The 202,901-nt window shown below is 43.2% G+C and overlaps 4 protein-coding genes and 1 pseudogene across 6 annotated transcripts; 2 read left to right on the top strand and 3 right to left on the bottom strand.

The window, feature by feature from the left end:
* Window positions 1-3,329: 3,329 nt before the first annotated feature.
* On the bottom strand, window positions 3,330-28,382 carry VIPAS39 (VPS33B interacting protein, apical-basolateral polarity regulator, spe-39 homolog). Its single transcript, XM_082681943.1, has 20 exons — window positions 28,262-28,382; window positions 25,432-25,524; window positions 24,470-24,575; window positions 22,571-22,714; window positions 21,425-21,463; window positions 21,007-21,071; window positions 20,230-20,286; window positions 16,365-16,457; window positions 15,683-15,716; window positions 15,072-15,174; window positions 12,775-12,802; window positions 11,333-11,406; window positions 9,305-9,380; window positions 8,732-8,866; window positions 8,084-8,125; window positions 7,672-7,761; window positions 6,512-6,598; window positions 5,845-5,934; window positions 5,321-5,425; window positions 3,330-4,333 (listed from the first exon to the last, which is right to left on the bottom strand). Exons 2-20 carry the CDS (start codon window positions 25,522-25,524, stop codon window positions 4,313-4,315), a joined length of 1,482 nt encoding a protein of 493 aa, XP_082538069.1. The 5' UTR covers window positions 28,262-28,382; the 3' UTR covers window positions 3,330-4,312.
* Window positions 28,383-28,834: 452 nt separating this feature from the next.
* On the top strand, window positions 28,835-36,688 carry AHSA1 (activator of HSP90 ATPase activity 1). The gene is made up of 9 exons (XM_082648795.1): window positions 28,835-29,061; window positions 30,430-30,620; window positions 32,313-32,395; window positions 32,797-32,914; window positions 34,016-34,104; window positions 34,963-35,091; window positions 35,552-35,653; window positions 36,145-36,196; window positions 36,314-36,688. The coding sequence occupies exons 1-9, from the start codon at window positions 28,982-28,984 to the stop codon at window positions 36,484-36,486; spliced, it is 1,017 nt and encodes a 338-aa protein (XP_082504921.1). The 5' UTR covers window positions 28,835-28,981; the 3' UTR covers window positions 36,487-36,688.
* A 5,211-nt stretch (window positions 36,689-41,899) lies between these two features.
* Window positions 41,900-56,157, bottom strand: ISM2 (isthmin 2; the record flags this gene model as incomplete). The annotated part of the gene is given in 7 exon segments (XM_082649353.1): window positions 41,900-42,417; window positions 43,722-43,797; window positions 44,063-44,200; window positions 45,884-45,887; window positions 45,889-46,235; window positions 47,332-47,571; window positions 55,789-56,157. Coding segments are annotated over 7 exon segments (1,692 nt in total).
* An 8,373-nt stretch (window positions 56,158-64,530) lies between these two features.
* SPTLC2 (serine palmitoyltransferase long chain base subunit 2) lies at window positions 64,531-177,747 on the bottom strand. 2 transcript variants are annotated; one of them, XM_082647341.1, is made up of 12 exons: window positions 177,537-177,747; window positions 150,662-150,856; window positions 140,411-140,565; window positions 138,315-138,463; window positions 136,104-136,228; window positions 134,560-134,653; window positions 131,405-131,510; window positions 129,992-130,211; window positions 127,568-127,694; window positions 84,051-84,186; window positions 81,274-81,403; window positions 64,531-66,825 (listed from the first exon to the last, which is right to left on the bottom strand). In XM_082647341.1, the coding sequence occupies exons 1-12, from the start codon at window positions 177,663-177,665 to the stop codon at window positions 66,706-66,708; spliced, it is 1,686 nt and encodes a 561-aa protein (XP_082503467.1). In that variant the 5' UTR covers window positions 177,666-177,747; the 3' UTR covers window positions 64,531-66,705. The 2 variants fall into 2 exon arrangements, with proteins under 2 accessions (XP_082503467.1, XP_082503468.1); XM_082647342.1 differs by lacking the exons at window positions 64,531-66,825; window positions 81,274-81,403; window positions 84,051-84,186 and adding an exon at window positions 91,044-91,113.
* LOC309818478 (protein transport protein Sec24C-like) lies at window positions 154,580-160,423 on the top strand (annotated as a pseudogene). The gene is made up of 4 exons: window positions 154,580-154,605; window positions 157,073-157,480; window positions 157,777-160,030; window positions 160,109-160,423. The product of its transcript is annotated as a protein transport protein Sec24C-like (transcript).
* Window positions 177,748-202,901: the final 25,154 nt, after the last annotated feature.

The following is a 202,901-nucleotide window of genomic DNA, read 5'->3' as shown; positions in this document are numbered from 1 at the left end:
CCTGGACAAAATCCATATAGGCTCCAGGCACAGTTTTCAGCAGATGCATTTACATTAACAATGGGTTTCACAGGCACATTTCTCCCTTCCATTCTCTCCTAGGTTTTAGACATAGGACTGAACACTTAGACCACATTTCACAGAAATTCTCCCCTTTCACTAAATTCTGTGTTCCCCACAGGGTAGAAAAGAACCCAAACTAAATATCACGGTCCTTTATCTAGGGCGGGGACATCTAGATTTTAGAAAATGAAGCCAGAGAGGTATAAGCCCATCCACATATATCTCTCACCAACCAAACGGAGGAGAAGATGGCTCTGCTCCTCAGTGGTTCTGGAACTGGAGGGTAAGAACTACATTTTCAGGGAGAATTACCCAAGAAGGTTGTCATTATGACTCCTTAGCTACCGGATTACTTCAGTCTTGGAGCCTTAAAGGGGCCAGCCCCACTTAGAGGTTTTCCAGACCTGCAACATGAGGGCAAGAATTCCTTCACTACTTCTTGGAGTACTATACCAGGGCAGTATGGGATCCCCCTTTTCGCAACAGAAGTTTCTAGACTTCTAGTTTTTTTTTTTTTTGGCAGACTGCAATATCATACAGATCTTAGCACTACTCAGAGTTATTTTTCAAACCCCTTCTTTTTGTGTTCAAGAAATCAATGAATAAATAATAAAATAAACAAAATAGATAAAATAAATTCTGAGGATCTAATGTACATCATGGTGACTATAGGTAAGAATACTGTATTGTCTACTTGAAATTTGCTAAGAGTAGATCTTAAGTGTTCTCACCACCCACACAAAAAAGGTAACTGTGAGGTGATGGACGTGTTAATTAACTTGACTGTGGTACTAATTTCACAGTGTATATCAAATCATTATACTGTTATCACTTAAATATATACAATATTTATTTGTCAATTATACCTCAATAAAGCTGGGAAAAATAATATTCAAAACTCTAATCTATTTTATAGCAATGGCAAAATTGAGATCAGAATTCAAAACTGCTCCTCTCTAACCTTTTTAAATTAAAAAAAAAATTTTATTGAGGTGAAATTCACAAAACAGCCATTAAAAAGTGAACAGTTCAGTATATTCAGTGTTGTTCACCCACTACCTCTAGTTCCAAAACATTTTCAACTCCCACCAAAGGAAATGCTATACCCAATAAGCAGTTACTCCCCATTTCCTCCCCACCCTCCCACTCAGCCCCTGGCAACCACATATCTGTTTTTATCTCTGTGGAATTACCTTTTCTGGCTATTTCACCTAAATGGAATCATACAAAACGTGACCTTTAGTATCTGGCTTCTCTAATCCCTTTTGTAGGAGGGCTGTTAGGTCAATCACTTTAAAAGCAAAGTCTCCAGCACTTGAAGTGAAGAGCAGACAAGTTTTCAAGTCTAAGAAACCCTTCCTTAGACCGTAACAGTGGGTAGGCCATCTGAATGTTGCAAGTGATGTTTCCTGATCCGAAGGAAAGAGACGCTCAAAACCTTCCAACTCAGCATGACAACGCAGCACACATTAACTTGTATAAGCGTGGATTCTAGACCCATCCTTTACTTACGCATTCTCAAAAATGGGGATCTGCTGCTTGTGGCGTTGTAACACATCGAGTTGGCTAGGCTGAACTACATTTTCAGCCTACGTGTGTGCCACCACAGGAGAGGTTTCGTGCAGATCTGGAGGTGGAAGTGCAGCAGCCGTTTGTGCTTGCGAGGCTGGGCAGGCACTTCCACTGTCTGTGGGCAGCGCTGTTGCTGTGGGGCAGCAGTTGGGCCCGCAACTGCTATACCTTCCCTGGGATCCTCCTGTCGCTTCTCACACTCCTGGGCCAGGGGTGTGTTCAGCTGTGTGACAAAGGCCACCAGTGAGCTTCCCCTGCAGGTCATCCACTTTCTCAGGTTGGGGGCGGTGAGAACTGGCAGGGGTTCCAGTCCATCCTCATGGGCTCCAGCTCATCCTTGCTCCCCCTCCCCTCACTTTTTATCCATCTTCCCTTCCCCACTGCCTGCCCTATGGATTTCTAGCTCTACCACCAGACATGAAGATAACCTTCCAGAGACTGTACCAGCTGCCACACTTGAGCAAGGTCAAAGCCCTGTAATGAATCCCATATGTAGATTAGACAGGTGGACAGACTGGCAGACTATATAATCCTAGTGGCTCTGCTTCTCTAAATGAACCCTCATACACTAGTTAGGTCACCACTGTTTATTTGAAGATCGGTCAATAACTTCAGCACAATTTAGCAAATTAAACTCCTGTTTCTTCAATAGCAAGAGGGTTGATCCGGAAAGGAACCAAATATGAGGTTACCTGGAATTGCAAAGGCCATTACAAAGTACAGGAGCAAAAGATGGAATCTGATCCCCTTAGAGCAGGCTTTCTCCACACTGGCACTACTGACATTTGGGGCCGGATAATTCTTTGTTGTAGGGAGCTGCCTGTGCATTGTAGGATCGTTAGTAGCATCCCTGGCCTCTATCCACTACATGCCAGGAGCTCCATCCAGTTGTTGCAACAAAAAGTGTCTCCAGGGCTTCCCTGGTGGCGCAGTGGTTAAGAATCCGCCTGCCAATGCAGGGGACACGGGTTCGAGTCCTGGTCCAGGAAGATCCCACATGCTGCGGAGCACCTAAGCCCATGCACTATGACTACTGAGCCTACACTCTAGAGCCCACGAGCCACAACTACTGAAGCCTGTGCACCTAGAGCCCATGCTCTGCAACAAAGAGTAACCCCTGCTCGCCGCAACTAGAGAAAGCCCACGCACAGCAACAGACCCAACACAGCCAATAAATAAATAAATAGATAGATAAATAAATAAATAATAAATTCTTTAAAAAAAAAAAAAGCGTGTCCAGATATTGACATGTCTCTTGGGGGGCAAAATTGCCTCCAGATGAGAACCACATTGCCTTAAAGCCTGCTGTGTGCCTCTGTACGGGTGTCTTCTCTTCCCCCTACCACTTCACCCACTCCACACAGCCACGAAAGCACAGAATCCTACAAGCTCTGAGAGAATCGTGCCCTCCCCTCACAGATTAAGATAATGAGTCCAGAGAGAAGGGGACTCGTCCAGCACCACACAGCTTGTCAGTGGTAGAGCTGGGACGAGAGGCCGGGTCTTCAGCCAGGGGGCAGTGCTCCCTCTGTTAACCACACGGCCCTGCTTTGCCGTAAGCACTGTTATTCCACAACCTGAAGTGCTGACAGGCTGCTGAATGCTGTCACCAAGGCAGATTTGTAGTGGTCCCAAGAGACGGGGCAGATGCTTCACTGTTCTGTACAAAATAACTGGGAGGGAAAGAGAAGGCACCAAGGAAGCAGCAGCTTTATTAGGAGTCTAGGCATGTCTGGAAAACCCAGTTCAGTCACAGAGAACAAAGGCTAATATTGGTACAGGAATGCAGGAAACTGGCATTACAGAATATCCTCTCGAAAACCAACATGAAACTAAAACCTCCATCTTAATAGCCTAACAGAAAAGCTGCTGAGTTTAGCCCCGGTGAAACTTGTGGAAGGTCCTAGTGAAATAATGAGATTTGTGCAGAAAAGGAGAGCTTCCTCCAGCAATGCTGAATCTGAGCTCCATATAAGGTTAGGGGTCTGGGTGGGAGGGAAAGGTAAGGGGGATGCTCTCATCTCTCACACAAGGCCACCTCGGGGTGCAAGTGAGAGAGGAACCAGTTTTTGTACAAAGGGAAGACCATGGCAGCAGAGGGACGCTGGCAATCTCTGTAATGAGGCGGAGGACTCTGTACAGTGTGAGGGCGCCTCCAACAGGTCCTGGCAACACTGGCAGCGCTTCCTGAGGCCCCCTGGGAGACAGCCATTCTGGTTCTGTCCTGACTTCCTTCAGAGCAAAACTGCCATTGTCCAGCACCAAGTCCAGGGTCATAATTAGCTGAGGGGAATGGAGTGGCCACCCTAGGACACCTGTACCTCTCAGTCGAGGAGACTTCCTTTCTGGAGCAGTCACTTTCCGCAGACCAAGAGAGATCTTGCCCAATATGGGCCCAATCTAGAAATTATTCCCACCTTCACATGAGCACCAGGTGGAGAGATTCTCTCATGAGGCAAAGCTTTAGATCTTGCCCCTCAGATGATGGCCCCTGGACAAAAGATCGGTCTGAAGCTGTCGGTGCCCAGGTGCTAGTCTCTGTCCCACAGGTAGCAGGCACTGCCTGCTGACGATGGGCCCAAGCGATGTGATGCTTAACTCTCCCAAGAAGAGCGCTCTCTACTTTCACAGGCAGGAAAGGAAGAAATGAGGCAGGTTTCAAGGGAGCTGATGCCACTTAATTCTTCCATCGAATTTGCTGTGAAAAAAACAAACAATGATCAGTTTTTCACTGATCCTTACAGATAGGCAGATGGAATTCGATAAAACAAGGCCCACAGCTAGGTAATGTAAGGAAAAGAAGGATGCAGGGGGGAGGTTGAGAAAGAAATTTTTTTAATGTGGGGGGGAGTTCATTTATTTAGAGATGGATTAAATACCTATTCTGTATCTTACAAGCCTGATTTAGGGCACTTATTCTGGTTCTGCCTGCCTGAGGACAAAGATTCACTAGCTTTAGCTTGTGGAAGGTTCCAAAATATCTAACAGGGACCTACGCTCCACATTAACAATAAGCTCAGCAATTTTCTGCTATGAGAGATGAGTCAGCTGTGTTCCCCAAATAGCTAAAATCTATTTCACCCACTTCTCTTTCCCAACAGGAAAGTCACATCCAGCCCCAGGCAACTATGCAGTTTGGATATTCTGAATCTGTAACGTTTGTTTCTAGACTCCCAGTAGTTAGTCCTTCCTACCTGCTAGGTTTAACAATGATCAGAGGGCTACAATTGTCAGCCAAGGTCCCCACATCACCCTTATGTCATCCCATATCTCAGGAGTGACTTCTGCTGTTCTAACCAGTGCTTTTGCCCTGTAGGCCCATAGGAGACCCTTATCAAGAGATCCACAGGGCTTCCCTGGTGGCGCAGTGGTTGAGAGTCCGCCTGCCGAAGCAGGGGACACGGGTTCGTGCCCTGGTCCGGGAAGATCCCACGTGCCGCGGAGCGGCTGGGCCCATGAGCCATGGCCGCTGAGCCTGCGCGTCCAGAGCCTGTGCTCCACAACGGGAGAGGCCACAACAGTGAGAGGCCCGCGTACCGCAAAAAAAAAAAAAAAAAAAAAAAAAAAAAAGAGATCCACAGGCTTGGCTGACAGCAATCCCATCCAGGCCGTGGGAATATAAACTCAATGCTACACCATGAACTGTTTACTGACACTGCTGGAGGCGTAAGCTGCAGCTGCTCACCGAGCTGTTGAGAATGGCATCAATCTTCTCCTCCTCGGCAGATCCTTTATCCACCTTGCTCCTGTACACCAGCAATTGCTGACGATCCTTCAGGTCCCGGCAAGTCTATCACCAAAACAGACAACAATAAAAACCACCAATCAGCCTTCTCCAGAAGGGGCTTTTTCCTTTTGTCACTCCCGTTTTGAGCTAAGTTTCAAGGAGAAGCCAGGAAGCTACAGTGGGATAGCAGTGGGGTCAAGCACCCACTGAACTTCATGCTGAAGAGAAGTCTACAGAGGTTACGTGGCTTGATTCAGTTCTATGAATTCTCCGAGTGCAACGAATTTATAAAAGCAGAGAGAAACCAGTCAGAGGGCTGGGAAAATCATACAGGAGTGCTGGTCTCCAAACTAACTCTTGCCAGACCACTTTATCCACTGAGTTGAAACTGACAGACGAACCTCAGGATCTAGGACTTGAGACTATAATCTCCCACCTCCCACTGAGGTCTAACTCAGGGTTTTCATTTCTTACGGACTCACATCAATGACGACATCATGACACTTGAACTTGGTGGCTAAGTTCAACTTTGTGTCCACATCTTCCACCAGATTGACATACTCCTGTAATATCTGTGAAAAGAAGTACTTCTGATTAATGATTCCCAGATGTATTAAACCCAGAGCTCTGAAAGGTAGAAAAAAAAATCCTGAAGAAGGAAAAGAGTCAGTATCTGCAGTCTACAATTCCCATCATCAACCACAGGACTAGTTTTGCAGAGGGAAATGAGGTAGACTCTCTGCAGTACCTCCATGCTCCCCCAGGAAAGAAGGGAAGGGCCCATTCCTCCTTATCCCAGAGCTAGATACCCATGCCAGCAACAGGTATGCCCTAGACCTGACCCCGTGCTGTGCCCCCTTGCTCCCTGATGTCCTTTCTCATTAAGTTCTCTTTTTGCATCATTTGAATAGTATGTCAGTACTCCACCCGGGCTAAACACAGTAGATGCTCCTCAGAGAGGGCAGACTTGGATTACTTCTTAAGCGCAGAGGAGAACTTCCTTCCCTGGCCTTTTCTATGTCAAGGTACAGTACAACCATTATGCTGCCTTTAAGATAAGACCAGAGCAGGTCAAGTCTCCCATCGCTGAGCACTAGAGGCTGAAAGTTAGGTTTCCTAGAAGATCCTGTACCCTCTAAGAGCCATTACCTGGACAGGGGCACTGTTCTTGTGCAAAATTTCCACAACTCGATGGAAGCCAATGGGTGCTCTCTTCTTGGTATAGCCCAGCCAGTTCTGCAAAAGGAAGATGGGGCAGCCGTGGGTAGGCCAGACATCTGAGCTAATCTCCCTAGAGATTAATCTCCCTAATCTCTTCAGACTAGAATAACATGGTGATGAGGAGTGGATGAATGGGAGGCGGGGGAGAGAGAAATGAAGAGAGATGAGAGTTTCAGAAAAGTCAAGGAACTCAGGAGGGTGGAAAAGAGTCAGAGGTATGAAATAAATTCTTAGATCTATAGGCACGAATGCAGAAAAATGTCTGTGAAATATGGCTAAATAAAATAAGCAATTTACTTAACAATCCTTGTAGTATGAACTTATCTGGGTAGACTAATCCTACCCTTTACATCTTTATATTCATATAAATGTTTACTTGTCAGTTCATGAGGAAAGGTCTGGAAAGCCACCCGTCAAACTTTTCACACTGCTTGCCTTGAGGAAGGGACTGAGAAAGGAACAGGTGGACAATGGAAGAGGAACTTCACTCTTTACCCTCTACACTGTCATATCGTGTTTGATTTTGACACAGGCATATATTGCTTTGGTAGTTAATGTAGCCAATTAAATAACTAACAAAGGGGGAGAACAAAAAACTGTCAAACCCATAATGGAAAAATGGATATTTAAACATAAACTAAGAGAGACATGACAACCAAATGTAATGCAAGATCCTTGACTGGATCCTGACAGAAAACAAAAACAAACAAAAAACAGCTCTAAAGAGCTCATTTATATGTATGATAATATTCTTATATTAATGTTAAATTTCTTGAGAATGATAATATTGTGGTTACAAATGAGATAAATGCTTAAGTAATTAAAGGAAAAGTATCATGGTATCTGCAACTTACTTTCAAATGTTTCAGCAAAAGAAAAAAGCATACGGCAAAAATGGTAACAAATTAGTGAAGCAGGTGAAGACTGTTAACTACTTTCAGCTTTTCTTTAGGTTTGAAACTTTGGAAAATAAAAATCTGAAGGAAAAATGTCTACCAGTAACTAGAACTAGAGATCCCAGGAGGCACGGGATGACAAGATGGTATCGCCAAGGCATCAGCGGCATGGAACAGTCCCAGGGCACCCACCTTTGTGGTAAAGAGGGCATCGACATCATGCCAGGCCCGAAGCTTGGCGCGAGCAGCCAGGGCTGTCAGCACATACTGTTTTTCTGGGATCTAGAAAACAGAGGCCAGGGGAAATTCAGGAGGAGTAGAAATGCATCAGGGGATGTGCTTGAGAATTTGGAAAGATAGGCAAAAATATTCCCTGGTGTTGATTCTGCCTCTTAAAATCCACAAATCTCTCAGGTTTCCAAGCCCCAGCACTGTTGCAGGCCATTCGGTTAAAGCCTTCCCTCACTTCCCACAAACTTACTCCATTTTCCCCTTAACCTTGAATGTTAAGGGACTTACTACTGTGCAGGGATAGAAAGCAACATCCACTCCATGCAGTTACTCTGATACTACTTTTACCAAACACTGACTAATTTATATCTACCTTAAATGTCTTCTTCAGGTTGACTGGACTGCTGAATGTGCCCTAGGATGAAAGTGAAGAAGGAATTTTAGTGGTATTTCTCAAATACTACCAATCTCCCCTTTTCTTTTCCACTACATAGACAGTCTACATTTCACTCCGCAACCATTTAAACCCGGAAATTAATTTAAGAGAAAAGCTCCGTCAGGTCTAACTGGATATCACCATAACCCAGCTTAAGAGGACTGGATTAACAGGTATGGTGTATTTCCCAACTTTATGCTAATCCTATTATCATTATGATCATGCCCACCTATAGTCATTAAATTTACACCTCTTCAAAAAACTTTTTTAAAGTACCCACAAGTAACTATCCCCCGCTGCTCTTCTCTGTACTGTGTGAATCCATTTGAAATGGAACCTTTGAACAAAGACTGCTATGGGAGCAGCATCATTCCATGCCAGCTCACTGGAAGCCATGCAAACCCTTACAGACCTCTTTTCTCCTCTTGGTTCACCCCTGCTGAGAGCCGGGAAGGCTTCCCAGATGGATTGCCGAGAATTATGCGCACCCATTGTAAATAGGATATGCTGAAGTACTGGCTTTGAAATATGCTCGTCTTGTGCAGTGAGAATGTGTGGGGCCTTTCTTTCACGTTCTGCCTGTACCTCAGCCTCTGTGTAGTGGTAGAAGCAGGAGTAGAAAAGCGTCGTCACTAACGGCATGTTGAGGATAGAAGCTTTGCGGGGGTGCTTCCGGAAGATTTCAGTCTGTCCTGCTGATTCTAGATGTCGATCATTTGCCTGTGGTGGCGTGAGCCAAGTGAAAAAAAGGACAATGTCCATGGAGTAGAGGCAGGAGAGAAGCCTTTAATATTACAGCAGTTGTGCTTCCTACCCTAGGAAAGAGGCAAAGAAGAGAAAAAGAAAAGGAATTGCCTAGGATGGCCCAGAGGAGCTTAAAATCCAGAAAATGATGACAGGCCCAAGTTGGATGGAGGAAGACCAGAGAAATAGTGATGAAATGGAGTTCTGGGAAATACTTCCAGGTTAATAGCAAGTGAGAAGAAAAAGGATGCCTGAAGACAATGGACAGAAGGCTACCACGTAGAGAGAGAGAATGAAAGGCTCTTAGAAAATGTAACAGGAAATGACCTATGTGGGCAGAGCAGAAGTCTCCTAGCTGCTGAATGGCAGTGAGCTTTGGCACTGAAGCAGAAGTGTAGAGACAAGGAGTCTAACCTCGATAATGATCTGACGTTCCAGGAGCGTGTAATGGTCTTGTATGTGTGCAGAATCTTCTGCTGAAAATGGCAAACTGGGAGAGGGCCAGAAGGTTAGTACCTCATTCTCTACTCAAACAGGAAACAAACCCAACTAAACCAAATCACCACTGTAAGCATAAAAAGCTCATGCGGCTTCATAAATCTGATCTCAGTTCACCTTTAGAGCATCCCTGAAAGGCAGAGAGAGAGAAAGCAGAAAATAGAGGAGACCGTTGGCTGGGATTTTATATTTAAGGTTTTGTCAATTCGAGGAGCCTGAAAGTCCACGAAATATACAGTCACTGGTGATTTTGCTGAGGAATGAATTAGAATCCCCTCATTGTGGGAGTTGGATTTTTTTTTTTTTTTTTTTTTTTTTTGCGGTACGCAGGCCTCTCACTGCTGTGGCCTCTCCCATTGCGGAGCACAGGCTCCGGGCGCACAGGCTCAGCGGCCACGGCTCACGGGCCCAGCCGCTCCGCGGCATGTGGGATCCTCCCGGACCGGGGCACGAACCTGTGTCCCCTGCATCGGCAGGCGGACTCTCAACCACTGCGCCACCAGGGAAGCCCTGGAATGTTTGATGAACGAGTCACTTAGCTAGTGAGTGAGCCTAGCCAGCTGCCTGTCATCCACATCCCCGTGAAGCACAGCGGTTCCTATCATTGCTTAATGTCAATGCTTAACTCTCCTTAATGGGCACTTACATTTGTTAGCAATTTTTTTTTTTGAGCAATTTTTATTGGGGTATAGTTGCTTTACAATGTTGTGTTAGTTTCTGCTGTACAGCTAAGTGAATCATGTGAGCCATTTTTTAATGCAGAGTAATAAGGTAAAATCAAGTTACACAGCACGGCGGTATGTTTGTAGATTAGTAAAGATTTCAGAGCTCCACATATGTCAAGGGTCCCATCTTCAACACTACATTATATTTTTACACATGAAGAAGTTGAGGGACAAATAGTGTGTTGCCTAAAAGCTATATGGTAAGTCAATGGGTAAGGCCAGGAATAGAAGCCAGATTTTAAACTCCCAGTTCCCAGACCTTCCTTCAGAAAGTGCTGCCTTATTCCCCTACTCCACTCACTCCAGGAAGAATTCTGAAATTCAGTTACACTCTCCCAGATAAGTGTGATCCCCAGCCAATTTTTGGAAGAGATAAAGAAGCCAGCAAAAGGTTCCAGTTACTTCACTATTCTAACTTCTCTTTGTTTACGAGAGGCCATACGACGCATCAGCTCAGTAGCTGATAAAGTTAAAATTATGGATTGCATTGAAATAAACAAATTTCTAAATGTGAAACCTGGAAATCATGTCACATGAGGAATGATTAAAACAACTGTGACCACTGAAACTCGAGCAAGGTCTACTGGGTAGACTCCTCATCTGTCTTGACAGATACAGGGAAGCAAGTTTTAGCTCAATATAAGGAAGCACTTTCCAATAATGAAGGCTGTCTGACAATAAAATAAGCTACTTTCCAGAGAACTGTGTGCCCCATCACTGGAAGAATAATATGTGGGGTGGTTTTTACAGGGATTTATATTCTGAATGAAAGCTGGACTGAATCAGTAGTTCTTGGACTGTGGCGTTTCAAGGACCAGTAACACTGAAAATAATATATAAGGTAAAATGTTGCCAACTTTTTCTTTTAATATATAAGGTCACACAAAAAAAATTATAATCCATTTTTCTACCAAAAAGGGGGTGGAGGACGAGGGGAAAAAAAAATCCCAGAATAAAAGGCAGTCTTTCAAATTAAATAAATATAGCTTTAGGAGAAAACTCTCTACATTGTCCTTATTATTCTCAACTTACCACCTATCAGAGAAAACTCTGTGGGGGACTAGTGTTTGGAACCACTGAATGAGATGATCATTAACGATGCTTGTATGATCCATTGTTAGCCTTTCCCTGCAACCATCTATCCATTCTACCCTTTTTTAGTCTCTTCATTGCTCTGTATAAGAGTATTTATAGTTAAAAACATTTCTCCCCCACTTACCCAATGCAGGTCTTAAGAAATTCTTTTCGTTTCTCGGGGTCCTGAATGTTCAAATGCTCTCGATAATGGGTTAGCTACAAAAATCAGAGAAAGGCTTTGAGCTATTTCTTTTCCTCAGAAGGGCAAGGTAGCTCTGTAAGTAGATTTCCCATGCTTAAAAACTAAATTCTCATTACCAGAGATTCCTCTGTGAATAGATTAGGGGGCAGGGGGTGGGGAGGAGGGCAAAGAATGATTCAAAATTATTATCTCTAACTGCATTATCCAGTATGGTAGCCACTAGCCACTAGTTTCAAGAAAAAGTTGTTCTTAGGAAATCTTCATACTCTACGGGGATAAACTAAAAGCAGACTCTCAGCTTTGCCAATTGCAAAGTTTACAAGGTTGAAAAACTCCCAATTTATATACAACAGCATGCATGACAAATCATCTTCAATTCAAACATAATACAGAATATGAAGAAAATAAGAAAGTTTTAGATAAAAATAAGTTATGCAAAACACATTTATTTTCACTGATTAATCAAACTTCAAAATAACAAACTTTATAAGAATGCTATTTGAAGAAAATTCCTTATAGTTTTGAACCTACAGAAATTAAAAATGTAAACAAAAAGTTTTTCAAAATGATTACTACAGATTCCCAATCATTTTGAGTAGATTTAGATAAAGGGTTTTTGAGATTTTCCCATGCCCTGAATATTAAGTACAAGTTCCTTTTACAAAATATTACTGAAAAACATTTTCCTGAATTATATTCTGTTGCACAAAGAAGGTTAAAAATATATTACCACCAATGTGTGGTACAGCGACTAAAAGGACAATCCTGACATTGACGGCACTGAGAAATTCTTACCCCTGCACTATAATGTTCAACTTTTTAAATGGATCACTGAAGTCTGAATAATACAATTACATTTTTGGTAAAATTTCAGATTTATTCTTGTATTCCAGGAGTTTCTTCTCTAATGGTGAGAATTTGCCCCAAATCAATTTTAACAGTCATTGAGCTCTCAGCCAAAATGTGTATTGGGTGCACCACCAGCAGCCTGACCTATCTTCCTTCATGACCTGTATCTGGTTTCTTATCCCTCTTTGCTTTCAGTATTATCTTTAGTATTAGAAGCCAAAACCCCAAAGCTCCAACAAACCAAGAATTGAAAACAACTAGAAATTAAGAGACAAACTCCAAATTGACCAGGCCAATTTTCATTCAGCTATTAAAAAAAAAATTATTCATAAGCCCAATCAAAACAGCATATAAAAAGAAACAAAATGGTACATCATTTGGATTGTTTTTAGGCTTCCCAGATGCCTTTCTCTCCTGGATATAATCAATACCAAAGGAAAGAAAATATTCAATCAGTTTGGGATCTTGGAGGCTGGGTTTTGGCTTAGACTTCTGTTAAAGAGGCCCCCAACTGAAACAAAGGCCACACTTACCGCAAGCTCTTCTGTTCTATCTAGGAACCTGGGAAGAAGCAGAAGGCAGCAGGGCATTTTTATTTATTGATGTGTGGCAGTATAACCTCACAAAATAGGATGACTGCTCTAAAAGAAACACAATTCAAACTCATTTGCCTCTATACATAAGATAAACCCTTCTCTTCTTAAACTCTCTACTGATCAGCAACACCTTGAGAACACATGGTGGATCAGGTATCATCGTTCCCCCATCTACCTAGCTGAGCAAAGAACAAAGAAGACACTGCAGGGCACTAATAACTGTAATGTTAACAGATCTGACAGAAAGGCTCAGAGCCTCCGCAAAACCTTAGCCCACAGCAGTCTTCTGTTTTTTGGTTTTTTTTTTTAAATACAGCTGAAGAGTTTTTTTTTTTTAATAAATGTATTTATTTGTTTATTTATTTTTGGCTGCATTGGGTCTCCATTGCTGCGCACAGGCTTTCTCTGGTTGCGGCGAGCGGGGGCTACTATTCATTGCGGTGCGCAGTGGTGGCTTCTCCTGTTGCGGAGCACGGGCTCTAGGCACGCAGGCTTCAGTAGTTGTGGCTCGCGGGCTCCGTAGTCGTGGCTCGTGGGATCTAGAGCGCAGGCTCAGTAGTTGTGGCGCACGGGCTTAGCTGCTCCATGGCATATGGGATCTTCCTGGACCAGGGCTCGAACCCGTATTCACTGCATTGGCAGGCGGATTCTTAACCACTGCGCCACCAGGGAAGCCCTGGTTTTTTGGGGTTTTTTTTTTTTGTGCTACGCGGGCCTCTCACTGCTGTGGCCTCTCCTGTTGCGGAGCACAGGCTCCAGACGTGCAGGCTCAGTGGCCATGGCTCACGGGCCCAGCTGATCCGCAGCACGTGGGATCCTCCCGGACCGGGGCACGAACCCGCGTCCCCTGCATCGGCAGGCGGACTCTCAACCACTGCGCCACCAGGGAAGCCCCCTGTTGTGTTTTTTTTTTTTTAAAGATGAAAACACTTTTCTCTGTCATTAGAATCTTGGAAACAGATTGTCTATACTGCCCTCTGTTGTTTTCAGGTACAGCATACAATGTGTTTGGTCTCTCCCCAAAGGTGGTAAGGCCTTGGAGAACAAGGACTTGTCTTCTTACCTTAAATGGACCACTATAATTAACATCACTAATTTGGCATAGAGGTGATACTTAATAAAGCCTTGCTGATTGGGAGGGAAAGAAGGAAGGAAAGAAGGAAGGAAAGAAGGAAGGAGGGAGGGAGGAAAGGGTTGGGGGAACAACCTGTCTCGATGAACATGTCTTCTGCAAATTCCTGGCTAACCATCTGTAATCTTGATCCTGCCCAGGTGACCTGCTTTCCCCACCTTAGTCTTCGGGGCAGCTCATCGCTGTGCTGAAGCCATGGGGTAAATGAAGTTACCTTGGGCCACATGTCAGCCTAAACAGAGGTTCCAGCCCCTTCTCTGATACTGAAGAAAGGACATAAAATAGCCCCTACCAGTTGAAATGAGACAGGGAAGAAACACATGATAGAAGACAGCCGCCCCCAGTAGATACGCCTACCTCTTGCCTCTCTACCTATCAAAATCCTACCTAGTCTCACAGGCCCAACTCAATTCCTAATCACTTCCATGAGGCTCTCCGCAGATATCCTGACTGAAAATTATATATGCTTCTTCTGCTCTTCCACTGTACTTCTCACTGGCATCACTGGGGATCAAGTAATAAAAGATACCTTTATTCTAGGTCTTTTGTAAGAAAATACGTCATAAATATTAATACTACAGACTAGGCATTATGCTGAGTGTTTATACACACGAACTCTTTTCATCTTCATAATGACCTGTGGGGTGGGTATCATCATCTCCATTTTACAGATGTGAAAACTGATGCTTGGAGAGGTTGAGTAACTTGCTCAAGGTCACGCTATGAACTAAGTGGTGGAGACAATATTCAACGCAGGTGCTTGACTCCAGAGCCTGGTTCTTAACCACCTGCTGCATGGTCACTTTATCACAGGTTGTGGTACATTATTAGTTATCCCATCACGTTTCTTTTTTTCTTTTTGGCCGTGCTGCACGGCTTGCAGGATCTTAATTCCCTAACCCAGACTGAACCCTGGCCATGGCAGTGAAAGTGCCAAGTCCTAACCACTGGATTGCCAAAGAATTCTCCTATCACGTCTCAATATCCTGTCTAAGCATTTCCATAAAAGAGGGGCAGTGTCTTCTCTTTCTCTGTATTATCGCCCAGAGTGCTTTGAACAAAGTACTTAATGAACTTTATAGACCAGATGATCAGTTCTTACCTAAAGAGGTCCAAAAGCAGCTTTTGATCCCCTATCTCCTTAAGGAAGTGAATGAGATGTCTCAGGGCAACCTGCCGTACCTCCAGCTCTCGGAAGAGGATCTCTAGCAGGCAGGAAGAAGGAGTTAGATGGGGAAAGATTAAAGCCTATTACTCAATAGGAAATTGCTCTCCCTACTCACACATTCCAAACATGATCTCCTCAAAATCCACCAGAAGCTAGGAATGGTTTTCTATGGTGCCCATCCCAATGGCTCAACCCACCAGCAACATACTCCATGGTCCAGGGCAATGCTTAGCCTTTGTGCTAACTTTCAGTTCTCACCAACCCAAACATCAGGCACTGAGCATGGACTTTCACGTCCTCAAACCCACATAGCCATCTGTCTGTCCAATAAATGGAGGGGCTTTGTAGTTACTGCAGTTATCACCCTAAAGGAAGAACAACTGCCCTCAGGGTTGTGATGTGTATTCAGAAGTCTCAGGCCATCCCAGCTGTCCCTAAAGTAGACTTGATGCTGGTAAATTCTGGTATGAAAGCCACAATGCCATTCTCCCTTCAAATGTAGTAGACACCTTACTGACTGAAGATTTCCCTTAAACCACGCTCACCTTTGCTCAATGTCCTCTTCAGGAAGATCAGAACCTAGAGGAAAAAGAGAACTAAGAATGAATTATCCTGTGTAACCTTCCAAACGCAAGGCCCTGCCTGAGCACCTGATGTCTAGGGATGAGGCCAGCAACTCATTAGGAATCTCTGCCGGTCTATACAATAGGTTTCTCTATGTGATAGAAGGACAGGTGATGGACATATGGAATGAGCTGTGTCTTGGGAGTCCACATACCTGTGCCCCTACTGGTGAGAGGCACCTCCCTCCCTGTGTGAGAAGCTGCTCTCACATCTCTCCTCCTTCAGATTATTCTTGAGAACACGAAGTGGCCAACCTACTGCTTCTGGGTCATAATCAAGAGTGCCACACACAATGCATATCCTGCCAGCTAAGCCTTAGAACACGTACTTCTGAGAATCTTCCACTTCAAGAGGAAACCCAGGGTCTCTACTTGACATTACCAACAAGGACCTACTGTATAGCACAGAGAACTATACCCAATAGAATCTGAAAAAGAATAGTTACATATATAACTGAATCACTTCACTGTACACCCGAAACTAACACAACACTGTAAATCAACTATACTTCAAATAAATAGGTTTTTAAAAAATCTATTCTGATTAGACTTTCAGAAACAAATGAAAACAATACTTAAACAACAAACAAAACCCACAACTCACCGCAGTAATGACGTTTCCATCATGCATGCTTACTGCTTCTTCTAGGAGTTGTAGCTTGTCTTGTAAGGAGCGGAATCTTTCCAGGGAGCAGACCTGGCAGAGTAAGAACAGAATTGGTGTGCAAGGAAGACAATTTCCTATATTCTTTTGTCACTGGATACTGAAGAATGGGCAAGAATAAACTAAAATGTCCCCAAGGAGAGCTTCTTTGTTTTTACACAACAGCCCCCAGCACTCTATGAGCCAAGAGATTCCCATCATACCCTCCCTAGTTCAGCCTTATGCCCTAGAAGATGCTGATGTCCTGATGAACTCTTGCCAAAGTCAACGGGTAGAGAGCTCACTTGTTCTCTTTTCCTCTTTTTCTTTAAATCTGTTTTTTCGGTTTGTTTGGTTGTTTTTTTTCAAACCCTTGTGTCGAGGGCCGACTTTCAGTAGGTCGCAGCGAGGGAGCTGCTCTGCTACGAACGAGACGCTGATCCAGAAGCAGGTTGTCTACGAATAGTTTAGGACCAGGTTCCCCAGGAATGTGTGGTGTGTGATGGGCAAGGCGGTGGCTGCCTTTCCAGCAGCGCCCTATGTCCTAGGACGAAGGGCTCTCTGCACTGGACCCCGGTCCCGAAGTTCCACAGGGTACGCCACGCCACCGGGGACAGTGGGGGACCAGCTATCTGCGGCCAACTTGTTCTCTTTTTAATGGGGCATAATTTACATAGCATAAAATCTACCCTATTTAAGTGTACAGTTCAGTGAGTTTGGCAAGTAAATAATTCCATGTAACTACTACCGCAATCAAGATACAGTACATTTCCATCACCCCAGAAAGTTCCCTTGTCCACTCTGATGTCAATAACCTTCTCCCATCCCTACCCCCCAACAACCACTGATCTGTTTTGTCACTAAAATTTTGCCTTTTCTAGACTTTCAGAAAAACAGAATCATACAATATGTACTCTTTCGTATCTGGCTTTTCACTCAATATAATGTTTCTGAGATGCATCTATATGTTGTGGTATTAGTAGTTTGCTCCTATTTGCTGCTGAGTAGTTTTCCATTGTATGGGCATACCACGAGTTTTTAATCCATTTACTTACTGATGGATATTTGAGTTATTTCCACTTTAGGGGCCGTAACAAATAAAGTTACTATGAACATCTGAGTACAAGTCTTTGTATGAACGTATTTTCATTCCTCCTGGATTGTAAATGTCTAGTGAAACTAAATGTGTTTAATTTTGTAAGAAACTGTCAGACTACTTCCCAAAGTAGTTTACCATTCTACCTTCCTGCTTGTACTGTATGAGAGTTCCAGCTGCTCCGCATCCTCCCAATGTGTGGTAAGATCAGTATTTTTAAATTTAGCCATTACAGTGGCTGTATAGTGATATCTCAGTTTTAATTCATGTTTTCTTGATAACTGATAATGTTGAGCATCTTTTCAAGTGATTATTGGCCACTTATGTATCTTTTTTGTGATATAACTAGTCAAATCTTGAGCCAATTTTTATTTTAAAACATTTATTTATTATTTATTTATTTATTTAATTTATTTTTGGCTTCGTCAGGTCTTAGTTGTGGCACACGGTATCTTGGTAGAGGCATGCAGGATCTTTCGTTGCCACATGGGCTATTCGTTGCGGCGCGTGGGCTTCTCTCTAGCTGTGGCGTGTGGGTTTTCTCTCTAGTTGTGGCGTGCAGGCTCCAGGGTGTGTGGGCTCTGTAGTTTGCAGCACAGAGGCTCTCTAGTTGAGGCACACGAGCTCAGTAGTTGTGCCTCGTGGGCTTAGTTGACCCATGGCATGTGGGATCTTAGTTCCCTGACCAGGGATCAAACCTGCGTCCCCTGCATTGTAAGGCAGATTCTTTACCACTGGACCACCAGTGAAGTCCCCTTGAGCCAATTTTTAAATTGGATTGTTTGTGGATTGTGGCGCAGCAGTTAAGAATCTGCCTGCCAATGCAGAGGACATGGGTTTGATCCCTGGTCCGGGAAGATCCCACATGCTGCGGAACAACTAAGCCCGTGTGCCACAACTACTGAAGCCTGTGCACCTAGAGCCCGCCTGCTACAACTACTGAAGCCCACGTGCCTAGAGCCCGTGCTCCACAAGGGAAGCCACCACAATGAGAAGCCAGCGCACTGCAACGAAGAGTAGCCCACGCTTGCCGCAACTAGAGAAAGCCTGCGCACAGCAACAAAGACCCAACACAGCCAAAAAGATTTTAAAAAGTTTAAAAAAAATAAATTGGATTGTTTATCTTCTTATTATTGAAGATAATTCATTATATTTTATATACATATTCTGGATAAAATCCTTTATGACACATGTATTTTGCACATATTTTCTCCTAGCTATGGTCTTTTTGTGATTTCTTTCGTTTGTTCATTTGAATTTATTTCATTTTATTTATTTTTGGCTGCACTGGGTCTTCGTTGCTGCATGAGGGCTTTCTCTAACTGCATCAAGTGGGGGCTACTCTTCTTTGAGGTGCATGGGCTTCTCATTGTGGTGGTTTCTCTCGTTGTGGAACACAGGCTCTAGGCATGCAGGCTTCAGTAGTTGTGGCTTGTGGGTTCTAGAGCGCAGGCTCAGTAGTTGTGGTGCACGGGCTTAGCTGCTCCATGGCATGTGGGATCTTCCCGGACCAGGGCTCAAACCCATGTCCCCTGCATTGGCAGGCAGATTCTTAACCACTGTGCCACCAGGGAAGCCCGTCTTTCTGTGTTTTTAACAGTGTTTTTAAAGAACAAAAGTTCTGGGCTTCCCTGGTGGCACAGTGGTTGAGAGTCCGCCTGCCGATGCAGGGGACGTGGGTTCGTGCCCCGGTCAGGGAGGATCCCACATGCCGCGGAGCGGCTGGGCCCGTGAGCCACGGCCGCTGAGCCTGCGCGTCCGGAGCCTGTGCTCCGCAACAGGAAAAGCCACAACAGTGAGAGGCCCGCGTACTGCAAAAAAAAAAAAAAAGAACAAAAGTTCTTAATTTTGGTGAAGTCCATCTTTTCAATTTTTCCCTTTCCATTTGATGGTTTTTGTGTGCTTAGGTAATAAGTCTTTGCCTAACCCAAGGTTACAAAGATTTTCACCTATATTTTCTTCTAGTTTTATAGTTTTAGCACTTATTCTACATTTAGGTTTATGATCCATTTTGATCCATTAATTATTATGATGTCAATTCTCCCAAAATTGGTATATAGATTCAATGCAATCCCAGTCAAAATCCCAGTAGCTCTTTTGTAGACACTGACAAGCTGATAGTAAAATTTATATGGAAATACAAAGGATCTAGAATAGCTGAAATAATTTTGGAAGGGAAGAATAAAGCTGAATAACTTATATTACCTGATTGCAAGATTTATCACAAAGCTACAATAATCAAGGCCTTGGTAATGGCATAAAGATAGACAAATAAATCAATCAACCAGAAGAGAGTCCAAAAAGAGACCTACATATATATGGCCAATTCATTTTTGACAAAGGCACCAAAGTAATTCAATGCAGAAAGAATAGTCTTTTCAACAAATACTGCTGGAACAAACGGAGAACCACATGGGAAAAAATGAATGTCAATTTTTACCTCACACCATATACAAAAGTTAACTCACAATGGATCAGACCTAAACATAAAAGATTGTTCTCATGCTTACAGGCACTACTTTTCACTCTCATCCATCACTCTTTCCCCCCTTCCCCATCAAAGCAACACTAAACCCTGGAGAATCACAAATTTTGCAGCTGACTTGTCTTCTTAGTGGATTGATTTTCCTCCTGAAAACCACTTCATTTAACAAATATAACTGAAGAGAAAGGTCAAGCTGCCCAGCTTCCCAAAAAATCTCACAAGAATTCTCTCCCCAGTGGCCTTACCTTGCCCTTCCGAAGGCGTCGCACTGTGTCACTGGGGCTCCAATCATTGCTGTAATCCTGAAATATTAGCAATGCATGAATCCCAGGAAGTTAAGGGATCAGAATTGTAAGTGTGCCTGCTCCTCATCTCAAACTCATAAACTTAGTCCCTAAAGGGAAGATATTTTGTGGAAGGAAATGGATGAAAAAATAAGAACTGGGATGGTCTTGTTCTGAGTTTCTTAAGGAACTAGAACAGAGACAATATAGGCAGGAGGAGTTGGATCATACAGGGAATGGATCAACTAACAAAACCAGCAATGCTATGCCTAAGTGGTTCAGGATTTCAACCCCTAAATGCAGTTTTGGGACTCTAATTAACGGCTTTGCCAACAGAGGGAAAGAGAGGAACGTGTTCCTTTTTTGGACCTTATGATATCGTTTCTTCCTTTTGAATCGATTTGCTTTTTTATGTGCTTCATGGGAATATGAGTTCCACCAAGCTTCCAGACCACAGTGGTGATCAAAAGTTTCAAAGTACAACCTAAAAAAGGCAGCATAATGGGTAAGGAAAGTGTGCCAGGACTGAACCAGAAAATGGAGATTCTGAGTCCAAGTTCTACCATTTAACTAGCTGTGAGACTCCAGGCAAGTTCTGTTTAGAAATCCAGTTTTCTTACCTATAAAAGGGGTTTAAAATCATACCTGCTCAAAGATTTGAGAAAATCGAGCAAGATAACATAGGTCAAAGTATGTCAAACTGTGTAAAGATATAACACAATGTAGGATATAACTCACCCTATACTCCCCCTTGGGTCTCCCTAGCTCTGGAGCATAGCTCTTGGCAGGTGTGTCCGACAGAGCTGAAAAAGAACAGGCAACTGATTCAGAAGGGCACCATCTCCTGCCATTACCTTCCTCTACTGCTTCCTTCTCAGGCACACTTTTTTTTTCATTTGGCCCCCAAGGTATCATTATGGCCCAAAGTAGATCCCATTCCTCCCCCAAAGACAGCATCCCTAGAAGTTACCCTTTGCCCCTGTAACCAGAATGGTCTTGACCTCCTTACTCAGCATCAGAAAATCTTTCTAATAATGATGACAGATTCAGAAGAAATGTCATCATCTAATTATCACTTGTCCCCATGACTCCCCAGGTTGTACCCCAGATCAGTAACATCTCCCACAGTAATCAAGAGAAGAGGGTCAATGCCTACCATCAGAGAGGGACTGGAAACTTCCAGGTCTAGTTCTCCCTAAAGGTAAAGTACACATAAGGTCAACAGTTCATGTCAGAGCCATTCAGACTTGGTTAAGGATGCAGTGCACACAGAACTTTTTTATGCAATATGAGAACTTAAGGCTTAAAAAAGTTTTTATTCAACTTCAGAAATTTGAGGTGCTGCGAAAAAAAAAGGCACTGAGGAACAGTTTTAAAATTGTGGTTAAAATATACATAACATAAATTTTACCATTTTTAAGTACACAGTTCAGTGGTACTGAGTACATCCACAATGTACAATCATCACTACTATCCATCTCCAGAAACTTCTCATCATCCCAAATTGAGACTCTGTACCCACTAAACATTACCTCCCATTCCTCCTCACTCTCATCCCCTGGTAACCACTATTCTACTTTCTATCTCTATGAATCTGACTATTCTAGGTATCTCACAGAAATGGAATCATACAGTATATGTCCTTGTATGTCTGGCTTAATTCACTTAGCATAATGTCCTCAAGGTTCATCCATGTTGTAGCATGTATGAGAATTTTGATCCTTTTTAATGCTGCATAATATTCCACTGCATATACATGCCACATTTTGCTTATTCATTCTTCAGTCAATGGACATTTGGGTTGTTTCCATATTGTGGCTATTCTGAATCATGGTATTATGAACACTGGTGTATAAAAATACCTGTTCAAGTCCCTGCTTTGAACTCTTTTTGGTATATACCTAGAAGTGGCCTGCTGGATCATATGATTGTTCTATGTTGAATTTTTTGAGGAACTACCAAACTGTCTTCCACAGTGGTTGTACCATTTTATATTCCCACCAGCAGTGCACAAGGATTTCCAACAGAAACGCACAGGGGTAGGGAGGAATTCTGACCTAGGCAAATTTCTTCAGTACCTGTCACAGGGTTAATGTCAGTTTTGTTCATCATGTTCTAGAAACCCAGTCCAAGCCCTGTGAATTCCCCTCATTTCTGCCCTGCCTGATCCCCAACGGCCAGCTCCAAAGATTTTTTGTCCCTCAATAATCTTTTTCTTACAGAGTAAATGAAAATTATAGCCTCAGCGGTTTTTTTTTAAAAAAGAAAAGGACTTCCTATCCCTTTAACCATCACTCTTTACCTCTAAAAAAGCTGCTCAGGGAGTAGGTAGAAGCAGGTTTGGGTAGTTGTGCATAGGAGGAGAAGCTGTTTCGGTTCTTTAGCTGTTCACGCTCATGGTTTGACCCACTATTACTAGCAGTCTCTTTGATGGACCATGAGATACCTGCAAGATAATGAGATCTAGATCAGTAATTCTCATCCAAAATAATGCCTTGGCATCCAGCATTCCAATAAACTCTAAAAGCTTTTCATTAGAGGCTCTGGTCTCTTGTCAACATGAACTTAAAAAATTGGGGCAGGGAGAAAGGACAGAATCAAATAGACCAATCAACAGAAAAAAGGGGCAAAGGAACTGAATAAATGGATCACAGAAAAGGAAATACAAGTGGCTATTAAACATGGGAAAAGATGCTCAACCTCACTCTTAATAAGAGAATTACACAAAATAAAAGTACACTGAGATACCACTGGCCCCCTATAAGACTGGCAAAGACCCAGAAGTTTGGTAATACCCTGTGTTGCCAAGGCTGTGGTGGAGAAAGGAATACTCTGACACTGCTGGTGGGAGTGCAAACTGGTGCAACCCCTGTGAAAGGCAACTTGGCAAAATCTAACCAACACAGATGCAAATACTCTCTGCCAGTAATTCCACTCTAGGAATTGATCTTTCGGACACTCTTATATGGGCAAAATACAAGGTTATTGACTGCAATATAAACAACAGAAGATTGGAAACAATCTAAAGTTCATCAACAGTGGACTGGTTAAATAAATTATGAGAAATCCATACAACGTATACTATGCTGCTATTTTTGAAAAGGAAGAGGCAGAATGAGAAAGCTCTTTATGTACTGATATGGAAAGATCTTCAAGCTATACTGTCAAGTAAAAGAGCAGGGTATAAAGTATGCTACCACTGGTGTAAAAAAGGGAGTAAAAATATATACTCCTATATGTATTTCCAAATACAAAAAGAATCTTTAGATGAATACACAGAAAGCAAACAACAGCAGTTGTATTTTGGGTGGCCAGGGCCTGAGAACTGAGTAGATGCATGACAGTGGGGAAGGGAAACTTTTCACTGTGTGCCTTAAATACTTTTTACTTTTTAAATCATGTGACAGTATTTCCCAGTTTAAAAAAAAAAACCTTGGGCTTCCCTGGTGGCGCAGTGGTTGAGAATCTGCCTGCCAATGCAGGGGACATGGGTTCGAGCCCTGGTCTGGGAAGATCCCACATGCCCTGGAGCAACTAAGCCCATGCGCCACAACTACTGAGCCTGTGCTGTAGAGCCCGCGAGCCTAGAGCTCCGCAACAAGAAGCCTAAGCACGGCAGTGAGAAGCCCGAGCACCGCCCGCCAGCAGCAACGAAGGCCCGAGGCAGCCTAAATAAATAAATAAATAAATGAAAATTAAAAAAAAAAAGTCAGATGGACTCTGCAAAGGTGTTAAGTGGTATTACAGAACAGCTAGGCAGTGAGACTTGGTGGCTAAGTAAATCAGTTCTGCTAGCCAGTTATGAGCACTTCAGTCAGCAGTTCCCAAATATGACTGCATATCAGAAGCATTTACAGTGCTTATTATCAATTGAGACCCCACCCTACCCCCCAACCACCCCCATCCCCAAGACCTACTGAAGCAGAGTCTCTGGAGTGAAACCTAGAAATCTAATTTTAACAAGCACCCCAAATAAGTCTGAAATAGCCAGCCAAGCATTAGCCCTAGGGTAGCAGGCCTAGATAGCCATATGGAAACTACTGCTGTACTTCCCCAGTATCTTCTCCTGGGTTAAATTTCCAGATGTGTGCTCATCTGAAAATAGTTTAGCCTCATTCCCTTCCCTGACAAGTATTGAGGAGACTTTACTAGTGGTAAGAACCCTGAATAAGTAATCCTTCCTAGGGCCTCTTCTACTTACTTCCCACAGGTTCCCCACTCCAGCTGACTCTCTCCAGGTCATCGTCATCATCATCATCATCCACGAAGTCTCGAAGGCTATTCACTGCCCGCTTGGATTCCTTTAACTGCAGACAGACATAAGGCAGGGCACTCAGGCAGTCATCACTTCTCACCTCTCCTTCTGACAGCCAAGAAGGCTGAGGAACTGGGTCTTGAAGATGGCCAACATTTTCACCCTCTGCAACTGAAAGCCTAGCCTGCTAGACATTTGCCAAGAAAACAATTTGCTTTTTAGCCAACACTGGAGTCCAGCGACAAAAGGTCAGGAGGAATCAAAACCGCTTTTGAATTCTAATCACACTCCTGGTATTGACTTGCTTTGTAGTGAGGTTATCCATCTCTCCAAAAATGAATCTGCTTCCCCATTTGTAAAATAGACACAATAAAGACAAACTTCCAATCCAGTTCATCCTTCAAAAATAATAAATTGGGCTTCCCTGGTGGCGTAGTGGTTGAGAGTCTGCCTGCCGATGCAGGGGACGCAGGTTCGTGCCCCAGTCCGGGAAGATCCCACATGCCGCGGAGCGGCTAGGCCCGTGAGCCATGGCCGTTGCGCCTGCGCGTCCGGAGCCTGTGCTCCGCAATGGAAGACGCCACAACAAGTGAGAGGCCCGCGTACCGCAAAAAAAATAAAAATAAATAAATAATAATAATAATAAATTATACCACATGATAAAAGACAGGGTTCTTGAAAAAAAAAACTCAAAGAAATCAATCATCTTAAGAATGTAAAGGAAAAAGGGCAGAGAGTTGATTTTTACAATCCCCCTCTTTTCTCAGAGTTCTTTTCCATGAAGATTTTTCTAAAGATCTGACTGAAAACACTTCTGAGCCTCATGGAGACAGGTTACTGAGGATGCAAGGGGAAGGGTACACAGTGGAAGAGGGTGAGACCTTCAGCAACTGTTCATGGAAACCTACCTGTGACAGCTCGTCATCTTCGTCATCAAAGGTGAAAGCCTTGAACTTGGAGCTATTCCAATACTCCTCCTCATCACCCTTTGTCCGATTCATCTGGAGTGAGAGGAAGATAGATATATGTCCCTTTCTGGATTCCCCTCAAAAGAGCTCCAAAGTTTTAAGTTCCTAGACTACAAACTCCCCACAGTAATGAGGGATGTGTGAAAGTGTCTGGTAAAGCAAATACTGAACACGCCATATAAAATCAGATCCTTGGGTCTCCAATCAAATCATACTTTTGATCCTCTGATTACCCACAAGTAGTCATTCATTCCTAGAGCTGCTACTTTCTTCACGGTACTCTCTCAGGTGCTGTAAGGAATATTTAAAGTGCAAAAAATAGTCCCTCTCTGAAGGACCCTACAATAGAACTCGGGTATTCAGCATAGGTTATGTATAAAGGTAATAGTACAAAGCAGGCAAGTGTTAAAAGAATGCATCACAAACTTTGCTGAATATACAATATCAATCAAAGCAAGAATATAACAGATAATAACTGCATTCATGTACTCAACATATATCTATTGAGTGCCATCTCTGAAGCACTGTTCTAGGCTCTGGGAATACTACAGTGAATAAAACTGACATATCTTGCTCTCATGTGTGCTTGTTAAATGCCTTAAGGCAAGCAAGCAATTAAAGGAAGCTAAATTATCCCCCTTGTATCTTCAAATCATGATTAATTTATTAACAAGTATTGGCCAAAATGTGGGAAATGAGGGCATGGCCAAAAAAGTATATAAAGAATCAGTCAAAACACAAGTCCCTCTCATAACTACTCTAAAATTAGATTTCACCCCGAAAAAAAGTTTTGCCTTAGAATTACAGACTAAACTATCAATGCCAACTGGATTAGAGTGAAAACTGATGTAAGCCAAGAACCAGGTACTGAACCTTCCACAACACCCAAAATAACTCCAAAGGCTACAAAGTGTCAAATTCTAAAATATCAATTTGCTTTTTCTTTCATCTCAGTAGCACCTTTCTCAATAGAAGGTTAAGAAACACTCATCATGGCAGCCCCATTGAGGCTCCCAATGGCCCTTAACATACTCTGCTCTCACTGTGTTTTCAGGGGATCCAGGGATGGCAAAGGTAGGAAGAGAACTTTTTACTATCTGGTTCTTTCCCATTGCGGACATCACTAATTGATTTCTACTGAACCCAAATATGGCTTAAAAATCTTTTTGTATATTTAATCCAGGGAGTCAAAACCAAATAAAAAAGCTAGCAGAAACAATAAAATCATCCCTTATATTGGAACAAGCATAGGCTTTGTCGTCAGGCAGACTTGAATTCAAATGTCGCTTCTCCAATTCTGAGCAAACTGGGTAAATATTGTTATTTACTTCTAAGCCTTGGAGAAAGTGATATCCTACCTCACAGGGTTGCAGTGAAGAATAGGAGTCAAGAAACAGCTAACAAACTGCCTAGCATAAAGTAAATACTAAATGTTAGTTGTTTTTAGTATAGGATATCTTCTGCCATCTTTCTATCTCAGCCATCTGCAAAATTTGGGCATAACAATAGAAACCTACCTTTTAAGACTGGTGTGAGGCTTAAACCAGTTAAAACAATACATGTAAAGCACATATGCTGACAGAAAATTAATGTTCAGTATTAATTTTTATTATTAATAAATCGCTATCTTGGAAAAAGCTAGAAGAATATTTCAAAGCATTCCTGAAGCTTAAAAAAATTTTGATACAAAAATTCTGAGTAGCCATCACAAACACTGAAGGTGTGCATACAGCAGGTGAATGCCTCTGATACAGATGCCGGTTTATAAAGCACTTTGTCATCCTCAGAACAACCCTGTAACGCAGGCCTGGCAGATCCCATTTCACTGATGAGGGTAATGAGACAAAAAAGGATTAATTATCGAAGTATTAAGCTAAAGCTAGCTGCTCCTAGCTAATCCAGGTTTTCTGTCTCCAGGGTCATTTCCACTGATTTGCATGGTCCTTTTATCACTCTAGGGAAAACGAGGGCAGGTCATTACTACAGTAAATAAATGTAAATATCTACGGATGGGCATAGAATGTGTCTGACAAACCCAAAAATCCACCAGAGGATTTCCGGAATCTTTTTTAACCATGCAACAGCAGTGGACATCTGACACTCATCTGTACTTCTAGCGCCAAGTCAGAACACAGATTTACTTAGCAAGTAAAAAGATAATGATTTAATGGTTCTAGAATTTATAAAGCAACCAGGTACAATTTTAAGCGGAACTGAGAAAACTGCTTCAACATGATTTAAAATATTTCAAAGGCTTGTCCTTGTCGCTTGTTTACTGAGATCCCACCATATAGGGTAGTAGACCCGAGGGGAGAACAGGAACATGACAAAGAAAGGAAAACGATTCAACCAAAAATATCTATAACCAACACGCTCCCGGCCTTAGGACACGCCAGAAACCAGCTACTAAGAAGTTACATTCGGATTCATTTATCATTTTTAGAGCCAGGCTACGAACTGAGACGAGGAAATGTGGGTTAAACTAATAAGACTCTACGGGCGAACGTCCAGGAAACACGGATCAACCGCAGTGGCCAGAGCCCAGAACCCTGGTACAGTAAATGCTCGTTCAAAATCCGTTGTCTGGCCTCACTCGCGGCCCCAACCCCGAGTGGACAGCGGCTGCCTGCCCACGGGTCGCCGGGACTGGAGTAACAGAGTCAGGCCTGGGGGGCCTAGGGACGCCTCAGAGAACAGGGTGAAAGGATATGGATGCGGAGAGGCTTGACTTGGCCAGATATGTGGCCCAAGGGCTTTGGGACACCCTCACCTCTTCCACACCGAGCCCTCCCTCTCAGGTCAGCGTCAGAGTCCTCAACCGTTGGACCGGCCTTTCTAGACAGGCTATGCGGCATAGAAAAGAGGCGGAAAGGGATAGTTCCGGAGAGAGGCGGTCGGCTGTGGGGATGAAGACCGTGGGGTCAAAAAAACGGCCGCAGGGCATGCTAGAAGTTGTAGTTCCTTCCTCCTCTGTCATCGGGCGCTGCCTTGACGGGCCACAGGGGCCTGTTGACTACAACTCCCAGAATCCGCAGCGTACCGTGCTTAAGTCCTTTCCTCTACATTTTCCGCGGTTATCCTGCGGGTCAGTCAACAAGACTACAACTCCCATGAGGCTTAGCATGGCCGATTAAGGGTTCAGGGAAACAATGAGAAGTGTCCTTTGTGTCTCCACGGGTGAGGAATGACCGTGTGAGCGGTAGCATTTCGTGTCTTTTAGGCGATAACCCGAAGGAGTTTGAAGGATCCCTAGAACAGACAGAAGTTAAGGTCCGGCGAGGCGGAACGGAAGCACCTGGTGGGAGGGAGGAGGAGCCGGAAGTTGAGGCGGGGAGGGGGCGGGGGCGGGGAGGTGGAGGGAAAAGCAAGCCAGGAGGTTCTGCGGCCGCTTCTAGTAGTTTCCAGGCGCTGCCGGGCGGCTGGGTCCGCGCGGTTCTGAGGCTGTGGCTGTGGCTGCTCGGGAGCTGGTGGCGGCGCGACCGGAGAGCCGATGGCCAAGTGGGGTGAGGGCGACCCACGCTGGATCGTGGAGGAGCGGGCGGACGCCACCAACGTCAACAACTGGCACTGGTGAGGGCCAGCGGGCCAGGCCGCGGGAGCGCTCCGGCCGGGCCAGGGTTGCAGGGTTCCTGGAACCTCGGCCGGGACAAAGCTGGGGCCGAGGCAGCCTTTCCTGCCCGGAGATGGGTGTGGGTCCTTCCTGTTAACAGGGGTCCGTAGTCCCAGGTCCTTCCACCCTCCGGCCTCCGTTTCATTGGCGGGGGAGGCGGGGGGATGACATGGAGGGCTGCGCCCCAGACGAGGGGTTTCAGATATGAGAACAGAACCCCTTGGCTGCTGCATTCAGCCTGAGCGGGGAGATGCTTCCCACTCGTGGCCGCAGGAGTCAGTGAGACCCAAACCGCCGTGGATTGTGTTGGGAGACTGCAGTGTTAGTCTCGGGAGGGTTGGAATTCCTATTTTCCGGCTTACGGGTGGAATTAAAAGTCAGTCATAGGGGACTGCTGCCTCACTCCAGAAGGCTAAGGTTTAGAACGTGTTCTGCCGGTGCCCAGAGCCCAGTGATCCTGAAGGCGCCGTGGCCTGTCACCCGGAACTATTAAGTTAGTTGTATTGTAGCTCCAGGGACTGCCCCTGGTTGCCGGGCAATCATGGTTTATAACCCAACCACTCTTAAAAGTCTGCTGTCCTTCATGAAATCCTCTACAAGTAATGTCTTATCTTTTGAGTCCAGTGAACTTTGTTCATACTGTCTTTACTGTATTTTTACTTTGTTGCAGCTCTTTTTACTGTTGTTTTCTCTACTAGTTAGAAAATGGGGAGGTAGATAGTTTTTCTTCTCTATATCTCAGCCTGCCTCCTTTCCTCTTAACACAGTGTTTGACTTAATTTTTGTTTGTTTTTGAAGTGCTGGACTTACATTGTTTTCATGGCCATTTAGAGGGCATAGAATGTGTAGAGCCTTTATAGCATAGCCTGAATTTGACAGGTCAAAACACTGTGCTAATGAGATCAAGATTATTGGTTTATTCGTTACTGGACCTTTTAGCTCAATACTGCATTCTGTTGGCCCCGTTGTGTGCTCCTGACTTCAGCAAGATGTGCACAGTTTTCCACTTGGTCAGACGGGGGCGCCACGTTAAAGCGTCTAATGCTGACCCCAGCACCATCATGCTGAGAAAGGAAAGCAGAATTTTCCATTTAGTTTGAAACCACTCTATTACAGCAGTTGTCCTTATTGACATATGGGACTCCTGGTCTTCCTTTTAGGAGTCCCATACTGTCAATAAGGAGTAACACGTTTGTGGACATGCTGGAGTGGGGCTGAGGGTTTTGTGTTCTTTTCCAGCCTCCTTTAGCCTTGGATGTTCTTGCATAAAGCAAGCAGTTGTATCCTTCATTTGGCTGCTGGTCCATAGCTTTGTTTCTGTTTTGCAGGACAGAGAGAGATGCTTCAAATTGGTCCACAGATAAGCTGAAAACACTGTTCCTGGCAGTGCGTGTGCAAAATGAGGAAGGGAAGTGCGAGGTGACAGAAGTGAATAAGCTTGATGGAGAGGCATCTATTAACAATCGCAAAGGCAAACTTATCTTCTTTTATGAGTGGAGCATCAAACTAAACTGGACAGGTAAGTCTATGCTTGGCTTTCAGGACAGAGGTTAACCGCGTTTTGATTGACCTGTTCAGGAGCCGGGGAGAACAGTTTTTGAGAGGTTATGAACTTTTTTCAAGGGAGATAATGCTGTTTTGGAGTCCTATTGAAAACAGTATTGGATGCTGAAATTCTTCTGCCACTGTGGGACACTATTAATGGGTTTCCTCTCTCAGAGTCTCACAAGTCCCCAGTGATGAAGCAGCTGAGCTGCTGAATCTTTGGACCTGGTCTGTGTTGGGACATACAATGTGACATTTCTCAGACTAGCTATTTCTGCCTCTTGGATGATTTTAAAGTGGGGAGGGGGAGTTTTTTGGTTTTCTTTCTTTTTTAACATTTTTTTTAACTCTCTCCAGTGTGACCCTAACAGTTCAGAGTGCTGTGGTAATGAAGCTTGCATGTGATTATAACTTGGGTCAGTTTTATTCTCTAGCTTAATGTTCCTTTTGTGAAGATATTAACATAGAATTGGGCCCATGGTTAGATGGTCCTGACTGTTGGGAGGCTGAATTTTAAAAGACAGTAAAGTTAAAAGGGTACATGTATGGGGCAAAGCATGAAATAAATTTTTGTTTCAATAAACATTTCTCAAGTGAATGCTAATAAAGAGGGGAAATGTATTTATCGTCTTTTTTTGTTTTTTAAACTACTAAAGCACAGCAGTCTGGAAGGAACCTTAGGTATCATCTTGCCCAGTCTCCTTTTTATAGATTGAGAAACTGAGGCCTAGAGAAGTAAAGATAGGTGTTTTGTGAGTTAACTTTGAAATACAGTTAGTTCTGCTATAACGTGACACATGTGTTTCTAAAAATCACCACACTATGCAGAGTCTCTCAACAAAAACCACAGGGCTTGTAGGGAAGATGGGGTTAGGGACGTGACACTATACTCAAAAGTTTTATCAGTGATTTTCTTTAAATTTAGGAATGTAAAAATTGATGGCACAGTTTACACATGTTAAATCATAAGAAATACATAAATAACATGATAAATATGATGCTTTACCTTGACAAAGACCTGAAGTTTGCTTGTGAAAGTGGGTATCAGAAGCCTTGGGGCATGTGGGTTTTTGTGAGGTGGTGGAAGGGGAGTCACCTGAAAAGAGAAGGAGCGTTATAACACCATTGGTGGATGGCGTGGCTCCTAACACACTGTGAACTGAAGTCACTGGCAGACAGATGTTTGAGATGTGTATTTCGCGTATTCCTATACAGCTCCATTCAGCTGGGTTTGGGTTTCTTTGGGTTCACCTAGTGTTTCTCAAGGATGAAATCACATATAAGCAAACATGAAATTGATGTTATGATCAAATCGTCCCTTAATATATCAATAGTATTGGAACAAATTTGTATTTTCCAGACAAGCGTTCTAGCAGAGCTGTCTGTATTGACTATGAACCAAGTCCTCCTTAGCAGAGTTCATGCTGGCGCCAAATTCACATGATTCTTGGTCCCACACTGTAATAGCACAGCCTCAAGAAATCTGATGGGGAAGGACATTTCAGGGTGGGGGGCAGTGGCTGCATCTGGCATGGCATTCTCACAGAATAAAGAAGGTCAGTTCAGTTGTCCAAAAGAAGCGTAAGCAGAATAGTGGTTAGCACGCCAGAGCAGAAGAGGAGGAGAGAAGAGAAGGAGACTGATAACATTGCATTACTTTTGACAGGTACCTCTAAGTCTGGGGTGCAGTACAAGGGCCATGTGGAGATCCCCAATTTGTCTGATGAAAATAGCGTGGATGAAGTGGAGGTTTGTGCTTTCTGTTTCCTCATCTGTCTGAGTCTTCCACATCCTCTTATTCTCAGATGAGAAAAATGACCTGTCATTCAACATGACAGGCCAGGCTTGGCCCCAGCATTCAGAACCCCAGTCTGCAGATGATTCTCTGGGTCTTTGGTGCCATCGGGAGCTCCCAGAGCAGCTTGTGCTTATTTAATTACTTTGCTTTAGTGAGTAGTGTGGGTTCTAACATTAGCCACCTTTGTCTTGGCAGAGAGACCTCGAGAAGCAGCACTCATGGGGATTGTACAAAAACCTCAACCCTCATTTCCTTTGGAAATGTTAGCAGTTATCTGATTGCTCAGCACTGACATTCCACAATGTGGGTGCCTCTCAAGTTATTTACCACCTACTTCTGGTCTTTCACTCAGATTAGTGTGAGCCTTGCCAAGGATGAGCCTGACACAAATCTCGTGGGCTTAATGAAGGAAGAAGGGGTGAAACTTCTAAGAGAAGCAATGGGAATTTACATCAGCACCCTCAAAACAGGTATCCCTTGAGTACTTGCGAGTGCCTTGAGAAGATAGTTTACCACCAGTCAGATGCTAATTAAGGGGCTTGACAGGTCTTTCTTCGGCAAATGGATAAAAATTTGGGGGGAGGAGGCTTATTTCATCTAAAAATCAGTCTATAAACCTTAAGTAAGGGAAAGATCTAGAGACATGTTGTCTAATGTGTCGGCTGTTGAGCATTTGAAAGGTGGCTAGTCCAAATTGAGATGTGCTGCGAGTACAAAAAACGCTATGGATTTTGAAGACTTAGTATTTAAAAGAAAAGTAAAATGTCTCAATAATTTTTTGATACTGATAACATATTGAAATGGTAGTTAGGATATATTAGGTTAAGTATATCGTTAAAATTAATTTCACCTGTTTGTTGTAACGCTTTAGTGTGGCTACTAGAAAATTTAATATTACATTTGAGGTTTGAGATTGTATTTCTGTTAGACTTGCTGATCTAAAGAGTTGGCAGCCCCAGACTCACCACGTGAGCATAGTGTCCTGCACCATTTTTGATGCACATTCTCCAGGGACACTTAGAGGGTTATGTGAATAGTAGTCAGCTCAGCTGTCCCCTAGAATTCTAGTTCTGCCAGTGTGTTCTGATCCTGGCGTCGGAGTACAGATGATCATCAGAGGGAACCGGTATAGAGGTGGAAACCTTTTTTGGTGGGAACCAGTGCTCTGATGCCATAACTGGTTGCGGCTGTCCTACAGAGGCAAGGCAGAGTGGAGAAAGGGGACTAAATTGCAGCTGTGGGTATCTTGGCACACTCTTGAAGTCTTTGGAAGTGCCACTGCGCTCATTGGCTGCCATCCACAGTAGACCTCACGTATGCTTAACAAGTCGTGATGCTTCTAATTGAATCGGGTTTAAAATAATCCCAGTGAACATACTGTGTTCTGTAGCATACACTCAGATACCTGTCTGGCATAGATCAAAGTTAAAGACGCTAAAGTGGATTACTCTTCCCTCCCTTGTCGTGACCTCCATCTGAGTTAAGATGGCCATGTTTGTCAAACTACAATGAAACCCTGAGTCTCAGCTACTAAGAAATAACTTCCAAGAGCTGGGATTTTATCTTTTCAGAGTTCACGCAGGGTATGATCTTGCCTACAATGAATGGAGAGTCAGTAGACCCAGCCGGGCAGCCAGCACTGAAAACTGAGGAGCACAAGGTAACCGGTGTCCCCATGTGCTGGGGCGGGAGGCTGTCTGGAAAGGGAGTTAAGGCACTGCCTCCTTCATAAGTCTCTATATCAGCTCTTTCTCTCCCACCCTAACCTCTGACCCAGAGCTGGTGCTTTGTAGAGAGTCCACAGAGTGTAGTTGTCTGTCTCCCCATCTTTAACCTGGTGTTTATTCATTTATAACAGACCCCTTAGAGCAAATGGAAGCCATCAGGGACTTCAGAGTCCGACTGTTGCGTTTAACCCCAGTGAGGAGGTTATGAACGCAGGGTGGTCTTCACCTATATGCATCTTAAGTATTATGTCTACATTTCATACTTTGATACTAAAGGTGTCATCAAGGTATCAGGGGTTACTTAGATCACTAACTTCACCTAACAGGAGACTGATCGATTTCGCTGCATTTGCAGGGTGAGCAAATATTTTTTCTGGAGGTGGAACTTGTGTGGTTTGGGTTCAGCACTTGGTTTTCAGCCCTGTTGCCCTCTTGTCAGCACACTGAAGGATATTCTGGGGGTGCTGCTTCCAGCTATTTAAGCATAGAAATTCTGCTTGAGAATCACGTGGGGCTCTTCAGAAGTACCTTATGATTTGGTGTGCCCTTCAGCAATGGGCTTTTAAATGAGTGTCACTCTTCTTTCACCTAGAGTGGCATTGAGGATTTTCTGGGAAAGTTCTCCTTCTGACTGAAGTGCCCATGCACATAAATTTCCTCTAACTCTCTGGAATAATTAGCCTTGGAGGTGAAAAAGTTTGTGAGAATGAATAGCAGGGCTATCCCTGAAGACCTGTTAATTGAGGTTTCACCATTACTCTAAACTGACAATTTCACTGCCACTTCCACAGGCTAAGTCTGCTCCTTCAAAAACCCAGGCAAGACCTGTTGGTGTCAAAATCCCCACTTGTAAGATCACCCTTAGAGAAACCTTCCTGACATCACCAGAGGAGCTCTATAGAGTTTTTACCACTCAGGAGGTAAGTATAGTCTTGTCCTTCCAGCTCCTGGCATCTGCCGTCCCGAGTGACTGGAGTTGTGGGCACATCCCCGCATTGTGTGGAGGAAGTGCTGAGTGGAACCGTGAAGCTTTCCTTGTACACTCAGAGGCAAAGGGAAAACTCTTTTGTTCAACCCACTCATCAAAGTGGATTCGTCTTCTTTTTTCTCTTTTATGCTAGTTTTGGGTCATGTAAGTGGGAACCACTGGAATCATTCTTGTTAGAAAAGTAAATGGATTCAAAACAATGGCATCCTAGGTTCAGAAAGAGTTACTTGAGTCGAAGCCTGGTCTCTAGTGGAACAGAAAAGAGCCTAAACCTGGTTCTTGGGCAGAGTAGTGTCTTTGGAAGTGAGAGCTGAGGCATACAGGTGTCAGCTGGCATTTCTCCTGGGTCCCACTGAGAGCCATGCATCTTCTTACCTCCTTTTGCTCTGCAGCTTGTTCAGGCCTTTACCCATGCTCCTGCAATGTTAGAAGCAGACAAAGGTGGCAAGTTTCACCTGGTAGATGGCAATGTCTCTGGAGAATTCACTGATCTGGTGAGTACGTGCTTGCCAGGATATAGCTTTTGTCTGGTCAGAAGAATAACATTTCCTCCTTTTCTTTTTCAGCTCTGTAGATAAAATTTAAGGCTGTAATCTCTTTGGTTAGTAAAACCTCATTTTGTTTTTCAAAAGAATGCTACAATTGAATTCTCTTGCTTTCATATAAATTTTTCTTTAGTGGGGTAAAATTGCTTCTTCCTGGAAAAATCAAACATGGAAGAGAGGTTAGATACATTGGTGGCTTACGGCTTTCCGTTTGTGGCACTGAGATTTCACGTGGGCACAGGTGACTGGACCCAACTTAGGAGTAAGAGGAGAGGCTGTGGCTGATGTCAGTGCAGGAGCTACCAACTCTGGTCCACTTTGTCCTCATCAGTAGTACAGCTGCAGATGGTGGGCTCCGTATGAAAGGCAGATGGGTGATGCTTGCTAGGATTGGATACGTTGCAGTCTATAGTATAGGCTGACCTCTTTGATTATTTTAGATCCCTGAGAAACATATTGTGATGAAGTGGAGGTTTAAATCTTGGCCAGAAGGTAAGTAAGCATATGTATTTATTGCCATTGCCCCCAGAACTTTTTCTTTTCCCCTTAGCCTCAGACCCACATGGAAACCCTGGATCTGAAACCTCCTTCCCCTTTGCCTTTCCCCAGGGCACTTTGCCACCATCACCTTGACCTTCATTGACAAGAATGGAGAGACTGAGCTGTGTATGGAAGGCCGAGGCATCCCTGCCCCTGAGGAAGAGAGGACACGGCAGGGCTGGCAGCGGTACTACTTTGAGGGCATCAAACAGACCTTTGGCTACGGCGCACGCTTATTTTAGGAATAGCAGCAGAGGGTACAGCCCGCCGAACACTTCAGTCCAGCCCTCTCCTGACTGGGGCTTGTGACTTACAGGATTGCACCATCCCAACCACTAACTTGGGGCCGGGACCCCTTCCCTTCATGTATACCTTGGGTTTGTGCATGTTTTCTGCTGGGTGGGAACAGAGGGTGATTTCTCTTTTATGTGTACATACGCTAAATAAACGTAATTTAAAAATCGTGCATGTCTGGAACCTGTGTTGACGGGGTGGCTGGTATTAAGAGTTCCCTTGAAGGTTTTGAACAAAAAAAACCAACGGACGGGTTTTATCTCCGTTCTGCATAAGTGTATGTAATTAAGAGGCCTGAAAAGAGCCTACTTCTCACCAGCAGGCATTCCTGAGCTCATGTCCTTTCATACTGCAGACTGGCAAAACGGGTCTCTTCCCCTCACTGAGGGAAATGTGGGGTGGAGTTTCCCTGGGGTGAACGGTACCAAGAAACTTTATCGCTGGTCCAGGTGGCATCCTGGGCTTCCCACTCTGCATGGCCTCTTATCGTCTTCCAAGAAGAGGTGATCAACCAGGTGCTGGTTTGAGGCGTAGAAAGAGATTCCCCACCCTGTGACCAAGGGGAACTGTGGGCTTTGGGTTTCTGCTCACTGAGCTTCTGTTTATTGAGCGGTTACTATGTACCAGACACTGTACTAAGCAGTTCCCTTACAGTAGCTTATTTAGCCCCCATAATTTAGCCCCTATGAAACAGATACTAGCATTATTTCTGTTTTACAAGAACCTAGTCCTTGGATTTCTTAACGCATATCCCAGACCCTACAACAGATAATTTAGCAGAGTTGGAATTTGGAACAAGGACCATAACCGGCAGAGCCAGTGCTCAAGTCCAAACCACTGTCTACTGCCTCGTCGCGTTCATCCCTGAAAAGAAGCAGCTGCATTTCTAGCATGTTAGGCAGCCTTCCTGGAATAAGAAATTCCAGGCCTGTTGTTACTCCCAGAAAAAGGAAGAAACGAATATAGAGTATTTTTAAATACCTGGTTCCATTAAGCAAGTTTACTGAGCACTGACGAAGGGGTTCCAGTGGGGTCCAGATTGCCACGTTGCAGGAAGAGGTAAACTGTACCTTCACAGGGAGGGTCATTTTCCTCGACAAGCCCCGCCCTGGTGACCTCAGTGTGAGTCAGCACCCTCTAATCCAGACACTACCTCCTGCAGTTACAGCTATTTCCTTCATCTGTCCTTGCCTGTTTTATTAGGTGGCAGTGAGGTCTGCAGGCTAATCCAACCAACATGACTTGGCCAAAATGTAATTAAAGTAGGAAATCAGTACTGATCCGGCTAATTTAGACCCCCAATATCCTCCTTTGGCTTGAATTAATCAACAAGTGCTGGGCTGAACTAATTTGCATCTAGTTCAGCATTAGATCTGCTTCCTGGGGCTTCGAACAGATACTTTTTGATAAACTACCTGTGCTCTAGCTTGAATCAAATCAAGGACCCCTTGGGACTTCCCTGGCAGTCCAGTGGTTAAGACTCCGTGCTCCCAATGCAGGGGGCATGGGTTCTATCCCTGGTCAGGGAACTAAGATCCGGCGTGCTGCATGGCGTGGCCAAAATCAACAAAAACAGCAAATCAAGGACCCCTCCTAACACAGAGACCAGTGACAAAAAAGGACCCCTTTCACACCTGGCGGGAGAGTTACCAATTCCAGAATACCTAAGAAAAATCTGAAGTGAAGTTTACAAGTGTCTTAGTAATAACCAAAGTACCAGGCAAAGTTCCTGTTATATGACAGCTCGGTAACATTCATATCCCCAGGACTCATGGCTGTTCCAATTTTCACCACTTCCATTTCACTGATAACATTTTGGTTAGCCATCGGAGCCTAAAAAGCAGAATGACAGAGCTAAAAACAGAACGTTGGACTTGGGTTTGAATTGTAAATGTGTCACTTCCTAACAAATTGGGCAAATTTCCTCATCTGTAAAATGGGTAGTATAATAGGTACCTATTAGAGATGGATGTAGAAGCTCTGGCCCCCGGTGGCATGTTACCTGCTGACTTCTGGGCTCCCAAGCCCACACATGTTCCCTTGAGCAGGAATTGATCTTCTGAAAATCTGGTTAATTGGCCAAATTGCAAATCCTAGGCCAAGGGTTCTCCTCAACTAAGAACCTCCTGAGGGGAACCTGTTAAATGCAGGAAAGTGGGCTCCACCCCTAGATACTCTTAGTGGGTGTGAGGTGTGGCCTGTGAGCTTACATTTTAATATCCCAGGTGATATTGATACCAGGTGATTTTGAGAAGCACTTCAACATGTTAAGAAAATCTAATCGTAATAGAGGAGCCAAAGAAGCACATCTGGGTCCCTTTTGTGAACAATGAGACAAAGGATCTGAAACATCCTGTCTCCCAAGAGACGAGGGAGGCCAGCAGGATCTGGCAGGTTTGTACTGTTGGTTGTTTTAAACCCTAGTAAGAATTCAATGTGACCAGTCTTTTTTTTTTTTTTAATTTATTTTTGTCTGCGTTGGGTCTTCATTGCTGCGTGCCGGCTTTCTCTAGTTGCGACGAGTAGGGGCTACTCTTCGTTGCGGTGTGTGGGCTTCTCATTGCGGTGCCTTGTTGCAGAGCACAGGCTCCAGGTGCACAGGCTTCAGTAGTTGTGGCACACGGGCTCAGTAGTTGTGGCTTGTGGGCTCTAGAGTGCAGGCTCAGTAGTTGTGGCACACGGGCTTAGCTGCTCCACGGCATGTGGGATCTTCCCGGACCAGGGCTTGAACCCATGTCCCCTGCATTGGCAGGCGGATTCTTAACCACTGCAGCACCGGGGAAGCTCTCAACGTGACCAGTCTTGCCTAGCCTAGAACCTTTTACGAGGTAACCCAGAGGAGGAAAAATGGGGCAAAAACAAACATCCAGGTGGCTGGGGCAGCTAAGTTAGAAACAGCTGTGGTGTTCGTGCTGGATGCGTAGCCACGGATGGCTCCTGGTGTCCGGGATGGGAAGAACAGCCAGGTGAGCCAGGACGGCCTACACTGGACCAGAGCGGAGGAGGGTCCTCTCTGATTTCATGGGCCTCTCCTGGCTCTGACACCAGCGGCTCCTGAAATCCTCCCTTTAACAGGGTCAGTGACCCCTCTGTGATTCTTTCTGCTCACACACAGGTGTTCCCTAAGCCGGCAGCCACCTGCACAGCATCTCTTTCTCCTTTGTACAGTTTGAATAAACACCATTTTATAGCTGATCAACGCCCCAGCCCCTTCAAGGCTCCTTTTCAGCCCCCTTTTCTTTAGTTTCTCTCACCTGTGGCCTGACGTGGTAGCAATTTAGCATGTCACTTGGATTAAAAATGGGGCTGGTTAAGTTCAGTCTGGGTAATAGACAAAGCATTAGGTATAGATTAAATTTAGACAGTGTGTTTAAGTGTCAAGGTAAATTATATTAGGAAGGAGGGGAATTAGTCTGTGAAAACAGACTCTGGGATATCTCTATCTTGTTATTTATTTTTTTTAAGTTTCAGCTAAAACATAATTGAAACATTCCTGTGCTAATCGTATTGAACTCCCCAGACAAGAGACAGGGAAGGGAACTTGGCTCCCACCTAGTGACCCGAGATCCTGGCCTCTCTGACCCTGTGATATTCTAGTTGCACCAGAGTGCTGTTAGACGGTGATCCCGGACCAAACTAATAAACCTCCCTCTAGGTGTGATGTAATTGGAAATATCTGGCTTTCTGAGTTTCCCAGGTAGTGGCTCTGAACACACCTTGTCTCATTCTGCTTCCTGATGTGACTTCCCCAAATGCCAGAAATGACAGTGGAGTGTGTGGTAAGGGTACCAACTAAGGTAGGGGTCTCTCATAGGTGTAATTCTTGGGACAACTCTGCATTGGATCCCCTTGCAGCAAGTTGCTTGGGGAAGTGGGGTCACTTCCTCTGGCGTAAATGCAATTGATCTATCTGACCAAAGGACTTGGAGTGAATGTGCCCCTAAGGTCCTGCTAGCTCTTCCCTGCCTCCTAGGTAACCCTTTACGAGTTTGAGTAAAGATAACCAAGTAAAGATTACCTAACTGATGTTTAGTCTAAACTAAACTCTGCACCCCGGAGCTCTGCCTGCCCAGCAGGGTTAGGTAATCACAAACGCAGTCCAGGGGAGCTTGGCTTGGACTGTAAGCAAGGGCTCCCTACACCCCTCTGCTCTGCTGGGGCTCCAAATTCTTCATCAGACAGAATTTGAAAATAAAGTGCTTTATTGCTGAGGTTCCCAGAAAGTTTCAGGGCAGCTGCCTAGGGGCTAGGACTGAAGTCCCTACTTTTGGAGGCTTTCATGAACAGAGACAGTTGGGATATCAGCATTTCAACCCCGCAGAAGGCAAGAAAGTGTGGTTGCAGAGGGAAGGGGGAGATGAGGGCTGAGGGGAGGCAGGGAAGAGGCACGAGGTGTGCTGGGAGAGCTGATCATAGGCATCTCTTCCCAACTCTGAGCTCAGCGTGTTCAGCGACATCACCTTGGGAGCCTGAAGTGGGCCACAGTGGGAACGTTTACACCACAGAAATTGCCCAAATGCTACAAATTGGGGCTGTCCCCCTGCCACCACCACCCCCCCCCCCCCGGGAGAGCTGATTTACCAGCTCACCCTGCACATGACTCATCCTTCTGGGCTGGTTCTGAACCCACCCCAAGCCTGGCCACTGTGCTCATTCAGGGCGCTGTGATCTCCCAGCCCCACACATTCCTACAACCTGGACAGAACAGAGGTGAGCTGGACAAAGAAAGGGACCAGCATTCACTGATCCGTTCTGCACCTGGATCCTGCCTTGTCTTGGCTGCCACGGCCTGTCTATCCACTTACGGTCCCACTGATGGCCTTCAGCCCTAGACTGAAGTGGTGTCCAATGAAAGGCCGCTCGGGGCTGAGGGGGTGGGCAAGTGGGCCACGTGCGACCGCTCAGCGCTAAGGAGGGCTGCTGGCCCAGGGCTGGTTGGCTGCTGGCCCGCGGGCCGGGATGACGAGACTGGCCCTCACGGCTGGGGCTCTAAGTGACTCACTGCAGGTCCCGGGAATCAGGGTGTGTGGAGAGCCGGGCACACACCTGAGCACAGAGGGAGAGGGAGGACAATGGGTGTCCAGGCTGCGACAGCGCCTCCCAGCGGGCAAGAGGTAAGGCCGCCACAGCTACGCATCTCGGGGCAGCCCCGGGGGCCTTGGGAGCTGAGCTCCCTCCTTTCACCCTGGGCCTTATACACTCTTCAACCTTTTCCCCAACCCCACACCAACACCTGGGGTGCTGACCTCCCCGCCTCAGGTTCAAAGGCAGAGGGCTCGAGGCACCAGACTGGCCTCACCAGGTCTGGGCCAGGCAGGGTGAGCGGCCCGTGAGGAAAGTTCTCCAGCACAGCAGCCCTCATTAGAACTCCTTGGCCTCCTGCAACTGCGCCAGGTATTCCTCCTCGGGGGGGTTGTCCGTGCAGGCCCGGCCATTGTTCGGGGGCCGCACGGCGTGGTAGCGGCTCCAGTCCCCCTTACACAGGATCCAGGGCAGCGTGTCCACCTTGAAGTGCAGCTCGGGCGAGATGTCGGTGCTGACGAGGTCGGGCGCGCCGGCGCCCTTGCCTCGGGTCAGCAGCCGGCTGCCCGCGTCGTAGCAGCAGTGCTGGGCGGCCAGCGTGCTGCTCTCCCCGGACAGCAGAGAGCGCAGGCAGAAGCGGGCCGTGGGCTGGTACACGTCCAGGCGCTCGCGTGGGCCGCTGGCGTCCCTCCACCGGAAGCTGCGGCCCTGGTGCTCGTCCTGCAGGCTCACGGCGCTGGACACGGCCTCCAGCGGGTACGCACACGGGCAGCTGGGCAGGTCCCGCAGCACCTGGCTCAGGTACTTGGCTAGGAAGTCACTCTTGCAGTTCAGCCACTTCTCGCAGCTGTCCACATCTGCAGAGGGCAGGGGAGCGTGGGAAGGGGACTGGTCAGCCCCTGGGGTGGGGGGGACTGGTCAAGGGCCAATGCACGGAGGGGGAAGGCCTAGGCCCCAGCTGGTGCAAAGCTGTGCCTTGGTAGGGCCGTAGGGTCAGGAGGGGAAGGACCCACACCAGAGCGGGGGGCAGTCTGACGTGGCCACCGCTGTTAACAGATAAGGGCAACCACACACCACCCAGGCAAGCTGAAGCAACAGGCCGTAGCCGAATGGACATCGGCCAAGGGGCTGGAGGAGGGGCCTACAGCCCCTCTGCGGAGCTAGGCCTTGTCCCTTTAGATGCTGGATGGCGGGAAAGATCCTGGGATCGTGGGGAATGAGCTGGGGTGGGTGGGGGCAGGGACAGCAGTTTTAGCCTCTTGGTAAGAAAATGTTTCACTGTTTTCACCACTGGCCCATTCTTGTTCTTAACTTTGCCTTTCTTAGGCTCACTCTGTCTTTCTGGGCCCCCTGTGACCCCTCTGTCTATGCTGCCCTCCACCCCTCTCCCTACCTTGGAAAATGTGGCCTCTTGGAAAATGTGGCCTCTGACCCTGGCCACCCAGAACAAACTGCTCCTCCCTCTTTGCTGCAGACCCTTGGGCCCACTTGGCAGTGCTGTACCTAAGTTGGTTGTGTGTGTCTTTCCGCCGAAGACCTGAGCCCCTTGAGGTCAGGGACTGGGCTTGGCCTTCTGGGAATCCCCTGCCCCACACAGGGCCGGGTGCACCCTCCCGGCTCAGTGAGCTTCTGTGGCGTTGAGCATAGGACCCATCTGCAAGGGGGCTGTGGGCAGCTGCCTGCCTCCTTGTGGGGTGCAAGAGACACAGATGTGGAGTGTGCTGGGGAAAGCGCGGCCCGCTCCAAGCTGCCGGAAGGGGCAGTCCTGGAGCTCTGGACCCTGACCTGTTTTTGAGGGCAACTGCTCCCCAGACAGAGCCTGCCAGGAGCCTCCAAGAGTGACCAGGGAGTGGAAGCCAGAATGTCCCCAGCCTATCCTACTGCCAGGGAGCGTACGCCCCACTAGATGGTCTCCAAGCTCTGGGCTCCCCTCAAGACCTTCTTCCCAGCAGGAATGTCAGGCTGGGAAAGGCCAATGGGCCTGGCTAGGGGGTTTGGAAATGTTACGGTCCCCTTGCTGGGGGGGCTAACCTTCCACCTGGAAGATGTACCCTCTGCCTCAGTGGATGGAGGCAAGATTCCTGCCCGCGCGGTGAGGCTCCACCCTCCCGAGAGAGGTTTCCCCCAAACCCCCAGGGGCAGGGCCTAGCCCCCCACTGACCTGGGCTGAGCATGTCCGTAGAATTGTGGGCCAGGGGCCGCCACCCCTCACTGGGGAAGCCCAAGGGGTCTTTGTCCTCAGCGCCTTTGGGAAGAGAGGAGGCCAGGCTGGTGGTGCCGCAGGGCACCTCTGTGCTCCCGATGGGAGCCCAGCCCTCACTAGGCTCTCGGTGCCCGCGGCATCTGGGACAGGCCTGGCACGGGGCAGGACCACCGTGTGTGTGAGCTTCCTGCCTCCCCTCTCCCAAGCCCACCCTATACAAGGCTTACACGCCCACATTCCCAGGGGACCAAGTCCAGCGTGTAAGCCGCTCCGTCTGCAGGAGCTGCGGCTCATCTCACCAGGACGGGGGGCAGGTCGCAGGCACGGGACTCAGTGGCAGTGCAGGTGTAGCCACAGGGCCGAGTCCTCTGCCGGCTGCCGCTGCCGCAGCTCCCACTGCAGGGAGACCAGGGGCTCCATTCCTCTTGAAGCTGAGTCTGCGTCAAGGCAGGGAGCCAGGGGTGAGGGAGCAGAGCCCACGGGGTGCCTTGCTGCGAATTAGCAGAAGGCACCCCTTCCTTGGGAGGATCCGCCCCGGGCCAGGACGCCCCTAGCGGATGGAGCATGGGCTGAATTTCAGCCCCACTAGTCTGCTCATCTGGGTACCCCTGTGCAGTGAACACCCGGGCAAGTGCAGGAGGTGTCACAACTCCCAGCCACCCACTCTGTGCCCACACAGCAACGAAGAGGTAAAGCCACCTGGAGGCCACCAGACCACTGCTGAGGGGAACTTGGGCAAGTCCCCCGACATCTCTGAGCTACAGTTTTTGTGCCAATCAAAACCAAGAGTGACAATACTTCCCTGGCACTGGGGGTATTAAAGAATGTCCCTGCTCCCCACGTCCTGGTCTGAGGGACCCAAAATGCACCATGACAGTACCCACAGGCCTTTGGCTGCATGGGCCTGAGACCCAGGGCTCTCTGTGGAACCCCCAAAGTACTGACACACACACCCAGCTCTCTCCTCGCTTCCCAGGCAGGCCTGAGCAGGCTGGTACCAAGTGTTTAAGGAAAATCAATGGAAGAAAAGCTGAAAGTCATGAAAATTCTGCCTGTTAGCTTACATGACTTTGGTGAAATGGAAAAAGCCTGCTACGACTTAGTCTGAACCAACGATGAGACACCAGGGCTCTGGGGAGAAGTGCTGTAACTGTGTGTGAAACATGTCTGTACCCAGGGAAAATTGAAACTGCAATATGCAAAAATAAAAATGCCTGTCATGGGGCGGGGGACAGGCTTTAGGCGATATTTTCTGAATAGTCTACGTTGTTATGTTGCTTTCTAAAAAAAAAGTAATAGCCAATACTTTATTATGTACTGGCACTTTAAAAGTACTAACTCACGGGCTTCCCTGGTGGCGCAGTGGTTGAGAATCTGCCTGCTAATGCAGGGGACACGGGTTTGAGCCCTGGTCTGGGAGGATCCCACATGCCGCAGAGCAACTAGGCCCGTGAGCCACAACTACTGAGCCTGCGCGTCTGGAGCCTGTGCTCTGCAACAAGAGAGGCCGCCATAGTGAGAGGCCCGCGCACCGTGATGAAGAGTGGCCCCGCTTGGCACAACTAGAGAAAGCCCTCACACAGAAACGAAGACCCAACACAGCAAAAATAAATTAATTAATTAATAAACTCCTACCCCCAACATCTTAAAAAAAAAAAGTACTAACTCACTTACTACCCTCTACACCCAATTCTACATAGTCAGGGTTGTGCCCATGTCCATTTTAGAGAAGAAGGAACTGAGGCCCAGAGAGGTTAACCTGCCCAAGGTCACTCACTGGTAAGCAGCAGACCCAGGGTTCAAAGTCACACAATCTGAAGGTGAGGTCAGTTGTGAGTGGTGGGATTTATAATATTTCTTAATTTGTTGGAAACGGATATGAATATATATATTATTAACAAATGTCTGTTCTGCTTAGGGGATCTCAGGGCTGTTGTGAGGGTCAAATGTTTGAAAAACAAACAAACAAACTTTGCAAGCTATGGGTAATGCTTGCCTGATGATGCTGTCTGCACAGGCCTAGGCTCCAGGCCTCCCCAGCTGCCCCTGCCCGGGAAGCTCTCACCCCCATTTCCACTCAGGACCCCCAGGGCCGGGGATGTCAAGATGGGGGAGCTCACCGGAGCTATCAGGCTCCTTGAAGGCCCGGTCCCCGGGGGACAGCCAGCCCCGCTCCCAGCCTCCTGTGGCCCCACTGAACCCATGCTCTTGGTCATCGTCGTCTTCCTCGTCGTGGTCCTCTTGGTCCTCACTCTCACGGTACTCTGGAGGGTAATCCTCCTCTTCCCCCGCGGCTCTGCCCTTGAGACCGGGCCTCCCTTCCTCGCCCTCCAGGTAGCCCCAGAATAGGGGCCAGAAGAGTTCCTTGGCCGGCAGCCAGCTGGGGGCCCCCTGGGACCAGCGATTGGTAGGCTCAGCCAGCAGGTCCATCTCCACCTCAGCCTGGGGGTCCTCCACCACTTCGATGGTCACCTGCAGAGGTACAGACACACCCGGCCAGTGAGAGAGGGCTCAGAGCCAGACTCCAAAGGCAGGGGAGAGGACAAGCCTGGGGGGAGGGGCAGGGGCAGGGGGAGAGGCCCGACCTTTTCTCCAAACCAGCCCATTCTTTTGGTCCACCTTCTTGGTCTCCCCGGGCACAGAGGGTCACAGTGTAAGACCTGGCTGTGCATCAGAATCTGCTGGAGATTCCTGAGCCCCTGACCCCACCCCAGACACGGATTTAACTGGTGTGTGAGGTAGGGCCAGGCGTAGTGGTCCTAACACGTACCAGGGTGGAGACCCACTCATTTAAGAAAAGCTGGCCTTGAATTCTGGCTCCACCAGCCCACAGGCTGCGCAACTGCTGGGGACACGGACGGCCCTGAATCTCCATTTCCTCATCCTAGGGCCGGAAAATGAGACCAAATGACAGCAGATCCGCACAGCAGCCCTGGGGAGGCTCTCGCCCACTACATCGTGGACAGGAAAGAAGTGACGTGAAACCATTTATGTGACAGTGAACTTTAAAAACGTCACTTTGGGCTATTACAAAGCGATAGGAGGTCACAGAACAAAATTTGGGGAAAAGAACAAGCAAAATATAAAGAAGAAAATGGAAATCACCCATATTCCATCTCAGGTAACATTTTGGTGATTAACCTTCCAAGTTTAGATATATAGACACACACACACACACACACACACACACACTTTTAAACAACTTTAGAATGTTGTGTGTTCTATATTTTTGTGACCTGTTTTCTCTTTTGGTGAAAGTGTTTTGTAAGCTATAGATGGTACACAAAATGCAGGAATTATTGTCATTAGGGATTCGGGACTGATGGTGGAGTATGTAAACTGGAATTCCATCAACCCCTCTAGTTTTCTTTCCCATAAAGCCCCTCTGGTGGGCAGGCCACCACCCACTGCTCCACAGGCAGGGCGGGGGCTGTCACCTTCTCCGACCTGCACAGGACCCCTGCCCTCCAAGCAATACCGGATGGGACGCCTGACTTCAGAGCTGAGCTCTTCAGCCCAGCTTCTCTCCAGGTGTCCACTGGGCCCACGGCCCCCCTGTACCTCTCACCTGGATATTGGGGTTTGGGGCACTCAAGTCTGTGTTGGCCAATCCCGGCAGCTTCTGCAGCTCCAGCAGCAAGGGAGCGTCCTCCAGGGTCCCGGGCAAGGAGGTCTTGTCCAGGGTCAGGGCTGCTGGCTCAGTGAGAGCCCAGCGTCTGTGTCGGCGCAGCCCTGCCTGGAGGCGGGCTCTGGAGAGCAGAGGGGGCTCCTCTTCTCTAGGAGAGCTGGGGTCTGGGTAGGCCGAGACCTGAGGGAGAGATGGGAGGGAGGGGTGCCTGAGGTCAGCACCCATGCGAACCCGGAAAAGGCTGGTGGGGGGCGGGAGCAGGGGGAGATTCGGGAGCCCTGGGAGCAGACCAGGTCACAAACTTGCCTGGAGACCGTGTATCCAAACGTGTCTGCTTTAACACCTCAGAGGGTGGACGGCGTCCACAAAGCGCTTGGGCAAATGATGCCAGCGCGAGGCATGAGAAGGAGGGTTCAAGTCAGGTTTCTACACATGGAAGAAACACAGTCCAACCTGCTCATTTCACAGATGAACAAACTGAGGCCCAGAGGGGAAGTGAGATGTTCAAGGCAGTGGCTCCAAAGTGCAGTTTGCAGACACTTGCCTCAGAATCCCCCAGGGCCCTTGTCAGAGAACAGACACCCAGGCCCTCCCACGTCAGGGCAGGAAGGCTCAGGAAGACCGACAGGGGCGTGGGCAGCAGACCCAGGCCCTTCCCCTCAGCACACTCCCCTGCCACCTGGCCTTCCCAAGCCAGCCGTGCGGGGGCTGTATTTCTTGGCATCCCCAACCATAGCAACCTTCCTCCGCCTGCTCACGTGGGGCCCCGCCCCTTTTCCTATTCCAGGCTGCTTGTGTGGCCGTCTGTCTGCCAGTGAATCCCCTCCACCAGCCAGTGCCATGAGGTCCACACTGGGACTGTCCTTGATGCAGCTCAAATAGTAAGTGAAAGCAGTCCTGGATGTCTCTGACTCTTGCTCTGGCCTTCCCTGCTCAGACGGTGGAGCACTGGGTCGGCACCTACCTCCAGGCTGCAGCCATTGCCCAGGTCTCTACACCAGGGCAGGAAGAGCCCTGTCCAGGGCTGCCTGGTGAGCCTCAGGGGCCAGGAGCCTGTGGACCCTGCCTCACCCAGGCCACAGCCTTGAGCCCACCTCCCGCCTCATGCCTCGGACAGTGTGGTACGGCTGAAAAACATGGGTCTGGAGAGTCAGATCAGCTTGGGTTCAAATCGCAGCTCTCCTTCTCACTTGCTCATTCAATTTGATGATTTCTCATCAACAAAATGAGAATAATAATTCCTATCTGGAAGGATTGTCAGAATTTTCTTTATCAAACACTTCCACAGCATCCACTGTGGCAGGCACTATTCTAAACACTTAAATCACTCGTTTAATCCTCCCAACAACCCTCAGAGGTAAGGGCTAGCTGTCATCTCCATTTTGATCATGAAAACTAAGGCACAGAAAAGGCAAGTAACTTGCCTGAGGTCACACAGACATTTACTGTTAGAAGCAGGATTTGAACCGGGCAGCCAGAGCTCACACTCTTCATCAGCATGCTCCAACACTGCAGGTGGGAGCGCTGAGAGGCTACTTCACAAATCAGGGGCTGAATCAGTCTTGTTTCTCATGTCTCTCCCCTTTGACCCCCTCCTTCTGTGGTCCCCAGAGGCCTGGCTCCAAGGCTCCTGCACTGGGACTTCCCTGGTGGTCCAGTGGTTAAGACTCCACGCTTCCACTGCAGGGAGCACGGGTTCGATCCCTGGTCAAGGAACTAAGATCCCGCATGCCATGTGGCGCAGCCAACAAAACAAAACAAAACAAAAAACAGAACCAAAACAAACAAGGCTGCTGCACTAAACACCTGGTCCCAGGGCAGCCGTGGGCCCATCTCAACCGGGGCCGAGTCTCTCGATGAGTGAAAGTGTTCTGGTCCAGATAGCTGGGACGGATGAGCAGAAGATGGATAGATGAGTAATGGAACAACACAACCCCTTCTCTGGCCAATCCTGGAGGCCTGGAGCATCCCCAGATGCCACCTTCCTAGCAGTTCCCACCCATCATTCCACGGAAGCCCTAACTGTCCCTGCGACTTTGCTCAGCAGTTCCTCTGTCTGCAGCCTCTGGGCACAGAAACAGGCAGACTTGGGGCAGCAGCAGTTCAGGGTCTGCAGCCTTTCTAGCTGACTTAGATACCCCAGCCTCCTGGGCACAAACACCAGGTTTCATCTGCGGACATTTGGCAATGACATTTGTAGTTGTCACAGCTGGGGCGGGGAAGGGGGTGCTACTGGCATCTAGTGGGTAGAAACCAGAAATCTTAACAATGCATACATAGCACAACCTCACAGCAAGGATTATCCAGCCCAGAATGTCAACAGTGCTGCAGTTAAGAGACCCTGCTCTAGAGTCAGGCTGCCTGCGTCCGAATGCCCGTGGTGTCCTGGCTTCTGACCTGTGGGACCCTGGCAGGTGACATAACCTCTGTGAGCGTCCTCATCTGTAAAATGGAAACGGTGATGGGACAGAGCTGGTACTGAGCAGGCATTCAAAGTGTCCGTTTCCAGCCCTCCCCACCCTGGTGCCCAATCGGACCAGACGATGAGCAGAGACCACAGAAAGCCCTGGCTCAACATCACAGCCATACACACCACCCTTCCTCTCTTGGAGCCTCCTGCCCTGTGTGTCAGCCCCTGGGAAACTCCCCGGAGCGGAGGGGGACATCTGATCTTAGTTTGGGTTCCCTGAGAAGCCGACCCTGAGACAAAGATTCAAGGGCAAGTGGTTCCTTTGGAAAGTGATCCCTGGAGACACCAGCAGGGAGTGAGGCGGCAAGTCAGGGAGGGAGGCAGCTAGTAAAGAATGCTCCATGAAGCCAGTGACCACGGTGCACAACTGGAGCACATCCCACTGGGCGCCTCAGTTATGCCATTGGTCATCGGCTGAGGGAGGCTGGGTGCGGGAGAGGATGGGCACTCCGGGCGCTTCGGGCTGGCCGTGCACAGCTCAGAGCAGGCCCTAGTGCCAGCAAAAGCCCTCAGGCAACTGGAAGTGAGGTCTGCAGGGATGTGGGCAGAGCACTCAGAGCCCTGACGTGTAAGCACCGTCTGAGCGCATCTTCCGTACCGTGCCTGGACCAGGCCCTTTACATACCTTCTGACACTTACTCCAGCTAGGGTGTAAGCTCCGTGCAGGTAGAAATGTTTGTCTGCTTTGTTCACACTGTATCGCGTGCCTAGCACAGTGCCTGGCACGCTACAGGCGCTCAGTAAATCATTTCTGAGTGATTGAATGAATGCCAGCAATGATGAGGGGTGAGTGTGACTATCTCTGTGTTAACGATGAGGCTGTGGAGGCTCAGAGAGGGTAAGGGGTTTCCATAAGGTCTCACAGGTTACACTATGGGAGCTTAGGTTCAAACTCAGCTCTGCCGGATCTCAACGCCCAGGCATCGGTGCACACGCGCCTGCGCAGACACTCAGGCCAATTACCCCTCAAGCGCAACCCCCTCTGCGTTCAAAAAGCGCTTCGGCTTTCATCTTCTTGTCCGGCCCCGAAGGTGGTGGTAACGAGTGCAGGCTGGAGGCCACATCACCTGGGATCAAACCCCAACTTGGACACCTACTGGCTGTATGACCGTGGGCAGGTTACTTAATCTGCCTTAGTTTCTCCTCCTGTAAATTAGGGAAACGGCCGGCCATCCCTGTCTCATAGGGCTGTTGGGTTAGAACGGCGCCTGGCACATGCAGTGAGTGTTACCTAGAGGTAGTGATAGATAGTTCTCAGAGAGAGAGCGGGCAGCACCCCTCTCACCAGCACGGTGTTGGTTCTTTACATCTTACTTGGTTTGAAGACCGCCCCCCTCCACTACTGATGCAGATCGCTGGGCGGTGTATTTCCATGACATTCTGAAGCAACTTCGGAGGCTCCCGCCTGTTTAAGAACACCTGCCCTATCCCACGGGACCACCTCCCACATCTTTTATGCTTAAATGTGGAGTTTCACACGTGTACAAATACACAGCTCCATTCTTTTGGGGATGGTGTCATTACCCAGATAAACATGAGATATATAGATATACACCAAGATATGTCCCCACCATTCATTCTCTCTCTCTCTCTCTCATACACACACACACACACACACACACACACACACACACACACACACACACACACACACACACACACACACAAACACGGGCCCACGCACATGCTCCCAGGCTGGGCAGGGCAGCCCTGAGCCATGTGTTTCCAGTTAACATAATAGCCCCCCCACCCACAAACCCTTACTGCATTGCTTGAGCATTGCCTGCTAACCTGCTTCAGCTCCCCTCACAGTCCCCCCACTCTCCCTTCTCCCCTCTGCCTCCTCTCAGGGGTCAGGAACTTGTTCTGGATAATGAAATCCAGTTGCCAGGTGCAGTCCAGCATCTCTCCTCCGCGCAGCCACTGCTGAGGTCCGGGTGCATCCCTACAGAGCCCGGCTGCACACACGGTCACCACGGCTTCCCGGAGGTGCTGGAGCCCCATCATTCGAAGGCGGTTGCTTCTCCAGACAGGCCAGAGGACCACCGGCAGAGGAGTGGGGTTGGATGTCACCCTCCTCACTGGTGTGCGCTGTTCTAACCCAGCCCACCCTGGCCTGGGAGGGAGACCTACCTCAGAGCACACCCTCCAAGCACCAGGGCTGGCTTCATGCTGTGTGACCTGTGCACTTGTACAGCACGCTGCACAGGGTTTACTGCTCTGCTGTTGCCATCTTGAAATGCTTAGAGACCCCATGTTTTCATTCTGCACTGGGCCCCATGAACTACGAAGCCAGTGCTGTCGAGCACCCTGCAGGTAGGACCCAATGAATCCTCACAACCACGAGGTACCAGCATCACCCTCACTTCCTGGAGGAGGCAGCCAAGGATCCGAGAGGTGGAGGAACTTGCTCAGGGTTACACGGGGGGCTGGCAGACCAGGTTTTGAGGCAGATGATCTGGCTAGAGAGCCTGTGCTCTTAATCCTTGTGCTTTGCCAGCTCCGGGCACGGGCAGCACCTTCTGGTTCACTGCCTGCCACTGTGGGGTGCGGAATGTGTCGAATGAACAAAACACTAGGACAGGATGTTCTGCTTTTCATATCCATCCTTCCCGTTGATCCTCATAACAACCAAGTGAGGTGAGAAGGGCAGGGACGATTAGGAGACCGAGATCCAGTGAGGCTGGGACTTGCCTGGGACCACTGAGCAGCCCAGCCTCCAGGTCTCAGTTCCTGACCTTCCTTCTCTCCCTCAACCACCTTTCCAGTGGTTCCGACCTCTCAGAGGGAGAAGAATGGTCTGGAGGGAGAACAAAGTTCACAGTCAAGAGGCGGGAAGGTGCCCAGCTGCAGGAGGTGGCGGAGGGCAGGGCCACAGGCTTGCCTCACACAGACCTGGGTTCCAGTTCCCCTTCTGTCAGTTGCTCACTGATTAGGCCAGAAAGACCCCAACCAAAGAAGGCCTATCTTCAGAAAAATACCTGCTTCTCGGTGCCACCCACCTGGCAGATGAGACCTTTCAACCCACCATGCCCCTCCTGCAGTCCAGGCCCTGCTGCCAGGTAACTGGCTGGATGACGCACCAGGACTGAAGCGCTGCCTAAGTACCCCTACCATGTGCATGACGCTGACCCGGGTTTGGGGAGCTCCTTCCTCTGTGTTTAGTCCTTCATCTCAGCCTGCACCCTCACAAAGTACTTCCTCCCATGGCAGCTGAATCCCTGCTGCCGCAGCATGAAATGTGCCCAGCTCTGCCCCGTGGGGGAATCCTTCCTGCGGGACAGTCCTTGAAGCCGAGGAGCTGCCCTCTATCAATTCTTCTCTCTTGCCTAGTTCTAAGCTCCATTACCCTCTTGTGGCTGCAAGTCCCCAGCTCCCCTCCGCCCTGCCCCAGGGTCTTCCCTTGCTGGCCTAGGAGGTGGTGAGTGCCAGGGTTAGGTGCCCAGGGGCTGGAGAATTAAGCAAAGCTGGGTTTGGACCCTGGCTTAGTTATTGGACCCATTGTCAGTTTCCTTGTCCTTCAAATGAGGACAACAAGACTATAGGAACACAAAATGCCCTGCAGCTGTTTGGGTGGTGTTCTGATCCCGACTAGAATAGAAGATACCCAAGGCAGAGCTGTATCATTCTTTGCTCGTCCAGGACCCAACAAATTGCGTGGCTCCAGCCCCTTGTAACGACGAGGCCACCCACGCGGACAGTGCTTTCTCACCCCGCATGCCACCCAACAAAGTGGGTTCTCATTCCCACTCGACTGTGGGAGTAAACTGAGGCTCACCAACAGGCCTGCCCAGAGAGAGGATGGCATATTTTGCTCACGATAGTAATGATTTCAAGACTTTAGATGAGCAGGCTGGAGCATGACACGCAAAGGTCTCAGTGTAGCTCTGGAAAGACAGACCTGGCTCCCAATCCCAGTGAGGCTTACCGTCTCTGTGCCTCGATTGTTTTCATCTGGAAAATGGGAATGATGCCCATGTCAGATATTTGACAATGAAATGACATCATGTTAAGTACTTTGCACTGAGTCTGTCAGGCCCAAGCGATGCTTACTGCCCTGCAGTCATCCTACACCTTTGGATCCGGGGGGGGTTTATGTTCCTCAGCTTCTTCACAAAGCCCCCTGGGCCGGTCAGTGATGTCTGACACATCACCAAGGCCCTAGAATAGCAGTGCGCACTCTCTCAACACGATTCCTCAGCTCACACCTTCGACGTGCGGCTGCTTGAGCACACATCATTCACACATGGGAAACAACGTTTGAGCTGGACGGGACCATGGAGGTGACTTAGCCCCTCCTTTCAAATGTCAGGAAATTGTCCAAGGGGAGTCACACATGAGTTAATAACCAGCTGGGACCAGAACCCCAGGCCTCGGGCTCCAAGCTCTGTTTTTCCTCCATGCCTGTAATTTGTTTGAACATGTTTCTGAGGGCTCTGCCAGGCTCTGTACCAGGGCTTGGGGATGTGACTTTGGCTCTGAAGTAACTCATCCTCTGGGCTGGCCTTGGGGGAAGATCTGGCAAACATACTAAAAATAATTACAGTCAAAGGGGTAAGGAAAAAGTATTTATGCCAATTCAGTTCATTTTATTTTCCATTGTCATCTCCACTGAGGAAGTGGACTGGCCAGAGGCTGTTCAGTTCCTCTAGATTTGTCTTCAGCTGTGGCTCCTAACAACGGGCAGGAAGAGGGGGTATCCCACAGGAAATGACGTCTGGCTCTGGGCAGCAGGTGCTACAGGCATCTAGTGGGCAGAGGCCAGCGATGCCGCTAAACATCCTACAAGGCTACAACTCACAACAAAGATGATGGTGGTGTGGAGGCTGAGATGATGGTGGTGTGGAGGCTGAGAACGCCTGGTCTACAGGACGTACTCTCAACAGGGGCAAAAATTAGATCTTGGAGGAGGAGGCAAAAAAACTAAGTATTATTGCAAAACAATGGTTTGTAACACTCCAAAGGGCCTTAGTGCATGAATAGAGAGCATATCTGTGGTATTAAAATTTCATGGGGGAGGCACTTAGAACCAATAGAGTCTAAAAATCTCCTTAGGAGGGAGGGCAGTCATGAAAAAAAGATGGACAAACAAGGGTCCACAGAGACCACCCCCCCCCCTCAAATGCAGGGGACGTGCTTTCTTCCCGTTGCCTCTGGAGGGCCTCAGCAGCCTGGGCACTGACAGGGCCCCAAGCTCAGGCTCTCGCTCACTTCACTGCTCTCCTGCACCCGCCTCGGGCCCTAAGTGTCCTCATCTGGAAAATGAGAAGAGCCACTCCGGCCTCCCCCTAGAATTGCTCCGTGCACTGAGAGGCCAGGACCCCCTGCCACACAGGCCTGCTCCTGTGAACCCTGCAACAAGTCTGGCGGGCTTTGTCCCCATGGGGATGAGTCCGCTGTGGTCCAGGAGGGAACGGCTGGACCGTTGACCCCTGGCGACGGGAGACGCGGGTTTTGACAGACGGTGATTTCTCTTCGTGTCTAAACTACTCTTGGTCTCACTCCTCTGTCTTCAGTCGCCCGCAAAAGCCCACTCACAGCCCCTCCCCACCCCCAGAAAGCGCTCCTCTACCTCTTACCGACCTCTTCTGCTTGTTCAAGTACCTAATGATATAAAGGTCCCACCCAGCAAGTTGGAGGCCCCCACTTACTACCTCACCTTCTCTCAATTCACACCCTAAAGGACCCAAATCCTTTGAAGATTTGATTGAAGAGGCTGCACCAGGGGCTCACTTCACCGCTGGAACCTCAGCAACACCCGCCCGCCACTCCGCAAAGCGCTGCGGTCCTTGAGCATCCTCCGGACTCCTCGGAACGCGCACCTGAACCTCATGGCTGCAGGAGAGGTTCGCTCAGGGCGAGGCAGCCGCGGGGACGCGGCGGGCGGATGGGAAAGGAAGCCGGGAGGCTGCAGGGTGTCTGCGCACCAAACTCAGCACAGAAGTAACGTTTCTCCCCAGGGTGACCTGCTTCACAGCCCGGGGGTGTTTTCCGCAGGTCCGGCGCACCTGGCCACCGCCCGATGCCCGCCGACGTCCGGGCCGGTCCCGCCCCTCGCACTCGGGGGCCACCACTCGCGTCCCGGTCCTGCTCCCCGCGCGGCCAGAGCTGGGGGCCGGGGGAGCAGGGACCCAGCGCGCCGCACCCCGCGCCGCGCCGCTCACCTCCGCCAGCCTCACGTGGCTCCAGCCGGGGCCCCGCGGCTTCCGCAGGGGGAGCGCTCGCACCGCGGCCAGCAGCGCGGTCAGCAGCACCACGCAGAGAGGGAGCGCCGCGCTGCCGGGGAGTCGAGGCATCCTCTCCCTCCCGAGGCTGCTCCGCCTGGCGCCTTCGCGCCTCCCGGGCCGCTCCGGCGAGTCGGTTGACGCCGGGCCTCGCCTCCTCCGGGGGCGGGAGCGCTGGGACGGCGGCGCAGGCCCGGCAGCGCCAGCGCTCAGGGCTCGGGAGGGGAGCTCCGGCGGCCGCGGGGGCGCGCGGGGCGGGGGCGCGCGGCTCTCCTCTCTCTCTCTCTCTCTCCTCTGTCTCTCTCTGATCTCTCTCTCTCTCTCTTCTCTCTCTTTTCTCTCTGTCTTCTCTCTTTTCTCTATCTACTCTCTCCTCTCTCTTCTCTGTCTCTCTGTCTTTTCTCTCTCTCCTCTCCTCTCTCTTCTCTCTCCTCTCTCTTCTCTCTCTCTCTCTTCTCTCTCTCTCCCTCCCTGGCCCGGCGTGGGCGCCCGGGCTGCTCTCGGGTCGGCGCTCGGGGTGTCCCCCGCCCTCCCCGGAGGGGTGGCCCCTCGCGCTCCCGGACAAGTCTTGGCCCAGCGGGCGGCTCCCTTTGATCTGGCCGCCTCCCCGCCCTGAGTGCCCGCCGCTGTCGCCGGCGCAGCCCCAAGCGAATTCCTGTTCGGGGAAAGTCGCAGCCCGCCTGCCGGCGCTCTCCAGTCCAACTGTGCGACTCCTGCGGGGTCCTGAGGGCGACGCCGGGGCTCACCGACCGCCAGAGCCTCGCGGGCTAGGGATGCGCCGCAGCCCAACGCGGGAGCCTTCAGCTCTTGGGCAAATGTGCACCAAGGTAGGGTGGCTTGGGGAGGAAGGCCTGGAAGTAACTCCCCCAAGGCTCTTCCAGCTCCCCTGCTGGAGGTGGAGACTCGAAAAAACACCTGCCACTCTGCACCCAATTTCCCAGCACTTCAAGAGCCAGGAGAGAGCTGAGACTCAGATGTGAGGATAAAGTCCCGGAAGGACAGCAGCTAGCCACGTTTGAAGGAGTGGTCAGAGATCCTGCCCTGCCACTGGGTGTCACCTAGTTTCATCCTGGGTAAAACAGTGGGGCCACCCACTCCCTCCAGAGGGACACTCGTGCAGTGACCCTCCCGTGTAGGGCGTGCGGTCATGAAATAAAACCTCAGCTTATGATAATGATCAGGAACTATGAGTGGCAGTGACGATTTTCATGGCTGGGGGCTGTTAGGGACTGTGAGCTCCGTGACACAGGGCAGGTGGGGTTTGGACAGGTAGGTGAGGAGCAGTCAGAAGGCATTATTAGGAAGATGCCTACCCAGGGGCCATATGGAGGAACACAAAGGCTTCCTGGTTTCTGGGCAGGGACAGCAGATCCCTGGAAGTGCTGGGAAGGATGCCAGAAACCTGGCCATAGGGTAAAATTTGGGATCTGGGTTTAGCCTTAGAAACTCTTAGGAGACTAAGCACATTTCTGAGAAACCATTCCTATCCCTAACAGCACTGCCCAGGACTCTGCAGTTGTTGTTGTTGTTTTAATAAATTTATTTATTTTTGGCTGCATTGGGTCTTCGTTGCTGCGTGCGGGCTTTTCTCTAGTTGCGTCGAGGGGGGCTACTCTTTGTTGCGGTGCGCGGGCTTCTCATTGTGGTGGCTTCTCTTGTTGTGGAGCACGGGCTCTAGGCGCACTGTCTTCAGTAGTTGTGGCATGGGGCTCTCCCTCGCCGGCTCTAGAGCGCAGGCTCAGTAGTTGTGGCGAACGGGCTTAGTTGTTCCGCGGCATGTGGAATCTTCCTGGACCAGGGCTCGAACCCATGTCCCCGGCATTGGCGGGCGGATTCTTAACCACTGTGCCACCAGGGAAGTCCTTCTGCGGTGTTTTGAATAGTGCATCACAGGCGTTAGTTACAATGCCGATCTGGAGTCCGCCACAGGGGTTTGAACCTTGCTTCTATCATTTACTAAGAAGGTGATATTATTGGGCAAATTCTTTGACCCCTTGGTGGGTGCTTTTGTCATCTATAAAAGTGTGGGGTGTAGGGAGGGGCTACCCACCTCACAGATGTGAGGAGTAAATAAGAATCTAAGGACTTATATTAGGATGAACTACATGAAGTTGCCACTTCTGGGTCAAAAGGGTCAAATGTTGGCAATTTCATGTGGTTCAGCCTAATAAGATGTCTGGTACATGCTAAACACTCAAATATTAGCCCAAAGAAACCTAGCATTTGAGCAACCTGCTACGCCATACTGCTTTTACTAAATGCGAGGCCACTGTGTTCTTTGTTTTTTAGGATTTTTTTTTTTTGTAAAACTATTTTCACATCCAGTCGAATATTTTGTCTTTTCATCAAACTTTTGAACCTTCCCCCAGATTAAACATGAAGTTTGAAAATAAGGAATTCATTCATTCATGTGTATCTGTCTCCAAGTCAGTAACTACTGCTAATGGGAGCCCTTCCCCTTACCTGGCCAGCTATAATAGCCTCCCGATTAGTCCTGCTGTATCTACTCGTTCTCACTCTCTCCTCCCCAAATGCTGTTGGTTATTCTTTTCTTTTTCTAATCAACTTTATTGAGATATAACTTACATAAAATAAACACACCTATTTTAATTGTACAGTTCAATGAGTTTTGACAAATGTATACATCCAGTTAATTACCACCACCATCATGACTTAGAAATTTCTCATCACTCCAATATCCTTCTGTGCACTGCAGGAAAAATAAATATGCTTCAGTGGAAAATAATGCATTGTCTACATACAGTGCATCCTTTTAAGTTATCTGATTCTAGTCTTTCATTGTCTTGGGGCTGTTTTACAACTTTGTAGGTTGTAAGTAACTAATAGCAAAGCAAAATACTTCTTGTCTATATAAATGCAAATTCTGTCCTGTTCTGTGGAGGTTCCATTGACCTCCCTCCTGCTGTGTGGAAGAAATCAGTTTTGTCTTCATTTGTACATTCACTTCAGTATTCCTGACCTATAAAGTTTCTGTTTTTCAATATCTCCTTTGAATTGGCTGTAATACCCTTAACAGTTTTCTCATTAATGAGTTAAATAAAATCTTTCATTTTTACATCTGTAAGAGAGTCATGATTTTATTCGTTTTTGAAAATTATCTTTTAACAGTCCCTTTGTACAGTTAATCCCTACCTCCCTACCCTTGGCTCCTGGTAAGCACTTCTCCACTCTGTCATCATAGGTTAGTCTTGCCTTTTTAGATGTTTGTATCAGTGTAGTCACATTCATGTACTCTTTTGTTTGGCTTCTTTCTTTGAGCATGGTTTTGAGGTTCATCCATCTAGTTGTAGGTGTCAGTAATTTGTTCCTTTACACAGCTGAGTAGTATTCATCATATGACCATTCTGCTGCTTTTCCCATGAACTATAATAGCATTTGGATTGTTTCCAGGTTGGGGCTATTACGAATAAAGGAGCTATGAATATTCAAGTGCCAATTCTCTTGTGGACATGCTTTCACTTCTCTTGGGTGAAATTGGTGTCAAAAACCTGCCAAATTGTTTTCTCCAACGGCTGTACCATTTTGCATTCCCACCTTTGGCAACACTTGGTATTGTAATTTTTTTTTTTAGTAATCTTTTATTTATTTATATATTTATTTTTGACTGTGTTGGGTCTTCGTTTCTGTGCAAGGGCTTTCTCTAGTTGTGGCAAGCGGGGGCCACTCTTCATCGTGGTGCGCGGGCCTCAAGCGGGGGCCACTCTTCATCGCGGTGTGCGGGCCTCTTCACTATCATGGCCTCTCTTGTTGCGGAGCACAGGCTCCAGACGCGCAGGCTCAGTAGTTGTGGCTCACGGGCCTAGCTGCTCCGCGGTATGTGGGATCTTTCCAGACCAGGGCTCGAACCCGTGTACCCTGCATTAGCAGGCAGATTCTCAACCACTGTGCCACCAGGGAAGCCCTGTAATTCTTTTTCTATTTAGCCATTCTAGAGGGTGGGTGAGTAGTAGAATTTTATTGCAATTTTAATTGGCCTTTCCTTAATGACCAATGATATTGAGCATCTGTGCATGTGTTTATTGGCCATTAGTATACTTCCTTTTGTGAAGTGTCTGTTCAAATCTTCTGCCAATTTTTAATTTCATAATCTTGCCTTATTGAGCTTTAAGGACTCTTTATATATTCTAAACAGAGAGCCTTTGTCGGATATATGTACTCTGGACATTTTATCCCAGTCTGCAAACTACATTGTTTTCTGAAATTTTCATTCTGATAAAGTCCAGTTTATCAGTTTTTTTCAGTCATGCTTTTTGTGTCTGAAGAAATCATTGCCACCTAACCCAAAGTCACCGATTTTCTTTTATATTTTCTCCAAGAAGTTTCATATTTTTTTATTTTTTATGCTCAGGTCTATGATTTGAGTCAACTGTGGTATGTGACGTAAGGTTGAAGGTCCTTTCCCCATTTAATTAACTTGGCACTTTTGTCAAAAATCAGCTAACCATACACATGTGGGTCTATTTCTGGACTCCCTATTCTGTTTTATTGTTCTATATGACTAATCTAATGCCAGTTGCAGTCTTGGTTACTGTAGCTTTGTACAAAGTTTTGAAATCAGGTAGTATAAGTTTCTTTACAAAATTGTTTTGACTATTCTAGGTCCTTTGCATTTCCACATAAATTTTATCAACTTGTCATTGTCTACAAAAAAGCATGCTAATGGGTATTTTTTTTTTAATTTTTAAAAATTTATCTTATTTAGTTTTGGCTGCGTTGGGTCTTTGTTGCTGCGCATGGTCTTTCTCTCGTTGTGGCGAGCAGGGGCTACTCTTCGTTGTGGTGCATGGGCTTCTCATTGTGGTGGCTTCTCTTGTTGTGGAGCACGGGCTCTAGGCACGCAGGCTTCAGTAGTTGCGGCACGTGGGCTCAGTAGTTGTGGCTCGCGGGCTCTAGACCGCAGGCTCAGTAGTCGTGGTGCACGGGCTTAGTTGCTCCGCGGCATGTGGGATCTTCCCGGACCTGGGCTCAAACCCATGTCCCCTGAACTGGCAGGTGGATTCTTAACCACTGCGCCACCAGCAAAGTCCCAAATGGGTATTTATTTTTTCAATGCTTACAACTTTTCACTGGTTTTCCCCGGTGTGTAAGATAAAGTCACCCAGGGCGGCAGCCTCTACCACCTCCTGCTGAGCCCCACTTCACCATTCGTGCGAGCATCAACCACACTCTTGCTTTCAGATCCTCCCATCCTTAGAATTCTAAGTTTCCTCTATCACCTCTGTCTAAACCAGACACTGGTTCCAATCTTATCAGGCTCTTTGCCTTTCCTTCATGGCACTTAGCAGTTTCTAATACAACATATATGGTTCATGTGCCTGTTTGTTTACAAAAGTAGGAACCATAACTTTCTGTTCGCTGTTATCGGTAATGCTCAGTGCAGTGCCTGGCATGGAAACAGCACTCAGTATTTACTGGTTTAATGAATAGAGGCAGATACAGCTTTCAGAGTATTTTATTGGAGCAAAACAATATATTTCATGGGATGACTCTTAAGTCATCTCAAGTAGTTCCCCTTCAGCTCTTAACAGGCACTCTCAAAATGGACACACCTCCCCCAACCCATCATTTATAGCTTGACAGTCATCCAACAACAACAGCAACGAAAAGTCATCTGGCAAAAAAAGGAGACCAGGGAGGGGTGTGGGTAAGGGAGAGAGTGACATTTTAACACAACACTAAATTTTAAAAGGTTTTATTTATATTTCCCCTTCTCTTTCTCAGATTGTATGAGCATTACAGGACTGGAGAAGGGTTATCACAGCACCTCTTGCAAATTCCAGTTTACAGGAATGAAAAAATATGGGCCAACAAAATATGATCTTGGCTCTCCATAAGCTATTTCTCTATTCTTATTTTCTCTCTTTCCCCCTTCTTAATGTTAGCTACCTTTATCCAGAGGGGGATCATCAAGACTGTTGGCATGCTGGCTGACATGGTGATCTCACTAGTATCCTGTGAAGAACCGTCAAGGATGCTTTTTATCGTCCAACCATTAACACCACTGAGGTTCAAGACCTAACATCAAGGGGGAAGACAAGTCACCACTCCCCCCTAGTCAGTGATATGTCCCACACTTCCTTGGAAGGCCGGGAACTGTGTTGGAAAAAGCAGACACTGAGTGGGCTTAAGGCTCCTTGTGTATGGAAGGATCCACTATCCACGCAGACAGCAACAAGGCAGGACACTTGGCACATCAGGGCGCTGCTCTAATTTTGACCTTTCATTCAACCTCCCTGTAACTGCTCCAGAAGAACAGAGCTTTGGGTGTGCTTCATTAAAAACACAGTAAAGGCCGTTTAAGAGCCACTGAATTCTTTATGGTCAGTTTAATAAACTCATCATACCACAAAAAAATCACAGTTTATAAGGCCATTTATCACGTGCACTACACAGTAAACAAGACCTTGCCCACAGCTCCCCCAAGTCAGTCACAAGGATGACTGGGAATGTGATACCTCAGACTCAGCAGAGACATTAGAATAAACATTTCCAATAAGGGCTCAAGCTAGCCCCTTCGGTTTCCTCCCTAGAAAAGGCTCAATCTATAGAAAAAGGTGCTTAAAAAACAGAAGTCACTAGAAATGACAAAAGGGGCAACAGTATTTTCTACACATTAAAAGCAAAGGGATCACTGGCCAGTCCTGGCATTTCCTCTGTATGGTAAGGGAGGAAGCCAGCCTTCTAACCCAGCTATCTGGGCACATGGCAAATGGCTAGGAGCCTGAACACTGCATTTCATGTGGATAAAGCTGAAGAGAGAATGGACAGGCTTTTCTTTATGTGGAAGGTGTTTTAATTAACTGGCTTAATGGATTAAGAAAACAGCTGTTCAACAGCCAAGAAGAATCCTTTGATTTTCGTAAATCCCTCTTCATAACTCCTTTGGGCTAAGATGATTTTACCTGTGTGAAGTACTCAACAGTTCTTGACCTTCATGAAAGTGGACAGAGGAAAACCACAACTTTCCCATTTTTTCTAACCACATGGGTTATAGCAAGTACAGATTAAAACCTATTCTGGCTTACCTAGAACACCAGGAAAGACACCCTGGGAATTAGGGCACAGCAATTCTTTATACAAGAGAACCAGGAGGGACCTCCCTGGCGGTTCAGTGGTTAAGACGCCGCGCTTCCACTGCAGGGGGTGCGGGTTTGATCCGTGGTCGGGGAACTAGGATCCTGCATGCCATGTGGCACAGCCAAAAAAAAAAAAAAAAAAAAAGAGAGAGAACCAGGAGACAGTCAATTGTATTTAACCTTTTCTAGGTGGTTTTGCCACAAATTCATACAAAACAAGAACCCAAATTCTCTTTCTTCACTGCCTATGACATGACTAGAAGTTCTGTGCTGCTGCCCAATCCAGTATGACAAAGGGCCAGAGATCCTCATCAATTTGGAAAGAGGCACATGGGGGAAGAAATAGGGCCTTGGCCTCTGAAAGGGCATCAGGCAAACACGCAGCCCTTAGTAGTTGTGTCGGGTTATTTCTGTTCACCTTCCATGACTACACGCGGAAGAGGGGTGTCTGACCATATGAAATCCTCACCTTATCACGAAAGTTTAAGACAGTGACGAGAAGTTCTTCAAACAAGCAAACAGTACTCTGGGCTCTGGAGACCAGAATGTTTTTTTAAAGGGAAAAAATGTTCCAAAGCAAAGCGAAACGTTTAGTGCTTCAAAGACCCTGCCCCTGAACATTCTCTTTCAGTGCTCTAGAACGTACGCCATATTCTACGGTAAGGCTTTTAAAATAAAGGTGGGAGGAGAATCTGCCACTGCCACTTGATCCGTTCTTTGGGTGTGATTTTGATGTCCCCTAGTTATAAACTTCCTGGTTTCTGATGTGATCTGCAGAAAAAGGTGGTATAAACCTGAAATGGATGAAGACAAAGCTAAATAAGAGGGATGAGAAAAAGTAATAAGGATTAGTCACACCTCTGTCGACTAACTCTGATGACCAGCCTTGGTAGTAACGGTTAGCTGATGCCTGTTTGAATCCCATCAGATTCTTGAAGTAGGCTGTGTTAAACCATGTACTAAACAATACTTATTTGTCCCAGACTTCTACTCATTCCCAATGGCAGTATTTATATACACTTGTGTTTCCCCAAGTGCTTGGTTAAGTAATGATATTTGTGATATGACTGGACCCTAGATTTATATTACAGTTTCAAGAAGAGACAACCAGTGTGTGTAATGTTTTGTCCTCTAGAAAGTAGAGGTCCTAGAGAGATCACAGGAGTTTTCTCTCTTCAAAATAAATCTGTAACTTAACTGCATTTATCCTGAAATAACTGCATAGCAAAGTGATATAGATATATATTTAAATGCCCATATTAAGTGACATTTTAAGTTGCAGTGACTTCATGCAAGCCAAAATAAAAGACTGGCCATTAAGTTCATTGCTTTAAGTTTGTGACTTCTGCAAACCCTACATCACTAAATAGTAACTTCAGCGCAAAAGCTCTCTGGTTCTAATGGGGTTCTATGGTGAGGACCTAGATGTGCAGGAAAGGTTCGTAATGTATTTTATTTTACAGGACTAATTACTTAGTTACCACAATCTTTTTTACTTCAACTTGTACATGCTAAATGCAGTCCCGGCATCTCTACTTGGTTCTTTTCACTTTTTTCTATTCTTTAAAAAATTAAAATAAAACCTTGGAATATTTCAAGGGCTTAAGGCTCTCAGATGCTGAGAGTGACCAAAGATAACTTAAGACATGAAAACAAAACTTCACAAACAATAGCATTGCTTACATCCTCCACTACATGTATCTGCACAAAAATACCACAGCTGATGACAAGATGCCCAGGAGAATTTGGACTGAAAATTTTTACCAATAAAAGGAGTGATTTCAAAAATAGAGATGTACAAAACTACTTTCACACAAAGTTTTTCCATTCTGTTCCCAGTCCTTCCCCTATAATACTAAAAGACAAGCTGATCTTGGGTATAAAAAAAGTCAAAAGTTCTCTTCACTTAAGCTTTGGTCAACAGAAGAAAGTAAGAACTTTAACATGGTGATTTTCAGATTTGCTCTTTGGTCAAGCAGTATAAAGCTCGCTGAAAGAAATCCCCTTACTTGGTATGAAAACAGAGTCAAAATAGAGAATCCCAGTTTAGCAATAAATAAGTGTTCAGAATTTCTCAGGGAAAAAACAAGGGGTAATGGAAGGAGATGGAGCCCCTAAAGCCCCAGATGCCAGGTTAGAACTGCATTAGGACATTAAGAATAAAAGAGAAGTATCACTCAGAGTGATTTTTTTTTTTTTTTTTTTTTTTGCGGTACGCGGGCCTCTCACTGTTGTGGCCTCTCCTGTTGCGGAGCACAGGCTCCGGACGCGCAGGCTCAGCGGCCACGGCTCACGGGCCCAGCCGCTCCGCGGCATGTGGGATCCTCCTGGACCAGGGCACGAACCCGCATCCCCTGCATCGGCAGGCGGACTCTCAACCACTGAGTCACCAGGGAAGCCCCAGAGTGATATTTAAATGGGTCATCTTCTAAGAAGGGTAAGTTAATAAACTTTAATCCTTAAATTAGGAACATGACAAATGATTTCTGAGCGGAGATTTACCAACATTCTCCTTTATCAGTTGAAACCCTAATATGGACCCAAACCCAGGCAGAGGCTGTCATGGTTCTGAAAAGTAGAAAGCAGTCAGAAGGAAACCACAGACATTCTACAAGGAGCAGCCACCCCTCTCCCCGCCACCCCCGCCCTCACTGCGCAGGAGGGCGCGTCACTCTGTGGAGCAGCTGTGTACACAGAAGAGTGCGGGGTGAGTCGACTTCGGCACCGAGGTCTGACCAGAGGCGGGTGTGGGTGCTTTTAAAACATTTAAGTGTTTTAAACAGGGGGTGGGAGTGTTAGATTCCAGCTTGGGAAGAACCCGGAAACTGGACATGCCCTCAGATGGTGACCATTACGAAGAAACATTTGATGGTGAAGGAAGATATCATCTGGTGACCAGAACAAAATGGAATAAGACCAAGCCTTGGAGGCTCCTGGCCAGGGAGGGATATACAATGACAGGGAGTTTCAGCAATGTTAGTGTTTACTACTTTTCTTAAATGGCTAAACTTAAGACACATTAAAACGCTTTGGTTGATTACGTGACTGGTTAAACAAGGATTCCAAGGCTGGCAACCTCTGAGACCTGGACTGGAAGTAAGTGGAAGGCACTTGCTCCCCAGGAAGGAGGGCCAGGTGAGTCTCGAGACTGTAATGTCAGGGCCAGCAGGAGTTTTGGATGGGCCCACATCTGTGAGGCGGCTGGGAGAGGAAAATGGCCTGCGTGGTTAGCCAGAGACAGGGTAGGGTCAGTGTGATTTCACAAGTAGAATAGTTATAAAATAAAACATTTTTTAATGGACAAAAAAGCAAAGTGAGTCACCTCTCTTTTTAAAGGTGATGTAGCAAAGGAAGGATGTGAAGCAGTTTTCACTATTTACAAAATATCATTTAGAGTGGAGGTGGCCACCGTCAGTAGTTGAGGAAATCTCTTGCACAGGAAGTGTGGTTCCTGCAACTGGACTGGAAAGGCCACACACTCTCCTGGGTGAGGGAGAGTTCCTTTAGGGGAGCACCAAAAGGCTCAGTCTTCTGTTTCTTCATATGTAGTCTCGTCAAAGGGCCTGTCCAATAGAGGTACCGACCGATGACGGGAATATTTCAGGTGCAAGAGGTCCCCGACTTCATCTATCTCCTTTAAAGCCTAAAATATACAAGACAGAGCAGAGGTTAGTCAGAGCCAGGAGGAGGAAGACACATTTGGTGCTTTATTTTTCTAAAAACAATCATGGCAAGATTATCCTGTGGTGGGACCATGTCCAATGCATTTACTCTGAGAAGACTAGAGTCTAGCAATGGAAAGAGCTGCTTTTTGAGCAAGGACATCAGGCTGACCATGAAGAACAGGTTGTGAAGAGCAGGGATGCAGAATAAAGGGTATAATTCATCGAAATAGGACACGCTGGGACTTCCCTGGTGACGCAGTGGTTAAGAATCCGCCTGCCAATGCAGGGGATTGGCAGGGGACAGAGGTTCGAGCCCTGGTCCGGGAAGATCCCACATGCCGTGGAGCAACTAAGCCCGTGTGCCACAACTACTGAGCCTGTGCTCTAGAGTCCGAGAGCCACAAGTACTGAGCTCGTGCGCCACAACTACTGAAGCCCACATGCCTAGAGCTGGTGCTCCACAACAAGGGAAGCCACCACAATGAGAAGCCCGCGCACCGCAACGAAGAGTAGCCCCCGCGTGCCGCAACTAGAGAAAGCCCGCGCACAGCAACAAAGACCCAACGCAGCCATAAATAAATAAATAAATAAATAAATAAATATTTTTTAAAAAGAGAAAGAGCATTTTAATATTTTTAAAAAATATATGACATGCTTGGAAGAAGAAGGAATATGTATCCTGAATTTGCCAGGCTGGCTATAATTTGTCATTTCTCCTTTTACCCTCCAGTACTTGCTCTTTCTGTTATCACACTACCAAAAAAGTGAGAAGTCTGCATTGGGATGCTTCCTAGATGCAAGATGAAGAGAGTCCCCAAAGTGGGCTGCTGTGCAGACTTAGTAAGAAAAAGTGGAAGCCAGCAAGGAAAGAAACAGAGCCAGCATTTAAACTCAGGTTTGATTTAAAACCCCCAAATCCTACCATTGAGAGATTATCTTGTCTTTCCATCAAAACTCTCTCAGTATAACTTTCTTTTCTATAAAACCTGCTCTTTTATTTTTCAAATATGTTTCTTATAAAAATTAAAACACTAAGACAAGTGATGAAAAGTCTCTTCCTGATTGCAATTACCAGGTAGGCCTGGTAATCTGTGTATGGTTTCTTATACGTATTTAAAAACAAACAAACAAAACCCAACTCCTGGTTGAAGTATACATACATACAGCAAAGTACACAACTCATAGTTCACACAGTTAACTTTCCAAAAAGCAGCACACAGAGAGTCAGAATAGAGAATGATAATATAAGAAAGGGATATATGTTCAGAATTTCTTAGAAAATGTTTAATGGAAGGACAAGGAAATTCCAAGCCCCAGATACCTCTCAGAAAAATCCATGGAAGACAGCAAAAATTTTTGAATCCTAGATTCTAAGGCTTTCTAATAAAAGCACCTGGCTCAGGTCACAGAATGCATTTTCAGGTCATGGCAGCTCTCCAGCCCTGTTATTCACTCCCCAAGCACATGTGGATGTTGCCTAGTGGGTCTAATAGGCCTCAGCTCTGGAGACAATGGCTCTATCTAGGACACCATCTCATTAGACTAAGAAAGGGTAATGTGGGCAGTAGAAGCCCTATTGCCTAAGTCTGACTCTCCAAATTTCCGTCACATCGTATAAATCTTCTGTCCACTCTCATGGTTGTAATCCCATATGAAAATGTACATCTTCTAGTTCAGAAAAGGGAATCAGTTGATTATCAGTAAACAGACACATATACCTGTTCCTAAATTTAACTTTTAAAAAATCAGTGTTTGTAGAGAGGAAAAAGAAACACCAAGAAATAGTATTCCTTATTTATTCTAGCATAAGAAAAAAATACTCTTCACTCCAAATGTGAAAAATATAAAAAGCAAATAAGAGCTGGACTTCAACATGCTATCCGAACAGTGGTAGCTTTGAGAAGAGGTTTAATTAAAAGCTCCATATAGAAACAATTTAAGATTGAATTTCAGCTGAGCGAACCCATTAACTGTTTATTCCCCTGACCTCTGATACAGATTTATTAATTTAAAACAATACATGACTTACTAAGATCACAAAGTAAAGGATATTCAGAAGAACATGATATTTTTCATCAATTAAAAAAGAAAATGAATAGAGACAGAAAAAAAGCCACAGTAGCCCAAAGGGATCTAGATAACAAGATTATGACTGATACCACACCAACTATCTCAGACGAATGGGTTTTATTTATATAAAAGGTAAAATTATGCAACTTCCCTGGTAGTCCAGTGGTTAAGACTCTGTGCTTCTAATGCAGGGTGCCTGAGTTCAATCCCTGGACAGGGAACTAGATCCCACATGCCACAACTAAAAGAGCCCACATGCCGCAACTAAACATCCTGCATGCCGCAACGAAGATGCCGTGTGCCGCAACTAAAGACTTGGTGCAGCCAAATAAATAAATAAATAAATATTAAAAAGGAAAAAAAGAGATAAAATTGTAACTAGAAACTGCTGGTCATGATGTGGGGTTACCTGCTTAGATTAGGAATAATGAAGCATTACAAGTACCAACTGTTAACAAATAGTCTACACTTACACTGAACCTCCAGATCACAGGGTAAGATGGGTTCTTAGGGAAAAAACATGTTAATTTAGGGTTGAGTATGGCCCTTGAATAAGAGAATATTCTCGGATACTTGTGCACCCCTGAGCTAATAAGCTTGCTCTTCTTCTTTTAAAAAATAATAGCTTTATTGAGATACAATTCACATGCCAAAAAATTCACCTTTTTAGAAGTTTACAATTCAGTGCTTCTGAGTATATTCACAAAGTTGTCAACTTTCATCACTATCTAATTTTAAAGCATTACCACCTCAAAAAATAAACCCCATACTCATATCCTCATTCCTCCTTTCCTAAGCCCTGACAACCAGCAATCTATTTTCTGACCCAATGACTTTGTTTATTTCAGACATTTCATATAAATGTGGTCTTCTGTGTCTTCTTTCACTTGGCATAATGTTTTCAAGGCTCCTCCATGTTGTAAGGGTACAAATTCATTCGTTTGCGTGTGGTTATCCAGCTGTATAGAACCACCAGTTGAAGAGACTATACTTTCCCCATTAACTAGTCTTAGCCCCTTGTTGAAAATCAATTAGCCATAGATGTCTGGGTTTATTTCTTGACTCTTAATTCTATTCCATTGGTCTATAAATCTATCTTTATGCTAGTACTCCGCTGTTTCAATTACTGTAGCTTTGAAGTAAGTTTTAAAATCAGGAAATTTGAGTCCCCCAACTTCTGTTTTCTTTTTCAACATTGTTTTGGCCATCTGGGGCCCCCTACAATTCCATATGAATTTGATGATCAGCTCTTCTACTTCTTCCAAAAAAAAAGCCATTGTAATTTTGATATGGATTGCAATGGATCTACAGATCTTGCTTTACTCCACATTAACAATACTAAATCTTCCAGCCCATGAACATAGGGTATCTTTCCATTTATTTAAATCTTCTTTCATTTCTTTCAGCAATGTTTCATAGCAATATGCAAGTCTTTCACCTCCCCTGGTTAAATTTATTCCTAGGTAGTATATTCTTTTGAATGCTCTCATAAATGAAATATTAATTTCCTTTTCATGTGCTCACTGCCGGTGTATAGAAATACACTAATTTTTGTGTCTTTTACTCTGCAATTTTGCTGAATATATTTATTAGCTCTAGCAGATTAGTTTTTTGTGTGTGAATTGTATAGCATTTTCTATATACAGAATCATGTCATGGGGCCCATTAATAAATGAAAGTTCATTTTTATCTCATAATTTTCATGTTTACTTCCATAAAAAAATCATAAGACAAAAGTCATAAGACAAAATCATAAGACATAAAAAAATCATAAGACAAATCATAAGGTTTGTTGACTTCAACAAACCTGTGGTTTCAAAAAATGCACTTTATGCTTAAAAAACCTAAATGGGGCTTCCCTGGTGGCGCAGTGGTTGAGAATCCGCCTGCCAATGCAGGAGACGTGGGTTCGAGCCCTGGCCCTGGAGGGTCCCACATGCCGTGGAGCAACTAAGCCCGCGAGCCACAACTACTGAGCCCACATGCCACAACTACTGAAGCCCACGAGCCACACCTACTGAAGCCTGTGTGCCTAGAGCCCATGCTCTGCAACAAGAGAAGCCACTGCAGCGAAGAGTAGTCCCTGCTCACACAACTAGAGAAAGCCCACGCTCAGCAGTGAAGACCCAACGCAGCCAAAAATAAATAAATAGATAAATAAACAAATAAATTAAAAAAAAAAACCTAAATGGAAGGCAAAGTCAAATAATCCTGCAAGTGGATCTTATGAGAAAAATATTAGCACTCTCAACTGGTAAACGCAACAGAAATATAACAAGATATACTGGTTACATCTAAATTATTTCTCTCTTTTTTAAAAAAATTATTTATTTATTTGGCTGGGCCAGGTCTTTAGTTGTGGCATGCAGGATCTTCATTGCAGCATGTGGGCTCTTAGTTGTGGCATGCTGGATCTAGTTCCCTGACCAGGGATTGAACACGGGCCCCCTGAATTGGGAGTGTGGAGTCTTAACTGCTGGACCACCAGGGAAGTCCCTAAATGATTTCTTGAATGTGTACAGTTATCAGGAGTAAAAACTGTTAGAAAACACAGTGAATTACTATAGCCATTGCATTTAATGACACAGATGTTTTTTAAAAGGTGTGCTGGGCTTCCCTGGTGGTGTAGTGGTTGAGAGTCCGCCTGCCGATGCAGGGAACACGGGTTCGTGCCCCGGTCTGGGAAGATCCCACATGCCGCAGAGCAGCTAGGCCCATGAGCCATGGCCGCTGAGCCTGCACGTCTGGAGCCTGTGCGCCGCAATGGGAGAGGCCACAACAGTGAGAGGCCCGCGTACCGCAAAAAAAAAATAAAATAAAATAAAATAAAGAAAAAGAAAAAAAAGGTGTGCTGAAACTCCTAAACACCCAAATAAAGTAGAGTGGAAGAAAAGTTGATATTGCTGGGTTAAAAAATAATCAATGAAGAAATTCACCAGTAAGATTTTTGAGTAAAGGGAAAATCTATTGGAAAAAATCCAAAAGGTGTAATCAAGATAAAAAAGAAGAAAAACAAAGATACAGTATCAATAAACTGAATTCAATTTCAGTGTCAGAAGAAGATTAAGAATATACTCATACTGGTAGGAGTTTTGCTATGAAGAAATAGGGAAGAAAAATCAAAATCTTTAGCAGTTAAGAAAATTAAAATGTCAATTAAACTTTTAAAAACATACATTCATAATATTCTTTAAGATTAGTAGCTCTCCAATGAATTAATATTATGATATTTCTATCAACTAATTTTATGCAAATATGTTCTAGAGCTCTATAAACTCTCAGAAAGTAATACTTATGTAATATAAAGTCTGAAATCTTGAAGATGTTAGAGACAAGATGGTGGAATAGAAGGACTTGAGTTCACCCCCTCTCACGAAAACACCAAAATCACAAGTAACTGCTGAACAACCATTGACAAAAAACACTGGAACCTGCTAAAAAAGATATTCTACATCCAAAGACAAAGAAAAGGCCACAATGCGATGGTAGGAGGGGCGCATTCACGATATAATCAAATCCCATACCCACCGGGTGGGTGACCCACAAACTGGAAAATAATTACATGGTAGAGGTTCTCCCACAAGAATGAGAGTTCTGAGCCCCACATCAGGCATCCCGGCCTGAGGGTCTGGCATCGGAAGGAGGAGCCCCCAGAGCATTTGGCTTTGAAGGCCAGTGGGGCTTGATCACAGGAACTCCACAGGACTGAGGGAAACAGAAACTCCACTCTTGGAAGGCACACACAAGGACACAAGGGAAAAAGCAGTGACTACATAGGAGCCAGGGCCAGACCTACATGTTGGTCTCGGAGGGTCGCTTGGGGAGGTGGGGGGGGCGGGTGTGGCCCACTGTGGGGACAAGGTTACTGGTGGCAGAAGTACTGGGGAGTACTCATTGGCATGAGCTCTCTGGGAGTCTGCCATTTTGACACCAAGACCTGGCCCTACCCAACAGCCTATAGGGTCCAGTGCTGGAATGCCTCAGACCAAACAACCAACACAGCGAGAACACAGCCCCAACCATCAGCAGACAGGCTGCCTAAAGTCTTCCTGGGCCCACAGCTGCCTCTAAACACACCCCTTGACATGGCCCTGTCCACCAGAGGGACAAGACCCAGCTCTACCCACCAGTGGGCAGGCACCAGTCCCTCCCACCAGGAGGCCTGCACAAGCCTCTAGACCAGCCTCACCCACCAAGGGGCAGACACCAGAAGGAAGAGGAACTACAACCCTGCAGCCTGTGGAATGGAGACTGCAAACACAGAAAGTTAGACAAAATGAGACGGCAGAGGAATATGTTCCACAGAAGGAACAAGATAAAAACCCCAGAAGAACAACTAAGTCAAGTGGAGATAGGCAATCTACCTGAAAAAGAATGGAGGCACAGACCGAGAAGGTACAAGAAATGTATTACAAAGAGCTAGAAGATATAAAGAACAAACAAACATAGTTGAACAAAACAATAACTGAAATGAAAAATACACTAGGAGGAATCTATAACAGAATAAATGAGGCAAAAGAACGGATAAGTGAGCTGGAAGACAGAATGGTGGAAATCACTGCAGCAGAACAGAATAAAGAAAAAAGAATGAAAAGAAATAAGGACAGTTTCAGAGACCTCTGGAACAACATTAAACATTAGACCAACATTAGCATTACAGGGATCCCAGAAGGAGAAGAGAGAGAGATAGGGCCTAAGAAAATATGTGAAGAGATAATAGCTAAAAACTTTCCTAACATGGGGGAAAAAACAGTCACCCAACTGCAGGAAGTGCAGAGTCCCATACAGCATAAAACCAAGGAGGAACATGCTGAGTCACATATTAATCAAACTGACAAAAATTAAAGGCAAAGAGAAAATATTAAAAGCAACAAGGGAAAAGCAACAAATAACATACAAGGGAATCTCCATAAGGTTATAAGCTGATTTTTTCACCAGAAACTGCAGGGTAGAAGGAAGTGGCACAATGTATTTAAAGTGATGAAAGGGAAAAACCTACAGCCAAGAATACTCTACACAGCTAGGCTCTCATTCAGTTTTGACGGAGAAATCTAAAGCTTTACAGACAAGCAAAAGCTGACAGAATTCAGCACCAACAAACCAGGTTTACGACAATTGCATAAGGAACTTCTCTAGGTTGAAAATAAAAGGCCACAATTAGAAACAAGAAAATTACAAATGGGAAAGCTCACTGGTAAAGGCAAACATACAGTAAAGGTAGGAAATCATCCACACACAAATACGATATCAAAACCAACAATCATGAGGAGAGTACAAATGCAGGATATTGGAAATGCATTTGAAATTAAGAGACCAGCAACTTATAACAATCTTGTATGTAGACAGACTGCTATACCAAAACCTCATGGTAACTGCAAACCAAAAATCTACAATAGGTACACACAAACAAAAAAGAAAGGAATCCAAACACAACACTAAAGATAGTCATCAAATAACAAGAGAACAGAAGAGGAAGGGAAGAAAAAAGACCTGTGAAAACAAATCCAAAACAATTAACATAATGGTAATAAAAACATACATATGGGTAATTACCTTAAATGTAAATGGATTGAATGTTCCAACCAAAAGACACAGACTGGCTGAATGGATACAAAAACAATACTCATATACATGTTGTCTACAAGAGACCCACTTCAGATCTAGGGATGTATGCAGAATGAAAGTGAGGGGATGGAAAAAGGTATTCCATACAAATGGAATTCAAAAGAAAGCTGGAGTAGCAATACTCATATCAGACAAAATAGACTTTAAAGACTGTTACAAGAGACAAAGAAGGACGCTACATAATAATCAAGGGATCAATCAAAGAAGAAGATATAACAATTAGAAATATATATGCACACAACATAGGAGCACCCCAATATATAAGGCAAATGCTAACAGCCATAAAAGGGGAAGTCAACAATAGCACAATGATAGTGGGGGAACTTTAACACCCCACTTACATCAATGAACAGATCATCCAGACAAAAAATCAATAAGGCAACACAGGCCTTAAATGACACATTGGATTTGATGGCCTTAATTGATATTTATAGAGCATTCCACCTGAAAGCAGCAGAATACACATTCTTTTCAGGTGCACATGGAACATTTCTCCAGGATAGATCACATGCTGGACCACAAAGCAAGCCTCAGTAAATTTAAGAAAACTGAAATCAAAGTATCTTTTCTGACCACAATGCTATGAGATTAGAAGTCAATTACAAGAAAAAAAACTGTAAAAAACACAAACAATTGGAGGCTAAACTATATGCTACTAAACAAGCAATGGATCACTGAAGAAATCAAAGAGGAAATCAAAAAATACCTAGAGACAAATGAAAACATGATGATCCAAAACCTATGGGACACAGCAAAAGCAGTTCTAAGAGGGAACTTTATAGCAATACAAGCTTACCTCAGGAAATAAGAAAAATCTCAAAGAAACAACCTAACGTAACACCTAAAGCAACTAGAGAAAGAACAAACAAAACCCTGTTAGTAGAAGAAATCATAAAGATCAGAGCAGAAATAAATGAAATACAGACTAAAAAAAAACAATAGAAAAGATCAATGAAACTAAAAGCTGGTTCTTTGAAAAGATAAACAAAATTGATAAACCTTTAGACAGACTCATCAAGAAGAAAGGGAGAGGGCTCAAATCAATAAAATTAGAAATGAAAAGGAAGAAGTTACAACTGACACCACAGAAATACAAAGGACCATAAGAGACTACTACAAGCAACTATATGCCAATAAAATGACAACCTAAATAAATGGACAAATTCCAAAAAGGTACCATCTCCCAAGACTGATTCAGGAAGAAACAGAAAATATGAACCGACCAATCACAAATACTGAAATTGAAACTGATAGCAGTTAACTAATTTCCAAAACTAATTTCCAATAAAGTAATTTCCAAAACACCCAACAGGGACTTCTCTGGTGGTCCAGTGTTGAGACTCCGCACTTCCAATGCAGGGGGTGTGGGTTCGATCCCTGGTCGAGGAACTAGGATCTCACATGCCATGCAGCGTGGCCAAAAAATAAATAAATAAATATAAAAATACTTTGTGTGTGTGTGTGTATAAAAACTCCCAACAAACAGAAGTCCAGGACCAGATGGCTTTGCAGGTGAATTCTATCAAACATTTAGAGAAGAGTTAACACCTATCCTTCTGAAACTATTCCCAAAAATTGCAAAGTAAGGAACACTCCCTAACTCATTCTATAAGGCCACTATCACCCTGATACCAAAACCACACAACAATACCACAATGGAAGAAAATTACAGGCCAGTAACACTGATGAAGATGGTTGCAAAAATCCTCAACAAAATACTAGCAAACTGAATCCAATGATACATTAAAAGGATCATACACCATCCAAGTGAGATTTATCCCAGGGACACAAGAATTTTTCAATGTCCGCAAATCAATCAGTGTGATACACCACATTAACAAATTGAAGAATAAAAACTATATGATCATTTCAATAGATGCAGAATTTTGACAAAATTCAACACCCATTTATGATAAAAACTCTCCAGAAAGTGAGCACAGAGGGAACCTACTTCTGGGAGTTGCCTGGTGGCCTAGTGGTTAGGATTCAGTGCTATCACTGCAGTGGCCTGGGCTTGATCCCTGGTTGGGGAACTGAGATCCCACAAGCCATGTAGTGCAGCCAAAAGAAGAGGGAACCTACCTCAACATAGTAAAGCCCATATATGACAAACCCACAGCTAACATCATACTCAATGGTGAAAAGTTGAAAGCATTTCCTCTAAGATTAGTAACAAGACAATGATGTCCACTCTTGCCACTTTTATTCAACATAGTTTTGGAAGTCCTAGACACAGAAATCAGAGAAGAAAATGAAATAAAACGAATCCAAACTGGAAAAGAAGTAAAACTGTCACTGTTTGCAGATGACATGATACCATACATAGAAAATCCTAAAGATGTTACCAGAAAACTACTAGAGCTCATCAATGTATTTGGTAAAGTTGCAGGATACAAAATTAATACACAGAAATCTGTTGCATTCCTATACACTAACACCAAAAGATCAGAAAGAGAAATTAAGGAAACAATCCCATTTGCCGTCACATCAAAAAGAATAAAATACCTAGGAATAAACCTTCCTACGGAGACAGAAGACCTGTACTCTGAAAACTATGTGATGCTGATGAAAGAAATCAAAGATGACACAGACAGATGGAAAGATAAACCATGTTCTTGGATTGGAAGAATCAATATTGTCAAAATGACTATACTACCCAAGGCAATCTACAGATTCAATGCAATCCCTATCAAATCACCAAGGGCATTTTTTGCAGATCTAGAACAAAAAATCTTAAAATTTATATGGAGACGTAAAAGACTCTGAATAGGCAAAGCAACCCTGAGAAAGAAAAATGGACCTGGAGGAATCAGGCTATACTGACTTCAGACTATACGATAAAAGCTACAGTAATCAAAACAGCATGGTATGGGCACAAAGACAGACTTATAGATCAACGGAACAGGATAGAAAGCCCAGAAATAAACCCACGAACCTATGGTCAATTAATCTGTGACAAAGGAGGCAAGGATATACAATGGAGAAAAGACAATCTCTTCAATAAGCGGTGCTGGGAAAACTGGACAGTTACATGTAAAAGAATGAAATCAGAACATTCTCTAACACCATATACAAAAAACCCCTCAAAATGGATTAAAGACCTAAATGTAAGACCAGATACTATAAAATTCTTAGAGGAAAACATAGGCAGAACACTCTTTGACATAAATCGCAGGAGTATCTTTTTGGATCCACCTCCTAGAGTAATGAAAATAAAAACAAAAATAAACAAGTGGGATCTAATTAAACTTAAAAGCTTCTGCACAGCAAAGGAAACCATAATCAAACAAAGAGACAGGACTTCCCTGGTGGCACAGTGGTTAAGAACCTGCTTGCGAATGCAGGGGACACGGGTTCAATCTCTGGTCTGGGAAGATCCCACATGCGGCGGAGCAACTAAGCCCATGCGCCACAACTACTGAGGCTGCGCTCTAGAACCTGTGAGCCACAACTACCAAGCCCATGTGCCACAACTACTGAAGCCCATGTGACCTAGAGCCTGCGTACCGCAACTACTGAGCCCATGCGCTACAACTACTGAAGCCCACATGCCTAGAGCCCACGCACTGCAACAAGAGAAGCCACGGCAATGAGAAGCCCATGCACCGCAATGAAGAGTAGACCCCAGTCACCGCTAAGTAGAGGCCGCGTGCAGCAATGAAGACCCAACGCAGCCAAATAAATAAATAAATAAACAAACAAACAAAGAGACAGCCCAGAGAATGGGAGAAAATATTTGCAAGTGATGCGACCGACAAAGGATTAATTTCCAAAATATACGAATGGCTCATGCAGCTCAATATCACAAAAACAAACAACCTAATCAAAAAATGGGCAAAGATCTACACAGACAATTCCCCAAAGAAGACATAGAGAGGGCCAAAAAGCACATGAAAAGATGCTTAACATCACTAATTATTAGAGAAAAGCAAATCAAAACTACAGTGAGGTATCACCTCACACCGGTCAGAATGGCCATCATCAAAAAGTCTACTTAACAGGGCTTCCTTGGTGGCGCAGTGGTTAAGAATCCACCTGCCAATGCAAAGGACACAGGTTCGAGCCCTGGTCTGGGAAGATCCCACATGCCACAGAGCAACTAAGCCCATGCACCACAACTACTGAGCCTGTGCTCTAGAGCCTGCGAGCCACACCTACTGAGCCTGCGTGCCACAACTACTGAAGCCCACGCACCTAGAGCCCGTGCTCCACAATGAGAGAAGCCACCGCAACAAGAAGCCCACGTACTGCAAAGAAGAGTAGCCCCTGCTTACCACAACTAGAGAAAGCCCGGGTGCATCAGTGAAGACCCAATGCAGCCAAAAAAAAAAAAAAAAAAAAAAAACAGTGGACCAGGCTTGACTAGACATCATGGTACTCTTCACCACTGCACACACTTCAAAAAAAAAAAGTCTACAAAGTCTACAAACAATAAATGCTAGAGAGGGTGTAGAGAAAAGGGAACCCTTCTACACTCTTGGTGGGAATGTAAGCTGGTGCAGCCACTGTGGAAAACAGTATGGAGGTTCCTCAGAAAACTAAAACTAGAACTACCATATGATCCAGCAGTCCCACTACTGGGTATATATCCAGACAAAACTAAAATTAAAAAAGATGCATGCACCCCTATGTTCCTAGCAGCACTATTTACAATAATCAAGATATGGAAACAACCTAAATGTCCATCAACAGAGGAATGGATAAAGAAGGTGTGGTAATATATACAATGGAACATCACTCAGCCATAAAAAAGAATGAAATAATTTGCAGCAACATGGATGGACCTAGTGATTATCATACTAAGTGAAGTCAGACAGAGAAAGAGAAATATCATATGATAACATTTATATGTGGAATCTAAAGAAATGATACAAATGAACTTATTTACAAAACAGGAATAGACCCACAGACTTAGAGAACGAACTTATGGTTACCAAAGGGGAATGGTGGGGGTGTGGGATAAATTAGGAGTTTGGGATGAACATATACACATGACTAGATATAAAATAGATAACAAGGACCTACTGTACAGCTCAGGGAACTCTACTCACTCCTCTGTAATAACCTATATGGAAAAAGAATCTGAAAAAGAATAGATATATGTATATGTATAAACTGAATCACTGTTGTACACTTGAAACTAACACAACATTGTAAATCAACTATACTCCAATATAAAATAAAAATTTTTTAAAAAATAAAAATAATCAAGATACTGGTGAGAAGACAGACACCTAAATCAATGAAACAGAACAGACTTTTCAGAAATGAATTTACACAATATATTCAACTGATTTTTGACAAAGTTTCTAAGGAAAACACATGGAGGAATGATAGCCTTTTTTCAAAAAATGATGCTGAATATGAATAATAGCCTAAAAGACCTCTAAAAACTTGATAATATGAAAATAAAAGATAAACAATGAAACTTGGACATAAACTTGTACAGATACTTTATCACAGAAGATACACAGATGGCAACTGAGCACATTAAAAAAAAAAGGTTCAACAACATTTGTGATTAGGGAAATACAATCTAAAGTCATCATGTTATCCAATATACATATTAGAGGGACTAGAATTTAAAAGTTTAATGGATGCAGCTTCAATTCCTGGTCGGGGCACTAAGATCCCACATGCTGCAGGGCGACTAAGCTCAGATGCCACAACTAGAGAGAAGCCTGTGCACCGCAGTGGAGGATCCCGCATGCCGCAACTAAGACCCGACGCGGCCAAAAATAAAATAAATATTTTTAAAAAATTAATAAGCCAATCCTAATTCAGAGAGAAATAAGAAAAACATTAGAAATACTGATATTGATACGAAGGTGTGCTTTACTAAAATATGTGGGATTCCACTGACATGGTGTTCATTGGAAAATCCATAACCAAATCAAAAAGTTAGAAAATAATAGCAAAATAAACCAACAGAAGGATAAGAAAAAATTCAAAAGGGAAAAATACACTAGAAATTCTAAAAAAAAAAAATTAAATAAAAAATGCTAAAAAAAGAAGTCTGAAGTCTCAGGTGTGAAATAATAGCATATTAAGAGAATATCAAGAGATGAGAACATATTAAGAGACCATAAATAATTACATTCAGTAATAATTATGAGCTCCTACTATGTGCCTGGCACTGTGGTAGGTCCTGGGGATACAGAATGAGAAAAATAGACTTAGTCCCTCCTAAAGATTTATCTAATGGTAAAGATTGCCATTAAATAATTACAGGTGTAAAGAATTTCCTAGGGGAGAGTCTTAGGATTTCCAGAAATATCTAGCCAAGAGGGTTTGGGAAAACCCTTGAGCAAGTTTCTTTTAAGTGGAGATGTTAAGAATGAGTAGCAGTCAGCCAGGCAAAGGGGAGAGAAAGGTCAAGAGAGAAACTGCCACAGACAGAACAACACACAAGAAAGCTCAGGGGAGAAACAGCTAGAGTAGAAAGAGAATGTAGAGCTGTAGAGATCATAATGAGAGAGAGTGGAACAAGATGAAGCCAGAAAATTCCCTAGAGCCCTGATCATGCAGGGTCTGGTGGGTGATGCTAACAGTTTTGCAATTTTTTTTAAATAGCAATGTATTAAGCAGCATTGTGCACTCCCTCCTCTACTTCACCAGTAAATATCTCAGGTGCTCAGAGAGCATCAGGACCAACAGATGATTAATTTCATCTGATAAACAGGCCTTCTTAGTATAAGGTATATTATATCAAAGTGAAAATGTCTACTTACAGTATCAAGCATTTCTTTGGTATGAGCTGCTGACAGGCAAAACCTGGCTCTGGACTCAATGATTGGGGTAGCAGGAAATCCTACCACAACTACACCGATATTCCGCTTTAGCATCTCCCGTCCAAAGGCGCTGCAGAGGGAAAACAAGAAAAGAAACCAGGAAGAATAATAAATCACACAGTTCAAAGGCCTGAATGATGTAAACTCTTGGGTGATACAGGCACTAGACAGTTTTATGAGGAATTTCTTCTAACTTCTATGAAAGTTAAAATTGACAGTTTACAAAGACTTTTATTCAATCCTAGAGTGGTCTTCTCCCAAATAGTTTCCTTCAGAAAGGTGAAAGAATATTGTTGGCACAGACCAATTTTTAATAGGGCTTGCCTAAAGTAATTTGCAACTGTAGCCTTAAGGTGTCACTGACATGTAACAGTGGTTCAGAGGTTTCAAAATGAACTTGTTTAAAACCTGGTCCTTGTAGGCTTGGCAGTTTAAAAAGTTCTTAAGATTAAGGATGCAAAGGATCTGGACATCTTTCTGCTGGCAGAAAGGCCAAGCACTAGCCTTCCAGACCAGGCATTTTTTGGATCGACTTAAGTGTTGAGCTGCCTTTGTAATTCAGGGTTTCCTTTGGTGTTTGTGAGGCCAGCTCATCCCCAGACTTCAGATGACCACCCAGACCACACAGTTCTTGTTTAACCCCCCATCCCAAGTCAAACTCGTGGCATGTGACCTTACTCTACATCTGTATCTTGCCTAATTAATACAATTCTAACTTTCATGTAAATTTTGTTATTTACTAAATTATGTTATTCTTTGTCCTTTTCTCTTGTTGACCTACCTTATTCCTTTCTGACTTTTCCCTTAGCTGTTTAAAGCATTTGTTTGAGAATAAAAAATTCCACTCACTTTAGTAATAGCACCAGCTTTCCCCACTCCTAGTAACAGTACATCCTCTTCAATGTGTTTCCTTTGTGTCAGGCCAAGTCCTGCATCTTTAGCACATGCTCCCGAACTGTCTAGTGCTTTATTCCAATTCTGCCTTACTCTCTCTAAATCTTAATTATAACGTACATAGTCAGTTTCACCTGTATAGAATAAATTAGACACAGTCCTCTCTAAAGAAAGCATTCTAGACTAAGTCAATCCTCCAGAACAGGTAACTTTTTGAGTTTATTTATGACGATAATTCCATTTAAAGAAGAATGAGGGAAATCCTACACCTCTGCTTTGGTGTAGGATTCCCTCATTTCCTCCATCTCCTCTGAAGGCCATAATGCCAATTGCCCATATGACTTCCTACTGGAAACTAAACTCCTCTTTTTCCCTCAATGAGCACCCTTTCCCAATATCCCCCATTCACTAACTTTGGAATCACCATACTTGCAGGTTCCCTGATTTAATTTTCCCTCCTATATTCACTTTAATCAACACTTATTGAGTGCAAGGGGCTGTGGTGGGCACTGGGGATTCAAAGATGAATAGAAATATTTGCTCCTTTAATGAGTTCCATTAAACCTGAGAAATGATCCTTACTCAATTTTATATTTACAATCCAGTCAAAACTCACAAATCTGAAAAGATGTGCCTTTTTTACTGAACCTATACTAAGCAGATGACTCCTTTATTTTATTTTTAAAATAAATTTATTTATTTTTGGCTATGTTGGGTCTTTTTTGCTGTGCACGGGCTTTCTCTAGTTGCGGCAAGCGGGGGCTACTCTTCGTTGCAGTGTGTGGGCTCTAGGTGCGTGGGCTTCAGTAGTTGTGGTACGCGGGCTCAGCAGTTGTGGCTCGTGGGCTCTAGAGCGCAGGCTCAGTAGTTGTGGCACACGGGCTTAGCTGCTCTGCGGCATGTGGGATATTCCTGGACTAGGGATCAAACCCGTGTCCCCTGCATTGGCAGGCGGATTCTTAACCACTGCGCCACCAGGGAAGCCTGACTCCTTTATTTTATATCTCTGGTGCAATTTTGCACATAATTATTTTGCAAATAATTAGATTTGTCCACTTCATATCTGCTTTTCATATATATTTTGGTTTCGTTATACATCTGTACTTCTCAAATACATTGAAAGCTATTCCAGGGCAAAGATTTCCATTATACACGCCTTGCACAAGCCAGAGAGGCTGGTGTAAAGTGCACATCTGACCTCATGGCTCACTGTTCCCCCTTGGGCACTGTACTTCAGCTCCACTCACCTCCTGCTAGTCTTCCATCAGCTAAGTATGTTCCTGCATTGTGGCCTTTGCACAGAAGCTTCTTCCTCCGAGTGGCTAACTTGCTCAGCTAGTTCAAGCTCAGATGTCATCTTCCCTTACCCCTGAGGCTGTCGAGGGTGACCACCCCATTTAATACTGTAATCTGCCCACCCACAGTGCACTCTCAAACCCCATATCCTGCTCTTTTTTTTCCTATAGCCCTTAACACCTTCTAGCATATTACATAATTTCTTTATTTATTACGTTTGTCTGACTCTTGCTCCAGTAGAGCATAAACTCCACAAGGACATGGGTTTTTCTGTGTTTTGTTCACTGATCTATCTCAATCCCCCAGAAGAGTGCATTAAACTCAAATGTTTGTTTAAGGAAAGACTAACAAGTTAACATATTTTACAAATTGGAATCCACTTGTTCAATCTATGGCAGATCTAGCAAACAAAGGTTAACATAATGAGGCCAAGACAATTTTACCTAACAAAATATATAAGCCTGGTCTCACATCATGGTAAACCTTAAGTCTAATAAGAGGGCAATCTGTAATCTGCAAAAAGGTACCCAATTTTGGCTGGCATGTAGAGCATCAGAGGCACCACTGGAGAATCTTCATTTCCATAGATGATGAAGCCCATATTTTTCAGACGTCTCCTGAAATATCTGACGTTTTCAGCTAACTGCTGTATACACTCTTTGCCTGGAAAATCATGGGGAGGGAAACAAAATAATACTAAGAAAGAAGAAGTGGAAAAAGACAGCAATCTCCTCCATCTCTATTCTATCAATCAATTCTATGTTTTGTTTCTTCCTTTCCCATATAAAATATTTTTGCACAGTAAACTGTATGGAATATAAGTAGAAACAAATATATCTTGCGTTTGTATTCTGTCATAGTAGGTGTTGATAGCAGATTTTATAGTAATGTACAAAATAAAGTTTAATGACCAGTATTTCCGTGGCACATTAGCATCTTCAAACATTTTCATTGATACTACCTCATTTAACACTCTACCACCCCTTTACAGTAGGTTGGATAATTATTATCATTCTCATTTTATATATTAGGAGACTCACAAAGGTTGTGAGTGGCCTACAGTTACACAATAATGAGTGGCACAGTTGACTAGAAGCTAGGCCTCTCAACTTCAATATTCATTCCAAACACCGTGCTGCAAATAATTTTACACATAAGACCAGAGACAGAACCATTCAGAGCCCCGTATTTTCCTCTTAAGAGTTTATGTTACCATTTCCCTAAAACTTCTACCAGACAGCAATAGCATACACATATAATAATGTAAAAATCATATTTTTAATCCTACTTTGTTCATCTTCCCTAAAACACAAATGGATTAAGACACACATTTCTCTAACTGCTGATTGACTAAATATTTGGCCTGGTTTTGACTTTACGGTAGGTCAATCTATGAACAGATGTCCAAAAACAATCGTTCTGTTACAGAGAGCAAGACATAAATTCAAAAGATCAGCTTGCAAAGGGCTAAGAACTGTTTTATGTTTTTCTAAATCACAAATACTCACAAATAAGAAAAGGTTGCAGTCATTTTCACATACATTAGAAAGCAAGCAAATTCATATTTTAAAAAATACAACCATACAGCTCAAAGGTAAGTTAATCAATTGCAAATACAGATGACTAACAAATGTCCTTAGAATCAAAACACTAACATATCCGTCATTGACGGGAAACTACTCTAGATAAGTTTGCTACAAATAACCCCAAATTAATACTCTATATGTAAATAATTTCAAGTTGACCGGAGAAGCACATACAAGCTTAGATTAGTTTAGTGTGAACACTGAAGAACATCACTTAAGTTATGACATACATCTTACACATATTAAAACAGACATTAAGGTATGTTAAGTTTATGTTGACAACTGATGAGCCACGTACTCTAATTTTCCCCTAGAAATACCAACACATGCTTACTCTACATTTAGAATAAGAGACTTCCACTTCCAGCCATGATAAAGTACTAGGAACCGGATTTTCTTTCCTGTTTGTAAACAACAGAAAGCTGGACAGAGTATATTACAAAATGGTTTTCAGACACTGGGCCCCAGGCCGTGGGGGACTGTGCTGCTGCAGAGAAGGGAAAACAGAAGTGAGTGTCTGGATTGTCCTCATACCACCTGGAGACAGGTCCCGGGCTGCTCCAGGAGTGGGGACCTAGTCTTGTCAGTCGAAGACATCAGATTTTGGAGTTGGGGAGGCTAAGGTGGCTAGAATTTACTGGGTACACAACAGGGGAGGAGGAAGGTGCACGAGAGACCTTTGGGGGTCTACAGAAGAGCATGTGGCAAAGTGCTGATCTGAACACGTATGAGAAGAAACTATGAGGGGCTGGAGAAAGCTCCAACAGAAAGCAGCAGACTGAACAATTCCCAGCACTCATACAGTTGGGAATAGCTTCTATTTTCACCAACCAAAATGGAAAGACCTCAGAATCACACTAGTAGTGGAGCTAAATTAGCCCTAGACTAAAACTTGCTCTGGCCCACCCTAACACACCTTAAAAGCAAGTCTTAAAAGGATCCAATTGATTCCAAGAACAAAGTCCAACATTATTACCTAAATGAATACAAAATGCAGCCCCTAGTAATGTAAAATTCACAATGTGTGACGTATAATAAAAAATTCTAGGCATTCAAAGAAACAGGAAAATATGACCCACCAACTAGGAGAAAAGTCTATTAATAGAAACAGACCAGAAATGACAGAATATTAGCAGACAAGGATACAAAAATGCTATTATAAATATACTCCATACATTCAGAAAAGTAGAGGAAACATGATGAAGACAGAAAGAAAATACATAAAAAGGGAACAACTGATACATGCAAAAATGATGAATCTCAAAAGGATTATGTTAAATGAAATAAGTCAGACACAAAAGACTATACTCTTGTGAATTCATTTATAGGAAATTCTTAAAAAGACATAATTACAATGATAGAAAACAGATCAGTGGTTGCCAGGGAATGGAGAGAGGACTGACAGCAGAGCAGTATGAAGGGGACTTTTCAGGGGCGACAAAAACATTTTATACTTCAGTTATGGTATGGTTACATGACTGTATACATTTGTCAAAACTCATGGAATTACACACTTAAAATCGGTGAATTTTATTGTATATAAATGATATTAAAGGTTTTTAGAAACTGTGTGACACATCTGCTAATTTAGTGTACATTAATTTTTCCTGTACCACTTATTATTTTACAACTTGCTACCTTTTTCTTATCACAAACTACCTTTTGTTAAAATATTTTTTTCTTATTCCAAGATTATCAAGACAAATTATCAAGGAGAAGAAGAAAAGCTAAGAGATTTCGACCTTACCTTTTCCACCTATGGCTATATCATTCTAAGCAAGTTCTCTGTAACAAAAGCAAGTGGAAATCTCAGTCTCACCATTCCTTGTCATCTGTTCCTTGACAAGAAGAGTCCCAAAAGAAAACACATCTAAAATAACATTCATAGGCAAAACTGGAAGATACTGAGAATAGACATTTAAAATCCCCAACTTACATATCCTTATTATTGCTGAATAGTATTCCTTACCAAAGATATACCACAATTTGTTTACCCATTTATGTGTTAACGGACATTAGACTTGAGATTACCAACTTCCATTTTGGCAGCTACAAAGTTCAGATTTAAAAGCATTCTCTCTGAGGGACTTCCCTGGCAGTCCAGTGGTTAAGACTCTGTGCTGTCAATGCAGGGGGCACAGGTTTGATCCCTGGTCAGAGAACTAAGATCCCACATGCCATGTGGTGCAGCCAAAAAATTAAAAAAAAAAAAAAAAGAATTCTCTCCTAAATAGAGGATGTGGATAAAAGGGACCCTTGTACACTGCTGGTGGGAATGTAAATTGGTGCAGACACTATGGAAAACAGTATGGAGGTTCCTTAAAAAACTACTGATAAAAATAGAACTACCATATAATCCAGCAATTCCACCTCTGGGTATATATCTGGAAAAAAAGAAAACACTAATTCTAAAAGATATATGCACCCCAATGTTCACAGCAGCACTATTTACAGTAGCCAAGACATAAAAGCAACCCAAGTGTCCATCAACAGATGACTGGATTAAGAAGATATGGAATATATACAATGGAATATTACTCGGCCATAAGAAAGAATGAAATAATGCCATTTGCAGCAACAGGGACGGACTTAGAGAATATTATGCTTAGTTAAATAAGTCAGACAAAGAAAGACATATACTATATGGTATCACTTATATGGGCATATATCTGGAAAAGACGAAAACTCTAATTCTAAAAGATACATGCACCCCAGTATTCACAGCACTATTTACAACAGCCAAGACATGGAAGCAACCTAAACGTCCATCGACAGATGAATGGACAAAGATGTGTGTGTGCAAGTGTGTGTGTTTGTGTATACACACACACACAGTGGAATTTTACTCAGCCATTAAAAAAAGAACTAATGCCATTTGCAGCACCATGGATGGACCTAGAGATTATCATACTAAGTTCAGACAGAGAAAGACAAATATCATATGATATCACTTATATGTGGAATCTAAAAAAATGATACAAATGAACTTATCTACAAAACAGAAATAGACTTACAGACTTAGAAAACAAACTTATGGTTACCAAAGGAGAGAGGGAAGGGGAGAGGGACAAATTAAAAGTATGGGATTAACAGATATAAACTACTATACATAAAATAGATAAGCAAAAGAATTTACTGTATAGCACAGGGAATTATACCCATTATCTTATAATAACCTATAATGGAATATAATCTGCAAAAATAATGAATCACTGTGCTATACTCCTGAAACTAACACAATATTGTAAATCCACTATACTTCAATTAAAAAAAATTCTCTCCTAAATATTTATTTAAGCATCTTAGTCATGCCCAAATAAGGGAAGAATTACTATAATTAGCAACTAACAGCTCAGTTTCATTTGCTTCTAACTGCTTTAGGTGGATATGGTAAAAGAATGTACTACAGTTGACCCTTAATCCACATATAATTTAGAGTCGGCCCTCCATAGCTGAGGTCTGCAGATTCAACCAACCAGGGACCACGTAGTATTGCAGCATTTACTGTTGAAAAATATCTACATGTAAGTGGACCCGGGCAGTTTAAACCTCTGTTGTTCACAGGTAAACTGTATTTATACTTTATACACAAAGAAACAGGCCCATAAATGTTAAACTACTTTCTCTAAGGCTTTTCATTCAGTAGGAGGAAGATCAAGGTTCTGACTCCTGTTTAGCGCTTTTTCTTCTAAACCACAGCAAGAAATTATGTACTTTTCAAACTTTAAAGTGTTTAACCCTTTATTGGGTAACAATATCTGTATTTTACTTTTTAAACGGCACTTACTAGCAATGAATAGGATAGGGATGAATGGGTGAAGGAGCCTGAGACACAAGGCAAGTATGAGACAAGTGGAAAGTAGTTCTTCCAGTAAACTCATCTGAAATAGCAAACTGCAATCACCACTGGTGAGTAGGGAGTAAAGACGGAGGGGGAGAATCAAGACCAGTGCTGGAGAAAGAAGCAAACTCAATTAGAAATAGTGGTCATAGTGAATCCCAGAAATTAAGTGGTCTGTTTATCCAACAAAACTACTAGGCTGAACCACGAAACTGCCAATATTTGACTATTTTTGACCTTAAAAAGGCGATTTCTTCTGATTCAACCTAATAATTTCAAAGATAATAATAGGAAAAGCAGCCAAGTTAAGTTACTTACAAATCAGTAAGCTTTTGCAGTTATACGTATTGGGAAAGTGGTTGTCCCTTATTCCTGAAGTGACACTGAATTTTAAAGACAACATTGCTACCCATTTTGAATTAAATATCATATAAAATACCAGTTAATATTAATACAAGAAGCATGGTACTTAAGTCCAATCTGCTAGCTCAGTTCTAAAGAGTTTTCTTACTGCAGAGCTGCAGCAAGTATTTGGTCTAACACAAACTTAAAAACAAAGAAAGGTTAGCCTTGTTAAAAAAAAAGATACTGGGCTTTCCTGGTGGCGCAGTGGTTAAGAATCTGCCTTCAGGTGCAGGGGACACAAGTTCGAGCCCTAGCCCAGGAAGATCCCACATGCTGCGGAGCAACGAAGCCCGTGCATCACAACTACTGAGCCTGTGCTCTAGAGCCCGCGAGCCACAACTACTGAGCCCACATGCCACAACTACTGAAGCCTGAGCGCCTAGAGTCCGTGCTCCACAACAAGAGAAGCCACCACAATGAGAAGCCCGCACGCCACAACGAAGAGTAGCCCCCACTCGCCGCAACTAGAGAAAGCCCGCGCACAGCAACAAAGACCCAGTGCAGCCAAAAATAAATAAATATATTAAAAAAAAAAGATACTAACTCTTAAAAGGTCTTTATCCTTGCCTCAGAGAGAACACAGATGGTAATGTAAGAGATCAGCATTCTTCTCTACTTTTCAAACATAAATCTTTACTTTTAAGGGTGATAAAAAGCGTAAAAGCAATTTAGAGAAAACCTCGGTACTGATTCTCTTGAAGTTCACAAATGAACCTTACTGTGTTGGCTGTCCTTCTGGAATTCCTTAATACAATTTGTTAGAACGAAGCCATTTTTAGAATCTCTTCAATTAAAACCTACAGCCTGGCATGAAAGAGAGAAAAGTAAACACATATGTGTAGTTAATGTCCCAGAAAATGTAGCAGATAACTTTAACTGGTCATTTTTTAGTCCTCAACTTCTTGTAATAAATTTTATGCTAAGGACGGAAGTAATGAATATGATGGATCAATAGGTTGTGATGGCATCATTAGTTTTAAGAAATAATGATGGCATCATTATTTCTTTTAAGGAAATAGAAAGCCTAAAAAGGGTGGAAGATGGAGGTAGAAGGAACAGCACAATTATCTACGTATTGATAACCATTATATATTGATAACTTTAAATCACTTTTACAATACAGAATTACAAAGAGAGTTATATTTATTAACCACTGCTAAACAGATTTGCAGTTGTACTAACTGCATTCCAGACATTTTCAAAAGAAATATTTTTACCAAGTCTTAATCCAGATTTCTCTGGGTTCTCAGGCTTGTAATCTTAGGGTTTGAAGGAACTACTCTGTTATTACTCAAATAAAATTCTGTAAGCCCTCCCAGACAGTTACTAATCAGAACAGATGGTGTTCTATGAGATAAAAATTTTCTGAAGTCTCAGGGCCAGTTAAAAAAAAAAAAAGATACTATCTATGCACAAAACAAGAAATACAAAAGGTAGCAGATATTTTGTCTTAAATGGCATTAGTGCTAACTACTCAGAACTCAGGCTTCAAAAATATAGCAAGTACTCACCTGTTTACACAGCAATATAACTTTCAATTTAGCTGATGAGCTTTTATATAACTTATAATCAGCAAAATGAGTTTGAGTCTGCAACTTCAAAAAAAAACATTTCCGGTGTTAACCAAAATCTTTCAAAATAAAGGACACAAATATGACTGATGTTCAGTCAGAGTTGATCCCCTAACTCACATTATACTCCATTACACAGCTCCTAATCTTCTTAGATTTCCTGGATATGCTGATATAATCTGCCTTCCTGGGAAAAATAAAATAAAGTTACTGCTATTCCTCAGACTTATACTTTCCAATTAATCATAATGGGCTAGAAGAATTTGAAACTGAAGAGCTTCTTCCCCCCTCCCCACTTCTTCTTAAACGTCGTAATATCAAAGCACATACGGGTTTTCTCAGTTTAGGGTTCCCAAAACAGAATACATAGCCCCAAGAATGGTTTCAGTTAGCTTTCAGCATTAATTAGGAGTTATGGGACATAAGGCAGGATAAAATATGGAAAAATACTACCCATCGCCTTCTTCTAATTTATACTATCAAAGACATTACATTATGGATATTTCACATAATATCTCTTTAATACTTTATGTCTAAGAATTGAACTTAACTATCAATCTTTCAGTTTATTCATCTGTCCAAAGACTTATTTTTACTATCTGGAAGGTTACTTTTTCTAATATTTTACTTTGGTTGGACTATACTGCAGAGTGAAAAGGAACATGTTTCACTCCTGTGGTTTTTCTCTTGAAAAGCATCTTCTTTAAAAAAATAGAATAAACTCAGACATCCTCAGTGTTTACTCTGCCTATGTTAAACACATGTCTCCACTGATATCTAAAACTGGAGCTTATATCTTGAAGACTTCTTATACAAGTCTTTATAGTATCAGGTAACTCAAATCACATGCAAACTATGTTTTCAAAGGCTATTTCCAAAGTAATTATGGAAGCTTCTAGTACTGACTCCCTTTAAAGCAAAGAAACCATGTAACATAGTAAGCACAGTGCCAGGCTCAATAAATGCTTCTTCATTTTCCTTTTGCCGGTAAAGCAATTTCTAATCAGGGGAAAATTATATTTAGCTTCAGTTATTATATCTCTAAATATTACCAAGTCAACTACTAACCAGCCTTACTTCCTGATAAGATACTACTTTATAGTCTTCCATAAGTGAATGGACGAACGTGTTGATTTATATTAATTTAAACGAACTTGGCATTCTCTTGCACTAGTGGTACTATATCTAAATCCAATATTAGGACAACAGCTCCATCTCCTTCTCAGCTGGAAGTACTCTGGGCTTATGCAAAGGAGGAGTTAGGTGTGCCTTAATTACTGCTGTTATAGCAGCTCCAAGAACTGTAAATAGTTGGCATGGCAGAAAATCTCAGATGCAATCACAATGACACTTTCAAAAGAGACAAGTAAACCTGGGCTAAGAAGAATTCAAATTCCTTTCTTGCTCAACACTTAAAACCACAGCATCTTTCATACACCACATCCGTAATTTCTGAGAAGAAGAACAGACTATTAGTAGACATTCTCATCTCTCACTTTTGGAAACAGAGGCAACTCTAAGAATTATTTTGCAGCTGAGGAAACTAACCTAACACCCGAAGAGGTTATGTAATTCCAAGTGGAAGAACCAGGATTTGAACTCTCTGATTCTTCTGGTTTCAGACTGTTGTCTTAACCACTACTCATTGATCCACTTTGGCTTCTATATTAAGTAGAACTGACTAAAAGGAAATATTAGGAATAAAACGCCTAGGAATAAACCTACCTAAGGAGGCAGAAGACCTGTACTCCAAAAACTGTAAGACACTGATGAAAGAAACTGAAGATGACACAGACAGATGGAAAGATACACCATGTTCTTGGATTGGAAAAATCAATATTGTCAAAATGACTATACTACCCAAGGCAATCTACGGATTCAATGAAATCACTATCAAATTACCAAGGGCACTCTTTGCAGATCTAGAACAAAAAAAATCTTAAAATTTGTATGGAGACACAAAAGACCCTGAATAGCCAAAGCAATCTTGAGAAAGGAAAATGGATCTGGAGGAATCAGGCTCTCTGACTTCAGACTATACTATAAAGCTACAGTAATCAAAACAGTATGGTACTGGCACAAAGACAGACTTACAGAACAGTGAAACAGGATAGAAAGCCCAGAAATAAACCCATGCACCTATGGTCAATTAATCTACAACAAAGGAGAAAAGATAAGCTCTTCAATAAGTGGTGCTGGGAAAACTGGACAGCTACATGTAAAAGAATGAAATTAGAGGATTCTCTAATACCATACACAAAAATAAACTAAAATGGATTAAACACCTAAAATAAATGTAAAACCAGATACTATAAAACTCTTAGAGTAAAACATAGGCAGAACATTCTTTGACATAAATCACAGCAATATCTTTTTAGATCCACCACTTAGACTAATGGAAATAAAAACAAAAATAAACAAATGGGACCTAAATAAACTTAAAAGCTTGTACACTTGAAACACTATGTATAACTGAACCACTCTGCTGTACACCTGAAACTAACACAACATTGTAAATCAACTATACTCCAATATAAAATAAAAATTAATTATCTGGCTCTGCTCTCAGGAAAAGATGTGGTGCCCAGAGACTTCCTTTCATCCTGCATTCTTCTTCCCAATTTCCACTGTAAGATTTCTGTCATTCCCCCATCTTCCAAAAGGGGGCATCCTACAAAATTCTGGTCAATCATTGCCAGTGTTTCTCAATAAGACTGCTATTGGCATTTGGGGCATAACAATTCTTTGTTGTTAAGGCTGTCCAGTGCCCTGTAGAACATTTAGAATCACTGGCCTCTCGGCAATAAATGCCAATAACATCTCTCCATAGCCCAGTCTGTGACAATCAAAAATGCCCCTAGACTCTTCCAAATGTGCCTTAGGAAGGCAGCACTGTTGCTGGTTGGTTGAGAACTCCTATTGGCCCTGTTATTTCTTTATAGGAACCATGGATTTCTTTTCTTTTGTATCCTTAAACCTGAGTTGGAGATGCATTAGCTATATGATTTGGGGCATGTTTTTACGTCCCTTAGATTCAATTACCACATTTATTCTAGAGGAGGATATAAACGTGGGGCAATTTGATATATTTAGAGTACAAAACCACACCTAGGAAAACCTAATATAAAAATACAAGCTAACTGATTAACAGTATATTAAAAGTACCATACACTTATGGTTAAGTAGGGCCTTTATTCAGTAGGCCCTTTCTTTATATATGTTTGGATTCCTTTCTGGAATTTTACTTCTATTTCATTAACTGGACTGTTACAAATTATTATAGCTTACATATAATATATAATTGCATGTGTAATTTATATATTTATATATAAGATATATATAATTACTTGTATTTATAAACTACATATATAGCTTATATATAATAAAATTTACTCCCCAGTTCCTCTACTCTTTGGAGTTTTTCACCTCAATTATTATTATTAATTGAGATATAATTCACATCCTTTAAAATTCATCCTTCTAAAATGTACAATTCGGTAGTTTTTATCTATTCTGGACATTTCATATAAATGGAATCATATAATATGTGACCTTTTGTACTGGCCTCTTTCACTTAACATAACGTTTTCAAGTTTCATTCATGTTGTAGCATGTATGAGTACTTCATTCCTTTTTATGGCCGAATAATATTCTTGTACAAATATGCCACATTTTGTTTATTTATTCATGAGCTGATGCACATTTGGGTTGTTTTTGATTTTTGGCTATCATGGATAATGCTGCTATAAACATTCCTGTGCAAGTTGTCATGTGGACATACGTTTTCAATTCTGTTGGGTATATACCTAACAATAGAATTTCTGGGTCATATGGTGACTATATATTTAACTTTTTGAGGAACTGGAAACTGTTTTCCAAAATGGCTGGGTTATTTTACATTCCTGTCAGTAATATGGGAGTATTCCATTTTATTAGATCCTCACCAACAATGTTATTATTTATCTTTTTTATTTTAGTCATCCTAGTGGGTGTAAAGTGGGATTTTGTGGTTTTCATTTGCATTTTCTTAATGACTAATAGGTTGACCATCTTCTCTTCTGTGCTTTTTGGCCATTTGTGTATATTCTTTGGAGAAGTGTCTATTCGAATTCTTTGCCCTTTTTTTTTTTTTTTTTTTTTTTTTTTTTTTTGCGGTACGCGGGCCTCTCACCGCTGTGGCCTCTCCCGTTGCGGAGCACAGGCTCTGGATGTGCAGGCTCAGCGGCCATGGCTCATGGGCCCAGCCTCTCCATGGCATGTGGGATCTTCCCGGACCGGGGCACGAACCCGTGTCCCCTACATCGGCAGGTGGACTCTCAACCACTGCGCCACCAGGGAAGCCCTCTTTGCCCATTTTTATTTTATTTATTTATTTTTAATGATTGCTTTTATTTATCTGTTTATTTATTTTTGGCCGTGTTGGGTCTTCGTTGCTGCACGTGGGCTTTCTCTAGTTGCAGTGAGTGGGGGTTACTCTTTGTTGTGGTGTGCGGGCTTCTCATTGCAGTGGCTTCTCTTGTTGCGGTGCACGGGCTCTAGGAGTGCTGGCTTCAGCAGATGTGGCTCACGGGCTCCAGAGCACAGGCTCAGTAGTTGTGCACACGGGTTTAGCTGCTCTGTGGCATGTGGGATCTTCCTGGCCCAGGGCTCGAACCCGTGTTCTCTGCATTGGCAGGCGGATTCTTAACCACTGCGCCACCAGGGAAGTCCCGTCCATTTTTAAATTGAGTTGTTTAATTTGAGTTGTAAAAGTTCTTTATATATTCTGGACACTAGACCCTTTTTAGATATATGGTTTGCAAAATTTCCTCCCACTCTGACGGCTGTCTTTTCACTATCTTGCTAGAGTGTCCCTTAAAGAACAAAAGCTTTTAATTTTGATTCAGTCCAATTTATTTATTTTTTTCTTTGGTTGCTTGTTCTCTTGGGTGTCATAACTAAGAAACCACTGTCTAATCCACAATCATGAAAATTTTACATCTATGTTTTCTTCTAAGAGTTTTATAAATTTAGGGACAGTCCAGTGGTTAAGACTCTGCGCTTCCAGTTCAGGGGGCACGGGTTTGATCCCTGGTCGGGGAACTAAGATCCCACATGCCGCGCAGCATGGCCAAAAAAAAAAAAAAAAAATAAGAGTTTTATAAATTTAGCTCTTACATTTAGGCCTGTGATCCATTTCGAGTTATTTTTATATACGGTGTGAGGTACGGATCCAACATCATTCCTTTGCATGTGGATATCCAGTTGTCCGAGAATCATTTTTTTAAAAGACTTCTTTCCCCAATGAATTGTCCTGAATACCAACTAACCATAAATAGAAAAGTTTACCTCTGGATTCTCAGTTCTATTTCACGGTTTATATATCTATACTTAGGCCAGGATGACAATGTCTTGTCACTACAGCTTTGGGACATGTGAGTCCTTCAATTTTGTTTTTTTTCCGAGACAATTTGGCTATTCTGGGTCTCTTGTTTTTCCACGTGATTTTTAGGATTAGCTTGCCTATTTCTAAAAACAGGCAGCTGGGATTTTGATAGGTATGTTGTTGAATCTACATATTTGAGGAGTATCACTACCTTAACCATAGTAAGTCTTCCAACCCATGAGCACAGATATCCTGCCATTTATTTAGGTCTTCGTCCTGTTCATTTCTGTATATTTTTTTCCTTGGGTGGAATTACGTAAATATTCTCAAAATACTGAATTGAGCTGGGAAGATAGGGCAAAAGGAGGAAATGAATAAACACATTAAATATAAAATGATATGTTCCTAATTTGGAGTAAGAATAAATAATGTTTCTCTTTTTTTCTACTTCCATTTCTAATTTCCCCTAATGGGAATGGAATGTTTTTAAAGTAGTTGAAAGGTTACAAGTGTTGGCAAAAAATATGGAACAATACATTGCCAGTGAGAGACTGTAAACTGGTACTTTGTTAAAAATGGCAATATATGCTGAACCTAAAGATATGCCTACTCTATGACCCAGCAATTTCATTCCTAAGTACATATACCCAACAGAGTTATGTACCAAATGGCACGGGTAAGAATGTCACTCTTAATAACAGCCCAAATCAGGAAATAACCCAATTTCCGTCAGCAGAATGAAAAAACTGTGATATATGCAAACAATGGGATACTGGACAGCAATGAAAATGAATTATTGTTTCACCAAAATATGTGAATGAATCTCAAAGACATATGATGGATAAAATACACTAAATTCAAGAGTGATTGTGTGTACTGTACTGTAGGTAAGATTCCATTTACATGAAGTTCAAGAACAGGCAAAACTAATATATAGTGATAGAAGTCAAAATAATGGTTATCTTTGGCAAGGAGGAATGAATTGGGAAGAGGTACAAGATAACCTGGGATACTGAAAATGTTCTACAACATGATCTGGGTGGTGATTAGACAAGTGCGCATTATTCACTAAACTGTATGTTTAAGATTTCTGCACTTCACTGTATCCATGTAAATACTTCAAAAAAAATAAATTTTAATTATTTGGGAAATAAACTGGAAAGAAAACTGGAATGAGGTTAAATGTCTGATCTCTCATTTTATAATCTTAAGTATATCTAACTACCATTTAATAATCACCGTTTTACTTAAAAAACAAAACCAAAACAGAACCATCTAGACATTACAGGGGTGGGCTCAAGCATTTTCCTCTTAGCCTTTGTTGTTTAAGACAAATCTAAAAAAAAACCCAAACTTTTTAGTGCTGGGTGTTCCAGGAATTTGTAAGACAGGGGAAGTGTTATAAAAACAGCACTTTGGAGTTAAAGCCCTTGCCCTGAGGCAGGAAATGAAAGCACAAAGGGATTGGCCCTTCCTTTCTCTCCTTTTAAAAAAAAAATCCTATGGGGATTTCCCTGGTGGCGCAGTGGTTAAGAATCTGCCTGCCAATACAGGAGACACGGGTTCGATCCCTGGTCTGGGGAGATCCCACATGCCATGGAGCACCTAAGTCTGTGCACCACAACTACTGAGCCTGCACTCTATAGAGTCTGTGAGCCACAATTACTGAGCCTGTGTGCCACAACTACTGAAGCCCAGGTGCCTAGAGCCAGTGCTCCACAGAGAAGCCACCACAGTGAGAAGCCTGCGCACCGCAACAAAGAGTAGCCCCCGCTCACCGCAACTAGAGAAAGCCCACGTGCAGCAACGAAGATTCAATGCAGCCAAAAATAAATACATAAGTAAAATTTTTAAAAAATCATATGAATGAATGCACAAATCAGACAATATTGGGCAAAAAATATTTATTTTTCATCTGTGCATCTACTTTCATTCCCATAAAGTTATTTTTTCCTAGGATGTTTTAGTATCAGTTTTTCTTATACATACTTTGTCGAGAGAGAGGCTGATAAAAGGTGGCACCAAGTATTACTAACACATCTGGTTCAGACTGCCTACTGTAAGACTGCCTTTTAGGAGAGCTATGGGACATTTGCATATCCTTTAATAGGGGGAATTGCTGGGATTCCTGACTCCAATTGGTTCCAAAAATAACTTTTACTTCTTCCAAGAAAGGGGAAGTGGGTTGGCAAGTGAACACTTAGATTTGACACCAACAGTAATAAGAATTATTCTGTAATCTCTGAAATTTTGGGGAGCCCAGTGGAAACCAACTGAATTTTGAATCCCTATTATAACGGCTACCATTTTTATAAAAATAAATATGCACATCTATAAAACTCAACAGAACATGTAAATTTGTTCCGCATCTTATTACTTACTCCATATAAATGATGAACTCTTTCATCACATTCAATATTGTCAATTAAAACAAAAGTGCTCATATTTGAGAAAGATGACCAATTTATATTGGTAAGTCTATCAAGTAAGAGTTTTTAAAAAACCCTGCATGTACAGCAGTTGTGTATATGCTTCAGGATTTCTTAGAGAAACTTAAACATTAAAGAAGCTGAATTTAGGGGCTACTAACATTTTTTAAGCCTCAGGGCAGCCTAACTTTAAGATATAAAACTATTTTTTAAAAAACAGAAATCTTGTACATAAAAATAATTAAATAAAAAAGATTTCGTTTATTTCAGTATACATTTGCTAGAGATACAGGAGATACAAAAGTGGTATGATAGCCATTACACCAAAGGCAAAAATCTCACCAGGAAGACTACACAGAAAGGGGAGAATACATCACGTGCTGGGTAAGCACACACTAGACAAATCTATCCTGAGCACCCATCTATTATGTGCCAGACCCTGCTCTAGGCCCTGGGTAGACTGTATCGAATAAAAGACACAAAAACCCCTGCCTGCTACGAGCTTACATTCCAGTATGGGGGACAGACAACAAAAAAGATGAACCTCACTCAAGCACTCATTCTGCTCAAGCGCTGCCTCCATAAAGCGTCAAGACCCCAAAGCAAAGCACACCTGCATTTCCAAGGACCAAGTAAGCCAGTCTGGTTGGAGCTGAGCGAGGCAAGCAGGGAAGAGTGGGACCGGAGGAGGTCAACAAAGGGCCAAATCATAAATTTATTTATTTTACTTATTTATTTTTGGCTGCACTGGGTCTTCGTAGCTGCATGGTCTTCCTCTAGTTGTGGCAAGCGGGGGCTACTCATCCTTGTGGTGCGCTGGCTTCTCATTCTGGTGGCTTCTCTTACTGCAGAGCATGTGCTCTAGGCACATGGGCTTCAGTAGCTGTGGCATGTGGGCTCAGTACTTGTGGCTCACGGGCTCCAGGGCACAGGCTCAGTAGTTGTGGCACACAGGCCACAACTGTGGCTCCACGGCCTGTGTGATCTTTCTGGACCAGGGCTCGAACCCGTGTCCCCTGCATTGGTAGGCGAATTCTTAACCACTGCGCCACCAGGGAAGTCCAGAGGGCCAAATCAGAAGGGCCTCATAGGTCTTCATGTTAAGACTCTGACTTTAAGAAGCAGGAGAAGCCCTCTGAGAGAGTTCTTAAACAAGCCCTCTGAGAGAGTTCTTAAACAAGACTGGCATGACCTCCTATGCTTCAACAGGATCACCCTGAGTGATACATTTAGAAGAGAGTCAAAGACAGAAGCAGAGAGAGCACTGGAGAGATGACTGTGGTTTGGACTAGGGTGACAGCAATAGGTATAAAAAGTGGAGGGAGGATATATTTTGAAGGTAGACTAAACTGTTACCAATGCTTAAAGCACATAGAAAATGCTAAATAAACATTTAATGAAAAAATGAATCTTGAAAGGTGGGAGAAACCAATGTGAACTAGAGTACTCAAGAAAGGTATCAGTCATAAAATTTTACTGGTACTCTGCATGGATAGCTCCTATTCCTAATTTTCAGCATTGTTCATTTATCTGAATCCTTCTAAACCATTTTTCGCTTGACTGATCCCTCTAACTGGTTATTAAATCCAGGTGAAAGTAGACAGGAGTCTAAGTCAAATAAATAACAGTGGGGATTACAGTGAAGTAGAGAGGTTCAAAGACGTTAAGGAGGCATAATCCACAGGCTCTGGTGATTAAATATGCGGAATAAAAAAGGAGAGAAAATATAATAATGATCTCTTCTTCGGACAACTTTATGAATAAAAGATGCCATTATCTGAAATAGGGAACACAAAAAAAGCAGGTTTGAGGGGAAACAAATGGAAAAGGCTAAAAACTTTAGAGAAACAAAACAACTTTGGGAAACAAGTATTTTTGGAGTCTAAAGGTTTAAAATTAAGTATATCAAGACTACTGCTTCCAGGGATTTCCCTGGTGGTCCAGTGGTTAAGAATCCGCTTTCTAATGCAGGGGATACGGCTTTGATCCCTGGTCGGGGAACTAAGATCCCACATGCCGGGTTTCCCTGGTGGCGCAGTGGTTGAGAGTCTGCCTGCCGATGCAGGGGACACGGGTTCGAGCCCTGGTCCGGGAAGATCCCACATGCCGTGGAGCAACTAAACCCGTGTGCCACAACTACTGAGACTGCACTCTACAGCCCACGAGCCACAACTACTGAGCACGTGTGCCTAGAGCCCATGGTCCGTAACAAGAGAAGCCACTGTAATGAGAAGCCTGCGCACCGCAACGAAGAGTAAGCTGGTGCAAAATTAAAATTTGGTTCCTCCTTAGGTTAAAAGGACGAGCGTTTTTTCCCCTATTCGTCTGCTCTTGATAGTAAGATTATAAAAGACAGATCTTATGTTTTGTCAAAATAATCACTTACGTTCTATGTTGTCTTTATCAGATCTTTGATTATTTAAGTAAACCTAGTCCTCTCAATATTAAAAGAGCTAAGTTTTGCACAGTACTAAATATATAACCTTGAATAATTGCCTGAGAGGGCTTCCCTGGTGGCGCAGTGGTTGAGAGTCCGCCTGCCGACGCAGGGGACACGAGTTCGTGCCCCAGTCCGGGAAGATCCCACATGCCGTGGAGCGGCTGGGCCCGTGAGCCATGGCCGCTAAGCCTGCGCGTCCGGAGCCTGTGCTCCGCAGCAGGAGAGGCCACAACAGTGAGAGGCCACAACAGTGAGAGGCCAGCATACAGCAAAAAAAAAAAAAAAAAAAAAAAAAAATTGCCTGTGAAATCTTTGTCACTTTGATTAAATGGATAACTGAGCATTGTTCCACAGTGACTGACCTATGATCCTATCTGACGAAGTATTTTTAAAACTTTTGATATTTTTGACAAATTTCAAAAATAAAATTTTAAATAAAGTCTTTTTTGACTTAGAACTAACTCTGAAATATTATTTCAAGGCCCCTGAAATATCTCAAAGATTGGTTCTCTCCTTATAAAAAGGGATATGTTAAGCTAACTAGGCTTATTTCATATATTAAATTACATGGGAAGCATTTCCAAATAAGTAATACTAAACCTTCTTTATTGTATGTCTGTATAGATATGTGTTATAAATATTTCAGAAACTATGTGAAATTCCTAGAAATCTGGTATGTCCTGAAATAATGTTATCAGTCATAATTCTAGTTATCTTAAAATATTGTATGTCACAGAAATAACCCAATTTCCTTGTCAACTGCACTGTCATCAGATCTCTAACCATGCCAGGGTAAGAATTTATAGAATTCTAACTTAGAAATGGATGACTTCATAAAACTGTTAACAAAAGATCAAAACCATGAATTAATTCCATGGGACTAAATGAACTGATGAAGATGATTATAATTTTTATGACTTTTTGTTTTAAATATTGTCAGTTCTTTTATGCTTTGTCAGAGTCCCCATTTATGTTGGATTCACAAGCTGACAGACCTCTCACAATGTGACTTCCTTATCTTTTGTTATTCGTAGGCACCATTAAACACTGTGTGGGAGGGGAAGTATCCTAGCAGAACTCATCAGCTTTTTGTTCTTGCCAAAATTATGGAGTAAATTCTAACAACCCTAGAATGAAACTGTCCTCCAAAACTGCTAAATAGGCAATTAATATCCTCATTTTCTTCCCTCCCATAAATGACTACTAGTCAAAACTCTTCTAATCCTGTGGTGTTATTTATGTGCCACTGCTAAAAGTAACGCGAATAAAATTATTATTTGTATATATGTATATTATTTGTATATATGTGTATATATATGCATGCAAAAGAAATCTGTAGACTATATGCCAAATAACTGACACTGGTTATTCCTGTTTATTTTCTGTGACATATATTTGGGTTTTTGAAAATGAGCATGTATTGCTTCTATAAACAAAACAAGAATGAATGAATAGGTAAATTCATTTAAACGTAGTATTAAAGGGTTAGGACTCGGCACTTTCACTGTCGTGGGCCCGGGGTTCAATCCCTGGTTGGGGAACTAAGATCCTGCAAGCCGCACGGTGCGGCCAAAAAAAAAAAAAAGGAGTATTAAAAATCTGTTTTTGGATCCCTAACAGGCTGATCCCCGAATTGCATATTTTCATACAGCAAGAGGACTCAAACAAAATAAAACTATATAGAAAAAGAATTCCAAAATCAGAACTTAAATCAGAACATAAAAACACATCTTCATATTTGTACAGATAAACATAAACTCTATATCCATCAGTTTTACTTGTTGGTCTCTTACTTTCATTAATTAGAATCATATAACAAAGTTCCCAAATTAATTCATTTGTTCTTCTTGGCTGTTACTGATGATCTACTTTCTAGCAAATTGCCAAGGGTATAAACATCATGTATGGAACCAACTAAAAATTAATTAATGAACAGAAACTAAAATATAAAGTTAACTGAACTTAATATTGTAAAACTGTCAACATTTCAAGGGAACCAGACTTTAGAACCCAAAGTAGGGTCTTCACTGTCAAGCCCAATATGGAGGGAAAAAAGTTGATAGGCTTAGACAGAGTTTATTCACTCATTTACTTCTCCTGAAGCTGAAAAACATTAGAGGCAAATTTCAGTATCCAAAAAAAAGTGGGCTAATCAACTGAGGATACTGTGATGGCTTTTTTTTAAAAAAAATATTTATTTTTATTTATTTATTTGGTTGCACCAGGTCTTAGTTGCAGCAGGCAGGCTCCTTAGTTGTGGCTCACGGGCTCCTTAGTTACGGCTTGCCAGCTCCTTAGTTGTGGCACGTGAACTCAGCTGCGGCATGCATGTGGGATCTAGTTCCCTGACCAGGGATTGAACCCGGGCCCCCTGCATTGGGAATGCAGAGTCTTAACCACTGCGCCACCAGGGAAGTCCCCGTGACGGCTGATTTTATGTAACACCCTGACTAGGCTTCATGGGCCCCAGATATTTAGTCAAACATTACTCTGTATGTGTCTGTGGGGGTGTTTTGAATGAGAGTAATATTTAAATTGGCTGACTGCCCTATGTAGGTGAGCCACATCCAATCAGCTGAAAGCCGAAATAGTACAAAAAGGTCCCCCCAGGTAAGAAGGAATTCCTCCTGCCTGTTAAGGTGGGACATTTTTTTTTTTCCTCCTGCCTTCATACTTGAACTGAAGCGTCAGCTCCTCCTGGATCTTGAGACTGATGGTATCTGGACTAGATCATTTGGGTCTCCAGTTTGCCTGCTGTAGATCTTGAATCTTGTCAGTCTCTATAACTGCATGAGCTGATTCCTTATAACATCTTTCTCTCCCTCTTTCCCTCTACCTCCCTGTAAAAATACTACACAAGGAAAGCCCAGCAAATGCTTTATGATGATGATTTTAGCACTGATGCCTTAGAAAGCGTGGAACCCTCTCCAAGAGACAGCAATCTATTCATTTGACCAAGTTATTCCAGGTCCAATGGGACTTAGATGATACTTAACAGAAAATTTTCTTGATTAATGGCCATACTTTTACTTAGAAGTTAAGAACAATTTCTAACTGCTGTTAGAGCCACTTATCTTCTACTCTCTTTTCTACTTCTCTCTGCAAATGGCCACAATCCCCAGTACTATCATTTGAAGTATAAGCATGGAATTGGAAAGAATACTAACCCATGTAATTACTGTACTTCACTTAAATGGTTTTGGTTATAAAGAAGAGATAAGAACCACTCCCCACATCAAATATAAAAATGACTAAGTACTTCTTTTATCCTTTATCAACTGCAAAAACAAACAGCTCTCCAGGACCCGGGAACAGAGCACCCTGTCACTGACGGGGTGTTGTTCAGGAAAAACTGAATGGGAGACATTACTCAAAATCACATATAGCAGCAAATATCTTAGAATAAAAAATCTTGTAGCCATGCTCTCTATATATCCCCACAAGAGCAGGCAGGCTTCCTAAATAATTAAAAACTGAACAAGTAGGAGGCATAGCAGAAGTCCCTCCAGCCATAGTGTTGTGTTGTGGGGAAGAGACGGATTTGTAAATCCTAGAGCAAGGTTCTGCCTACCCGAGGCCACTGCTGGGTGGAGACCCTGGGGGAAGCCACTGTCACCATGTCTGACCAGGAGGCAAAACCTTCAACTGAGGACTTGGGGGGTAAGAAGGAAGGAGAGAACACTAAACTCAAAGTCATCAGACAGGATAGCAGTGAGATTCACTTCAAGGTGAAAATGATGACGCATCACAAGAAACTCAAAGAATCATACTGTCAAAGACAGGGAGTTCCCATGAATTCACTCAGGTTTCTCTTTGAAGGTCAGAGAATTGCTGACACTCACACTCCAAAAGAACTGGGAATGGAGGAAGAAGATGTGATTGAAGTTTATCAGAAACAAATGGGGGCATTCAATGGTTTAGATTTTTTTATTCTTCTCCCTCAATCCTTTTTTTATTTTTAAAAATAGTTCTGGGCACTTAAAAAAAAAAAAATAGTTCTGGGCTTCCCTGGTGGCGCAGTGGTTGAGAGTCCACCTGCCGATGCAGGGGACACGGGTTCGTGCCCCGGTCTGGGAGGATCCTGCGTGCCGCAGAGCGGCTGGGCCCGTGAGCCACGGCCGCTGAGCCTGCGCGTCCGGAGCCTGTGCTCCGCAACGGGAGAGGCCACAACAGTGAGAGAGGCCTGTGTACCGCAAAAAAAAAAAAAAAAAAAAAAAGTTCTTTTGTAATGTAGTGTTCAAAACAGAATTGAAAACTGGCACCGCATCTCTTTAAAACATCTGGTAATTTGAATTCTAGTGCCCATTATTCATTACTGTTTGTTTTCACTGTGCTGATTTTGGTGATTAAACCTCAGCCCCCTTCATATTGCCCTCTCCTTTTTAAAAATTACATGTGTGCACAGAGAGGCCGCCTTTTCCAGGACTGTGCATTTGCACGCTTGTGATAAATAACAGCGACTAATGCGAGTGTTCATAATGACTTTCCAATTGGCCCTGAAGTTCTAGCATGTGATTGCTTCACTCCTGGACTGTGACTTTCAGTGGGAGATGGAAGTTTTTCAGAGAACTGAACTGTGGAAAAATGCCCTTTCCTTAACTTAAAGCTACTTTTAAAATCTGAGGGTCTGGACCAAAAGAACAGGAATATCAGGTTGGAGTCAAGATGACAGAGGTGGTGAGAATAATGACTAACTCCAAAGATGGCTTCACTGCAGAGAAAGCATTTTAAGATGAAAGAAAAACCTTGCTTGAGGGGCTTCCCTGCTGGTGCAGTGGTTAAGAATCCGCCTGCCAATGCAGGGGACATGAGTTCGAGCCCTGGTCAGAGAAGATCCCACATGCCGTGGAGCAACTAAGCCCGAGCACCACAACTACTGAGCCTACGCTCTAGAGCCTGCGAGCCACAACTACTGAGCCTGTGTGCCACAACTACTGAAGCCCGCCCGCCTAGAGCCCGTGCTCTGCAACAAGAGAAGCCACTGCAATGGGAAGCCCGCTCGCCGCAACTAGAGAAAGCCCGTGCACAGCAACAAAGACCCAGTGCAGCCAAAAATAAACTAAATAAATAAAAAATTAAAAAAAAAAAGAAAACAAAAAAAAAACCTTGCTTGAAGATCCCAGAAAAGTTCTACTTTTCATTAGCAGTTAAAGTTATTCATGCAGAAGTGTATACAACAGAACACTGCTCTTTTTGGTACTTTTTGGCCTGGGATATGGGTTTTAAATGGACACTGTCTGTACCAGCTTCATTAAAATAAACAAAATATTTGTTTAAAAAAACTGAATAAGTAAAGGTAACAGTGGGGGGGAAAAAACCTTTTCTACAAATAGTAGCAAATATTTGGTACTTGTTAAAATTTTGATACTTTTTGCTTATTTTATGAATCTTACAAATGTATAGATACTGAAGTTGATTTTCATGCCAACAGAAATATATTGATAATTAACAAGGTTAAACCATGAAGGAACTTCTACTTCATGATATATATATTTTTCACATTTAGATGATACCGTAGTTTGTGAGTTGGGCAGAAGAGGGATTAATCCTTAACTAGGTCCTAAAGTTTTCTTCGTTAAAGAATCAGTCTCTTCTTCATTCATCTTTCTAAATCATCAGTAGTCACTCTCTTTGAACAGCTCTAAAGTGAGGGGGCAAAGCAGCAGACAACGCTCTCAACTCTCACCACAGCACTTTCTAGATCAATAAATTATGTACTTGTCACAAGTATCCAGTCAGGATGCATCATGAAGAGCAGCAACTCATGGCCTCCTGGAAGGAGCAAGAGAGACAAAAGAATGCCAGCAAACACACAAATCAACTGACCTTTATGGTCATCCTTAGTTCTTTAACTTCTACATGAACACCTGCAGAGATGCAGATGAAAATTAACATCATTATATCTAAAAATATCTTAAAATACCAAAAGGGACTGGAGAAGGAAGTAGTGGTGGAAGAGAGAATAGAGCATAGGATGTAAAAAAAACATCAATGAAGCTATTTTTAAAACCACACTATGCTGGAACTTGAATTTATCTATTCATGTTTTTCACATGACCTCAGACAAAGAAGAATAAAGTATCCTATTTAAAAAATGTTACCTTGGGACTTCCTTGGTGGTGCAGTGGTTAAGAATCCACCTGCCGGGGCTTCCCTGGTGGTACAGTGGTTGAGAGTCCACCTGCCGATGCAGGGGATATGGGTTCGTGCCCTGGTCCGGGAAGATCCCACATGACGCGGAGCGGCTGGGCCCGTGAGCCATGGCCGCTGAGCCTGTGCGCCGGGAGCCTGTGCTCCACAACAGGAGAGGCCACAACAGTGAGAGGCCCGCGTACCGCAAAAAAAAAAAAAAAAAAAGAATCCACCTGCCAATGCAAGGGATACGGGTTTGAGCCCTGGTCCGGGAAGATCCCACATGCCGCGGAGCAACTAAGCCCGTGCGCCACAACTACTGAGCCTGTGCTCTAGAGCCTGCAAGCCACAACTACTGAGCCCACGTGACACAACTACTGAAGCCCGCACACCTAGAGCCCATGCTCTGCAACAAGAGAAGCCACCACAATGAGAAGACCGTCCACTGCAACAGAGTAGCCCCCGCTAGCCGCAACTAGAGAAAGCCCGTGCGCAGTAATGAAGACCCAATGCAGCCAAAAGTAAAAATAAATAAATTTATTAAATAAATAAAATAAAAATAAAAATGTTACCTAAAACAAAAGTAAAAGAAATATTAGCTGAAAGGCAGGGTAGACTGACTTTAATAACATTTAAGTCCCAATTAAATGGCACTAGACAATCTTCCCGTTAGGCTCTTAAGAGTTCCAGGGAACAGAGGAAAATAAATGTACCTTTCTGCTCCAGTGAACAGTCTTGTAAAAAGGATATTTATAAGGGACTTTCAGGAAGCAAGAGTTCAGTAACTTTGGAACACTGAAGCAAAATGAGTGGGAACTAGGTTTACCATCTTCTAGACACAGCCCCTGTTTTGCTAGACCGTCAACAAATATCAAAGTGCTCAGCTTGGGCAATTGTTAAGTTAATGATCATCAAAGGAGACAGCCCGCCCCTCCCTACCCTAGGGATACTGTTCTAAAGCAGCCCTTTGGTTCTTCATCTCCCTACAAGAATGCATACAAGTATTTGAATCTACTCTCCCATTATTACTACTGCTATTTCTCTCCCCAACAGCTAGAGCAGCTCCTTAACACCAAGCACTGCACAGTGAATTCCTGTCACAAGCACTTGTTTATCACCCTGTCCCTAGTAGTAGTTTAATCCTTTAATTAGTTTTAATGCCCCAAACTAGGATTTCCTGAGGACTGCCACAGGATGTGCAACAAGCAGCAGGGGCCAAGGCTTTAAGTTGTTGATTCAATATCATCAAGAATTTTTAAAAATGGTTGCTAATGCAGAGCCAGAAACAGGGCCCTAAACAAAAGGAAGAAAAGAGGCCAAGTGCCTCTGAAAAATTAAGGAACTGAGTTTTAAAGGGTGCCCGCTCACAATTAGGACAGAAAGGCTTAATTTGTCCAGACTGTCCTACTGTCCTCCTTTGGTACTGGAACATATTACAAGCTACTTTTAGACAGAAAGGAAGGGATGAGGAAATATGCGTACTGTGGTCAAGCACCCACGGACAGATGAAGAGGGTTAGCAAATACAGCAATCACTGGTGAAAGCGAGGCTTGGAATTAAACTAGTTTCAGAGGTAGAAGGCAAGGCAATAAGTAAGAATTTCACAAAACTGATTAGTATTGAACATTTAAAAAAAGAGTATATAGTGAGCAAGGCCTTTTGTAGGTTACGTAGAAAATTTGAGAATCTGAATTAATAGGCTATAAAAAATACAAGTAGCATTAAAAAAAAAATAAAACAAAGTAATTCCAACCATCCTTAAGAGACCTGAACATAGGTCTCTGAATCCTTACTTGTCTCTTTTCCCTCTCCTAATTTGTTCTAACTTCACCTATGCCACTGATGCATTCAGCAAGGACCACCAGCTCTTTAGAAGGAAGCATCAATGCATTTAGATTTCCAAAAACAATGAAAATTGGCAACCTAACATCACCACCAAACTCCTGTTCCACAGGCCAATATTTCCCTTATTTTTCTTTTAAAAGAAACAGATCAAATATCTTGTCTTCCAATTTCCTTTCTTTTCCCCAATTACCACCAATCAGTAGAGTGGCTTTTGGTTCTCATTGATGTAAACGAGCTCAAGAAAAAAAGAGAGAGAATCCTCAAATCTCTTAAAAGTTAGTTTGCATTATTAATTGAGATTTTATTTAAAATGCATAGTCTAAGGCCTTTGTCCACCAAGACTCATGGTCTGGTGAAACAGACTCGAATCCTCATTTTTAACAAGCTCTATAACTGTGGTGCTCAACCCTGGCTGCACATTAGAATCATCTGGGGTGCTTTTAAATAACATCCTGCAGGAGCCTCACCCCCAGATAGTCATGGGTCTGCAAAGGGGCGTGACACTGGCATTATTACTAATTTTTAAGCTTTCCTGTGTGTGACCAAGGTTAGGAACCACCATACTAAAAGTAACTTTGACGCAGGTGGTCCATGGACAAAGTTTGAGAACAGGGGCTTAAAAGAGTACACCTTAATGAGATCCTTCTGAAACTCATTCCACGTATCTACGTCAACGTAGATAGCAGGCAGATACAAGTATTTAGATAATTTATTTTTTCTAAACCACAGGTGACAATTAAAAAAAAAAATCAGGGCTTCCCTGGTGGCGCAGTGGTTGAGAGTCCGCCTGCCGATGCAGGGGACACGGGTTCGTGCCCCGGTCCGGGAAGATCCCACATGCTGCAGAGCAGCTGAGCCCGTGAGCCGTGGCCACTGGGCCTGCACGTCCGGAGTCTGTGCTCCGCAACGGGAGAGGCCACAGCAGTGAGAGGCCCGCGTACCGCAAAAAAAAAAATCAAATGCTCTTCAAAAAGCTCTCAAATCTTAAGGAAAGCCTTAAGGAGGATATCTGTTCTTAACTGAGAAGAGTCCATCTATCTTGTCACTTATTTATACATATTAAGTATTCCTGTGGCAATAAACTGCAATAAAGTTGATGAAAATCTAGGATCAAGTCTCCTAGATAAAGCCCTCAAAAATAATTCTGGGGGGGCTTCCCTGGTGGCGCAGTGGTTGAGAGTCCGCCTGCCGATGCAGGGGACACGGGTTCGTGCCGCGGTCTGGGAAGATCCCACATGCTGCAGAGCGGTTGGGTCTGTGAGCCATGGCCGCTGAGCCTGCGTGTCCAGAGCCTGTGCTCTGCAACGGGAGAGGCCACAACAGTGAGAGGCCTGCATAATGCAAAAAAATAATAATAATAATAATAATAATAATAATAATTCTGGGGGAGGGACTTCCCTGGCGGTCCAGAGGTTAAGACTCTGTGCTTCCACCGCAGGGGTCACAGGTTTGATCCCTGGTCAGGGAACTAAGACCCCACATGCTGCACAGTGCAGCCAAAATTAAATAAAAGAAAAGACAAATAAAAAAATAATTTTGGGGGAAAAAAAGCAATTCCAACTGTGTTAATATTGAGAAAGGGACTTCCCTGGTGGCACAATGGTTAAGACTCTGTGCTCCCAATGCCTGGAGCCCAGGTTCGATCCCTGGTCAGGGAACTAGATCCCACATGCATGCCACAACTAAGGAGCCCATGAGCTGCAACTAAGGAGTCCGTCTGCTGCAACTAAGACCCGGCACAACTAAATAAATAAATAAAATAAATATTAAAAAAGAAAAGATTGAGAAAGTTATTCCTCTTCAACAAACAAAACAGAGACTGGGCTATAAAGTTGACAAATTATAAGTGATGAGAAGAAATGGTCATTCATCTCACCCAAACAGTAAATGAACAAATCAAATCATGGAAAAAAATCTTTAAAATTAATTTTATTATGAAATAAAACTAAGGTAGTTCACCCACTTCAATCTTAAAAAAAAAATAATGATGTGATTCACAGTAGTTTAATTAAGAGTTTAGTTCCCTTATATCATCTTACCACATCTTCTCCAATATGAGGGGCATCGACTTTGGGGCTCCTTTCCTGTCCAAGGGGAACATCCTCAAACTCCTTATTTATGTTGTGCATTAATAACAACATTCTACTAAATGAACAAGTCTACATTTGCTCAAAGGTTAGCTTCCAGCCTGCTGCCTGTGGGCATCTTAACAGCCAGCTTAAAACAAACTCTGAAACAAGATGCAAAAGGAGAGACCACTCTTGTGGCAAGAAATTTTTATTAGCACTTGGATTTGAAAGAAATAAATGGGAGTGGAAGAAGTAATAGACAGACCGTGCTACAAAAGCTCTTGAGTATTCAGGATAGATTTCTGAAGCAGAGAGGGAGGTTAAAGTGGTTACTGATCCATGGAGAGGAAAGAGGTAGGCTTTCATTTGTAGGGGCGATTACTCACAACTAAACTTAGCTGTTTTTTTGAAAATTCGCAGACAAGAAATCAGAAAATTAAAAATAGATTATGAAGTGGATGGAATTCAGGAAAGCCACATTCTACTTGAAGACAAAATATTGAGAAAACTTATCTTGTGTGTGAGCTCAATTTTCTCTACCTGTAAAGTGGTTATACTGCTTGCTGATTTCAGAAGGCTTTAGCCATTCGTTAAAAAGCCCTTTTTGCTAGGTAATAAAGAGGCTACTTTACAGAAAGAAAATCTTTTTCTTTGATTGCTGGTAATTTACTAAAGTGATATATATTCCATAGGAAAAATCCATTTAGATAGAAAAATTAGTAAGAAACATAAAATCAATAAGATCTGAATTTGCTTCAAATAATTAGCTGGATTTAAGGAAGTTTAAGGGGGTTTTTTGGGGGTGGGGGTGAGGGAGGAGGAGAAGGAAGGAGGGAAAACAAGAAAAGGGGAAGCTGAAACAAAGAATTTATTTGTGGCTCTGAAACCAGTCCTTTCTGGAATCTTACCCCTACCACTAGACTATACGCATTTTCAAAGGCAAGGATCATGTATTGTTCAACTCTGTACCCCTCAACAGCATACCCACCACAGGATACAGAGCAAGTGCTTGAGAAATGTTTGATAAATGAAGAATTAAATATTTCTCAACAGTGTTCTAGGCTGTAAGTTACAAGAAAGGAGGGATCTAATCTACTCTCCAGCATTAGATATACTGCTAAACTGTACTGTGGCTAAGAATTAAACTGTGTTCTCTAGAAAACTTGATTTTTACTTAGATGAATCTCTAATAGTGAAATAAACAAATTACATAAAAGCAGATACATAATAATAAAGAAAAAAGTGGAACCCAAATATTCCTAGGCTCAGAAAGCATAGGGATTGGAAAGAAGGGTACCCAGGTTCAACCAAATGAAAAGCCTGCCTGCCAAAGGTAACGAGCGGATGTCAGCACCCCCTCTCCAGAAGCAGGAAATTCTCTTTATGACCACTCCCACCGCCACCCTCTCTCAAGACTGTTTTCTTTAAGGGTTCTGCCCCCTCAGCATGGGGATCCTGGAATGCTTTTAAAAAAAAAAAAAGTTTTAAAAAAAGGATGGGCAGAGAATCTGAATAGAAATTTACAAAAAAAGCTTCTCAGTTCTAATTAGCTTTTGACAGTTCTTGGGATTCTCAAGGTGATCATTTAACACCTCATTAACAAGTCTATTATAGGAATTAATTCAAATGAGCCAAACCGAATTTTAATTAAACCTCTATCTGCCCAAGGTATTCTTTTTCTTCCTCCTATGCCAACAGCCACCTGAATGAGCTCTCAGTTCCCTTCAATACTAAGAAGTACAAAAAGTGCAGTTTTCTACAAAGAAAGTTATTTCTGTCATCATATTAAAATTTATCTAGTAAAATGTACCTATCTAGTTTATTTTGTTCCACAATTTGGCCATTCTGGCTTAACATTCAAGTATACAAGCAACGTACTTTAAGAACCCATCCATTTTCTAACATTTCTCGATCATGTGTGTGTTCATTCATTCACCAAATTTATCAAAAGGCTACTAGATGTCAGACACTAAGCTAGGTGCTGTGCTTGTTATTAACTACAGCTTTGGACAGAAATAAAATACATCAAAACACAACTCTGGAAAATGGAAAAGCGCAATTTTAGTTCCTTTGGTCAGACATTTTGCCTTGATTCATAAATAGATCTTACAGCTAAATTTCTATTACTGGACGTGGATTAGTGACGTGTGAAGTAAAATCTAGAATTTCAAATGTCTTGTGTAATTTGTCAGAATTTCCTAGGTCTCATTTTTTTCTACTCACCAGCCTGTTCTAACTCAGTATGTCTACTCAAGGTACAAACACAATTCCTAACCACTGTTATCTTAGGTAAGACAGCTCTTAGGTGGTTCCTAGGCAAGACGGCTCTCAGTATCTACCCATCACTGTAGTCACATGGCCCTCTCTTCTTTGAGAAAAGGATAGGAATTGGAGGGGAAATGTGGAAAAGATTGGGAGAAAGAAGAAAGGAGTGCTTACAAAGTAGGGTAGGGAAAGGATCTCAACTGCCCCTGCATGCTGCAGCTTTTCTGAAGGCTCTACACTCTCATCACCGAAGAATAACAAGTCTTCCCACAAAAAAGATGAAAACATTTATCAATAATCAACCACAGACTATTTGTGTGTATGTTTAAGGCTTACTTTCAAACTTATCTTAGGCAGGATTTACTTTCATGTAAGTTATTAATGTACTCTGGAGTCTAAAACAAAAAAAGTTTTAAATATAAAAGTAACATATTCAATCTGGTAAAATAAAATTCTAATAGTACAGAAAATTATTAAAAAAAAAAAAAAGAAGTTGCCCTCCTCCACCCAGCCACCTCCATTCCCACTCCCAGCAAGAAGTTCCAGGCTCTGTTTCTGGCTCTCTTCGTGGCTAGTACCAAAATGCTGAATAATAAACTTACACCTCTGCTGCCTCTTCCGTCAACCCTGGATGGTGCTTAGATAAGGCATCTGTACTCCTACTTTCCATGTTTCCTCCACTAATCACCACCACTTTTTGTAATACTACTATTTTAAAATTCTTCTAGTGGCTAGTTATCTTTATAAATTTAAAGACTATTTCTTTCTTTTTTCTTTTTTTTGGCTGTGCTGCGTGGCTTGCAGAATCTTAGCTCCCCAACCAGGGACTGAACCCAGGTCACAGAAGTGAAAGCACCGAGTCCTAACCACTGGACTGCCAAGGAGTTCCCTAAAGACTATTTCGTAATTTCAAAATGTGTTGTTTATAAACTTAAGACGGTATCTACTGACTCTGAAGAGAAAAAATAAAGTATGAATACTAATAAGATACACAGGACTCAAACTTAATTCATTCAGGACAAACCCAAAAATTATTAGACATGCTGAATGTGGCAATAATAAACTTCATATACTCACTGGAATTATGCTATTATTAGCCAATTAGCGACATGTTAAAGAGAAAAAAATCAAAATTCAGTAACATAAAATACTTGAGATATACAGTCAAAATTACAATGAGGGGGGACAATAGAGGGGTGAGGGGTGGGAGGCACAAACTATTGGGTGTAAGATAGGCTGAAGAATGTAGGGTACAACACAGGGAATATAGCCAACATTTAGTAATAAGTGTAAATGGAAAGTAACCTTTAAAAATTGTTTAAGAAGTTAAATATTTTTTAAATAAAAAAATCTTATTTACATTTAAAAAATTGCATGAAAAGGCTTAGAGAATTGCAATGAAAAGGCTTAGAGATTTCATTTTATGTTCAGTATTTTAGGACTGGGACAACAATTGTAACATCTATCATATAAGTCTATTGATTGACTTACACACTTTGAAGAAAACATTGTGTTCAAACATTAAGCACTGGCTCTGTGAGACAAAATTATAAATGTGAGATATAAAGTTGTGAAACATGGCTTTTGGAAGGAAAAAATGAATCAGCACAAAGGTGTCATAAAAGACAGCATTTCACTTTGCTGTGAAGAATGAACAGAATTTCGGTGACAGGAAGATGAGCATTCTGTCAGAAGCACCAAATTGGTTTAAATGAGGGTACAGGAAAAGATGGTTAAGCTGAAGTCAAACTATAGAGGATCTCAAACATCATATAAAGAATTGAACTTTATTCTGTAGGCAACTAGGAGTTACTAAAGACTGTTATTCTATATTTCGGCATCTTTAGGCAGACACCAACAGAAGCTGTATGTTAGGAAGATTAATAAGTGGTACAGGAAAGACTGGAGCAAGGAAAATGCAGTTATGAGTGGTGCAACTGTTTAAGGAACAGGGAGTCAGGGCCTGAAACAGTCATATGGCAGTGGGAATAAGCAGAAGTGACAGGCAGAATCAACAGATTTTGACTTAGACATGGGGAAATGTGGCTACGATTTCAGGCCTACATAACCTGAAGACAGTTACATATTTAGTTGAGAAGATGAAGAGAGGATACAATGAGAAAAAGCAGCATAATTTCTGTGCTGTTCCTGTTAAAGATACGTAGGCTGAATCTTAACCACGAGGAAACACTAGATGAACCCAAATTGAGGGATATTCTGTATAATAACTGGCCTGTAATTGTTAAAAGTGTCAACGTCACAGAAGTCAAAGAAAGACCGAGGAACTGTGACTGAAGAAGAGTAAAGAGACGTGACAACTAAGTACAAAAGGTGACTCTAAACCACATCCACAGCCTCAGGATGCTAGTCTGAGGAACAGACAGTAATAATGTATCATTATCAGTTACTGAAATAATTAATAACATGTTCATATTAGTTAATTAAATAACATATTAGTGTAAATTTCTTGCTGTGGTCGGTTGTATTATAGTTCTGTAGGAAGTACACACTAAAGCATTTGGGATGATGGGGCTTCAGATCAGCAACTAACTCTCAACTGGTTCAGGAAAAAAGGTTTTTTGGGGGCTGTACTTCCAACTTTTATGTAAGCTTGTGATTGTTTTACGGATAAGAAAAAGATTTAAAAACATTATGATGAGGGGCTTCCATGGTGGTCCAGTGGTAAAGAATCCACCTTCCAATGAAGGGGATGTGGGTTCAATCCCTGGTTGGGGAACTAAGATCCCACATGCCTCGGGGCAACTAAGCCCACATGCCACAACTAGGGAGTGTGCACGGCACAAACTACAGAGCCCATGCGCTCTGGAGCCCACGTGCCACAACTAGAGAGAAGCCCTCGTGCCGCAACGAAGAGCCCACGAGCCACAATGAAAGATCCTGCATGCCACAACTAAGACCCGACACAGCCAAAAATATAAATAAATAAGTAAATAAAATAAATATTAAAAAAAATTATGATGAGAAACATCAACTCTGCCATATGACTACAGGTCTACATCACAGAATTTAGGGACAAACATTTGAAATTATTGTGACTTTTTTTCCATAATTTTTAGTTCTCTTCCCCAGCCCCCAGTTCCTTAAAGCCAACAGGGAAAAGCAAGAACACCAAGGAAGATTAGAATGCTCCTGTTTTTCCCTACAATGTCCATTTGTTTCCAGAAGTTGCAGGAAGTTTCAAAAAATGAAATAATATATACATTTAAAAATAAAAGACAGGAAAGATGATCGTTGTACAGCAACAAGAGACGTGCACTACATATCCACAAGGGTCCATATTGGGCCAAGAAAGAAGAAAATAAATACTTTTGTAGATGTAATATATGAGCTCCTTAAGTTCCTAAATCAGTCTCAAAAATGAAATTGTGCCTCAAATTTATGATCATATATAAAATGCTAACAGCTCCAATAACAGAGTAGCTTAGAGAAGATATAAAAATTCATGATCTTAAAACACACACACACACACACACACACACACACACACACACATACCTTTCAAACACCGTATGTTCAGAAAAGTGAATCTGAGTCTCAAAGGGGTAAGGGTGTGGTAATGAGATTAGAACCCATAGATGGTAGTGCAACTGGCCCAGGGAAAAAAGCAAACCAAAAAATACTGTGCTGCTCAAGATGGTGGACTAGAAGGACGTGTGCTCACTCCCTCTTGCGAAAGCACAGGAATCACAACTAACTGCTGAACAATCGCTGACAGGAAGACACTAGAACTCAACAAAAAAGATACCCCACATCCAAAGACAAAGGAGAAGCCACAATGAGACGGAAGGAGGGATGCAATCACAATAAAATCAAATCCTATAACTGCTGGGTTGGTGACTCACAAACTGGAGAACACTTATACCACATAAGTCCACCCACTGGAGTGAAGGTGCTGAGCCCCACATCACGCTTCCCAACCTGGGGTCTGGCAACGGGAGGAGGAATTCCTAGAGAATCAGATTTTGAAGGCTAGAGGGATCTGACTGCAGGACTTCAACAGGACTGGGGGAAACAGAGACTCCACTCCTGGAGGGCACACACGAAGTAGTGTGCACATCGGGACCCAGGGGAAGGAGCAGTGACCCCATAGGTAGGTCTGGAGACTGAACCAGACCTACCTGCTAGTGTTGGAAGGTCTCCTGCAGAGGCGGGGGGTGGCTGTGGCTCACCACGGGGACAAGGACACTGGCAGCAGAAGTTCTGGGAAGTACTCCTTGGCGTGAGCCCTCCTAGAGTCCGCCACCAGCCCCACCAAAGAGCCGGGTAGGCTCCAGTGCTGGGTTGCCTCAGGCCAAACAACCAACAGGGAGGGAACCCAGCGCCACCCGTCCACAGACAAGCGGATTAAAGTTTTACTGAGCTCTGCCCTCCCCAGAGCAACACCCAGCTCTACCCGCCACCAGTCCCTCCCATCAGGAAGCTTGCACAAGGCTCTTGGATAGCCTCATCCACCAGAGGGCAGACAGTAGAAGCAAGCAGAACTACAATTCTGTAGCCCAAAGAACCAAAACTACATTCATAGAAAGACAGACAAAATGAAAAGGCAGAGGACTATGTACCAGATGAAGGAACAAGATAAAACCCCAGAAAAACACCTAAATGAAGTGGAGATAGGCAACATTCCAGAAAAAGAATTCAGAATAATGATAGTGAAGATGATCCAGGACCTTGGAAAAAGAATGGAGGCAAAGATCGAGAAGATGCAAGATATATTTAACAAAGACCTAGAAGAATTAAAGAACAAATACCTAGAAAAATAAAAGAACAAACAAACAGAGATAAACAATACAGTAACTGAAATGAAAATTACACTAGAAGGAATCAATAGCAGAATAACTGAGGCAGAAGAACAGATAAGTGACCTGGAAGACAGAATGGTGGAATTCACTGCCCCGGAACAGAATAAAGAAAAAAGAATGAGGGCTTCCCTGGTGGCGCAGTGGTTGAGAGTCTGCCTGCCGATGCAGGGGACATGGGCTCGTGCCCTGGTCCAGGAAGATCCCACATGCCGCGGAGTGGCTGGGCCCATGAGCCATGGCTGCTGAGCCTGCGCGTCCAGAGCCTGTGCTCCGCAACGGGAGAGGCCACAACAGTGAGAGGCCCGCGTACCGCAAAAAAAAAAAGAAAAAAGAATGAAAAGAATGAAGACAGCCTAAGAGACCTCTGGGACAACATTAAAGGCAACAACATTTGCATTACAGGGGTTTTAGGAGGAGGAGAGAGAGAGAAAGGACCCGAGAATATATCTGAAGAGATTATAGTCAAAAACTTCCCTAACACGGGAAAGGAAATAGCCACCCAAGTCCAGGAAGCACAGAGAGTCCCAGGCAGGATAAACCCAAGGAGAAACACACTGAGACACACAGTAATCAACTTAACAAAAATTAAAGACAAAGAAAAATTACTGAAAGCAGCAAGGGTAAAATGACAAATAACATACAAGGGAGCTCCCATAAGGTTAACAGCTGATTTCTCAGCAGAAACTCTACAAGCCAGAAGGGAATGACATGAAATATTTAAAGTGATGAAAGGGAAGAACCTACAACCAAGGTTACATTACCCGGCAAGTATCTCATTCAGATTCAACAGAGAAATCAAAAGCTTTACAGACAAGCAAAAGCTGAAAGAATTCAGCACCACCAAACCAGCTCTGCAACAAATGCTAAATGAATTTCTCTAAGTGGAAAACACAAGAGAAGAAGACCTACAAACACAAACCCATAACAATTAAGAAAATGGTAATAGGAACATACATGTCGATAATTACCTTAAATGTGAATGGATTAAATGCTCCAACCAAAACACACAGGCTTGCTGAATGGATACAAAAACAAGACCCAAATGTATGCTGTCTACAAGAGACCCACTTCAGACCTAGGGACACATACAGACTGAAAGTGAGGGGATGCAAATGGAAATCAAAAGAAGCTGGAGTAGCAATACTCGTATCAGATAAAATAGACTTTAAAAAAAAGACTGTTACAAGAGACAAGGAAGGACACTATATAATGATCAAGGGATCAATCCAAGAAGAAGATTTTACAATTATAAATATGTATGAGCAAACACAGAAGCACCTCAATACATAAGGCAAATGCTAACAGCTATAAAAGAGGAAATCAATGAAAACACAATAATAGTGGGGGACTTTAACACCTCACTTACTCTAGTGGACAGATCATCCAGACAGAAAATTAATAAGGAAACACAAACTTTAAATAACACAATAGGCCAGACAGATTTAATTGATATTAATAGGACATTCATCCAAAAATAGCAGATTACACTTTCTTCTCAAGTGCGCACGGAACATTCTCCAGGATAGATCACATCTTGAGTCACAAATCAAGCCTCGGTAAATTTAAGAAAATTGAAATCATATCAAACATCTTTTCTGACAACGCTATGAGATTAGAAATTAATTACAGGGAAAAAAACATAAAAAACACAAACACATGGAGGCTAAACAATACATTATTAAATAACCAAGAGATCACTGAAGAAATCAAAGAGGAAATCAAAAAATAACTAGAGAGAAGTGGCAACGAAAACACGACAATCCAAAACCTATGGGATGCAGCAAAAGCAATTCTAAGAAAAGTTCATAGCTATACAATCCTACCTCAAGAAACCAGAAAAATCTCAGATAAACAATCTAACCTTACACCTAGAAGAAACAGAGAAAGAAGAACAAACAAAACCCAAAGTTAGTAGAGGGAAAGAAATCATAAAGATCAGAGCAGAAATAAATGAAATAGAAACAAAGAAAACAGTAGCAAACATCAATAAAACGAAAAGCTGGTTCTTTGAGAAGATAAACAAAACTGATAAACCTTTAGCCAGACTCATCAAGAAAAAGAGGGAGAGGACTCAAATCAATAAAATTGGAAATGAAAAAGGAGAAATTACAATGGACACTGCAGAAACAGAAAGCATCATTAAGAGACCACTACAAGCAACTCTATGCCAATAAAATGGACAACCTGGAAGAAATGGACAAATTCTTAGAAAGATACGTATAACCTTCCAAGACTGAACCAGGAAGAAACAGAAAATATGAACAGACCAATCACAAGTAATGAAATTGAAACTGTGATCAAAAATCTTCCAACAAACAAAAGTCCAGGACCACATGGCTTTACAGGTGAATTCTATCAAACATTTAGAGAAGAGCTAACACCCACGCTTCTCAAACTGTTCCAAAAAACTGCAAAGGAAGGAACACTCCCAAACTCATTCTATGAGGCCACCAACACCCTGATACCAAAACCAGACAGAGATACTACAGAAAAAGAAAATTACAGGCCAATATCACTGATGAACATAGATGCAAAAGTCCTCAACAAAATAGTAGCAAACAGAATCCAACAGCATATTAAAAGGATCGTACACCATGATCAAGTGGGGTTTATCTCAGGAATGCAAGGATTCTTCAATATACACAAATCAATCAATATGATATACCATATAAACAAATTGAAGGAGAAAAACCATATGATCATCTCAATAGATGCAGAAAAAATTTTTGACAAAATTCAACACCCATTTATGATAAAAACTCTCCAGAAAGTGGGCATAGAGGGAACCTACCTCAACATAATAAAGGCCACATACGACAAACCCACAGTAAACATCATTCTCAATGGTGAAAAACTGAAAGCATTTCCTCTAAGATCAGGAACGAGACAAGGATGCCCACTCTTGCCACTATTATTCAACAGTTTTGCAAGTTCTAGCCATGGCAATCAGAGAAGAAAAAGAAATAAAAGGAATACAAATTGGAAAAGAAGTAAAACTGTCACCGTTTGCAGATGACATGATATTATACACAGAGAATCCTAAAGATGCCACCAGTAAACTACTAGAGCTAATCAATAAATCTGGTAAAGTTGCAGGATACAAAATTAATGCACAGAAATCTCTCGCATTCCTATACACTAACAACAAGAGATCAGAAAGAGAAATTAAGGAAACAACCCTATTCACCATTGCAACAAAAAGAATAAAATGCCTAGGAATAAACCTACCTAAGGAGGTAAAAGACCTGTACTCAGAAAACTATAAGACACTGATGAAGGAAATCAAAGATGACACAAACACATGGAGAGATATACCATGTTCTTGGATTGGAAGAATCAATATTGTAAAAATGACTATACTACCCAAAGCAATCTACAGATGCAATGCAATCCCTATCAAATTACCAATGGCATTTTTTACAGAACTAGAACAAAAAATCTTAAAATCTGTATGGACACAAAAGACCCCGAATAGCCAAAGCAGTCTTGAGGGAAAAAAACGGAGCTGGAGGAATCAGACTCCCTGACTTCAGACTACCCTACAAAGCTACAAAATCAAGACAATATGGTATTGGCACAAAAACAGAAACATAGATCAATGGAACAAGATAGAAAGCCCAGAGATAAACCCACACACCTGTGGTCAACTAATCTGTGACAAAGGAGGCAAGGATATACAGAGAAAAAACAGTCTCTTCAATAAGTGGTGCTGGGAAAACTGGACAGCTACATGTAAAAAGAATGAAATTAGAACACTTCCTAACACCATACGCAAAAATAAACTCAAAATGGATTAGAGACCTAAATGTAATACCAGACACTATAAAACTCTTAGAGGAAAACATAGGAAGAACACTCTTTGACATAAATCACAGCAAGATCTTTTTTGACCCACCTCCTAGACTAATGGAAATAAAAACAAAAATAAACAAATGGGATCTAATGAAACGTAAAAGGTTTTGCACAGCAAAGGAAACTATAAACAAAACGAAAAGACAACCTTCAGAACAGGAGAAAATATTTGCAAACGAATCAACAGACAAAGGATCAATCTCCAAAATATGTAAACCGCTCATGCAGCTCAATATTAAGAAAAAACAAACAACCCAATCAAAAAATGGGCAGAAGACCTAAATAGACATGTCTCCAAAGAAGACATACAGATGGCCACGAGGCACATGAAAAGCTGCTCAACATCACTAATTATAAGAGAAATGCAATCAAAACTACAATGAGGTATCACCTCACACCGGTCAGAATGGGCATCATCAGAAAATCTACAAACAACAAATGCTGGAGAGGGTGTGGAGAAAAGAAAAACCCTCTTGCACTGTTGGTGGGAATGTAAATTGATACAGCCACTATGGAGAACAGTATGGAGGTTCCTTAAAAAACGAAAAATAGAATTACCATATGACCCAGCAATCCCACTGCTGGGCATATACCTAGAGAAAGCCATAATTCAAAAAGACACATGCACCCCACTGTTCACTGCAGCACTATTTACAATAGCCAGGTCATGGGTGCAACTTAAATGCCCATCGACAGATGAATGGATAAAGGAGATGTGGTACATATACACAATGGAATATTACTCAGCCATAAAAAGGAACAAAAATTGGGTCATTTGTAGAGACATGGATGGACTTAGAGACTGTCATACAGAGTGAAGTAAGCTAGAAAGAGAAAAAACAAATATCGTATATTAACACATATATGTGGAATTTAGAAAAATGGTACAGATGAACCGGTTTGCAAGGCAGAAATGGAGGCACAGATGTAGAGAACAAACGTATGGACACCAAGGGGGGAAGTGGGGGTGGGTGATGGGGTGGTGGGATGAATTGGGAGATTGGGATTGACATGTATACACTAATATGTATAAAAGAGATAACTAAAAAGAACCGGTTGTATAAAAATAAATAAATAAATAAATGCTGTGCTAATTACAGCTTATTTAAAGCCTCTATAATTTAAATTAATTTATAATTTATAATTAAAGCCTCCTATAATTCTTTGAATTATTTGAAACTGAAACAGGAGGAAAAAATAAATAAATAAAGGAAATCAAGTTCCTGGTGACTCTTTGCTGTCTTTAGTCCCATCTGCAAGGGAATTCCATTGGCTCGGCATCCTGTTTGGTGAGAAAAGCTTCTGGAGTGGCCCCACAGGAAGGACTGTTTATGATGAAATAAGTTTACACAACAGAGAAATTTAAAACATGCAATATATAAAACTATTATGTCTTACAAGAAGGAGAAGATATTATGTCAAAAATGAGCTTTTTCAAATAATGCTTAATATTTGTATGCCTGGTAACAAAAGTCAGAGAATAATAGTACAGACATGGCAAGAAAACCAGCTTCTTACTTTTAATATTCCCTTAAACCAACATTAAATCTAGGACCAAACCCTAACATTACATGATCTTTTCCCCTCTCATTCCTAAATAGAAATCATATGTGAGATATTTACCACAAAGTAAAGAAAGAGTTCTTCCATTTGCAATATCAGTATTACCATGTAACAGTCTCTTCTGTTCATATATGGGTTACACTTTGCTTCCCCCATTCCCAACTCACAGTGCTACTGAAATTCACTGAAAGGAAAACCACTCGTATAGGTCTTAGGCAAATCTGACTCTTTCTAGACAAATTTCTTCAAAATATAATCATGGGTATATTATATTCTGTACTTTTCATGAAATCTGAAGGGGCAGTAAAATTCTTAACCTATCTGAAACAGGCCACAAGCCGGCCAATATTAAAAAGCCCACAGAAACTATTCAAGAATTTGAGTTTGATACTAGACAAGGCAAGAGAACCAGTGTGTCTGTGTTCTCATACCAACCTAACACCCCTGCAGGACAAGAGTCCCCGCTGTCCTCACCTCACTCACTCATCCTCGGGCACTCTACCTGTACTACTATGCTCCTGCCACAGTGGCCTTCATACTACTGCTGAACATGGAGTCACCTACATCTCGGGGCCTTCTAGCCCTGGATTTTCAGGGTTAAATTCCCACCTCGCTCAAGCGCTCCATAAAATCTTACCTTCTCAATGACCACCCTATTTAGAATTACAAACTGTGTCTCCAGAACTCCTCAACACCTACCTTTCCTGCTTTTTCCCAGAGTACTTACCACTTTCTAGCAACTGTATGATTTATTTCCCTTATTAGAAACCCCGCAAGGCAGGAATTTGGGGGTATTTTATTCTTTGATGAATCAGCACCTACTACACACTGCAGGCACTCAAATATTTGGTGAATGATTAATAAAACTTCAATTTTTCTATGGTACAGTAATCTCTGGGATTAATACAACAGCCCACTACCCTCTACAGCCCCAGTAACCCCCAAGTGTACACCTCATTCAAATGACCTGCTTGGATGCCCACTGCCTATGAATTCTGATTCACAGAGTCTAACATGTAGTGAGATACTCAATGTTTGTGGAATTAATGAAATTCAATGTTCTGAACATATGAAATTAAGTTTCTCTTAAGGTAGGTGACTTCTATTATAAAATCACACTCAGATAATTAATTGCAGATACCTCTTTTTTAAAGGTCACCTTAAGGCATAGTCAAAAGGCTACTGTCTGGTTCCACCTTTTTTTCTTCAAGGACAATGAAAAGATGCATTAAATGATGTCATAGGGCTTCCATGGTGGCGCAGTGGTTGAGAGTCTGCCTGCCAATGCAGGGGACACGGGTTCGTGCCCCGGTCCTGGAAGATCCCACATGCCGCAGAGCGGCTGGGCCCATGAGCCGTGGCCACTGAGCCTGTGCGTCCGGAGCCTGTGCTCTGCAACGGGAGAGGCTGCAACAGTGAGACGCCCGCGTAGCGCAAAAAAAAAAAAAAAAAAAGTCATAAAAATAAGCACTGCCTTAACCCACTCAAATCTAAAAGAAATCAGGCCAAATTTAAATAGGATCAGGTAGCAGGCTTTATGAGAAATGGTTAGATTTTTATTATCCTCTATTCTGGGAGAGAAACAACATAACCAGCACAAGTCTGTCACACTAATTAAAAGTTTTAGGGACTAATTTTAAAATATATTATCTAAAGGCTGGTAGTGGCAAGTTTTAAAAATGGCCACAAATTCTTTAACCTGCCTCCCATTTGCAGTGGAGTCTGATTCCCCATGCCCTGCAATCTGGGCTGGCCTTGGTGACTTGCTTGTTAACAACAGATCACAGAAGGTCATGGGGTTTCAGCAGGTTCTCTGGGAATGCTCGCTCTCTGCAGGGTCCTATCTGGATACCTGGTCTCCATGCTGTGAGGAGCCCACGCCACATGGAGAGGACACGTGAAGGTGCTCTGGTCAACAGCCTCAGCTGAGCCCAGCCTTCAAGTCACTCCAGCCCAAGTGATGTGTAAGTGAAGAAGCCTCCAGATGATCCCAGCCCCCAGCCATCAGAGTCTTCCCCAGCCGCCTGGGTCTTCCAAGTTCAAGCCCCAGACACTGTGGAGCAAAGACAAGCTATCCCTGCTGTGCCCTGACCGAATTCCTGACCCGCAGAATCTGTGAGCATAATAAGATGGCTGTTGTTTCACACCACTAAGCTTAGGGGGTGGTTAGAGAGGCAACAGATAAACTGGAAAATGAGTGCTAACCCGAAGTCTATATCTAATTACCATATTTCATCTTCTGTCTACCAGTAGAGCCTAGATTTCATTATCTAGCACAGATAGGTCATTTATCCAGAGGTCACACATCACGTGGATCCATGCTCTAGGATAGGGCAAAGAAATTATCTACGGTAACTTTGAGAGCTGTTACCATTCGTTTTTCAGTCACCTGAATCTGTGTGCTGAGTCAACAAGGCTGATGCACCTATGGCAAATAACTAGCTAAGTGCTAGCTACGTACATATATATATATATATATATATATATATATATATATATAAGCATAGATACACATACATTTACATATATGAACATATATGTACACTTAGGTCAAAGCATACTATTTCTAGTTAATACCTTATATGAGAGAGAGAAGGTAACGCTGTAGCTTTGTTAGCAGGGAGCTTCTCACAAGGCTCCATGTGGTGTTCACGACATTAATGAATTATATTCTTCCCCAAAGAATCAATTTATGAAACTAAAAATGATCAACACTTCCAAGAGACAACAAGGATGCATGTACCACAGATCAGAAAAAATATTAAGGGAAAATTCTGATTTAAGAAAACAGGCTTAAATCAATGAAAATGAGACATACTACTTTTTTCTTGTTTTTCAATGCAAACCAGATCAATCCTACCACAAAATATTATACAGCTGAAGAGTAGAGAGCTCAAGGCTGATAACATGAAATACTTCACTAGAGCAAAAGTGATTTTAGAAGTATTAAAAAAGCAAAGAGCAAATGTATGTCTCACACTCACAATGGAGATTCTTCTCAAAGTGAAAAAACAAAACAAAAAAACCCAATTGCTCCCCCTTTATTATAACTTTTCTGTAGTCAACACTGCCCTCTAGTGATATAAAAGTCAAATATCAGAAAGCAAAGATCACTGTTGGTTCACTTGAGTATGTTTTAGTCAGAGAATCTAGTTTGGACTACAAATCCCACCAAAGACAGAATAAATAGATTCAGGATGACCTTTATTATATACTGTATGTTAAATTAGAAACTCTTTTAAAAGGTATTAAATCAAGGACACTAATTCACGGAAACAGCAGCTTTTAAATACTATGGGAACAAAACATCGCTACACAGTGAATTACATCTTCACATAAAATTATGCAATTCAAGAAAGACCCTGAAGGGCTTCTCTGGTGGCGCAGTGGTTGGGAGTCCGCCTGCAGATGCTGGGGACACGGGTTCGTGCCCCGGTCCGGGAGGATCCCACATGCCTTGGAGCGGCTGGGCCTGTGAGCCATGGCCGCTGAGCCTGCGCGTCCGGAGCCTGTGCTCCGCAGCGGGAGAGGCCACAGCAGTGAGGGGCCTGCGTACCGCAAAAAAAAAGAAAGACCCTGAAGACTTATCACCTAAGATATGAGAATACGTAGGATAGTGAGCTTAAAGCCTCACCTTCTGTAGACAAGAAAATTCAACAGGAAACGAGCCAGGCTAGTTCTCATGGTGTGTGTAAACACACTGAAAAGTGTCCCTAGAAACCAAGACCTCACATACCTGCCAGCGCTGCCCATTAGTATACCTGACTCCTCCTTTTAGGAAAAGAGCTCAAGAAAAAGAGTACTTTTGGTTGCTAAGTGTTTACTGAGCCCAGGAAATTTTCCAAGAAAAGAAAGACTTACCAAGGGTGGTGCCGTCCTGCCCCGTGATGCACTTCATAGAAGTGATGATCTGCTCCACAACAGGTGGTGACAGTGACGTGGCGTACACTGCACTATGAGAATGTGTCCGCAGGTAGTCGATCAGCTCCTGGGGAGTTCACAGAAGCAAGTCATTAGAGGCAGTGCGTGAATTCACCGGCAATGTCACTGCCTTCCTCCCAGGTGACAGAAGCCTCCTCCCTTCAATAGCACGGGAATAGGCACATCTATCTGAGACACGAGATCAACCAATACGGTCAAAGCACACTGTCAGCAACAACCGGGTCAGACACATGGCAACATCCTTAGGCTTTGTTTTTTGTTTTTTTTTGGCTGTGCTGCGCAGCTTGTGGGATCTTAGTTCCCAGACCAGGGATTGAACCTGCGCCCTCAGCAGTGAAAGAGAGGAGTCCCGACCACTGGGCCGCCAGGGAATTCTCTGTTTCGTTTTTTAAACGTGCCACAACATGAAAGGAAGAAGAACTAGCTTGAAAGAAGACCTCTAAACTTAGAGAACGTATCATTTAATGTTATAAACAGCTCTGCAATGCTAAATTCAACAAGAAAGCGTTTGAATTGCTGTTTAGATACAACCTACTTCTAAGTATTACAGAAAATATCATTTGCATCTTATCCCATGCCTGCAAAGCTCATCCTTACATTCCCAAATAAGAGACAGGTCTCTAATATCAATTTTAAAGACACTAAATGTCCTCTCCAGATAAACAGAGATTTATAAAATGATATAAATGTGGCAAAAGTTAAACAGAAATTCATTGGGTCTTTCATAAGGATGCTAAAGCCATCTCACTGAATAAAAAAAAAAAACTTGTCTGTCAGTCACAAAAATTTCAAAACAATCAGTTGTATATCTCTATTCTCTGATACCTTTTAACTTCACTAAGTCTTTATATAAAATGTGCACACAAAGAAGCTTATGTTCCAGAACGAAAACAGGAGACAGAAAATGCCGCCAGAAAACAGTGTAGATACTAAAAATTGTACAAAACCAAAAAAAACATAAATACACGGTACCTCAATGATCTCCCAGAGTATTATTTTTCTATCCTTTTGTTTAGCAACAAATCTTACCAAAAACCAATCAATTCTCCAAAGTGAGCCTGGTCCTTTCAAAAATTGAAGTAAATATCTATTGAACTTGACTAAAACCACTGATAATGGGGTTTCTCTAAAAGACAATGAATTATTAAGAGAAAGTCCATGCTTTAAGACTCCCAGCGTCAAATTTTAAAGAGGAATTTAAGGACATTTATTTAAGGACATTTAAGCACCTATCATGTACTATGTACAAATACTTGACATACACTGTTTTTTTTCCTAATACTGGAGAGTTTTTTAAAATAACTGTTTTATTGATATACAATTCACATACCATAGTATTCACTTTTTCAAACTGTATAATTTAGTGGCTTTCAGTATATTCACAGAGCTGTGCAACTTTCATTACTATCTAATTTTAGAACATTTTCATTACCTCAAAAAGAAACCTCATACCCATTAGCAGTCACTTTCCACTTCCCCCATCTCCTGAGGCCCTGGCAACCACTAACCTATTTCTGTCTCTATGATTTGCCTATTCTGGATATAACATATAAAAAAAATACTTTAGCCTTTTGTGACTGACTTCTTTAATTGAACATAAGGCTTTCAAGGTTATTTCTACGTTATAGCATGGACATGTATTATTTTTTAAACCTTAACTACAATCTTATAAGCCAGGCACATTTATCTCTGTTTTCCTGATAAGGAAATCGGAAGGTTAAATACTTTGCCCAAGGTCTCATGAAGTTTGGGAAATACTCAAACCTAGGGCTCTGTCTCCATGGTTGAACCATTTCCACCATGCTACATTGATTCTCAAATACCCCAGAGTTCATTACGTAATTTTTGAATTGGAAAATACAATGCCTTGTTAGTACACGAGAGCTAGCAAAGTAATCTTTTTTCTTCCTGTCTTGATGCTCACCCAAGATGCATCTGAATCCAAGGGTAGGGGAAGAAACTGGTCTTCTATCCCCCACCAGTTCCCCTGACATCCCCCACTATGTTTGAAATAGTGCGCACAGCTCAAACCCAATAGAAGACTATGGCAAACAGGCAGCACCACTGTGTGTTCTTTCATACAAGAGGGTATTCTGTACTCAGACCAGGATGTAGTTTAGAACGAATAAGAAAACAACAATGAACAGAACCAGCTTATCAGAGTCACTCACCAGGCAGCTGAAGTGTGAAGTGTGCTGGCATTATACGCCTAAATCACAAACAAATTTAGGATCTCCACATCCAAGTTTGGGACTCTATCTGCTAAATGTGAGTAACCAAATCGAAATCTAGTAGCCAGTACCTTTATGAACCTTAACTGCTTGATTCTCGGGGCCCATTTACCTTCTTGCCTCCGATGTATCCTCCAGCAGCACCAAAGCTCTTTGTGAATGTTCCCATCATAATGTCCACATCCTCAGGATCCAGGCCAAAGTAATCCACCACACCTCGGCCTGTAGGGCCCAGAGCCCCAATGCTGTGAGCTTCATCTAGATACAAGTATGCCTTGTATTTCTTCTTAAGGGCAATCACTTCAGGAAGGCGAACAATAGATCCCTCCATGCTGGCAAAACAGGGTAAAAAATACACACACTGAGACTTCTTAACTCTCAAAAATTAGGAGTTGGACACTTTATTATTATTAATTTTTTAAGTTTACTGCCTTTCTAAATGGTCTGACAACTCTGCCTGTGGTTTTTTTTTTAGCAGTTTTAACAATTCTTTATTTCCTTGGGTTCATACTAACTCAGGTGAACTTCCAGACAACTTTAGAATAAAAAAATTTTCCCCAGATATATTACACTTGTGGTCCATAATCTTCTCATTCAGTCTCAACAATACCATTGGAACCAAGTTGCAATCTATATTATTAGTCTTCTACATAAAACATGTAACAGTTCTTAACTTACTTTTCCAGTACATTTTATAAGGCAGTTCTGTTATTAACTCACTACTCTCTTCCAGCACTTATTAAATCTTTGTTCATTAATAGACTGCAATGGTTTTTTATCCCCCAAAGGAAAAAGAAAGGATTAATATTTATTGAACATCAACAAGGTGCCGAGTTCATTACACTAGTTTTCCATATTCAGAGTTACAACAAGATTTGGGAACAAGAAAAAATAAGATTACCCTCCAAAGGCTAAACTACAAAGCAGCACATGGTGAAGGAAATTAGTCAGCCTTAAAAGAAGCATACCTCTGGTTTTAAACTGGCAAAGAAAGACAATGCCATGGATAGGCAGATATCTAAAGGAAAGGAGACTGGATCTTTTAAAACAAACACCAGAATACAAGTGATCTTAATTCACCACAGAGGGACAGAGGTCACAGTAGATTCTTCTGAAGTTTGTAATTATAGGCAACATTAGACTTTGCATCACATTGCATGTGTAATTAAAATTACATGAAAAGAATAAAAAACATTAGGAGATGAGAGAATAAATGCAAGGGCTGCAAATAGGTAAGCAAAATAAAGTATTTCTTAAAATTAAATGGCGTGTAATTTGTTCTGACATATTAGGAAACATATTCCAATTCTTGCCCCTATGTATAAACCCCCTCTACAAACAGTGGAAAAAATAAAGGAGCCAAATAGAAAGGAGATCTGGAGATCATACAGCATGATGGAAAGAATAAAGAAGAGCCAGGTATTTTAACAAGTCAGAAACCCTGTCTCCTTAGTTCCAGAGGAGTCTAGATTAGTCTATGACTCCATGGCGCAAATCAGACATAAGAATAATAAAGCAGGATTACCTATATATTCCCTCCACAAGGATTAGAATTTTCTTCCAGGGCCTTCGTGTCCGAGGTTGACCATAAACAATGGCATCTTTCAACAACTTCTCTAGGCTTTGCATATCTATGGCACACAAAAAATAATTTCAGCACAAAGTATCTTCCTCTTTGCTAACTTTATTCCTAAAGTGCAAATATACATTTCTTATTCAGGAAGTGTGTCTCAGATAGCAAAGGACATTAACATAATTAGAACTGGGCAGAAAAAGATAGGGCCAAATGGGTAAGCTACTGCTGGCTTGAATTAAAATCTCATCTAGAATGTAACAAGTGTTCAAAACCACAGAAACTCGACTAAATGAGTGTGGCACAAGTGATTCAGTTGGTTAGCATGCTTATGAAATGACCAGTGTTTCATGTGAAATACCTTGCCATTCAGTTAGCTCTTTTTGTATTTATACAATCAACTGTATCTTTAATCCTAGTGAGTCACTCAGAAGTAAATGCATAAAGAAGGCTGAGCAAGAAAGTGTGAATGAAGTACTACAAATACATGCACCTCCTAAGAAGCAAAATATGGGAGAAAAGCTTCAAAGTGTACACCCCATTTCCTTTCACCTAGGATATATTCAATAAAAGCCTGCTAAGTAGCTTCATCTTGGTAGTGGGTTGAATATACACCAGTCTGGGCAAGCATGAATCTATGTGTTAGCAAGCTTGGCCATCAGTTGAGACTGTTCCATGTCTGACTTGACCAGTTGCCTGTCCACAACCAAGGTCTTCTGGCTCTGTTGGTCATTAAGGTGGTTAACAGGCCCAGGAAACACTTGGCTAGTACTACCACTAATGAGGAGCATAATTTTCCTGTTAAAGACAAATGCTTTGAAGACCACTGCTACCACCACTACAGACTGCATACTTAAAATACCTGCCCTGAAACAACGCCCCTACGAACCCCCCGCCCAAAAATCTATGCAACATTAAGTCTAGGGTGTGTTTACCAGGGGTGGGAGGCATCCCATAAATCTGATTTTATATTCTTTACTGTTCATCACTGAAGGAAGGGGTTACAAACTTACATGAATTTGCTCTCTTCATAAAAGAAGAGAGCAAATTGGCAGAAAAGAGAAATAAGATAATAAAAACACATACTACAAACACAAAATGGCCAAAAGCTGTGACTGTGTTTACACCTTTGGTTATTCATAACAAAATAATCTATCTGCTATCTAACCTAGAGATAGGAGATGCTCCCACAAAGTAAAAAGTCTCATCTGAAGCCACTAGTCTTGCTGCAGAGGGCGACATGTGGCAAACAGCAGGAGACAAGTAAAAATGGACTCATTGTTTCAGTTTCCTCTGTTTATATACAGAAGGGAAGGGAAAAATAAACACTGATTCAAAATTTTAGATGAAAGGAAATATCTATGGAATGCTTGACCATATTATCTACTCAGGAAAAAAAAAATTCAATATCTCTCTCATAGTATACTCTCCAAATCCCATGTAAACTAAAGATTTAGATAAAAATGGGGAAGGCCATTACACAAAATCCAAACAAAAGTCTTAAGACAATAAATGTGACAACATAAACATTTTAATAAGTCTACACAGCAAGACACTAAAAACAAAGTTAAAAATAAAAAATACTGCAACATAAAGGGCTTTATTAATCAGTAAAAAGAGAAACAGTTTGGGGCTTCCCTGGTAGCACAGTGGTTGAGAGTCCGCCTGCCGATGCAGGGGACACGGGTTCGTGCCCCGGTCCGGGAAGATCCCACATGCCGCAGAGCGGCTGGGCCCGTGAGCCATGGCCGCTGAGCCTGTGAGTCCGGACGGAGCCTGTGCTCCGCAACGGGAGAGGCCACAACAGTGAGAGGCCCACGTACCACCAAAAAAAAAAAAAAAAAAAAAAAAGTTGCTCAACACTTAATAATCAAAGCAATAAAAATTAATATGTTATTGGACTTATTAGATTAGAAAAGATTTTAAATGATGCATAATGGCCTATGTTGGCCTGTGAGTAGAAACAGTCACTGTTTTTGAGTTGAGTTGTTGTGTAAAAATTTGTACCATATTTGGAGGCAATCTGGAAAAGCATAGCAAATTTATACCATTTTAACCATGCATTCTAAAGACTGCTGGGAATTTATCCTAAGGTACTAACCAGACCAGTGAGCAAAAATGTGAATGTTAAGTAGTACTGTTTCTAGCAGAAAAATTCAGAAACAACCTGGATGTTCAAACTGAGGGATGGACTGAATGAGGGCATTGCCTGCCACCCCGGCATTATGGGAGGAGGACAGTCACACGTACTCCAAAGTTCCCGATGTGTTGCAAGAAAACAGCAAGTCACACAACAGTGTTTAATAAATCCCATTTACATAAAACAAAATACTGTATATATCTTTCTCACTGTAAAACATTTTATACAAAACAAAGACAAAAGGAAGAAAGTTATTACCATCCATAAACCTCCATCCAGAGGCACAGACCTAACATTTGGGCGTATATTGTTTTAGCCTTTTGTCTATACATGTACACAGTCTGGTAAATGATGATACTGAACAGCTTGGTAATCCTTCCTCTCTACATGAGGGTTTTAACTTGAAAAGTTATGCATTTTTATTGTGATTATTTTAATAATGCACAAAGATATTTCCATTTAGAGAGAAAGGTCTGGCTTAGTGCCACTCTTCTCCGTGCTTATACAGCACCTGTTCATATCTGCATTTCAGTATTCGTCTGCTGTATTCTAACTACTGGTTTGTCTATAGTCTCTTTAGCAACCAGTCAGAGATCCTTGAGATCAGGGAGCTTGCTTTATTCACCTTAATACCCCTAATGTTATGGCAAGACATACCACAGGCATCTAGCAAGTGCATACTAAACAAGTGACTTGTAAACAAGGAAGATGAAAAAGTTCAAAGTAAAAAAAAAGAACAATTTTTTTTTCAATGTTTTTACTTTGTACCAAAAGCCTTCCTTCAGCCTTTATTTTTATTCCAATGAGAAAGATAATAACTTTTAAAAGACTGGACCAGAAAGACATTTTAAATGTTGCTACTTCAGTTTCACTTGTATTTCCTATTAATGTAATTAATGTTACCACTGCCACTAACCCAAAGAATATTACACACTAAAGCCAGCAGTAAATTCCATAACAAACTCACTGTTGTGCTTGAAGACTCGAATGGTTGCTCCTGAGAGTCTGGCTCCTAGAACCAATGATGCATGGTTCAGTTCATCACTCAGAATCAGGCAACCCTGCAAAACCACAAGCACAGGAAGGTAAGAAGCTGGGGGGAAAGGTTTAGTTAGCCAAACTACAAAATGCTAAAATCATTAATAATTATATCTTATTAAGGAAAGCCTGCACAATGGCAAAGTTATCAATTTGCTCTGAAATCTTCTATATTATTATATTAATATTATATATGATATTGATATATTTATTAGTTTATTATATTATAATAAAATATTATATAAATCATTATTACTGTTTACATGCTATAACTTTTTCCATCCTTTTACTTTTAACCTGTGTCTTCAATTTTTTTTTTTTTTTTTTAATTTTGGCCATGCCGTGTAGCTTGCAGGATCTTAGTTTACCCAAATAGGGATTGAACCTGGGCTCACAGCAGTGAAAGCACTGAGTCCTAATCACTGGACCAGGGAATTCCCTGTGTCTTTAAATTTAAAGTAGGTCTCTGGTGGAAGCCTATTTAATTTTATCTAGTCTGACAATCTCTATCTTCTAATTGTAATATATAAACCATTCATATTTAATATGATATCAATATAGTTGTGTTTAAATCTCTTCTCTTGCTTTTTGTTTTCTATTTGTCCCATCTATTCCTTGAGGAACCATATATGTATGTTAACGTAGTCCAAGTACCTCATTTCAAAAAGGAAAATTTGAGGCTCAGAAAGGTTGTGACATGCTCATGGTCACACAGCTAAATCTGACCATATAACCAACCAAAACAATCTCAGGTCTTCTGCTCATTAATACACTGATTTTTCAATATACCATGCCTAGATATCAATGTTAAAATGAGATGTGTAGGGCCAGCCCTTGAGGGCCCTTTCAAGTTGATAGTGCCAATCTGTTAAAATGTGATTTACAAGGTCTCTTATCTTTTATCTCTTCCACTGTCCCCTCACAAACTCTACCCACAGAAAATAAGATACATACATATATATTACTTTTAACTTATTATTTACCTATATTATTACTTTTAACCTATATTATTACCTATATTATACATATATGTATTATATATATATACACACATAATTGGCCCATATATCTCTGATCAACATGCATTACCATAAGAACAAGTATTAGGGACCTATATATTTTCATATTTTTCTATTACAAAAAAACCACCTGATAAATAATTTCCAAACTAAACATCCTTTCTTCCATAATTTTAGTCTGTTATGAGAATCCCTTTAAAACTGTATGAAACGAAGAAGGCAAGAGTCATCTAATGGAAGGAGAAAAGATCATGGGTTCCAGAGAAAAAGCTTCAACTGATAAAAGTCTCCATGGGATACACTTACACACAAATTATATAAAATTTTATGATAGAAATATCTTTGGGTAAACTATGTTTAAAGTTTACAAGAGCTTCTGGCTTGCCTGAATGCCTTACAAAACAAAAGAAGATATATACGAGGGAGTTTTCATAAATGACAGACTAAATCTTACTTTGCTAACAAGAGCAGGAATGTTCATAGAGTTTGTTGCAAATCCCATGCCATATGTCATAGCAGCTTCCACTCCCAAGAAATTTGCCACAAGCTTCTCTAGCTCTTCATGCTTGTCCAGGTTTCCTGTGTGATGAAGTTAATGAAGTCAATACCACCAAACCCCAAATCTAAGAATTACTCATTACTTTATAAAAAGAAATCATAGTCTATGTGTTATAACCTTTTCAGACTAAGGTCTATGAAGGAGTCAGTATTACGAAGAGTAAAGGCTCATAAAGAATACAATAGTTGAATAAAATCAGATGCAGCACCTGTGGTGGCATTTCTATAAAAAGGGTTGCCAACAATTTCTCCCATTCCTGTTCACACATGCTGGTTCCAAGTCTATGCCTTAAGGGGACTGGCAGCATCTGCTTTTATACATTTGAAGTCAGCTGCCATGTAAAATAGTCTAACTAGCCTGTTGTAAAGACAGATCATGTGGACAGGGAGGGGCTCTGGAGGATGAGGGACCATGGAAGGAAGGGGCAGGGCTCACCACTCAGCTGAGGCGCCAGACATGTAAGTGACACTATCTTGGATACTCTATCGTCAGTCATAATGCTCCACCCAACTCCACATGGAGCCGAGATAAAATGTCAAGTCCTTTCCAAATTACAGAATCACAAGCAAATAAGTACATGTTTCTGTTTTAAGCCACTAAGGTTTGGAATGATCTGTTATGTAGTAAAAGCCAAGTTAAAAAACACCTTCCCTCACTTTGTATTATGATTTTACATCAAATGCTCAAATTTTACATCAAGTGCTCAAATCCTTAAGGACCGAACAACACTGATTAACGATAATGGCTGCATGCAGAGAGAAAAGCAGCAGAGAAAGAAGACTGCTGAACTTGGATACTCTGTGTCCTTAAAGCTTAAGCAAGTCATTTATCCTCTCTGGGCCTGTTTCTTATCTGTTAAATACCAATAATAATATTTGCTCTATCTACCCCATGACATTGTTGTAAAGATCAGAAGGGATAAGATGTTCAAGAAATTTATACAATATAAAGCGCCGTAAAGACATAAGGTGGGCTTCCCTGGTGGCGCAGTGGTTAAGAATCCGCCTGCCAATGCAGGGGACACGGGTTCAAGCCCTGGCCCGGGAACATCCCACATGCCACGGAGCAACTAAGCCCGTGCGCCACAACTACTGAGCCTGCGCTCTAGACCCCGTGAGCCACAACTACTGAGCCCATGCGCCAAAACTACTGAAGCCCACGCACCTAGAGCCCGTGCTCCACCACGAGAAGCCACTGTAGTGAGAAGCCCACACACCGCAGCGAAGAGTAGCCCCCGCTCACCACAACTAGAGCAAGCTCGCGCACAGCAACGAAGACCCAATGCAGCCAAAAATAAATAAATAAAAATTAAAAAGTATCCTTTTAAAAAAGATGTAAGGTATGATTACTCTATGTCGTCACTGCACAATGCTCCCTTAACCACATCACTGGGGATAGACCCATGTGAAATAATAATGAATTGTTGTTTTAATCTACTAAGTTTTGGGGTGATTCACAGTAATAAACATCCAGAAAGCTGCCTTATAACTTTTATGGTTATCAGTTCTCTTGAACAAAATGGAAAAATTAGGAGTCCTCCTTTGAACTTAAATAAATCTCTTTGTAGCAATCTGTTCACTTTCACATTTTATAGACTTGTAATAATAATAAAAGAGTTAATGTTTATTGAGGGTTTACCATGCTACAAGCACTTTACATGAATTAGCTTCTTTAATTCTTGAAACACCTCTATAGTGTAGGAATTATTATTAGCCCCAATTTACCAGTATGGAAGCAGATTAATGCTCATATGCCCATGAGCTCAGTACTAGTAAGTAGTACTCTCAATCACTATCATTTGCAAAAGCCAATAAAGTCAACATTTAAGTTATAAATGAAACAAATACTTAATGGAACTTCTCTAGAGATGTTCTGTAAGTGTAACACAATGGAAAAGATAAATATATCTCAAAACACACTGAAAGCATTAAAATCATCCATCACTTCGGAAAAATAAAGCATTCTTTTTACCTGATCTGAACTACATGGGAAAGTATGTATTTGGATGCTCTATACAGTATTCTAGCTCTATCTCAGTATTATTCCCTCCTGAGTAAAAAAGTTAAGAATAAGAACATCAGCTGGCCAAACAGAGCCTACACTTACCAATTTCCTGCCGAGTGCTGCACACTCCAACTCCATATTCCTCCAGGACTTTGGCAGCCGCCTCTTGACATGGTCCAGTATTCCGTGCAAACCCAAGATAGTTGTAGGAACCCATGTTTATAACATCTTTAATTACATTCCCTGTGTACCTGTATTTCAATAGCATAAAAGTTCATGAAACTCAAAAGCAAATCAAATACATGTGATAATAAACTTATTGATAATACAAAAGGAAGCACCATCTATAGGAAGTAGAGAGAATATGGTCTAGATGAAAAGCAACTCAAACTCACTACCAATTAGGAAGACGGAAGTTAAAACAAAATACCAATTTTTACTTATCAATAGGGATGTTTAAAAACTGACCATATCATGGGAATTCCCTGGCAGTCCAATGGTTAGAACTTGGCGCTTTCACTTCTGTGGCCCTGGTTCAATCCCTGGTCAGGGAACTAAGATGCTGCAAGCCATGAGGCAAAGCCAAAAAACATTTTTTTTAATTTTTTAAAATAAATAAATAAAAATAAAAACTGACTACATCCAGTGTTGGCCAGGACACTCTCATACGCTGTAGATAAGAATATCAGTCAGTACCTTTCTTTGGAGGGCAGTTTGACAGTACTTCTCTATTAAAAGATATACATATCTTTGACTCAGCAATTCCTACACACATATAAAAGGATATACGCTTAAGGATCCTTTAAGAGTCACTACACAATTTGTCTACTGTGTCCCTTTCCCAGGCACACAGACCAGTGACTTTCCACATGGTGGAAGCTCAGTCAGCCTGGGACCCCGAGTGAGGACAACATGGTTCAGAGGCTCCACCGATCTAAGATGGACATGAAGTAGGGACAAGAAATAAACTGCTTCTGTCTCAACGCTGAGGTTTTGGGGGTTTTTAACACAGGATGGCGTAGCCCAATCTACTCTACATTATATGTATCTATACTGTAGAACACTAAGCAGCCACTACAAATAGTGAGCCTGCTATGAACGTACACAGGAAGGATGCTGTTACCGGTATGTTAGCAAGTAAAAAAAGCGAGATATAAAATAATTTCCATAGTATGATCCTATTTTTGTAAATCAAAAACTACCTGTGTGCAACCCCAGTAGTACAATATACATATATATACACGCCACAGAAAACATATGGAGGAATAATATACAATAAACTGGTAACAATGGTCACCTCTGGGAAGTGAGGATTTGTGGCGAAGTGGATTTGCAAAAGGATAGTGGTTAGCTGTCATAGGGGACCTTCAGTTTATTTGTATTACTTGTCTTTTTTTTAAAATAATGACCATACAACCATGTACAATATAAACAAAACAAAATCTTACGAATATAAAAAGTTTTCTAAACAATTCAATCCATTTAAGTAAAAATACTCCTTGAATCATTTGAGAAATCAAAATATCCATAAATAAATTCAGATAACTGATTCTGGTAAATGGCATAAGAGAAAGGATGTTTTTTCTTTGTGTGAGTTTTTTTAATAAGTCAATTTTTGTTTTCAACTATAATCCAACACAGTGACAAATGTAGTAGCAAAATGCATTTAAAAAATCTCAGGACTTTCCTGGTGGCACAGTGGTTAAGAATCCACCTGCCAATGCAGGGGACACGGGTTCAAGCCCTGGTCCGGGAAGATTCCACATGACACGGAGCAACTAAGCCCGTGCACCACAACTACTGAGCCTGCACTCTAGAGCCCGTGAGCCACAACTACTGAGCCCTCACGCCACAACTACTGAAGCCACCTAGAGCCCATGCTCCGCAACAAGAGAAGCCACCACAGTGAGAAGCCTGCGCACCGCAACAAAGAGTAGCCACCGCTCACCGCAACCAGAGAAAGCCCGCATGCAACAACGAAGACCCAACGCAGCCAAAATTAAATAAATACATAAATTTATTTTTTTAAAAAAAATCTCAGTAACAATGAACAATATGAAAGGAAACTAATCATGCTGTATTGTACTCTCAGCTTCCACTCCTATTTCGACGGAATATTCAAATTGCAATACAACATCTTCTGAAGTGAAGAAATTCTTTTTTTGTTGTCAAGAAACAATTTCCCAACTGAGACTCACTTGAACGACCAGTTGTAATCATGAGACTGTCTCTCCATGATGTCCACCCTGGCCCCAGGCACACTGCAGATGGGCCGATTCCAGTTGTCTCTAATCCTCATGTAGAGGTTCCTTGTATAGAAGTTTTCGAAATCCTGATACAATGACACAAAGTCCTGCCAAAAAATGGTGAAAATACTATAAATTAAACTGAGTTCCTTTGAAAGTTTTACAACTTCCCTTTCTGTAATGCAAAAGCACTTTAGACTAAGACGTCAATTATACAGAATTAATTGATATGGAAAACATTGGAAAGGCATCAATTCCTTATGTTATTTTTAAACAACTCAATCAGGTAAAATTCACTTAGCTTTGACCATTGAGCTGTAAGAAATGGTTGCAAGTAACTATCTGACAGCTTGAAAGTAGAGCCAAAGAATTTAACTTAGTAGAGCAGGCCTCATAAAAATAAACCTGGTTTGTACAATTCTGTCATTAAATGGTTTTCTTTCCTAAAAACCTTAAAAACATGGCTCTTCTGCCCCACCCCCACCAGTAATATATTAGGGGAAATGCCATAAAAACCCCTATAATTCCAGTTTCAACCAAGAAAAATAATTCCAACATTAAGATTTCATCCTCTGCATATTTTCAAGGATCAAAATGAAACAAATCCAAAGAAAAATTATAAACAAGAAACACTAAAAGGTAGGTTATAGAAGGACAGCTACTTGAGGTTTCTTTCCTTGGATGGGCATTTTTTAAAAATCTCAAAATGGGACTTCCCTGGTGGCGCAGTGGTTAAGAATCCGCCTGCCAATGCAGGGGACACGGGTTCAATCCCTGGTCCGAGAAGATCCCACATACTGCGGAGCAACTAAGCCCGTGCGCCACAACTACTGAGCCTGCGCTCTAGAGCCCATGAACCACAACTACTGAAGCCCACACACCTAGAGCCCGTGCTCCGCAACAGGAGAAGCCACCACAATGAGAAGCCCGCGCACCGCAAGGAAGAGTAGCCCCCACTTGCCTCAACTAGAAAAAGACCGCACGCAGCAATGAAGACCCGGTGCAGCCAAAAAATAATTAAAAAAAAAAAATCTCAAAATGAATTTTCATGATCAGGGATTTAAAGCTCACCCTTCCTCCCTGAAAATAAGTTATGCTAAAATTTAAGTCTGTAAAAATTAAGTCACAGTGGAGCTTTAATTAATGCACAATGTTCTGCTCAGAACACAGTGACCAGACCACACGAGGTCTACTTGAAGGTAAAGAGTAAACCAAACAAAAAGAAAACTGTACTACCGCTTTATGATAGCCAGCAAATCACTGAGCTTCTAGCCCTCAGATCTGGCTTGGGGCCAATCTAAATTCATCTTTTAAATAAGCTAGTCAAAAACATTAAAAGTTTAAGCCTTATTCTGTAAAAGATTTTCATTGCTAAAGAAGGCTCTACATAAAAGTTTAAAATTAACCTTCTCTGACATTGGACTCTAGAAGTGCCTACTAAATAAGCCTCACAGTAGATAAGAATCTCCTTAAATAAAGCTAAGCAGAGTCACGTAGAACTCAGGAATTTGTGGTAGCTGATACCATCTCTCCTGCAACTGGTTCTAACATTTACATTTCCTAAAGAGAAAATATCCATAAATAATGTGTCTGTCACAATTGGAAATTTATTACTTAAATACTATGTCCCGTTTGATAGTCTTTTCTTTCAACATACTGGATCAATTAAAACTGGAACAGAGACACCCAAATTCTAATTAAGGACTTTCCTTTAACTATTATTCACCATGCATTTATTTCACAAAGGAAAAAACAAAAAACCAGTCTCCAGTCCTTCTCAATGGGTAAACAGTACTAACTCTTCTTGATCTCATTTCTTTACAACTTCCTAAAACTGCACATCAACGTTAAAGGTATTAACTCAAATACTTGAGAGAAATACTTCATCATGGACAAGTTTTTATTAGCGACAAAACGCAGTATTTTTTGCTTTTAGTATATAAATATCAGGAAAAACTTAGAGTCCGGTCCTATCTACCAGAAGGGTTACTAAACCCCAAAGAGAAAAGGGCTGCAGACCAGAATGAGGTGAGCTTTGGGTAACCTGTGACAGAGCTGTCTGAGGTTAGGAGGGCAGGGATGGGCTCTGATCTGAACAGAGAGACCGCCAAGATCAGGGAGCTCTGCCTCTCCTTACAAGGAGAGAACGACTAAGTCCCTGAGAAGGAAACAGGCTTGCACAGTGAGGAAGTTGTCACAGTGAGGGATGTTTGAGACCCAAAGCAGGTGAGACAGATGGTAGAAGACAGGGACTTGTGGCCCGGGTAGCAGCTTTGACTGCAGTTAGAAGGTTCAGTAGAGATCTGAAGGGATGCTAACCAAACTCGCTGCAGCCTTGCGATGAAGTAAGAAAGGGGATGGAAGGGGACCACGATTTGAGGTTCTAGTTCTAGGCAATAAGAACGTCTGTTTCTAAAAACATATACACTTTACACTTTAAATATTTTAGGACTAGGGGTAAACTAGAGGACTTTTCATTCATTCTTTCAAATCTTTCAATATATGTTTGATTCATTGCTAGACTTGGGATACATTAAGGACAGGAGAGTTCTCTCTGCAAACAATGACACCCCACACCCCAGCCTGCTCCACATCCCCCTCCCTCTCCTCTTCCTCCTCAGTTTAGTCACTGTGAAATGACTTTAGTCAGGGCCAACCTAATACTCATTTGTTCAGGCACTGAACCAACATTTACTGAGCAGTACTTTCCAGGCACTTAAGCAAGGCACTGGGGATAAAAATGAGTAAGACACAACCTCTACACACTGAAGGATCTCTTAATGTAGTGGAGAGGCACACAGATAAAGTTACAACACAATATAACAAGTACTGTAGAGGGAGGCCTGCCCAGAAACAGCCTAACTGGTAGGTGAGTGGCAATGATAGAGTCAAGTTCAAACAGCCTTACGGATACCCTCCTCATGGACACCTCTGAAGATCTTTACAAACCCCATACACCAGCACATATCCATGATAAGCAGAAATAAAACCTAGCTGAGACCACCTTGGATTGTTGGGCTTGAGGTACTCACAAGTTAAGTGACTTCTACTACTGGCCTGAAAGGTAAAATTGAAATTCATGGATTTGTTAATTAGGGATCAGTAAAGACCTTACCCGAAGTAGTCTGGGGTCATCTTAATCACCCAATAAATATCCTTTATTATTTAAGCCTATTTGAGGTAAGTCTTGTAGAAAACATCCTATATATTGTTTAAAATAAATAGGCACCTATTCTACTGTCTATACAGGCCTTAAGATCACAGGGTAATCTATTAATATATAACCAGTGGGATCTGCAGCACCCCAAAACCCAACACTTTAATATATCTGCAGGAAAGCTATGATTGTTCATACCAAGTGGGATAAAAAAGAGCTGTAAAGAGCAACACATCTGTTCAGGTCAGGTTTTACCACCAAATGTGTTAAAAAAAACTTTTGGTTTTCAGATATTTTAGAGTTTTGATTGTAGATATGGGACTGTGAACCTTCTGGAAAAGTATAGGATGATCCTGACAAGTGAAATTGTGCCCCAAAGAGTTAACAGAAGTTGATAACTAAGAGAAAGTCTTGAACTTGTCTTACAGAACAACAGATAAGGGAACAGCTTGTTAAAAACCCTTTGCTCGTAAACTGCTTTCATTGATTAAGTTCGCCTTAGTTTTTTTCTTTCTCTCTTTTTGCCTCTTCTATAACTGCAGGCCTTCCCAGCTTTCACACAGCCCCAGTTGTTTTAAAGGAACTTGGAGTCTGCTCCCGCCCAGTGTAAGCTGGCTGGGGGCTGCATGGGACCACTGACCCTAAACCTGGGGCTGCGCAGATGTTCAGTAAATGGCCTTTTAACATCAGAGGGCCAGAAAACTCTACCCTCAGACCAAGCTAAGCGACTCTAGTTTGAATATGAAGAAGCATGTAACCCAAATGTGCCTGTGCAGAACAAGGATTACCTCACCTTTTCTCTGCCTTTAATCACCTTTCTCTATGCCTAAGACCACTCTTGCTTATCCCATAAATACCCCAACCTCCTTGCCTTCAGGGAGGTGGACCTGAGGCTTGTTCTTCCATCTCCTCGCTTGGCTGCCTTATGAATAAGCTCTTGGCTGTAAACCAACCCGAGTCTCAGTGTTCGGCTTGCGGCATCTCGGGCAAACAGACCTGGTTCAGTAACACAAGCATTATTCTGGTATTTACATATTTAGGCACCATGTTAACCTCTGCACATAAATGAGTTCTGAAAGCTAATTTCAAAAAAAAGTCACAGGGGAAAAAGGTTGGGTGCTACCACTTTCAGAAGTTGACTTTATAAAAATGGGCCATGTTTGTTAAGACAATTCAGGCCAACACAGATGCATGCCCAGATACTTTTATATGATGAGGATAAAGATGATGAATAATCACATCAATAGAAACAGGAGCTCCCAATTACTGAGTACTTATGATATGTGTTGCCAAGGGCTTCACATATTTTTTCTCTTAAGTATCCCTGAACTCTCTTACAGAAGCTATTACTCCCATTTTCAGAAAGGCAAAATGGCTTTCCCACCTAGAGACCTGGCCAGAAGCAGAGCCAGGAACTGATCCAGGTCTTTTAATTCCAGAGTCTATGCTCCTAACCCTAGCCACAATGCCTCCCATTCTGTGCTGCTACTAAGTCAATCTGAAATCACTTTCTACGGCATTCAAAGCATGTTAAGACCACTGGACTATTGGCCCTCCCACCCCTTTCCTATGGTCGGCCTACAGCCAGCATGTGTGTATGTGCAAGCACACAAAGAAGCACACGTTCACACACACACACATTCACACACACAGTAATAGTGTACAATAAAACTCTTTAAAAAGGTTTATTTTGGATATAGCTTTTCAGTGAGAAATCCCAAGAGGAAATAGATGACTGCTCTATACAATGGGATATGATTCAGCAATAAAAAAATGAATTACCAAAATATACCACAACATGGATGAACCTCAAAAACATTCCAAGTGATAGAAGCCAGACACAAAAGATCACACACGGTATGATCCCATTTATATGAAATGTCTAGAGACAGAAAGTAGATTAGTGGTTGCCTAGCATGAGGTGCAGGAGGAAGGGGTGATTGTTAATGGGTATGGGGTTTCTTCTTCAGATAATGAAAACGTTATAAAATTAGCTTATGGTGTTGGCTGTACACTTTCTGTGAATAGTAATAAAAATCATTCAACTGTACATTTTAAACAGGTGAACTTTATGGTACATAAATTATATCTCAATAAAGTTATTTAAAAAAAAAATTAAGTAGGGAATTCCCTGGCAGTCCGGGGGTTAGGACTCTGTGCTTCCACTGCAGGGGGCATGGATTAGACCCCTGGTCGGGGAACTAAGATCCTGCAAGTGGCACAGTGCGGCCCCCAAAAAAGGTGACTGCTTGACTGCTGTCCTGGGCTCCACACTTACCACAAAACTATGGAAAGTAGAGCTCTTTTTAAACCCACAGAACTAAAAAAGACAAACCAATTGATAATCCCCCAGCTTAATATATCAAGCAACTATACTCATTGTTTCCAAAGATACTGCTAAAGTGACAATTATCAGAATATTCTTAGTAAGCTACTTTTTGAAGGAGGTCAAGAATAAATCCTTCCAGGAATTTGAATTAATGTATTTTAATTCTTTTGTATCTTGAAAATTAAAATATATCAAGATATAGACATATAATGTCCCTTCCCAGTATCCTATCCCTCCCATTTCTGAATATATGATCATGAACTGTAGAGGCAAATGTTAAAGTTTAGTAAGTGTGTGGTAACTATCTACCACAACTTACTCCTTAGATTTCTAGGTATTTCCTATCTAGATACTAGAACATTTTTATTAATTCAAGCTTTTACTATACCTATCACATACATGTTTCTGAACTACTAGCCTCACCTCACACAAAAAAAAAACCAGACTGAGAGAAAACATTTTTATCCAAAACACCACCAATAACAGAAGATCAAGCAGTAAAGAATTCCAGTAATTTTAGCAATTTATATAAAATAGAACACATTTATGCTAACTCATCTTTATTAGCATGACCATGTGGTTCATTTCTACCCAAAGCAACATATGAAGAACTTGCATAAATAGTTTAAACAGGCTCTCTTTTGTAATGGAATGAGGGAGAAAATAAGGATGTGGTTATGAACACTACTCACTCAGAGAAATGAGAAAGTAGCAACATTATATTTGCATTTTATGATCCTAAGCAAGCACTTTCCCTCACCTCTTCCCAGTGTAACACTTAAAAACTGCCCTATCCCTCTCACTACATCTAAACCAGCATCAGAAAACAAACACGATCTGCCATAACGCTAAATGAGCCTTCCTTCCCTTCTAATAGCTGAATTTTTATAAGAAAATGGCAGAATTCAGCTGTTTTAACTGCTAATATTATCTTCTGTGAAAATCCTACTAAAATGAATTTGGATAAACTAGTACAGTCCTCCCCTAAACAAACTCTAGAGGCAAATGTCCCCCTCCATCCTACATATTTCCTCCTATTACTTATTTCAAGAATTATTTCCTGGGGACTTCCCTGGTGGCACAGTGGTTAAGAATCCACCTGCCAATGCAGGGGACACAGGTTTGAGCCCTAGTCCGGGAAGATCCCACATGGCACGGAGCAACTAAGCCCGTGCACCACAACTACTGAGCCTCTGCTCTAGAGCCCAAGAGCCACAACTACTGAGCCCGTGTGTCACGACTACTGAAGCCCGTAAACCTGGAGCCCGTGCTCCACAACAAGAGAAACCACTGCAATGAGAAGCCCGCGTACCACAACAAAGAGTAGCTCCCACTCACCGCAACTAGAGAAAGCTCGCACGCAGCAACAAAGACCCAACACAGCCAAAAATTAAAATTAATTAATTTTTTTAAAAAAGAATTATTTCCTGATTAACTCTGTGCTACTCAGTTTACTTTTTTGTTCTACATCTGCATACAATTCAAGTACTATTTACCTGCATAGTGCTTCGCAAAGGCCCATAATTTTGAAGTGTTTATGTTCCCTCAACAAAATTAGAAACTACTTAAGAAGAAAATCCACGTGTTCCAATTCTTTTTTTTTTTAAATTTACTTTATTTAAGTAATTTATTTTTGGCTGTGCTGGGTCTTCGTTACCGCATGCTGTCTTTTCTCTAGTAGCGGCGAGCGGGGCTACTCTTCGTTGCAGAGCATGGGCTCTAGGCGCGTTGCAGAGCATGGGCTCTAGGCGCATGGGCTTCAGTAGTTGTGGCACATAGGCTCAGTAGTTGTGGCCCGAGGGCTCTAGAGTGCAGGCTCAGTAGTTGTGGCGCACGGGCTTAGTTGCTCCACAGCATGTGGGATCTTCCTGGACCAGGGATCAAACCCGTGTTCCCTGCATTGGCAGGCGGATTCTTCTTTTTTTTTCTTCTTTAAAATAGATCTTTTTTTTTTTAACATCTTTATTGGAGTATAATTGTTTCACAATACTGTGCTAGCCTCTGTTGCACAACAAAGCGAATCAGTCACGTGCATACACATGTCCCCACATCCCCTCCCTCCTGAGCCTCCCTCCCACCCTCCCTATCCCACCCCTCTAGGTCATCTCAAAGCACCATGCCGATCTCCTTGTGCTATGCTGCTGCTTCCCACCAGCCAACTATTTTACATTCGGTAGTGTATATATGTGGATGCTACTCTCACTTCGCCCCAGCTTCGTCCTCCCACCCCATGTCCTCAAGTCCATTTTCTATGTCTACGTATTTATTCCTGCCCTGCAACTAGGTTCATCAGTACATTTTTAAAATATATATTCCATATGTATGTGTTAGCATACGGTATTTGTTTTTCTCTTTCTGACTTACTTCACTCTGTATGACAGACTCTTGGTCTATCCACTTCACTACAAATAACTCAATGTCGTTTCTTTTTATGGTTGAGTAATATTCCATTGTATATATATGCCACATCTTCTTTACCCATTCATCTGGCGGGCAGATTCTTAACCACTGTGCCCCCAGGGAAGACCCCTCCAATTCTTTTACACAAAGTTAAGTACACACAGGCAGCCCCAATACTTAAACAGTCAATTTACCCTCTAGAGACAAGAAAAAGTTCCAAAGATAATGTCCTCATTCACAAAATAATTCAGATGCATCCCCACCGGTTCACTCATTCGTTCATCACACTTTGAGACAGCACCAGCTGTGCAAACTCTCCAGTCACTCCCCTGCTCAAAAATGCCCAGGACTCCTCATTGCCTACCAAACATTCAAAACACAATTTCTCATACATTCACTTTCCATGTTCTCGCAAACATTCCTCATGCCTTTGCGTACACTTCTATCCCCTCAGCAGGAACGCTGTCTACACCACAGTCAGCACTCCCCCCCACCCCCATCTCTACATGTCAATTATTAGGTCTCTATAGTGTTTAGACACTGTGAGAGGTCCCTGTATATAAAGACTTTCTAGTTTGAATATACGAATAAAACTTTAGCCCCCATCAGTCACAGCCACCATCACCTCAGTCTAGCAGGAAGATATTGGTTTGTACACAAATCATTGTAATACTGTACAACACAGTAAGTACATAGTAAGCTAATAACCTATAGTAAGTAGGCCATGCCTAAGGGATGTAAAAAAATCAACATATTGTGGACGCACCCTACCAGGAAATCTGTTTGGGATGTACAGGGGTAGAAAAAAGTGAATCAAAGAAATTTAATTTTTTTTCAATGATGAAAATTAGTTTCGCCTACTGGACCAAGTTCTGAATGCAGGGCTTTGCTTGTTTTAGCAAAAAAATATCTTTTTTTTAAATATATATACAGCAGGTTCTTATTAGTTATCCAAAACATACCTTCTTAATGAAATGAACTTGTAGGCATTTCAGGGCAATGAGAAAGAGGGCCAACTTGTGGTACCAGGGCTGTGAAGGGTGCAGAATGGTTGAGATGAGAGGAGAACACCTGGATCCTCAGTTCTCCCAGCTTCAGGATCCTCAATCCCTATGCTGATTGGTTTTGGCTTCCTAGTAGACGATGAGGTCCTTTCCTTTCCCATGTTTCTTGGTGCTTTCTCCCCCTTCCCATGTCTCCATCATCCATTCCCAGTGTTTACTGGCTCCCCTCTCAGTGTTGATCTTAATGCCACCACATCTGCCTCTCTCCTCTAATGTCCCATGAAAGTGAGACGTATGATAGACAAAAAATTTCTAACTTCTGAATCCCTTCTCTAATCTAGTGCATTCCCTGGGCTAGAGGACAACCCTCCCCATACTTCACATGCCAAGAACAAACAAGTTTGTTTTTCATAAAATCAGGCATTTTTCACTCTAATTTATTTTTTTAATGAAAAAAAAACTTTATTATGGGATAAAGAAAATCTTTTATCATTTTAAATAATAAAATTTAAAGCATTAAAAAAAATGCCCATAAAGAAATATTTTGGTTTGGGAAAGAACATAGTGTTCCTTAGTCCAAGACAAATTAGGTTGTTTTATTTTCGTTAACCTTATTGGAGTACAGTTGACTTACAACTATTTTTTTTAAAGAGTAGATAATACATGTATACTGTACAAAACTCTAGAGGCACAAAGGAGTATGCAGAGAAAAGTGAAGTGAGGTGAATGCCGTCCTCCTCCCCAGAGACAATCAGTATCATCTGTTTACCATTACTAAAACAAGATAGTTTTCCACAGAAACAGAGTAGCTCAGCCAAATTCTGCTTCAGGGCTTGTTTTTTCGTAGAGAAGAGGCGATCTATGAACCAGACATGTATGTGTAATGTGCCTATGTGAAAACACAACATGAGTTCTGAAGAACACAATCTTTCCAGAAGACTGTAGACACAACTTGGGATACAGTATGGTATTGTGAACAGAAAGGACATGGCTTCTGGCTCTTCACAGAACTGTGTCCACATACCAGCTCTGACATTAGGCATCTTTGGGAAATGTTACTTAACCTGTGAACTTTAGCTTTCTTGTCCATAAAATAAGAATAGATTCTTGTGATGATTAAATTAAAACATGTTAAATGCTTTGGTTTCTCCATGGCTTTACCCTTGTTTTTAGCTTCCCTTGTGGAATGTTTTCATTTAACTGCATCTAGAATATTTTTTATTTTAATGTATACCCAAATATCTAAAGAAAAAAATGAGTGAAAACCGCAAGATAAGAGGCTTCCATTTACAGAATCAAAGACTAACAATTACCTTTTGTTCTTCTCTTTCTGTTGCATGGTGACACTTTTCAATTCTCCAATGCCTTAAGAAATCTCGAAGATATCCAAAGAGAGTGAGGACACCATACCCCACATAAGTAAGCACAGCAACCAGCATTGGCGTCTCTTCAAAACCTTCATTAAACGGTCTTTTATATAGTCCTCCATTTTGTGTAACATGATGTATCTAAAAGGGAGGTTAAAAATGTTTCTTTCAGTCATGGTAACAAAAAGAGTGCTACTTAAAATCTGAGTCCTTACAGATTTGCATACCTTCAGAATTCTCTAAGTAATTGTCAACCCCCCCCACCACCACTACCAAACATCTGCTAAGTTCTAAGAGGGGCCTAATTTTTTTCTGTGGAAATAAGTTTTAAGTTATACATACTTCAGATGAACAGCAAAGAAAAGCAAGGGGAGAAGGACTGTGTAAGAACAACACTTAACACTGATTTCTATCACTTGATTTTATGCAAGAGATCCTAGAATGCTATGCTTAGAGAATGCATAATTTTCTTTGTCCTAATGAAGAAAATAAAAAATATAAAACAAAGAGAAAGCCTATCCTGAAAATAGTATATTAGCTTACAAATAATCGAAAGTAAATTCAGTTTTAGAATAAAATAAAATATTTGTAAATGTTTTACTGCTAAATATTCTTAAAGCCACCGAGCCACAGCATTTCAAATAATTATTAGCACTAGGCATCTATGGAAACACATAGTTTATACCAGCTTTGTTGTCAGTGGTAACACAAATAAATTATTCACAAAAATAAAACGCTTACATTAAGTGATCCAGCACTGTATAACGCAGGAAGAAAGTGAAATCCAACACAAGGGGAAAAACTGTTAGAGTGATCACTAACAGTCCTGAAATCATTCTGTCCTCCTTCATCTTGACCAAGTGACCTTTTCCAAACATAAGATTATCCCTACTTTCCTCTTTAGGGATATCCAAATTTTAACATACAAACACCAAGGTACTGTACTTTGATCTCATAGCTGAAAGCTGTTTACTCTTTGGTCAATTTTAATGGAAATGTTGTCTTACAGAAAAATTCCACTAAAGTAGTTTCTGCGTCAACTTTAATCTTAACTCTGAAACAACACATTGCTGTGAGGATGGTCAGTCACAATTTACCAGGAACGTATTTTCTACTGAGCACTGTACTAGAGTTAAGAAGAATTCGAAAGGAATAAAAGATTCTTTCTTGGCCTCTCAGGCAACCTGATCGAAGAGCTAAATATTAGTTTGGGAAAGCTACTAGAATGCTACAAGTTAGAACAGTTTGGAAACAAATTACTGTATTTGACAAAGGAAAGACACTTGGATAGGCATGATACATGAAATCTGTTGGTAATGATTCAATTTGATGGCCTAAAGAACCTCTGAAAACTATTCATAAAACTGACTTAGGTCTTCATCAATCTCTTCCCCAGTGGTGGAATTCTGTGCTAACATTTACTGCTTAAACTTTCATGCAGGAGCAAAGTTGTAATGTGTTTAGAACAGAATAGCTAAAAATGAACCAATATCTGAATATAGAAAATTGTTTAAAAATTAGTAATAACATGTAAGCAAGCAATTAACCTGGAAAAAGCAAAATCAAGAGCACTTAAAACACAAGAAAAATAACATTCTGATTATCTTGTTTTTTAATAAATTTATTTATTTTATTTATTTATTTTGGGCTGCACTGGGTCTTCCCTGCAGTGTGCGGCCTTCTCATCGCGGTGGCTTCTCTTGTTGCCGAGCGCGGGCTCTAAGTATGCGGGCTTCAGTAGCTGTGGCATGTGGGCTCAGTAGTTGTGGCTCACGGGCTCTAGGGTGCAGGCTCAGTAGTTGTGCCACATGGGCTTAGCTGCTCTGTGGCATGTGGGATTTTCCCGGACCAGGGCTTGAACCCATGTCCCCTGCACTGGCAGGCGGATTCTTAACCACTGCACCTCCAGGGAAGCCCCTGATTATCTTTTTAAAAAACTATATCTAAAAATACTTTGCCATAAGAACACACCAGTACCCAACTCACTGTAACTCTGAAATTGTTTACACTATTTTCTCTCAACTGAACATACTAGTAAAAGGTAAGGCAATTTTCAGAGCTCCTAAGTCTCTAACAAACGTGTGGCAGATTTATATGCCAGGAATGCTGTGGGTGGATCTCTTTAAAAGGAGATCCACCTTTATTTCAGACACACCCAAACCAGCAAGACCAAGTATATTTATACAGTTGGTTGGACTGACTAGGAAGGAGAAAGTTAAATCATTAGTTTGCTTTTAAATATTGTGTGATTCTATCATAGCCTCACTTAATAAAATTAAATGCATTTTAAGGAACTGAGATTCAACTATGAAGTAACTTTTACAATGTGGCCTCAAAGCACAGTTCACTATGATCATTCACAGAGTCAGAATGGACAGACCAACTGACATGCAAACTTCTGATAGGTGAAAAAGTCTTAGAGAAAACAAAATTACTTGATCTTCAAATGCAGATGCTAAATGCTATCTCTGACATGATTCAAATAAAAATAATGGTATTACCATCTTATACGTGTATAATATTCTATAAGGGAAAGCACCAGGCTTATTTTGTTCACTGCACAACTAGCACTCAGGATAGTATTTATTAAGTGCTAACAAATAATAAGTACTCAATAATGTTTCCTTTTGGGAACTCCCTGGCAGTCCAGTGGTTAGACTCCGAGCTTTCACTGCCAAGGGCATGGGTTTGATCCCTGGTTGGGGAACTAAGATCCTGCAAGCTGCGTGGACTGGCCAAAAAAAAAAAGGAAAAATAATAACGTTTCCTTTTATTACTATTAGTATTACAGAAAGTGGCACCTTATAGGAGCTCAACAAGTATTTGTAAATGAAAATACACATTATGCTCTTTGCTCTGTCACAGAAGGGGTTAACTTATGATGATTATACAATTAATATTAGAACATTTCTAGAACCCATATCTGATACCTTCTAGTCTCAACTGGACTGGAGATCAAGTTCACTCTAAACAAACACAGTCTACAAACCCTTACAGAATATTTCATATTCCGGATTCACCATGCAAGAGGGCTCTTAAGAGGCCTTTCAGTCACTCTAACTTGAGAATTACACTGTCGACAAGGCAATCAAGAAAAATATTAGCATATCACTCCCTCCAGGTCAAAAAATTTCACATTAAGCAGACACGAGTGTGACACTCTGTATTATTATTCAAGAGAAGTTTAAGAACACCAATGAATACCAAGACACATTTGCCTGAACAGTAATATTTTTTCTAGAAAATGAAGAAGGAAAAAAAAAAGGCAAAGGAAGAAATTTTTTTAAAGTCGACTAAGCACACACCATAAAACATGACTTTTAGGAGGGCCATGGGCAGAATGTTAGAGGCTGAGTGTTTGTGTCTCTAACCCCATTCATATGTTAAAGCCCTAAACCCCCAGTGTGAAGGTATTTGAAGGTTGGGCCTTTGGGAGATAATTACGTTTAGGTGATGAGGGTGGGACCCTCTCGATGTGATTAGTGCTCTAATAAGAAGAGAAGACAGAGATCTCCACTGAGGAAAGGCCATGTGAGCATACTATGAGAAAGTGGCTGTCTACAAGCCAGGAAGAGGGTTCTCGCAAAGAACTGAACCTGCCAGCACCTCTGATCTTGGACTTACCAGCCTCCAGAATCGTGAGAAATAAATATCTGTTGTTTAAGCCACCCCATCTATGGTATTTTGTTATAGCAGCCTGAACTAAGACAGAGGTAAAGAGACATAATGCACATATCCTACCCTCAATTGGTTCAGGAAAAAATAAGTGAGAGAGAGAGAGAGAGAGAGAGAGAGAGAGAGTGTGTGTGTGTGTGTGTGTGTGTGTGTGCGTGTGTGTGTGTGTGTGTGGAGAGAGACAGAACGATGGAGAATTTCTCCATGAACCATCTGTGAGTCAGCTGCAGTTATGCTGCACCTTTATCTTTTAATACTTCAGTGCATATTTCTAAAAACAAAGATATTCTTTTACATAACTACAGAACAATGATCAAAATCAGGAAATTGCTAGAATACTAATACGTACTTTATTTAGATTCCGCTAATCGTCCTAAGAGTGTCCTTTGCAGCAAAAGAAAGTCCTGGAAAATGTATTGTATTCTCTCTTTAGTTTCAGAAAAGAAAAAAAAAAGGGGGTTTTCATTACTCTGTAAAATGACTTAGAAGGAATAATCCTGAGCAGAGGTTTCAAGAATCCCATGAAAGGACACAAAGTAACTATGCAATTTTGGGGAAGTAATTATTGGAAAACAGAAGCTTACATTCCTGACATAGATACAAAATCACATAAGCATGATTTTTTAAAGCAAATAAACACATTCCCGCTTAATGTGACAGCAGGATGACAGAACCTGCCTATCACAACAGAACCTGCCCAACTGGTAGACAGCTTGGGACATTATTTTAAAAATTAATGTCCAATATGAACCACCCATTATGCATCAGCAATCAAAGGACTGTTATGTCTTTTCCTTTAAATGAACCCTATTCATTTCCAGTGATACGCTGTGTTGTTCCTTAAAATAAGTTCTGCTGAAATGGTTCTTTATTGGAATTTTACTGAAAATATACTAGCCTCTCACTACTGCCTACCACTCATACTAGAGAAAATAGTTTGGAGCTTCATGCCCATCACACAAGCTGTGCCACACTCTGAACATATATTTCCAGAAGTGTCTTCATTTTCTTGGCAGGCAAATTTTGAAAAGTTGGGAGTCCACATTTTTTCTTGCAATCAGGATAAGTTCCCGAATTTTTGTGGGTAAGTATCTCGTATGGAATGGACTAAGGAGTGCTTCCAAAGCCAGCTGTGAAAAAAACCTATATTTTGACATTACCATATTCCTACTGAAAACTCAAAAATGCAGACCTCCAAGTATATATGCACTGCAGGATTTCAGTCAGTGTCATCCTGTGCACTCTGGGCAGTGATGTTCTGCACAGGAGTTATTATTTTCACTTGCCACTCACAGCTCTGTAGCACTTCCCTATCTCTAGATAAGCATCAAGGTATGACAGACGGATGTAATAGGAGATTGGCGTACCAGTGCAGCTCTGCCACAAATTCCACGTCTTTTTCTGAGCTCTGTTCCACTTCTAACATGTTCTAGGCCTGTAACACCGTGCCCTCCACTTTGGCTTTGTAGTTGACATGAACTGGAAAGGCAACCCAGTTTGCATCAGTCTCCCTTCTCTGGGAATACTCCCTTATACCAGGGGTGGGTCCCTGGTGGTCACATCTGTGCAATATGACCGATTTCCTGGGTCATAACTGACTGGCACAGCAGTAGGCACCTATGCCAAAATGAACCCAACAACCCTCTCTTGTGGGGATTTAAAATTTCAGTGGGGAAGGAGTCTGAAGGACACTGGACTGCCAACATCCTGGAGAAAAGGTCCATAAACTCCTGTTGCCAAGGTGTCAAGCGCTGTGTTATTTCCTGCCATTTTACCTTTTCTGAGTTGTTCATCAATTCCTCCCTACTTTTTCCTTTTCTTTTGTTGTATACCTATCATCCTTGCAACAAATCACCTTTTTGTTTAGCTAGAGTCAGTTGCTATCAACTGAAAGAAATTTAACAGATACAGACTCTATGTTAAAATTCTTAGAACTTCTTTTCTGCACTTACTGAACAGGTTTTTATATGTTGGCATAGCCTGCAAACTTTTACGTCTTTAGCAAATTTTAAAAAATGGCTCCCCACTTTGTCAATTTTGTGCATTTGGAATATTGTTGACTGTCTTATCTAGGATAAGGGATACCTGGTTCAAAATCCTAAGTACTTACTTCCCTATATTAAGGGACATCAGATTCTAATTGCCCGCTATAACTAACCTCTTCCCAGGTTCTCAATAATACCCATGAAGATAGAGCCAAAAGAGAAAAAAAGTCAGAACTAGTATTTTTTTTTAAAAAGGGCAATATAATGCCTCAAATCAAAATTCAGACAGTATCTGTCTGCTAAGCTCATCTAACTACAGAGAATATGCTCATAACCGTTAAACAAGACTAACTTTTCACAGTAGAAAAATCACAAACTAAAGGGCAAGTAATAGACTATTTAATATAAGATTTTTTTTTTTTTTTTGCGGTACGCGGGCCTCTCACTGTTGTGGCCTCTCCCATTGCGGAACACAGGCTCCGGACACACAGGCTCAGCGGCCATGGCTCACGGGCCCAGCCACTCCGCAGCATGTGGGATCTTCCCGGACCAGGGCACGAACCCGTGTCCCCTGCATCGGCAGGCTGACTGTCAACCACTGCGCCACCAGGGAAGCCTTAATACAAGATTTTAAGGGAACTGGAAGTGGAGCCTGGGAGCCTTGACATTAGGAATGAAGTCGAACCTGGATCTGGAGCCGGGTGGAACCAAGTCAGTCAGCCCCACCTGTGCTGCCATTTGGGGAGCCTCAGCCTGTCCACCCAGGGTGTCATCAATCTGGCTGTGGTGGGCAACCAGGACCCACAGCCCCACCCCCTGTGGAGCCTCCAGTGGCCCAGTGCCAGGCTATGGGCAAACCCCTCCCCCAGGTGTTTCAAGAGTCCCACCTTCTCCAGGGGCACCTCCAGCCTCAACAACACAGGGCCCTTGTGGCCAGACAGCATATGGCCAGTTTGGCCAAGGAGAGGTACAGAATGGGCCAAGCTCCACTGTTCAGATGCAGAGGCTCCCTAGGTCTCAGCCATTTGGATTAGTCCCACTGGCTCCCGTGGTCCGCCAGCCAGCTGTGCTTCAGCCCTATGGCCCTCCCCTGACAAGTACAAAGGTGACTGCTCAGCTGGCCAGAATGCAGATCAGTGGTGCTGTGGCCCCAGAGCCTCCCGCTCTGGGTCTAGCCTATGGTCCGCCAACACCACTTGCCTCAACCTCAGGAAGTTTCCCTAACACCGGTCTGCATGGCTCCTACCCTCAGGGCCAGGCCTCTCCCCTTAGCCAGGCCCAGGGTCATCCTGGGGCCCAGCCTTCCCAGCAATCTGTCCCACCACAGGCCTCCAGCTTCATATCCCAGCTTCAGGGGGTCCTTGAATGCCTCTGATGACTGGTCCACTCCTGCCTGCACAGAGTTTGGGGGGGCCCCCAGGGAGCGAGCCCAACCATGTGTCCTCACCTCCTCAAGCTCTGCCCTCTGGCACCCAAATGACTGGGCTCCCAGGACCACCACCACCTATGCACTCCTCCCAGCAGCCAGGCTACCAGTTGCAACAAAATGGTTCCTTTGGACCAGCCCAGGGCCCTCAGCCCAATTATGAAAGTCCCTACCCAGGAGCAGACACTTTGGGCAGCCAGCCAGGAACACCTCAACTATTGCCTCCTAAGCGCCTGTACCCTGATGCCATCCCGAGCCCTATTCAGGTTGCTGAGGATGACAGGAACAACCAGGGTTCAGAGCCAATGGTTGCTGGTGTATGGGGCCAGGTGCCACCCTTAGTCAACACCAACTTCCTGGTGAGAGACCAAGGAAATGCAAGCCCCCGATATATCCGATGCACATCCTATAATATCCCTTGCACATCTGAAGTGTCTAGCAGGCTCAGGAGCCCCTGGCAGCTGTCATCAAGTTGCTGGCAAGCCTGCCCCAAGAGGAGGCTTCACCATATATTGCTGACCACGGGGAACCTGGTCCTTCGTGCTGCAATCGCTGCAAAGCATACATGTGCCCCTTCATGCAGTTCATTGAGGGAGGGAGGCGTTTCCAGTGCTGCTTTTGCAGCTGTATCAACGATGTTCCCCCCCAGTATTTTCAACATCCGGATCGTACTGGCAAATGTGTGGATGCTTATGACCGTCCTGAGCTATCCCTGGCCTCTTATGAATTCTTGGCCACTGTAGATTGCTGCAAGAACAGTAAGTTCCCCAGCCCTCCTGCCTTATCTTCATGACTGATGTCTCCTACAATGGCATCAGGAGTGGTCTTGTTAGGCTCCTCTGTGAGGAGCTCAAGTCACTGTTAGACTTTCTGCCTAGGGAGGGCAGAGCAGAAAAGTCAGCAATTCACGTTGGCTTTGTCACCTATAGTAAGGTGCTCTGCTTCTACAATGTGAAGAGCTCATTGGCCCAGCCACAGATGATGGTTGTATCTGATGTGGGTGACATGTTTGTGCCACTGCTGGATGGCTTCCTGGTCAACGTCAATGAGTCTCGGGCAGTCATCACCGGCTTATTGGATCAGATTCCAGAAACATTTGCAGACACAAGGGAGACGGAGACAGTATTTGCTCCTGTTATCCAGGCTGGTGTGGAGGCTCTGAAGGCTGCTGAGTGTGCAGGGAAGCTATTTCTGTTCCACACCTCCCTGCCCATCGCAGAGGTCCCAGGGAAACTGAAGAACAGAGACGACAGGAAGTTGATCAACACAGACAAGGAGGAGACTCTGTTACAGCCTCAGACAGGTGCCTGTCAGACACTGGCCAAAGAGTGTGTGGCCCAAAGCTGCTGTGTAGACCTCTTCCTCTTCCCCAGCCAGTATGTGGAAGTGGCCATGCTCTCTGTCATACCCCAGCTAAGTGGTGGCTCTGTCCATAAATATGCTTGCTTTCAGGTGGAGAATGACCAGGAATAGTTCCTTAGTGACCTGGTCAGAATGTACAGAAGGTCACTGGCTTTGATGCTGTAAAGAGGGTCCCGACAAGCACTGGTATCCGTGCTGTAGATTTCTTTGGGGCTTTCTACATGAGCAACACAAAAGATGTGGAGCTGGCTGGGCTGGATGGGGACGAGACGGTGACTGTGGAGTTCAAGCACGACGACCGGCTCAATGAAGAGAGTGGAGCCCTCCTGCAGTGTGCCCTGCTCTACACCAGCTGCGCAGGGCAGTGATGGCTCCGCATCCACAACCTGGCCCTCAACTGCTGCATCCAGCTGGCTGATCTGTACTGAAACTGTGAGACTGACGTGCTCATCAACTACATGGCCAAGTCTGCATACCGGGGCCTCCTGAACAGCCCCGTGAAAATTATTTGTGACACTCTCATCACTCAGTGTGTCCAGATCTTGGCCTGTTACAGAAAGAACTGTGCCAGCCCCTGCTCTGTGGGATAGTTGATCCTTCTTGAGTACATGAAGCTACTCCCAGTTTACCTGAACTCTTTGTTGAAGAGTGACGTCCTGCAGCCTGGAGCTGAAGTCACTACTGATGACCGTGCCTGTGTCCGACAGCTAGTTACCTCCACGGACATGGCTGAGACCAACGTCTTCTTCTATCCTCAGCTCCTACCATTAACCAAGTCTCCCCATTGAGAATACCACTGAACCACAGGCAGTTCGAGCATCTGAAGAGCATCTAAACAACGGGGATATATATTGGGTTGGCCAAAAAGTTCGTTCGTTTTTCATAACATCTTATGGAAAAACTTGAACAAACTTTCTGGCCAACCCAATATTTGCTGGAGAATAGGCTCAACCTCTTCCTCTGCGTGGAACAAGTGTCCAGCAGGGTGTTGTCCAGAGGCTCTTCGGCGTCTCCTCCTTCAGTCAGATCACCAGTGGCTGGAGCGTTCTGCCAGTTCTGGATAATCTGCTGTCCAAGGTGCAAGGCCTCATTGATAGTTTGAGGGCACAGAGATGACGGTACCTGAAGCTTATCATGGTGAAATAAGAGGACAAGCTGGAGATGCTGTTCAAACACTTCCCAGTAGAAGACAAGAGCCTGAGCGGGGGAGAATCCGACGTGGACCCTGTCTGTCATATGCACACAAACACTTCCCAGTAGAAGACAAGAGCCTGGGCGGGGGAGAATCCGACGTGGACCCTGTCTGTCATACGCACACAAACACCTCCCAGCAGAAGACAAGAGCCTGGGCGGGGAAGAATCCGACGTGGACCCTGTCTGTCATATGCACACAAACACTTCCCAGTAGAAGACAAGAGCCTGGGCGGGGGAGAATCCGACGTGGACCCTGTCTGTCATACGCACACAAACACCTCCCAGCAGAAGACAAGAGCCTGGGCGGGGGAGAATCCGACGTGGACCCTGTCTGTCATATGCACACAAACACTTCCCAGTAGAAGACAAGAGCCTGGGCGGGGGAGAATCCGACGTGGACCCTGTCTGTCATATGCACAAGGAGATTTGGCAGCTACCAAGCTATAGTAAGTGGGTAAACAGCATAGGGTCCAGGCCAGCTTCCAGAAGATACCCCAGGACAGCAGAGAAATTGGGACAGTTCCATATCTTATAAGTTATGTAAGTTGACCTCAGTCTCTTTGGAGGAAGAGGGAAGAATAAGGAGACACCTTTTTTCTGGGCTCAAGTATCCGACCACTCTATCACATCCTGCTGTTGGAAGGTGCCCCTATTCCCTCACTTTACCCTCCTTTTTCTAACTAATCCTGTCGTAATGAATGGAGTTTCTCAGTTCACTGTATATGATTTGGTGCTGGAGGATTTGGAGCCACCCAGACCCTCGCAATATTATGTGTCCCTTTGGACCAGCCTCCAAGAAGAGAAGGGCAGGCGGGAAGGAGTAGGGATCCCAGGGGGAGGGGCTGCTAATTCATCTCAGTGTAATCAACTTCCTCTATTAGGGATAAACATACATACAGGTGCACAGGAGTCAGGTATAGACCATACACAGTAGACAGAAAAGGGGTCAGTCTTCTAGGGCCTGGAAGTCAATAGCCAACTCAAGAGTCACTAAGGGTGGTTGACTAGCTTTCTTGCTCTGCTTCCACTGTTCTTTCTCTCTCCTGCAATGATTGGTGACCGCTTGGTGGACAGAGGAACATCATCAGAGATGAATGAGCTTGGGAACAGAGTTGTAAAGTGTATTAACACCTGGGAGAGGTATCAGCCTCCTTTCCAGCTGGAGAGGCCCCAGCACTGGATGGTTCTGTAGGGAGCCTGGCCATCAACTTGCAGTACCTCACAGAGCCAGCCCACATCCCACTCTGAGCTGCTGCTGGAAACACTGCTCTCCAAGCTGGGGGCTGCTGGGGAGAGAGGCAGAGGTGGCTAGTCTCTCCTGCCAGGACACCACTCAGGCTTTCATACTGACAGAGTGGCTGACGGTTATCTCCCAACCTGACCTGGCTGCGGCCGGACAAGGGCTAGGCTCGATGGTGGCCAGGCTTGCCTGCTCCCAGCCTGGGATACCCCTGCTCTGGACCTCTCATTTCTCTTCATTAGTTTATTTTTCAATGCACCTTTAATTTGCAAAGAAATAAACTAAGATGTAGGGAATTCCCTGGCGGTCCAGTGGTTGGGACTCCACGCTTTCACTGCCGTGGGCCTGGGTTCAATCCCTGGTCAGGGAACTAAGATCCTGGAAGCCATACGAAGCAGCCAAAAAAATAAAATAAAATGTAAAAAAATTTTTTTAAGAAAATTGACTGTTCAGGAAAAAAAAACCCAAACCCCTAGTTAGAGCTTTTCCTCATACCGTACTGTGGAAGAGACAGCTAACTCGCCCCTTGTATATATTCTCCGTAAGTTCCCATTGGTAATAGACTCTCTCAGTTTTAGCTGGGTACAAGGCTACCCAGCTACAGTCCACATTCCCAATCTCTCTTGCAGCAAAAGGTAACCATGTGAGGAATTTGGGCCAATAGGAAGTGAATAGAAATGATGAGTACCAGGGCTGGATTACATCCTTTAAAACAGCAATTGCTTTCCCTCACTTCTCTTTCCTTCTGCCTGTGGCCTAGAACATAGATGTGGTTGAAGATGCTAACTGAAGACAACATCCTCAAAGACTGCAAGACAACAGAGAAGATACCTCATAACCTACCTGCCCAGGACTACCTGTCTATCTCCAGACTTCACAAAGAGAAATCATTTCCATCTTGTTTATTTAAATGTCACATTTATAGCAACAAAAACAAATAAATCAGAAAACAATATTGAGACTTTTGCTTCCAAGTTGGAGGTAATATGTAGAGGCAAGCCATCACTTTCACAGAAAAACTACATAAAACTGAACAGATTACTCAAAACAAGAAGTAGTTTTAAAGACAATGAAGAATTGTTTTCCATGCAAAGAGAACAAGATGACCTAAAATTCCGAAGAGGGAAAAGCCTTTCCTTACTGAGCTGAAATTGCTAGTCATTTTCTCTCCTCGTGGTACTTGCAGAGATTGAACAGGAACTGATCATAACTGGACTTGCCAAAGGCAGAGAAACTCTACCAAGAGAAGGAAAAACCAACAGAGTCTATAACAGCTATATACGTTAGTATGAAGAGTCACAGAAAAGTGACCAGTTTTCTGCATAGGACGTTTACTAAGTGCTGGAGAAGCTGGGGAGATGGACTAGAAAGGTGACTTGAAATCAACCACAGTCTTACAATGCTTAAGAGGTAAAGTCATACCAGAGGGAGGGGCCTACCACAAACACACAATGGATCTCATCCTTGAGACACTGTACTCACTAGAGTGAACTGAATCTACCTAAAAACTCAGCCCAGGACTTCCCTGGTGATGCAGGGGTTAGGAATCCGCCTGCCAATGCAGGGGACACGGGTTCAATCCCTGGTCTGGGAAGATCACACATGCCATGGAGCAATTAAGCCCGTGTGCCACAACTACTGAGCCTGCACTCTAGAGCCCGCAAGCCACAACTACTGAGCCCATGTGCCACAACAACCGAAGCCCGCGTGCCTAGAGCCTATGCTCCGCAACAAGAGAAGCCACCGCAATGAGAAACCCGCACACTGCAATGAAGAGTAGCCCCCACTCACCACAACCAGAAAAAGCCCGTGCACAGCAACGAAGACCCAACGCAGCCAAAAATAAACAAATAAATTTATTAAAAAAAAAAAAAAACTCAGCCCAGCCCACCCAGCTCAATCCCTGGTTAGATGGAGGTGCTCAGGCCCTTGCCATATCTAAAATAGCAAAAGGCAAAAATAACACTGACTTTAATCTCTGCAGGTATTTTTTTTTTTTTTTTTTTGGCAGTACGCGGGCCTCTCACTGCTGTGGCCTCTCCCGTTGTGGAGCACAGGCTCCGGATACACAGGCTCAGTGGCCATGGCTCACGGGCCCAGCCGCTCCGCGGCATGTGGGATCCTCCCGGAGCGGGGCACGAACCCGTATCCCCTGCATCGGCAGGCGGACTCTCAACCACTGCGCCACCAGGGAAGCCCTCTGCAGGTCTTTTATTCACAGTGTCCAGCAATCAATCAAAAAATCCTGCTTTCCCAAGAGGCTGGGAGAGAAAATAGGAGTATGACTGAAAAAGAGAAGGCACGGTATACAGTAGTCTACAGTCACCTTATATTTCAGTACTGCTAGTCTTGGGAAATCTCTCACCCCTTGATCCCTCCCTTTAATTTCATGTCCTCAGAAGTGTAGATTCCTGTTAAAGTTTTTTAACATTTCTAAAACTGCAAGAATAATTTTCAGACATCAAAGACTCCCCTAGGAACCCAGAGCCCCCTTTTTACCAAAGAGCTCAAAATCATCATAATCATCTCATTCTTTTCACTCATTCAACAAATATTTCATTTCTACCTATATGTCAAGATCTGTACAAGGTATTTGACCATACAAATAAGAGACAGTCCTTTTTCAAGTCTTCAAGAATTCTGCATTTTTTAAGAGAAAAAACATGCAAAGATCAACATGATTTTTGAGATAAAAGAATAAAGAGGGCTTCTCTGGTGGCGCAGTGGTTGAGAGTCCGCCTGCCGATGCAGGGGACACGGGTTCGTGCCCCGGTCCGGGAAGATCCCACATGCCGCAGAGCGGCTACTAGGCCCGTGAGCCATGGCCACTGAGCCTGTGCGTCCAGAGCCTGTGCTCCGCAACAGGAGAGGCCACAACAGTGAGAGGCCTGCATACCGCAACAAAAAAACAAATAAAAAAAAGAATAAAGAAACTATTTTAAGGGATACTGTCTAAAGGGATTTATATATAAATGCAGAGGACGAAAAATGCACACAAAGTGAGAAGCATTTCTATTACAAGCAATTCTCAAGTTGTCTCACTTTTCTTCTTCACATTACTAATGACAAAACCAAGGAAAATTTAAGCTACTTGTCCAGTCACAAGAAAGTTAGATTCAAAGTCAGGACGAGAATCCAAGTCTCTACATTTTCCATTTGTTACCATTTCTTAGTCATATTCCTGAGATTTTCTATGAATCAAATTTTCTTTTAATTATTTCAGAGATAATACAACTTAAAATGATTGTTTTAAAATTATCAGTGGCTTAAAATTAGAATTTAAACTCAACCTTCGTGCTCATTTTTGCTATTTCATATAATTAGCTATTTTTGCTATTCATATTATCAGCTATACATGGATTGAGATAAATGGTTATATGAGTTTCGTTTCCCCTGCTAAAAAAATGTCTGTTTTTAGGAAACCAGAATGAACGCTAATTAACTTAGCTGCCCTGGAAATAACCTGCTTCCTTTGCCTACATACAAAGCCACAATTGTACGGGAGGCGATAAAGATATTATCCTTTAGCATGAACAGCAGAGGTCTCCAACAGATACTTCTATCACAGTCTTCTGTCCATTTTAACACTGGGTTGTCTTTTTCGGTTTTGGCCGTGCTGCATGGCGGCTTGTGGGACCTTAGTTCCCCGACCAGGCATTGAACTGAGGCCACGGAAGTGAAAGCGCCAAGTCCTAACACTGGATCGCCAGGGAACTTCCTTGGGTTGTCTTTTTATTGTTGAGTTATAAGAGTGCTTTATACATTCCAGATAACAAGTTTCTTATCTGCTATATGATTTTCAAACATTTTCTCATTCTGTGGATTGTCATTTCACTTTCTTCATGGTGTCCTTTGAAATACAAGCTTGTAATTTTGATCTAGTACAATTTATCTACTTTTTCTTTGGTTGCTTATACTTTTGGAGTCATAGCCAAAAAAGCACTGCCTGATCAAAGTCTATAAAGGTTTATACCTATGTTTTTTCCTAAGAATTTTATAGCTGTAACTCTTATGTTTAGGTCTTTGGTCCATTTCGAGTAATTTTTCTGTATGTGGTATAAGGCAGGGATCCAAGCTAGTTCTTTTACATGTGGACGTCCAGTTCCCCCCACACCATTTTTTTAAAAAGGTCATTCTTTCCCCCCCTTGAATTATCTACTCTTGTAAAAAAAAATCAACTGACCATAAATGTAAGGGTTTATTTCTGGACTCTCAATTATATTCCACTGATCTCCAACTTTGTTCTTCTTTTTCAAGACTTGGTCTATTCTGGGTCCCTTACATTTTCATATGAATTTTAGGATCAGCTTGTAAATATCACCAGAAAAACCAACTGGGATTTCAATGAGTTGCACTGAATTTGTAGATTAATCTTAATATTAAGTCTTTCAATCCCTGAACATCGGATGTCTTTGCATTTATTTAAATCTTTTTTGATTTCTTTCAAAATGTTTTGTAGTTTTCAGTGTACAAGTCTTGCACTTTTTCTATTGCATTTTTTCTAATCATTTAATTCTTTTTGATGCTATTGTGTGCAAAAGTTGTGCTTTGATGACATTAGGGTAATCACTCTATATGCTAAGGTCATAAACATTTTCTTTTATATGCTATAGCTTTATATTTTTTGATGTTCACATATGAATATCTAACAACCTAGGACTGATTTTTACAGAGTGGTGTGAAGTTGGGATCTATTTTTTTTTCCATACGACTTGTCTCAGCACCACTTAATAAAAAGGCAATCCATTCCCCACTGATTTGAAATGCCACCACCCTTATCTATCAAATTCCATATTCATAGTGTTTTCTATTCTGCTCCATTTATATACTATCTGATCAAAATCTACTGCCTAAATAACTGTAGTTTTATGGCAAGTCTTATTATCTAATAAAGATGACTACTCCCATCTAATTTTTCTTCAAAACTGCCTTGGCTCTTCTTGGCCCTTTGCTTTTGCACATGCATTTTAGAATCAATTTGTCAAGAAAGAATAAGAGAGAGGGAGGGAGAAAAACAGAAGAGAAAAACACTTGGAGGGTAGGATTTTAACTGGAACTGCATCGTCTTAAAGATCAATTTGAGGAAACTGACACTTGTAACACATTTTCACCTGTGAATTTTAGGAACCCAAGCTGACTCTGTGTAACATTATATTTTGAGATAGTGGTTTTATTCATTTAAAGATACGGTTTGGGGCTTCCCTGGTGGCACAGTGGTTGAGAGTCCGCCTGCCGATGCAGGGGACGCGGGTTCGTGCCCCGGTCCGGGAAGATCCCACATGCCGCGGAGCGGCTGGGCCCGTGAGCCATGGCCACTGAGACTGCGCGCCCGGAGCCTGTGCTCCGCAACGGGAGAGGCCACAACAGTGAGAGGCCCACGTACCGCAAAAAAATAATAATAATAAATAAATAAATAAAATAAAAAATTTTTAAAAAGATACGGTTTGGATCACTTAAGTGGTGGTTCACTGCATTTTAGAAATCAGAAAAAAAATTTTAATCTTTAAACCTCCTTTATTTTACAAAATGATATTCTGATTTTATACACATGCGCGCGCACACACACACAAACACACACATCTTCTGAGTGAGCAATCTCATTTCTAGGCATTTATCCTAACAAAAAAACCCAAAAGTGTTAAGAGAAGTACAAAGGGCTCATATATCAGAAATACTGAGAAAAGTCTAAACATTATGCATGAGGATTGGTTAAATAAATTACGCTATGTATCTGTACTATAGAATTTATGCACCCTTTAAAAGAATGATGTTTGTGGGGGAGGGGCTATATAGGGGTAAGGAGAAAAAGAGTTATTATGGGATTACATGAAATCATGTGTGTGAAACTTTTTTCTTTTTTTGGCCATGCTGCACAGTTTGCAGGATCTTAGTTCCCACACCAAAAATTGAACCCGTGCCCTCAGCAGTGAAAGCACAGAGTCTTAGCCATTGGACTGCCAGGGAATTCCCCTGTGTGAAACTTTTGAAAATTGTAAAGCACTGTAGAATTTACAGAATCTTTCATTCAACTAAAAGAAAGAAAATACATTGTAGGGACTTCCCTGGTGGTCCAGTGGTTAAAAATCCGCCTTCAAGTGCAGGGGACGTGGGTTCGATCCCTGGTCGGGGAACTAAGATCCCACATGCCGCAGGGCAACTAAGCCCATGCCACAACTACTGAGCTTGCATGCTGCAACTAGAGAGCCCGCACACTCTGGAGCCGGTGCACCACAACTAGAGAGAAGCCTGTGCCGCAACAAAGGATCCTGCATGCTGCAACGAAGACCCCGCATGCCGCAATGAAGACCCAACAAAGCCAAATAAATAGGTAAATGTTTTTAAAAATACATTGTAAAAAAATGATGTTTGTCTCTACTGACTGATGATAGATTATATTCATGATACTAAGAGAAAAAAACTGTAAAATAGATGTAGTACGATCTCTTTTATGTAAAATTGTAACCCACTCCCTCTCACATTTGTACGTATATATATATATATATATACACACACACACACATACACACATTTATATGTATATATATACACACACACACACATATATAAATACATGGCAGGATATATATCCAAATGTTACAGTATTTATCTCCAGGTTATAGAATTGCAGGAGATAAAGCTGACCCTTGAACAATGCTGCAGTTAATCTCAGTATAATTCATAGTTGGCCCTCCGTATCCAAGGTTCCTCCACATCCACGGATTCAACCAACCACAGACTGTGCAGTACTGTAGTATTTACTACTGAATAATATCTGCATAAAAGTGAACTGGTGCAGTTCAGACCTGAGTTGTTCAAGGGTCAACTGAATTTATTTTCTTCATAATTTAAGAAATATTTCATATTTCTTCATTTATTTCATATTTCTTCATATTTTAATTTAATTTCTTAATTTATTTTCTTTAAACATTAACATATTTTATGTTCTGCAAGTATGGTATTTTTCCAACTCCTATATTTTCATATAAAATAGTATGTAAAGTATGTTGACTTTACAAGAGAAACACTACATCTGTTCATTTTAAATCTTATTGAAAGTATGCAAATTTTCAAGAAATACTTCTTTATAAAACGAAAAAATTTAGAACTTTCAAGTATATGAACTATTGTAAAGAGTGTAACACAGGTGCTAGTCTACTTAAGGGCAAACTCTCCCCACTGAAATTTTAAATCCCCACGAGAGAGGGTTGTTGGGTTCATTTTGGCATAGGTGCCTACTGCTGTGCCAGTCAGTTATGACCCAGGAAATCGGTCATATTGCACAGACGTGACCACCAGGGACCCACCCCTGGTATAAGGGAGTATTCCCAGAGAAGGGAGACTGATGCAAACTGGGTTGCCTTTCCAGTTCATGTCAACTACAAAGCCAGAGAGGAGGGCACGGTGTTACAGGCCTAGAACATGTTAGAGGTGGAATATAGCTCAGAAAAAGACGTGGAATTTGTGGCAGAGCTGCACTGGTACGCCAATCTCCTATTACATCCGTCTGTCATACCTTGATGCTTATCTAGAGATAGGGAAGTGCTACAGAGCTGTGAGTGGCAAGTGAAAATAATAACTCCTGTGCAGAACATCACTGCCCAGAGTGCACAGGATGACACTGACTGAAATCCTGCAGTGCATATATACTTGGAGGTCTGCATTTTTGAGTTTTCAGTAGGAATATGGTAATGTCAAAACATAGGTTTTTTTCACAGCTGGCTTTGGAAGCACTCCTTAGTCCATTCCATACGAGATACTTACCCACAAAAATTCGGGAACTTATCCTGATTGCAAGAAAAAATGTGGACTCCCAACTTTTCAAAATTTGCCTGCCAAGAAAATGAAGACACTTCTGGAAATATATGTTCAGAGTGTGGCACAGCTTGTGTGATGGGCATGAAGCTCCAAACTATTTTCTCTAGTATGTGTGGTAGGCAGTAGTGAGAGGCTAGTACATTTCAGTAAAATTCCAAGAAAAGATCAGCCTCTATAATCAACTCTCAAGAGATGAAATCTATTGTCATCCCTAATATCTAATTTAAAATCCTCAAAAATCATCAGTAAGTTCTGAATTGCCAAATCCAGTGACGTGATAGAGTAAGATAAAGAATACAACCCAGGCTCTATTAACTTCCTAACTGGGTCAGTTATTTAAATGATTTGGAATTCAGTCTTATTTGTAAAATGGAGATAATATTCACCTACCAAGGGCCCTGTGAAGATCAGATAGGTTAAAAGGCTGGGAGAGGCCCTGGCCACAGTAAATGATACCTATTACCATTATTATTCTTGGTTTCTGACCACCAAGATGTTGCTTACACTGCTTAAAGAAACACCCTCGGGCTTCCCTGGTGGCGTGGCGGTTAAGAATCTGCCTGCCAATGCAAGGGATACAGGTTTGAGCCCTGGTCTGGGAAGACCCCACATACCGCGGAGCTACTAAGCCTGTGAGCCACAACTACTGAGCCTGCGCTCTAGAGCCCCTGAGCCACAACTACTGAGCCTGTGTGCCACAACTACTGTGCACAGCAATGAAGGCCCAACACAGCCAAAAATAAATAATAAATAAATAAATAAATACATAATTTCTCTTTAAAAAAAAAAAAAAGAAACACCCTCCGTTTCCTTGGGCTTTCACACACCACTTGCCAACACTTCTGTTCTTTTTCAACCAACCTTCTGCAGCAGTGGTGTGTGTTTGTGCTTGCCTTCTCGCAAGAACACTGATTCCCCAATATTACATCCTTAGTGCCTCCTCTTCTTGCTTAATGCCCTCTTCTATCTACTTTACCAATTCCCATGGCTTTAACTACCACCCATTCATTCCTTCAACTAAGATTTCCTGAGTTCCTATTACATACCAGGCACAATTCAAACAGTAAAACCTCAGATGTTTGCTGAAGGGGCTGACTTATTAGGCAGCAAGAGGCTTATTTAGAATAATTCAAAACCACCACATTTGACAGGTCAGTACTTCATCTGTACAGTAGTTTCTAAAGCTTTCCAAGTCATAAAAATTGTTGAATATTTTCCCCGACCTCAATATGTATTATTTGGAGTAAGGCTGGATCACAACCATAGTCTCAGTATAACTGCATATTTCACTGTACTTAGAAATTATCAGAAAGCTGGGACTTCCCTGGTGGTCCATTGGTTAAGAATCTGCCTTCCAATGCAGGGGATGCAGGTTCGATCCCTGGTCGGGGAACTAAGATCTCACACGCAGTGGGGCAACTAAACCCGCACACCGCAACTACTGAGCCTGCGCACCACAACTAGAGAGAAGCCCCTGCGCCGCCAACGAAGAGCCCTTGCGCAGCAATGAAAGATTCCGCGTGCTGCAACTAAGACCTGGTGTAGCCAAATAAATAAATAAATATTTCTAAAAATAATAATAATAAAAATAAATAAAAATGAGCCACCACCACAGGGGTTATCTCAATCCTTTAGGGTCTTAGAGTATACATGTATTTTTCCTACAATCAGAAGCAAAAATTATTTTAAAACAAAAGGAAAAATTGCCACCTTAACCTTCATAATGGGTCTTGAAGGTAGTCTTAAAGACAACAAATGTTAAGCTAAATTTTCTGAGCTTAAATCAGTCAAGAGCAAAAGGCTTACTTGCTTAATGGGTTTAATGGGTCACAAATTACAAATTATATTATAGAAGCCTTCTTAGAAGCTATTCAGAAGGCAACTGGCTTTTGAGGCCACAAACCATGTATTTAATCAAATAAGACACACCCACTCAGAATGCAAACACAGCCTCTACCCATCCTCTCAATTGCCTATTCTGCCAATAAACACTGCTTCTTTCTTTCAAAAATGGAATCTGGGGCTTCCCTGGTGGCGCAGTGGTTGAGAGTCCGCCTGCCGATGTAGGGGACGCGGGTTCGTGCCCCGGTCTGGGAGGATCCCACGTGCCGCGGAGCGGCTGGGCCCGTGAGCCATGGCCGCTGGGCCTGTGCGTCCGGAGCCTGTGCTCTGCAGCGGGAGAGGCCGCGACAGTGAGAGGCCCGCGTACCGCAAAAAAAAAAAAAAGAAAAAAGAAAAATGGAATCTGATTGAATCTCAACCAATTAACTACTCGTTCAGAACACTATGAAGTTTCTGGGGCACCTAGTCCAACCTTAAAAAGTGGGCAAGTCTGCATTCCCTGAATATCCAAGTTCTAAAATACTATATTAAGAATACAGTGGTTTATATATTAAACACGGGTCTCATTTCCCAAGAATTTTTATTAAAGAGAATTCCTGAGTACCTCAAATGACTCTGGAATCTTTCACATCCAACTAGTAAGACTTGAAATGTTCTTCCCCTTGGAACAAAAAGCATTTGAAACAAAAATCTAGTCCCACGAGTTGTGAACAGTTAACAGCATTATTTTTGCAAAGCTTTGAGGTCTTTGGATGTCTCATCAGGCCCTGAAAAACTTGAACAGGTATACTGGCCATTCTAGTTACTCCTCCAGTTCCTCTGTCATAACTAACTTCTCCTTTTCCCAGGTAATGTTTCCTCTCAGTGGAAACAAAAGCCTAGTCGCTACTTAGTAAACCACCGCTCATTAGTTATTCATTTGCCTTCTTCTAAGTATAAGAAGCAAAACCAGCACTTTGTTCTTTCTACTTTTCTTATCATTTAAATAAGAACATAACTTGTACCCCAATTCCTCCTTAAGAATCTTATTTATTCTGGCAGCTAGAAGGCTATCATCCTTCTAATATCTCATTAAAACTATTCCTAAAGGGAAGAATCTTAGGTCCAAACTCTCTCCAAGGCAGATAATTTTTTTCTTCCATATTTGTTAGCTAATTAAGGAAGGTTAAATGTGTGAACAAATCTCAAAAGTTCTTTAAAGAAATGGAAGACCAAAAGAAAGTAATGTTAACAAGGGGCTTTAAACGTAGAAACCAACTGTATTATATTTCAGGTGCAACCAAAATATGCCATTTATTTAATCAAATGTTAAATCCACAGTAATAAACTCTTGGTAATTAAGATCACTGAATACTCCAAATCGCTGCTGAGAAAATTTCCTGCAAAGCCTCTAGAGGTCTTTAAAAATAGGATAGAATCATCTATCAAGATTAGCTTTAATAAAGTCCTACAAATAGAAAAGGGAATGAATTACATAAACCCCTAAAGGTTCCTTCTAGCTCTAATTCTGCCAAAGCTTCCAATTCTCTTTCTGTTTCCTTAATACTAATTGCCACCTGTTACCTCAAGAAAGGCTGACCCGCTTCTCTCACTCCTCTGAATGGCAGGGAGGAAAAACTACCATTTCTCTTCCTTGTGAAAACTCTATCTACCGTCATCATTAAAAAACAGTAATGTCTACACCCATAAGGATGGCTACCGTAAAGAAAAAACCTAATTCTCCTGCGATGTCTCTCCTTTACTCTCACACTACCTTGCCACTAACACTTCTGACCAGATGTTTGGGAGGTGGGGGGTACACACCACTAAGCAATACTGTGACATCAGCTGGGCGTCCTACATTGTTTTTTCCTTTTTTAAAAAATTGAAGTATATAGTTAATTTACAACGTGGTGTTAGTTTCAAGTGTAGGTGTCCTACAATTTAACTTACTTCTATCGCTATCTACCTGGAGATAGCGGCAGATCCCACAGGTAAGGGCTCAGTCCCACAAGACTGCCTCCACCTCAACTTCAGATGCCAATCTCAAGTCCAGGTTGTCACCTGTGCTTCTGATCAACCAGAGGTTCCTGGGACTCTCTCTTCGTAGAGCAGCTCACAGAACTCAGAAAAATTGTTTACTTACTGTTTACCAGTTTATTATAAAGGATCCAGATGAACACCCAGATGGAAGAGATATGTAGGGCAGGGAAAGTGGGGAGGGTCACGGAGCTTCCAGCTGTGCCACTCTCCCAGCATCTCCACGTTGTCAGCAGCCCAGAAGCTCTCTAAACCCAGTACTTTGGGGACTTTTATGGAGGCTTCATCATGCAGGCATGATTGATCATTAACTCCATTTCCAGCCTCTCTCCCCTCTCTGGAGAACTGGGAGGTGGGGCTGAGAAATCCAAGCTTCTATTCATGGCTTGGTCTTTCTGGTGACCCCATCCAGGAGCCCACCAAGAGTCAGCTCATTAGAACTGAAGATGTTTCTATTGTCTAGGAAATGTCAAGGGATGTAGGAGCCCTGTGTCAGAAACTGGAGGCCAAAGACGAAACATTAGGACAAAAGATGCTCCTAGTGCTCTTATCACTTAGGAAACTACACAGGTTGTAGGAGCTCTATGCCAGCAGCAGAGGAAGTTATATACATATATTTTTTGTCCCTATAATCTCACAGCTACTGTCAAAAAAAAAAAAAAGAAAAGAACAATTGTTGGTGAGACTGTAGAGAAACTGGAACCCTTGTGCACTACTGATAGAAATGTAAAATGGTACAGCCACTGTGTAAACAGTACGGTGTTACCTCAAAAAATTAAAAATACAATTACCACATGATCGAGCAGTTCCACTGCTAGGTATATACCCAAAAGAATTCATGGTCTAAGAGATATTTGTACATCCATGTTGATAGTGTCATTATTCACAACAACTGAAACAGGGAAGCAACCTAAGTGTACACTGACACATGAATGGCTAAGCAAAATGTGGTATATACATACAATGGAATATTATTCAGCCTTAAAAAGGAGGTAAATTCTGATACATGCTACAACATGCATGACCCATGAGGATGTTATGCTAAAGGAAATAAAGTCAGTCACAAAAAGACAAGTACTTTTACTTATATGAGGTACTTACGGTAGTCAAATTCCTAGAGACAGAAAGCAGAATGGTAGTTGCCAGGGACTGGGAGGAGGGGAGAATGCAGAGATACTGTTTAACAGGTACAGAGTTTCAGTTTTACACGATGAAAAGAGTTATGGAGATGGATGGTATTGATGGCTGCAAAACATTATGAATGTATTTAATTCCACTGAATTGTACACTTAAAAATGGTTAAGATGGGGCTTCCCTGGTGGCGCAGTGGTTGAAAGTCCGCCTGACGATGCAGGGGACGCAGGTTCGTGCCCCGGTCCGGGAGGATCCCACATGCCGCGGAGCGGCTGGGCCCGTGAGCCATGGCCGCTGAGCCTGCCCGTCCAGAGCCTGTGCTCCGCGGCGGGAGGGGCCCCAGCAGTGAGAGGCCCGCGTACCGCAAAAAAAAAAAAAGAAAGAAAAAAAAATGGTTAAGATGGTAAATTTTATGTTACGTGTATTTTACCACACACACACACACAAAATTTGGAAAAAAAAAAAACCCAGAAAACAAAACCAAACAGTAATGTCTGATTGTTTCATAACATCCTTTCTACCACAGGAGCTATTTACTCAAACTCTAAACCCAAATCCAACAAAGAGGCAAGCATATAGACTCCTGAGAAAGTAGAGGGATCTTAGAAGTTTCTAACTTCTCTTCTGTTCGTTAAAAGGCAAATGGTGGTATATGTGAGGAAATGAACTTATATCCTGGGTTTAAAAACCCTGTTACAGGGCTTCCCTGGCGGCACAGTGGTTAAGAATCTGCCTGCCAGTGCAGGGGACATGGGTCCAGGAAGATCCCACATGCCACAGAGCAACTAAGCCCATGTGCCACAACTACTGAGCCTGCGCTCTAGAGCCCGCAAGCCACAACTACTGAAGCCCGCCCGCCTAGAGCCGGTGCTCCACAACAAGAGAAGCCACAGCAATAAGAAGCCCGCGCACGGTAACAAAGAGTAGCCCCTGCTCGTCACAACTAAAGAAGTCTTGTGTGCAGCAACCAAGACCCAACGCAGCCAAAAATAAATAAGTTTATTAAGAAAAAACAAAACAAAACCCTGTTACACTGTATTTTAGAAAAGGCAAGACACACGCCTGTGCACTTGACATCTTATGTGCATTTTTACGGCATAATTGGCAATATTTCCCCCAGAAACTGGGGAAAAATACACAGGGCTTGGAGCACTAGCACATCACTTTAATCGAAACAAAAACAACTTTAAAAAATATTTTAAAGATACTCTTGCTCTTATGAAGTTTCTTTTGCTTAAGGAAAAAGAAACGGGGGGAAAAAAACACCCCACAGACAATAGTCCTCTTATAGTGTAAAAGCTACATACCTAAAGTCTTTGTTTTAAAAAGACTCCCGAGAAATTGTTTTCTAGAAGGGATACTGCACCCCTAAACATTCTTTAGGGCATTCCACCAGACCATTCTTCCAAATGCCACCATTGTGGCTTGAGTGAATTTTTTCACTAAAATATATTAGAAAAAGTCAGGCAGATTTTCCAGTTATACAGATTTTTAAATTTCATGCTAGCAACTTGATATTTCTTCATCTTATCAGTCAGCAATCTCTGAAGAAATGTCATGCCCACCAATGCTAAACTGTTCAGGATTATGGGAGGGAGAAATCTGATTTACTACTAACTCAGAACATAAGTGTGTTAAATGAAAAGAGCACTTAAACACAAAGCACCTCTATCGTGTGTACACCTTGCTCTTGATTTCCTTCTCCCTCTTAAAAATCATAACGCACTCATTGGCCTGCAATGTATTTTCTAACTCCCACCATGAGGTTTCCCTTTTACAATTTATACAACAATTTTGTCTTATTAGCCATTTACACTGCTGGGAAAACAACTTCTTCCATGGCTTACAATGAGCTGATTCTTATCACTTCCTGTCTCACACAATTATTTCTTCAAAAATGAAAACAAATTTTTTGAATCTGTATATTATGTTGCCTTACACCTTACAACTTCAGGGGAGGTCAAGTCTCTTTTATGTATTTCCCCCCAACTCTTGTGGTCTTAATATCTCAACCTGACCCGGAGAAATGCTTTACTTTCTGTTTCACACCAAACAGTAACAGGCCTGTCTCTCCTATCTACTGACCGAGGGAGAAGGCTGCCAGATATTTATGGTAATGCCAAATTACAACAGTCACATTTCCTGCCGTGGGGAACGGACTATTTGTGAAAAAAAAAAAGGATTTCCTTAATTTCTTAAAGAGATTTATAAGTACCAAAGTCAACTGCAGACGTCTCAACACTCTCTTCCACCAACACTGACCTTGCATCTTTTTAACCAGCTCATCGTTAAAAAGACATTTCAGCATAATAGCTGTCAGTCCAGAGAACGTGAAGCTTGATGATAATTACTGCCTTGAATTCAGAACTTTTCAAAACATTTCAGAACTGCCTGGACTGGGTTGGTGATTCAGCCTTGGTGAATTAGTACAGACTCATCACATGTCACCACCAGGCTAAACCATCCCCTTGTGAGATAGCACTCTTGCTCAAGGGGTCAGCAGGACCACCTAACTCAACCTGGAGCCCGAGATGGGGGTCTCACCTCGGGCCAAGACCGTAACGCTTTTTAGGCTCTGGACCGGGTTCACTGCCAGACTTGTGGTCCAAGGCCTTACTTGTAGACGGGGGGTAGGTACGTGGTAGGAAAAGACTGGGTGTTTCCGCCTGGTACCACCTCCTAACTTGCTTTGCCTCCTGAGGATCCTAAATGTGGTTTTCCCTGGAGGGCTTCAGAGCTCTAGGAGGAAGCAACCACCCGAAGGCCACAGGAGGGAGGCTCGGGGGAATCCTCCTGGGGTCCGAGGGGGCACTCCCTGCCTCTCCTGGAGGGCAGACCCCACTTCTGGCGGGATCGGGTAGAGGAAGTAGAGCCCAGCCTCCGGGGAGAGGTGAGGAAGACCTCAGGTACGGAGAGACTGGGGAGCCCCAGCGCCGCCCTTGAGCCTTCCGGCCCGGGGCAGGCCCAGTCAGTGCCCGGACACTGCCACCAACACACCTGAGCCGCGCCCGGCCCCGCGGACAGTCACCGCGACCCCGCCCGGCCCCGCCGCCTCTCCGCAAGGGCGCCAGCCCGCGGGGTCCCGGCCCACCGCCCCCAGCCCGGCCCGGCCGCCTGGTCCTACAGTACCTGGCCGGCAGCGGCGGCGGCAGTAGCGGCGCTGATCCTCACGTACCCGTTGCGCACCTCCCCGTTCGCCACGCAGTCGTTCGCCCGCAGCGGGCGACGGCAGCAGCACCCTCCGGGCTCCGTCCGCATCGTCCCGGCAGCACTAGGCGCAAGGCAGGATCCGTAAGCGGCGGCCGAGGCGGCAGCGGCTCCAAGTCCCCCTCCGCACCCCTCCAACCTCCCCGAAACCGGAAATGGCTGCACGCCGCCGCCAATTCCCTGCCGGGCCGTCACATGGGGGCGGGACCCACTCCCCCACGAAGCAGCGGATCGCCGTAGGCTGGGCCCGGGAGCTGGAGACCAGGCGGGGCGCGCAGGAGTGTCGTGAGCCTGAGGACTGCTGACCAATCTGGAGGAGGAGGAGGCGGACCCCAGGCTCCAGCTGTCCAATGACGGGATGGAATAAAACGGCCCGCGGGTGTCAAGGGGGTTTTCTGAAGCGACCTTTGGACCTGGGACCAGGTTTCTAGAGCGGGTTCCCTCTTCTGGACAGGTGGCACCCTCTCTACCCTTGCCTCCCGGGAAGTTGTCGGGTTTGAATCCCAGCCCTTAATTTAATTAGCTAATTCTTCTGTGGGTTTTTATAGTAAGCCTTTTTCGACATTCCTTCACCATTCTTCAATATGCATCATACATTAACACATTTTAAGTAATGATTCGGGTGTCTCTTTGCCCTTCACATCTGTCCCTATCAGGGTTTTCTGTACAACTTCCTTTTAAGAACACTTCCTTGAAAAACAAGAAACCTGGTTGTTCCAGCTCTGACAGTAACCAGAATCTAAACCTTGAGTGTTTAACCACTTTAGGAGCCAAATTCTTTAAAATGGAGTTAATACTTCCTGCTTCATAGACTCATTGCAAGAATTACATTAATAAGCCATTTTGCACCTATCACAATACCTGGCTCCTATTAGAAGCATAATGTATACATATTATTTTTCATCTCTTTAGCTCTATATTCCCATAGTTATTAGAAAGAGAAGAAATGGATTTACATTGTAGCAAGAAACTTTTGGTTACCCATAAAGAATTTAGTGTCGGGGCTTCCCTGGTGGCGCAGTGGTTGAGAGTCCGCCTGCCGATGCAGGGGACACGGGTTCGTGCCCCGGTCCGGGAGGATCCTACATGCCGCGGCGCGGCTGGGCCCATGAGCCATGGCCGCTGAGCCTGCGCGTCCGGAGCCTGCGCTCCGCCAACGGGAGAGGCCACAACAGTGAGAGGCCCGCGTACAGAAAAAAAAAAAAGAATTTAGTGTCATGTTTAAGAGTATGGACTCTGGAGTCAGTCTGGGTTTGAATACTGGCTGTGCCACCTAGAGGGGTGGGATAGGGAGGGTGGGAGGGAGACCCAAGAGGGAGGAGATACGGGGAGGTATGTATATGTATAGCTGATTCGCTTTGTTATAAAGCAGAAACTGACACTATTGTAAAGCAATTATACTCCAATAAAAATGTTTAAATAAATAAATAAAGTAAACAACAATAAAAGGCTGACCAAAGGCTGGAATGATTAGGCAACAGGAGTTCTGATGCGGAAGGCTGGTTGACAGTGACAAGTCTAGACTTTCTATACAGGAAGTTCTCAGGGCAGGAATCTGGTTGGAAGCACGGGTAACGGATTTAACTGGGGCTTAGACAGTGAGCTGAATGAAGCTAGGGAAGGCCTGGGAGGAAGATGTGGAATGAGCTTGATCTTGAAGGATGAGCAGTATTTGAAGAGATGGAAATGAGAAGGAAGGGGTGGGTGATCCTGGGAGAGGGAACCTTTGGAAGCTTAGGTATAGAGGCTGGAAACAGCAATGCCTTACTGGAGAGTGAGAGTTAAGGAGCCTGGCTAGATTAAGGAATCCTTCTAGGCAATCCCTCCCTCCAGAGGGTAGGACACCAGGGCCTTGTCTTGTTCTGCCACTTACTCACCATGTGTGGTCTTGCACAAGTTATGCAACATCAACCTTGGCTTCCTCACGCATCTTACGAAGTTAATACCTGTACTACTTACCTCACAAAGTTTTTGTGAACATGAATGTATAATACATAAATAATCTGATGATCTTGCACACCATTGCTAAATCACAAAAGGGATGCCTCAGAAGGCAGTAGGAAACACCCCAGACTCCATGTACACAGGAAAACAACTCCTTCCAGAGGCATAAGCTGCCTTATCATCATTTTACTGAGTTCATGTGCAAAGCTCTGTGCAAGGCACCACCAAGCTTACAATTCTTCTCTTCCTCCAAGATTGCTCAAACCTCTTCAGCTGTGAAACCTTTCTTGAACTCCAACCTCTAGGCAAAATCAGTCACTTTCTTCTCTGTGGACTTTATACACACCTGTGTAGGCATATGTCACATTGCTTTGGGATTCTTTATTTTGAGAGTGAGGTCACACAATGATTAGAAGCAAGAGCTCTGTAGTCAGACAGGATTGGAGCCCCACCTCCAGCACTTAGAAGCTTTGTGACTTTGGCAAAGCTGCCTAACCTCTTTGTGACTCAGTTCCTTCACTGTAAATTGGGACATAACTCATAGAATTATGAGAATTAAATAAGAAAAGCATTTAGTACCAGGGCCTGTCACATAATATTCAATAAGTGCTGGCGATGATTAGTTCATTAGAATAAATTAACTACTTGTTAAATGAATGAATGATTGAAGACATTAATACCCCAACTAGACAGAGAGCAGGCTCCGTGAATTCAGGGGATTGTCTAATTCCTCTTGGTGTTCTCAGCACCTACCATAGTGCCTGAAACATAGTAAGTGCCCAATAAATGTTTTTTTTGTTTGTTTTTTTTTTGTTTTTGTTTTTTTGCAGTATGCAGGCCTCTCACTGTTGCGGCCTCTCCCGCTGCGGAGCACAGGCTCCGGTCGCGCAGGCTCAGCGGCCATGGCTCACGGGCCCAGCCGCTCCGCAGCATGTGGGATCTTCCTGGACCGGGGCACGAACCTGTGTCCCCTGCATCGACAGGTGGACTCTCAACCACTGCGCCACCAGGGAAGCCCCCAATAAATGTTTGATCAGTGAATAAATGGATGAATGAATGAAAATCCGGCCCTGCCTCCAAGGAGCCTTCTATCACATGGAGACTGTGAATTGAATTAAGGTTGTTTTGACTGCAGATAAGCCAATATTAGAAAACTTAATCAAGTTATACACTACCAAATGTAAAATAGATAGCTAGTGGGAAGCAGCCGCATAGCACAGGGAGATCAGCTCGGTGCTTTGTGACCACCTAGAGGGGTGGGATAGGGAGGGTGGGAGGGAGATGCAAGAGGGAGGAGATATGGGGATATATGTATATGTATAGCTGATTCACTTTGTTTTAAACCAGAAACTAACACACCATTGTAAAGCAATTATATCCCAATAAAGATGTTTTTAAAAAAAAAGAGAGAGAGTTATATATATTTATTGGCACTCTCCTCAAGATAGGTAAGTGTTGGGACCCAGAAAAGAATCCCAAACCTCAGCAACAGAAAATTATAGACCTTCCCCCTAGAACCAGCTCACTTCTGAGGCTTAGCGTTCAGCCACCTACAACTTTCACATTCCCTAGGTAAAGCTTATAAATTCCCAGGAAACAGAAATTTGATTGGCCCAGTTTAAGGTGAGATATCTAATGCTTGACCAATCAATGATGGTCAAAGCCCAAGGTCAAGCTGCTGGAGGTGAGGAATCAGTTACAGAGAAGGAGGATTCACTGTGGAGAAGGAAGGAACAACCCTATCATTGCCCACTACAAGGAATGGAATGGAAAGGACAAATAACAATTGCTTGGAATCAGTATTAAAGGAGGAGGCTTCCAGTATAGTATTTTTTTAAAGGGTCATGCAGGACTGCAGCCTAGGAAGAGAAATAAAGTGAGAGAAACTGTACAGCCGGAGGAGCAGCTGGCCTGCGCTGTCAAATAGGGGTCTTGGTTGCATGCAGCACAAGTTAATGCTGCCTGACTTGCACAGATGGGAATTCACTGGAAGGTTATTAGCAGCTCAGAGACCTGGCTAAAGGCTGGGGGGCCAGGCTTAGAAAAACTCAGGAGTGAGCGGAGATCCAGAGGGCTAGGCAGCAAGGACCTTAGCGAGGGTTTGTGGCAGAAACTGGTGAGCGCACCACCATCAAAATAAATGAGCTCTAACCAGCCCTTCCATCCTTGAGTCACTTGCCCAAGAGTCAGTCATGGGAGAGAGTATCTGATTGGCTGACTTTAGGTCACATTGGTCCATGGGGGTGGGTGGCAAACAAAGAAAAGGGTGTGATACCTTCATCTTTCATGGTGGAAGGTGCCTAACAGGATCCACCTCTCCAAAAGAGGACACAAAATGAGCAGAGGACTTTCCCAAAAGGAAACTGAGGACCTCATAGAAAAAGGGAACAAACACTGGGCAGGCGAAAATGGCCAATGTCCAATAGTAGTTAAAATGACAATAGAATCATAAGGTAGAAAGGGCCCTCCAGAAGAAATCTGCTTTGGTGCAAAACCCAGGGCTGGACAACTCAGAGCTGAGTCGATCTGATCCTGACTCTAAGAGCATCACTTGGTCTTCCCTTTCCAAACCTTTCATGCTTCATTCAATCAGTTATCTCTTTTGGACTTCCCTGGTGGAGCAGTGGTTAAGAATCTGCCTGCCAATGCAGAGGACACAGGTTTGAGCCCTTGTCCAGGAACATCCCACATGCCGCGGAGCAACTAAGCCCATGTGCCACAACTACTGAGCCTGCGCTCTAGAGCCCGCAAGCCACAACTACTAAGCCCGCAAGCCACAACTACTGAGGCCCGTGTGCCTAGAGCCCGTGCTCCACAACAAGAGAAGCCACCGCAATGAGAAGCCCAGGCACCGCAACAAAGAGTAGCCCCCGCTCACCACAACTAGAGAAAGCCCGCGCGCAGCAATGAAGACCCAATGCAGCCAAAAATTAATTAATTAACTAATTAATTTTTTAAAAATCAGTTATCTCTTTGGCCAATCAGTCAACAAATAGTTTTTTCTGGGCATCATTCTAGGTATTGCAAATACAATGATAAGCAGATAGAAACATGGTCTCTGCTCTTGTGGAGCTTACAATCTTTTTTTTTTAAGATTTATTTATTTATTTAATTTATTTTTGGCTGCGTCGGGTCTTAGTTGCAGCACGTGGGATCTTTCGTTATGTCATGCGGGCTCTTCGTTGTGGTGCGCGGGCTTCTCTCTAGTTGTGGCGTGTGGGTTTTCTCTTCTCTAGTTGTGGTGTGCAGGCTCCAGGGCACATGGGCTCTGTAGTTTGTGGCACGCAGGCTCTCTTGTTGAGGCATGCAAGCTCAGAAGTTGTGTCATGCAGGCTTACTTGCCCTGCAGCCTGTGGGAATCTTAGTTCCCCGACCAGGGATCGAACCCGCATCCCCTGCATTGCAAGATGGATTCTTTACCACTGGACCACCAGGGAAGTCCCCGAATTTACAGTCTTGATTTACAAGAAATGGGTCCGTTAGTTCCCTTTTTATTACTCTTAAGCTAATACAATGAATTTAGAGTTACTTCTTCTCTCCTAGAGTTTCTGGCCCTATTTTTGCTGGAATATCTTGAATAACGTTTTTGGATCATTTTCAGTGACAATGTTTGCATTCACAAAACTTAGTAGGCCCTGAGACAAGAATTTAGAATTGCATTGTTGTGAGGCCTGAGCTGTTTAAAGGAATGATTGCAAAAGCAAAGTTTTAAGAGGAATGATGTTTCCTGATTGGTTTGGGGTGCCTGCTGAGCATCCAGTAGAGTGATTTTAATCTGTGTCTAACAAGGCATCTGCAATCAGAGCTCAGAGATGAGACAGATGAACACTCCAAGAATAGGCAGCTGGAGCCTGTCTCTCAGTGGTAGAGCTCTGCCTGGTGTTTCCTTTGCCCTACTCAGCCACCACACTCGCACTGCCACCCTGGACTTCCTGTGGGCACTCACTCCACTGATTATTGTAATCATCTGAGGCTCTGCTTCAGGAAGTGGACTTTTGCATCTAGCTCCAGGAAGGAGGAGAAGGGCGTGGTGTTGCAGATAACGATTACAATGATGGTGGTGGTATTAGTCAAGACTCTGCTTTGCAAGTTTTGAAACTGAGTTCAAACTGGATTAAGCATAGAGGAGGTTCGGCTCACATAACCAAAAAGACTAGAGGTGGATCTGACTGGATCCAGGTGATCAGGAATCAGAAACAGGTTCCTTGGTTTAGCGTCCCTCTGAGTTGGCTTCATTCCCAGATAGATTCACCAAGTGATGTTAAAGATGGCTCACGGCTGGCAAGCTTGCCTTCCACCAGCTTTAAAATCTCAGCTGAGAGAGAAAGCCTCTTTTCTGGGGTCCCAGTGAGAGTCCTAGCTAAGCTCCCATTGGCCCAGCTCAGGTCACATGTCTCAGGTGGATGCTGAATTGTTTGGCCAGGCCTGAATCTTGTGCCCACCCACTCCTCCGATTCTGAGCCACAGGCTCTGAGAATGGGAGATCAGTGGTTTCCCAAATGGGGAAGAGATGGGTGCTGTTACCAGAAAAAGGGGTGTTGGGCAGGCATAAACAACAGATGTCCATTATACTGCTCATGTTAAATATGACGATGACAAGAAGCAGGGGAAAGGAATGCCTAGGAGATTCTCAACACTTTTAGAAGATGTTTTAAGAAATACTGGTTCTAGGTGCTCCCTCTTCCCAAATCTAACCTCTGAAATTTACCCCAAATGTACGTTTAGTTAAACTGATTAAAGTGATAATATCTTATCATCTTCATCAAACTGTCATCTCAAAGCAATTAATAAACATCCTCTGTGTATGTAGTTGTATAAGAAAAAATAGAAATATCATCTCTATAGACAGAATTTACTCCTTAAGAGAGCATTAACCGTGACAAAGGACCCAGAGACAAGCATACCAGCTCTGAATGTTATGCATTGTCAACTTTAAATGACGTAAATTAAATTGTACTATATGTAAAGTATCCCTCAATAAAAAAAATAGTTAAAAGAAAAATGACATAAATAAGAAGGTCATTCATCCTGAGGCAAGGTGGCATATGTACTCTATGGAGTGCGATGTTTACATATTTAAGCAGAATTTGTTTACGGTGAGGCAGCCATTTCTTTTCCACTTCATTATAGAACTCTTCAAAGATTTTGCTGTCTTCCCCATCACTCTCTTTATATTCACTTGACAATGCTACATAATTCTTGTACAAAATAACTACCTTTAAAATGGCCTTTTGGGGTTCTTCCCCCATCCTCAATATTTCCTAACTTTTTTGCACTTTTTTTCCTATCTTTTACTACCCCCCAAACCAATTCTGGTACCTGCTGTCTGGGAGAGCCATTTCAATTTGTATCTAGAAGAGGGCTGTTCTGTTGTTTATGCTCTCGGGGTACCTCCAAAGTCACACTGCAAGTTCTCTCAGTAGATGTCTTGAAAAGCACAGGAATTAGAACAAGTTCTGGGGATGCAACAGAGGTGCTCAAGCAGTTGACAAGGAAAAGGAACTTTCTTGTACCTACTTTACGACACTGATACTCTAACGTCTCAAAATACAGTATATTTCTGTTTTATATCAATAACACCTTTTAAGACATAAATGACAACTATAGAGTCACCTTCTATTTCAATCCAAACCTGCCTTTCCCCATGCTGACCATCCCATGCTAATCTGCCAGTCTATATCTCACATTTCAACTGGTTGCTTCTCCATCATCTATTCCGTTCTTCCTTCACTGGTCAATAGTCATATATTTAGAGTTAACTATTGCCCGGAGCCTTGCCACAGTGATTGGTTCAGGGACAGACACAGGAACTTAGTTGATTCAGTCATGGTAAGACTGGAGATTTGGGTTCAGTGTTTGGAGGGAGGAAATCTACCTGTTCTTCCAGAAGGTGTGCTGTACGAATGTGAAGCCTACAGCTGCTGTAGCCATTTGGCTACCAAAAGGAAAGCCCAAGTAAGAGTGACGCAACATCAGGAAGTGAGCAAAGTCAAAATGGATCAAAGAACTAAAGGTAAGAGATAAAAACTATAAAATCCTTAGAAGAAAATAATGGTATAAATCTTTGTGACCATGGATTTAGAAATGGTTTTACATATGATACCAAAAGCATAAGCAACCAAAGAAAAAATACCAAGATTGGATTTCATCAAAATTAAGAAATTTTAGTATTCAAAGGACACCATTAAGAAAGTGAAAAAACAGGGCTTCCCTGGTGGCGCAGTGGTTGAGAGTCCGCCTGCCGATGCAGGGGACACGGGTTCGTGCCCCGGTCCGGGAAGATCCCACATGCCGCGGAGCGGCTGGGCCCGTGAGCCATGGCCGGTGAGCCTGCGCCTCCAGAGCCTGTGCTCCGCAACGGGAGAGGCCGCAACAGTGAGAGGCCCGCGTACCGCAAAAAAAAAAAAAAAAAAAAAAAAGTGAAAAAACAACCTACAGAATGGGAACAAATAGGGACTTCCCTGGTGGCAGGTGATTAAGAATCTGCCTGCCAATGCAGGGGACACGGGTTCAAGCCCTGGTCCGGGAAGATCCCACATGTTATGGAGCAACTGAGCTTGTGCACCACAACTACTGAGACTGTGCTCTAGGGCCTGCAAGTCACAACTACTGAGACCCGTGTGCCTAGAGTCCGTGCTCCACAACAAGAGAAGCCATCGCAATGAGAAGCCCGTGCACCGCAACGAAGAGTAGCTCCTGCTCACCGCAACTAGAGAAAGCCCGCGTGCAGCAACAAAGACCCAACGCGGCCAAAAGTAAATAAATAAATAAATTTATTAAAAAAAAAAAAAGAATGGGAACAAACATCTGCAAATCATTCATCTGATAAGAGACTTGTATCCAGAGCATATAGAGAACTCTTATAGTTTAATAATAAAAAGACAAATAACTTTATTTTTAAATGGGCAAAGGATTTGAATAAACATTTCTCCAAAGAGGAAATGCAAATGTCTAATAAGCAAATGAAAACATGCTCAACGTCATTAGTCATTTGGGAAATGTAAATCAAAACCACAACTTCGGGCTTCCCTGGTGGCGCAGTGGTTGAGAATCCGCCTGCCGATGCAGGGGACACGGGTTCGTGCCTCTGTCCGAGAGGATCCCACATGCCGCGGAGCGGCTGGGCCCGTGAGCCATGGCCGCTGAGCCTGCGCGTCCGGAGCCTGTGCTCCGCAACGGGAGGGGCCGCGGCGGTGAGAGGCCCGTGTACCGCAAAAAAACCCAAAAAACAACAAAACCAAAAAAAAACCCCACAACTTCATAACCACTAGGATAGCTAAAACTAAAAGCCAGACAATAGCAAATGTTAATGAGGACGTGGAGGAACTGGAACCCTCATACATTGCTGGTGGGAATGTAAAATGGTTCAGCAGCTTTGTAAAACCGTTTGGCAGGTCCTCAAAATGTTAAACATAGGGTTAACATATGACCCTGCAATTCCACTCCTAGATACCTACACAGGAAAAATGAAAACATATGTCAACACTAAAACTTGTATACAAATCTTCGTAGCAGCATCATTCATAACATCTAAAATGTAGAAACAACTCAAATGTACATCAGCTGTTGAATAGATAAAGGGTCATATATCCATACAATGGAATATTATTTAGCAATAAAAAAGGAGTGAAGTACTGATACATGCTACAACATACATGAAACTTGAAAACGTTATGCTAAGTGAAAGAAGCCAGACCAAAAAAACTATATATTGGTCCAGAACAGGCAAACCAGAGACAGAAAATAAATTAGTGATTGTCTTGGGCTGGGGTGTGGTGGGGTATATGTGGGGGTAGAATAAGGTGAGGGCAGAGGGATTGGGAATGACTGCTAATGGGTACAGGTTTTGGGGGTGGGACCATGAAAATAGTCTAAAATTAGATTATGGTGATGGCGGTGCAACTCTATAAATATACTACAAACCACTCACTGCATTGTATACTATAGGTGTTGAAGTTTAATATATATAAATTACATCATGATAAAGCTGTGAAAAACAAAACCTAAGATACTTTACTAAACAAAACAAAACAAAAAAACAACCAACTCTCACCAGGATACTGTCGTCTTCTTTGATAGGAAAGGGTCTGTGTTTTATAAACTCTGTAATTTCAGCAGCACCTACCTCAGTACCTGGCCCATGGAGTATTTGATAATAATTGAATAAAAGGAAGGAAGGAAGGGAGGGAGGGAGGGAGGGAAGGGAGAAGGGAGGAGGGAGGGGAGGGGAGGAAGGAATGGATGGATACGACTGTGATATTCCTTCAAAAACTATTCACTTTCTATAGTGTGCCGAGAGCTAACATACATTATGACTGGCCCCACCCTGCATATGAGGAAACTGAGTCTCCTAGAACAGGGGTCCCCAACTCCTCGGCCTGTTAGTAACCCAGCCGCACAGCAGGAGGTTAGCGGAGGGCAAGCGAGAAGCTTTATCTGCCCCTCCCCATCGCTCGCATTACCGCCTGAACCACCACCCCACTCCCCTTGCCCCACCCCCATCCATGGAAAAATTGTCTTCCATGAAACTGGTCCCTGGTGCCAAAAAGGTTGGGGACCGCTGCCCTAGAGGATCAGTAACAGACTCAAATCCATATACTAGTAGTGAATGGCAGAGGGAAAATCAGAACCCAAGGCTGTATACACCGAAGCCAATAGCCTGTATATTAATTTCTATAATTCTGGTGGTGAGGCTTAAGGACAGATTTCAAAATATAGGGGTGAATCTCAGCTATCTTGATATGAGTAAGAGAACTGTAGATGCATGTGCATCAGGGCATTGATGGGGGCACTGGGAGGGGAAGGAAAGGGATAACTGCTGAAAATCCATGTTAAGTGTCACTGGGGTTCAAAGGGGCCCAGTAAATAATAACCTTAACTTCACTAAAGTTCTGAACCAACTGAGAAGTAAGACAAAAGGGTCAGCAGATGCAGAATTAAAGCGTTGGGTTAAATTCATGGGCTTGGGGCCTTTGTGAATTGCACAGGGCCCTGTACTTGGTTTAATGTTCTGCCATCACCATCTTGAAATTTTCAGTGACTCATTTTGTACTGGGTCCCCCAAATTACGTAGCTTACAAAAATGTCACCTGAAAAATGTCACCTTTATTACTGTTATAAGGGATCTGTGGCTTGTGTGTGAGTGACAACTTCTCACCTCCAATCTAGACCTTGGGCAGCCCACCTAAGGGAAAGTTTGAGTCTGCAACACATATGCATGTTTCCGTCTCCCAATGGTCCTGGTGGAGAGAGAAAGAAAGAAACCAGATCCTCCTAGCCAGGACCGTCAATAGAGCATCGCCACCCAGGGGAGAACATACCCCACACCAACCAGGTACCCCATTCCACCTCCCTGGGGAAGGAGGGGCAGGAGGTAAGTCAGAGAAATGCAGAAAGAGGCATTCTCTTTTTACAGGAGTCTTAGTCAAGATTCTTTTAGTTACAAGTAACAGATAGAGTTAAATTAGCCTAAATGGAACTGGAAGTTTGAGGAAGGTGTGGCAGACACTGTTTGTTTTATATGCAACACCAACCCCCTCCCCCTCTTACCTTCTTCCTTGCTGATTTTATTCAGGTGCAGGAAGGATATTCCTTGATTTCACAGCAGCTGTCCTGCCAACCCCACGAATCATAATTGGTCTAAGCTAATCATGGAAAGATAATTCCCCTTTGCCACTCACTTTTCCAGCCTCCCTTGCAGGTAGAGTAGATACTCAACACTGTTCTAGCCAATATAAGAGGAAGTCTTCTGCAGAGCCTCTGAGAAAGAGGTATTTCTCTTTATTAACAAAAATTGAGCCCCTTCCTCTCTCCTCTCTTCTTTCTTACTTGATGCAATGATGTGAAAACATGATGTCTAGAGCCATGGCAGCGATATTGAGACCATGAGGCAACAACAAGCACAAGAATGGAAATTCATCATGCTGAGTAGCATAGCCAAAAGGTGGAAAGAACCTGGGTCCTTAATGACATAGCTGAACTGAACACACCCCAACTATGCCTGCCTCCAGACTTTTTAAACGAAAAAAAATGTCCTAATGGTTCAAGCAACTGTCATTTAGGTCGGAGGTCCCCAACCTTTTTGGCACCAGGGACCGGTTTCGTGGAAGACAGTTCTTCCACAGACAACAGCGGGTGGGGTGGTGGTTCAGGTGGTGATGTGAGCGACAGGGAACGATTGGGGAGTGACTGGGGAGCAGCAGATGAAGCTTCGCTGGCTCACCCGCTGCTCACCTCCTGCTGTGCAGCCTGGTTGGGGACCCCTGATTTAGGTTATCTCTTACTTGCAGTAAAATACATCCTATCTCACACAGGCTTATATATCACATTCATTGCGAATCTCAAGGAACCCAAGGGCAGCTGCTCTCAAAGGTCAGGAAGCCGGAACAAGAAAGCTGTCATATCCTTAGGGAGTTACTCTTCTAGCCTCATCTCTGCTTCTGAGAATTTGTGTCCTTCTTTCTTCTCTACAGACCAGTTTTCACTGATTCAACATTCAAGTGGCAAAGCCTTCCCTGTCTGCATTTCCTACACCTAAGAGACCAGCTCAGGTTGCCATTGGAGTCTCCAGCTCAATTCCAAAGTCTGGAAGAGAGAATAGGCTTGACCCAGTTGTGAGTCCCATACCTCCCTGGCCCAGTTAATACCATGGAGGCAAGGTCATGTGCTGCCAAGGGCTCACCCAGAAGTGTGGTGTGTGTGAAGTTCTCAAAGAAGGGAGAGACAGGGGCTAAAAGATACCCCTAAGTGTCTACCATATTGGGTGAGGAAGAAAGGAAGGGAGATAAAAATCATGTTATGTACTTTAGGGAGTGGGTGAGAAGGGGCCAATCAGCTTGAGAGAAACAGATTCCAACAGCAGGTGAAAAGCTGAGAGGTAAAAGCTATCCCTGGGCATTGCTGAAAATTCCTCAGAAAAGAAGTCAAATTTCGATCTTGTAAGAACTTTTCTTGAATGAGGAGTGAGGAAAAGAGGTGGGTAAAGAAATAAGAAGGAAAGAAAGGACTGGACCTAGAGAAGAAAAAGAGTTGTCACTGAGAAAATAGAGGGTAGGATTAGGCATCCCTCTAACCTCTCAGCCCAGGCCCACCCCGGAAGAGTGAAAGCCAGGACTTGAGAGAAAATAGAGGGCAGGATTAGGCATCCCTCTAACCTCTCAGCCCAGGCCCACCCCGGAAGAGTGAAAGCCAGGACTTGAGTCTGTTTCAGGCCGAAGTCCCACAGAGAACGTGCGTAGGTATGCATTCCCTAGCAATAGCTGGCAGCAACGTTTCTGTCTAGAAAAGGTCACTGAAACAGATTGGGGTTAGCCTTAATATTGTTTCCCTACAGAGATCAGAACACTTGCATGGAGGCCAGAACGTCGCCCTGCGGGTCGCCAGGTTTTCACGTGGCCCGAACTGATAAGTGCAGTAATGGGGCGTCGGCTGTGAGCGGGGCAGTGAGCAGTTCCGAGAAGCGCGAGGGAGGGGGGCTGGTGGCGTGCGGAGCAGGAGGGTGTGACTTCCAAACTCTTTCCCCTCCTGTGCGCTGGGAACGGCAGGGGCGGAAAGGATGCGCTGGCGCAGGCGCTAGCCCAGGAAACTGAAGCCTGTGTTTGGCGTAAAGCACCGGAAGGAAGTCGGGGAGGTAAGATAGCAGGGGTTCGGAATGACAATTGGATAGTTCTTGGAACACACAAGCTGGGGTCGATTTCCATCCAACTGTCCCTCCCTCCCTCTGTCCCTCCCTCTTTGCCAGCATTCGTACGTGGTCCATCCGCACAGCACTAGCCATCCCCCCACCCCACCCCCGCCCCTTCTTTCATCACTCCGCTCCTTCGGGAGAAATCAAGTCTGTTTTGTTCACTTCAGAACCTCCAGGGTGTGCGCTGCACATAGGAGATGCTTCACAAATGTTTCTTTAATGAGTGAATGGAACTTTGTGCGTAGAACAAATATATAAACAAGACATAAACAAACATACTGATCGTCTGATAAGGGAGTACTCAGGGAGGAAAGTAAACTTTTACGCCACTTCGTCTCTTTGAAATGTTGGATTTGTTTTGTGCTGGTAAAGAATGAGGAGGCAGGGGAAAGATTTGGAACCCCTGGATCAATTAGTGATTTCTCAAATTAATTCGTTCGCGGGGAACTTCTGTTGAAATGACATTTTTACCTGGAAACCTAAACAATTAAAAAAAGATTGAAAACAGGAACAGCAAAACCAACAGCTGCTCTCCTGCCCCATCCTCACGGAAGAGCTGGTTTTAATAAACACTCATTTACTACTACTCCGGGGTTACTGGGAAAGAACTGAAGCCCAGATGGATGTGAACTAAAATTATTGTGGTATGGGACTTCCCTGGCAGTCCAGTGGTTAAGACTCCGGGCTTCCACTGCAGGGGAATGCAGGTTCGATCCCTGATCAGGGAACTAAGATCCTGCATGCTGGGCAGCAGGGCCAAAAAGAAAAAAAAAAAATTATTGTGGTAATCATTTAACAATATATGTTATGTCAAATCATTATGCTGTACACCTTAAACGTATACAGTATTGTATGTCAATTATACCTCAATAAAACTGAATAATTTAATTAAAAAACCCCTGAAGCCCAGAGAGGCTAAGTGACTTACCCAGTGTCACACAGCAAAGAAGGAAAGAAAGGGCAACAACTAAAAAAGCACAGGAACTTGACTAAAAGCCATCAGAAAACTATGGCCTGCAGGCCATATTCTGCCTGCCACCTGTTTTTGTACAGCCTGAGAGCTAAGAATATTTTTTATATTTTAGGTATAGCTAAAACTCAAAAGAAGAATAATATTTTGTGACAGGTAAAAATTATATGAAAGTCAAATATCAGTGTCTATAAATACAGTTTGATTAGTACACAGCCATGCCCATTCACTTTCTGCTCCTTTCACACTAAAAAGGTGGAACTGAGTAGTTAGCATGCAAACTGTAAGTGGCCTGCAAACAAACCTTGAAATATTTACTATCTGGCCCTTTACAGAAAACATTTGCTGATTCCAGGTCGGGAATTCTCAGCAGTTCCTTAGGTTTTCGATGGCTTTGGAAGGCCTTAGATGCTGGGGACTGGCTGGGGTATGTGAAGGGTGAGGGGTGAGGGGAGAGAGGACTGCATATATTGGGGTGCTTTTTATTGGCTGCGTTGGGTCTTGGTCGCTGCGCACGGGCTTTCTCTACTTGCGGAGATCAGGGTCTACTCTTTGTTGCGGTGCTCAGGCTTCTCACTGAGGTGACTTCTCTTGTTGCAGGGCACGGGCTCTAGGTGCATGGGCTTCAGTAGCTGTGGCTCGTGGGCTCTAGAGCGCAGGCTCAGTAGTTGTGGTGCACGGGCTTAGCTGCTCAGCGACGTGTGGGATCTTCCTGGAGCAGGGCTCGAACCTGTGTCCCCTGCATTGGCAGGCAGATTCTTAACCACTGTGTCACCAGGGAAGTCTGATGTTGGGGTCCTTTGGTTAAAGGCCCGGAAACCAAGGGTGAGTTCAGGGCCAGGTGTAGGTAGTACAGAAAAAAAGGCAGGCCTAATGTAAGGTGGTCTGTGGTAATTAGGAAATCAGGGCCAACCTGACTTCCTGAGACTCTCCCATAATGTGTTCCGGACACTGATTATAAACGAGGGGATTATAAACAAGTTTCTAGGATGCTGCGCAAAGGCTCCCAGCACTGTTAGGAGACTGACTGCACATCGCAAATTATAAGAACGCTCTGGTAATTATGGCCGACAATGTCAGCTCCTCACCAGGCCCTGTCCCTCCTCCTATTATATTAGCTAACACTTACTGAACACTTTCTCTGTGTCAGGCATTATGCTAAGTACCTTTCAAGCATTATTTCCTCTGTGGGCTGGACTTTAATATTCTTATCCCCATTTTGCGGATGAAGAAACTGAAGCTTAGTGAGACTAATGTTACACTTTGGCAACTGAACAAGGAAGTGGGTGGGGTCAGGATTCAAACTCAGGTCAGCCTAATTTGATAGTGTCTTTCTTAAGCAGCACACTGCGTTGTCAGTGAAGGAAGCTGGATATATCTCAGTCCATGCAATGTCTTTGAGAATGATAGAGTGAATCATTCAGGGTCTGATCAGGAAACGGGAAACCACTGTGAGCACTTGAAATAGAGGGAGTTTAATGCAGAGAATTGGTGATAGAAAAGCTGAGAAGCCCGAAGGAGAAGCCCGAAGGAGACAGCCCAGAACTTAGCAATGCCAGGCAGCTACCAGAGCTCCTCAGCTGCAAGGGTGTCTTCGCCTGTTCAAGCTGCTATAACAAAATGCCACAGACTGGGTGGCTTACACAACAGAACTTTATTTCTAACAATTCTAGAGGCTGGGAAGTCCAAGATCAAGGTGCCAGGGAGGTAGAATTCATTCTGAGGCCTCTTTTCTAGGCCCCTACCGACTCACTGTGTTGTGTGTGATGGGGGAGAGAAGGGGTGGGAGGGAGGGAGAGAGAGAGAGAGCTCTCTGGTGTCTTTCTTAAGAGGATCAGTATTCCATCCTGATGACCTCATTTAACAGTAATCACCTCCATAAAAGACCCACCTCCAGTACAGTCATGTTGAGGGTTAGGGCTTCAACATATCTGAATCTGGGGCGACACAACCATTCAGTCTGTAAGGAAGGGTAAAAAAGGAAGGTGGTGTTATGGAGACCAGGGATGGGGTCAATTGGTTTAAGTCATAACTGTGGAGGGCCTGCCCAGCAGGAGGTAGAGGCACTGAAAAGATTCAGCAGCTGCTGGGACTTCCCTGGTGGTCCAGTGGTAAAGAGTCTGCCTTGCAGTGCAGGGGATGCACGTTCGATCCCTGGTCAGGCAACTAAGATCCCACCTGCCGCAGAGCAGCTAAGCCCGCATGCTGCAACTACTGAGCTCACGCGCCTCAACTAGAGCCTGCGTGCCACAAGCCACAGAAGCCACGTGCTCTGGAACCTGCGTGCCACAACTACAGAGCCCATGCGCCCTGGAGCCTGCGCGCCACAACTAGAGAAGAGAAAACCCACATGCCACAACTACAGAGAAGCCTGCGTGCCACAACGAAAGATCCTGTGTGCCTCAAGGAAGATCTCGCATGCCGCAACTAAGACCCAATGCAGCCAAAAATAAATTAAGTAAATAAATAAACAATAAATAAATCTTAAAAAAAAAAAAAGATTCAGCAGCTGCTACAGATGCTGTTCAAGGCAATGAGAAAAGGGGAAAACACTCTGGCCTTTCCCTTTCTCCCACCTCCTGATTTCCTGTCTTCTATTGGCTAGGCCCAGCAGGAAGCCAGCTGACTCAGGAAGTCGTGGGAAATGCAGTCTACAGGAGCCAGTCCTGCTTTGGCACAGAGCAGGGGGAGTAGGTAAATAGATCTGGGGCTTGGACTGGCCCAAGGAGCTTCATAGAAATTCTCCTGCTCTGTGCTTGACAAACATAGCTTAGGTCGTCATTACTCAAGAGCCGTGGTGAGTTGCCTACCAAGAACTCATGATGAATTTAAGTATAAATTCAACATACATGTAATGAAAACACTCCTAAAATATGTGGGTTTTTTAAAGGTGCCAAAAGACATACACACACACACACACACACATATATTTATGTATAAACATACCGTGGTCCCGCCTGTGTATGTCTTACGGTAATTAACACTATAGCTGTTGTAGTAGACAACCCCAAAGACTCCGTAGCTTTACAGAATAGCAGTCTAATGTGGGTTAGAGGTTCTTCCAAGTGGCTCCCCTTCCAGTGATGACTTATGATGGGATCCTCCTATCATGTAACTGTGCCCCCTTAGAGTCCTTCATTTCCAGGCAAACATAGAGAGCCATACATATAGCAGAAGGGCTGTGCAGAAAAGTGGGCAGGTCCCCTTAGGGGATCCTTCTGGAAGTAGTATATATCACTTCTGCCCGCCTTCCACTGGCCCAAGCTGTCACAGAGTTCCAACTTAATTGCAAAAGAGGCTGAGAAATGTAGTCTTTCTGCAGGCCCAGGAAGAAGAAAAGGGCTTGATGAGCCACTGTGTTTTTTTGTTTTTTTGTTTGCGATACGCGGGCCTCTCACTGCTGCGGCCTCTCCCGTTGCGGAGCAAAGGCTCCGGATGCTCAGGCCCAGCGGCCATGGCTCATGGGCCCAGCCGCTCTGCGGCGCATGGGATCCTCCCGGACCAGGGCACGAACCCGCGTTCCCTGCATCAGCAGGCAGACTCTCAACCACTGCGCCACCAGGGAAACCTCCGAACCACTGTGTTTTTTAAAAAATAAGCAAACATATGCTTGTGTGTGCATAAAAATGTTTCTGGAAGGATATACATAAGCAGGACCAGCTACATAATTTGGGGGCCCAGTGCAAAATGAAAATGCTAGGTCCTTGTTCAAACGTGATTAAGAATTTCAGATGGTAATGGTAGCACATTAAACCAAGTGCAGAGGGCTGAGCATGGGGGTCTGGGTGACTGCAGAGGTAGTACACCCATGAAGCTGGCCCTGATAAGAAACTCCTAACGGGATTACTTCTGTAGAGTGGTACTGGGAATTGGGGCAGAGAGGGAGAATTTGCTTATCATTTTATACTCTGGCATTTTTTTCCAGGTACATGTATTATGGCAATAATTTAAAAATATTTCACTCATAATGGATTTGAGCTGAGACATACACAGCCACCTTAAAGGGGCAAAATGCCTTCCAGGTTAGCAGAACTTGACACAGTAGCTTGATTGAAGCCATTGGCTTATCTCAAGAAAGAATATGTCTGTTGGAAAGGGGTTTGTTCAGCAATGGGTACTTAAAAAAGGATATGCAAAAAAGCAAACATTGACAGTGCCCCATCTAAGCTTTGTCCTGGGAGGGTGATACATGTGTATCTGATATGTGTATCTATATATCTGTAATTTTATGTATCATATAAAGAGAGCATTTTATGAGTATATAATTATTTTATGAGTTTAAATTTACGGCATTTACTGGACTTCCCTGGGGGCACAGTGGTTAAGAATCCGCCTGCCAATGCAGGGGACACGGGTTCGAGCCCTGGTCCGGGAAGATCCCACATGCCGCGGAGCAACTAAGCCCATGCACCACAACTATTGAGCCTGCGCTCTAGAGCCCGCATGCCACAACTACTGAAGCCCGTGGTGAAACAACTACTGAAGCCCGTGCACCTAGAGCCCATGCTCCGCAACAAGAGAAGCCACCGCAATGAGAAGCCTGTGCACTGCAACAAAGAGTAGCCCCTGATCGCTGCAACTAGAGAAAGCCCACGTGCAGCAACGAAGGCACAACGCAGCCAAAAATAAGTAAATAAGTAAATTTATGGCATTTACTTCTCAATGAATGAGAAAATGTAAATCATTCTGATACACAGAAAAAAAAATTGAAATTTTTGCAATCTGTTGTGATATCAGAGGCATCAGAGTTAGTATTTTTGCTTTTTTTGCCCATGTCTTGGTCAGGATAAGTTAGATTATGCTGCCATAACAAATGATCCCAACATCTCAGTGGCATGTAACAAAGGTTTATTTCTCATTCAGGCTCTATATCCAGCAGGGAACAGACTCTGCTCCATGTTGCCTTCACCTCAGATCCTGGCTCTCCTCATTGTGGTCCAGAGAAGAGAGAACAACGATGAACGTCTGTTAGCTCTTAGAGCTCTGGCTCTGAAGTGACACATATCACTTCCACTTGCATTTTATTGTCCCAAACAAATCACATGGTCAAGCCTGATGTCAACAAGGCAAGGACATATAATCTCATCCAAGGGAGAAGCAGTGAATACTCTTAAACAACAGTACAGTCTACCACAGCAAGATACTACAGAAACTGGATTCATTAGAAATGATAAAAGCTCACCTGACAATCTCAAGGATTCTAATTAAATGAATCCCCAAGCTTGAAGTAAAAATGAGAAAGTTTATTTCAAAGATGAATCACTAGGTACTAAGCTTATTCTTATCATAAATATAAAAGTCAGATAAGAAGCACCCATCTTAGAACAAACATTAAGCTCTCTATATTGTGTTACTATCACCATGTGATGTGTTAAGTATTCATGTTTTGTTGCCCGACTGATTCTTACCCTGTGATAAGAGCAAGTCTCTAGGAGATAAACCTGACTTTTGCTCAGTATTCAATTGAGTGCACAGGGCATGTGCTCCTGTGGTGTACCCACTTGGATAATGTCCCATGAGCATACATGCCCAGGCCTAGTATTTTCAATAAAAACCAGTACAGAACCACAGTCTTCTCCGTCAGGGTCCCATTTACAAGGTGTTCAAGTATGTTCATAGACGTGCCAGGAAAACCCATCCCAAGGACTGCTCCAAAGTCTAGCTGCACTAGTTACCATGCTGTGGTACCCAAATAAAGAAATAGGGCTTGGAAATTCGAATACCTGAAAAGGTCAGGTGATAACTTTAGTGATAAAAAGGATGACAAAGAGCCCTTGGCCTTCAAACTCATTGTCAGCAGGCTAGGGGGAAGGGAGGAGACTGACAAAGGGAAGAATCTGAGCTTCTAGGAAAAGCAGGTGCTACTCAGCTCCAACCAGTGGTTGCTATGTAGAAAAAAAAAAAACACACCTTTTTTTCCTTAAGTTGCAAATTAAATTTATGTGTGAAACCTGCTGATTTTAAATTTTGTCACTAATTCAAATTTTTGAATAACTGTGTGAGCCAATCTAAACACTGTTGTAGGCTAAGCTTCGAGCTATCAATCTGCCATCTCTGAAGTAGGTAAACCAGGATAGACAGATTTGGAGGAGGGAGGAGAAATCTGGAGAGAAGTAGAGAAGGACTCCGGAAGGAGGGAAGGTGGAATGGAGCAGAGCAGCAGGAGGAAAGGGATGGGGACAGATCCTAGAGGGAGAGGGACCTGGGAAAAAAGACAGAGATGTTGAGACAGAATATTTAGAAAGCTTCATGATGTGTAAACTCTTCACTCTTCTTTTCATAAAACCTTCAGGAAAATAAGACTTTCAGCACAGGCGCTTTGGGAGTCAGATCTGTGCTTTCTTTGTACAGTGGTCCCTCGGTTCCAGGACCCCTGCGGATACCTAAATCCAAGGATGCTCAAGTCCTCTATGTAGGATGGCTAGTACAGTGGGCGCTGCGTATGTGGGATGCAGACCCTGTACCTCACTGTGTTGAGACTGGCTGCAAAGAGGCCCAGTTACATTTGAGTTGTGTTTGAGACTCCACATAATGCCCCTTGTTCTGAGTCCAGATCGCAATCCAGTTTCCCAGATGGGAGGAGAGGCCGGGGAGGTGGGAGATTCAGAGCTTGGGTCTCAGAGGCAGGAAGAACTGGGTTTGAATTGTGGGTCCACCGCTTATTTGCTCTAAACATTTCTGAACCCCAATGCAAAGTGGGGATAAAAATAGTACCCACTGTATAGTGTTGTAGAGAGACTTACTTATGAAGATAAAATGCTCAGCACAATACCTAGCACACGGTATGCACTCAACAGAGTAACTGTGATTGTTATCGTTACTATTTATATATTATTATTTTCCTTTGTAGTCATAAGCGCATAGGGAGAGACCTTGCTGGTCAGCAAACACAAGTAGCCTATCCATCCATTTACAAGTTTTACTTCTTACTAGAAAATGATTAAACAGCTCTCCTGGTTTTATACATCGGTCTCTCGGGGTTTGGTGGTGTGAATCAGCCATGGGGGCATGAGTCCTGCTTTACACAGTCTGGCATTTTTCCTTTTGCTGAGAAATTTACCCTTAGTGCCTCCCACTCTGGAGGAATTATTCCCACAGTCTGTGGGCTTCTCTGGGCGGAAACCAGGTATCAGCTTCACAGTCCGCGCTTCTGGAAGGGATGAAAGCCTGCTGTCTGCTGAAGTGGCTTCGTCTCCCTCTCTCCCTAAACCCTGTGCCATGGTCTGCTCAGTTGTAAAGGGAAGAGAGCAAATTACCCAAGAGAGCAGTGTTTCATTACTATGGAGGGAAATACCATGTCGCTTGGCTCCCTTAGTTTTGGTAATATGAGTAGGTAGGAACTTAGCTCTGAGCAAATAGTATAAGATGACGTTCCTATGGCTTTAATAAAAGCCACTTTATACATAGACCTTTTATGACCAATTGGTATAAGGACCTCAGGAATCTTCTGGAACCAAAGGTTCCAATATTCCCTATCCCTGTTCTTGGTCTTCCCCCATGGAAGTATGAGAATTCTGTTCAGGTGAATCTGGTTGGTTTTTGACCTGGATCTTGTAGCAGCATTATTGTTTCAACCCAGGACTGCTGGAATAAAATTACCACGAGATAGGTCTTCATTTACAATTCAGACTAATATGGAATCACACACACACACATCTGGAATGCTACAAACCAAACTGAAAACAGTGATTATCTTGTTCAGGTGGGATGGCTGGCAACTTTCACTTTCACTTTAAACGTGTATGCTTGCATTTTTCACAAGACTGTATTACTTTCATAATCAGGAAGAAAAAAAATGATCCTGTATTTCCATTTTGAAGAAAAAAAGGAAGAAATGATAGCAGCCTAGTCACTTGAGTATTTCGGGTGGACAAAAAAGTGTTAATTTAATGCTCGTTGCCTAAATTAGAGGACAGAGAGCAGAGAAGGCAGGCAGTCGGGAGAAAGGAAGGAGGGAGCAGGGATGACACACGCTGGTCCCGCCAGGGGAAGGGGGACAGCAGGGACTGTGGGCAGCCCTCCGGGGCACAGAGAGTCCTGTGGGAGCAGCTGGCTGTGTTAGCACAAACCCTGACAGGTCGCCAATTTGGGTTATTAATTTAGAGATGGGGAATCAGGGATCAGTTGTTTTGGCAAATAGCTCAAAGTTACACACTGTTTCTTATTCTTAATCTTTACACTGCAAACTATGCCCACGGGTCTGCCCTTCCTTGTTAAGAATGTGTGACCGTCTCTGAGTCTGGAACAAGATGGGAGATTTAGAATCAAGATTCAGAACCAGGAACTTCCCTGGTGGCACAGTGGTTAAGAATCTGCCTGCTAGTGCAGGGGACACGGGTTCAAGCTTTGGTCCGGGAAGATCCCACATGCTGCGGAGCAACTAAGCCCATGCGCCACAACAACTGAGCCTGCGCTCTAGAGCCCATGAGCCACAATTACTGAGCCCATGTGCCACAACTACTGAAGCCCGTGCGCCTAGAGCCCGTGCTCCGCAACAAGAGAAGCCACTGCAATGAGACACCCCAGCACTGCAACAAAGAGTAGCCCCTGCTCGCTGCAACTAGAGAAAGCCTGCGCACAGCAACGAAGACCCAAGGCAGCCAAAAATAAATTAAATAAATAAAGTTTTAAAAGATTCAGAACCAAAGGAAGTGAGAAGAAGTGAGAAGAAGTGTGGCAGGCAAAGCCAACCCTTCCTGTCTGCCATTAGTTCAGGAACTAGACTGAGGGCTTTCCAGGCACCAGTCACAGGGGTGGCCGTGTCCCATGCTCAAGATCCAGAGACAAGAGAACAGGCTTCTCTCAGGCTCTTAGGCAGGAAACAAGGACATGTGTCCGAGAGCCGTGGTCGAGGAGGTGGCTTGGAGCGCAAGAGAGCGTTGTGGCTGCCCCGCTCTCACTTGCTGTCCATGTGTCCTGGGAATGTGACTTAACCCCTTTCCTGTCAGTTTCCTGGTCTGTAAAATGGGGATGATCATAGCGCCTGGCTTTGGGGTTATAGTGAGGATTAAAGGACATAGTGCCTCTAGAGCCCTCAGCGCTGGGACTGGCATTACTGCTCAGTCAGCATTAGCTATTGTTCTATAGAAAAGTGCTCAGAGGGACCCCCTGAGGGGTCGTGAATTCTCCCCCAGGGAGCCGCAAAGAAGAGTGAAGTGGGTCTCTATGGAGGAGTAAGAGTTTGTTTGATGGGCAGTTTATTGCCAGCAAAAGAACAGGTGCGAAAAGAGCAAGCCCTCTGGCCTGACCTAAGCACAGGTGTGTGTGCCACGTGGGAGGCAGAGGTTGCGGGGGTGGAGGTGTGTGTGCGCGTGCGTGCGCGTGCGTGCACGTGTGTGTGTGTGTGTGTGTGTGTGTGTGTGTGTGTGTGGTGGTGGGGCAGAGGCGGGTCCTGGAAATGTAGGCTCGCTTAACATTGAGAAGGGCCTTGTCAACCAGGCTGAGACCTGGGCTTTTTTTTAAAAAAAATAATAAATTTATTTATTTATTTTTGGCTGTGTTGGGTCTTCGTTGCTGCGCGCGGGCTTTTCTCTGGTTGTGGCGAGCAGGGGCTACTCTTCATTGTGGTGCATGGGCCTCTCATTGTCGTGGCTTCTCTTGTTGCGGAGCATGGGCTTTAGGCGCGTGGGCTTCATTAGTTGTGGCACATGGGCTCAGTAGTTGTGGCTTGCGGGCTTAGTTGCTCCGCGGCATGTGGGATCTTCCTGGACCAGGGCTCGAACCCGTGTCCCCTGCATTGGCAGGCAGATTCTTAACCGCTGCGCCACCAGGGAAGCCCAAGGCTTGGGCTTTATTTTTCATTTGAAGCCCATGGAGGGGTGTGTGGGGCGCTTGAGAAATTTTGCTTGTATTTGAGGTTTCTAAGCAAAGAACAGTAGGATCAGATATGGGTTTTGGAAAGTAGGTTCTGGAAGAGGTGTCCATTCAGGAAAGTGGCCAAGAGCCTCTAGCTGTTGTCCCCGGACTGGTCACTAGAGGGAGGCCTGGGCTCAGAAGTGGCGCCTCACTGCCTGTTGTTGACAGTCTGCTGGTCCCTGGCCTAAAAGGGATGCTACGGAGGCAGTCAAATCCTGACTCACATCAGCCCTTCGGCTGAGGCAGGCTTGCTAGGTTATGGACAAGCACACTGGCAAGTTAGGAAGAAAAGGAACGCCCCTGGTATGCTGTGGGCACCTTGACCTCCATGCATCTATAGATACATGCATCTATACAACTGACCCAGCCCATCTTCCTTCTCTTCCTGTCCCTGCCTCGCCTCCACACCATGTGTGAGGACACCCCAGCCTGCATGGCCGAGCTTTGTCCACACTCCAGCAAGTAACCTGCGGGCCCAGGGGTGCATACACTGGTGGGAAAATGAACCTGAGGGTGAGGACTGCAAAGGCCCAGGGAGCAGGCTCGGGCCATTTGGGAAGAGAACTTTGGGATTCTGGGTGCTCAGAGCACAGTCTAGAAAGAGGTTAAGAGCTCTGGGTAGGCACCTCTGTTGGGCCTTGAGGAGAGGATTGTGGCTAAAGCAGGGAGCAAAGGATGTGTCCTGTTTCACCCAGATCCTGAGTGAAGGATTTTGTGTTATTTCTGTCTCTCCACGTCATATCCAGCTTGAAGCCCAGAAGCTAGTGGGCAGAATTGCTTCTCCTTCTCCAGCTCTTGACTGGCCTCTTGTGTGAGAGAGCAGAGTCACTTT

The sequence above is a fragment of the Grampus griseus genome (genome assembly GCF_964374135.1).
Source record: "Grampus griseus genome assembly, chromosome: 2".
Taxonomy (NCBI): domain Eukaryota; kingdom Metazoa; phylum Chordata; class Mammalia; order Artiodactyla; family Delphinidae; genus Grampus; species Grampus griseus.
The sequence above is the reverse complement of the archived record's forward strand: the minus strand, read 5'-3'. Positions and strand labels throughout refer to the sequence as shown.

Excerpts from the sequence above, each read along its gene's own strand:
- VIPAS39 (XM_082681943.1), bottom strand. The coding sequence starts at position 25,524 with ATGAATCGGACAAAGGGTGATGAGGAGGAGTATTGGAATAGCTCCAAG. Across the intron at positions 11,407-12,774 it reads ATAGAACAGAAGAGCTTGCG|CTAACCCATTATCGAGAGCA; the intron begins GTAAGTGTGGCC and ends TGATTTTTGTAG. Across the intron at positions 9,381-11,332 it reads TTTCTTAAGACCTGCATTGG|TTTGCCATTTTCAGCAGAAG; the intron begins GTAAGTGGGGGA and ends GCCCTCTCCCAG.
- AHSA1 (XM_082648795.1), top strand. The coding sequence starts at position 28,982 with ATGGCCAAGTGGGGTGAGGGCGACCCACGCTGGATCGTGGAGGAGCGG. Across the intron at positions 29,062-30,429 it reads AACGTCAACAACTGGCACTG|GACAGAGAGAGATGCTTCAA; the intron begins GTGAGGGCCAGC and ends TCTGTTTTGCAG. Across the intron at positions 32,915-34,015 it reads CATCAGCACCCTCAAAACAG|AGTTCACGCAGGGTATGATC; the intron begins GTATCCCTTGAG and ends TTATCTTTTCAG.
- SPTLC2 (XM_082647341.1), bottom strand. The coding sequence starts at position 177,665 with ATGCGGACGGAGCCCGGAGGGTGCTGCTGCCGTCGCCCGCTGCGGGCG. Across the intron at positions 136,229-138,314 it reads CAGCACTCGGCAGGAAATTG|GAAACCTGGACAAGCATGAA; the intron begins GTAAGTGTAGGC and ends TTCATCACACAG. Across the intron at positions 134,654-136,103 it reads TTCCTGCTCTTGTTAGCAAA|GGTTGCCTGATTCTGAGTGA; the intron begins GTAAGATTTAGT and ends GTGGTTTTGCAG.